This window comes from Canis lupus, chromosome 7, assembly GCF_011100685.1.
Source record: "Canis lupus familiaris isolate Mischka breed German Shepherd chromosome 7, alternate assembly UU_Cfam_GSD_1.0, whole genome shotgun sequence".
Lineage (NCBI taxonomy): Eukaryota > Metazoa > Chordata > Mammalia > Carnivora > Canidae > Canis > Canis lupus.
This window is the reverse complement of record NC_049228.1, coordinates 12,751,294-13,039,651: the sequence shown is the minus strand read 5'-3', so window position 1 is coordinate 13,039,651 and position 288,358 is coordinate 12,751,294. Positions and strand designations below refer to the sequence as shown.

The following is a 288,358-nucleotide window of genomic DNA, read 5'->3' as shown; positions in this document are numbered from 1 at the left end:
TCCAGTGATTAGTCAGGACAGTAAACTGCAGAAGACAGAAACTGTTCAGTTTGGCTTAAACAAAAATGATATTCCCTTGGTCTTACATAATTGAAAAGTTGATGAGTGATGCTGATTCCAGACCAGGCTGAAAGCAAGGGCTCAAAACAATGTCACTAAGGTACCAAATCTCTTTCCACCAATGCAACAAGTTATTTTCCTGTGAGTGCAAAATAGTTACCTGCAGTCCAAGATTCACTTCATGCCACCTTTCTTCATTAGTGGATAGAACAAAATTTTTTATTTAATAACTGTTAACATGAAAGCTCTGGGGAAGGCTCACTTAGATTCTGCTTGGGTCACTTGCCCATCCTTAAATTATTGTGAATGAGATAGCTGATTTTCCAACTATACATAGCAGTAGCAGTCTAGCCAAATCACCATAGGGGATAGGTCCCTATGTTATCAGTAACTAAATATAGTTACTGATAACAGAGGAAGGAAAGGGGTTACTTGAGAACAAATATTTGACTCCTTGAGTGAATACAATTTCCATATTGTTGAGCTCTAGTGAATAAAAACCAATAGAATACATTTTAAATATATAAATCATCTTAGTATCAAGCTTCTCTCTTGATTTATTGGTAAAGGAGTGGGATATATAAGCAGATAGAGGGCTAAATATAGCAAAGAAGTAGTGTAAGGGCAGAAGCAAAACAAGAAGTAAAGGCATTGAACAATTATGTGAGATTCAATCTGCTTACTTAATAAAAGTAATAACCACCTAAATAATATTTATGTGACTGATGATTAGGCCACAATTTAGCCAGAATATTAAATAGCACACGCTGTCATATACATTTATGTTTTTATATTTGATATATAATTAAATATGAATGAAAGAATAAAAGAGAAAATAATACTAGGAAGACAATATCACACTAGTATTTAATCCTGTGAAACTCTAACACTGGCTACAATGGAATCACAAATTTGACTCATAGCCTACTAGTAGCATAGAATAAAAGGGAAATGGAATCCATTATATATCTCTTTGTGTCCAAATATTCAGAAGAAGCATAAGCATTTATAACACTATCACAAAAGCAAATCACCTAATCAATAGAAAGAGTCTATGTGATAGAGTAGTCAACATCCTTGGTGACAGCGTCCGTAAGCACTCAATGGGATAGCCAAATGTCTGCCTGCAGCCCAAGACTCACTCTGTGCCAGATAAGCTGACAACATCATGTGAAAACTTAAATCAGTTGGAGTAATTAAATGACAGTGCACAAAACTAAGGAATAAAGATATGCATCTGTGATGTGTTCAACAATCAGGTAGAATCAGGATAAAAGACCTAAGTGAAAATAAGTCTTCTCAATTATGTTATCTTAAAAGATGCCTATGACAAGACGAGTTTTTCTTCTTGGGATAACTTAGATTTTTTTTTTTTTTTTTTTTACATAGGACCATCTAATCTAAAAGAAGCAATCCTTTTTTTTTTAAGATTTTATTTATTTATTCACGAGAGACACAGAAAGAGGCAGAAACAGGCAGAGGGAGAAGCAAGCTCCATGTAGGAAGCCTGATGCAGGACTCGATCCCAGGATCCCAGGATCACAACCTGATGTAGAATCTACTCTCTGTCTTGACTACAGAAAGACTGTTTTTTTTAGGACAAAAGTAGCGCACACTGACTTCTAACATCATTTTCTTCTTCTAAACAGCATAAGTTAAAGAAAGCAAAGATTAAGATAATCCCTAGATGTAAAGCAGGGATGAGAGTCAAAGATTTAACAGTCTGGCATTGTCATGGACCAATCAGAATAGATGCAGCCTCTTGTACTGGGGCAGGGTTCTGGGTGCCTGGGCCTCCTCCTGTACAGGACATTTACCTTTTGGTTACTAGGTGGTAGCAAAGGATCAGCATAAAAGGAGGGTGAGGGAGCACTCAGGGGATCCAGAACAAGCTGTTTTCCAGTAAATATCTGATTATTTAATATTTTAACACTGGCTTTTGGAGAAATGGTTGATTCTAGGTATGGGGCATAGAAGATCATGCCTAGAAGCATCTTGTAGTGCAGAGAAGAAAGAAGTGCTAACAAACGAAAAATAAAGCAAACAAATGGAAAAACACAGTAACAGTAGTATGTTAAAGAGATAACCAAAAGAAAGAGGTCATAATGGTCAGAGCTGGAGCAATTTGAACAACAAAATAGTATTCAATTATAAAAAATATATAAAATAAAATATCCATGAGTCCATGCTGATATAAATAAGTGCTTATCAGCAAATAGGTAAGAAAGAGTAGATAAATCTTCCTCACAGAAAATTCTTTAATAATTTAGGTCGATATTCCACACTCAAGGAGATGGAACATAACTCCCCAGATTTTGAGTATGATCTGAACATGGCCACTTCCTTTCCAAGGGAACAGTTTGGAAGGTGTGGGAGAGTAACTTTAAGTGGAAAAACCTGATCCTAATCAAACACTAATTCAATCAAACAAGGAAACAACAGAGAAAAATTGTATTGATAGTATGATACCCTGGGTATGATATAATAGCCTTTGCCTGTATAGTCTTTCTCCCCTAGACCATACCTAGAACATAGTAGCACACTTAAAAACTATTGGAGTCATAAAAAAAAAAAAGAAAAAAGAAACCTAAGACACTGTCACAGCAAGGAGAGGCCTAAAGAGACATGACTAAATTTATTGAGGTACCCTAAAAAAGACATTAGGTAAATTTATTGAGGTACCCTAAAAAAGACATTAGACAAGGAAATCTGAGTAAGTATGGATTTTAATAATAATGTATCAAAAGTTATGAGCTAAACCTCAATCATTAAGCATTTGCCTTCGGCTCAGGTCATGATCTGAGAGTCCAGGATTGAGTGCTGCATTGGGGTCTCTGCTCAGCAGTGAGTCTGCTTCTCCCTCTCCCTCTTCCTCTGTTCTCTCTCTCTCAAAAAAATAAATAAAATCTTTAAAAAAGTCTCAATATTGGTTCATTAGTGGTGACAAATACTAATAGAAGCTGTTAATAATAGATAATAGGATATAGAATATGTGGGAATATGTGTAATATCTTCACAACTTTTCTGTAAATAAAATATAAAAAATCTATTCCATATAAGATTTATTTTTTCTTTATACTCAGATGTGATTCATATACCGTAATATCTAAAACCTAGATTTAGTATATTCACAAAGCTTTGCAACCATCACCACCAACTACTTTCAGAACATTTTCAAAATCAAAGAGAGAGACCCTGCCTTAATGGGTAAGCAGTCTGTTATGCTCTCCCCCAACTCCAAGCAACAACTAATTTACTGTATGTTTCTATGGATTTGTCCATTCTGAACATTTTGTATTAACAAAATCATCAGTGTGTGGTCTTTTGGTCAGGCTTTTCATATAGCATAAAGTCAGCAAAATTAAACTGTGTTGTAATTTGTGTCAGTGCTTCATTCCTTTTTTATGGCCAAATAATATTCTGAGGCATGCTATATCTTATTTTGTTTATCTGTCATCAGTTGATGGATATTTTGGTTGTTTTCACCTATTAACTATTATAAATAATGCTCTGAATATTCTTGTACACATTTTTGTAAATATATATGTTTTGAACTCTCTTGATGATATATGAGAAGGAGAATTGCTGGGTCATAGGGTAACTCTGTTTAGCATGTTGAGGAATTGCCAATCCATTTTCAAAAGTAGTGCACCATTTACATCCCTGCCAGAAAGGTATAAGAGTTCCAGTTTCTCCAAATCCTTACCAACACTTGTTACAACCATCTTTTTGTTATAGTCAGTGGGTATAAAGTATCTGGTTGTTGTTTTGATTTACTTTTCCCTAATAAACAATAATGTTCAAGTATCTTTTCATGTACTTGTTAGTCACTGGTATATCTTCTTTGGAACAATATCTATTCAAACCCTTTACCTATTTTAAAAGTTAAGTTGTTTGTTTTTGATATTGAGTTTCAAAATTTCTTTATATATTCTATATGTATTATTATTATTTTTTTTTTAGAGAGTGTGAATGGCAGTTGGGGGGTGGTTGGAAGGAGCAGGAGAGAATCTTAAGCAGACTTCTTGCTGAACATGGAGCTGGAAATGAGGCTTTATTTCACAACCCTGAGATCATGACCTGAACTGAAATCAAGACTTGGATGCTTAACTGACTGAGCCACCGAGGTGCCCCTATGTATTCTTTATATAGGAACAACTATGCCTGATTCTTCATTTTTCTTGACTCTTGTGCATTAGAAAAAGCAGATGCCTCTCCCAGTCTTCACAGACTGGTCTTGTACTGGAGAAAGCTTTACCAGTTAGCCCAACCAGAGATTCTGGAAGCATCTTGAACCCTTGTTCTAGTCCAACCTGCTTTCTTTGTTCTTTGCAACTCCCAGGTATCTAGGGTATACCAAGCTCCATCAGTGCATCAGGACAAGCAAGACTAAAGGCAATTCCTTTGGCACTTCCCAGAAAATTGGATTGTTGAACATGAAATCTAATTCTTCCTGTCTCTAGGAAGAAGCTAGGATCTTGGATTTTTAATCTCTTCATCCTGTGCTGATCTTGGAGTGGTCATGATGACTATAGTGACTGCCATTCCAAATCTCCACCTCTGCTTTTACTAGCTTCTGTACAGCAAGATTACACCAGGTGCCATCAGCTCTCCAAAGCAGGCAGGTCAGAAGCCAGTCCTTTGGGTAGCCCCCAAAAGCGTTGTGGCATTAGGCAGCAGAGAAACTCTTTCACTCATCACAGAGAAGCAGTCAACTGTGGTTTTTGTCTGCTCACTCTTCGATAAGCCAGGGCAAGGAGCTATCTCCATTCTCTCTCAAGTACCTAGACTATCTGAGATCCTAGATTGGCAAGACAGGAAACAGTCCTCTGGAGGGTACCCTCAGAAAAGTTGGGGCACTGGATACTCAAATCAGTTCCATCCCTCCCTTGGGAGAAACTGGGAGTTAGGGCATCTTTTCCTAATTGTATGTTGCTGTGCCAGGGGTAGCTATTCTGGTACAAATATGTCCCTCATCTCCCTGCCAGCTTTGACGAGTCTATCAAATTAGTTTCTAGATTTCCCTCAAGGGGAATTTTTCCATGCATTGTTGTCAAATCGATGTGTTTGTAGAAAGGAGGGTCTGGGTCTTCCTACTTTGCCATATTTCTAATAGCACTCTCTGTAGTTTTCTTTTCTTGTGGTATTTTGATCTGACTTTCTTATCAGGGCAGATATGAAAGTATCTTTGGCTCCATAGAAAGAAGTGGGAAGTTTCACCTCTCCTACTTTTTGTGAAGAGTTTAGAAAAGATGTGTTAATTCTTTTAAAAAAATGTTTAGTAGAATTCAGGGGAACCATTTGGTCCCAGGCTTTTCTTTCTGAGGGGATTTTTAAAAAAATTATTATTTCTGATTAAATCTCTTTGCTTGTAATAGATCTGTTCAAATTTTTTTGTGTTTCTTGGGCAGCTCAGGTGGCTCAGCCATTTAGCGCCGCCTTCGGCCCAGGGCATGATCCTGGAGACCTGGGATCGAGTCCCATGTCGGGCTCCCTGCATGGAGCCTGTTTCTCCCTCTGCCTGTGTCTCTGCCTCTCTCTCTCTCTCTCTCTCTCTCTGTGTGTGTGTCTCTCATGAATAAATAAAATAAAATCTTAAAATTTTTTTTTGTTTCTTATAAATAACTTTTAGTGGTTTGCATGTGTCGAAGAATTTTTCCATTTCATCTAGATTATCTCATTTGTTGGCATATAATTGTTCATAGTATTTTCTTATAAGTCTTTTTATTTCTTTAAGGTCTTCAGTAATGGCCCACTTTATTTTCTGAATTTAGAAGTTTGAGTCTTCTCCTTTTTTTTGTCAGTCTTGTGACATGTTTGTTAAGTTTGTTGATCTTTTCAAAGAACAAACTTCAGTTCTGTTAATTCTATTTTTTATGTTTATTTCCTTTAATCTGCACCCTAATATTTATTATTTCCATTCTTCTTGTGTGAGGTTTATTTGCTTTTCTTTTTCTAGTTCTGTAAAGGTAATTGTGGTTATTGATTTGGTAACTGTATTTTTTAAAGTTTATTTATTTATTTAGTAATCTCTACGCTTAGTGTGGCACTTGAACTCACAACCCTGAGATTAAGAGTTGTATACTTTTTCACCTGAGCCAGCCAGGTGCTTCAAATGTATTTTTAATTATGAGTATTTACAGCTCTAAATTTCCCTGTGAATACTGCTTTTGATGCACGACACAGCCTTTGGTATATTGTGTTTTTGTTTTCATTTGTCTTAGTATTTCTAGTTCTCTTGTGATTTCATCCTTGATTCATTGGTTTCTTAACAGTGTGCTCTTCAATTTCCATGTATTTGTGAATTTTCCAGTTTTTCTTTTGTTAATTTCTAATTCAATTCAAATATACCCGTAGAAAATATTTTGTGTTATTTCTGTGTTTTAAAGACTTACTTTATGATTTGATTATTGTCTATTTCTGGAGAACACTCCATCTTCAGTAGAGAAAAATGTGTGTTCTGCTGGTTTGGGGTATAGTATTAGGACCACTTGACTTAACAGTGTTGTTCGGTTTTCTATATTTCCCTGTTAATTTTATGCCTAGTTGTTTTTTTCCATTAGAGAGTGAAGTTTTGCAGTTTCTGGCTATTATTGTTGAATTGTCTATTTTTCTCTGGAATTCTGTTTTTGCTTCATGTATTTTGCTGTTATGTGCATATATGTTTATAGTTATTATACCTCTTGGTAGAATGACACTTTTGTTATTATGAAATATACTAGTTTATTTCTACTAACAATTTTTGTTAAAGCCAATTTCTCTAATATTAGTATAGCCACTCCAGCTCTCTTTTTGTTGCTGATTGTATGACATATATTTTTCCATCTTTTTTACTTTTAATATATTTGTGTCTTTGATTCTAAATTATGTATATTCAACCTCAACCATGGCAACTTCTTGCTAGACACATCTCCTAAGGCATGGGCAAAATGGCAAAAATGAGCTATTGGGGATTCATCAAGATAAAAAGCTTTTGTACAGTGAAGGAAACAGTTGGCAAAACTAAAAGACAACCCACAGAATGGGAGAAGATATTTGCAAATGTCCTATCAGATGAAGGGCTAGTATCCAAAATCTATAAGAACTTATCAAACTCAACATCCAAAGAACAAATAATCCAATCAAGAAATGGGTAGAAGACATGAACAGACATTTCTTCAAAGAAGACATACAAATGGCCAACAGACCCATGAAAAAATGCTGAATATCACTTGGCATCAGGGAATTACTAATCAAACCCATAATGAGATACTAACTTACACCCGTCAGAATGGCTAAAATTAACAAGGTGGGAAATAACAAATGGTGAAGATGTTGAAAAAGGGGAACCCTCTTACACTATTGGTGGGAATGCAAGCTGGTACAGCCATCCTGGAAAACAGTATGAAGATTCCTCAAAAAGTTGAAAATAGACCTACCCTACAACCTAGAAATTGCACTACTAGGTATTTACCTCAAAGATACAAATGTAGTGATCTAAAGGGGCATCTGCACCACAATGTTTATAGCGGCAATGTCCACAATACCAAACTATAGAAAGAGCCCAGATGTCCATCAACAAATGAATGGATAAAGAAGATGTGAGATATATATATATATATGTATATATATATCTCACATCTAGGATTCACATTTGCCATATATACTCCACAGAGTATATGTATATATTTTAATATATATTATATATTAATATATTATATATTATATATTTATATACATAAATATATATTTTTTTAAATTTTCTTGAGAACTTTATTCAGCAAAGAATCCCCCAAATGATTCAAAAAGCTATATAAGTTCTCTTTCACTCTATGGATGTGTGTTTACATATAGATACTACACTAGCACTTTAGAATATTTCCTGAGCTGCTCTCCCCTTGTCTACTTGTATTATAACCAAAGTTTACAGAGAAATAGCTGGAGCAACTATTTCCAAAAACCTATCTCCAATAAATCAGCAGTTAAGGCTGGGAGGCAGTGTTCTCTTCCCATTTCCTCAGGCTTTTTAATCTAGTCATGCTGATTTCTGCCTCTGCCCCCTGACTCAACTGCAGTCTTTGAGTTCACCACTCAAAAACCTTTAACTAACAGAATCACCTGATGAGGTAAGTCAGATGTCTGCAGAATCGTCACTTCTGGCTGCTTCCCAGCCTCAGAAAGGACACAGCCTTGCAGAAACATCTATCAATGCCTGTCAGAGAAGAGTGAGCCAGATGTTGAGCAGCCTGGAAACAAACTCTGGAAGAAGATGGGTCGGGTAGGTAGAGTAGGGACATGGTCTTATCCCCTTCTACCCCACACTCTTTCTGGTATCCAATAGGAGAAGAGGATGCATTTGGTCCACAGTAAGCCAGATCATGTACGTAATAGAGGAACGACTGCACAGATCTCTTTATCATAGGCCCCTTTCTCCAGGCACCAAATCCTGTGCAAAGTCCTGCCAAAGACACAAACACACATTCCATTGTGTGCGTGTATGTGTGTGTATATACATATATATACACACACACACATAATGTAATATATATATACACATACATATATAATGGAATGTATATGTATATATGTATATCTGATGGATATCTGGATTGTTTACAATTTTGGAAATAATTATTTCCAATATGTATATATACATATATAATGGAATATTTCTCAGTCATCAAAAAATGAAATATTGCCATTTGCAGTGACATGGATGGAACTAGAGGGTATTATGCTAAGCAAAATAAGTCATACAATTATAAGATTTCATTCATGTAGAATTTAAGAAACAAAACAGAGGATCATAGGGGAAGGGAGGGAAAAATAAAACATGACAAAATCAGAGTGGGAGACAAACCATAAGAGACTCTTTTTTTTTTTTTTTGAGATTCTTAATCAGGAAACAAACTGAGGGTCACTGGAGGGGAGGTGGGTGGGGGGATGGGATAACTGGGTGATGGACTTTAAGGAGGGCACATAATGTAAGGAGCACTGGCTGTTATATGACTGATGAATCACTGAACTCAACCTCTGAAATTAATAATACACTGTATGTTAAATGAATTTAAATAAAAAAAACCTTTTAACCAAAGAAAATTGGAAACAATCCAGATATCCATCAGCAGGTGTGTAAAAGCAAGTTGCATAGCCCTACAGGTGGAATATTACTCAGCAATCAAAAGGAATAAACTTGGGCCACAGAGGATATTTAGGACAATGAAATGACTCTGCTGTATACTATAGTGGTAGATATATGTCATTATATATTTGAACTCTTAGAATGTACAACACCAACAGTGAACCCTAATGTAAATGGATTCTAGGTAATAAAGATGTGTCAATATTGTTTTATCAGTTGTAACAAATGTACCACTCTGGTGCTGAGTGTTGATTGTAGGGGAGGTTGTGCATTTTTTGCTGTGAACCTAAAACTCTAAAAAATAATTTTTTTTAGAGTTTTGCTGTGAACCTAAAACTCTAAAAAATAATTTTTTAAAGGAAAAAATTGCATGTATTCTAGATAGATATTTAAAAAAAAACGTAATTGCACTAATCTCTTTTAGTTGATGTGTTTAATTCATTGGCAATTATTTAAATTACTGCTAAGGTAGGATTCACATTTGCCATTTTGCTGTTTAATATTCATCTTTTGTCTTTTTAATTCCTTTACTATTTCTCTTACTACATTTTTTTTTTTCAGTTATTTTCTTAGTGGTGACCCTGGAATTCAAAATTGACAATTTGTAACAATCTGTGTAGGATTAACACCAGTTTAATTTTAATTTCAATAGTATACAAAATCTCTACTCTTATATACATCCATTTTCCCCTCCTCCTTTGGATAGTTATTGTCATATTGATTACATCTTTATACATGGTGTACTTACCAACACAGATTTATAATTATTGCCTTATGAAGTGGTCTTTTAAATCATACTGGAAAACAAGAGTAACAAAAAAATACTTTTATACTCTATTTTACATTTTCCTACATTGCTACCTTTCCTATGGTCTTTATTTCTTCTTTTTTAATTTGAGTTAGTGTCTCATGTCCTTTTTCATCTGACTAAAGGACTAGTATTTCTTGAAGGGAAGGTCTACTAGTGACAAACTCCCTCAGTTTTTGTTTATCTGGGAATGCCTTAATTTCTCCATTTTTTGAGGAGAGTTTTTCTGAATATAGAGCTCATAATTGGCAGAGTTACCTCTTTTCTTTCAGCATTGTAATTATACTATCTCACTGTCTTTTGTTATGTGTTATTTCTGATGAGATATTGTCTATTAATCTTTTTGAAGCACTTTCTGTGATGAGTCATTTCTTTTTTGATGCTTTTAAGATTCTCTTTCTCTCTCTCTTTTAACAGATAATTGTGATACATCTTAGTGAGAATCTCTTTCAGTCTATCCTACTTAGAGTTTACTGAGCTGCTTAAATGTGCAGATTAATTATTTTCATCAAGTTTGTGATGAGTGAATAATTTGGCTATTATTCATTCAAATATTCTTTCTTTCCCTTTTTCTCTCTCCTCTCCTGAGAGTCACATTATTTGTATGTTGGTATGCTTTACATTGTCCCATAGGACTCTGTCTCTGTTTCTTTTTCTTCCTGTTTGCTTAGACTGAATAATATCAATTAATCTATGTCACTTTCTCTGATTCTTTCTTCCCCCGCTCAAATAAACTATTGAGCCTCTTGCAAATTTTTTCCATTTTAGTTTTTGTATATTTCAATTCTAGAATTTCTATTTGATTTCTTTTTATAATTTCTATTTTTTAATTGATATTTCATTTGGTGAGACATAGTTCTCTCACTTCCATTTAGTTCTCTGGACTAAAGTTCTCTGAAATGTTTAAGGCAGCTGATTTAAAGTCTTTGCCTATTAAATCCAAAGTCTTGGCTTCCTTAAGGACAGTTTCTATTTTCTACTCTTCCACCTTGTATGCATAATACTTCTTATTTCTTTAATTCTTTTTGTTGCTGTTGTTATTGAAAACTGAACATTTTAAATAATATAAGGTGACAACCCTGAGAATCAGTTTTTCCTTCTTCATCAAGTTTTAAATTTTTGTTATATTGTTTCTTTAGTGAATTTTCTGAATTCTGTAAAATCTGTATTTTGTCAGGTGTGGCCAATGAGGCCTCTGCTTTGTTAGCTTATTAGTTAGCTAATGACTGGACAGAGGTATTCTTAGATACTTGGAATCAACAAGTCTCCCAGATTTATTTTATTTTATTTTATTTTATTTTCAAGTCTCCCAGATTTAGTAAGAATCTCTGTGTACATGTTTGTGAGTGTTTCAGTCACTCAGGTAGTTGAGAATTCTGTATTAGCCTTTACATCCTGCTTGTGCAGAGCCTCAAGTTCAGCCAGAGTGAGAATTAAGGCTTCTAGATTCCCAGAAATATGTCAAGAGTTTTTAAAATCCCATGTGCACAGCTCATTGTGTTTTTCCTTTGAGGCTCTTTGGTTATTAGCCTTTTAAAAATTTCTCTGTTTATCTACCACCTCAGGCAGCAGTGATGTTAAACAGTTGCCACTGATTATTTTCAGCAAATGCCCCAGAGAATAGGCTGTTTGCATTAGGAAAGTTCCAAGTCTGGTCCAATAAAGACAAACCTTGTGAAACAAGAGGGTAGAGGGCTCTTTCAGCAAATGACCAGATAGATCAATTAATGACAATTCTCTGGAAATGAGGCTTTAAAGGGGATCTAACCCCATTATTCCTCATACAGTCACTGTGAGGCTGCTGATTTTCACTGTGATCTTCAGGTGTTGGTTTTCAAGTATGCCTCTGAGCTGTGGAAGTTTTCTTGGTAATAGGAAAAGCTAAAATGTAATAAAGCTCACTGGTTTGCCAATAGTTAGCCTTTTTGAAAAATAAGTACTCCCCAGGTACCTTCAACCTTTTGGTTAAGTTCTAGAGTTCTGAAAATGTTGATTTTGACAATGTTTGCCAATGATCTCATGGCTTTTATGAAAGATAAGGTTTTTGAAGAATTTTACTCTAGCAGTACCAGTGGCATCACCCCAAAGAGTTCATTTCATAAAATATCTTAACACTTGGTTTGGCCATACAATATTTTACAACTGAGTATCAGCCTGATTCATTAAAAAAATATATATCTATTTATTTTAGAGAGAGCGTGTGTATGCATAAGCAGAGGGAGGGGCAGAGGGAGAAGGGGAGAAGCAAACTGTCTGCTGAGCATGGAGCCCAAGGCAGGGCTCAATCCAGTGACCCTGAGACCTGAGCAGAAACCAAAAGTCGGGTGCTTAACTTACTGAACCATGCATACACCCCGAGTTATCAGCCTGATTCCTAAGCACAGTTGGCATAGTTTACCAGCTGTGAATTAGTCTAAGCATAAGTTTTCTCTATGTCCAGAGAAGAGATTGATAACTTTCTTTTAACTCTAGTGTTGTCTGGAGATCTTTAGCAAATGTCTGGCCCTAAGCCATGCAGATGGAAGGTGTTAATTATTTCCTTAACATTTTCCAGTTAATGTGTAAAATCCCACTGCTTTTATTTTCTCTCTACTGAGATTACTCTTGACCCACTAGTCATAGCATCCAACAGAATTTCTGTTGCTATCTCTCTAGCACACACTACTCTGGCTTCATAATATAGAGGCCCTATTCCTGGTTGAGTACTAAATCACTTGTTCAAACCTGTTTTCAAAATCTCTTCATATTAAAAAAATGAATCTTCAAAGAGGGCAGTCTGTTTGTATCACAATTTTAAAAAGTTCTCAAACCAAGAACCATATCAAACACGGCTGCACATATTTAGCTGTTGTAATTTCAGTTGGTTTTATACAAGAAAGTGAGAAACTAAGACAGAAAACAGGGAAGGTGCAAATTACTTAAAGCAGTGCATTTCAGCCCTGGTAATGCCTTAGAATATCCTGGTGGGTTTAAAAAATAGCCATATCTGGTCTATCCAGAGCAATTATATCAGAATCTCTGGGAATAGAAGCATTTGTATTTATTGAAAGCTTCCCAGGTGATTCAGAAATTCTGTCAGGAACAATAACCACTAACATAAAACATGTGCTGAAGCACACTGCTATCCCCTGTTTCCTTACAAAAATAGGGGGAAAGCCCAGCACAGGAAGATCTGACCTTGGAGACACTTGGAATATGAGGACGAAAGGGTACACTGCAGCAAATGGCCTGAAAAACAACAAGTTTGCAGGCAGAACTAGAAGCAAAAGCATACTCTGAATATCTCTGCATAATATGTATGGAAATTAGGTAGCAAGTTAGAAGATAGAGTCCTGGGTTCTATTCAACAACTAACAGTCACTGAATATCTACCTCTGCCAGTCTCTATCCTGTATTAATTAGCTTGGGTAAGTTATTTATAATTTCTGGATATGGAGTTCTTCTGTTAGCCCATGGCAAAGTTTATAACATAAGTTTTTTTTGCCAAGTTCTTCTGTGATTATGTTCTTTCTAGTTTGGAGGGGTTGAATATAATTTCCTTGATAAAAAGGCAGTGCTAGAAAAATAGTAAGGTTTATTTTTAAAACCCTTAGTTAAAAAAGTAAAGTCTAGATGCATTTTTTCTGGTGTTCCCAGTTGGAAAAAAAGGTTAGCTGTCTATAAAATTTGGAAGTCTGGGAACCACTCACTTGGAAAATAATATCTGTATTTGATGACTAGCTTAAGGAATACTAATCCAGATTACTCCAAGACCAGTGTTTGTAAAATCTTGTTTTGAAATGTGAAATGTCAATCTTTCTTTTTCCTATTATGGCTTATAGAAGAGGTCCATTTAGGATGTCACTTGAATTTTTAAACTACAATTTTATTTTATTTTTTATCAAAGTTTGGTAGAGCTTACCGAGAGAATAATAGTCTTATCTAGCACTGCTAATAGCAAATTTAATTTGTTTCCTAAAGATTTCTGCCTCTTGGGATCAAACTAAATGAAAAAAAATTAAACATTGTCTTTGGAAAGCACTAGATTTTCAGCTGGAAATCTTATACTGTTGAGTTGTTAATCTTTATCCTGTATCATTAACAATCATTGAAAACATTATAATCATTTTGGTAATTGAGGCAGAATATTCCAGCCATGTCACTAGAGTCCCTGTATGAAGAAATCATCAAGTCTTTAAAGAATAGGTCCCCAGAGGTATGTGGGAGTGATTGAATCTGTTTTTTTTTTTTTATTCATTATCCATACTTTGTTCTCTAAGTGGACCTATGTTAGTTTCCAAGATGCAGACTCCAAAGGCCAAAGAAAGTAGGAAAGGGTAATACTGATGTCTTCCTCCACACCCCAACTCCTTTCTGTTCTGTGTGCCAGTCTTGTCTATCTAAGCAAAGAATCAAAACACTGTCCTGTCATTTTGATATATATAGGACAAAACTGGGTGAATCAGATCTCAAACTTCAATGTTTAGTCATGAAATCATTAGAATAAATGTAAGAGTTAAAAAAAAATTCTCCATAACCAGAACAGTAGCTGGTACAGAGTAAGTGCTCAAAGAATATGACTGAAAGAAAGCATGAGTAGTTGTCAGATAATTGGATAGGTACCCAATGCCTTTGTACTCTTAATTGTTGCATAACAGCTTAAAGAACATGTCTCCAGTCCAGTATTTCTCCTGCACATCTCGATAATGGTCCAATTCTATGCCAGATAAACCACTTATCAAAACATTTCTATTGAGTTTTTCATATTTATTCAGAGGAAATAATTGTATAGATTAAGATATGAAAAGGAACCACTAATTCTTACCAAAAAATAGAAGTGCTAGCCAAGTCCAGAAAAATGCCCAAATAGTCTAGTTTACCAGAGATGACAGTGTTAAAAGAAATAGTCAATATCATATCCCAGGTCTCCTGATTTCCAATACAGAGCAAATATTTGGGTCTTAAAGCCTGTCCCTCAACTTGTATATTATTATTTTGTCATTTGGGTAGCTGGATGAGCAGATCAAATCAGTTGTTTGGAGGATCAACCTGTTCAAAGTAAGAGTAATCTGTAAGCGCATGTGTATTTGGTCATGTTATTCACTGAATCTGAAATTGCAGTTTACTCATTTGGAAATAAGAATATCTCTGTTCTGTTCAGTGCTGCTAAAAGATTGATTGAGTTACTGATATAAGATATCTCTCATAGAAAACACACTCAGTTATTTTCCATTTTTTTCATCATTGATGAAAAAACTCATTGTAATAAAGTCATGACTTACTGAATGAGACAAATAACTCTGGGAGGGGATGGAACACTTGCTGTACTTAACAGTAAAATGTGAAATAACCGCTATTTTGAAAGTTGGCAGCAAATGTTTTATTTTTAAGATTTTTAAAATTTATTTGAGAGAGAGAGTGAGCATGAGAGAGAGAACACAAGCAGCAGGGAGGGGTAGAAGGAGAAGCAGATTCCCTACTTAGCAGGAAGCTTGATGTGGGACTCGATCCCAGGACCCTGGGATCATGACCTGAGCCAAAGGCAGACGCTTACCTGACTGAGCCACTTAGGCGTCCCAGCAGCAAATATTTTATAGAAATGAATTCCATATCTAATTCATTAATATGTTCTATATATTCAACTCACAAAGCCTATCTCAAATCTCTCCACTTCCCTCTGTATACTCTACTAGAGCCCTATACCAAATAACCATCACCTCTGACTTGGGACATTCTAATTGTTGCATCTACTTTGTTTCCTTGCTTCTAGTCTTGCCTATTCCTCTGAAATCTATTCTTTAATACTGTATCCTCAGTGCTTTTTGTAAGCCATAAATCAGTTATCCAACACTGAGAATTTTCATTAGAATAAAATTCCCACTCTTTGCCATGGCAATGAGTCTGCTTCATTTTCTGTCTTCATGTTTGTATTAGTTTTCTGGGGATGTCAAAGCAAATGACGATGAACTTCGTGGTTTAAAACAACAGAAATATATTCCGTCACAATTCTGGAGACTAGATGTCCAAATCAGAGTGTCTGCAAGGCCACTCTCCATCTGAAGAATGGAAGAATCCTTTCTTGCCTCTTCCAGCTTCTTGTGACCCTAGGAATTCCTTGGTTTGTGGCAGCATAACTCCAATTTCTGCCTATTTTATCTTTACAAGGCCTTTTTTGTGTGTGTATGTCTTTCTCTTTCTCTTATAAGTTCATGCTCATGGATTTAGGGACCATTCTGTTTTAGTATGTTCCCTTCTCGACCTTTACCTTAATTATATCTACAGGGACCCTATTTCTAAATAAGATACCATTATGAGACTCCAAGCAGACACGAATTGGGTGAGGGGGCACTATTCAACCCACTATAATCTTGTGGCATGTTCTCTTCCATCCTCACATCCTAGCTACCTTGAACTTACTGACCTCACTCATTCCCCAGGGCTTCTATATTTCCCCTTCCTCCTCCGGGAGCATCTGTTACCCTGAAGTTTGCATGGTTAGCTCTTTACCAGTCAGTTTAAATGTCACCCCTCCAGAGAGACTTTTCTTGCCCTTGGCTAATGAAATAACACAACTTGCTTGTTATTCCATTACTTTCTTTTATTTTCTTTGTTACAATTATGACTTTCTGAAGCTATCTTTTAAATTTTTTATTAATTTGTTCTACTTGCTTATTTTAAACCTTATACCGTTAGATTCCAATAGAATATAAAATCCATGAGAACAGAAACTATACTTATATTTTTCATTATTGTATCTCCTGTATACATCTGAGTAGTAGGAACATAGTAGTAGTACTCAATAAATGTTTGTTGAAGAAATAAATGGCCAAGTAGAAGAAAGGGTATAAACTGGGGGTTAATAGACCAAGATCCTGGCCCTTAGTTTGTCACTAACAAGCTATGTGACCTTGGATGCCAAAAATAACCTCTATATTTATCAATTTCTCCCATTTGTTAAGTGAGAAAATTTATTGGTGAGTGGTTTTCTGGTTAGAAGACTTTAATAGGTGCTCAACCAAATTTTCATCAAAAAGACAAAATTTGCAAATAGAGCTGTCCATATACTTTGAGTAAAGCTTGTACTGTGGCTAAATTAGCAAATTAATTGGAGAGCTCTAAGTTTTTTATATGATTTTTGGGAAGCAATCTTTTTCCCTTAACAGTTGTTTCTTTCTGAATGTGGTCATTGATTCTATTTTCTATTTTGTCAATTGGCTCTTGAGCATATTTCAGATCGTTTTGATCTCATTTAATAGCCTGGGTCAGAGACTATTGGTCTGGAAGTCAGGTTTTGATTTGCTTAACCACACCATGCTAAGGAGAAAATTTCTGATGGTTGCAAAGTGGTGATGACAATAAGATTACTAACACTCAAGTTCAAAAGAAGATAAAATTTGAATTTTCTTTTAATTCATTTACTATGAATAATTCAGATGAATAACTTCTTTTATACATATGACTTCTAGAAGTTTTTTGTTTTTTTGTTTGTTTGATAATACACAATTAATCCTGCCTGAGGACAGGTTCTGAAATTTCTAGAGAAGAATAGAAAAGAAGATATTTTCACCTCTAAGTTGACCTCCTCCTGGAACAAAACATCAAAAACAATAATACCTCAAAGACAAAGAAACGTCAGCTTTCTCTGGCCATTTCAGTGTCTACCATTGTGCTTATTATCTGACTAACAGAACTAATTTTGTTTCAGCTTCTGAGAGGAGATAATGTATAACCCCAAACACATAAGAACTGACCCTAAATCCAAATGTGTTCCAAATCCAGGGCAGCTGCTACCCTCTTGACTATCTCTGAGACATACATATTTGGAAAGTTTTTCTTTGAAATTTTCATCGTAACGATAGCAATTTATAAATATGATGCTTCAGATCCCTGTTATAAGATTTCACAATTACTCAAGTTACATTATAATAGTTTGACTTGCAATAAACCATTCACAGTCCTTAACCCAGTTCCTATTTGACCAATAGTAGTCAGCTGGATATTAGCCAAGATGCAAGGGTGTTCTGTGATCAAGCAACCAAACCTCTCTCTTTAAGAAGTTGACTCATACTGTTTTCAGTTGTTCTCAGCAATCAAATAGCTGTTGTTACCTTTTAACATAATAGCTAGAAATGAAGGACAAAGTTGTGTACAGATCTAGTTATTTCCAAAAGGCCTATTCTATAGCAGTGAGTATGGTGAATTTATTCTGAAAAGAAACATTCATTTCCTATGTCATTCATTTAATGATAAAAAGTATTCTTCATGAAGATAGAATTACGAGAGAAAGAACATACAATTCCATATATTGAGTAAGTTAGTTGAAACAAAACATGGTAGTGTGGAAGTGGGAAAAAAATCCAGGGCATCTAAATCATAAAACTGCAAATCTGTCTGCATTGGGGTCCCTTACCTTTCAGCTCCTTTCTTCCTGTTTTCTACTTCTTGCCTTTCTTCCTTCCCTTTTTCCCTTTTTCTTCTTCTACATAGCTAAATACTTTTGCCTACCCTTTACTATTTACTTGGAATATTTTTCTAGAAGTAAAATAACTGGGTCAAAGGAAAAACATCAACTTTTAAAAATTTCTAGTAATCAATTTTTACCAGTTTGGTTCAGCATCTGTGTTTATCAGCAATTGAATTCACACAGGAATTCTTCCTATATGAAGACTATATTAATAAAAAAGCAATTATTGGGAATTGTTAGGGATCTAACATAGTCAAGATATTGTAATACAAGCAGTCTGAGATGAATTTTGATTCTGGAAAGTTCTGAATAAAAAGATGAGAGTAATACAGAAAAAATTAGGAAAGTGCAATGTTGACTTACCTAATCAGTCTTATAACTCTGAAGATATAGAGATGCTCCTATGCTTGATGGAGGTGAAGTTCTGGTTAGCCTTTCAATTATTATTATATTAAACTATAAAATTGAGCATAGCTTAGTGGGAAATCTGTGAGTATTTTCCCAGTAGTCAAAGTCATTAATGCCGATATTGACTCTATATCCTGTTTAATAGAACATCCTAGACTGGATTTATCATCTCTGCCCCACTTTTCCCCTGGAGCTTCTCTGACAGGAAGGAATACAGTTCTCAAATCTTCAATCTTAGCTTTTGTCTTAGTTTTTTCCCCCTTTCTTCCCAGTCTTCTTTGCAAGAGCATCAAATATTTCTCTTTTATAATATTGTCTCCTTTCTACCTTTCCAGCCTCTACTTCCCTATTTTTCCAATTATTGTCAACATGAAGACATTATATAATCTGGTGCCACAAATATCACATTTGCTGTAGATATGAAACTAAAAACAGGACAAATCTGCGAATGTTGGAATAATCTTCGAAAGGTTAAGGAAAATCGTGAGTCTGTCTATGTTAGGGTCTGATACAAAGACAACTCTTGAGAGCAATTAAGCAATTAAAAACAATGAGAGTGATAGTGAATTGAAGGATGGTTATTGAAGAAGTGCTGCAAACTTAGCAACTTGAGTGTACTACCTATGTTCTTCTGAAGACTGAAGAGCTGTAATTAAATGGCATGTATACTGTATCTATAGTGAAACAGTAGATATAATATATCTACAATAAAGATAAAGATATATAGGTAGGGTTGATTCATTCAAATTCATATTAAGTCCGTGCAAAATTTGATTGATTAATATATATGCAAAATGTATTAAGTAATGTAGTCAAATGTTGAAAAAGGCCTTATAGACACAATCTTAATTTCTCAAGGGTCAGAGTTCTCATTTTTTCATATAGTACATAAAATGCTTAGCATGCTTTTGAGATTCTCCTAGTACAGTAATTTCAAATAAGTATACAGAGTATATGGTTATTTTCAGCTTGGCCACTGATAGTTCAAACAGATTTTTAAATTATTTTGCTTTTATTATAATGCATTTTTTAACTACCAGCTTTAGAGAATATTTGTTTTAGAAACAACTTGCAGTTGGAATTTTTGTTTTCTTTTAACAATTTTGGTCAGTTTCTTGGGAATTTAATTTACATACAATAAAATTTGCCAATTGCAAGCCTGTAAGTTGATGATTTTTAACAACTATATACAGTTGTATAACTACCACCATAATTATGATATAAAACTTACCTATCATCTCAAAAACTTTTCTTAGGCTTTTTTTTTCGTCGATCTCCTTGAGCCTCTTAACACTTCCCAATGACCACTAATTTACTTTCTATCATTATAATAGTTTTGTGTTTTCTAGAATTCTATATAAATGGAATCATACAGTATGGGATCTTTTATGATTGAATTCCTTCACTGAGCATTATGATTTTGATATGTATTTATATTGTGTTGTGTATCAGTAGTGGTACTCCTTCTGTTGCATGAAAATGTGAAAAGTAAGACTACAGAAGAATGCAAAAAACATTTCTGATGACAATAAATATTTTATAAATATTTTACAACAACTATACTAAGGAGTCCCAAAGAGTTAACTTATAGTCCTACTCATAGCTAACTTATCGACAGAGAAATGAGCTCATTGGTATGGCAAGGAAATAACCAGAAAATTAATTGAGCCTAAACAAATTCATCTTAACTTCTATTACTCCTCCAGCATAGACATGTTTATTTTTTGGCACTGAATTAATTTGAAAAAGTCTCTAGTGCTTCCGGTATGTGTATGTTTTACTTCTAAAGTAGTTAAACAGCTTTTAAGAAATTCTTTCCTTGAACTGAATGAAAATGTTCTTCCTGGGAATAATAGCATAAGCTTCATTCACCTTTTTCATTGTTTATCCTGCTGTGCTTGTTAATTAGTGGAGACATCTGTGCTTACCTACATTGTATTTTTCCTTATAGCATAGTCTTTTTTGCTGCTAATGGCTTAACCTGCAGGGAAGATATATGCCTGGACTGTATAGAGAATGAAATTGTTAGTAAAGGTGTACAAACACTATTAAAATGAAAACAAAAAATAAGAAGTTATTACCATAGGAAAAATATATACAAGCTTCAAGTGTTTAGTATCCTTTTAGTCTCCTTTCTTAAGCTTAGCAACCAAGGCTGCTATATTTTAATTCTTACTTCATGTTATAGAGTATAAGAAGTAAATGTTTAGATTTTGTTTGTTTGTTTTTTGGATGTGTGGCATGGTTTTTATTGAGAAATATATTATACAAAGAAAGGTGCATAGATAATGTAAGTGTATTGATTAAAGGATAAGTAGTAGAACAAATACCTGTATTCTCACCACCCAGTTTCAGAAATAGAACATTATAATTCCTCTGCATCTCTCAATCCTATGACATTGCCTTGTTCTCATTAGAGATTGGAGATGCATGTATATTCCTAAAGAATACATTGACTTTTCCTCTTTTGTCTCTTTATAAAGTGTAAGTATTAACATGGATGAATCTCACAGACCAATATTGAGCACAGAATAAAAATTATATCACAAAAAGATAATCATTATGTGATTCTACCAAAAAGATTTAGTTTTGTTTCATATTACTTAGGCTATTATAAAATCCAGTTCCTCTCATTAAGAAAAAAACATGTGCTTCTAAAAAGTCAATGAATAAATTTAAAATGGAATTATATATTCAAAATCTCAAAAGAAGGCAGTAAATGGGGGAACAGAGAAAGGAGAAAAGAGGGACAAACAGATATAATTCCAAACAAATAATAAAATGGCAGACATAATTCCAAGCATATAAATTTATTACATTAAATATTAATGGACTAAACACTCAAAAGGCAGATGTAATCAGAATAGTTAAAACTGAAAAATCCCACATAGTGAAAGTAAATTTTTAGAAAAACAATGTACCATGCAAATATTAATCATAAGAAGGCTAGAATGGCTATATTAACATCTGAAAAAACTAGGTTTTAAGACAGAGTATTACCAAAGACAAATAGGAACAATTTCTAATGATAAAATTGTCAGTTCTTCAGGAAGACATAATAGTCATAAACAGTATGCACCAAATAAGAGAACTTCAAAATACATGAAGCAGAAATTGACAAAATTAAATGGAGAAGCAGATAATTTTACAGCTACAGTTGAAGAGTTTAATGTCATTGGCTTGTAACAAAGGAAACAACTAGACCAAAATGTAGTAAAGGCATAGATTTTAACACTAGTATTAAACACTTTGATCCAATTGGTATTTATAGTTCTGTAACAATAGAATACATGCTTTTTAAGGTACATATAGCGTCTTTATTAAGATAGACCATATACTGGGATTGAAATGAAATGGTAAATTCTCTATCCAAAGCATAATTTTTAAAAAAATATTTTATTTATTTATTCATGAGAGAGAGAGAGAGAGAGAGAGAGAGAGAGAGGCAGAGACACAGGCAGAGGGAGAAGCAGGCTCTGTGCAGGGAGCCCAATGCGGAACTCGATCCCGGGACTCCAGGATTATGCCCCGGCTGAAGGCAGGCGCAAACTGCTGAGCCACCCAGGGATGCCCCCAAAGCAGAATTAAAGTAGGATTCTATCTGCCTATCTATCCACAACACTCCCAAAATTCGACATAAACTCATTAGTGATAAAAATTCCCAGCAACTAAAGACTGAAGGAGAACTTTCTCAATCTGATGATGTGCACTTACAAAAAACCTATAGGTATAATCTTAATTAATGACAAAATATGGAATATTTCTCCCCTATGATAGAGAACACAGCAAGAATTCTCACTCTCACCAGTTCTATTCAACATTACATTAAAGGTTGACATTAATTTACCACGAGTGATTTCAATCTATCCTAGTATATCAACACTACTCACAAGTTTCTGAGCCCTAAATGTTGTCCTCCTTGATTGCTCTCTTTATTTTATCACCACCACAATATTAATTTACCTGTAAGTGATTTGAGTCTATCTGCAAAACATTACCATTCTCCTCCATCTGCAGTGCTATGTCCTAGATTAAGCCGCTGTCATCTCTTGCCTTGACTCTTACAATAGTCTTCTCACTATTCTCCTAGTTCCTACTCTTGTATCTCCTGTAATTCTCAACAAAGCACCCAGGGAGGTCCTTTAAAAACTTTGATCAGATCTCTCTTTTGGACTTATAATCCTCCAGTTTCTTACTTAGTAAACATTTCCTATGAAGGAATAGTTCATTTGCAGTGTAGAAAGGGACCATAGATCCTAGAAGATATTCAATTATACAAAATAAACCATTTAATTGAACTCAAGACATTGAAGCAACCCTCTAGAATGACCTGTTTTATGTGTATGAATAGCAGTGTGGGGTTATGTGAGGTAACCAGTAGAATAGCTTTTTCTGCTGTCTCTTTTGGGATTTTGGATTGGATGGGGGGTGGTGGGGGTGGGTGTTGTATTACTACCATTGAAAGCAGCTCCAAACTCTAAAACAATACATTTGAAAAGCCCATTTTTTTCTTGGCAGCTCCCAAGTTAGAGAGTGTGGGTGGCAGTTGATTTCCCATTTTCACTTGGTGCCAAATTCCTCTGGGTTCGATTTGATCAAAATAGCAGGTAACTAACTTCAGTTGAGTGATAAGAAGCTTAGCCGAGGAGGAAGTAGAGAAGCGAAGGATAGAGGTACCATTGACTGGGTGTGTGTTTGTTTTGTGGCAAATGTAGATGTCAAAATATTTATTTTGACTAAACATTGACTAGGCATTTTATTTTTGGTGCTCTTAGTATTGTTGGTGGTTTTATTAGATTCATTTATACCTCTGGGATCTTGTGAGAAGCCGTTGACTCCAATTTACTTCTTTTCCGCATAAGTTCAAGGGTGATGGGTAATTATTCTGCATCATAGAGCAGAAGACATTTGGTTGAATCACTTACTTTTTATATTGTTACATTGAGAAAAGTGCCATGCAGGGACATTCACTGTCCAGGAGATGCTATTATAGGAGACAGAAATAATAATTAAGGGATGCCTGGGTGGCTCAGCAGTTGAACATCTGCCTTCAGCTCAGGGCATGATCCTGAAATAATAATTAAAATTAAAAAAAAGAAATAATAATTTTAAAAAACCTATTGCTGAATTATTATGCCTTCAGCATTATTGCTGAATTGATGGCAATAATGATCTTCCTTTTTCACTACTTCTTATAAACTTGCCCTTGCTGAATTATTATGCCTTCAGCATTATTGCTGAATTGATGGCAATAATGATCTTCCTTTTTCACTACTTCTTGTAAACTTGCCCTTTGGTAGTTCCTTCCCATAATGACTCACATGACTTATTTTGATCAATGGGATAGACTCTTAACCAGAAGCTGACAGCTGACTACAAACACGTAAATGACTAATATTGGCAGAATTGCAGAGCTGACCCCAATCTAAATTGTTGATCTGTAGAATTTTGCATGATGGTAAATAGATGGTTCAGCCTCTAGTTTTGGGGGTCATTTGTTATATAGAAAACACTAGCTATTACACTAAGGTTATAATAAAAGACCCATTCTAAGTACAAGAAAATAAGATCCATAGAATATTTTATCTGCTATTGTAAGCCATCGAATTAGTAACCATTTTGTACGTTGGAAACCAAAATTAACTCTAGGAACATTGCAAGTGCTTGAGTATTATTGTACACACTTTTGTAGAAGAGTTCAGTAAACACTTCTTTACCGACTGTTTGATCCAGAGGATTCAAGGTTGTTTTGCTAAAGTGCTTTTGTTCTTTTAAAGTTTAGTGAAAGCTATTTACTATGAGGCTCTTCCTGTGATCTCATTCTTGTATGTCTTATTTTCCACAAAAGTATTAAAAAGACTCCCTAGGAGGGGCACCTGAGTGGCTCAGTTGGTTAAGCCTCTGCCTTGGGCTCAGGTTATGATCTTGGAGTTCTGGGACTGAGCCCTGCATTAAGCTCCCTGCTCAGCAGGGAGTCTGCTTCTCTCTACCTCTGCCCCTCTGCTCATGCTCCCTCTCTCTCTCAAATAAATAAAATTTTTTTTAAAAGATTTTATTTGTTTATTCATGAAAGACAGAAAGAGAGAGAGGCAGAGACACAAGCAGAGGGAGAAGCAGGCTTCACGCAAGGAGCCTGATGTGGAATGTGATCTGGGATCACAACCTGAGCTGAAGGCAGACGCTCAACTGCTGAGCCACCCAGGCATCCCTAAATGAATAAAATACTTAAAAGAAGACCCCCTAGGAAACCTCACTACAGACTACAGAGATGGCCTCTACTGAGAGGAAGAAATGTTGAATTATGGTTTACTGTAATATTTATGAAGGACCATCATATTTTTAAAATAAATTTAAGAAGCCAGTTATGAGGTTATGGAAGTGACTGGAGGCCAAAAAGAAGACTTGGAACATGCCTTCTAGCAAACGAGCAGAGCAAGAGCTGCTGAAAGAAAACCATGGCTGACAGACCAGCCTGGCACCCAATTTAAAGGAATCCCTACCAAGTGGCAATAATATTTCTGAGGACTAATTTCCATGAGCCACAAGAAGTTATTTTGTTTTTTTTTTCTGGTGGAATAAAATACAAAAAAAAAAGCTTTAAAAGTGTTTTAAAATTCATCTAATGGAGTCATACCCAAGAGAGCTGTTGTAGGTATGAGATACTGTACACAGCACATTTTATACAGTGCACAGAAGATAATCCAAAAATAACAGGTATTCTTCATTAACCCAAAACACAGAATCTAGAATATCAAAATAGCAGAAGGCACTGCCATGTAAAACACAGAACTGAATGTATGTGCGCTCATGAGACTTTTCATCCACATCTGCATACACTGACTGGATAAAAGTAAAATGTGTGAAGAAATGCATTGATTATGCAATCAGGCAACTGTCTGGATGATGACTAATATGACATGGGAAATAGTGCAACTATCTTATAGTCAACCTTTCTGTGAAAGATTCTTCACATCCAAACTTTTATGTTCAAAAGTTTCAGTTTTCAGAGATGACCCAAAATGACCCAAACCATGTCTATTCTCACATGCCACAAAAAAAATTGCTAGGACTCATTGGGTTCATACTAATTACTTAGATGCTTTTCTAAGCTTCATGTCGGAAGGAAATGATCGATGATCAGGAGCAATGCCTCTTACACTGTCCTTTAACCACTGAGCATTTCATTTTAATATCCATTACTCTCTAGATGAGTTTTGCTTTGCCAAACAATTTATCAGTTTTTTGTTTTGTTTCTTTGCTTTTTTTTTTTTTGCTCTTATTTTGTTTTAGTAATGCAGAGTAGAGAGAATGGACAAACGAGAATGGGTCACAACAGAGCTTATCCTTGCTCGCCTGCTGGATCACATCTAAAGCTTATTTAGTTTTGTATGTATGGAAAGGTTGGGAAGAAGGACAAAAGACAGAAAAGTTGTAGGTAGTCTAAAGAACTGGAGGGAATTTGGGAGCATTTTTGCCCATGTTGAAAGGATGCAGAGAACCTATTATGAGAAACTTGCTTGGCAGAGGGCTCAGAAATTGAGGGGAGAGCAAAATATTTTTTGAAAAGTGTCACTATGTTTTATAAGTTGGATATCTTTTCTTTTCTTTGGGGAATGCAAAGACATTTGGGATTCCTCTGCATTTACATTGAATTGTGCCTCCTTGAATATTATATTACACAATGACTGAGATACCCAGTGTAATAAGGGTAATTTTGACAGGTAACAAATAGGAAATGGTTTTAATTCTTCCTCCAGAATAACTATTTTTATCTCATTTCTGCTGACTTTTGTGCCAACTTCCACCTCCCATTCTATGTTCCTCTCATCTTCTACCAACCCCTCAGCTAGTGGTGCTTCATTCATTGTTAAGTGTTTGGTTGTCTTGTTTTTATTGAATTTCTGAATTTTTTTCATTGAACAGACTATTGGGTAAGGGACTAATAAGGGGAAGCCAGTTTAATTCTTTGAGGTCTAAACAGAGCCTTCCTTGCTTTCATCACACAGCAGCAAGCTGATTTCTCTCAGTTAATAAGATCAAACTCTAAATCTTAACTGTTGGTTCACCTTCATAAGGAGCCCCAAATGGCCAGGCATTCTCAGTTGCAAATATTTTGAGACTGTTTCCTGGTAACAGTCCTTTGGCTACTAGCAACTCCAAGTCTACCAAACCTCAGTGGGTTAAAATACTTCAGTTATAGCTTTCTTATAGTTCACTACAGTGATTTCACGTACTTTACCTTGACAAGTACCTTCACCAATCTGACACGTCATTATTCCCATTTAGATCAGTGAACCTAATGAATAGTAGCATCTTTCTCTGCCATTTCTAGTCTTCAGAGGACAGCTACCACAGTGTGCTTCAAAGATATGGACACTTATCTCACAAATACATTTCTTAATGCCTTATCTCTTCTCCAGGCTCACTAGGTGTTATGATTGGGAATGGCTGAACAAGTTGCACATAAAGGTTTCATTCAATGTACTCCTACTTCTTGAAGACTCTGGATATTTTCTTTCTATAGTATGCAAGGAAAATTCTGGAAATTTCACCTCAAGAACTGTAGGCCCTGAGTCCATATTTTTATTATTTAACCTAGAAAACTATTAACCTACTCCCTGGAGTTCAACATAGCAAATCAATTCTGAAACTCCGGTAGAAGGGACATATGACAGTGAATCTGCAACAGTTAAGTCTTTTGTTTGGTTTCCATTTGCTTAACACCATTGGAATCCCCCTTCACATGTTCCTCAGGTACTTGCTGACATAGATCGATAATATCTTATAGTCATATTGATGTAAAGATTGTCTCCTTCCAGCATAGGTCTGTCACTCAGTTCAAGCTATGTCCTAATAGGTTAGAGGCAATGAAAGGGAGCAGGATGTGTCCAGACAAGAATGGGCATCAACTTGAGAATCAATCATTAAATATAGTAATATTTTAATGTAGCATATGAAATATTACTTTTTGCAGAAGACAGTTGGGAGAAGATTTTTCCACTGGCTAAGGATGCTAAGAGGAATTTTGATGTTTAAATTTCCCAGTCTCAACTTCTGGTCAAGATGGGGTAACAGGGTATTAGATTTACCCTCAAGCTAGAAAACTGTACAAAATTATAAAACAATGGTTTTCAGATATTGTACTTCAAGAAGCAATTGGATTGTTGCTAGGAACACTGGGAGTGATTCCTGAGAGATAAGAAGCAAATAAAGTGACTCCTATGATTGCCAAGCTTACTGCCTAGAGAAGGTTTCCAGGCCATAGTTTATGGAGGAAGAGTATAGTGGCCTCCCAGAGATGAGAAGAAGGAGCTCAAAGCAGAGGAGAACAAGTCAGCTGAACTATTCAGAGCATAGTACCAGAGTGCTGCATGGAAAATAACTTCAGAAATCTTCATAAGTATCCTTGAATTAAATTAAAATTGATTTTGTAGTGATCAGTATATACAGATAAGGAAACTACCCAAGGTTAAGGAAGACATGCTAATAATAAAATTTTCCATCTTTTGCATGTCTCAATCTTTATTTCACCTTTTTAAAAAAGATTTTATTTATTTATTTATGATAGACATAGAGAGAGAGAGAGGCAGAGACATAGGCAGAAGGAGAAGCAATCTCCTTGTGGGGAGCCTGATGTGGGACTCGATCCCAGGACTCTGGGATCACACCCTGAGCCTAAGGTAGATGCTCAACCACTGAGCCACCCAAGTGTCCCTCACCTTTGTTTTTGAAAGATATTTTTGCTGAGTAAGGAATTCTGTATTAACAGTTTTTTTTCTTTTTGTGTCTTCTTTTAAAACATTTTTTTTCAAATGATTTTATTTATTTGAGGGACAGAGAGTGAGTGAATGAGCACCAGTGGGGAGAGGGGCCAAGGGAGATGGAGAAGCAGACTCCCCACTGAGCAGGGGACTGCTGTGGGGCTTGATCCCAGGACTCTGGGATCATGACCTGAGTCAAAGGCAGACACTTACCCGACTGAGCCACCCAGGCATCCCCCTCTTTTTGTGTCTTCTAATTTGCATTGTTTCTAATGAGGGTTCTGCTGTCATCCTTATCTCTGTTCTTGTTCACATGATGCTTCGCCTTTCTATTTGCTTTAAATTTTTTTTTCTTTTCTCTTTCTTATAGAGTACACTCATGAACAGGGAGGGGGATGGGGCAGAGGGAGAAGGAGAGAAGTAGACTTAAGTAGACTCCATGCTCAGTTCAGAGCCTGACATGGCACTTGATCTCATGACTTGAGCTGAAATCAAGAGTTAGACACTTAAGTGACTGAGCCACCAGGAGTCCCTAAAATTTTTTTCTTAATCTCCAATTTTAAGCAATTTAATTATAAAATCTTATAATAATCTTTTATTATTTATTATGTGTAATCTTTTACATCGTGTTGGTGTAATCTTTTTCTTCTTCTAATTCTTCTTGTTGTGCTTAGGGTTTGCTTGGCTTCTTGGGTCTGTGGATTTATAGTTTGCATCAAGTATAGAGATTTTTTAGTCATTATTTCTTCAAATATTGTTTCCTTTCCACCTATTCCATTGAGGACAGCTCAAACAAGTATATTTAGCTACTTGAAATTGTGCTCTTTTATGCTCTGTTCATTTTTGTCTTATTTTCTCTCTTTTAACTTTGGATAATTGCTATTACTACATCCCTTACAAGGCTTGTTCTGCAGTTGATCCCATTTTTTTCCTTTTTTTTTTTCTAGTTGATCCCATTTGGTATACTTTCATATCAGACATTTTTGTTTTCATCCTTAGAAGTTTGTTTGGACCTTTTATATCTTCCACGTTTCTGCTTAATTTGTTGAGTCTTTTTTGAACATATAGAATATAGGTATTGTTACTGTTTTTAATACCCATGTATCTCAGTTCTATTATTTGTGTTGTTCCAGGATAAATTTCATTTGATTGACTTTTCTTTTTATTGATTTTTTTTCAAGAGTTATAACTACATATTTATTAAAATGGCAAGAATTTCGGGGTCCTGATGGCGCAGTCTGTTAAGCATCTGACTCTTGGTTTCTGCTCAGGTTGTGACCTCAGGGTTGTGTGATCGAGCCCCATGTCTGGCTTCACATGGAGTCTGCTTGTGACTCTCTCTTTCTTTCTCCCTCTGCCCCTTTTCCTTGCTCTCTCCCTCAAACAAATAAATACATTTTTAAAGAATGGCAAAAAAATTTAAAATATTGATCATCCAAGTTTTGGTGAGGATATGGAGCAACTAGGACTGTTACATAATACTTGTGGTAATATATTAAACGTGTATCCACATGTAAAATGGTTTTGTGGTTTCTTAAAAAAAGTTAAACATATATCTACTGCATAACCCTGATATCCAACCCTAGTTATTTATCCCAAAGAGATAAAAGCTTACATCTACACATTGACTTGTACACAAATGCTCAGAACGGCTATATTTGTGTATGAGGCAAAAACTGGAAATAATTCTATTACCAAGTTAAAGGATAAAAAAATATGTTATATTCACATAATGGCATGCTACTACAATGGAATACTATAATGATATTACAATGGTTTACTAGAAATAAAAATGAATGTTACATGCAACAACATAATACGTCTCAAACTAGTGTAAGAAGTCCAACAAAAGTATAAGCTGAGTACATAATGAGTCTATATATGATTCTAGAAAATAAAAATTGATGTAAAATGTAACAAAAAGTTCAGGAGTCTGCAAGAGGATGGGACAGGGAAGGAAGTTGCCAGTCAGGGAGGATTATAAACTTTTGCAGATGGTGGCTATGCTAATTATCTTGATTGTGATGATAGTTTCATGTGTGCCTTTGTGTGTGTGTATATATATGTTAAATATATATAGTTGTATAACTTAAATATATAGAGTTTATTAAATCATATATCAATAAAGCTCCCTAAAATTTTAAAAAAACAGAAACAACAAAAAATTACAACAAATTTCTCTACCTCACTATTTCTACCTCCATCCAATGATGATCATTCTCAATCCTTCCTCACCAGTGGTCTTAACAGTGATATGAGAGACTTGACAAGGTTGAACATTTAATCGATGCTATAACTTTATACATTACAAAGGACCTGACTTTGTTCTCAGTCATATATGCCCTGTGACTGTCAGGGATGATGAACTCTTTTAAAGCCATCCCAAAGGCCTTCTGGTTCTACTCATATATTCTTGATTGTGTGTTAATAGTTTTTAATTTCTCCTTTTTCTTGGTAAACACACTCAGTGGGGCCTTAAGTGGAAGGTAGGTGACCCCACAATCTGCCATAGAAAGTACGTGTCACAGCCATTAGTTTTATTTACACTATTTCATTTATTTGCATTTAATTTCAGGTCACACTAGTAATAATTTGAGCAATTGGGAAGCTTATCAGGCAATCAAGACTCTTGGTTAAGTTACTGTAATAACTAATAACAGATATATCCTTAGGTGTTCACTTGAGATCAGTGACATTTTCACATATCTGGGGTGGGGGGGTTAAATTGCTAAAATCATAGTTCTATTTTTAAAGAATTTAATAAAAAACTATAAGTGAAAAGTTGACCTAATTGCAAGATCTTTTTACTTATTTACCCTTTTGCTGCAAAGGGATCAAATACTTTTAAAATTATAACATTTATCAACTACCTGGAAATTTTGAAAAGCTTGGTCCTATGAAAATAAACTAAAGTCTAATACAGAAGATAATATAATTACATCTTAAGAGCCATTCCCAGCTCACTTCCAAGGCACAATAATGCTAGACAATATGGATCACAAGATGATTCAGGCAATGTCTTAGATACTACTTCCACAGACAAATCTGGGGCTCCTTTTAAGGATTGTTACAATAAGGTCACCTGGAGGTGAACGTCAGGAGGAAGCTTACTGCTTTCCAGAGTAATGAAAACAGAAACTCAAATTCCAGATGTTTCTGGAAAGCCAGATAATGATCACAGATTTTGTGCTTCCAAAAGTGTTGCTCAGCCTCTGGTTTTGTGCTTTTCTTGTAAAAAAGACATCCATGTGTTCAAACATACAACTTTAGCAATTGGCCCCAAATCAAAAGGAAATGTTTTCATTAGCATGTGTTCTCATTGAAGGCAAAGATTTGGCCATCACCTTCATGCTATAAGAATCCTCAAGGTGCCTAGGATTTCATCAGTAATAAAATGAATTTCAATAAATAATGATAGTTGATAAAGATGACAGGCTGAGAAGAAAGATAGTTCTTGAATTTGCATTCAAGGACTCCTGGATAATCTAAGCAGCTATGTTGATTTCCTTGTGTCTTCTGTATTATGTACTCCTTTTTTTAAAAATTTTTATTTATTTATGATAGTCACACACACAGAGAGAGAGGCAGAGACATAGGCAGAGGAAGAAGCAGGCTCCATGCACCAGGAGCCCGATGTGGGTCTCCAGGATCGCTCACTGGGCCAAAGGCAGGCGCTAAACCACTGCGCCACCCAGGGATCCCTTGTATTATGTTCTCCTGATGCTAGTTTGTTGTGAGGATCACTCATCTCTGTGCTGCAAATGAACTTCAGTCACTTCTAAGTCTTTCACACCAGTTTAGTTCATAATTATGTTTAATCCCATGAAAGATGCTCACTCAATCCTCTATCTGCTTCTTTCCTATTAAATATTATTTACTTCATATACGTCTACAGTTTCTATTGCCTATTGCTAATCCTCATAGTCAAGCATTTCCATTTTCTTGCCCACTTAGCATTTCCAGTTTGATCTTATACTTCCCATTATAAATCTTCTAACCCACTAAATGGGCCATAGTGTAGGCAGTTACATTACAGTGTTGGCCTTTACAACCTGCTATCGCTCTTATTATCCATCTGATTTCATTTCAGTTTGCGTTTTCTAATTGTGCTCATTGAATTCCTTGGTCATTTCTTGACTTACCTTAGTTTTGGGTTTGTGACTCTTCACTCCTCTTCCGTATACTTTCTTTATCTTGACATTTCTCAGACTACCATTTACTAGCCATATATCTTGGGACAGCCACTGCAGACTGTATAGCCTTATCAGTAAAATGGGGACAATAAAACTATCTTATAGGGGGTTTTTTGAGGATTAAATGAGTCAATATATGTAAGAATCATAGGAAGTTGTTTGTTAGAGTGCTATATAAATATTAATTATATGCAAAATATTTTAAACTTATAAATTAACATATGCATATGTATACCATATGTACTAGTACACAAATGTATATATGTGTGTGTGTATCTGTTCTCTATTTCTTATTTAGCTCCTTGAAAATGCAATTTCTTTCCATTCTTTTTCTTCTTTGGATTTTATTTCATTTTTTAAAAAAGATTTTATTTGTTTATTTGAGAGAGAGAGTGCAGGGGTGAGGGGCAGAGAGAGAAGAAGACTCCCTGCTGAGCAGGGAGCCAGATAATGGTGCTGGACCCCATGACCTGAGCCAAAGGCAGGTGCTTAGCTGACTGAGCGACCCAGGTGCCCCTTCTCTTTGCATTTTAATTTGGGAAGTTTCTCCTAACATATCTTCAAGCTCACTGATTCTTTTCTTGTACGTAAATAGTCTAGAGATGAGCGCATTAAAGGCATTCTTCATTTTAGTTACAGTTTTTTCAATTTCCAGTATTTTCTTTTGATTCTTGTATTTTCCATCTCTCTACTTCCGTAACCTATCTGGTCTTGCATGTTGTTTACTTTTTCCATTAAAGCCTTTGACATATTATAGTCATCTTAAATTCCCTTTCTGTTTGATAACTTCAAAATTTTTGTCATATCTGAGTCTGGATCTGATGCTTCCTTTGTTTCTTCAAGCTGTGTTTTTATTTGCCTTTTAGCATGTTTTGCAAATATTTCCTGAAAGTGGGACATGATTTATCAGATAATAGAAACTGAGGTCAACAGCTCTTTAATGTGAGCTATGATGTTAATCTAGTTAGGAGTTGGGCTGTTTAATTTTGCTGCAGCTATAGATGTCCAAGACTTCAAATTGTTCTGGTGTCCTAGTTATTTACTTCCCCTTTTGTCTTTGGTCTTCTCTAATAACTCCTCCTTAAAAGGAGGTGATGTCTTGCTGCTCTTACAGCTGTAAGTCCATTGTTATCACACTGAAGCCCCAACCATGTGGTGTAAAGCATGGAGAGAGGGGAATTATTCTGGTTTTTAATTTTTTTTTAATTTTTTTAAATTTTATTTATTTATGATAGGCACACAGTGAGAGAGAGAGAGAGAGGCAGAGACACAGGCAGAGGGAGAAGCAGGCTCCATGCACCGGGAGCCCTACGTGGGACTTGATCCCGGGTCTCCAGGATCGCACCCCTGGCCAAAGGCAGGCGCTAAACCGCTGCGCCACCCAGGGATCCCCTGGTTTTTAATTTTTTGATTCAATCTTAGTCTTTCAGTGGGTCTGTGTCCCATGCTGTGACCTACAGAAGCTTTTCTTGTCTCTCCCTCTACCAAGAGACAGGAAGGCTAGTGGGGGCTAGAATTGAGTGATTGCACTTCCCTTGGGTGCTATAAGGCTCTGGTAGAGTCTTTTCCCCAGCATTGTAGGCCTTGGTTATGGAGAATGTGCTGGAGCTTTTTCAAATATGAGGTTACTTTTCCCCTCCTCCTGCCAGAAACATAGGGAGGTTTTTTTTTTTATCTTCACTATGAGACACTGGTGGGATTCTTGGATATAAAACCCTTGAAAATGTGGGATCATCCTAAGACTGTGGCCCTCAGGAGTCTCATTCTCACACTAGCTTCTCCTTCTCAGTCTCTAGTAATTTGGCAAAATTACCATTAAGATCTTTCTACCAGCTTATGGCTCCTGCAGCTTTTGCTCCAGGTAAGCAGATCTTAGTGATGATACTCTTGTATCCTCTTGTCTCTCCATATTTCAGGATGGCAGTTTGCCCTGTGACCTCAACTCCCTGATGGGTCCATTGATTTTTCAGCTTGCTAACTATTTTCTAATTGTAAGGACAGGAGTGACAACTTCCTAGCTTTTTGTGTCAGAGGTTGATAAATGAGAATACCATGTCAACAGAGTTTTGAGGGCTCATTTAATTTTCTCTTTAGCCAGAATTAATTCCTACATAATTATGTTCTTACTGACTCCTAAAGGTTAAGATCATGCCACAGAGCCAGGAAAATATATCATTTGTTCCTACCATCTCCTTCCACCATAGGATTTCCTTTCTCGTATTCTTCACATCTTATCCAGCCTTTATGGCTCAATTCAAAACCTACATTCTCCAAAGAGATATAACTTTTCTATTTATAGTGACCTTATCCTCCTTTGAATTCATACCACTTTGTGTTTATTTATACCATATCAGTGAAGGTAAGAAACAGGGATGTCTATTGAGGACTTAATAATATAAAACTTTGCTTTGGGAGTTGCCCTTTAAAAAAAAATATATATATATATATTCACATAATTTTTATTTTTTTAAAAAATTATTTATTTATTTGAGAGAGAGAAAGAGTGTGAATAGGGAGAGGGGCAGAGGGAGAGAGAGAGAGGGAATCCTAAGCAGACACCCCACTCAGTGTGGAGCCTGACTTGGGGCTCCATCCCACACCCCTGAGATCAAGGCCTGAGCTGAAACCAAGAGTCAAACCCTTAACAGATGGAGGAAACCAGGCATCCCTGGTTTTCATATAGTTTTTAAACAAGTAGGATGCAAGAACCTGGTTGTCTTGTTCATTTATCAGTTGAAGTCTTTCACATGCAGAGGTTACAATGGAGTGCCACCGAAGAATTCAGGAGTGACACATCTATTACTACAACCTGTAAAGACCAAAGGCAAAAGCAAAGACTTGATCTAATAGGTCCTATTCTGCATGCTGATGGCCATAAACAGGGTATGACCAATTTCTTAGGCATGCTTGATTTCTTCGCAAGCATGAGCCTTTCAGTTTTCTTTGAGAGCATGTATTTTTTTCAGAGATTGAAATCTATACTTATTAAATCTTTTCATACAATTCCCAGACCTTTGGCATATATAATAAGCACTTAATGGTGAAGCTATCAGATGATATCTGAGATCATGGATTGTGTTACAATCAATCATTTCATTTGTAAGACAATTTATGCATCTGCACTAAACAACTCTCTCTTGTTAAAAATAACTGCATGTTTCACAGGCATTTCTATAAATACATCCGATTTTATAATGCTTCCTGTAAATAACCAATGTGGTTTCTGCACTATCGACCATGGAGACACATATGTGTCCTGTACCATTGGCTTGAATTTGCCAAGAAATGTTCTTGATGAATGTGTGGAATGCCCTTTTTCCAGAGTCAAACATCTGGTTTTGGCACCAGTTGTCAGGCCAGCCTCATGCTCAGCACAAAAATGTAATGTACTGGATTTGCTTGGGTAGAAATTGCTCACGCAACCCACATTTCCAAATGCCAAGGCTATTGCAAAATTCATTTAAGTTGATTTTAGGTGTGACATGGAATCAAGAACAATACTTCTTGCTTGCCCTAGGTTTTTACTAGTGTCACCATCCCCTATTCATTGTATTATAAGTTTCTATGTTATAAGGGATGACCTAATTTACCAGCAGTATCAAATAAGGGGTAACCAGGAATTTCTACATCAACAATCAGGAGAATAGGGATCCCTGGGTGGCGCAGCGGTTTGGCACCTGCCTTTGGCCCAGGGCGTGATCCTGGAGACTCGGGATCGAATCCCACATCGGGCTCCCGGTGCTTGGAGCCTGCTTCTCCCTCTGCCTGTGTCTCTGCGCCTCTCTCTCTCTCCGTGTGACTATCATGAATAAATAAATTTAAAAAAAAGAAAAAAATTAAAAAAAAAACAATCAGGAGAACACCTGCAGATTTTAAAAATTACAGCAGCAATAAAGTTTTTGTTTTTATTAACCTATATTCAGATATGAAAAATGGAAAAGGCAACCATTTGGGGTATAAGCTTCACTGTACTATATGATAGACAACTGTTCAGTTAAATCCTAACATTATAAAACCTTTGGCTTTTACTGTATTACAGTGCTAAACTGTGAGTCTCTGGAGGAGACGCTTACATTTTCTAAAGCTCCTGTCATATCCATTAGTGTCATCTTTACTTTCTTCAACAAATATTTATTGAAGACTATGTGTCAGTCACTATGTAAGTGCTGAGGATAGAGCCATGGGCAGAATAAAGCCCTATGAGAATTGAGCAGGAGCAGGTACAGGTAATAAAAAATAAATGAACAGATAAATATGTAATAAATAAGTAATGTGAATTGAAATACAGTGAGAGGATAGTGACAGATGGGGTGACATCTGAGCACACACCTGCATCAAGTGAGGGAGTGAGCCAGTTGTGTAAATGATCTGGGCAACATGTGGTCTGGTTGGATAAAGGGAGAGTACAGAGCAAATGCTCCAAGGCTTGTCCAGCCTGTTCCACCAACCTGTTCCACCAGGAGAGCAGTGAGGCTGCAGCAGAGTGGGCAGGGGCAAAGGTGGTAGTAAGTGGTGGTGAGATCCTTGTAGATCAAAGTGAGGATTTGGATTGTCCCTTTGTCTGATGAGAAGATACCGGGGGCTACATCCCCAGAGCCTAGCAGCGTCAGTCTCATGGTAAATGTTAGTTGAATGATAAAAATCAGAAAAACATGGAAACACAATTACACATTGTATTTGATTCAGCAACCAATAAAGAGTTTGACAGGGCAAAGTGAATAGGATCATAATATCTCATTTTTGCCCTACATCCTCTGCATCTATTTTTGAATGTTTTTGATTTTCCCCACTTTTAGTAATATTCACTGTCTGAATAGCCACATTAAATTCTTTCATCAGCTACAACAGTGGAACAAGATTTCATCTGCATCACTCTGGCTGACTTGCTACGGAAAGGCTTGGGCTGTATTGCCATGTGTGCCTTGACAACTGGCTTGTGGTTTAAGCTCATTATTCCTTGTCATTCTCTAGGACACAGCAGAGGCTTTCTGGAATCAAAGAGGAAACAGGTTGTGTGATTTCCCCTTGCCCAAACCAGAGTGTTTGCCTGTATCATTCATGTAATTAAAAAATTTTTTTAACGTTTTAATTCCATTCTGGGTCTCTAAAACACAGCAGGCAGCCAAAATATATCCTGACTTTCTACCTAACCTGGAGGGAAAAATATTGGGTTAGAATTTAGACAGATATGTCTGTAATTCTGAGTCTTGGCTGTAGCTTATGGGGTGGCAATAAGTGTGGGGCTCTGTAGTTACATATTGCCACTTACCACTTATGTGATTTTGGGAAATTTGCTTATACGTTCTGTGCTTCAGTGTCTCCATTGGTAAAACACAGACGATAAAAGTATTTTCTTTAGAGAGCTGATGTAATGATTAATGAGTTAATGGTATTCATATAATATGCTTATAGTAAGCACAAAATAATAGTTATTGCTATAATTATATTCACTGTGCCTATGGTAATTGCTTAATGTCTATGGCCCTCATCTGAAAATTAGGGATTATTGATACCTGCCTTACAGTATTGATAGCAGAAACAATTGAGATATGTGAAACACCTATTTTAAACTCATAAAAATAGAGGATCTTTTCATGAGCTCAGTTTAGAGGATAGTACATGTAGTTTTACAAGGTTTGTTGATCATTTATAGCAGACAACTATAGCAGACAACCATGTCCACCCTGCATCCTATTCTCTTTTTTTCCTTGAGAGCAGAGCCCTGATTTTGTTCTGGGGTCCACCACTTCCCTTTTTGGACTAAGTTAAAAATGACCCTATCCCAACTCCAGAGGTAAATTCTGGTTGGTATAAGTTAGTCATGGTGGGCCCTTTATTCTTGCAATTTATGAGTTTATAAGAGGGTTATGACCCTGCTCCAGCCAAAGAGTTGTAAAATGAAGCCTGTGGAGACTTCTGAGACATATTTTGAGCAACCTTTTTGCCTCTGGCCAGTGTTGGGTCTTAGACGTGGCAGGCACCTCTTCCAACCATGGGATAGCCGATTTGAGGGCAAGTCTAGCAAATACCCAGGTGGAAGGCAAAAAGATGCTGCATCCCTTACAACTTCCTTGAGTTAGAGAATCCAATAATGCTGAACCCCTCCATCCCTATGGATGACCAATTCTTGGAGGTAATACCTTTTGTTCTTATTTATTGAATCTGATATGTTTAAGTTGCAAACAAATACATTGTAACTATTTTGGGGTCTGCCATTTCAACATGTTAATGGGGGGACAATTGAGTATGGGGTGGGTTGTAGAATTTAGTATTTAATCATATTCAAAAGCATAAATCAGAAAAGCTTTACTGTTGCATATGAAGGAGCCACAACAACCTTGTCCTGAATATTAGTCTCTTAAGAATCACGTCAGAGGCAAAAAGGTTGCTTGAAATATGTCTCAGAAGTCTCCACAGGTTTCGTTTTTCGTTTTATATCTCTTTGGCTGGAGCAGGGTCATAACCCTCTTATAAACTCATAAATTGCAAGAATAAAGGGCCCACCATGACTAACTTATACCAACCAGAATTTACCTCTGGAGTTGGGATAGGGTCATTTTTAACTTAGTCCAAAAAGAGAAGTGGTGGACACCAGAACAAAATCAGGGCTCTGCTCTCAAGGAAGAAAAGAGAATAGGATGCAGGGTTGACATGGTTGTCTGCTATAGTTGTCTGCTATAAATGATCAACAAACCTTGTAAAACTACATGTACTATCCTCTAAACTGAGCTCATGAAAAGATCCTCTATTTTTATGAGTTTAAAACACTGACTGGCTGCCTGGTCAGTAGTTATACTCACATATCTCACCCCAGACTATTGAATAAGAGATGGTTTCAAAGCTTTGAAAATTTTCAAAGCAACTCTGTCTTTTTATGTACCCAAAGACAACCAGAAGTTGCAAAGGATCTCCTATAAACATTTCAAGAGTTCAAGGTTGGAGAGTTTCTTATTGCCAGTTGAGTTGGATTTTGCCTTCAAACCAAGTTTCCACATTCCAGAATGCCAATGGAATGTGGGATGGCCAATGTAGAAGGAAAAATTTGTTCTCAAGCCTGTCCTTTTTGCGTTTGTAGTAATATTATTAGTACTTTAAGAAGACAGGAAAATGCTAGCTTTGTTCCTTGTTTATTGAATACAGCCTGCCATAAACTCATTTTATTTTCCTCATAGTGTATTTGATTTTCATCTGCATTGGTGCTTCAAAGAAATGTCTGGTAGGACCAGCTGGGGAGGATTTGATAACAATAGGAATCACTTTCTAAACAAGTAGTTGAATATGAGGAACAATGAAAAAAGTTAAAAACTAAATAGCAGTGAATTCTTTTTGCTGAGTACAAGTTGTACCATCAGCATTGACCATGCACTAGCTATAAGAACGTATTTGACACGGGAGTGGCCAGGAAAAAGAGCAAGCGAGGTAGAGCACCTCTAGTTGAGATTTACATTATAGAATTTTATATAAAAATTGTTAAAATACTGAAGAAAACCTTAAATAAATGGGTTTTAATACTTAGATTCAAGTAGAGGTTATTAGTACCTAACAGTTGCTTACATGGACTTAATTTCTCTAAATGGAGAAACTCACTTTTCCTTATCTAATATAGTCTTCCTTCTGCTATCAACATTTTAGTGTCTTTAAATATCCATTATTCACTGCCAGGTACAATTATCCTTTCTCCTTTATCCCTCTCAACATTTTTATAGTATTGGATTTATTCATTCCCTTCTCCAACTTTTCTCCACCCCCTCTCCTTCAGATCTGTACTAAATATATTCAAACTTAAAATGTCAATTCTGCATTCTAAATGAGGTGATGGAACCAGTGGCCACTGGAAGTCAGTGGATGGTCAGATATAAAGGGTAAGTTCTGATTTGTATATGTGCATAGGTAATGTGAGACTACTATTATGTCTATGGTCCTAAGGTACCAGACTCTCCTAGGATCTAGGCAGCTAGACTGGAGTTTTGTTGCGCTCAGTTCAGAGAGAAACAACTGGAACAATAATGATGGATCAAGTCACCAAGGTGAAGACACAAGAAGGATGAAGAAGAAAGTAGATGAGCCAGAGGAGCTAGATAGTAATTGGTATAGTAGAGAATTCTCCCTATACAACACAAATCACAGCTAGAAAAATAGATGGGAGAGCTATGGACATAGTCCAGTTGTCAAAATAATTACTTTTAAGAATCAAAGCCAGTCTGGTATTTGGGACAAAGAAAGTATTTCATCATAGTCCAAAGGTCTTCTTTCCCTTTATAAAACTGGTAGCTCAGATGAGTAGGATGGTTGTGAAGGTTCCCATGCCTAGGAAACATAAATGGTAAAGGGAACCAGGCACAGAGAATGTGCCACGTGGCTCACATGATATTGGACCCTCTTATTTTACTGTTTCTTGAGGACTGTTCTTTTTCTATCCCCTGATTTGTCTCATATTCTCTCTTTTGTGATAGTAGTAGGACTTCCACTGTCCTTTCTCTGTGATAATTTCATTCACTTTTCTGATTTCAAATCTATATATCTGGTCTCAACCCACACATCTAAGTTTCTGTTTGGCATTCTAAAACCACTAGTCAAATATCTTCACTGAGCTGTATCTAGATGTCACCAACATCTAAAGGTGAACTCTCCTTTTCCACCAAAGCCAAACTTAGATTCTTTATTTGTTGTTGTTGTTGTTGTTGTTGTTGTTATTGTTGTTGGTATCATCTTCTTAGTCATGTCTTGGAACTTTACTAATCTTAGAATATACCTTTCTCCTCACTCTTCATGCAAGATCCTGCTGAATCTAACACATTTTAGCTTTTCCACCTCTCTCCTATGTATTTCCTATTCCATTCCCCAAGCCATTACCCTTGTTCAGACCCTTAACTTCTCACATAGTCTATTCCAGCTTCCAGTTGATTTCCTTTCCGCTTGGACCTATATAGCACTGTCATATTAAATCTCCTAAAGTATTTCTGATCCTTTCCACCATTGTGCAGAAATCTTTACTGTTTCTCCAACACTATTGTCAATTCTCTAGCCCAAGCCATCATCAGTTCCTCGCTTGAATTACTGCAAGAGAATTTTATAGGTTATTCTATCTCCAGTTACTTGGACTCTAGTCAAGCTGGTAACCTGTGACCAGAGTGATTGTTTCTAAAATCAAGTGTGAACTCATTATTCCCTGCTTATGGTTATCTATTTCCTTAACATAGTTTTAACATAGTCTTTCAAGATTTAGCCCCTTTTAAAAATCTCTGATCTCACCTCTTGCTATCAGTTGCCAACCCCTCCACCCCTCCAATCCTCTTAGGTTACAGAACAAAGCCATAACTAATAACAGATGTTTCCTCTTATCAGACAGGGCAGCTCATGTGGGTAGGCACCAGTTTACTCTTTAGCAATTGGCTTGGAGCCACTGTGTCAACAAAGCCTTATGCTTTGTTTCCATGATGCCAGAAACCGTGTTGGTTGAAAATAAAAAATTCAGTCAATCATCTGGAGGTATCCTAAATATCCAGATGTTTGGCATCATGTAGACAAAAGAGCCAGATGATTTGAAAAGAAATTTTCACTTTTCCAGTTAAAATATGTTTTGGTCTCTAGTAGTTATCTAAGGGGAAAAGCATGCCCAAGTGACTTTCTTGAGAAAATGAGTTCCAGGTGGAATTGAAAACACCAAAAAGCTAAGGAGGAGTGAGGACTGTGGTTATTGCACTTGTAAGACTCTAAGGACAGTAAAATCATCTGAAATGTTATAAACTGTTGTTAACAATAATCTGCCTTGTTATTGGTTGATGCTCCCAGCTTTAGCTGTGGTGATGGCTTCCGTGTCAAGAGCTTCCAGAGATATTCTGGCATGCATTAGGCATGAGTCCATATAATATTGTTCTAAAATGCCCCAAGTGTCTTTTGTGTACAAACCAATTTAGCTACCTGTAAGGATGAACATTACATTAAGGGCTATTGTGACTGAAGCTGACATTTCTGGATCTGTACCTCATAGTCAAGACAACCCGAAGACTTGAAGAAAGACTGAGCCAATGGCAAAATCACTGATCCTGCTTTTGAGTCATCTGAAGAAGAAAAATAAACAATGATTCAATTAACCTATCAAATTAATAGTAAAGCAGGAAGATGTGCTTCAACTACCCTGAGTACTATAGGAAAGAGGCTTAAGAATTGTAGCAAGAGCATTTATCCAGCCCCAGAAACACTACCCCAATATAAACCAATGAAAATAGTTTAGAATTTGTGTCTGAGTGTATTAGAGATGAAGTTTATTTAAAATTTAAATGTTCAGTCTATTACTGAAGCCTTTTCACATGCCACAGATACTTGTTAAGGATTTAATATTATATAGGCAAATATATAGGTTTTTAAAAAATATTTTATCTATTTGAAAGAGAGAGAGAGAGAGAACGCACAAGCAGGGGGAGGGAAAGGGACAAGCAGACTCCTCGCTGAGCGTAGAGCCCCACGGCAGACTCAGTCTCATGACTCTGAGATCGTGACTCTGAGATCATGACCTGAGCTGAAATCAAGAGTCAAATGCTTAACCTTAACTGTATGAGCCACCTGGGTGCCCTAAGTATACACTGTTAAGAGAACTTGTTGTAATCCTTTGTGGCCTGGAAATCCCTTGGTTAAAAAATGGCTACTGTCTAATATCCATGCTCTCCAGGCCATGTGTGCATAATCACTCAATGTTTATGAAAAAGATCCCATTGCAAAATTTATCACCAGTTGGTTGAAGTTCATGGAGAGAATATTGTCATCATGCAGCAAATTGATGGGACAATTTTCGAGGAAGGAGACTGGTGATATATGTAATGTAAAGGATCAGCAAACACAGAGAAGCCTCTATTATGGTCGAGCAGCAGTGAAAACAGTAACGACAATGACAAAAATTCATTGCAAAGTAGAATTTGAGCAGAAAAGTGGCAACTCATTACATTTTTTTCCCTACTGTTTAACTGCTTTATCCTGTTAGGTTGTATAGGAAGTCACATCGCTGTGTTGTTTAAATGAATGTAATGTTTATTTCCCTCATAGGAAAACTGGTTGAGTGAAAATATCTCGTGTGTTCCTTGAACCAAATTGCATTTGTAGTAACATAAGTTATATATATATTCCGGCATTCACCTGGCTAGTAACAGGGGGCCTGAATCCAAGGATCTTCTGATATCCCTTCAGCTCTGCAATGCCCGATTATGGGGAGAATTGGCAGATCTATGCTCTAAGCGTAAGAAAGAGCTAGGCCTCATGGAAACAGAACCCTTATTTTTTAAATCTTTACAGACCCTAGGTCTTGAAGGATTTTATAAATTCTAAGAAACAATATGTGGCTCTGCTTCTATGAGGCAGATGAGGGTATATTTTTATTATTTTAGAAGGAAGGCAAAAGTTGATGACTTCCTGTGGGTATAAATTATTCCTTGGGACTCAGGATGTAACTCAGAGCTGTGTTAATTTCCATAGATATATACATCCTGTCCACTCACGCACATGCATAGGAGTAATTAAGATTTTGAGTGGAAAACTCTTTACCACATGGGATGCAAATATGTTGAGACCAACTATATGGAATACACACTCCACATTTGGTTGTGATTAGCCCCCGCTGGTATACAATAAAAATATATTCAAAAGAACTAGGACGCGTGCTGAGCAGAAGGCTGATAGTTCTTTAAAGTTCTGTTCTATTATTAAATTTCTTCTGCTTTCATATTAAACTTCAATTAAATAGTCTCATTGGTTTACTGGAGTAGGTTTCCATTCAAAACGAACATTTGTCAACAGATGCATTTATAAACAGCTGTGGTTTTCTTTGGGTATATACAGTGTTATTATCCAGACCATCTGGCCATTCTCCTGATGGTGTTTCTTATTTGAGCTTTCACTCTGACATAATTTATTATCTTTAATCTGCTTGATTTCTTCAGAGGGAACTTTTCCTTCTCTCACCCCTCAAATGGGACAACAACAAAAAAGGAAAACTAACAAATTAAAAAGGTTACAGGAGGTGAATAGACCTTTCTAAAGGTCACTTTATGACCTAGTTCTTTTTTTCCCTCTTTTTGCTATAAAGCAGCCTGATTAGAAAGTTCAATTTAAAAACAGAGCAATGCTACATTAATATTTTTAAGAGAAACTGTTTCCAAATATAAATATTTTCTGGGATTTGTTTGCTTGATTTATTTTTTCTTTAACTTTAGAAATTCTGGCACTTCTCAAATGATTAAGAAACAACAGCTTTATTTTTTCCAGGGCTTATTATGCTAGCCCTTTTCTTTTCTTTCTTTATTTTTTTAATTTTTAAATTTGAGTACAGTTGAAATATAATCTTACATTAGTTTCAGGTGTACAACACAGTGATTTGACATGTTTACACATTATGCTATGCTCACCACAAGTGTAGCTGCCATCTGTCAGCATACAAAGCTATTACAATATCATTGACTATATTTATTATGCTGTGTCTTTTATTCGCATGACATATTCATTCCATAACTGGAAGCCTGTCTCTCCCTCTCCCCTTCACCCATTTTGCCCAGGCCCTGACCCACTTCCACTCAGGCAACCATCAGTTTGTTGTCTGTATTTATAGGTCTGATTCTGCATTTTATTTTTTTAACCAACATGTTTGGTCAGACTGGTATAATGATGGAAAAAAGAGAGGAGAATATATGTGTTTGCTTTAAAAGCTCCATCCATGAACAGCATAGAAACCTAAATGTATGTACCCTTTTCTTATTCAAATATAAAAAGTAAATTTTTAAAAATACAGGAAGGCATAAGGAAGAGGTATTTTACATTAATGTGAGCCAAATATATAATAGTCATATTTTTAGTCAAAGAAAAATGTGAAAAATTATAACTCACATCCTTAATAATTCTCTTATTATAGATATTTACATATTAAACTTACATATATTACTATTAAACTTTGATATTAAAGTCATATAAAATTTTAAGCAAAATTATATTGCAGAACAAAATCTTGAATAGGAAATAAAAATTCATCATTTTCAAGGTGAGGACTGTGTCTATCAATGGCCTAGAAAATACAACAAGATGGCTTGACTATTGTAGAAAAAATGCAAATAAGAACCTTTATCCTTTATAATGTCAGTGAAAAAGGTTTTGAATTAAAAAAATGGCAAAAATTTATTAAAAGGATAAATTCTTTTTTAAACTGATGGTATGGAAGAAATAGAGAAAACATTATTTAAAGGTAAATAAACTTTGTGTTTATGGTCTGTGCATTCAAATGACCATATGGGCTTTTTTCGTTACCCCTAGGTTATTCAAATATATGTATTTTTAAATTACTTGTTAAATGAATATTTTAGGAGGCAAAGATGATGTCTTAAGAAGTAAGTCAGTCGGAGAAGGACAAACATTATATGTTCTCATTCATTTGGGGAATATAAATAATAGTGAAAGGGAAAAGAAGGGAAGGGGGAAGAAATGTGTGGGAAATATCAGAAAGGGAGACAGAACGTAAAGACTGCTAACTCTGGGAAACGAACTAGGGGTGGTAGAAGGGGAGGAGGGCGGGGGGTGGGAGTGAATGGGTGACGGGCACTGGGTGTTATTCTGTATGTTAGTAAATTGAACACCAATAAAAAAATAAAAAATAAAAAAAAATAAAAATAAATAAATAAATAAATAAACTAAATTGCAAACTGAAAAAAAAAAAGAAATAAATAGGGGAGTGTTTAATTTATTGGTAGCTCTTTCAGAGCTTCCTGATAATAATTTAAATGCTAGAAAATCTGAGCACTTTCTTGTGAATAATATGTTGTATAACTTATGATGATGATCACCAATGGCTGCTAAAATCATGAAAAGAGAGACAACCAGATATTATACATGTCATAATGGAGTGTGATACCACCTATGAAGTAGACTTGCCTAGAAGGAAATTACACCTGACACTGATGAAACCACTCCATCTCTTTAACATTTTACCAGATATAGAGGAGACACATGTAAAATGACACCCATGATGATGCAATCAGCAAAATGTAGACCATAGGAAACTATAGGACAAAAATATAGTCTCTTCAATGAAAAGTCGAAAGGGTTAAATAGAGATTGAAGAGGTACCCATAGATTAAATATAATTTAGGAAGTATCTCAATCAATTGTGATGTTTGAACTTTATTTGGATTTAAAAGCAAAAAGAAACTATAATAAAATGATAAGATAACATGGGTATATGAAACTATTGGGGAATTTTAATTTTATTAAGTGCAATAATGGCATTGTGATTATATTTTTTAAAAAGAGGCCATGAATTTTAGAGATGTATACTGAACTATTTAGAGATAAAATACTATGGTGTCTACAATATTCTTTAAAATTATTTGAGGTGGGGGCTAAATGAGTAGGGAAGAGATAAAACAAGATTGGTCAGGAGTTGATAATTCTTAAAGGCAGAAAATGGGTTCAGTATATACCATTCTCTCTGTTTCTACATATGGAAGACATTTTTATTTACAATAAAATATTTTATACAAAAGAACAACTTCTCATATAAATGAAACACTGTTACATGCTTTTTGATAGCATAAAATGATGCAATAATATACAATTATCCAAATAATATTACAGTGTAATTTTAAAGACCTTTTAGGGACAAATTTGTTCCTTTCCTTAGAACACCAGTGCATACTCGCTGAATCATACTACTTTGAAATAATGACAAATTTGAAAAATGTAAGAAATAAAATTGCCTTGTTGTAATTGATATAAAAGAATCAACAATAAGCTAACAAAAGATAAAGTGATATGGAGCCAATGGTAATTTAATTATCTTCTAATCAAACAAAAGATGTTAAATGGAAAAAAAGCCTGTCACTCACTAAGGATAAAACTCCGTCTATCATTGAAGTATTTCCTTCAGGTAAGGCTCTCTCTTGATATAAAAGGAATTCATGAGCTAAAGAAAGGACCTGCAATCTTTTCCTGTCTTGGGGATGTTTCCATCTAGATTGCGATATTGTGATTTATAATAAATAGATATGTGGTCTTGCCCCTGTTGCTGGCAGAGGAGCTACTGAAAGCCTTGACATTTCCTGCATGATCAGAGTAATCAAGGTGTCTTTTGCTATGTTAAGAAGGTGGGCTTTGGAAAGATCCTCAGGATGGAGGTGAGTTGACAGGGGAAACAACCAAAGTAAGTAGACAGTTGGAAACCTCAGTCCTTCCTCAACCTGGAGGGTTGGAGGGGAGGCTGGAGGTAGAGTTCAGTCACCAACGGCAGATGATTGAATCAGGCTTACCTAGGTCATGATGCCTCCATAGAGAGCTTCTGGTTGATGAACCTGTGGAGATTGGGGGAGAGTTGGAGCATCTGGAGAGGACATGGAAGCTCCTCATCCTTTCTCTATCCTTTGACCTACTCCTCTCTTTCATCTGGCTGTTCCTGAGTTGTAGCCTCTTATAATCAATGAGCAATCTAGCGAGTCAACTGGTTTCCTGAGTTCTGCCAGTCATTGTAGCAAATAAATGACCTCAAAGAGGAACCTCTGATTTATAGCCAGTCAGTTATAGGTGCCAGTAAGAACCTCGACTCGGATTGGCATCTGAAGTGGAGGGCAGTCCTGTGGGACTATCTCCAGGCAGGTAGTGTCCGAATTGAGTTGAATTGTAGGACACCCAGCTGGTGTTGGAGAATTTCTTGGTGGTTTGGGAGATCTTTCCCCTTCTTTAGTTGGAGTTAGAATCATTACTCCTTAAATTTCTTTTCCAGCTCCTCCTCTGTTCTATCCATGGCATCACAAGTCTCTGCATACCTCACACTGGAAACAGTGCTATAATTTTGGATCCTTTCTTTCTTTCAGTTGCAATTATTTAACGAGTCCTGATGAATCTTGTGTATCAGTGTGTCATGTGTTGCCCTCTTCCAACCTTACTTTCAGAACCTCACACCTGAGTTCTGCTTAATAGCTGAATCCTCACGCTATTGACAATATAGTCTTCCTAAAATGCTAATTTCATCACATCATCCTATATTTCAGAACTTCTGCCATTCTTTGATGTCGACCTTTATTTCTTTGCCTGGAAGTCCACATTCTCCTAAATTTGAACCCCCAATAATGCATAGATATTGCTTCTTTCACCCTACAGTAAAGTTTGCCTTGTACTCCAGCTCTACCCTTGAACCCTCTTCATATAAGCCTCATTTACATAACCACTTGTCCACTAAATCTTGGTTATGGACACTAGGGGGCATTGTCAAGGGATTTATGGGTTCAATAAAACTTAAGGAACTTTAAAAGAAATTTGCCTTTAAGATAAAGTGGAAAAAATTCCAAACAAAATTGTTTTCCCTATGTACTAATCAAAATCTCAGTAAATTATATGGAACCTCAGAGTCAAAAGAGAACATGAACTGTTCCAACCCCCTTCCAAAGCCAAAGTGTTCTTTAAAGGAAGGAGTCTCCTGACTTATATTCTCTATTTTCCAAAAAATTTCTTTCAGCCTTTTGCAGCTTTTTTTTTTCTAGGAAATTTTTTCTTATATCAAATTTTCTATCTCCTTAGAGTTACATCCATTGATTCTATTTACAGCTCTGGACCTTTAAAGATAAAAAACCCAGTGTCCCTCTTTACAATAGCACTTCAAATATTGTAGGATAGTATTACTTTGTCTACTTTTTTCTGAGCTGTACATTTCCAATTTAAATAACCGTGTCTGAAAGAACATGTTTAGCCCCACAGAGGCCATTGATTAAGTCTTCCTTCTGTTGCTCACTACCTATGAGAGCTCTCATTTGGCAAGTGCCTGTGCTACTGTTAAGATGCCTACCTTTCCTGTTATATGTGAGTTCCTTAGCATCTGTGTCTGTATTATTTGCATCCTTGTATGCTCCATGCCCTGCCCCAGGAATTAGGATTATCATTTTAATTTATTTTTAAATTTATTCCTTATGTTAATGAGGGAGAAGCCTATATGGTGAAATTAGTCCCCTTATGAGAGGAGACACCAGAGAGTTTGCTCTCTCTCTTATGATCACGTGAGGATTCAGCAAGAAGGTGGCTTCCACCAGCCAAGAAGAGTACCCTCACTAGAAATCAACTATGCTGGCACCTTGATCTTGGGTTTCTAGGCTAGAACTGTGAGGAAATAAATTTCTGTTGTTTAAGCCACCCAAAGTCTATGGTATTTTTGTTATGGCAGCCTGAGATGACCAAGACACAAAGTGTTTTAAATGACATTTTTTGACGAATTAAACCATTTCTACTAATAACACTCTCAGAATTTTTCTGCAAATGAAGCAGACTCAATTTGACTTTTTAAAGACTAATTATACTGGAACTTTGGACATTATGAAAGTATAACCCGATTCTTAGGTTTTATTGTGTATCATTGCAGATATAGCTTATTAGAACATAATAGGATGCCTCTAAATGACTTTTGATGCATTGTACAAACTCATCAAAAGAGAGGAAATAGTGGAAAAAATATATCCTTTCTCCTTTGCTCTGTAAGAAAATCATTGATATTCAGAACAGTGCCAAGAATCATAACTAATTAAGTTGGACATGCCATTCTTAGAGTATATAATTTGCAATGCCACATATGCTTCCCTGAACTATGGCTGTACCTTAATAGGACATGATAGGAAGCTAAGTCTTGCAAAAGGTTCTGAGGTCTTAGGAGGTTACTGATTGGCAGAGAACCAAACAAAGCCATCCTCTGAGTCAGTCACATGTTCAGATTTCCAGTAAAGGTCCCACAAACAACTAACTCAAGTGCATTGACAATCAACTGCCAAAACAACAGCTTCTCTATTTTCCAAAGCAGTACTGTCTATAAACAAACTGTCAAAGACTTTGTACATCTGGATGACACAGTTGCAAAGTTAATTTTGGTCAGAGAAAACTACGCCCCTGGTTTTAATTTGGGTGGAATTTTGATCAGAGAAAGAATCCTGTTGTGAGCATTTCAAATGTTTCTATGGAGATGTGCAACAATGCTATGAGCTGCCAAACAGACAATTTTGATAGGTAAAATTAACATTTCAAGTGAAGTCTAGGAGAGTGTGAAGGCTTTATCTTATGGGATGTTTAGCTCTGTGGACTAGCAGCCTGGGACATTCACTATCACATCACAAGCTTGGGATTTCAAGATTCACATTATAGAAATAACTATCTTCTTTTTATGTGTTTTCCTAAAATTTAGGTAGACTGGTACCAAGTGGATGATGCTTGAATCTATGAAAACCATGGAGCAGCTTGTCCTGCCTTATAGGATTGTGCTGTTTTTCACTCTTTGAAAAGAGCAACCACCAGTGTCAAAGTAGTTGAGGGCCTCTAGTGCCTTTACTTAGAGTATTTAGAGCATTAAACCAGTCTTCTTAGTCCTTCCCTTATTTCTGATATTATTGAGGTACATTTTAACCCAGTGTCTCTAGGCAGTGATATCAAGAACTAAACATCTCTTTCCATCCCAGTCCTTTTTAAAATGAAAAAAAAAAAAAACCCACATATTTTAATGACAGGACTCACTGGAGAATGTTTGTAAATGTGGAGAAAGAAGAAAGTGAATAAATTTCATGATGTTGCATAAGTGAACCAGTACAAAGGTCAGATTCTTTCTACCATGCTCATAATCTTTTCTACTTTTCCCCTGAGTAGACTATGGTCGACTGCATAATACAGCTGCCTTCTGTTCTGTTGTTGCAGTGGACCCTTGATAATTTCCATCTGCAGTTAGGACCACCTCTGAAGCCTATTCAGTTGAGATTACCACCCACAGAAGAGTCCGAGGAGCCTTCAACACTCAACTGTCAGAGGTTCCCCTGAACACCTATCTTAGCAGCCTTCATCACCATTCTGGTAGAGGTAGCCTTCCACTTACATGTGGATATGCTAAAATGTTTTCATAATTTGGCCTCAAGATGTTAGCTTTTTAAATTTGAGTAAAGCCAACATAGAAAATTCAAAGTTATAAATAGATGCACTTGAGAAACTATTCATTTTTATAAGAGTTGAAAATTTGGCCAAAGAATTAACCACAATTGTCATATGTAATGGTAGATCTGGTATTAAATGTATGTAGAACTTATTCTTTTTTTTTTTTTTTTTTGTAGAACTTATTCAATGAAATTTTACCCACAGCTGTATGGGAACACAATAATCACCTTTTATGTCAATATTTCTTACTCAAGTGTATTAATTAATATTATCTCAATAACAATTTTATAAACAATAAGGAACAAGAATGGTGCCAATTTTGTAGTTATAGAATCTGAGAGAAAAAAAAATCTGAGAGAAATTGAATGACTAGTATGAGGTCTCATTGGAAATTAAAATTAAAGCTCAGTTTTCAATTTCAAGACCCATGTGCTTTCTTCTATACAGTGTCTACCTCTCAACCTTAACACCTGATGAAAACATTCTCGTGAGTTAATACATGGTATCCATTGCTATTTAAAGATTAAGGATCAGGAATCCTAAATATTAAGGATTATAAATATTAACTCATAAAAATAATGGCACATCTATGACACCTATTTTTTCAATGTCATCATTACTGGGTTTTGACCGCTATGTGTCTTAACTATACTATAAGCAGAAGGACTGGCTCCATATGGAGGCCTATAGATTTTAGAGTGAGTCAGAAGGCAAAATCTGCTGTTAATCTGCTGTGACTCTTTTGTAATAGCTGGATTGCTGAATAAGCTATGCTACTAAACCCATGTTTCGAATATCTTTCCTCTTTCTGCTCTTCAGTATCAGGCACTTTAGGTCCTTCTGTTTGCAGAACTTTTCTTGTCCTGATTATCCCTGTATCTTTAAACAGGATTCATCACCCATGTCCAGGCAGTTCTGTTCTTGGGGTAAGACTTCCTTGATGCCTACATTCGTCTGCCTATTGGGATCAGGAGGGCTGCCTGGTGGAGATATCATGGATTTTGGAGTTTGATCATGATGAGTTTGAATCACTTTACTTTTAACCATTAGCTTCAATCTCTTCAACTCCAGGAGGTATGTATTCAATTCCCATTTTATAAATTATAAAACCAAGGGAAGTCACTTCATTTCCCAAAGTGTCAGTTTTATAGTTTATAAATTGCAACTGTTACTATTGTTACTTAACTAGGCCCTCTCCAATGTTGACCAGAGATTGAACTGCTCTCCATCATTGCTTTTCAGGCTTTGTGGATTCTCTACAGATTCTAGAGCATGTGTCAAAGCTCCAGGCCCCTTTTTAAGGTGGCCAGTTCTGTTTTATGACAATCTGGGCTTCCAGATAACTCAGGGACAAATATAAAGTGACAAAACAAAGTATAGCTGTTTAGATGAGCATTTTCTTGGCATAAGGATAAAACAGTAAGCACATGTTATATGCTGTAAAATCTGAAACAATGATCTACTGTAGTTCAAATTTCCATATTATACCATCCCTCTTTGCACCAGGTACAGTTGCATGTGTGCTTTGTCTTTCCTTATTTTCCTTCCTAGTATTTATCAATCATTGCTGCTGGCATTATAATGTAGATCTATTTGCTTATTGTCAGGCTACTCCTCAGGAACAATGGTTCCTTCTCATGAAAGGAGAGTTACCTCTTTATCTGTGGCACACAGAGGAGTACTTGGCACTCAACAGTTCCTCAATAATATTTGTTAATGAAGAAGGAAGGAAGGAAAGAAGGAAGGAGTTTGCTTGGGGTAAGTTCAGAAAAATAAGAATTTTAACAATTTTAATAATAGTGATACCTAAACTTATCGAGTGCTTACTCTGTGTCATATTCTTCTTTTAAGAAATTGATAGGTGTTAATCTCATGATACAAATACTTATTAAGAGATAGGTAAGACTGGGAAACTGAGACACAAAGAGGTTTGGTAATCTTTCCACGGTCACACAGCTCATAATAAATCTTCAGACTGAGGCAATTTACCACCAGATTTCATGCTTTTGATCTGGATGTAGTGCCTCTTTTTAGTAGTATCTAACTGATTCATGGAATAATAAAATAAGACCTAACATTTATTGTGTTAAAGCGATGACTTAAAGAAGAGACTTAAAAAAGGCTCTCAGTAATTGTTATTGAATTCTATAAACTCAAAAAATCCTTCTTATTTGGACAAATTTATAATGAACACTTAAGATAAGAGGGCTTCAAGAGAGAGAAGGATCAGGCTGGATCACACATTTCTTGTTCTGACCCACTGTAGATTAATAAATTACAAACAATTCAGAGGACATCCTCATGCAACTCAGGGTATTTCAAGGAACCTTCCCATCTGGAATCTGTGCTGATTCTTTTCATAGTGTATTTCCCTAAGGATGACTCACAGGAAATTGAGGTTTCAGAAGTATGTTGTGTTTTTTTAATGGCATTTTTCTACCTTCACTGCAGACATTTTAAAGATAAGTGATTTTATGGTTGTGCTTTTTCCCATTAAGTTGAAGGAAAGAAACCTACTTTTTCAATTATTTTCTGCAACTTCCCTAATATTTTTTTCCCAACTTCCCTAATCTTAATAACATTTACATTATGATAATGGTGATAGTCCTGTTGACTGTGGTACAAATATTCCAGGAACTGAGGGTAAAAAGAGAGTGAAAAAAAAAAACCCTGGAAAATAGACAAAATTGCACTCAAACAAGTTGTTGAATAATCATTTTGTGCATTGAGCTATGCTACATATTGTGAGGGGCATGAAGACACATGTCATCACTCCATCCTCAAAGAGGACATGGTCTGTTGGATAAGTCAGAGGTGGACCAGATGTTTCTAGCACAGGTCTGGGGTGGGGAGAGGGGGAAGTGGTAGGTGTGAAACAGATAGAAAGTGCAATGGTCACACATCCACTGGGAAATGATTAATTCCTACTGGAGGATCACTAGTGCCTTATGGAAAGGTGATATTTGAAATAGGTCTTGAAAGATTGTATAGATTTTTAAAACTTTTAAAAACACTATGAAGCATAAAGAAGAAATTTGTAAAGATAGAGATGTGGGGGGAGGCTTAGGGGAATACAGCTACCTCAGAGGGCTAGTCCTTTTTTTCTCCCTCTTACCCTGTTTCCCTCTCTCTGTTTCTTCTCTTCCTTTCTTTTTTCCTTCCTTCCTTCCTTCCTTCCTTCCTTCCTTCCTTCCTTCCTTCCTTCCTTCCTTCCTTCCTTCCACACCTTGTATACCACTAAATGTGTAGCGGGTCAGAGTAGAAATTCACAAACCTCTTCCCAGTACCTAGGGCAATTCCCTGATGCATGTGCTTCTCAATACATGTTATTGGAAAAATAAAATTGGGTATACTCTATACAAATGGGAGCACAGATAGGCAAACAATTCTAATTTGCAGATTAAGGAAAAACTTTTGTGCTAGATCACCTCATGGAAGTCAGTTAAAAAACTCATGGGTACCTACATGAGCCATAAAAGGATGAACAAAAATTCACAGAGTAGGGTTGGTTTTCAGAGTCTCTCCCTCCTAATAGAACCTGAGAAGTCTAAAACAGGAGCCATGTCTTTATCATTCAATAGGCACTTTATTTAGTACCTATGTGTCAACCACTGTGTTAAGTGTCATGGTAGAAAAATGAAAGATAATGGCTCTTGCCAATGCTTTGCTTACAACTGATGGGGAAGAAAGATAGATAATGTAAGTGTACGCTACTGCTGATCATTAGAGAGTATCTGATGCCAGACATGAGAGCTAGGCAGTGCAAATACATTATTTATTTGGTGTACTCACCCTCTGGGGTGAGTGTTATTTCTATTTTAGAGATGAGGATTCAAAGCTTAGATACTAAGGCTGAAGCAACTTGCTCAAGGCCACATAGCTGTACTAAGTGGTAGAGTTGAGATTAAAACTTTCAGACTCAAAAGCCTCTGCTCTTAGCTGTTCATTATACAACTTTAGGGGTTGAGAATAGTCATTTCCTGTGTTGAGTCTTAAATGATGGATTAGGAATTTATAAGGAAGAGAAGGAATAGAGGAGACTATTGAGGCAGTAAAGCAAGTGGTTTATTAAGGCTCAGTGTATTGAGGCAAAGGGATGGAAGATGTGGTTATCGAGATAGAAATGCACCTTGAAGCAGCATTTCACACTTTGGCTCAAGCAGTGTTTCACCCTCCTGGCTGAACATTAGAGTCACCTATGGAATGTTTAAAGACTATAAAAGGCTGGGCACCTATCTAGACTAGTTCAAATGAAGTCCCCAGTGGTAGGGGTCAGGCATCTGTATTTTTAACTGTTCCTCTGGTGATCCTTGCCCAGGGTTAGCGGCTACTCACTGGGCTGAAGTGATAGAAACCACTGAGGGAGTTTAAGCAGGATGGTGTGGTGACAGGTTAGAGGCTGGAGTAGAGGCAGGAAGATCATTTAAAAGCAGGCTAATGAGTAATGAAGAAGGCCAAATAAAGTCAAGGGCAAAATGGAAGGAAGCAAGGAAAGATACAAGAGAGACGCTCAGGGAGCAAATAGAATGCAGGTTTTGGCCTCCATCTGGTGGGCTGGATGAGAGTGGGGAGTGACTCTTCAATATCTAGCTGGAGTGACTGTGTGAAAGTTAATGCTACTTTTTGAAATGGCAAATACAGAAGGAAGGGCAGGAATGGGGGAAAGATGGTGAAGCCCAGAGCTTGTGAATGAGACTGCGACGGCACAGTTAGAGAAGTTGTAGAAAAGCTAAGGGAAGAAGAGCCAGTTGTGAGTAGAGCCAGATGCCCCTGGAATAAGGAACAACGTGATTTATTGAATTAGTTGAAAACAGAATGTGAGATTGGTGTAGGTTTTTCTCCTTTTGTATACCTTCTAAACAGTTTCCTGCCTTGGATTTATAAAGTGAACAGGGATGAGAGCAGAATTCGAAGAAGCCTCTGCCAGTTATTAAGTCATTGTCCTGAGCCCCAGACTCACTCCTCTACCCTACCCTCTGCTTTGTGATCCAGGGCTGCCCATTGCTCCCTCTTAGGCTCTGCCAGTGCGGGTCACTAGAGGGAGCCCACGAGGCTGCAGGAGGAGCAAGCAACACTGCCTTTATTCTTCCCCAGGGCAGTCACTGTGAACATCACTGTAGAATTGTTTCTTCACTCTGCAGGTACAACTTCTTTGTCTCCCATAGCAGCAGCTGAAACCAGTTTGTAGTTCTCCCTACACTTGTAGAACCCGCTTCCTCATGACTCCCATTCTTCAGAGACCGCAACAAAACCGTCTGATGTCCCTTCTCCAAACACCTGGGTCCCAAGTCCACAGGGTCCTTTCTCTGAGCTTGGATACACCAGTACTAGCCAATTGGCATCTTTTCCTCAAATATCTATGTTTCAACTCTGCAGAGCCCCATCTCAGTTCCATTTTAATTATTCTAACCTCTTCCCTTTGTTATCTCAACCTGAGGGGTAGTAGCTATTTTCTGCAGTTAATAACTTTGATACATTCAGGTTCTTTTGTTATGCTTTCCATTACCCATTTAAGGACTTTATAATTAGTTAACAATTTATTATATTAAATGTTCATTGTTCCAATAGGTACTGTTGTTTCTGTCTCCTGAATGAGGCCTTACAGAGAAATTGGTTCCAAGGGTCATTTTAGGACACAGATCTTCTAAATTATTTGGGGGATTAGTTTAGTCATGGTCTTGAGCTTAGATGCAATATTGATCTCTTTTCCAATGGGAAATGGGATTCTAAAACCCTTAGCATGTAGCCTTATTACAATCAATCAAGTTACTGCTTGTGATTGATTTTGATGAAGTATTTACCAAAGTAAATGCCTTGGGGACTCAAGTGGCTACTGCACTTAATTGTTGGGAATAAGGATGCCTATAAGGATGGTGGGATGGCATAGATTCTGATGAGTGCATTGGAGTGCTTACAGATCAGAAATGATGAACAAGTTTTTATAATTTTAGATCAGGTCACAAAGCTTCCATGGTAACCTAAATAAATCTATTTTTTTGTAGCCACAGGACCAATATTTCAAAAATCAAAATATAATGTGTGTAGAATTACAGTATGTGTTGAATTCATAGCTTTATGAATTCATGCCAAATCTCTCATGAGAAAGTTGGGGCCTTGATTAGGAAGGAGTAAAGACTCAAATTTGAAATGGACAAATCAAGTTACAATCAGCTGAAACTAAGAATCTTAGGTCACTCTGAGACTCCCTTGTCAGTAGAAGCTGATTGCCTCTGTGTCTGAAAAGACAAGCCTTCCCTTGCTTGAAAACCTTGCAAATATTAAGTAGGGGCTGTTGCCTTGCAAGTGGATCTCATTTTACTCAAGATTAACCGCCACCATCTCTTGTTGCCACTAGACTTTGCCAATAGAGGGCGGCAGAGGTAGATTATAAAATTGGTTAAAGTGGTGGAAGAGATTTGGTCTTTCCCGTTTCCTATGGGCTGTCTGCTCATCATTCTTGAGAGTCACTCCAGCAAGACTTCATCCCAGGATGGGAATTCCTTCTTAGAGCAATAACTGAAACTCAGTTTACAGTTCTTTCAAGACTTTGCAGTTTTTTCAAGATCATACCTTCCCTCAGAAATCCTAGAACCTGCCAAGCAGCACCTCCTTGGAGGTGAGGGTTCCAGCTATGTGGGCTCCTTCTTTAAGTCTCTAAGCTTTAATAATCCCACCATCATCCATTTTCTGTGCCAGTTCTGGGAGTAGTAGTGTGACTTCTTGTGGTTACTGTCTCTATGATATTATAAAATTCTTTTTTATCTTTTCATTTTCTTAGTTATCAACTTTATTCCTAGTTAACAATTTATGTTAGATTCTCTTTCTTATTTTTCTCTCTTGATTGGACCTCTATTAATATAAAGCTGTAGAAAGTCTACATTGAATTCTATTAGGAAGGGCAGGGAACCATTGAAAGGAAAAGAAAGAAAAAAATAATAAGAGAAGCAGAGAAAGGGAAAGAAATTGGGACAGTTAGAAGAGAAAGAATTGAGGGAGGGGGAGGAGTGGATGTCATATTGCAAAAAAAGGTACTTGAGGAAGTAGGTGGGTATATAGCTTTGCTGCATGGCATGACCTGAAATCCCTCCCTTTGTCCTTTCACACAAGGCTGCAGTAAAGATTTAAACTGGTTTACAATTTATTCTGGACATTTGGATATGTACTTCTGAATGCAACACCTAGCTAAGACTGAACACAGATAATACAGCTCTATAATGGTTTTATACTTGGAGCTATGAGGTGGCTGTTGGAGCCCACATCCAGTATTTGCAACATCCCAAACACAATAATGACCCAAGAACTGAGTCAGGAGGGAATTTTCACCATTACTCTTTGGCTCCTGGACTTGGGGTACAAAGGAGCAAGAACTGACTCAACATGAGATGGGATGGTGCCCTGAATGCTAGTGGCAAATTGCAAAGGCTGAATTATTGCAAGTCAGGGGTTACATGACCTGGTAATGGTGAATGGAGAATTCAACTTGTCTAGTGTGAGTTAAGTAAATTGAACATATCTCAAAAGTCTGATGTAAATTTTCTGGTTAGTTTTTCACCCAGGAGTAACAGATTTATCAGTTTCTTGAGAAATTAATCCTCTCTGGAGAGGAAGAAAAGATTTGTGGCAAGCATGTTTTGATTAGGTATTTCAAGATTTTTCCCTGTTCCTACCATCTGAAAACACATTTCCTTGATCTGTACAGGTAGCCTAGACCATGCAATGGATCAAACTTTGGATTCATGGGCAGAGGATGCTTGTTAGCAAAATCTGACAAATGTGGGAGAAATATAGCACAGGAAGTAAATAAAAGATTGACATGTTACAATGGTCATAACATGAGGTTAGAAAAATACCATGTCTTCAGTAGCACATTCTGGTGTCCAACATTAGGAATTATTTGCATCTTCAAAGCCTTAAAAAAAAGCCTCTATTTCAGTGGTGGGTGTCCTGACCATCTTTGGAAGAACCTATGACTGAATGGAGAGTCCATAATTACAAATCAAATAAGACAGAAATGGTCTGCAAGTTTTTTTCTGGCATAAAGGAATTGTGGAAAGAGACATGTGACAGGAAGCTGGTCACTGTGGCCAGCACTGTGTAACATGCCACATATGTATGTACCCAGAAGGAGGATATATTTTGACTGGAGGTACCAACAGAATTACATGGAATGGGGGAGGAGTATTTATCTAAAGAAAGCTGATTACCTCTGTGTCTGAAAAGACAAGCATTCTCTTGCTTGAAAACCTTGCAAATATTAAGTAGGGGCTGTTGCCTTGCAAGTGGATCTCATTTTACTCAAGATTAACCACCACCATCATGCTGACATCAGTGGAAGAGTGGAGAATGCTCAGGACATGCAAAAGTAATGTGTAACTACTGCAAAATGGCATTAAAATAATTATGAAAATCTCCCTGTTTTCTTGCAGCTGGCTTTTACACAACCAACAAAGAGAAGTATTATATCATAAGGTTTGTAAGCTTTTTAAATTTATTTGTTTAATAATTATATTAAAGAAGAGAAATTTCAAGAATATTTAATTTAGTATTATATAGTAAGAAAATACATTTATTGTCCTATATTCTTAGTTCTGACATTTACTGAATAAATAGTATATTCCTGAAGTAATTTTAGATCAAACAGAATCTAGCCTGGAGTTAACTGTAAATAGAGTTTCAAGTGTTACCTCTGGAATAAACTAGAAATAATATAATTATTAGAACTTTATTTATACTTTGAATTAAAGTAATACTTCTGCTATCCAAAGCAATCTACAGAATCAGTGTAATCCCTATCAAAATACCAAAGCATTTTTTTCACAGAAATAGAACAAATAATACTAAAATTTGTATGGGACCACAAAAGAACCCAAAGAGCCAAAGAAACCTTGAGAAAGAAGAATAAAGCTGGAGATACCAATTTCAGATTTCAAGATATGCTACAAAGCTTTAGTAATCAGAACAGTACAGTACTGGCACAAAAATAGACACATAGATCAGTGGAACAGAAGAGAGAGCTCAGAAATAACCCATGCCATATGGTCAGTTAATCTAGGACAGAGGAGGCACGAATATGCAATGGAGGGAAAGACAGTCTCTTCAATAAATGATGCTGGGAAACCTGGAGAATTACATGCAAAATAATGAAACCAGACTAGTTTCTTATACCATACACAAAAGTAAACTCAAAATGGATCAAAGACATAAATATGAGACCTGGAACCATAAAAATCCTAGAAGATAGCAAGGCAGTAATTTCTTTGAAATTGCTTATAATAAAATTTTTCTAGATATGTCTCCTAAGGTAAGGGAAACAAAACCAAAAAAGGCCTTTGGGACTACATCAAAATAAAAAAGCTTCTGCACAGCAAAGAAGACCATTAACAACAGGGCGATGACTGGGAGAAGATATTTGCAAATGATATACCCAATAAGGGGTTAATATCCAGAATCTGTAAAGAACTTATACAACTTCAACACCAAAAAATAAACCCCAAGCAATCCAATTAAAAAATGGGCAGAAGACCTGAACAGACATTTTTCCAAAGAACACATACAGATGGCCAATAGACACATGAAAAGATGTTCAATGTCACTCATCATTAGGGAAATGCAAATCAAAACCAATGAGATATGACTTCACACTTGTCAGCAGCAATGGCTAAAATCAATGGCTCAAAAGCAATGAGATATCACTTCACACTTGTCAGAATGGCTAAAATAAAAAAGACAAGAAATGGCAAGTGTTGGCGAGGATGTGGAGAAAAAGGAACCCTTATACACTGTTGGCGGAAATGTAAACTGGTGCAGACACTGTGGAAACCGGTATGGCGTTTCTTTGAAAAATTAAAAATAGAAATACCATATGATTCAGTAATTCCACTACTGGGTATTTACCCAAAGAAAATAGTAGTGCTAATTCAAAAAGATACATGCACCTCTATGTTTATTACAGCATTATTTATAATAGCCAAGATACAGAAGCAGCCTAAGTGTCCACTGATAGATGAATGGATAAGGAAGATGTAGTGTGTGTGTGTGTATGTGTGTGTGTATTACACAGCCATAAAAAGGGTGAAATTTTGCCATTTATGACAACACAGATGGACCCAGAGGGTATTATGGTAAGTGAAATAAGTCAGAGAGGGACAAATACTTATGATTTCATTCATATGTGGAACCTAAAAACAAAACAAATGAATACATGAACAAAAAGTAGAATCACACCTATAAATACAGAGAACAATCTTATGGTTATCTGCAAGAAAGTGACCTAGAAGTTGGGCAAAATGGGTGAAGGGGAGTAGGAGACACAGACTTCCAGTTATGGAATGAATAAGTCATAGTAATACAAGGAAAGAATAAAAGGCACAGACGAGAAAATGTAGTTAATGGTGTTGCAATAGCGTTGTATGGTGACAAGTGGTAGCTATACTTGTGGAAAGCACAGCCTAATGTATAGAAGAAGTTGAATCACTATGTCATACACCTGAAACTAATGTAACATTGTTGCATCAACTATACTCAAATAAAAAATTTAAAAAAAAGTAAAGTAGGAAAAGTAATATTTTAAAAAATTCACACGCCTCCAGACCTTCCAAGAAAAACTCATAAACAAAGTTGTTCAAAATCCCTTAAAATCAGGCAATTTCTATGATGAGGCACTCCAATTAGATTGCGTGACACCTGGCAGGGCAGAAAATACCCAGCAGCCAGTGACAACCCTGAAGGATTTGGACACCTTTGGAAAGAGTAAATGTGAAACAAATTAGAGAGGAAACCAAGGGAACAGTAGTTTGCTCACTTTCCAGACTCAGACCTCAAGCTAAATATAATTTGGAAAAGAGAATTTGTCTGGAAATCTGGGCTGAGAACATGCAAGCAAAGCCTGCTGAGGTCCTCCAAAATGCTGAAAATGAATGGTTATTTATAAATACAATAAGTTGACAGAAGAATGTTATACTAATATCAGAGTTTGACAGTTCACTTTTGAGTCTCTAATGTGTAATCTTGAATCATCTTAGATTAAGTTATAATCATACATTCGAATAGTTGATGCAGATATAATCAATTCACTTTCTTTTTGAAATGTTATATTACAAAAATTGTAGCCAAAATTCTACTAAATTTCTAACATTGTCTACTGAGAACTTGGGTCTCTACAACATGAGGAGATCCTCCTTTGGTTCCTCAAAAACTACTTTTCTATGGAGGGATTCAGGATGAACGCCATTTATTCTTCATTCTGCTCTCTGATAAAGAGTTTGCAGTATATTCTTTTCTAACTGGATGCCTTCTGTGTAATGAGCAAAGAGAATTGTGAGAAATGGAGCTCCTATCTGCTGCCTGTGTTCCTCTACCCCAAACGCACTATATATAACTTTTCTTAAAACTAGCACTTCACTGCCATCAACAGTGGTCACTAAGTATAATCCCCAGGAACAAAATGATGGTGACCCCTCATTTACATTCTCAGAAGTGGACATGCATCCCCCCAAGGAATCACATGCACTTGCCAAGGGTGGTACACAGCAACCCAAGCATGGAGCACTTGGGACTGTCTCAAGCTCTGTCTCCCAAAAATCACATTTAGGTTGGCTCACATAATATGCTTGGCCTCTGGGTTAGTCACAGTGTTTGGTTATGCAAGAATACATTATTGGCTCCAGGGTGATCAGAAGGTGGGTTTGAAGTCACAGAAATCATTGTAATAGGAGCGATTATAGAAAACTGGAAACCCTGGCATCTTAATAGAACCAGGGAAGGACCAGACCTTTAAAAAAATTCATCTCATTAATACTTCCTCTTCCATCTCTTCTTTGAGATTGTAATACTTAAAGGTCTAAATTTTAGATAAATCTAATATATATATATATACATATATATATACAATTGATGAGGAATGAAAACTGAGAAATATAATTCTTATTTTTTAAAAAGATTGTATTTATTTATTCATGAGACACACACACACACACAGAGGCAGAGACACAGGCAGAGGGAGAAGCAGGCTCCATGCTGGAAGCCCGACTTGAAACTCGATCCCAGGACTCCAGGATCAGGCCGGGGCCGAAGGTGGCGCCAAACCACTGAGCCACCCAGGCTGCCCGAGAAATACAATTCTTATTAGCCTATGAGGAGTTGTCCTGTATAAAATTAATTTTTATCTCAACTCTCAACCTCTATATTTTGGTTGGAAAGCAGGCAGTGGTGAAAGGAGCACATTCTATAGTTCAAGGACCCTTGGCATAGAATTTCAGTTTTCTCAGTTATTACATGTATCATCTTAAATGAACTATTTGGTGTAAGTAAGAGACGCAGTTTTCCTTGCATGTAAAAAATCCACTTTCTTGGATTCTTGGGATGGTTCAATGCCAGTATTTATAAAGCCCCTGATGATGTGTGTAGGTTTTTTTTTTTCTTAAAGGATTTTATTTTTAAGTAAACTCTACACTCAACGTGGGGCTCAAGCTCACAACCCTGAGATCAAGAGTCACAAGCTCCCCCCACTGAGCCAGCTGCACACTCCTTGCCCCCAACCCCAATGATGTCTTATACATAATAAGTGCCCAATAAAACTTACTGCTTTTCTCTGGGGACAGAAGGAAACAAATAAAAACAGCCCAATGTCTCCAGGCAGCTGATTTACAAAGCCTTACAACTGGTCAAAGGGGTAAAATTTTATATGTCTGCAATTTCATATGAAAACTCTTTTTGTGCGATTTTGAGTGTTGGTTATAATCTCATTTTTTATTTTATGTGTCTTTTGCTGCGAGCTTGCTCAGTATTTTTGGAATATAAAACAAGGAAAATGACAATCAAAATGCATTTTCTATAATGTTGTTAACCCACCTCAGTATAATTGCTAACACTGGTCTCTGCTGGAAATACAAATTTTTAAAATTCAAGCAACTTTCGTGTTACAGTCACTGTACACAAAGCAAATGCCTCACTGTAGAAATTAAATAACATGTAGCTGTACTATCTATACCGTGGGAAAAATTATATTTTATTAATGAAGGGCTAATTGGCCATTCCATCCCCTTTCAGCAATTGTTAAGATTTCTCCTCTGTTTTTGTTCTTGCTCATATATGCCCTGACAGCCAGCTGATTCCTTGGGTCTAGTAGTGACAGTAGTCTTTCTTGACTCTAAATTTGTAATCTACTTCTGAGATCTTGCATTTAGAATTGCTCTGGAGACAGATAAATAACTACTGTATGGGAAATTAGAGGAACAAGCATTCCACTTGGCAGTGTTCCGCCATGCTTTCTGGGGCTCTTCTATAGGAAAGTAACAAGTAAGACGAGCCAAACATGTTTACAGTCTCCACTGAATGAAATGACACTCAGAATAAAAAAATGTCATGACACCTTTTGTCCTAAATATTAATGACCAGAGTGGTCTGGATTTTTCTCTCATAGCCTTGAATGGAAAGACCTTGTTGGCCTGAAATGAAGTTGAGAATGAAAATAATTGAGTCCTTCTCTTTTGATACTCTTATTCCTTCCACTGGTGATCTGCGTCCCTGCAAATGTTCATGTCTAGATGGCTGAATTGGTCTCCCCTTGGTCCTTTTACATTTCCATTCCTACTTCTTGTCATGATACATAGATTTTAATGACTCAGGAGTTTACCAAAGAGGGCATTAAGAGCACCAGAACTGTTTTCTTATAGAGATTATTCAGATGCAGCCCTGTATTTGTAAGATAAGAAAAATGAGGTTCCTCTCGCTTGCTTACATAGTCAGGCAGGAGCAGGATTAGGGCTAGAACCCAGATTAGGACACCATTTCCATTCCACCATGACGAATTCTCAAATTCAATCTAAGTACCCATTTTTTGGTGTCAATATCCAATGGGACAATGTTCAGCCAAGATTACCATTTGACAAATTTCCTAGATTAAAAGAAATAGTAATTTTTTCAAAGGGCCCCTAATTTAATGCAATTTAATAAACACTATGAACACTGTTTAAAGACGGGTATTTCAGTCACAATATATGTATTCTGGTTCAGCAAATGAATATCTTGATTACTTTTTCACTAGATCCACAAAAGAGTTCATCTTTAGCCAGTTACAAGGTCTGGAAGTTGGTTTATTGTGTGCAGAGAGCCCGAACATGTTCTTACTTCCACTCTGTGTCCAAAAGTCGTGATGATGCACTCTTACATTTGAACCCCTCAAACAGTCAAAATACTTCCTAGGTAAGAAGCCTTTTCCAACCCTTTGGTGTTCAGAAATACTCATCAATCAAAAGCTGTATAAGATGTCAGCTTGCTGAGCCACTTATAAATATGCCTTTACTTGCATGAAATAGAAATCTTGGACCACACAATTGCAAAGAAGAAACTGCTGCATAATTTAGATGTTACTTCAATAGCCTTTTAATTTGCAGAAAATGCCCAGTCATTTTTTTCCCCAGAAATTCAAGGATCTATCTACTCTGGCCTCCAATATATTTGGAGTCTAGAAGAGGTTATGTCTCTTCCCCATGGACCATTGCCAGAGTGCATTTCTATGGGGTGGTGGGGGGGAGAGGAATTGGGTTGAAGGTGACAGTGAGTTTGCAGGAGGATGGAGATCACACTTAGCTGGTCCCCAAATGCATACCCTGCCTACTACTATATGTGGCTACTCTGATAGCATCATACTGATGACAGGTGATAGACATAGGGAAAAAGGAAAGGATGGTCCTAGAATTAAAGGCTGAGGTTGAAAATTGGGCTCCTTCTTGATCTAGGGAAAGATTAAGGCAGTGGCAGTTAAGCTTCTCTATGATCTGTGTTGAATATGTCTAGAAGGGATATCCTCCAACATCAGGTCTACAGTCTGGTAGAAAAATAGGAATCCTGGCTCAGGAAGGAGCTTATATTTCCCCATGGATGGTTCCTCTGAGGCATTTTTGTAGGAAAAAAGTATTGCTAACACCCAGTGTGACTGTAGTTTACTATGGGAACCCTGTGACTCTAGGCAGTAGGGCTTTCTGGGATGTAGCTTCGCATAGGGGAAACATATCTGCTGTGGAGTCTGACAGATTTAACTTTGGTATATGGTTCTCCTAGTGCATTAGGGGGGCATTAAAGAGTCATTACTTTCATAATAGTAGCTGTTAGAATGACAAGAACATAATCCTGGGTAAAGAGTGGCAAGATTCTGCACATACCCAGGCTGTGGTTTACCAAGGCTAAACTATGGAATCTGATGCTCATTTGTATGGACCGTTGAAGAAAATATTGAACCCAAAAGGCATTTGAGGACAACCTGCCTTGGTGCAGACTCCTTCCAAAGCCTCTAAAGTATAACAAAAATTAAAAAAAAAAACTTGTGTCATAACCTTCCCTTCCACATCATTTTTAAAGTCCGCTAGATCAATTTCTCTTTCCTTGCTCTGATTCCCTCACTTGCCTGCCTCCTGCTCCTCCCCCCTGCCCAAACATACGTTCCATATGTAAACAGCTTAGGTCACTGTGCATTTTGGATAGACAAAGCAATACAAAAATAAAGTACCTGTCTTCAGAGAACTATGATTCAACCAACATCATGAGAAAAATTACATATGAATTCCCAAGTAGGGAAAAATATGTTCTGTCTGAGGAAATAAGAAGGTATTCCTATCTCAGGCCATCACAGGCCATATATCAGTAGACCAATATTGTCTAAGATCTTTTTCCTCTCATCTTTGTATACCTCAGATATAAACATCTCAGTCCCAATGATCAATGGCTTACACACAGAAAATCCAGTCAATTTTGACTCTGTTCTGTAGACAAGGTTTGAGGGGCATGAGTACATATACTCTGCTCCTAAGGGCATTCCAGAATATACCAATAGGCATAACTCCTTTCACTGTAAGATAGAGACACTAACATTTCATGACTATGCTTATTGTTAGCTTGCCAAATTTTCCATTCGGTAGCCTTGGATCAGCTTTAGGTTTCTCCCTAAGATTTCAGAAAGATTTAAGAAAGCCTTATAACCCTAGAGCTCAATGAGCAAAGATGAGTTGTTCCAGTTAACCAGGTGTACTGTTAGATTTACCGGTTGCTCTTATCTCAACATTTATTAGGGAGTGTGACCTAAGCCAGACTTTTATAGTTGCTCTAATGTTATTTATTAAATATAATTACATAATTGCAATATGCTGTACAGCTGTAACGAACATACAGATATTGAAAGGGAGAAGAATTACAGCACTGAGAAGCTCTGAGAGTTTAAATGAGTTCAGGGCAAGGACAAAAATCGATATAATTTTACGTTTGTTTTAGCTTCTGAATCAGGCCCCTGGCCATTTAGTTATGACACTCTAGGAGGAAACCAATATTAAAGTCTGGGTTAGCCCAAAGCAAAATCAAAAAGGGACTGATGAACCCTTGGCATTCTTCTTCTATGATCAAATTATTGATTTCCTGTTGTTTTCCCCCATAAGCCAAGATTCCTGCTGCCCTAGGGCCATCCCTCTGTGTGGTAGGTCTCCCACCTTGGCCAGCCCTGATTCTCTGGACCTGAATTATTTTCCAGGCTTTGACAAAATTTCTTCCTGCTTTCCTTTTCTCTTGGGATCTTAAGTGGACTCTTAAATGAACTTTTAAGGTGTTAGTAGGTTACTATATATATTTCTTTCTGCTCCACCTAATAATTTTTAGAAGTATGTAATTTATATATATATATATATGTATATTAAAAACATACAACGTATGTTTTTACATGGCTTGCTTTTTCATATATGCTTGTTACCATAATCTCTGGGTATATGAAATATTGCTAAATGATTTTTAGATGTAACATTAGAGTTCATACACCTCTATGCATTTCCAATATATTTGCAGTGTTTTAATATTTAGCATAATCACATCATACTGGACTATCTTCTGTTGTAATCTCTGAGAACTCACTATGTTTCTAGTTTTTTAAAATAGAAATGTAGCAAACATTCAACTTTCAGCCTTACCTGAAATTTAAGATAGATCCAGGTAGATAGATGTAGTCCTGCTGATGTTCTGTGTCCAACAGAAGCCTGTCTGGATGAGGGCCTAGAAAGGACGTACAGTCTGATGATTTTAGCCTAGCAATAAAATGTCAGGATCAGAAAAGAATACTGATATTGAGATCAGCATGGTGGCTGCCGCTCACAATCTATACATGGTCCGACCATGGATTCATTTCTATATATAGGAAGCAAAGGGCTGTAAGTAAAAACTAACAGAATTATTTAAAACTTCAATTTCTTGGTAAGCTATTGAAATCATGAGGCAAAATTGCTTTGGGATATACTTCTTTTTGTCACCAGTAATGGTATGGCTCCAGCAACGGAAAAACTGTGGATGAAGGATTTCATAAGAGCAGTAGTGGTGATACTGATGGGAGATGGCAGTCCCTGGTGAGAAGCACAAAGAAAGAGTGATGCCCACTGGGAGACTGGTTTGTGGCTACATGGAGACACCCCTGGACACTCCTGGAAATACCTGGAGAGAGGCCATTTTCCAGGAGGTATTGAAATTACCCCAAGAATTCAAGTTTTTAATAATGATGTGACCCCAGTAGTTGCTAGGGTCTAATGATGACTGGGGAATTTGGTTACATAATCAACAAGTCTAAAACATCTTTGTATTTACAGAATTTTTTTACTCCTCTCTGAAATTATTTCCTTGGGACAATATCCCAGAAGTAAGAAGAATTTAAAAGCACTGGGGTAATATTTACATTTCTTTTGAAAATATCTTTTATTTATAATGGGGTTTCAAGAGACAGTTCCTTTAGGAGAACATTTGGGGGGCAAATGAGACTCCTGAAACCACTAATATTCCAGGCTGTATCAATCTTCATATTTTCCATTCTCAGAGGGCTGACACTAATTAAAGTCTCCCCTCATTAGTTTTAATTGATGAAAGAAAGAAATATGGCTTCTGAATAGATGGATATGCTATAGTTATACCAACTTATTTGAGATGATTACATCTAATCTAGTTTCAGAGTCAGACATGTATGTATATAGATTCATTTAAAAGGTAAAGGAAGATTCCTTTATATATTGCATTTATGGTCAGCATCACCCATTGGGCTATTCCAGAAACTTCCCTGCCTCTGGATCAGTCCTGTCATGTTCAGTTTTTTTTTTTTGTCTTATCTGATAATCCAGTCTCTTGGGATATGAATGGTAAATAATTCCTTTTTTGCAATTGGGCAATAAGATTGAGTAGAATATGTTTACCTACAGAAATGATCCTAGCAGCAGAAGCAAAACTATAACAATTCACACAGATATTTTTACTCAGATGCCTTTTAAAAACAGTAATGAAAAGACGCATATTTTCTTTTATATGTAATATTCCTTAAAAATAGGACATTATTTCTACTCTTATATCTACAGTGAGGTGCAGGTATGATTTCTTGCCTTTGCCACAGTGATTTTGTTTCACTAAAACCATAATTAATATTACATGAAAATTTGTAAATAGAATGAAATTTACTTGTGAAGAACCAATGTAACCCATACATCTAATAACCAATTTTCTTTTTTTCTGAGATTTACATTTTTTATTTTTTATTTTATTTTTTTTTATTTTATTTTATTTTTTTTTATTGGTGTTCAATTTACTAACATACAGAATAACACCCAGTGCCCGTCACCCATTCACTCCCACCCCCCGCCCTCCTCCCCTTCTACCACCCCTAGTTCGTTTCCCAGAGTTAGCAGTCTTTACGTTCTGTCTCCCTTTCTGATATTTCCCACACATTTCTTCTCCCTTCCCTTATATTCCCTTTCACTATTATTTATATTCCCCAAATGAATGAGAACATATAATGTTTGTCCTTCTCCGACTGACTTACTTCACTCAGCATAATACCCTCCAGTTCCATCCACGTTGAAGCAAATGGTGGGTATTTGTCATTTCTAATAGCTGAGTAATATTCCATTGTATACATAAACCACATCTTCTTTATCCATTCATCTTTCGTTGGACACCGAGGCTCCTTCCACAGTTTGGCTATCGTGGCCATTGCTGCTAGAAACATCGGGGTGCAGGTGTCCCGGCGTTTCATTGCATCTGTATCTTTGGGGTAAATCCCCAACAGTGCAATTGCTGGGTCGTAGGGCAGGTATATTTTTAACTGTTTGAGGAACCTCCACACAGTTTTCCAGAGTGGCTGCACCAGTTCACATTCCCACCAACAGTGTAAGAGGGTTCCCTTTTCTCCGCATCCTCTCCAACATTTGTTGTTTCCTGCCTAGATTTACATTTTTTAAAACACAGAATGGATTATAAATTATCTGAAAAGTAATGATTCATTCCCAAATTATTTTATTAGCTCACATTTTTAAAAAGCTTAAACTCCTGTCTGAAACCCCAAATGATTTAAAATTGCATTAAAAATGTGTAAAGTTCGTTTTGTTTAATTGACAGTATCACTGTCTAACTGATCTGTGCATAAATATACCTTCCCCTTCCATCTTGAAAGTTCCTATACATATAAATTCCTAACAAGTGTCCAAGGAAATGCTCCCAGAGGCCATAATCATCCTTAATCCTTCCTGCAATGGTTATCATTTTATATTGAAGCTGGGGAAATCCTTTTGTCTAGAATAAAAGTGCCTCCAATCATAACAGACTGTACATAGAATGAGCATTGTAAGGGTTATGCAATGAGTCGCATTTTTAAAAAACACTTGTATAACTTTTTTCAGGACTATTAGTTAACTCTTGTCCAAAAACGTCCAAGATACATTTGCCAACTTAGAAAAAAAGAAAGCAGAGATGATACTTTGTCAACTTAACAATTTATATACATAACCTATGTATGTTTTCATTGTCTCTATTTCCTTGAGTGAAAATCAAGACCATACCCCAGCATTTCCCCAATTATCTTCCACTCTGTAGGATTGTTACCATAGCAATAAGTATTATGATCAGAGACACTTCTGTGGTAAAATAAAGAAAATGATGGATTAGACTATACATGGTGATTCAAAGTATGTCCACATGTTGTTTGATGCTCCCTTTCAAAGTGCAGAGCCTCGTTGTCCTCTCTTTGTTAGCCTGACTTAGTGATTCACTTCTAGCAAATAGAATAAATGTGGAAGTGACTGTGTGTGACTTTGCAAGCTAGATTATAAAAAGCACTGTGGCTTCCTGCTTGCTTTCTCTTTTTCAGATCACTCATTTTGCAGGAAGCCAGCTCCCATGTTATGAGGACACTCGGGAGTGCTGTGAAGGGGTGTCTATGGTAAGGAACTGAGGTCTCCCACCAACAAGCATTTAAGTGAGCCATCTTTGACATAGATTCCCCCCTGCCCCAGTCAAGCCTTCATATGATTGCAGCTCTGGCCAGCAGCTTGAGTGTAACCTCATGAAAGACCCTGAGCCAGACCACCCAGCTAATCATTCCCAGATTCCCAATCTTTATAAACTCTGTGATAAAAACAAGTGTCTGTTTCAAGTTGCTAAATTTGGGGGTAATTAACTAATACAGATTCTTTACTGTGAGACTTCCCAAAGCTTTTAGCTTGCTGGTGTTAGCTGTGGATCTGCAAATTTTTTGACCACAAAACATTCTTTTTTCCCCAAAGAATACCAATGGGTAGTGCTTAACTAAATATCTTTGAGAAAAGCTGACATAGAGCTTTGCTTATTTGCAGTCACATTAACAAGAGATCAGATCCACCTAGTTAAGTAACAATTTCAGAGCAGTCAATTTAAAGAAATTTTGAAAAAGCCCTGATATACTTGGTTAAGGTAGGGTGCAGAAGTCAAAAGCATTCCAAGCCTTTGATCTTTGGTGCATTTCCTGCAGTGTGCAGAGGGCATTGCTATGCTTATGTGGCAGAAAATGATCAAGTTCTGATTAAATATTTTTCTGCTAAGAGCTATTGCCAAAATAATTCATGAAAATTGGAATACCTCATTGTAATGTTGGTCATGTTCCATAGCTGATTGTATGAAATTACCAAACTGCAAATGTTAAACTGCCTTTAAAATTCAGCCTTGCCATGGGAACAGCATTCACAAATTAATAGGAAATGTATTTTTTAATTTCTACACTGAAACGCCAAGAGCCTTATTTTGCTGAAAGAAATTGCTACTTGGATTCAGATGAGATAAGACCTTTTCAAGGGAGACTATACCACTGCAGCAGGCTTCCTTAGAGAACTCATGTGGGGGAAAGACTCAAAGAGGATTTACATGACTCTCAGGGTAAAGGGGTTTTGAGAAAGTCTTATTCCCTAGGCCACTAGCCTCCAAAATGCAGATCTACGCAGGCATAGCAGATGGAACTTACTATCTGACCACTTACCTTGGTTGTAATGGCTGCCCACAGATGAGCAATGTAAGAATTTTAGACCACAATGTCAAAAATGGATTTATTTATTATTTTTTAAAGATTTTATTTGAGAGAGACAGTGAAAGACAAGAGAACGAGCAGAGGGGGAGGAGTAGAGGGAGAAGTAGACTCCCCACTGAGCAGGGAGTCTGACACAGGGCTAGATTCCAGGACTCCAGGACCATGACCTGTGGTGAAGGCAGATGCCCAACTGACTGAGCCACTCAGGTGCCCCTCAGAAATGGTTTTAATTGTACTTAATCTATATCTAATCACAAAAAGTCTCTGTTTAGCACTGAATCAGGTCAAGTCAACTCAGGAGAAATTGCAGGCAACTTAGCTCTTCTCATTCATTGGTTTCATTCCTTTGGTTTGAACAAGTGTTCCATCTGTACCAATTCTCTTACAGCATCCCTAGTTTATTAGAATTTCTCAACTGCATATATTTAATTAAGGTTCACCTGTTTCTTTTCTTAGAGTATGTGATTTCTTCTTGGTTGACATTACTGAACTCCTTACTATAACATATACAATGTGGATAGAGGTCACTAATGCTGCCAAACATGCCACAATGTGTAGAACAGCCCCACAACAAAGAGTTATCTGGTCCAAAATATCAGTAGCACAAAGGTTGAGAAATTGATCTAGTTAGAAGCCATATTGTTATATTTTCCCAAGTGGTATGTTGAATTTAACTGTTAATCACTCTCCGTCAAACACAGTATATGTTTGAACCTCCCTAATTCAGCTATTTTGTGACTGGATTACCCAGCTCGCTTCACTTTGCAACCTCTGTTGAAGCCAAGAAAATATTTTAAGTCTCTCTAGGGGGGACAACAGATGTATCATTTCAATGCATACAATATTTTTGGTGTGTCTTGTGTTGCCTTTTCAAATCTTGGCCTTTTCAGAATTCTACCTGAAAAAAAATATCTCCAATGGAATGCAGAAGGGTGGAACTCAAAAATGAAGGTGGAACTGTCTCTGAGGAAAAGTTTGTTTTTAATTATAAATTAACAATCAGGAAGATTCCTTAAATTCCTACATGAATTGTGAATGGACTCATTTCTCGTTCTACAGAGGATCTACCAACCTCTACAGAGGATCATCTCATGGCCAACCTCCTATGAGCCATGTCAAACTTGGCCGACCTCAGGGGTCACCCAAAATTCCATATCTATCATCTACATAGTCAATCTATAAAGTTGACCAATCCATACCCAATTTACAATACACATGCCAGTAGTTTGGTCAAATATCAGAGAATAACGCCATGAAATTTCTGCTATCCAATTCTTATTGAAAATAGTGTGGATTCAAATGAAAATTTGAGAAACCATTTCTACCTAATGTTCTGTATTAGTTTCTCAAAATGTAAATCTTGAAGAACTGGCAGATGGGGTATGCATGAAAGTGCAGTTTTCTGGGCTTTCCTCTGTACCAACTATACAGGATTCTCTAGTGATGGGATTCAGAAATTAGCCTTTTAAAATCCATTTTTTTCTGATCATTCTTAGAGATAACTGAAGTTTGTAAAACATTGCTGCTATGGAAATTTAAAACATTACCAAGGCAGATACTCAAAAGATGTGTGTATGAGTCATATTATTTTGACCTATGCACAAAAATGCTTTCACTAGACTAAAACTGGTGCTATCCCATTATCTTATATCTAGAACTAATATAAAGAATAGTCATGGAGTCCACTATAACATTTTTGTAGGGATATTGTGTTCTGTTTCTCCTGCATTTCTTTGTGTTACCTATATGGAGCCCCAAACAAAACTTATGCTTTTAGAACTCAGCCCTAGAAAGGCTTTGTTTTCATAAGACACGGATATAATATCTCATCATGGACAATGAGACCCAAGTCATTAATAAGTGTTTCACTTTTCACCTTGGCTGCCTAGACATTGGGAACCATATAAGTGGCCCAGAATCATCACATCTGTATTAAAATTTTTGTGTTTTATTTCTCCTTACCCTGGACCTGGCTTTCTATTCTAATAGATAACTTATACAGTTGTCATCAAAATAGAGTCTGAGACAGGGATGCAGGTGCATGTGATATTTAGGAATGTGCACTCAAGATAAAGGGAGTGAGGGAAGCAGGAGAGGCAGGGGAAGGTGCTAAGCAAGAATGTGGTCTCAGCTGAAGTCTAGCCTCAACGAGGTCCCACAGAGAAGGAGCTCTGGGGTATAAGCAGCATAGACTTATCCCATCTAAGGAAGGATGTCTGCATGTCAAGTATTGGCTGTGTGTTGTACACATTGTGGTGGGGTTGGTGCTGGGTAACCTCCCAGTGGTGGTTTCTGATCTGCACAAGGTTGCTCTCCAGAAAAGGTGGCAACTGTGAGCTCTCAGCATCTAACACTCAGAGCACTGGGATATGAGGCAACCAGCCCAGTAAACTGGGGATCTGGCTCAGGCACCAAAAGGGTCAGCTATAGTGGTCATGTCTATTTTCATTTGTATTTTTTCTCTTTTAATCCATGTATTAGTTTTACTTCTTTTCAAGAAAAGACGATATCCTGAGAACATATGTTAAAATTAGAACCAAATAAAGTTGTGTAGGCATGGTTAAAATAAAGTACAAACATATATATGCTTTGTTGATGAAAACTATTTACCACGAAGAAAAGGTAGAGTGATTACTGTAGTAACAACCCATGTAATGCTTGATTAATGTTTAGATTGGAAACACTCTAAGGTTGGAAATGTTCTAAATGACCTTCTTATCTAATTCATATGAGAGGGTTTTCTGACTTGCAATGAAATATACCTAACTGACATATATCATTCAAAACTGGGTTAACATTTAGAAGGGGCCTTTTACTTAACGATATTGACTATGGTACTGTAGCTTCTCACTATTAATATGCAGCACTCCTCATGTTAGTGATCCCCACAATTCATTTCTCTACCTGGGATGCCTGACCCAAGAGCATTTGAGTATTCTAATTGCCCACTGAGGGTTTTTACTTTGGTGACCCCACAGATACTCTAAATTCAAAACATCAGTTTCCCAGTCAAATCTTCTGCTTTCCCATAGGCCCATGTTCCTCATCCTAGGTAAAGGTGGTGGATGCACCAGCATCTCCCAGTGTTCCTCATATGGCTTAGATCTGAATCCCTTCCTCAGGGATCACCCCAGATTGCTTTGACTTCTTGCTATGCATCCCAGCTCTTTCTACTCAGCATCTACCCCATACCATCGCCAGAGTGATCATTCTAGAAATACAGATGGATTCACATCACTCCCTATTTTAAGGCTTGAAATGTCTTTCCAGTGCCAAATCCAAAATTCTCAGATTGGCAACACAGTTCCTTCTGAAGAGTCTGACTCCAGGCTAAAATCCTGTGTGTGACCTTTCAGGCCCAACCATGAGTAGTTTCAAGCCTTTGCTTGGCAGGCAGCATGGGGGAAGCTTCCCTAACCACAACCAGCCCACTGTCATTTTCCAGAGGGAGTAGCAGGCAAGGACTCAGAAGCAGGTACCTCTATTTGGAGGCCTCCTTACTGGGGCCTCATTGGAGAACTTTCTCCACCCTGTAGCTCTCCTCTGTTAGCCCTTCTCTCTTCTCTAGCTTCAGCCTCCCAAGTCCATAAAAAGGCAAGAGCATTTTGATCAGGGCTCCTCAGCACTGAGAGGCTTCCCTCTATCTGTACTGTACATCACTCTCTGACCCATGGACTGCTATCTCCCAGAGAGCAGACATTTACTTGGCTTAGTATTTCCAGTAATTGGCACAATAAAAGCTCTTGAAAAATGTTGACTTGGTAAACCATGAGCAGGGTAATATTTTGTTTGTACATACAATATAATCATTGAAGAGAGTCATACACTTGGCTAATCTACTTGCATATATCTAGGCATTGGTGACATTAAACTTTCTCAATGCATGTGTAAACTCTGAATTTGTGTACCTGACTGAGAAACAAGATGGGTTAATTAGGTTAATGCCAGTATCTTGATGCTTTATCTTTCCAATTCTGACATACTTGGGCAAAGATAAAACTTGAATCTGGACCAGACATTGTCACTGATGCTCATTTAATTTTTTTTTTAAAGATTTTACTTATTTATTCATGAGAGGCAGAGACTTAGGCAGAGAGAGAAACAGGCTCCCTGCCAGGGAGCCTGATGTGGGAATCCGGAACTCCGGGATCACGCCCTGAGCTGAAGGCAGACACTCAACCACTGAGCCATCCAGGCATCCTGTTCATTTAAAAGTTTTTAATAAAAATCAGGAAACATACAGTCTAATGTCAAAAATATTTAACATATAAGATATTTTAAAATAAAGTAGATAATATGATAAAAATCATCTATGAGCTACTTACTATTAATTGTATAGTTTAAGAAAAAATGCCATCTGCAAAAAAGTCAGGCATCAACTACATGAAAACCAATGTTTATTCTGTTAGTTAATTTTACAATTATACCATGTAAGTGACTAATATTCTCTATTGGATATGGTTCAAAATGTGCCCAATAATGGATTTCTTCCCAGACTGCTTATAAATTTAAGCATGAAAAAGCTAAATTTCATTTGGCAAGGAGAAATAAATGTGGATTTAGCTTTCTACTAATAAGAGGCATCCATTTACTAGTATTGGCAAACATGTTTTACAATTAATTTCTAAACAAATTTTCAAGATTAAAATTATAATTGAAAAGTTTCAATGGTATCTATTGTGAGCCAAAATTGGAAATGAAAATAATGAAACTTTTGCTTATAAGGAGTAAATGTATGACAAACTGAAAGTCTTGCTGGTTGAAGAATTGGCTTTGATTTTTTTTCTACACAATGAGTAACTACTACCAGCTTGTAAGTTAATAGTATAAATAACTACTATCTATGTCTTATTTACTACTAACCCAGTAGAAGAGGACAAATGTTTGTGGAGCTGGGAAAACTTGGGATACTTATACACAAGTGTATATCAGACTCTTACAATTAAATCCTTGTTTTTATGCTTTTGTTCGCCATGAATTTTTGGAGCACCTACTATATATGTACTTGGCTAGGATCTGGAAATAAGATAGCAATAAATTAATTCTAGTGGGAAAGACAGATAAATAAGAATAATGATGAATATCTAATCATAAATTGAGGGGAAGGAATAGGATTTTATACAGTATATTACAAAGGTATCTGAATTGGTGGCAGGGAAGACTTATCAGAGGAAATGATACTTGAACTGGGTTCTGAAAGAGGAGTAAAAATTTATTAGGTGAAAAAGGTTGACGTGTAAAAGGAGAACAAGCATTCCATGCAAAGGGAACAACAACGGCATGATGTGATCAAAGAAATCCAGTGGCTGGGATACAGAGAAGTAGGGAGTGATACAAGATGAATCTGAAGATGATGGCATAAAGTAGACCAAAAGAAAGCCTTGTAGGCCATGTGAGGGGTTCAGGTTTTCCATAAAAGTGAAAGACAATTAGTGGATTTACATTGGAGAGTAACACAATCAGATTTGTGTTAAAAAGATCACTCTATCATCAATGTCAGGAGCAGAGAATAATGCAAAAGCAGTTAGTACAAGAGGAGATATATGGTGATGGCTTGGATAAAGGTAGTGGCTGTGTACAAATTCAAATTCATATTCAGGATTCAAGTCAGTAGGGCTTTGGTGAAAAGTGGGTATGGACCATTTGCTTCGACGTGGATGGAACTGGAGGGTATTATGCTGAGTGAAATAAGTCAATCAGAGAAGGACAAACATTATATGGTCTCATCCATTTGGGGGATATAAACAATAGTGAAAGGGAATAAAGGGGGAAGGAGAAAAAATGATTGGGAAATATCAGAAAGGGAGACAGAACATGAGAGACTCCTAACTCTGGGAAACAAACTAGGGGTGGTGGAAGGGGAGGTGGGGGTGACTGGGTGATGGGCACTGAGGGGGGCACTTGATGGGATGAGCACTGGGTGTTATTCTATATGTTGGCAAATTGAACACCAATAAAAAGAAATTAAAAAAAAAAGTGGGTGTGGAGTTGAAGGGGAAAGGACATCAAGACTAACGGCCAGGTAGATGGATGGTGGTGCCATTTGTTGAAAAAGGTGACACCAAGAAGGCCAGGTCTGAGGAAAAATCAGAGGAGGCTTAGATATGTTGAAATTCATTTGAGAAGTGGAGATAGCCAATGGGAACTGGCTAGATGGTTTGGGGCTTAGAGAGAAACCCAAGCCTAAGAGTGCAAAAGAGAAAGAATAAAGATGAGGCAGTGAGGACTACTTTGGAAAGGAATTACAGATAAAAAGAAAAAATAGTTGAAAATTGAGACAAACATGACATAGTGAAAATGTTTTATAATGCTAATACTAGGAAAATCAATGGTTTTATGAATATTAGAAACTGTAAAAACTGAAGTTTAGTGAACAAATGGTGTTGAGTCAAATAAAAGAGCAGAATCAAAACTCCTGCTCCTTGGAACTAATCCCTGTCTTTTGAGAAGGCATAGTTGAGATCTGGGTGGGGAAGTGTCATGTATGAAAAAAATGCTGGATAAACCTTTGTGGTAGGGTGGGATGAAGGAAGCACAGGGAGCTTAGGAACCTTTCCCCTTATTAAGAAAACCACAATAAGTGAGTTACCCTCAGAAGGCCCTACTAAAAGAAACCAGGTTCCATCTTGAAACTGACATATGAGCATGTGCAAGGCCAGTAAGTTTCACTATAAAAGGACATTTAAGTAAACTCATGCTGGAGTAAAATCATATATTAATTTTAATGGTATTATGAGTATTCAAATAGAGACATCCTTTACTTTATACAAAAGCAAATTTATACTTGCACTTTAGTAATAAGGAATGCAAATCACAAATAAGTTATGATTTTACTAGAACAGCAAACATTTTTTTTAAAAAAGGAAAACAAAAATGTAAGTTGATCTAAGTCTGTAGTTCCTAGGCATAAATAGCTACCTCAAGTCTTCAGAATGGCTAATTTTTTTTTTGTATTCCATCTAAAATTTCCCTTAGTCTGCTTAAAACTCTAGCCTTAAGAATCAAAGAATTCTACAGATTTTTTTATACAACGTGAGGTGGTATTTAGTCTTTGTTTTATGTCATGCGTTCCTTAGAATTTGAAAAACAAAGTCCTACACACACACTGCTCCCACTTTTTTGACGGGTAAGACACAAGTGATTCAACTCCATCTTGGCTTTAGCAGTTTCACTTCTTCCTCTATTATGAATGTGAAATATTATTGAAAAAAGGATAGGTGACATTAACTAGAGAGCAAAATATATGGATTTGTATAAGAAGTGGAAAGAACTCCAAAACAATCCTTTTACATTCAATAGCTGTAAGATAGAGGAATTCTTATCTAGAATCCATGTCTAAGATTTCATATCAAAGGGCTCCTTGTTGGTTCTAGTACTTATTATTTTTTCTTTCAGATATTCCTAAGGGTAAAACTACTTACTCTTAAACTGGTCCAGTGAAAAAAGAAATTCTCTAGAAAATTCTAGACTATGTCAAAATCTGTCTCCATGTTCTCTCCACAGTAGGTAAATACATTAAAGCTTGAGGAAATAAAACTGCTAGAATACAGTTTTTCTTAGATCTTCCCCAATTTTGAGGATAATGTCGGGAACCAGTTTTAGGATATTTACTGAGAATGAAGGTGTTTGGGGATCAATCAATAAATTTATGCAAGATACAGATAAGGTATGTTGTTCAAATATTTGGGGATATGAGGTCCAGAAGACTAGATTCAGCAACTACCAGGATGTTTGATTGTTTTTTTCCCTTGCAAAAAATATTCAGGTGCCTGTGCTTGGCATTTAGAGTACTTCAGTGTCGAGACAAGGTCTAACAATGATAAAATAAGATATTAACATGTCATAATTTAATAGAAACAATCTTGAATTTACATGCCATTTAAAATATCCTATTTCAAAAGGCAGTTTTCTGGATATTTACTCTTGGTTAACAGTCACGAGGAAGAACATTCTGCACATATTTAACAAGGGTAGTAAGACTGCATCAAAAATATTTCTTGAATATTGTGAACGAAGGAGCCACAGAAAACTCAGCATGAAAAGCAACATCCTGGAGTTCCACTCCGCTAGAATCCCATCTACATTCTCAGCAGCAAGCAGGAGACTCAGAAAAATGCTGACTTTAATTACAAACTTTATTTGTCAATACAATTCACAGTTTATACATGGTGCATTCCACCATATGGACTTTCAGAACAGTTATTGAGGAAATGGGTGTAGCTTTCTCTCTAAAAGAGCCTGACTTTCTAAAATTTTGGTTAGAATTTTTTAAGTTTATAAAAGTACCTTCAACAAGTTAAATGAATATTTACACATCTAGGTTAAATGTAAATTTCGGAAAATAAGCATCTATTTAGATGTTTGTTTTAAGATCCTCGGTTATTTTTTAAGATCCTAATTGGAATGCCTCTTATTCAGATATTTCCACCACCCTTGTTCCCAGAATAAAAGAAATGCTTTGCAATTGTATTTGGGGAAGTCATCTTTCTGCATTTGAAAAATTATATATACAATGTACAGCAGATCTAAGTATGAAAATAAAAGAGTAGCAATCTACTAGGTGCCTTTAATGAATTTCTTCTGAATCTTGGAAACATCCAAAGAGTTACAGGATATAAAATTCAACTAAAAAGGGTTATCAGCCTTTTCTATCTAAAAAAAAAAAAAAAAAAAAAAAACTCTCAAGATTTAAATTGTGCTAGAACAGCTTTTTCTCTAATGTCAAAAGACGAATTATGCCTGCAATCTGTATTTTTTCCATGTGCAATATCACAATGATCCCACTTTCAACTGCTCTCATGCTCAGTCACAGCTCCAGAGGGACACCCACACAAGGCAAGGCTGTACCCAACTCTGACTACAGCATCACCTTCCTGTCTGGCAAAAGTCACCTGGGGAGAGAAAATCAGATAAGCCTTCCCATCAAAAAAAGCAAATAGGTGCTGGCAGTATAACGTTTATTAGCAAATGGTCATTAACACAGTATCATGCTATCTTCTATTCCTCAGAAGGGCAATTCACAGCAATTGTCTTAAATCGCCTCCAAAAGATCCATGTTTAACAGCTTTCTTTTGTCAGATTATATATATAATATATATAATATTATATATAAAAATAACATATGCACATATGTTATTTTTTCTTCTGCTTCCACCTTTCAAAATGTGTAGTTCTTAAAAAATGATAAATTCCAAATACTGCCAGGAAAGAAGGGACTGTTTGGAGCAGCCAATTTTACCAGGCTGGAAACCATTACGCTGTGTGTATGTACCACTGGTACCTGAGTCAAATAAATACTCAGAGGGACCATCTGCACACCTCATTTCTTTGCAGTGCCTTTAATGCTAGAATTTCTGAGTGTTGCTTCAATGTCCATCTAATTTGGCATCTATTCCTTCTTCGGGCATCATCACTTCAGTCAGTTTACACGCTGTTTCCAGCAAGGGATGGTATTCAAACGGGAGTGGTGGGATAAAGGGCTGCAGAGGTGAGCCTAGGGGTGGGGCAGGGGAGGAGAAACCACACATTAGCTAGAGAGGTTCCGTTTCTTCGTAAGATAAGGCACTGACAGAAAATTTCTTAGGTAAAAGGCTGCATAAGAATCTCTTGCCATTTACAAAAAGAAACGTTGTCATCCATAAATGGTCCGTATCTAGGCTCAGTTAGGTAGACCCTGAAAAGTTAAGGACTGATCCCTCGAAGCTACATTACTACCAGAGACACTTATAATTCATTCTGAGGCCTTATGGCACATTATGAAAAGAGGGAGGAAAACAGTCTGGGCACAAAAAGGCATCAGACATTGCTTGTGTTGTTCCACTTGTCAAAGAGAGTGGACCGCTCCACAAGCATCATCAGAAAGATGTGCTGGCTCAGAATTCCAAATTCGCCAGATGGCACATGGCCATGACGGGTGTTATCTATATTCTGTTCCCCCTTTGGAGCTCATGCACAATTTTTTTTTTTTTTTAAAAACGCTACCAGCAACAGTCATAAAGAGCATACAGAGGTCCTCACCTACGGCTAGGCCTAAGGTTCTTCAAAGAGAGGGTTATTTAATGTTCTCGATAACAGCAATCTCCTCGCCCGCACAGTGTGGCGTCAATCCGTTCAAATAGATGCTGTCCGTTTTCAGCAAGGGAGGCAGCACGTCCCTCTCGGTGGCGAGGTGGTTCACCGACAGGGTCCTCCGGCAGGGGGTCAGCTCTTGGTTGTGGCTGCCTGCGAGCTCGGCGGACAGCTTCCGCTTGATGGAGGTGGCCCGCTGGAACTTGTCGTAGATCTCCACGCTCAGGCGCCTCCGGGTCTCCTTGAACTCGGCCGTGACGTTGGCCGTCCACTCCGCCGCGTGGGCTCGGAACTCCCCCACCTGGAGCGCCACGCGGAGGAAACACAAAGGGACACCAACAGACAGTCAGCATTTGTGTGCTTGGTCTTCGAACCACCTCACTGGCCCGACCCAACGAGGCAAGACCGGAGCCTTTGAGATACGGGAGGCCCGGGAGCTGCTGTGCTCAGGCACGTGGTGCTGGGGCCGCACCCCCTCCCCCACCCCATTTCTGCAGCTAAGACTCCCGAAATGAATCTGTGAACTTCAATCTCTCTAACCCAGACTGCAGCAGAGATACCACATGTGCTTGGGTGTTGGTTTTATTTGTTTTTATCTATCTATCTATCTATCTATCTATCTATCTATCTATCTATCTATCATCTATTTATTTTTGTGCACGATCCTGCCATCGAAACTTCTGTAGCTGTAAAATGGCAATATCTATCATCTATCTATCTATTATCTATCTATCATCTATCTATCTATCTATCTATCTATCTATCTATCTATCTATCATCTATTTATTTTTGTACATGATCCTGCCATCGAAACTTCTGTAGCTGTAAAATGGCAATATCTATCTATCTATCTATCTATCTATCTATCTATCTATCATCTATCATTTATTTTTGTGCACTGATCCTGCCATCGAAACTTCTGCAGCTGTAAAATGACAACATCTATCATCTATCTATCTATCTATCTATCTATCTATCTATCTATCTATCTATCATCTATCTACCTATCTATCATCTATCTATCATCTATCTATCTATCTATCTATCTATCTATCTATCTATCTTCTATCTATCATCTATCTATTTATTTTTGTACAAGGATCCTACCATCGAAACTTCTGCAGCTGTGAAATGGCAATATCTAACTCGTTCAAATGTCTGGAGTTATTTTTTTTTCCTCTGTAATTTTGAGAGGTATTGGAATGCAGTGAAGGCAGTGAGACCAGCAGGAGCAGCAAGCCTACAGTCCAGGAGCCTGGACTGTGAACCCAGGTGACCTACTTGGTTCTGGTAGCCAGGCCGTTCGCTCGGAGTGCAAACACAGGTCTGAGAGAGTGGAAGTGGTGTGTGCAAGAACTTTGTATCCAGCCCCACACTGGTTAGTTGGGAACTCTCTGTTTACCAAATAAGCAGGAGAGTATTCTGTTTCTGCTTTCAGGGAAAGCAAAGGAATGGGAACTGGCAAGCCCACTTGGAGGCCCATTCAGAGGGTAAGTCCAACAAATAGTTTCTGAATGAATGTCTGTGGAATCAGTGAAGTTACTCAGCCTGTCCTGGCCACCACTTCCCCGGGGGTAGAAGAGGCACCCTTACAGGACACACCTTTTCCACATACTAACCATACTTTCTTCCTCCTCCACTTTGATTATCATTAATATTTTTACAAAAACAGCCTTATATTAAACATTGCTTTGCAAAGGGCTTTCCTCCCCCTTAACCAATTTTAGTCATTTTTTCCTGATTAGTGTCCATTATCCTACCTCATAATTTTATATCAGCTGATAAAAACAGGGGAAGGGGGATGACAGCCTCCAGTTCCAGCTCTATCACTCCCGTTCTGTGTGTCCACTGGCAAGCAATATTACTTTTTTTAAAGATTTATTTATTTATTCATGAGAGACAGAGAGGGAGGCAGAGATAGAGGCAGAGACATAGGCAGAGGGAGAAGCAGGCTCCCTGCGGGGAACCTGATGCAGGACTCGATCCCGGGTCTCCATGATCAGGCCCTGGGCTGAAGCAGATGCTCAACCTCTGAGCCACCCAGGCATCCTGCAATATTACCTTTTTTGAGCTTCAGATTCCTTTTCTATAAAACAAGAATAATAATCCATTTCACAAGAGAACAAGTGGTGTGTGTGTGTGTGTGTGTGTGTGTGTGTGTATTCTTAAAATATAAAGGATCACACCATGACTAATTATGACAATGACACTGGTGATAATAGAGCTTGCCAAGGGTACTTTGAGAGCTTAAAGGAGAATACCAGATATAGACTAAGTGATACAGAACTGAAAAAAATGGGACATTTCCCTCTGGAATATAACTCACAGGTTCTAAGCATCCAGTGGCACCATGGTCTAAGGTCTCTTTGCAGGAATGCAGTGGATTACTTAGCTCTTGAGTTACATGGATCTTTAAAGTCATGAAGTGCTTTGGGCATGTTGAAGGCATACATAAAAGATAGAGCTGAACAGGGGCACCTGGGTGGCTCAGTTGGTTAAGTGTCTGCTTTTGGCTTGGGTTATGATCTCAGGGTCCTGGGATCAATCCCTGCCTCAGGCTCCTGGCTCAGCAGGGAGCCTGCTTATCCCTCTGCCCCTTCACCACATTCGTGGGCATGGGTGCTCTTTCTCTCAAATAAATAAAATCTTAAAAAGAAAAAAAAAGATACAGTTGAACAGTCTTCCTGGTCAGATACACTGGGTGATTTATTTCATCAAAGGAAGGCCAAAGCAAGAGAGTGTTTATGTTTACCTTCTACTCATTATTAGAACTGGAATAATATTTTTAAATATAATGATGCATTCAATGTAGAGCTCAATAAACATTTACTCATAATAAAAAGCACTCTCATTATTAACATAGGTCTGTCATGGGACTGTGTAAAATTCTGCATGTAACATATATTGTGTCTACTATGCTAGGTGTTGCTCTTTTTAAAAATGTTTTAACTTATTTAACCAACTCGAAGAGGATGACTCTATTATTTCCCCCATTTCACTGAGGCTAGAGAGGTTAAAAAACTTAAGACACACAGTAAATATGTGTTGAAACCAGAATTCAAATTTGGAGGTCAAACTCTACCCTATTATTTTGCCTTGCCAGTAAAATCTTATTGATTCTAAGGACTAAACATCTTTTGGAGATGCACAAGGCAAATTCACATTGTATGGAAATCCATCCTATAGCAGGTTATATTAGGATGCAGACTGCCATAATTTCCTAAAAGTACTGGGAGAATCAAAGTTTTTCCAATATCTGCACTAGGGCTGCTTATCTAAACCAACAGTGGTATCTGTTCCCTGTCTATTGTGCCCTGATCTTTCTACTATTCTTCATGATACTGGATTTAAGGAATGTCGCCACTCAAAACTCAAAGCTTGAAAATAAGGGAGGAAAAACAAGAGAAAAACAAAAGAGAGTCCCTCAAAAACCAAAGCAAGGCTATCAAAATAAAGAATGACTTATTCCTGGTCCTTTAAAAAAAATCTTGACCATTGTCCATAACAATATATTCATTATTGATCAAATAACAGTGTCCTAAAGTGGAGATCCCCTTCTGTTAATGAGGATAAAATTGTATATTCAAACTCTGAAGGTGCTTTTTTGTTTTCAATGAAATTAGAATGTCACATTTATATAAGCAAAACTTTCCTTGATTGAAATGTTAATGCTTGTGGAGTTCTGGAGAATTATAGCTAATCCTTATGCACTAAAACATTTTTGCTTCATTGGACTTTTATTTTAAAAAGAGAAATATTTCAATAACTTAATCAAATATCTTATCTCCCTAAGACTAAGCAATCTATACCACTTAGTAACAAAGTGGAGGGTTGAAAATGAGCAAAAATAGCTCCTAAAGGATCACAATCACTGTTCCTGCAGCTCATACACTTGACTCAGAGAAGAGGTCTTCCCCCCAGTTCCATGAATTCTTGACTTTTACACAGTGCCCATAGGCCATGTGATCTGATTGCTAAGGAAAGGAAGAAAATGGGAGTGCTAAAGTCACTCACCCCCTAAACTCGCAGGGAAACACTCTCATCCTTGTCACTAAATTCAGTGGACCATTCTCTGTCCCTGGGATGCTTGACCTTCACAAGCTGCAAAGAGTTTTGTTGGCTTCTCCCTCCCTCCCAATCAATCCTTGGTACTATCCAACTCAGCACCCTCTCAAGGTGTTGCTTTGCCACTCAGACTAATTCTTCTCAGTCATCTTGGGGGCTCACTTTCTCTTAACCCTTTCCTTGTCTAGCTCTTTTCCACAGGGTTCTATTATTTTCATTTTCTCTGGATGACCAAATCCTTCCAATGGTTTCAATTACCACCTACTTGCTGAATACCTCCAAATCCATATTTCTAGGTCTAATCTCCCTACTGAATTCTGTATCTGTATAAACTGGCTGCTTGGTGAACACCTTCATTTTAGATGACTTCCAGGCATCTCAAACCTAGCTTATCTCCAAATGAAATCATTTAACTCCTCAAACCTGTTATTACCTAATTTCTTATCACAGTGAACAGCACCATTAACCACTACGGTTCCTGAGCTGAACTTCAATATCATCCTCTGTTCTTCCTCTCATTCAATCTTTGATCAAATCAGCCCTGAGCCTTGCTAATTTACATCTTCTTTTCTCTCAATTCCTTTCACTCCTCTCCATTCCCATTGTCAAAACTGTGGTCTTGTCCTGAATTATTATTTCAGCAGCCTCCTAACTAGTCTTGACTTAAGTCCACCTCCATCCCAATGCATTATCCACCCAGTAGCCAGAGTGCCCTTTAATAAACACATATCGATCGGGCACTTTCCCTTGCATAAAACCATTCAATTGATTCCTGTTTCATTTTGGATAAAGTCCAAACTCTTTAAAGTGGCTCATATGTTCGGGGGTCTACCTATTTCAGCCTCAGTTCTAACCATGATTCTTCCAAAGTCTAAAAAAACAATAATAAAAAAATGAAAACAAAAACCACATTTATTTTCCTGAACATCCCACTCATTTTTTTTTTTGCCTTTATTCACTCATTGTTCATTATTTGCTCTGTTTGGAATACTGTTCTCCACTCCTTCTCTAGTGCCTACTGCATGTCCTACCCATCCTAAACTAGACCTCTTCATGAAGCCATTCCCTGGCCCCCAGACTACATCAGGGTCATTACAGCAGTCCGTGCTTTCTTAGCATTATTGTCATCACAATGCATTACAACTACTAGTTTAATTACTCTCCTGGCTTCATGGCAAGATAGACAGGATAAGTCTGCTATATCCTATTCAGCTTTCCCAGAACTTAGAAGAGTGTCCATAGTTGGGATTCAGTATTTGCTGGACAAATGAATGAATGGCAGACAAATCAATCATGTTTTGGAAACATTTTCCAATAAGAAGAGTGTGCCTCTTGGTTAACTCTGAGGGGAGGATCCTGTCCCTTTCAGGAGAGAGAGGCAACTGGGTCTATTTATAGTAGAAATTCAAAGTATGTTTCCTCAAATTTTAAGTTTAGTCTTTGTAAAATCTCCTGATCATTCTAAAAAGTCTGTGATGCTACTAATGTCTCATCCTCAATGTGAAGAAAATCATGTCCATTGTAAGGATCATTTAAAGCAGATTGCCTTCTCCCTGCCAGCCCCCCAACCTTTGTCATCATTCTCACCATTTTGCATGAAAAAAACCTGACTAGGCCACCCCAGAATCTAGGCTTCACCATCCTTATGGAATGTAACCTTTAAAGTTAAAGAAGGGTTAATGCTTTTGCTTTAAAATAATCACCAATACCTTTGTTAGCAACTATGAACACTTACTAAACATCTAATAGCTTTCCAAGGTAGCAAAGTTTCATGATTACAGAGGTCCAGTATTTGTCTCCTTGGTAGTGGTTCCAAGCTCTATAGTTCAGGTTCTCCAAAGCATCTCAAACAATACCAAGAAGGCCTCCTTGGAATAGTAGCAACACAATTTAAAACCAATTACTTGCCATATTTCAACTCTTTTAGGGCAATTTTCCTAAATCACACAAGGTTGATAGGATGGCCTAAGAAAGATAGAAGTTCACTAATATAGAAACTTGCAATTTATGAAGTTTGTAGGAAGCTCATTTGTAACTGTAAGGAGTATTTATCACCCCACTGACTCTAATCAACCAACAACATGGCAGATTTGAGGGTAAAGATTACTGGCCAACTTCTTATCAAGCTCACTCTTTCCTTCCACTAACTCCATAATGCAGCATCGGGGACAATGCTTTGAATAGAGTGATTGAATAAAGTTTAGTTTCCCCAGCCAAGGTGGTAAATTTAATGACAGAGACTATCCATCCTATTTATTTCTTCTCATAAAAGTACCCCAACATGGTAATTTGAACCAACTAGATGCCTGCATACTTTCTAACTGATGACTGGTGAGAAATCTGTGACTGTTGACTGACACAGCTCTCTGCCTGTATACAAACAGTCTCAGATACTCTCATATAAAGCTATTTGCATAAGTTCAGTATCAGTGTGTATTGGTACACCCTGAAGAGAAAGCAATTTTATAACTCAATTTTACTAATCACTGAAATGTTCAGAGCCTTTGACAAAAGCCAATTAATTCATAGAAATTTATTCTGGGCAAGAATTTTCACCAAAGGAAAAAATATGTATGAAGATATTCTCTGAACCATATTTTTAAAGTTTTAAAATTAAGTAATCTTGACACCCAGCATGGGGCTCCAACTCATGACCTTAAGATCAAGAGTTACATGCTCTTCCGACTGAGCCTTCCCAGTGTCCCTGAACCATATATTTAATAGCATAATATTGAGATTAATAAAGGTCATTTAAAAAGTCAGTGTTTATGAGAATCCTCAGGTATAGAAACTATTTTCTCCTAGTATGATGTGTTAAATAAAGTGATAAAGAATATAAAATTATATCTTTATTTTGATTACAACTGTGTAAAATAATGAATGTATATAGGCAAGGGTAATAAAATAATAGTATGTAAAAATGGAAACTGTATTGAATATCTATTATAGATCAGGCCCTGGGCTTAGTGCTAATGTTCTTGAATTGCAGAAATTTTTCCTTTTAAATCCCCCCCCTTACTGATATTATAGTACTACCTGTACAGATTCAGTGTCCAGCACACTCAGCCCTGATTAAAGCTTGTGAGGGCAGAGTTCTCTCTGGAAAGCTTTCTATTTGCTTGACACATGCATCAAAATTGGACTGCAATTGCCATTGGGAGTTTTTCTTATCCATATAGCAAAGTGAAAAAAAACCAACAACACCTTGAAGGAATCTTTAATGTAACAAAGAAATAAAAAATGACAGAATAAGATGAAAAGCCAGCCTACAGAATGGGAGAAAATATTTGCCAATCCTATTATCTGATAAGAGATTGATATCCAAAATACATAAAGAACTCATGCAACTCAGTAGCAAAAAAACAAATAATCTGATTAAAATAATAGGCAGAGTATCTGAATAGACATTTTTCTTTTTTTTAAAAAAGATTTATTTATTTATTTTAGATAGGGAGAGAGAGAGCACGTGGGGGAGGAAGGGGCAGAGAGAAAGCAGGAGAGAGAATCTCAAGCAGATTTCCCACGAGCAAGGGAGCTAATGTGGGGTTCAATCTCACAACCTTGAGATCATGACCTGAGCTAAAATCAAGAGTCAAACGCTTAACTGACTGAGCCACCTAGGTGCCCCTGAATAGACACTTTTCCAAAGAAGACATACAGAAGGCCAACATGTAAATGAGGTGTTCAACATCATTCCTTACAGGGAAAATGCAATTCAAAACCAAAATTACATACCACATCACAACTGTTAGAACCACTAGTATCCAGAAGATAAGAAATAACAGGTGTTGGCAAGGATGTGAAGAAAAGGGAATCTTTTTGCACTTTTGGTGGGAATGTAAATTGCTGCAACCACCATGGAAAACAGTATGGGGGTTCCACAAAAAGTGAAAAATAGGACTAGCATATGATGTAGCAATTCCACTTCTCAGTATTTATCCAAAGAAAATGAAACCACTTACTCAAAAAGATATATGTACTCCCATGTTCACTGCAGCATTATTTATGACAACCAGAACATGGAAATAACCTAAGTATCTTGTCAATGGATGAATGGATAGAGAAACTGTGATACACACATACACTGAAGTATTATTATTCAGCCATAAAAAATGAAATCTTGCCATTTGCAACAACATGGGCGGAACTTAAGGGCATTACACTAAATGAAATAAGTCAGAGAGAGAAAGGCAAATATCATATGATCATATGATCTCACATGTGGAATCTTAAAATACACACACAAAACGCAAGTTCACAGGTACAGAGAAGAGACTGGTGGTTGCTGGAGGCAAGGAGTGTGGGGGGAGTGGGCAAAATGGGTGAAAGGAGTTAAAAGGTACAAACTTTCAGTTATACATAAGTCGTGGGGATGTAATGTACACCATGACAACTATGATTAGTAACACTGTAATGCATATTTGAAAGTTGCTAAGAGAGTAATCTTAAAAGTTCTCCTAAGATAAAATTCTGTGACTAGGTATGGTAACGGATATCAACTAGACCTGTATATTTTGCAATATATATAAATATTGAATCATTATTTAGTACACATAACAGCAATGTTATATTGTATGCCAATTATACCTCAATAAAGAAATTTCAAAAAAATTCTAAAAAAAAGAATGAGACTGTTTGAGTCATTATTTCTGAATCTTTACCTTGTTTACTGAAGTATAATTCATTATACTTTACTATATACATTTGGGTGTGATGACTTTCATATTTGTTAATGATTTCACTTCGGAAAGCTTCCTGTCTCTACTCCAGGCCAATCTTCACCAGAGTAGTCATTTCCTAGTAGTAGAAAGTATAAGGGCCTAAAGAGAATTTTCAGTGTTCTCAGTTTGAAAAACAATTTTTTTTGTAATTGCAGGTCTTTTATTTTTCAAAGATTTTATTTATGTATTTGAGAGGGAGAGAGAGCACAAGCAGGGGGAAAGGTAGAGGGAGAAGCAGACTCCTGGCTGAACAGGATGCCCAACGCCGGGCTGGATCCCAGGACCCTGTGACCATGACCTAAGCCAAAGGCAGACACTTAACTGACTGAGCCAGCCAGGTGCCCCTAATTGCAGGTCTTTAAAAGGTTTGGTCTTTATCAACTGCACTGGTAAGGTTATTTTCCTTCAAGCAACTCTGCAAAATTCCAGCCACATATTTTTTTCCGGAAGAGCAAAGCTGATTTATGGGGAGAAGTAATTCCTTATACTTTCATTTCCCTTCTGATCTCTTTCTGAGCTATGCTTCTGTAACAGGAATCATGATTTTTGATAGAGAAAAGATTCCAGGGTGCATACATCTATATGTCCTCTGAATATGGCAAAAGTCACTGTCTCCCCACCAGCTAGAGTTACCTAAAAAATTGTTGTTGATTATTAACTAAAATGCAAGGGCTGTTGCATAAATTGTTTTTTATAAAATTCAACAATCACCAAGAGGTTAAATACTTTTTCATTTTAATATGCTGCTTAATTTATCAAATTAACTTGTGACATTCCTCAAATTTAGAATAAGTCTAACCTGAATTATTTATTTACTTTACCTCTGTATATCACTTTGACCAAACAAGTCCTTAGCCCTTCTATACATTTCCATTAAATCGGAAAACCTAGCATACTCTGCTTCAGCTTTTCGCCTAGAATCAAAATTTCCCTACTTCCCTACCTACCCCACTTCCCTACCTACCCACGAGCTTTAAAATTCTACAACTCTCTTTATAGACATTTGGTTTTCAGATCATTAATAGATGAGTAGTAATAAAAATTCACTAATATTCAAAATTGTCCAGTTCCAAAGACCAAATAGCTCGGTAACATTTTTTCTAATTATTTGTAGGTAGATACTTTAGAGTGGAAATTTGTGGTATAATTTAGAAATCTGGCAACAGTGACTCCATTAGTCCTTTGTGGTAAAGTAGCCATTCAAATTTTCTTTCCCTCAAATCTCTCCACCAGTCATCTCCCTTGAATAACTCCCTTCAGATCATGTACACTGCCATGTTTTGCAATCCTACAATTTCTGCCAGTTAGTCTCCCTATAGACCTTACCCTACCTTATCTCTATTTTTCTATACTAATTGGCTTTTTCTTCTCATGTATACTCACTTAACTATGAATAATAATCACTCACTATTGGTAAGCCAGTCCCTTTCATAGAGTCATAACTAGACAGGAATTTCTATCTGAAACTTTAAGATTTTTTTCTAAGTTTTTTTCCAATTAACAAAAGCCAACTCAAGTACTGGATAATACTTGGAAGAGTTTCAACTTTTCTTTTCTTTTTTATTTTTTTTCCACTTTTCTTTTAAAAAACATTTTTTATGTGCAGATCTAACTGTTGTTTTATTTTAAAGTTCTTACTTAAACTCCAGTTAGCATACAGTGAGTGTAGTATTAGTTTCAGGTGTACAATATAGTGATTCATCACTTACATTTAACACCTGGTGCTCATCACAGCAAGTGCCCTCCTTAATCGCCATCACCTGTTTCACCAATATGTTCACCCACCTCCCCTCTGGTAACCATGACTTTGTTCTCTATGGTTGAAAGTCTGTTTCTTGGTTTGCCCCTCTCTTTTTCCCCCCTTGCTTATCTGTTTTGTTTCTTAAATTCCACATATGAGTGAAATCATATGGTATTTGTCTTTCTTTGACTTATTTCATTTAGCATTATACTCTCTAGATCCATCCATGTTGTTGCAAATGGCAAGATTTCATTCTTTTTTATGGCTGAGTAATATTCCATTGTATTGTTTTTGACATAGGCAAAATAACATGGATAGAGAATCTTCTCTGTAAGGGCCTATTTTTTTTAAAGATATTTTTTTGAAAAGGAGAGAGAGAGAGAGGAGAGCACGATGAGGGGAGGAGCAGAGAGACAATCCCAAGCAGACTCTACACTGAGCCTAGAGCCCTTGGGGCTCAATTTCACAACCCTGAACTGAAATCAACAGTTGGACGCTTAACCGACTGAGCCACCCAGGCACCGCTCTAAGGAATGTCTTCAAAAGGATCTAAAATAAAGCTGACCATTTAGGATTTAATGGCCATTATGTAATTTTCTTTACCAGGAATAAAACTAAAGAGGTTTTTCTTGTCTTTGTCCAATGCATTTTTCTGTCCCTTTGATAGTGGGATGTTAATTTTTCTCAGTGCTCAAATGCTTATATACCTTAGTGACTTGAGGCAAATTAAATACTAAAAGCTGAGTTGAGGTAGCTGGGTTGAAAGCATTCCTCTGGTGAAATGTATAAAAATAATGTGAAGCCTACTTTGCATTCCAATTTCAGAGGTTGCCTAGACTATAATTCCTGACAATTATTATTAATTCATTTTCCGAAGTATTGACATTGTGTTGCATTGTTGAACTGCACTGTTAAAAAGAACAATTCAAATATTCTCTTCACTCACTGGTTAAAAAAAAAAAACACACACAGCTAAAAGGATTACTAAATGTCACATTATCTTGACAGAATAGTACATGATGTTTTTCTCTGGTTTTCAGGAAAGCATATGTAATATTTATAAGGCCTCTTTAATCTAAACTACTTTTTTTAGTTAGCTATGTCTCCACTCCTTAATACCACACATATTAACATAATTGTGCAAATACTGAGTACAATAGTTTTAATAAAACAATGTCAAGGAAAATAACAAAACTAATATTAATACCGTGATTTTAAAATACCTTTCTTGTAAAAATGTGAAAGTATTATATATAATGTTAACTACTTTAACGATAAGGTGGGGCTGCAAAATCAGACATTCACTTGTACAGTAGACCCAATTTCTTAGTTTTTCTTATAGGTGTTACATATTGTCAGCATATCACTGAACATTCTTGAAATTCTCCCCAGTGGTCTGATATTGGAGTTACTTTAACAATCTCTATTATGGAGCTCTCCAACTTACATAACATTTTATTGTAGTGTGAAGATAGAGATATTAAAATTCATAAAACAATATAAAATAATTTATGTATTTTTTATAAAATTTCACATACTCATGATTGGGTTACAGTAGGTAGATATTTGTCAGTACAATGAGGAAACTCTATGATGGGGTGGGGCTGATGGTGGGGTCATGTGTGTTTGTTGTTTTTCTTAAAAGTATCTAGCTGTGTGACAAATACCAGTCAAAAGTAATAACTGAATAAAGGGATGATGAAACTTTATAAGCATTTTCCACAAAATATATTCATTATATATTTAATAAAATCAAAGCAGCGGTGCCTGGGCAGCTCAGCCGTTTAAGCCTCTGACTCTTGGTTTTGGCTCAGGCCATGATCTCACAGTCATGGGATCCAGCCCTGAGTCAGGAGCAGTATGGAGTTTGCTTTTCCTTCTCTCTTTCCCTCTCCCTCTGCCCCTCTCCTCTGCTTGATCTGTCTCTCTCTCTCAAATAAATTTTAAAAATCTTTAAAAAAATTAAAATCAAAACATCTGATGACGTTTCAAAACTCTTTCAAGAAACCTGGATTTAATAGTAGCTTACTTATAACAAAAGGGCATTTTATGTTCATTTATGACCATAAGACCTGTTCTCTAAAAAAAGGCTTTTGCTTCCTTTCCTCTTCTGTTTTCCTTCCTTAAGAACTCAGCCCTTAAGCAGTTAGGTGAAGCAAAACTAGGGAGACATCAAAGTGACACGTGGCATGGTTTTTTCCTCCCACCCACTCCATTCACCTCCTTCGGAGACACAAGTTGTAGCTCACTTCCTTATTCTCCACTTCACCTATTCCTCTTTATTCCACAGTTTTGCAAAGAGTAAGTAAATATTTTGGTATTCTTTAACATGATTGATTTAGGATGTGTTACCCAACCATGAGCTTCACAGACTATGTGTAACTCTTGCAACTGTATTATACACTAGGAGAATTTGTGCATTTTTTTAGTGGGGAAGGGGATCAGAGCTCTTCACAAACTCTCAAAAGGTATGTGACCCAGAAAAGGTTGTGAACTCCTGCTATATGAAATAAATTCAACATTGATGCTAATACAAGTGAAAGACCACTCCTATGTTTTGGACTGTTCCAAACAGTATTTTGTGTATTGTTTTATCTCAACCACCTAGTCCAGTACAGGTACCTTGTAGGCACTTAATAGAGCTTGTCAAATAAGTGTCCCAGAAGCCAGAGGAATTTGGGGGTGTCACAAGGAGGCTGGCAGATAAAAGACAAGAGGATGGTAGAGAGTATTATGGGAGAATGCTGTAAATTTCAGACATTGAGCGTCATGATGCAAAGACCTGCTAGAATGTGTTAGGAGAAAAGTTATTGCCCTTTTAGTGCTTCCTGGATGAGACAGACAGATAATTTCATAAGTAAATACATAATTACAAATCATGATTATGTGCAGTTAAGCCAAAGTAAAGAATGTCATACAGCATATAGGAGGAGGAATATTAGATTGGTGGGGTCAGATGGATGTCTGGAGAGATGTGACATTTGATCCGAAATCAGAATGATCTCTGTAGTCACCAAGGTGATGAGCCTGGAGAAGACTGCTCAAGGCCAGGGCAGAGCACATGGGGAGGGGAGGGCAGGGAGAGAAGGGGGCAGGAGGCAAGGGATACATGTGAAAAAGAGCTTGGTGTAATCAGAGAACTGAAAGAAGGCCCATGTGGCTTGATTCTAATGAATCCACAAGATGAGGCTTGAGAGGCAGGCAGGGCTCAAATTGTGCATGACCACGGAAGTCAAGTTAATTCAAAGATCTTGAATTTATTCTCAGAGCAATGCGAGACAATTGAGAAGTTTGAAGCAGAGAATAACAGTGTCAGGTTTGAGTTTTGGTTTCTGTACATGCACCACATATGTTGACAGAAAAGTCCTGAAAGTTCAGAGACAAGGATAGGACTTCAATTTTTATTTATTTTTTTTAGGCTATTACTAATATTTAACATATGGAACACTAGTGCCCTTGCTTGGTGCCTGTGGACCGTGGAGGAATGAGGAGGAAAGAGTAGGATTTGCACCATGGGCAGGCTGGCAGGGGCTCCCTCACCTCTCTGATGTCCATGTATTCAGATGTCTTAGAATTTACAGGCCACAGGCTATCAGCAGTGTGGTTACTTTTAGAAAATCATCTTTATATAGTAGTATTTCTGTTATACTAAGTAAAAAGGAGGGAGGTAGCCATGAAAATCTTAGGCACTAACAGTTGCCTCCTGGTATAACACTTAAAGATCACCTATGCAATTTTTTTCTTAAAATTTGGTGAGACTCACTGTGATGACAAATGTTTTCTATAGGATGCACAGGGCAGATATTCTGAAACAAATCCATCTACTCTATCCCTTTAAGGGATAGAAGATATATATACAATATAAAAATTTAAAAATTTTAAATATGTACAATGGAAGAAGAATTTGTCTTAAAGATTTTTAAAAAATTTATTTTAGAGAGGGTGAAAGAGAGGGCACATGAGCAGGGAGAGGGGAAGAATGGGAGGAACAGGGAAGGGGAGAGAATCCCAAGCAGAGTCCACACTGAGTGTGAGCCCCACATGAGACTTCAGGCTTGGTCCCACTGCCCTGAGATCATGACCTGAACAGAAACCCAAAGTGGGATGCTTAACTGAACGAACTACCTCGATGGCCCCAGAAGAGGAATTTTTTAAAATAGGTGTTTAGAAATAAGTTTCCAGATGGACATTTCAATGTGGCTGGTTGTGATCAGAGCTGCTTTCTCCCAAACAACATCTCTGAATTCTGCAGCTAGTAGGCCTGTTTCCTACACCAGAACAAGGCCCCTCTCTCCTCCACCTGGAAGGCTATAATCTCAGAAGGGCTGGACCTGTAGTAGTAACAAGCAGATATCCTAGGGGCAGTATATCCGGCAAGTGGTGCCATGTGGTGGTCCCTGGGCTAAGGCAGGGGTCTGGCTAGACGAGTTGCATCTCTCTCCCTCTGCTTCTCCCCCTGCTTGTGTGTGCCCTCTATCTCTCTCTCTCTCTCTCTCTCTGTGTCAAACAAATAAATAAAATCTTTAAAAAGATTTACTCATTTGACATGAGTAAAAATGGCTATTTCCTAGCGCAAGAAAGCCATTTGCACAATTTGTGAAATGATACTAAAAAGTGAGTACAATGTTCAACAGGCAAAATTTTAAAAAAGCATCCTTCTTACATTTGGATCTATGTGAGTTACCTTTCCCAGACATGACAGCCATTAAATCAAGAATCGAAATAAACTGCACTGTGAGGTAGAATTAGGGATGGCCATAACATGGAGCATTAAATCCAAGACCATGGGACATTCAAATCATACTGTTTTCATTATTAATAATTTTGGGGGAAAAGCAAAAAAGTTTTTTATTATCAGTGAACACAATTTAAACATTTTTCAATGACTTCATTTTCATTTTTTAACATTTCTCCCTTTGCATGTGTTTTAAGTCTATATCTAATATGTTGGTGCAGGAACATGGTAGCACATATATGTAACTTACATATATGTAACTAAACATGCATATGGTAGAGACATAGGCTCAAATATATATATATATTTTGCAAATAATTATTTATGATAAAACTTCTGGAGACCACTGCAGAAAGGAAATGGATCACTGGGAGATTGAGAGGGAAGGCAAACATCTAGGTAGGATGCTGCGGAGGGGGGTCAGGCAGGCTGTTCTGCAGCTCCTTCCACCATATTGGGGGACTTTCAACCTCTGCGTGACTGACTCATGTTGCACAATAGCTTCACCCATGTCTACCTCCATCATTCTTGGCTCTTTAACTTTTGCTGTAGATGGGCACCCATTCACAGGTCCCTATCCTGGACCTAATCTCTGACCATAATTCCAATCTCTCTAGCTGTTTGCTCTCTAGCCATCACTATTCTAAACTGCGACCCCACTGAACCTCATAGACACTTGGTCCCTTAGTGTCTTAGCCCATTAGTCCCTTCCACTCCTCCCTGTACTCTCCCACCACCCCAAAGATGCCCTCAAAGCCTGTTAGTGTACATGTTTTGATAGCCATGTATTGTACTGTGGCTACTGGTTTTTGTCTATCCTGTTTCCTATTGGACACTGGTCACTGAGCCCAAAAGTATGTCTAAATGTGTCATCTTTTTATTGCCGGATCCAATCTCTGCCTGAAGTACAGTGGCTATCCCAGAGAGCTTAAAAAAGTAAGCTGTGCAGAGAATATTAATTGCTTTTTCTTTAAGCCATTTATTCTAAATTTATGAAAATGTTTAAATTGCACATATCAATCTGGTTCAATAGGTAAACTGAGGGGGTGATTGTTTTAAAAATTAAAGCCATTAAATAACTTTTGAATGTAAGAATATTGGAAATTTTATTCCAAGCAGTGCCAGATAGGTATTTTTTCCTATGATAGTCAAAGGAAAAAGTTATTTAGGTTTCTAGGGCTAAACCCGTCTCAGGTATATTATCAGAATCACTCTCAGTGCAAGGTATAGGTGAGTGGCTGGAGAGTTGTAGGGTGTGTAAAAGAAGATGAGACCTCAGTACCATGAAAGCTACATATGAAAGATCCACAGCTAATATCATCCTCAATGGGGAAAAACTGAGAACTTACTCTCGGTCAGGAACAAGATAGGAATGTCCACTCTCACCACTGCTATTCAACATAGTACTGGAAGTCCCAGCCTCAGCAATCAGACAACAAAAAGAAATAAAAGGCATCCAAACCAGCAAGGAAGAAGTCAAACTTCCATTATTTACAGATGAAATGATACTCTACATAGAAAACCTGAAAGACTCCACCAAAAAACTGCTAGAACTGATACATGAACTCAGTAAAGTTGCAGGATGGAAGATCAACATACAGAAATCTGTTGCATTTCTATAACCAATAATGAAGCAGCAGAAAGAGAAATCAAGGAATCGATCCCATTTACCATTGCACTCAAAACCATAAGATACCTAGGATTAAACCTAACCAAAGAGTAAAGGATCTGTACTGTGAAACCTATAGAATATTTATGAAAGAAACTGAAGATGACAAAAAGAAATGGAAAAACATTCCAGGCTTATAAATTGGAAGAACAAAAACTGGGCTTAGTCAGCTAAGCACCTGCCTTTGGCTCAGGTCAGGAGCTCAGGGTCCTGAGATGGAACCCTGCCTTGGGTGCCCTGCCCAGTGGGGGAGTCCACTTTTCCCTCTGCCCCTCCCCCTGCTCGTGCTCTCTCTCTCAAATAAATGAAATCTTTAAAAAAGAAGAAAGAACAAAAGCTATTAAAATGTCTATAGTACCCAAAGCAATCTACAGATTTAATGCAATCCCTATCAAAATACCAACAGCATTTTTCACAGAGCTAAAACAAACAATCCTAAAATTTGTATGGAACCCCAAAGACCCTGAATAGCCAAAGCTATCTATCTATCTATCTATCTATCTATCTATCTATCTATCTATCAATCATCTATCTATCTATCTATCTATATATATATATATGTCATAGGGTAGTAGATTTTATATATATATAAAATCTAATCTTCTCTTTGACCTCATTGAGAAAATGTTGGCGTATGATCCAGCTAAAAGGATTACTCTCAAAGAAGCCTTAAAGCATCCTTTCTTTTATCCCCTAAAAAAAGCTACATAGATTTCTAAGTGTATAATTCTCTTGAAGAGATTTTACAGACTGCATCAGTCTAATTTTTAAATAATTTATTTTGTATAGCTTTTGTAAATTTCTTACGTTTCTGTATTGCCATGTTTATTTTGTTTGGATAATTTGATTTATTAAGTAAATAGCTAAAGTAATGAACAATTTTTCAAGTAATTACTGTATAAAATGATATATTCAAAATAAATTTTTTGTGCTTATGAAAAAAAAAAAGTCCATCTGTGGCTGCCCAGTGGATCTGGTGTCATGGCTGTGGGACGGATGTGGAACCAGCCTATTGGGTACTGTCAGATAAGCACAAGACCATTTGTAAGTTTTCAGATGAAATGTCCATCCTGCGAGAAGAAGGATGTCTGTTTAGAAAACTTCTACAATAAACTGAAGTGAGTATTCAGCATATTGTAGAAAGAATGTTGCACTTCATCTTTAGGCTGAGATTAGGCAGCTGTTTGTAATAAGGACTGCGGAGGAAGCTATAGAACTGTACACTGGTGCTCACTTATAAAAGAACTTTGTGTCAAATGGTGTAGTGCTTTATATCATAATATCATGTTGCTCTAATAAAACTATTTTTTGTAAAAAAATACATATATCTATATCTGAGAGAGATGCATGAGCATGAGGGAGAGGGGGAAGAAGGCTCCCCACTGAGTTGAGAACCTGACTGGGGCTTAATCCCAGCTGCTGGGATCATGACCTGAGCTGAAGGCAGACACTTAACTGACTGAGCCACCCACGCACCCCAAGCCAAAGCAATCTTGAAAATGAAAAGCAACACTGGAGACATCACAATTCTGGACTTCAAAACAATATGGTACTGGCACAAAAACAGACACATAGGTCAATGGAAGAGAATAGAAAGCCCAGAAATGGACCCACAACTATACAGTCAATTAATTTTCAACAAAGCAGGAAAGAATATCCAATGGAAACTAGATAGTCTCTTCAATAAATGGTGTTGGGAAAACCGGACAGCAACATGCAGAAGAATGAAACTGGACCACTTTCTTACACCATACACAAAAATAAATTCAAAATGGTTTAAAAACTTAAATGTGAGACAGGAAACCATCAAAAACCTAGAGGAAAACACAGGGATCAACCTCTTTGACATGAGCTGTAGCAACTTATTAGACACGTCTCTGGAAGCAAGGGAAGCAAAAGCAAAAATGAACTATTGAGACTTCAAGATAAAAAGCTTATTCACAGCAAAGGAAACAATCAACAAAACCAAAAGACAACCTACAGAATGGGAGAAGATTTTTGGAATTGTTTTATCAGATAAAGACTTAGTATCCAAAATATATAAAGAACTTATCAAACTCAACATTCAAAAAACAATCCATTTAAGAAATGGGCAGAAGACATGAACAGACATTTTCCCAAAGGAGACAGACAGATGGCCAACAGATACATGAAAAGATGCTCAACATCACTCATCATCAGGTAAATACAAATCAAAACTATGATGACATAGCACCTCATACCTGTCAGAATGGCTAAAATTAACAAGACAGGAAATAACAGATGTTGGCAAAGATGCAGAGAAAGGGGAACCCTCTTATACTGTTGGTGGGAATGTAAATTGGTACAGCTACTCTGGAAAACAGTATGAGGGTTCTGCAAAAAGTTAAAAATAGAACTACACTATGACCCAACAATTGCACTAGTAGGTATTTACCAAAAGGCTACAAAAATACTGTATAAAAGGGACACATGCATCTTGATGGTTATAGCAGCCAAATTATGGAAAGAGCCTAAATGTCCATCAACTGATGAATGAATAAAGAAAATGTAGTATACACACACACACACACAATGGACTATTACTCAGCCATCAAAAAGAATGAAATCTTGCCCTTGAGATGGATGGAGCAAGAATGTATTATGCTAAGCAAAATAAGTCAGTCAGAGAAAGACAAATACCATATATTTTCACTCATATGCAGAACTTTTAAAAAAGATTTTATTTCTTTGACAGAAAGAGAGAGAACAAGCAGGGGGAAAGGCCGAGGGAGAGGGAGAAGCAGACTCCCCACTGAGCGGGAAGCCTGATATAGAGCTCGATCCCAGGACCCTGAGATCATGACCTGAGCTGAAGGCAGACACCTAACTGACCATGCCACTCAGCTGCTCTCATATGCAGGATTTAAGAAACAAAACAGATAAACATAGAGGAAGGGAAATACAAACAGAGAGGGAGGTAAACCATAAGAGACTATTAACTATAGAGAACAAACTGAGGGTTACTGGAGGGGAGGGGATGGGCTAGAAAGGTGATGGGTATTAAGGAGGATGTTTGTTGTGATGAGCACTGAGTGTTGTATGTAAGTGATGAATCACTACATTTTACTTCTGAAACCAATATTACACTATATGGTAACTAAGTAGAATTTCAATAAAAACTTGATGCACATACACATACAAAAGAAAGATGAGACATGAGTAACAAAGAATTGAGAAAAGAACAAGTCTTCATGTTGTTGTTCTTTGCTGGTATTATTTTTAGAGGTTAACACATTTTTCTTTGAGTATATCCTCTATCAGTTAAAAAACATCTTTATTATATTTAAGCAAATGGAATGTAAGAGAAAATATTCATTATTGTCCAAGTGGAATCAGGAAAATTATATTTCCAACTTGTTTTTCAAAGGGGATATTGCTTCCAGAATTTTCTCTCATAGAGTAAACTCTCCTATGTACAACTGCATGAGTGTGGGTCATTGGCATTTATAGAAATCCTCTGATATGATTGTAGAGCTCTTCACTTTGACACATCAGACAAAAGGCCGGGGTATCAACAGAAATATAAAAAAGATATTCTCCAAGAATTCCTTCAGATAAGGGAAAGCGTAAGTAATTTACACATTTGGGTAATGTGCAATACACATTGTGAATTTACATATTTATTTCATTGCCTTTGCAATTTGCCCTTTACTCTTCTCCATTCTAATTCCTTGAAACGATATTGTTTAGGGACACTATATGTTTAGAAGGAAAAACACAATCTATATCATTGGCACAGAAGAAGCAGCTTTGTTTTAAAACAGGTCACTGCCAGAGAATCTTAGTCTATATTCTGTAATATTGTCTATAATCCATATTCGGATCTTAGTCTGGCAGGGCTGTCCATTCCACTGACTGCTACCATTCTGACTACTGGACACTTCAAACATGGCCAATCTGATTTGAAATGTGCTGTAAGTAATAAATACATACTAGATATTGAAATTTTGTTGCAAAAAATGTAAAATATCTCATTTATAGGTCAAAATGATCCAAGTTTGGATATATTGGGTCAAATAAAATATATTATTAAAAATAATTCCATCTTTTCCTTTTTACTTTTTTAGCGAGCCTATAAGAAAATTTCAAGTTACATATGTGGCTTGCATTTGTGCTTTGCATTATATTTCTATTGGACAGCCCAGTCTATAGGATGCCCTTATATTGCCATCTTTAAATTGGATTACAAAGAATCATGCTTTTGTTCTTAAATGAATGTATAAACCAAACATTTAGGAAAAAAATAAAAGTAGTCATGTAGTTTTAGGAAAATAATGCAAAATTAGAATTCTTCTTCACTCTCTATTTCAACAAAAGGAGCAGAGAGGGTCTAATAATGCAGTGTTCACTACCCATGAAGCAAGTGTTCACAGCTGCCTTTCTCCAAACCCAATCTCGCATTGCCAAATTAGTTCTACAGAAATGTTGTTCACTGTGTAGGACATGATCTGTCTTACAAGCATAACACTGTATTTTAGTTAATGTGACCAAACTGTAATGAGGCTACATAAGAAACAGGAGGAAAAGATAAAAAGCAAAAGACGGGGCGATGGAAATATTGGGGGCATGACAAAGACACAGGTTAGCCTCTTGCCCCAGAAGAGTGCAGGGGCTCACCCTGAGTATTGTACATACAGATCAGAAATCTGTGAACCTGTCTCTGCAGGTGTATCTACTGATGGCTTATAAATTTAGAATTTAGGGGAAAACACCACCACTACTGAATAGAAGAATAAAATGTAGGAAGCACTCATTGTGAAAGTAAAGTCAAAGAGCTATATATACTTTAATATCCTTTCAACAAATGCTTTTTTTTTTTTTTAAAGATTTTTAAAATTTATTTGACAGAGAGAAAGAGAGCACAGGGGGCAGAGCAGCAGTCAGGGAGAGGGAGAAGCAGGCTCCCTGCTCAGCAGGGAGAAGCTGGATCCCAGGATTCTGGGATCATGACCTGAGCCAAAGGCAGATGCTTAACTGACCCCGGCACCCTCAACAAATGCTTCTAAAGAGTATATGGAAAGGTAGCATGTTGGGCACAAACACCACTTGCCTGTGGCAGTCAGAAGCTGTCCAAAGCATCTACTCATACTCCATAAAAAGTAAGGAATTCTATACCAAAAAAGAGTGAAGTAGGACCCATTCTCTTCACTGCTAAATTCTCAGACAGGCTGACTTTCATGTACAGCATTCATGATCTCACCTCATGCTTTTGAGAACACAATTTGACCCATTTTTTTGTATCCATTTAACAGAGAGCTGTGTTATAATGGGTCTCTATTATACCTTGGTCTGGTTCTTTTATGAAGCCTAAATTATATCAGTCACTAAAGGGGCAAGGAATATTCAAGAAGGTTGAGAAAAGGCAGAGGAAAAGCAATGACAAATCCAAATGCTTCTCCAGGCACCTTGCCAGCATTACGTATTGCTTTTGATTTGATATTGACTAAGGAAGCCTTGCTCCATTACCACTCACATTAAACCAATGCTCAGAGAAGAGAGGAGATGGAACTTTTTACTTGGGTCTGATTTTAACATCTTGTGGATTCATAAAAGGGCTGTTAAAGGCTTCAATTATTCCCAAGTCCCCCTCTTACTAGCTTCTCTCTCTTCCTTTCCCTCAGATGTAAAGTTGGTTGCTTGTGCATTTTAAATAATGGAGGTGGAAACTTCCAGGAAAACTTTCAATTTCTTTAGTTTAAAAATCTCTTCGAATTGTCGGATTGTCCAATGGGGACAGGCCATACATATGATTCCTCTGTGAGACAAATCATCTAGCTACCTGAGACCTCAGTAAATGCAAGAATATAATGCTACTCATGGATGCCAAATGTGGACAAATGGAATGTATCTGTAATAGTAAGCAGGGCCAAACAAGCAATGATGTAGATATATACATCTCACGCTATTTCTGGGTCAGTTGGCAGTGGAATTAGAATGCATGCAAGGACCCACAAATGGACAACAGGACAAACAGGTTAAACAGAGAATGCTCATCAAATTTTCAATTCTAGAACTAACATTTCCCAAGAACCTCTGAAATGTTTTTGAGTTCTGTGCTTTCAACCTACAGAACCCACACTTTTCATCATAAGAACCTAGGGTTTATTTGTCAAGGTAGGGGCACTCGAAGCAACTTCAAATTTATATTTCTAAACTTCCTCTATTTTAAAGAAGTATTATTTTACAAGACCCAGCTTTAGCATATGACTATTTAACAATAACATTTATAATAATTCCATAGCTTACACTTGTAAAATCAAGGGGACTTTTTGTAAGGTTGAATCTGCTTATTTAGATAAGATGGATGCTCTAACTTGCCATTTTTCACTAAGCTTCCTACGATAAAGAAGATGTGGTTTATGTATACAATGGAATATTACTCAGCTATTAGAAATGACAAATACCCACCATTTGCTTCAACGTGGATGGAACTGGAGGGTATTATGCTGAGTGAAGTAAGTCAGTCGGAGAAGGACAAACATTATATGTTCTCATTCATTTGGGGAATATAAATAATAGTGAAAGGGAATATAAGGGAAGGGAGAAGAAATGTGTGGGAAATATCAGAAAGGGAGACAGAACGTAAAGACTCCTAACTCTGGGAAACGAACTAGCGGTGGTAGAAGGGGAGAAGGGCGGGGGGTGGGAGTGAATGGATGACGGGCACTGGGGGTTATTCTGTATGTTAGTAAATTGAACACCAATAAAAAATAAATTTAAAAAAATCTATTAATAATGGTATCGCCCTCCCACTGCATGAAAAGACTGTGCAAAGCATGTGAGCTTTCCCACTGGTCAAACGCAGGATAACAGGACCTTTGTCTGCCTTGGATATAAAACTATGTGAAGCATTTTTGAAGGCAGCATCAATCTTGTCACATTAGTAGAAAGAATGAACATTAGAGGTCATATCACCCCTAAGCATGGCTGGACTGGCCAAGGAACAAGTCAGAATGCAACACCACTAGCTCACAAGTAGTTAACTAACACGTCCCTAAAGATATAATCACCAAATGTATGAATGAATGAAATCGCTAACATAAAGAATTAATATATCTTTTAGATTCCAAGTCTCTTGGGATGGAAAAGACCTCTGGGAGACTAGGTGAAGCGGCACCAGAACACCTGCTAACATGAGCTCATGGGCCTCCATCAATGGCATTCAGCTTCTCGGGAGACCCATGCCCAAAATTTTGCCTTTAAAAACCATCACTTGGAAGCCATCAGGGAGCTCAGGACTTTTGAGCATTACCTCCCTGTTCTCCTGGGTGGCACCACATCAATTAACAACCTAGTTTTCTTCACTGCAAAAGCTCAGTGTCAGTTTCTATGGCTTTCTGTGTATCAGGTGGACAAAGTGGTTTGGTTTGGTCACATTTTCATTTTTTTTAAAGATTTTATTTATTTCTTCATGAGAGACACAGAGAGAGAGGCAGAGACATAGGCAGAGAGAGAAGCAGGCTCCCTGTGGGGGAGCCTGATGTGGGACTTGATCCCAGGATGCCGGGATCACAACCCAAGCTCAATGCAGACGTTTAACCATTGAGCCACCCAGGCAACCCACGTTTTCATTGTTTGATTGGCTTTATACTGCATAATATCTCAAAGCCAGGAACATGTTTCTTCCAGTCAAGTAGGCATTCCCAAGTGTTTCCTTCTCAAATTATAAAAACTATAAATATTTTATTTTACATGTAGTTATTAATGAGGCACAATATATCTAATTTAGCATGCAAATGCCAGAAATGGTATCAGTGTTCTAAGGGTTTTTTGTTTTGTTTTGTTTTGTTTTGTTTTTAGAGAGGGAGAGAAAGAAAGTGTAAGTGGGGATAAAGGGGTAGGGGCAGAGGGAGAAAGAGAATCTTAAGCAGGCTCCACACTGAGCATGGAGCCTGACTTGGGACTCAGTCTCACCACCCTGAGATCATGACCCAAGTACAAATGAAGAGTTGGATGCTTAACCAACTGAGCCACCCAGGCACCTCTGTTCTGAGGATCTCTTAGTGTGTAAGACTTTTGAGAGGAGGGGAAGTGGTACTACTTCTTTCCCAAAGCTCATTCATTACTATCCAGGTGAATTAAATCGAATCTCACATATACCGTTTCCAATAAAGAATATTCCTGCTAGTTCTAATGGGAGAAGAAAACCTGCGCTATTTGAAATTAAAAACTATTTTGAGGCCAGCATTTTTTGAGCCCAAATTTTTCTAATTAAAAAAACAGATTTAGCATGATGCATTAGAGGTAACTATATTTTCCAATTATAGATCTTGGAAAACATACCAATTCCTCTTTTAGAACACCATATTAAATTAATTCCATGTTAAGAAAATAATTTCTCCAAGCACTCTCTTCATTTTATCCAGTACTATCATTATGTGTAGTGTTTTCTAGAAACAGGTCAGTTAAGTACGAATTCCCCTTCCTGTCTGCATTTTTCTTCACTCATGCATACATTTCACTTTTCAAATAAAATAAATGACCTTCAAATCAGCAAGTCTCCAATTTTACATAGCACAGAAAGTTTAAAAATATTAAAGTCTTCTGGAATAAGTTCCCGGTGCTTAAAATAAAATCAACTGCCTATAAGCAATATTTCACATGGGTCCAGGCTGGGAGTGGAGGGTACTCTTTAAGGTAGCTGCAAAGGAATAATAAGGACCAATTATTTTAAAGTAAAGCAAAATAAACAATAAAAGTATGCAAATTGACAAGAAGCATACTGTCATAAAACTGTTGCATCAGGAATAAAAATGAAATTTTCCTGACATCTGATCACAGCTAGAGACTAACTTTTGAACTAGCTTCCAGCTTGATGGTATCAAACTTTGTACTATATCTTAGAGTAGCTGCTCAAGTTTTTAAAATTGAAATACAAATAGTTTTAGCCCATTGAAACTTCTAAGTAGTTTATAAGACAAATTTAATCACGAAATCATCCCTTACATATTAATTATAATTTATTTATATCTGCAAACAATAATAGAATGAATAAAAGCAACCAAAATAGGTATACTTTGATTACACTGAAAATGTAAAAAATGAACTAAATTAAATTAGCATTTCTGACTTGACAGAGAGGAAAATCTAGCCCATTCCTCTTTTATCACTAAAGTAGTCCAAGATACACTAATCCTGATGGTAAGTATGAAAAAACAAAAAAACTAAAAACAAAAAAAAACCAACCCTGGGTTATTTTAGATTTCTCCAAATTTTTCTGGATTTTGAATTCTACTTCCTCTGAATTCTGAACCATTTTATTTCTATCCTTTATCATTCATTCAACTAGACAGACATTCATTGAAAGTCTATTATATGCCAAGGACTGTTTTACCTGATTCTGATGTAGTAAAATTACAAAAACTCTTTCTCTTATGAACAAGACCTTCTAGGATGAGAATTAAGCAAATAAATAATGGTATCTAATAAATGAGTGCATCACATAGGATATTAGAACCTGGTAAATATGATGAAAGAAATACAGCAAGTGAAGGAGAATCAAGAGTGCTGGGGATAGAGGAGTTTCCACTTTGAATGGGATGACCAAGATGGAGGCCTCAAAATGGTATGTGGTAAAAAGGTGAATGTTCCCTCCCAGATACTGGTTACCGCAGCAGCAGTTTTAATGTGTGAAAGAGGAAAGGCCACTAAAGCCAAAGATGAAAAAAATCATTGAACAAATACTTATGTCAAATGAAATTATCAAGTATTACTGTGATACTGATTTCTCTTCGAAATGTGATGCTGTACATATAGGAAAGATCCTGAATGGAGGGGCAGTATTGCAACGAACTATTTTTTGAAGAAGTAAAAAGTTCTAGTATTTGCAATTTTGATTAGCTTAATGGGGAAGATTTTTTTCTTCCCTAAAGGCAGAAAAATGAAACTAGACCACTCTCTTGCACCATATACAAAGATAAACTCAAAATGGATGAAAAATCTAAATGTGAGACAAGATTCCATCAAAATCCTAGAGAAGAACACAGGCAACACCCTTTTTGAATTTGGCCACAGTAACTTCTTGCAAGATACATCCACGAAGGCAAGAAAAACAAAAGCAAAAATGAACTATTGGGACTTCATCAAGATAAGAAGCTTTTGCACAGCAAAAGATACCGTCAACAAAACTAAAAGACAACCTACAGAATGGGAGAAGATATTTGCAAATGACATATCAGATAAAGGGCTAGTTTCCAAGATCTATAAAGAACTTATTAAACTCAACAGCAAAGAAACAAACAATCCAATCATGAAATGGGCAAAAGACATGAAGAGAAATCTCACAGAGGAAGACATAGACATGGCCAACATGCATATGAGAAAATGCTCTGCATCACTTGCCATCAGGGAAATACAAATCAAAACTACAATGAGATACCACCTCACACCAGTGAGAATGGGGAAAATTAACAAGGCAGGAAACAACAAATGTTGGAGAGGATGCGGAGAAAAGGGAACCCTCTTACACTGTTGGTGGGAATGTGAACTGGTGCAGCCACTCTGGAAAACTGTGTGGAGGTTCCTCAAACAGTTAAAAATATACCTGCCCTACGACCCAGCAATTGCACTGTTGGGGATTTACCCCAAAGATACAAATGCAATGAAACGCCGGGACACCTGCACCCCAATGTTTATAGCAGCAATGTCCACAATAGCCAAACTGTGGAAAGAGCCTTTGTGTCCATCGAAAGATGAGTGGATAAAGAGGATGTGGTCTATGTATACAATGGAATATTAGCCATTAGAAACGACAAATACCCACCATTTGCTTCGACGTGGATGGAACTGGAGGGTATTTTTTTTTAATTTTTATTTATTTATGATAGTCACAGAGAGAGAGAGAGGCAGAGACACAGGCAGAGGGAGAAGCAGGCTCCATGCACCGGGAGCCTGATGTGGGATTCGATCCCGGGTCTCCAGGATCGCGCCCTGGGCCAAAGGCAGGCGCCAAACCGCTGTGCCACCCAGGGATCCCAGGAACTGGAGGGTATTATGCTGAGTGAAATAAGTCAATCGGAGAAGGATAAACATTATATGGTCTCATTCATTTGGGGAATATAAAAAATAGTGAAAGGGAATAAAGGGGAAAGGAGAAAAAATGAGTGGGAAATATCAGAAAGGGAGACAGAACATGAGAGACTCCTAACTCTGGGAAACAAACTAGGGGTGGTAGAAGGGGAGGTGGGCGGCGGGTGGGGGTGACTGGGTGACAGGCACTGAGGGGAGCACTTGATGGGATGAGCACTGGGTGTTATTCTATATATTGGCAAATTGAACACCAATAAAAAATAAATTATATAAAAAAAGGTGTTTTCGGAATGGCAAACTGTTTTCATGATTAAACACTGAAGTTGTTTAACAACAACAAAAAAAGACTTGGGGCATCTTGGTGGCTCAATCGGTTAAAGCCTCCAACTTCAGCTCAGGTCATGATCTCAGGGTCCTGGGATCGAGCCCCACTTCAGGCTTCATGTTCAGGGGGAGTCTGCTTGAGGATTCTCTCTCCCTTTCTTCCTCCGTCCTTCCCCCTACTTGTGCTCACACGCTCTTTCCCAAATAAATAAAATCTTAAAAACCAAACAAAAGACTTGAAAATATTGGTAAGTGAGCCTGATAGATAATCCTGGAGAAAAGCAAAGGGCATTCCCAATAGAATGAATGGCCAGCACAAAACTTTTATGTATATGTCACCTGATAGCATAAAAGTATCCTCACTAAAATAAATGTTATAGCTTCTCACAAATAGGCACCGGGAAACCGAAAGGACCACCAACACATTATAAACCTTGGCATTTATGAGAAATTCTGTGAAGAGTACCATCATATTTATATATAAAGCTTCTAGTTTGGGGAATAAATTGCTTTGTATGGTAAGATTTCCCAATATTATTGATTTTTATTAAGTTTTCTACCAAATATTTCATACAAACATTTTCATCAAAAGATAACTAAGTGCTTGTTGGTAGAGAGAAGTTATGAAAGTAGTAAAACCAGAGTAGTAATGAACAACTATGTGTAGCAGAGATACTTAGCTACAAGATGTAAGAAGCTTTTTCTTTTCTCTCTTTTTAACTTTAAAGATGAAAAAAAACAGACACTTTAGGGAGCACAATCAGGCTGATATTCTGGAGCTAGAGTTTATCCTTGTAGCTGGATCCACCTCATTATGAAAGTGACTACTTTGGAGAGCATGTGTGAGTGTTTTGTTTAATCACAGACAATTAAGTCAAGTACCTATTCCTAGTTCTTAGACACTCTTACCTGAGGAAGCAGTCCAAATGGTGTTGCTTTAGACCAAACCTATATGATGTTTAATAATTTAAATGTGTATATTCATTCAGGAGAAATATGTTTGCATATATTGTATATTCTTTATATATTGGGTATATTATATTATCATGTCAATTGGTTTTTTGCTGGTTTGGTCCCTGCACTCAGGAGAGGGAATACCCAACAGAATAAACTTGTCTAGAGCAATAAAGAGACCCATACAATATGCCACCATGCCAGAAATTGAGAAGAAAAATGACTGAGGCAGGGCACTTTGAGAAGATGACCAAAGCACTCTAGGAGCAGTACACTTTGACCACCTAGCATTACATTGTTCACTTCTGCTCTATAATTCCTTAGGTTATCCTCAAGCCTTCCACAAACTTATAGATTGTCTCAGGCTCATATTAGCTGCATACAGTGATCTATATCCATGATTGGAGTGAAGTGGCTCCAGAGAGAGCTTCAGCAATTATGACATAGCCAGGGAAGAAAAGAAAAGAGAAATCCAGAACTACAATATGGAGTGACAATTGACAAGTGTAAGGAGGACAGATTTGTGGAACATACAAGTACAACCAATTGGGTTGTCTTCAAGTTGAGATAACCAGTCTACAGTTTATACATAATTGAATAGCATTTTGGCAAGTTTTAGCCAAGTACTAAATAAACAATGTCTAGCCAAATATGATTTTTGCCTAATGTGTGGATCATAATCCAACAGTATAATCCAATAGATTATAATACAGATTATATAGTATAGATTATAATATAAATTATAATATAATATAATGTAATATATATAAAAATTATTATATTTGTAGAAACTGGTTTGTAAATACAGTTCCTTAGAATAATAGGTTGAACCCCTGGAATTGTGATTCTTAAAGTCAAAAATGGTTGAATGTCAACAATTTGATACAGGTCAACCTAATAAATTTCAAAAATAATATAAGGATATTTGCCACTTTATATCATGATTATTCTGGTGTTATATGCATTGGTTTTATGAAATTCAACATCAGTTCAATAGTCTTTCTTCTGGAAAGTTTACATATAGAACAGACTCAATATCATTGGACCCAATCCTGATTGAATATATAATCCTAAATGAGAGCAGAGATTTCTTTGTTACAGAAACAGGAATATCTGGTCTCTGTACAATTTAAAGTCCATCTATAGTTTCCTTAAAAAGCAGGTTGCTTCAAATGTTACCTTGATGTCTCTGTTTTAACAAAACCATTAGTGAATCTCAAATAATATAAAAACAGATAACATAATATCTTAAATATTATAAATTCAGACAATATATCTAAGTCCATCAGAGAGTTAGAAACTAATACAAAATTCACCAAATATGAGCATGGGACATAAAATTTTAATCCTCCAAATTATTATTATTGTGACTCTTTTCTTGAATTAGACCAATGTTTCTGTTTTACCAGACCAGTCAAAATAGAGAAGGTTATAATCTCTACCAAACAGCCCCTTAATTTTAGTGTCTTTAAGCAACAAAGGTTAATCTCTCACTCAGGCTAATTAGCAGCGGACTCTGCTTCCTGTGGTTATTCAGGGACCCAGACTGACATTGCACCACAATCTCCTGTAGTCATTGTGCCAGAGGCAAGTAAGCTCTTGAGGGGCTCAGAGGTGCAGTTAAATCTTATTCTGCTCATATCAGTTCTGGGCACAAGTCATTGGCCAGAACTATGCATGTCTCACCAACCACAAGGAGAAGAGGAAGTGCAATCCTCATGTGTCTGGAAGGAGACACATATTTCATGAATTGCACTGGTGGACTAGGTAATCTTCCTTGTTTGGAAACAGATTTTATATCTGTATGTGCGCGCGCACACACACAGTATCTTTAATTGGAAACCATACTTTTGGTTCAAATCAAGTTTAGGCAGGAAGAACTAAATTCCTTTACCACAATTAGGGTGCCATCCAGTGAACACTAAACAAATCACCACACTTTGTTGCAAAAGATGACAAAATAATCCATGATTAAACTTTAGAGTGGGCCCCCTACTCAGCTCCAACCAACCACAAACAAATATTCTTTTACGAAGAGCCATTTATGGAGAGGAACTAGAAACAAATTTATTTTGTTGATCCATCTTTGAAAACACACTTGCTTGTGTTCTCAGCAAACACAAGTTTGATGTTTTGTAAAATGTGATTGACTTTAGCTCTGAATACATGCAAGCACAATACGTTGGTTTGGTGAAGAAAGTCCAAAAACAATTTTGAAAGCAAAGTTCATGGTGACCACTTTTCCTAACACAAATTCTCAGAACGGATGACGGTATCAAAACAGTCAAAGGAGATAACATTATATCTTGATGCATTAAATCCCCATAATATGCTCTCTAGCTAAAGAAAATAAAATTACTTATAAAGTGCTTTGAGGCAAAAACTATTAAGTTATTTTCCTATTATGTACAAATGAATAGAAAAAATTACTATGAATTTCCATTACGAGATGACATTCTGTGAAATACCTGGAGCCAAAAGAAGTTACAATTTAGAAATAGTGAGGGTTTAATCTAAAAGAGAGAGAGGGAAAAAAAAGGAATCTTCTTGCATGTGTGTTTTTTTAAAGTAACAATTGATCTACTCTTTCCTGGGTTAATAAAAGGAAAAATACAAATAGATTGTGCCTCAGTTAGTCCATGCAACAAGACATCAGAAAATCTGTAGCTCTAATTTAAGAAAAAAAATGAAGATAATAGTAATGTGGGTAGATTTAAGGAACTTTTAATGCAGAACCTAGTTTTCAAGTCCATAGAACATCCAACATACCTGAAATTCTTGCATCCATTTTTCCTAGACTTTTCAAATGGACTCTGGATTTGTGATTAAATTCTAGCAATATACATAATTGTAATGTTTTCTTGTTTACTTTTTCTTTTATGTTTACTTTTTATTTCAACCAGATGAGATATTTGGACATATAAGATTTATAGCATTTCAGAATAATATATGATGATATCTAGGTGACAGGTTTAGAGCTTTACAGGATTATTTGCTTTGGGACAGTAATTTGATACTAATTTCTTCAGAAATCCAGGAGGAAAAGAGCAAGCATCTAGTAAGCATTTAGCCACATCCCACACTCTACCCACTGAATCTTTATAACTCATAAAGAAGGTTAAATATCACTTTATAAAAACATGGAGACTCAGGCCTAAATTAGGTATTTTGGTGAAGTTTGCAAAGCTAGTAAATAGTTACGACAGTATTAAATCTCAGTTCTAAGGCCCCAAAGCCCATGCACTTTTTAGAAATCATACAAATCATTTCCATTCATTTTAAAGAATGTATAAATTTTAGGGCTTCAAGAGGTCACTGACGTGTACCATAGTACAATCAGTGACCAAAGGAAATTCACAAAGCCCTTGTCTATAGCTGCATAGTAATGGGTCAGATTTGGGTACTTACTTGTAATGGGTGAATATTGCCTACCTATAAAATAATAGTAAGAAAAAAGAACAATAACAACAACACATAACTAACTTTTTTAGGCACCGGGGAGGCAATACAGCATCTAGGCTGATGACTGATTCTACCACTTACCAGCTTTATAACCTCAAGCAAGTCACTGCTTGAGCACCTCTCTGTGCTTCAGTTTTCTTATTAGCAATTATTATTTGACAGCCGAGCACTCTGCATCATTATCTCATTTAATATTAAAAAATAAAGTATACTGTTGAAGAAAAGTATTTCCATTTTTACCACTCTCAAATCCTATTTTGTTTTTAGCATATATTTTGACTTGTAAGAACTTCTAACGTTGGATCTGCAAAGGTTCATGGTATGCAATATAATCCTGGGATGATCTAGAGACATAATTTGGGGTCTTGGTTCTATAGAAATGGCTGTCCATAAAATTCATTTGAAAATTAGACACATACTGGCTGGTGTGTAAGAGTTACTGTTGCCTCAAAGCATAATTTAAGTTTTACATTGTTATTTGTTCTTTTATTATTTTGATTCTCCTTCCCAAATTCCTATTTCCTAAAAATATCTGATTTACTAACTAGATCTCCTGTTTACTAAATGGGCTGGACCTGGAATGAGAAGGATCTTTCTCACTGGCACAACCAAGTAGAGTCAAATATAGACCAGCAGATGAACCTCAAAGTCTGACTGTTCTGAGCTTTTCCCCATAGCACAGTGACAGACACCTCCTTCCCCACAGGACAGAAAAGAGCCATTTATTTCTGCCTTGTTTTAAGTAACACATTGTGATACTGCCTGCCTCTTATTTTTTTATTTATTTTATTTTATTTTATTTTATTTTATTTTATTTTATTTTATTTTATTTTATTTATTTTATTTTATCCCTTTAGCCAAAGAGTTATATGCACTGGAATATAAACCTGTGAAGACTTATGATCACTGTATATTGTGCCCATAGCCCAACTTAAATCATTTATAACTACTTTAGCATCTCAACAGAGAACACCACAAATATACCAAGAAAGAATCTGAACTAAATAATAATGCTCCTCCCCCCTACCATGTTGGAAATCAAAGCAACAACTACAAAGTTTGATATGCTTTTTGAAAGTTAAAGAAAGAAAGGGAAGGGAAGTAGGGTGTGGGGTGGAAAGAAAAGAAAAAAGAAAAAAGTAAAGCAGGATATTTTAGAAACTAATCCAAGACTACGCCTTTTTAGTCAAAATTCCTTTTTCCATCTCTAGAAGGAAAATAAAAGCAAACATTATAAAGATCAGTTAGGGAATGCACCACCTATGGAATCTTCCCAAGAAAGACATCAGCCTCAAACTAGCACCAATGAAGTTACTGCCAGAACCTAATGCAGCACTCATCATAGAGTACTTAGTATTTTTTAAATGAATGATTTAGGAATGAATTCGAGGTTAAATAATCTCCCAGCTGGTTTCCATGCTTCCAGTCTTTTTCCTGTCCTGCCAACCTGACACCACCGTTCCACAGCTCACCTGCCACCCCATCACCACCCATACTCACCATGTATGCATGCCTAGCAGTGCCCAGGATCAGGGCTGCCAATGCTGCTCGACCTCAGGCAGCACCATGCACACAGTTTTCTATTACTTGTGCTCCAAGGCTCCTATTTCCATAAAAAGTTTTTTATTTCCATTAAAAAATATATTGGTTTTGGGAATTGTGCTGGATGTGCCCAAAGAACCGTCTTAGAATACCCATTCCATGGCACAATTCCAGGAAGTGATGCTTACACTTTTTTCCCTACAGGGGTGGCACCCCTGGAGCATAACCTCATAGGGAATTCTAGTTACTTTACTTATCTGCCTTATGCTAGATTCCTTTTCTTCGAATCCCATTGTCTTTAGCTGATTTGATCCATCACTTCAATTACTCTCTCTTCAAAATCTCAACTCCTTTGTCCTTCCAACAGACCCTACTGTGAAGAAATGTATTTGGGTTTTTTTGTTTGTTTTTTGTTTTTTAAAGTTTTTATTTATTTATTCATGAGAAACACACGGAGAGAGGCAGAGACAGCTGAGGGAGAAGCAGGCTCCCTGCAGGGAGGCCGATGCGGGACTTGATCCTGGGACCCTGGGACCTCAACCTGAGCTGATGGCAGATGCTCAGCCACTGAGCCACCCAGGCACACATGAAGTAATGTATTTGAATATATGATTTACTAAATTGTCCTTTACAGTCTCTGTATTCCACCCCCTCCTCCTTAAATGAAGCTATTACTCCAGGTTTCATTTTTAGCTCTATTTGTTGACTTACCTTACAAATCTTAATTGGGTGAATTTATCTATACTCACAACTTACACTGTCATTTATGTAGCGATGGCCACCCCCACATCACCACCAAACTATTTCTCCGGCTCCCATCCTTCTAACTTTGTTTACACTTGCATTAGCCACCTAATATCCAACACATCCTTCCATCACAGCATCTCCAAAATGGCATCTTCATTCCTCCCTCAGAATTTCTCATTCTCCTGTGTTTTGTAATTCCATCCAAAGCCAGAACCATGGATGTCACCCCTTTTCTTTTTACTGACCAAAGCTAATGGGTTACCAAATCCTATTCCTTCTATCCTCCAAATAATTTTGAAACCCATACCTTCATCTCCATCCCACTGCCACAATAGAGCCTTCATTCAGTACCTGGATTCCTGCACTAAGCTCTCTTGAACGATTTCCTGCACCCAGCTTTGTTTCTAATCCATCTTCCTCACTGTTGACAAGCTCATTCATTCCACTTACTTAAAATCCTTCAGTGGCTCCCTGAGGTCTTCAAAATAAAGTCTAACCTATTTCAAATGGCATACAAGCCTTTCATATTAAAAGCACTTCTCCCATAAGAAATAACTGAAGGTGGTCTGCTGCTACCTTTCCAGGACTCAGGCTGCAAATGATCTTTAACTGCGGATCCTGGACAGGAAAAAAAGGGCTGCCAAGTCCCAGCTCTTTCACAGGAGGGAGACTTCACTGTCCCGAGTGAGGTTCGGAAAAGACGAAATGCTGCCACCAGCTCAGCTGCAGCAGAAAACCATCTTCCTCCATATTCTCAGGTCCCTGGGGGTAAACTAAGTTCCAGGCACAGTCTTGCAAGGCTGCTGGCACTACAGCTTCCCAACCAAAGGCAGCTGACTATGATGTAAGGTCAACCCACTAATGTGAGCTTCTCCATTACAATGAACACCTCCAGAGAGTACAAAACATGATATTGATAAAGAAGTCATGTTTGGTTGTCCACTCACTGGGGCCAGCTGCAGCGCCATGTGGTCTGACAACACTGGCATGCTGTGGTGGTGTTTGTCTCACATGTGGACGGAACACTCCAGACGCTGGAATATATACATTAATCACTACAAGAACTATATAGAAATCACAGGCTTTTCAAAGCAAGGGATGTAAACAGTAGGAAACTATGCATAATAAGGATGCACTATTCTGTGCTTGCTTAAAATTTTCCCTTCTGACTTTTGTGGTCACATCTTATTTTTATTGCACCTGCCTCAGCTAGTTGTTTTATTGTATTACCCAGAATACCTAAGTAACCTTTCTTTTCTAAATGCAAACACCATTTTCTCAGAAGAGGGTACATGGCTTAACAGGAAAAGCTAATTAGTCATACCAATTCTTGTTGACCATGTGCTTACTCTCCATTAAACTTTTTAAAAATAATGAAACAAATACTTTTACAGAAACTCATGTGTCTCCATGGAAAAATGATTGAGGTCATTATTATTTCCCTTAAGGAATGCCGATCAACTATAATTATGTGTGACATTTTGAAACAATGCACTGTTGCTTCAACTAACCATTTCTTCTGCAAACATTTCAGAATGGATTAGCTATACCAACATATTTTATATCAACATGTTCACTAAAAACAATTTCTCCTTATTTCAAACCATATTTTCAATAAAATTTGTCATCTTTGGAAACGAAATATACTTTAGGATAAAAAAAGACAGAAATAAAGCCACATATGATTAGATGTATGTATCTATACTCAACTGAGATGGTTTAAGAATATTTGTTTCTTAAAAAAATACATAACTGAGATTATCAGTCTTCTTCTGTTCTGATCATTTGAAGTGACTTTTCCTCTTTGGCCTTCCATACTCTGTTCTTTTCAGATCAGTAAGAAAAATATTGCTGTCAAGAATTACTTGAGTTTTCAAAGAGATAAATGCTTTGCTTTATAAACATTATGTCTAATTAAAGTGTGAATATCCCAATTTCAGAAAAGACATGAACTGGATATAGAAAGTTCCAAAAAGGAATAGTTATTTACATTATAAAAAAAAGTGTTTACTTTACAAAGGCTTGTGTCTCTTTAGGTGTGTGTTTTGTATATGTATTATGAACTCTTTGACTCAGTGACAGGGTGGGATGGAATGGCAGGAATACTTATATTAAATTCATGAGCTGCTGTAATTTGAAGGTTAATTAGAAATAAAGTGTATCTGAACTCATATTAAAATGATAAATGGAAAAAAAATAAAATAAAATGATAAATGGTTCAGTGATTCAAAAAAAAGCATGTGTTTTAATATTATCACTTGCAAATTTAATGCTATATGATATTTTGTATATTCTGTATTAGTTACATTTTTAATAGAGAGAATTTCAAGTTACCAAAAATACATAGCATTTTTTGTTATCAAAACTGAAAACTAGACATAGTTGTTGCTTCTGAACATGCAGGAAGTTTGTAAAGGTTACAGAATCTGGAATAGTTTAGGTACAGAAGGTAAGAATACACGGTGATCAGTCACCCAGTATGCATGGTCCATCTACGTAAAGATGACAACTAGACTGTATTTAGTTGTATTTTATTTCATTATACCCTTTCATGAGTTATTTCAAAATAAAATAACTGAATAACCCTTCTTCCATCACCATAGACATTTTTGTACTAGTTCCGTTTATAAAAACTTTGGCTCTGATCATCTATAGATAAATTATAAATTGTCTATCCCTTCTTTCTTCACATTCCTCTGTTGAATCTGTAACTCAATTTTGTCATTTCCCTAAATTGCATTATAAATAAATTAGAAAACACACATCTGCTCAAACTGAGGCTCTATTGCAATTGGCTCAATCATGCAGAGCAGGTGCAGCTGCAGCTCCAGGAGGGCTCACAGTAACTTTTGTTCATAGCCTTTACTCACATGAGCTTTCTACATGCAGTCACCAGAAACTGCAGGTAACTCAAAAGGTTAGGTGAAAGCTCAAAGACTTATAGTAAGAAAAAAAAAAAGTTTACTACTTTTCAGTGTTTAATAGCATGAAAACACTGATCCGACTCACACTTCTGTTTGAGAATCATGAAGATCACATTGAACTTGTCTTCCATGTTAAATAAACCAGATAATGTAGAAATTTAACTTTATTTCAAAAGACTGTGTTATGACCCCAAATGTGTCCTGTAAAGCCCTAAACCCCCAATGTGACTGTCTTTGGAGATAGGGCCTCTAAAGAGGTAATATGAGTTAAATGAAGTCATGAGGGTGCATCCTTGAATGGATAGGGCTGATGCCCACCAGGGCTCTCTCTCCACGCAGCTGCCCAGAGAAAAGGACATGCAAAGACACAGCAAGAAGGCAGCATCTGCAAGCTGAGGACAGAGATATGACCAGGAACTGACCCTGCTGGCACCTTGATTATGAACTTCCAGCCTCCAGAACCATGAGAAAATAAATGTCTGTAGTTTAAGTCTTGTAGTCAATGATATTCTGTTATGGCGGCCTGAGCAGACTAAGGCAGATTGTTATCTCATTCCTCTGGAGAAGTGTGTTAGTGCTTTGTACCAGCTAGTCCTATCACAAAAAAACACTGGTTTTTAGTAACACAGGTTTTAAACTTTGATCAAATAGTCTATACCAGTGTCATAAAAACAAAATTTCCCGCTGTTCTCTACATGCCTTAGTGGCTTTCAAACTTTTTGACTGTGCTCCACAATATTTTTAGTATTTACAGATGCCTGTATGTATATAGTATATAATATACATATATACTATACATGTATAGTACACTTATAATATGTGTGCATGTGTCTTTCACAGAACTTGTCCGATCTAATTGTAGAAGATATGTTCTGTTGAATTCTCTTTTACTTACAAAATAAATGCTTGGAAGAATCAGACCAATAAATACAGAGAACAAAGTGGTGGTTGACAGAGGGAAAGGGAGTTGGGGGGATGGGCAAAATGGGTGAAGGGGAGTGTGAATCTCCATACAGGCTTCCACTTATGGAATGAATAAGTCCACAGGGATAAAAGGCACAGCGTAGGAATATAGTCAATAATTTTATAATAGCAGTGTATGGTGCAAATAGTAGCCACGTTTGTATAGAGATGTTGAAACACTACGTTGTACACCTGAAACTAATGAAACATTGTGTGTCAAATTTTAAAAATTAATTAAAAAAATAAACACTTGTGGATACTTCTAAAAAATCCATTTAATAGCCAATTTATAGCTAGATGTTTGAGAAGTCTTTTTTAGTTATGTTACCCAAAACATTTCCTAGTTATAATTTCCCTTTTTCCCTTAGCATCTCAAGATCCTTAAAAGTACAGTGAAGTTAAAACTATTATAATATTCTCTCTGTCTTTCTTTCACATTCATTCTCTCTTTCTCTGTCTCTCTCACAAACACACACACACACACATACACACACACACAAAATGAATCTAAGAAGGAGGTGAATCAATTGGGGTCTTGCTCAAAGCAAAATTTTTCTCATGATTTAAACCAGAATGTCACGCACACTGCCTTGCTTATATATTTATAGTAAAAGATTTTGGTTTTATGGTACAACTAAGACATAGATTAATGCATACAGACTATGTGAATTTCTAACTGAGGAATATGATATCCATGAAGGGAAGTGCTGGATAACGACATCTTTCTACATATTATAGGCACCTTGGGTACTGTTAAGAAATTATATGACTTGATGAATTTCAAAGAAACAATTTATTTGTAAGGAAAAACTTAATTTTATCGTTTCCTATCTTATTCTATTTCTTTTGTGTTTATGTTTAAGGAATAATGTTTGCTGTATCAAAGATTTTGACATTGGTGTCTCCTGGCATATGATCACCACCAGATAATGAAATGGAGGGATAAGTAAAGGAAGACAATAGGCACTACAGTTACAGGTGTTACAGATTTGTTCTTTAAAAAAATTGGTAAAGTTGGCTAACACCTAGAAACCAAAAGTACAAAATTCATAATAAGACACAACTCTGTCACACTCAAACTGATAATACTTCTGGGCCTGTAACTATGAAATCAAAATGTAATTCCCAAAGTATAAAATTTCAAGAACAAGATTGAAATGTTAAACTTTCCAAATCTTTATGGGTCAAAATGTTAATGCTCATTTCTATAGGTATAGTTGCTATAAAATAGGTTAAAGAATGTATTTTTGAACATATGAATTCTGTATCCAGGGAACTTGGCCATAATGCATACAGCTTTGGGCACCTGTGTACCTGCACACATTTATAGAGATATTTATAAGAAAGAAGTAAATAATTCAATATAGTCAAACAATTCAATATAATGTGATACATTCACTTTTTAATGCTATTGGGATCTTGACATAAGCATTTTCTATTGTATTTCTTTTTATGGAATAACATTTAGTTTGTGCTCTTCAGGAAAAATATAAAAAGAAAATGGAAAAAATATTGAGGGAAATATTTTAAATTACATCTTTTTTCATTATAAATTAGCCTCGGCACCTCTATAGCATCTGGTACATAGAGGTGTTCAGCCAGTATTTGCTAAGTGAGTTACACTTAACATACATCAAATTCACACCAAACATATAAATATTAAAACTCTTAAATAACATTTATTTTTGAATGTCAAAAATGATGAAAAATAACTTTTACTGAATTAGCTAAATAAGAGGGGTTTTGTTTTGTTTTAAAGATTTTATGTATTTGAGAGAGAGCACAAACTCTGCTGAGCAGAGAGCCCAAAGTGGGGCTCAATCCCAGAACCCTGAGATCATGACCCGAGCCTAAGGCAAACGTTTAACCGACTGAGCCACCCAGGTGCCCCTTAATTGGGAGTGTTTTTCGCACATTCCTTAACTCTTACCTCTTCCTTTGTCTTTTTTGATATCACTCGGAGCCAGTCTCCAATCATGCTTAGGACAGCAGCAAAGTAAGCAAGCCCAACGAGGATCCAAAACCACACGACGGGCTTATAGAAGTCTAGATATTCAATATCTGATCCACCTGTGTGAGAAAAATTAAGCAGAACAAAATAACTTCATATTCATGAAAGAAAACAACATGGATACTTGCTAAAGGCATCAACTGAATTTTGGCTTACACAACAGAAATCCTTATTAATTGATCCACATTATTTTCTTCATATGGGATTCTTTCCTATCCTTATCTGTTTTTCAAGAACCAGTCACTAGGTTTCTTTTTTTTCCTTTAAGTTTTTATTTTAATCCCAGTTAGTTAACATCCAAGTGTTATATTCAGTCACTAGGTTCTTCTTAATGAGATCTTTCATTTACATCTCTAGATCATAATCTTTCTTTGTTCTATGTTTCTTTTTTGTTTATTATAATCTGCCTCAACTAGTCTAGCACTTAAGTATTCCATGAGTATCTCTTTCCACCTCTACTGTAACAAGTAGAAGACAGAAATAACACTTCCCTGGGTATGCATTTAACTTAGCATATTTATGTTACTGCCAATCAATTCATGCTACCCAGTCAATACATGTTAACCGATCAATTAAAAGTCGACCTGGACAGAAACTGGTTCTTAGTCTAAAATCACCAATACAATGGATTGATAACAAATGCCTGAGACAATGCCTCGGTGGGTCTAATTGGAACAAAGAGTAATTTGGAGAGGATATACTGCCATTCATTATTTTCTGACTTTTCAGAGGAATTCCCACATACTTCACATATTTAAATCCTTGGCTTTCTAGAAAAATTTATCAAAGAATCTCTTCAGTTTTACTCTAATCTTGTTACTTCTCCATCCATTTGATACAGAAACTGCAGCTCTGAGAATCTGAATATATTTCAACACATCCCTACTTCAGCACATATTAATGGGGGACTTAGTAATTCCCAAACAGTTCCTTCTCTTCATGAGAGACAGGAACCAGTCTCTCTCTTGAGAAATTCACAATTTAACCTGAGAAAGCCTCATATAGACAATTACTCATAATGGGGTAGATCAAGTGAAGCAAAAACATGTCCCCTGCTTATAAGATGACATGGAAGAAATGATTTTTTTTTTTACTTCTGGAAGGAGAAGGGGAAGAAAAAAGAAGGGGAGTCTCAGTAATGAAGATCAAAACATGAAAAATTCAGTGTAAAAATATGCAGGCATATTCAAAGGACTCCTTGTAGCTAAGACTACACATGGATGGCAGCCAGGGAGTAGAAGAGAGGAATCTAGAAAAAATGAGTTGTATCAGATTGTAAAAACTTGTTCCTAATGAGATGGGGCATAGGTAAAGTTGATAGATGATAACCCTATCATTCATGTTTGACCATATGCACAGAAAGATCCAGCTGCAGAGAAGGAAGGTTGGTAGAGAAGTCCTGTAAGAAACTTTTGTTCTGAACTAGCCAAGAGTTTATTGTGCCTGAGTTAGGGCTGGAATGGAAAGAAAAGGCAGTAGAGGCATCAAAGAAGGGCTCTAGGATGATCAGAATCCCTCTGTTGGGAGATGGTACCAGCAACTGAACAGGAAACACAAAGGAAGAAACAGTGACTTAAAAAAGGTGGGCTCAGTCAGAAGAATACCAACTCTTGATCTGGGAGTTGTGAGTTTGAGCCCCAAGTTGGGTGTAGAGATTCATAAGTAAAACAAATAAATTCAAAAAATATTAATTTCAACTGGTACATGATAGGTTTGAAATGTTTGAGGTGCCAACAAGTGGAGGTACATAGTAGGATCCTTAAATTACAGATCTAATGTTCAACAGAGCAGAGCAGGAGACAAAGACTGTAGTAAGAACAACACAGAGGTGGGATGCTCAGAGGGGTCATGGTTGTACTCAATTCACAAAAATTCAATCTATACATTGAGAAGAACAGCTAATAAATAGCAAGTATACATTAAAGTCAAATATAAAATATCAAATGTAGCGTCACTACACATAAATTAGACTTTGAGTTGCCCACGATGACATTTTCAAATATCAAAGGGTCAGAGTAAAAAGAGAACATTTTTCTATCAGGCAAGTAATATGAATAGACACAAGTTCAGTTTTCTTTTGGGACAAATAATAATTTGAAAAACACAGTTTCAAGAATAAACAATGTTATTTTCAAAATATTGTAGAAATTTTACCTTGTGTAAAATTTTTTAAATATCATTTCTGGGAAGGACTGTGGAGGCCCAAACACATCTCATGATGGTTAAGACTTGGCCCAAGGGAGAAGCAGCTCTACAAATTCACAGAAGTGACTTGAGAAGTGTGTGTGGAAACTTGTTATATGATAGGCTCACTAGCAAATTCCATTTTTCAAATGTTTCCATTTCAATGAAACCAAAATGACATTTTTTTCCAAGTACTTTCTCTTTCAAAACCAGAAAATCTTCATCCAAATAGTTGTGACTCACTTATTAACACATAAGTTCACCAACATGTTGATTTTAAAAGTTAGTTCATACTCAAGATGACTTTTATAAGCCCTCTTTCTTATAAACAGGATGTCACAGTTTGAAAAGAGTAAATTAGCTTAATCACCAAAAGGTCTATATTTGGGTAAAATGTTCATCCCACAAGTTTCAGCGTATTCTAAGCCTGAGCACAGGGATGGGGAATGTTCCCCATCCTGTACTGCCACTTTTAGGATAAAGTATCAGCCATCAAAGGATCTAGGTAAAACTAATGTACACAAGAGCGTTGTCAAATAACCCACAAGTCCTACTTACTTTCTGATAGCCAAGATTTATGAATGAATTTCTAAATTATTTCGACCACTTGATCCATAAATCCAAATTAAAATAGCTGAAATATTAAGATAACTCACTTAAAAGGAGCTGTTAGTCTTATTTTTAAATCAGAAAATGTCAACAAATAATTTTTTGGCTGTTGTAAGTGTCAATTTTAGTCTAGCATAACCCGTACCTGGGTCTCTTTTTTTTTTTTTTTTTAATTTTTATTTATTTATGATAGTCACAGAGAGAGAGAGAGAGGCGCAGAGACACAGGCAGAGGGAGAAGCAGGCTCCATGCACCGGGAGCCCGACGTGGGATTCGATCCCGGGTCTCCAGGATCGCGCCCTGGGCCAAAGGCAGGCGCCAAACCGCTGCGCCACCCAGGGATCCCCAGGGTCTCTTGCTGATTAAGAACCTACGGTAATTTCTCTGTCCTAGATTCACTGCCTATGCCCTCCACCCCCATCTCCACTCAGCCACTCTATCATTTTTTCCTCCCTCCACAGACTCCTGAGATGCAGCCTGCAGGATGCTATGACCTGCTCTCCCCTCCTGGGTTCCTCACCTACTTGGCAGGATCAGCAGCTTGTGGCTACTGAAAATGTGGATGCACGTCTTTTCCATTTTCAGACCTTTCTAGCTAATTACTGTAGGTGAGCAGACAATGATTATAAAAATAGCAAAGAGGGGTGGAGGTACAAAGTTTTTAGGAATCTTACAAACTGTTCCAAGTAGTTAAAAATAAGTCTCTTCCTGACTCTCATCATGGTGATGGTGCCATTTTTCTCTGGATTTCTCTTAAGTTCTTAAATAAGGAAATTAGCCAGAATCTAATCTGATCTAGCAGATTAAACTTCTAAAAATATAGCTCAAGAAAGGTTTATTATTATTATTATTATCATTATTTATTATTATTACTTATGGCATTATTGCTGGAACTCATTTTAGCAATAGTGGGTTTCCTAAACATTCCATTGGAACTATTCTCCATCTTGCATTAAGAAAGCCATTTCCTACCTGGCCCCAAAGAATCACTCATTAGGGGGCAGAAAAGCCCATCAGGCTGCAGCAGGCACATCCAGGTTTGTTTGTCTGTCTATTTGTTTGTTTGTTTGTTTGTTTAAATAAAGGCCTAGTAGTCCTATATAGCCCAGTCTCTGCTCATTTCAGCCGATTTCCAAAATATTCAAAATCTGTTTGAGAGAGAAGAGTGAAAATTAAGACTTCCTGATTGCCCACCTAAATGAAATCATTCCATCCTAAAGCCTTGGGAGGCAGGTGTTGAGGAGGTTTGTATTCCCACTCTTCACATTTCCATTGACACAGGACAGGGCTATTAGTAAGACCATTTGCCATAGATGGAAGCCACATCTCCAGCTGCCTTTATCAGTAATGACACTGATAATTCAATTGCCATCACTCTCACAGTCTGTTCAGAACTCAGGAGTAGAGGACCACTTTCATATTGGCTCCTAGAAATTCCAACAGTAAGTAGTCCCACTTACAATAGGGAAGTCACAGTCTCAGTAGGTAAAAGAACATGTGTCAGGCCACACAGGAAAGGAGGCAGGAGAGCTAAAATTCAAAGCCAGGGCTCCCTGGCTCCAAAACACAGGTTTTTATTCATTGGCCAGGTTGTCCATGTCACCTATGATCTCAGCAGCTGTTCTTCCTATCATTTATCCACCAGCCTTTTGTGTCCATACTGCATGACAGACACTTAGCTAGGGCTAGAAACACTAAGTCAGATGAGGTGTGCCTCTACCCCTTCTTCCCCTCAACAGTCTTACCTAGAAACCAGGTGGGTCTGAAGAGAAGTACTATTTTATCAGGACCCTCACTACCTTACTTCTGTCCTCATTTCAACAGTTTCTAGCAGTTGGCCCTGTTCTCCAAAGAACTTGAGCATGTGATGCCCTCTCCTACTTATATTGAATTTTCTTTCCCTGAGATACTTCTGAACCACAGAACATTTATAAAGAAAAAAAGAAGATAAATTCTGGATTTAAAGAATCATCTAGCTATTTTGAACTGAAATCATCAACTCCATGACCCCATCTTCTGGTTTATTTTATTTTATTTTTTAAAGATTTATTTATTTATTCATGAAAGACACAGACAGAGAGAGAGGCACAGACATAGGCAGAGGGAGAAGCAGGTTCCTTGCAGGGAGCCTGATGTGTGACTTGATCCCGGATTCCGGGATCACGACCTGAGCTAAAGGCAGGCACCCAACCGTTGAGCCACCCAGGTGTCCCCCATCCTCTGGTTTAAAGTAATATTTGTATTACAGAATATAGATACAAACATAGAACTTTGCTCTAAAGAAAATGGGCATCATTTCTTTGTACTGGTCTTTAAGTATTTTAATTTAGATATCAAATACTGATCTTAATTTTTTGTTTGGCTTTACTTTTTTATTAAATAAAACTATCCTGCCATATAAAGGGGGGAACTTATTTTCTGCTTAAGTACGCTTTTCTTTTTTATGTTAATGCAATTAAACTGAATGAAGAATTTTCTCAGGGCTTCAAGAACTAAGAGGCTCTTTCAATATGTAAATTCTGCTTTCTTTTTAACAAATGGAAGAATGACTTCAGTATTAAACCATAACTCACCTAACTAAGTCGAACTTCTCATATGCTAATAAGTCAGAAAAACAAAAGGCAAAAACTGGTAACTAAAGCCTCTCCAATACCTGAACCTATATTTGGGGGTTTTTAATTTCAGCATTCAAGATGCTGTCCATTTCCTGCTAGGTACATGGTTTAAATTTAGGAAAATAGCCTTTAGAAGAGCAGTAAATTTCATGATCACAAAGAAAGATCAACACACTGTCACTCACTCATCCTTTACAAGGAAGGAAACCGATAGTACTTAAGATGTGCACAGTTGTTGTTCCTAGAAATTACCATCAGGTCTCAATATAGGGCAATTTGAAATCTTTTTCATTACACTTAGTACAATTTACCGCCTGTCTCACTAAGCCATAACTATCCATCACTGAATGTTTTCCTTTTCATTTTTTTTCTGCACATATTTTCATAATGCTTCTATATATCCATTCTGAATCTGTAAAGTTAAATAACTTCCTAGTTTGTCAGATCCTAGGACTTCTGGACCATTTGGATCAAATCCCATTTAATTAATCATGCAGATGTTAGCCATTCTCTTGTGAATTCTCTGAGAGTTGCTGGCTGAATCAGGAGGTGGCCAGACTTAGCAGTATTTTCCTATATTATAAAACAGAATGACTACCAGGAAGAAAAGTTCCCTATTGAATTTAGTTTTTGCTTTTGAATTTCAACCATTCTTTCCCAAAAGAAAAGGAACTAGAGCAGTCATTATCACTAAGTGCTAAGCATAGTATCTAATACACAATATGTGCTCACTAAATATCTGAAGAAACAGAAGAAAGATGAATACATTTCTCTGGCAGTTACATAAATCCTTTCTGGTAAAAGTGATTTTTCTGAGACATTGGGGTGGTGGTGGTGATGACAGTTCTTCAGTAGATCTCAGTCCTCATCAGCTACTTTCCCTCTTATCTACTGAATTCTTGGCAAATTTTTACTGTTATTGACCAGTTCAATAACAGGAAGTTTAAGAACTGGCCACTGACACAGTTGCAAAACCTTTAGGCAACATCAGGAACTGTTTTTTAGTGGGTCTCTCCAAAAAATCTGCTATGATTTTCGAGCAGAGATTTATTTACATGTTTTCATGATAAAATCCCCCTGCTCTAAGCACTCTACCGAATGAGTCATCTTTTCAGGCATAAGGAAAAGCAATAGTTTGGTTACTAAAAACTTCATTTCCAATAATGACTTTGAAAATATAATTCCAAGGAAACATTATTCTTAATATGAGATATACAAATATGTTCTTTCCAAGTAAAAAAAAAAAGTGATGTCAAATGACTATACGACTGTGAAAATTTGTAAAAATTTAGTAAAGGTAAAAGTACCAGAAGAATTTTAACTTGGGAGGTCCTAAATTGTTTTTTTCTGTATAGAGGAGCATAAAGCCTGATTAACTCAGCAAGCTCTAGTCCAGAGGAAGACCTTCCTCTGCCCAATGGTCCTTCTAGCTGGACTTAGAATCAAATTGACAGGAGACAGATTCAACAGGGGAAAATCAAGTTTAATAGGTGTGCAAGCAGGGAATCCATGCAAATATGAAATTCCGAAGACAATAAGGCAACATGAAGCATTTGTGAGGAAGGAGAGGGTAGGGATATATCAGAAAGGTGAGAATAGATGTTTGGAGAAACAAAGGATTGTCCCTATTATGCAGGTACATTTCTTAGGTAAAGGGGAGTCTCTGTTAATAGCTCTCTTTCTGATATAGGCTCTCCTTTTCAGCGTCTTTAGGCAATTTTGGGGGAGGCAGAAAGCTTTTTCTACATGTGTTGGGTTTTGATTACTTTTAAATTGAAATAATCTTTGTGCCACAGTGGTCCATCTCAGGGTAGCCTGCCCTGGGCCCCTACACTTTCAATAACTACCCGTGAGATATGGAAAATTTCACTATTCAACTAAATATACTAAATTTCATTGATCCAAATTCCAAGAAGATATATTTGGATGGCCAAATAAATTTATACTCTGATGGAAAATGTGTTTTCTTAAGATCAACTATGAAGATTTCTTAGAAGATCTAAATTTTTGGCTAAAACTTTTGGTTTTTATTAGAAGAGTAGGTAATGTGAGGTCATTGCTTTGTGAAACTATAAATTTTTATCTGGCTTTCACTCATTCAAATTATGTCTTATGAACAAATCTGGTTTATGAAAGGGATGTTTTTGAGCACTTCTTTACACAGCTTCAAAACAAGATGTGGAAATGTTTTCCTTGGCTTGCATGACACTCTTACCCTAATAGCATATATAAAGATACTGGCTTTGGAAAAGAATTTTTAAATTTGGTTAATTATTTGACTTCTCACCAAACTTGAAGAATCACCACTTAAAAACAAATCGCCGACCTTGAAGACCAGTAGAGGCAAGCCTGAATAAATAGAACTTAATCTGTCCCACATTTCCACATAATTAATATTACTGCTTAGGCTGTTTTAGCTCTCAGTCCACAAGGTAAGCATGATTTAACAACTTAGCACTTCAGACTTTTCATCAAATGAAAAATAAAATGGCAAAAGTCAAGAAATAGAACACAGGATATTAACTTAATTCTCAAACATAATTTTTGCCATTAACTTTAACTTGCCTGTGTAATTTAACTATAAATTATAGGCACTGCTAAAATCAAGTAAATGACACTTTGCTAAGTTATTGCCTTTATCTTTTTTTACTTTTTAGGTAGGGTTACTGTGTGCAAGCACTAGTCTTAGTAATAGGGGTCTGTTTATTCATGTGTAAAGTAAATGTGGGAGTACTCTGTGGCCTCCTGGGTTCTTTTGAGTTCTAGGACATTGAGAGCTAATAAAGAACACAAAAAAACCTATTGGGAAGGAGCACACACCAACCACTAATGTAACCAACCAGCAACTAAAACACCTCCCTTGCATAAATATAAGGATAAAATTAAAATTTTCCATGTCTCTTCTTGCAGAAAAATTACTAAATGATGAATTCCTATGTTCAGTCACTTACACAATGAGACCTGAACATTATGTCAATCTGTCTTTACTAGTTAGTGATCTGCAAATGCTTTTGATTCAACATTACCAACAGTGAAAAGGTTATGCACATGCAAATTTAAATGCATGTTTATTTGTCAACCAGAAATCTATCATGTTCGGGGTGCTTAGTGGGTTGGTTAAGTGTCTGACTCTCAATTTCTGTTCAGGTCATAGTCTCAGGGTCATGAGATCGAGCCCCATGTGGGGCTCTGTGCTGAGCATGGAGCTTGCTTGAGATTCTCTCTCTCCCTCTCCCTCTGTCCCTCCTCCTCACTCATGCTCTCTCTGTTTCTCAATAAAAAAAAAGAAATCTATTATGCTTTTATATATTATATCATGAACACTATGACATATTAAAAAAAAAGTAAGGAATGAGGCTTAACAATACATGAAAACAGAAGTCATCCTGTTTGCCTCCCATTGCAGAAAGTATACCTGGCATGGATTTTCTTGCTTATACCCTGAAAATGAGCACTCTGTTTCAGAGTTCTGGTCTAAAACATCACATCTTTACTTGTTGCTCTTGAAATGCTTCTAATAATTACACCAAGATTACAACTTGTATCCTAAACATTTATATATCACTTTCCAAAATTTACTTAGTTTCCCTTAATAGCATCAGTTTGAGGAATATGTTGATTGGTCTTCAAAGGAATTCAATAAAACAATGTGAATGAGCCTTCATCCTACTCAAAGCAGGGCTGGCAGGTGTAAGAAGGGCATCAGATGATGAGTGTGCATTACAGGAGGTATATCTTTGTGTTCTTTTGAGATTTATAGCCTAATCGGCGAGATGTTCAAGTTGGAGAAATACATCCTTTTTTTCCTTGGCAAAAATACCAAAATTATGTGAGAATACTATCTGTAGTGACATGGAACTTCAAAAGGGAAGGTTCTACAAAGTAAACACTGGTATTTCCCAGATAGGATACTTGCCTTTGCTCAATAGCTGACTTTTGCTTCACGGCCACAAAGTACCCAGAAGCAAAAGCTATTTATGTGTACTCACTCTACTGAATTAAGTGAGGCAATTCTTTTCCCAGTTCCTTAAAAAAGAACTCAAGATCTTTGTTTTTTCCAAAGAACCTTGCAAAGAGTACACATTTCCTACCAGCCTTTGCCATATCTGCCTCATCCACATGCTCCTTCCAAAACCACTCTCTCTCTGGTCACAAGGACCTGGCATGTAAGAACACTCCTCTAATGTATCTTTCTCAACATTTGTCACTTTAATCCAATCTCATTCCTTTGCTAATTTTTTGCAGGGCATATTTCTGGTGCTTTTGATTATTACCTCCTCTGCAAAATAAAAATAAAATCACAGTAATGGATTTAGCGAGGGGGTCAATACAATACAAACCTAGTACTAATAAAGATGTTTGTTAGATGATACTTAATGTCACACACATATCATTTTGTGACCATGTTCCCCAACAGTGCTGTGCCATGACTCTGAATTTGGGGTCCCCACTCATACAAACAAGATATTCTCACATGATCTAGCCAGTTTCAAAATGCTGATCTCTTAAGGTTAGTTTTTTTTTTTTTTTTTTTTTTTAAAAAAAAAGGTGGAATGCCTGAGTGGCTCAATCGGTTGAGCCTCCAACCCTTGATTTTGGCTCAGGTCATGATCTGAGGGTTATGAGGGGTTGTGAGGTCGAGCTGCTTATTGGTCTCCCTGTCCAGCCAGGAGTCTGCTTGAGATTTTCTCTCTCTCCCTCTGCTCCTCCCCCTGCTTGTGTGTGCACTCACACTCTCTAAATAAATAAAATCTTTAAAAAAAGGTATTTTTTCCCATCTTCTACAAAACCACAAAGTAAAAATATTTGTTCTTTTTTTCTAAGCCATTTTATACTGTGGTCACAAATACAACACTATTTTAAGATTCCACCCATTTTTTTTTTTAATCTATAACTTTTTTTTTTTTAACCAGCCCAGGACACATACTGGACTGACAGGGTCTGTAAATTTCTTAAAATAACACATGCACCGTATTATAGTACTGAAAACTATTAGGAGTAGAACTTAAATTCTCTTATTACTCCCTCAAGAGATAAATATGTTCAGGGATGCACATGTTAATGTGTTAATTAACTAGATGGTGAGAATCCCTTTATAATGTATACATATATCAAATCACCATGGTGTGCACTTTTAATATCTTATAATTTTATTTTCAATTATATCTCAAGAAAGCTGAAAAATAAATGAATAAAATGTCACATTACTGTAAAAAATTAAAATAACACATGCAGTGCAAGGCTGTTGGCCTTAGACTACTCATTAAATACCTCTATATTCCACAGCTGTTGTAAGACTTTATTCATGATATTTATAAAGTGGTGCAAGAGGCCAAGGTTAACGTATCCCAGGTCTGAATCTTGTTATCATCTCATTGTGTCTTACTTTCTCTTACATTAATGCACTTGCCACTTCTACTTAAGTCAATCATACACCTTCAATGAGAGGTAGAAAAATAGATGTTTTAGGGCAGAAGTTATAAAGAGCTAGAAATATATGATATTCTTCTTGCTACATTTTGCTAATTAGAAAACTAAAGGATTTCCAGCAAAGTGATGCATTCTCCCCTTCTGGGGCCTCCATCAGTACAGAGATGTGTGCACAGTATTTTTGACCAAAAGCAAAGCTTCCTTCATGGAAATATTTCCACCTTCAATGGGAATTTGGGCTTTGCCAGATTAAACAATAATTAACAAATCAATAGAAACAGATAAACTCTCAGCCTTCTCTGAGATTCTATAGAACTGTGCAAAATATTTTTTCTCTGTAAACATTTAAGAAGTTTGAGACAAGAAAGATCAGTGAACAGCCAGAAAGTATAAAACTCTCCTAAAATTAAATTAGGCTGGTGAGTTTATCCTGCAAAATTTAAAAGCACATTCTTACTGTAGTGTTTAGCATGTTTTTCTAATACTTGAAATTGGATTTTCTAAAAAAGAATGAATGGGCAAAACAATCCATGACAGAACACCACTGTGCTTAGTTTTACAACCATTATTATAATTCATTTAAAATTGGAATTAGAACAATAATGATAATTGGATAATATAAATGGTAAGGAGAGAGTTAAAGTAATAGGAAGTTAAGACCTAAGCGATACAACAATAAAGCAAACTGCAATTGCAATGACACGCAGAAAAGGAAATAACAAAAAACACAAATAAAAAGTGTGGACATTGGTTAACAAAAACAATACTGTCCTGAGAATTGAAAATTAAATGAGGTAAATATCTTAGAGAAAAGGTTTTAAGCAGGTTAGAACATCTTCTGAAGTTGGCAGGTGTTTTTTAAAACTGAGACATGAAAAGGCCTAAGTAAAAAGAGCAAAGATAAATTAAACTCGAATTTGTCTAACACTAAAAGAAAAAAAAAAGAGGCAGATTGTCTGGTTTCTGAAATTAGGGTGGGAATATAAGATTCTGAACAAATAGCAGCTTACATTTCTTTCCTAGAATGAAAATAAATGTTCAACTGCACGCTTCTGCTTATCTCCACTGTAACAGAACGACTTTTGTCTCTCTGTCACTGTGGCAGATCAAATGGTCTTCCCAAATCCTAATCCTGAGTACCTCAGAACATCTGAAGATGTAATCAGTTAATCTGAACTCATCCTGGAGTAGAGTGGGCTTTTCATCCAGTATGACCAGTGTCCATATGAGAAGAGGGATATCTGGACACAGCAACAGAGACACGGAGAGAATGAATGCCATGTGACATCGCAAAAGCAGAGACAGGAGTAACGGAGGAGGATGGCCAAGGTCAGATGGCCTCCTCTAGAAGCCCTGAAGAGACAAGGAGGGATTCCTCCTAGGGTCCCAGAGAGACCATTGTTCCTACTGTCACTTTGATGTTGAAATTCTGTGAGGCGATGAATTTCTTTTGTTTAAAGCCACCCAGTTTCAGCACTTTGTTGGCTACAGCAGGCCTGGGAAATGAAGACAGACACTATGTTGTGCTGCAAACCCAAGTGAAAAGTCTAATTGAAGGACCTGGGTTAGGTGAGTAGTGTCGGTGCCAGGAAAAACTTACCTGCAACGTAGTCACCAAATCCAATGGTTGTTAAAGTGATGACCACAAAATAAATGGCATCCAGGGCACTCCAGCCTTCTATGTGCTTGAATATGATCGCGGGCAGAGCAACAAAAAGTACACAGCCAAACAGTATAAATATGATTGTTGAGATGATGCGAATCTTGGTCTGACTAACATTCCACTTCTAAGGATGAGAATGAAGAAAGCAAGAGAGAGAAACTGATTGAGATTTATTGATTACTGGCATACCTGCAAAGCTAACCTAATACACTCTTTTCAGCAAATTAGCAAAATGAGCATGTTATTTTATTTCTTTTTATAATTCATTTTCAAATGGCTTATAAAAACTGGGTATAACACAAATAACTCAAAACAATCAAATGCTAATGATGATGCTACTTTACCCTTACATACCTTTACAACAGGTAAAATACTTTCAAAATAAATTACATTTGCTCTGAGAATACAGTTTCATATGTACATCATTCTTCATTTACTTGAATTACTTCTGAAATATTTCTATTCTATAGGTATCCTACTGATTGTGGGCCAAACATAATCTAGAAATATATGAAAATAAACAAAACTGAATGATGGGCTAAATATTTAGTATTGAGAATTGATAAAATTATTTTTATGAAAAATTTCTCCCACTCCTGATTTCCTATCATTCATTATTCAACCGATTAAACTGAAACACCTACAGACTTAAAGTCCACAGTTGATTCCCCAGATGAATTGTGTCTGTGTTCCATGACCTTAAATTGTACAACTAGATAAATCAAACATGACATAGGGCAAGGAAAAATCTTCAACACCCCTATGCTACAACTGTCTTTTCACCTTCTTCTCTTATCAAGAATCTCCACTGTCTCACATACTAGGTTTGTACATACAGTAGTTTATCTCCAGATCTTCGTTTGAAGCTAATCACTCTATATTTTTCATCTGTAACTGGATCTGTCCTATCTGCTATTAAAATTATAGGTCACATTCCCACCATGTAAAAATCACTGAGTTTTAGAACTTGAAAATTTCCTAGAGATAAAGATCTATGAAATCATAGGGTGGAAAGTGAAAAAAAAAAGTTTCTCTAGTCCACCATCCTTAAAGCACAAGTGAAGGTTAAGTGAATTCATGTTTGTAAAGTTCTCACAGCGGTGTTTATAGTACTAAGCCTGGAATCATGACCACTGGAATGTATTCACCACCAGGGCACAGGATGCATTTTATGCACTGATGTAATTACAGCATCAAAAACATTATCAGGCATCCAGTAGGCACCCCAAAATTTGTTGTCAAAATAAAATGAGTAAACAAAAACAAAAAGCAGAATCAGAACTGTAAATACATAGAACAAACTGATGGTTGCCTGAGGGGTAGGGGAAGGGCAACTGGGCAAAATGGGTGAAGGGGAGAAGGAGATACAGGCTTCCACTTACGGAATGAGTAAATCAAGGGAATGAAAGGCACAATGTAAGAAATATAGTGATTTTGTAATAGCAATGCAATGGGGCAAATGATAGCATTATGCATAAACTTGTTAAATCACTAAGTCGTACACCTGAAACTAACATAACATTATGTGTCAATGATACTCAAATAAAAAAAAATTTTAAGCAAAAAAAGTTAATATTGATACCACTAATCTTCCCTGTCAATTAATATAAATAGGAGATAACTTTTATATCACTATAAGAAAAGTATAATACCCAAAACAGGATTAAACTCCTATTTTAGAATAATCATACCTACTCCATTCCAACTGTAGAAATACCAACTGTATTTCTCCAACTGTAGAGTGTGAACTTGGAACTTAAAAATAAAACATAACTAAAAAATCAATCAATCAATCAATCATGACTAATGCCAAAAACTGGAACTATGAATTGAAAAACCAATACTCAGTGGTCTTATTTCATCAATAGAATTAAATGTAAAATACTTTGTTGAAATGTTTGTGAAAAGATGAAAAGATCTTTGAAGAGTCAATAAAATGTATTTGTAATGCTGAGGTGGTAGTAACATGTCCTTTATAATCCCACCCTCTCATGCAACTTTTTTCTTCAAGACTGGAAACTTGTAATCATAGTGGTATTATTACTATTTTTCATTTACCATTCTAATAAAAGCATTTTCATTTCACTTATTTTTTTTCTATTGAGTATAATATAGCCATGAAAATCTTGTAGATTACTTTTGGTTGTACTGAATTACATCCCTTAGATAAGTTTCTGTTAATGATATCACTGAATTAAATTATATGATCACCTTTATTATGTTTGCTGAATAGGGTGTCCTTCACAAAGGGGCTATATAAGTTTAGAATGCCACTAGCAATGAACAAAGGTACCAAAGCAAATTTTAAATTAGAAAACATTGTCATTTACTAGCTGTTAAGCTTTAATTAATTTATTTTATATTTATTTATTTATTTGAGAGAGAAAGAGGGAGACAGAGAGCATGTACATAAATGGGGATAAGTTGGGGTGGGGAGGCAGAAGGGGAGGGAGAGGAAGAGGGAATCTTAAGCAGATACTGTCCTAAGCTTGGGGGAGCCCGTCTCAGGGTTCCATCTCACAACACTGAGATCATGACCTGAGGTGAAACCAAGAGTCTGACAGTCAACTGACTCAGCCATTCAAGCGCCCCAAGCTTTTATTCATTATCTCTAACTCTCAAAGTGATGCCTCCATTGCCAGTACCATTATTCACATTACACAAATAACAAAATGGAGATTTCAGGGTAAAATAACTAGGTTAAGAGAATACAGCAAGACAAGACTTCTGGAATTGGAACCAAGGATTGTCAGATTTCTATTTCATTTCTGCATATTTGGGGATTTTTCCCATGCACTAATTTACTCATTCAAATTAAGTATAAAAATAAAGTGAGTTTCATGCTAAGAGAGGTACACATAAAAGGTTACGGAAAACCCAATAACTTGATTGCCTAACATATCTGAGGTGACAGAAAAGTTTAATTGAAAAAAATTAAACAACATATGTAGTTAAAAGGCTATTATACTTACAATAAACGTATCTTCCACTTTTGCAATTCCTTTTCCAAATATGGTCCCTAGTTGATCACCAACTCCAGCCAACAAAAAACCAAAGAGAGGAATTCCCAGTAAGGCATAGATGATACAGAATATTTTTCCCCCTTCTGTGCGCGGTGAAATATTTCCAAATCCTAAATACAAAAAAAAAATTGTTTTCAGTTGTTTATAAATGAGTAATAGTTTAAAACATATGATCTTGTTAAAAAGAAAACAAGACAACTGAAAAAGGACTTGGGCTATATCCATTTTGACCTCAAACTTTCTGGTTGGTTTCTTCTTTCCAGTTTGGGGCTTGGCACAAGTGGAAGACAGAAACTACCCCCTCAAGCCATAAAGTCTGCCCTGAGCCAGCAAGACTCTGCCCATAACTGACTCCAAAACAAGGATGGATTTAACCTTCACTACCTTCCTGCATACACCCACCTACCTTTGTCCCACATTTCCCACATAAACCTGTAAGTATTAGTGGTGTTTTGGAGACAGTCTTTGAGAAGGCTAGTCCTCTGTCTTCCTGGTGTTGACCTCACTGAAATAAATTCCTTTCTGGTTTCACCACCACTCGTCTCCCTGCCTTTGGATTTTGTCAGCAGTGAGCACCTGATCCTGGTCTGTTTGGGACCCCTGGAGCCAGATGCTCTTGCACTCCCGTGCCCCAGCTACAAAATCATAGACCGAAAATGGCACCACTTAGGCTAAATCCCCAAACTGGGGATTAATAGCTCATCTAGCTGCAGTTTCAACTTCACCCATAAATGCAGTCTTAGTCTTAACCTTAACCAGTCGGTTAGGAATGATCCTATCAGAGCCACATTGGCCTTCTCCATCACCCTCTCCCCCAAAGGAAGATGAGATGGATCTGCTTCGTAAGACCCCCTGTTCTTCCCTCTCAGGGAAAGCTACCTTGCCTGGAAGACCCTTTTCTTAGATTAATAACTTTCTTGCCCCACCCTTATTTTTAAAAATGTTGCTTGCTGTATGATTCCTCGGAGCTCCCCTCTGCTCACTAGAGGGCATACTGCCTAATTGATGAATCATTTAATAAAGCCAACTAGATCTTCAAATTTACTCAGTTAACTTTTGTTTTTTAACAACCTCAAGAGTAATTCAGAAATTCCCCAATATCAAAAGATATTACTCATAAGTTTCAACTAGTTAAGAATCCCTTTTAAATATATTTTAATGTAAAATAAGCAATAAGCAAATAAGAAAATATTTCAACAATCTACAAAGTATAGCTAATGTTCCAATTAAAATAGATGATGAAAACCAGGGGGTAACACATGCAGTAAAGCCAATATTTTCATTAAATTTCTTTCTGTATCTCTATACTGAGAGATACTGTTAACTATAGAGCTTTCATTGTCATTTATTGAGAAGGAGCATTGACAAAATAGCATGGATAGAGGAAGGCAATTTTTCATATATGGCGTCTACACATTTAACTCATTTACCTCCCATCTGTTCTTATCTACTAATGCCTTGGAGTGCTGAACACCAGAGCAATATGTGCAAAGGATCCATCCAGGGCAAGTGTGAAAAGGGCCCAGAAATCCTGTATCAAGGTAATTTTAAAGGAAAAATTTTAAGCTGAACTATCTGGGACAGTGTATCATTTCTGAATGCTATCCAGGAATGGAACTCAAGAATCTAAACCCTGTCCTCTATTCTAACATCAATTAGTAGAGTAGTAAAAACAAGAAAGGTTTGCTAAATCAGCAGGGTAGGCTGTTTTGACATGAGTTCTTTGACCATTCCAGAGAGTCTTGCTAAGATCCAACCCTGTTCTTTGTTGCTTCTCCAGATGAATAACTACATGGTCTGAAGTAGGGCCAACATCTGAGTTATCCTATTCCATCCCATTTTCTCTTTTCGATTAAGAGGACAAATGTCTTCAGAGTCATATCCATAAGAAGTAACCTACCTCTAGGAAGGGTCAGAAATGAAAAATAAAGGATACTGTCAGTGAGCCCTCTTGCTCAACTGTAGACTCCAATAGTTAAAACCAGAAATAGACAAGATTGCTTAAATCATGATTTAACTAAAATACATTGTGCTTATTTCTTACTACCATTTTTAAACATTCCAACCACCAGACCAGAAAAGCACTGATAGCAATGGAATGCCTAAAGACTTCACCCCACGGGTCTCCTTTCCCTGCCCATGACCATAGGTTGAACACCTACTGACCCTCACCCATGATCATTCATCTCTGCCTGGTCTCCTGAATGTAATCCCCTACCCTTAATCATTCCTTATAAAACTCTAGGTGTCCATCTTACTGGTGGAGAAGTCAGTTGTTAAGACTTAAACCTGCCATTCCTCTGGTTGACGGCACCTGAAATAAATTTCTGCCTTTCTTTTTTCCAACCCCCCAATAACTCTTGAGTTATTGGCTTCTCTTGTGGTGAGTTTGTCTGAGTGTTTTGAGCAACAGTGTTAATAAAACAAGCCAGGAGCTATGCTTCTGATTTGTCCAGGCCCCTTGGTTCTATGGGACAGAGCAGTTGGCCGGGGCAGCATGCCAGAGCTCACCCATTTGTTTCCTGATTTAGCAGCTGTGATAGATTGATCGGTAATAATACAACTTAAAAAAAAATTCTGATTGTGGCATTGCTTTAAATAGGCTCTACTGTTTCAAAAATAAAATTCTAGCCGTCAGAGAGCTCAATTTGATCTGCTCCACTTAAGTTAAAGGGGCGTAAGAAACAAAGGCTCCAAGTTTTCATCCATCATTGACTCAGAATCAGCCTGGAGGCCACTGGAACATCTTTCAGAAAAGCTGACAGAGGATTTCTCAGAAAGCCTGTTTACATCACCAGTGCAATGACCCAAAATTCAAGGAGACTTCAGGATATAAGGAAAGCCAATCTACCTTTCATTGATCAAAAAAATGGAGACCGGTTCCTTGTGGCATCTCTGTACTTCATTTTTACTACCTCCACGTCAAAGTTAGCATACGAGAGACTGAGGGAGTAGGAATGAAGCATCATGATATGAATCTTCTCTGCATGTCTTCTGTTTTGCCTTCCAAGTATGTCTTTCATTACCATCATACTGAGCTTTATGATGAATCTGTGCCTCCTAGGTGACATCCTTTACACACTGACCACTTCGCATGGACATACAGATACAGAGACCCAGCAGTTTTCTGACATAAAGGGAATGCCTATAACTCCCCAAACATTTCCCTGGGTGAAAGAATGAAATGGCTCTTCAGAGGATGGTTCCTTGTGCTTTCTTCCCTCTCTTCTCTATGTAAAATAAGACCAGACTTCCCTCCACAGATTTACTACACATTCTAACCAATCAAAGGGCACTGGTTAAATGACTTGATACTATCAATGGATTTATCAAAGGTATCCATTGATTCTAAGCAGTATGCTAAGCTTTTAGAATATTAATCCTTGTGATTGTCTGGATTTCCTGACTCTCCCTGATGCATTAGCAGCATCTTCATTGCCTCAAGGTGAAATGGATTGTTACAGCAAGAAGAAAAGGTTAAAGAAGCAGTATTAAGTTTTGTTTTCTTTTAACTCCTAAATTAAGGTATACGCAAGAAAATGTATCCCCTGAGAAGAGCAGAGTTCAGTTTATAGCATAAAATATGCAAAATTAGAGAGGAAAAGGAGCGGCTTCCAAAGAGCTTGGGGGAATAGACAAGACTGACCAGGGATGAGACATGACTTTGGAGGAGGTGGCATTAGGCAGAAACCAGAGGATAGGACGTTAGGGGTTGAGGAGGCAGGTTCCAATAGTATATACTAGGGCTCAACCTTGAGAGATAAACTATTAAATCTTCAGGGGTTTTACAAGTCAGCTGACTTCACATTAGTAGCTTGGAATCAGCTCTAGTAGGAATATTTATACCACAGAAATTGGCAAGCACTATAATTTATGGTTCCCCTCCCATTACCTAATGTTTACCAATATACTACAGAATAAAATACAGTGAAATTTAAGAGACTATATGTTGTCTATGCCAGAGACCTGGAGGGAAGCCAAGCCAAAGCCTATAGGTCCACTCTTAATATTTAGGTGAGTATATCACTAGAACAGCTATCATTGCTGCTTCACATCATTCTAAGGGAAGGGCCTTTCCTGAAAAGCTACTTTAAGTCCATTTTAAGTGGATCATCTAGCAGGAGACCCAAACGTACCACTCTGACTTGAATAATCTCAAGTGAACAGGCCATTTTCTGGGATCATTTACTAATATTACAAATAAATAATACACTTGTTCATGCACTGTGCACATTTAGCAATCACTTAATTATTTGTAAGAGTTCATTTAATGTCTGTATTCTGTACTTGACTTTGAGTTCCATGAGTGTAGAAGTTGATTTGTTATTTTTTATATATTTTTACAACTATGATTCCAAAATCTTCCTGACTTATTAATTAGTCCAAAATTGGCAATCAATTAGTATTTCTTCACTGGTTGACTGGCACATAGACCTAAAAAACTCACAATACTTCATAAGGAGGGTAAAGAAAAAATACAGAGAAATAGAATATCTCTGTGTGGGCACTAATAAAAAAATTAAACTTCTCTCCCACTAATTAATAAATTTACTATTTTTGCAATCAAAATTCCATAGTTTTAAACATTTTACAACTTAAGAGATGACTCTAAAATTCATCTGGAATAAAATTAACAATAATAGTCAATAAATATTTTAAAAGACTAATGTGAGGCAAAGTTTACCTCCAAATTAAAAAAGATGTTAGCTATAGTTTTAACAATTAAAACTTGTGGCAAATTAAGAGTGTAAAACAATAGAAAGCATAGAAAAGGACCCCAGCATGTAAATGAATAGTTGATAAATATATTTCAAATCAATATAGAAGGAGTTGATCATCCAGTAACTAGGAACGGGATAAACTGTAGGCTTCTTGTAAATAAATGATGTCCTTACCTTACATTATACACTAAATAATTTTGAATAGATTATATCATAAAATATAAAGAGAATATGACCATAAAATACTATAAAAATATAGCAGGAGAATGACTCTTTAAGCACAACTTCTAGGACAGAATTATTAAAAAGTTAAAGATAAATATGGCTATGCAAAAAATATAATGATGCTGTATGTCAAAAGAAGAGCATAAATTCTATGTAATAAAGGCTAAATGCTTTTGCCAAGAGGCAGTGAAGAGAGACCCAAACACCTCTGTTATGAGTCTTCCTAGGGCTCCTCTTGGTCAAAGAGCCAAGCTTTCATTTTATTTTCAGGCCTTAAGTTGGACTGAATCTATCATATTTGCATTTGTGATTTGAGATATTCTAATTTAGCCTTCCATCACTATTATGTAAAACTTGGACTATTAAAGATACATCTTTTGTGGAGAAATATCAAATATTCATAATGATAAATTGATAAACCCCAAGTACATTACTGGCTTTGTGTATTTGAGATTTACTAAAAGCCGGTCAACTGGCCAACTTCAAAAAACAATTGTGTTTCCATTGGAAAATGTCAGGCTAAATGAGTAATAAGCAATATTTTGGGATAACAGTAGTCTTTCTACCCTCTCTGAGTGAGACTTACTGGTAGTAAGTAACACAGTTAAACTATTTGGACTCATCAGTTGTAGTGTATATACTCCAGATTTAAGAGTTTTACTTGACTAATACATAGTTCATGAAAATCTTTACTCTCTTAGCCAGCATTTAATGTGGAGACTGTAAAAAAAATAATAATGTGAAGACTGTAGTTTGTGATTACATTATTGAAGTAATTGTAAAAGCAATAATTTGAAATTGAATTTATGTGGATCCTTCTAGAATTAAACACATTAAAAATATCTAAGTAATTCTGATAAAAAAATTAGGATGTAGGACTCTATTACTCCAACCCCATGGAGAGAAAATTTAGGTAAGAAAAATACTGCATTCTACTATTTTACTCTGACCAATTCTATATCATTAAGCACTAAGTTACATGCAAGAAAGTAGAAATCAAATATCATCACAGCAAACAGTATGATTTAATTCTGTTCAATGACAAACTATTTAATAATAATTACATGCCATTTACTGTGCTAGATACCTAGGACAGAAAGATGAAGAAAACACTAGAATTAAAAAAACTCCAAATTCTTAATAAAATCAAATAAATATGTTATCTACCAACTTTTTAAAAAAGATTTTATCTTTAAGTAATCTTTACACCCAAGTCAGTGCTCAAACTCACAACCCTGAGATCCACCCACTGAACCAGCCAGTCACCCCTACCAACTTTTCTTTAAATATTAGTGAAGGTACATAAATGGATAAAGACTTACTACACAGAAAACTAAGAATGACAGTGTGTGTATGAGAAATATCCCATTAAAACATTGCACTTAAAAAGCAGAAGTTTAATTCCATGTTTACTTTGATCTGAAATGAAGGTAGGTCTATTCACATGCTGAATCTAGAAAGAGGCCATAACTGTTCGCTATATGCAGCATTTAAGTACTAAAACCAGAATAGACGCAAGGAAAGCCTGAAATAATTTCCTACTGGGACAATAAATGTTAATGTACTGTATCAGGAAATTCAGCAAAGACCCAGGACAAATGAAGAGTGAGGAGATAAAGAAAAAGAGAAAGAAATACAAACCATCCTACTCAACATGAGCCTCTGAATAAGAAGTCCATAAATAAATCAAATGCTAAGAAACACAAACACAATCAACACCTGCAGCAGGAATTTACTCCAAATGAAAATAACTTCAAGGGACACTCTGAGCTAAATTTTGAAAGAGGTAGATTAAAAAAAATAATAAAATTTTTATTAATATTATGCGATAAATCGGCACAAAAATATAAATAGGTAGATAAGAAAAGGAATAAATGAGAAATCTTGGGAATGAATCATATTAACTTCTTTTAGGGAAATAAAATGGATGAAATGGACTGATATGGGTGAAGGAAGGACTGATGAATTTGAAGGTGATACTGAATAATTCACATAGAACTTAACACAAAGGAAAAGGGATTTAAAATAAAACCGTAAAGAAATATTAAGAGATCAGAGACAAGAAGGACAAAGAGACCTCAACAATTATATATGAGTTCTAGGAGGAGAAAATGGAAAGACTAGCAAGGAAACAATATTTAATATACTGTTAGCTGAGAACTCAAGAATTGAAGACCTGTGGACTCATATTGAAAGTGTACTCTTAGTGTTAAATATGCTAAATAAATATATACCCATGCCTAGACACATCACAGAAAATCAAAGAACATACAAATAAAGATAACATCTAAAAAGCTATCAGGGAAAAGATTTATAAAGGAACAATACATGAGTAAGAACAGTCACTGGAAAATAATGGAGTCTGATATCTTCAAAGTGCTAATAAAACATAACCATTATTCTGAAACTTTATATTTAGCTAAACTATCAAAGAAGAATGAAAGGTCCTATTTTAGCATTTTCCAGATATACAAAGTCCAAAGAAACCACCCCCAGAGAACTCTTTCTAAAATCACTATCTAGGTGTGCTTGGGAAATTATATACATCAGAAAGAAGAAACAGAACCCAGAAGGAAATCATAGCATAAGAGAAACAGAAGTGGGCATGAAAGTGGAAAAAAAATATCAGAAAATATAGTCAACTATTAACTGCGAAATACGTGCACATACATGAAAATGCACACAAACACTGTAAGTTAACAGTACTCAATAGTAACAAGATGGATGGGAGAATGGGGAAGTTCAACAAATAAGCAGTTTAGCTAAAATGTTAGCGATATAAAGCAATAGCCAAAAATGTGTTCAAGAATAATGGTAATGGAACGCCTGGGTGGCTCAGCGGTTGAGCATCTGCCTTGGGCTCAGGGCGTGATCCTGGAGTTCTGGGATCGAGTCTCACATCGGGCTCCCTTGCAGGGAGCCTGCTTCTCCCTCTGCCTATGTGTCTGCCTATCTCTGTGTGTCTCTCATGAATAAATAAATAAAGTCGTTAAAACTTTTTTTTAGATTTTATTTATTTATTCATGAGAGACACGTAGAGAGAGAGAAAGAAAGAGGCAGAGACATAGGCAGAGGGAGAAGCAGACTCCCTGAAGGGAGTCTGATGTGGGTGGGACTCGATCCCAGGACTCCAGGATCACTCCCTGAGCCCAAGGCAGATGCTTAACTACTGAGACACCCAGGCTTCCCTTTAAAAAAAAGAAAAAAAAAAAAAAAAAGAAGAAGAATGGTAACTACTAGCATTCCAACAAAAGAGTAGGAGAGTAACGAAAAAAGGACAAAGAAAGAGGGTGACATAAACAAGAAAAAATCCAAATATATAAACAATCACTATTTATATATTTAAATCCAAATATATAAACAATCACTATTTATGTAAATACATTAAACTCAGAGATTAGAATTTCTATAAATATCACAGATCAGATGAAAATAAAGGGATGAAAAAAGATTTGTCAGCAAATCCTTATCCAAAGAAAGTCAACATAACAATATTAATATCAATCACAAAATGTAAGTCTGAATGTACTCTTAAGGCTAATGAGATTAAAAAATTATAGACCTGAGGGAGCCTGAGTGTAATCTGGAAAGCTTTATAGATGTAAGGATGCAGAAAAAGCATTTGATAAAATTGAATACCCATTGATGATAGAACTTTTAGCAAATAAGAATTGGAAGGAAATTATATTAACATGATTTTAAGTTAAAAAAATAATAGCTGCCTTATACTTAAGATGAAGCTTGAAAGCACTGATTTTAAGGTAAGGATTATGACAAATACATCATCCTCATGGCTTCTCCGTTATAGTCTATTGTAGGTCAATGCTATAGGCTTAAAAGAAGATGTAAAATGAGAAAATAAAAGTTGAAGCTATTACTGTTTTTTAGATGATATACTTTTCTATATAATAAAGCCAAGAAAAAAATAAGGCCAAGAAGTTTTCTAGATTCAAAGAGAAACAACAATAATAACAATAATTTGTATGTGATTATTATGTGCTAGGCACTCTTACAAGTAATAAAGATTTTAATCCCCTTAATACTCATAATAACCACTGTGGGGTAGGTATTAATATTCTCATTTTGCTAATGAGGAAACTGAAGCATAGAGAGGTTAAGTCATTTTCCCAAAGATACACAGCTAATGAAGTGGGAGACCTGGAATTCAAACCCAGGTATTTTAGGTCCAATGTCTGGGCTCTAATCACATATACCACAATACTCCTATGCTCCCAGAAACAACCAAAAGAGCTTAGAATAAATATCATAAATAACACATAATTATTTTATGGATAAAATTACCAAAAAAGTTGCAAAATAAATGACATAAAAAGAAACCTGAAGAGATGAAGAAATATTGTATGTTAACGTTACTAAATTTATGCTAAATATAATATAATTGCAATAGATATTTTGAAAGAGTTTTCAGTGGAATTTTATGAACTTTTATAAAAATCTGTAAGAAGGTAAAGGGCCAGCAATAGCTAAGAAATATTTGAATATTTGGGGAGAGAAATGATCTGGGAAGGTTTGTCATACATGATATTGAAACCTACTGTAGGTATTAAAAAACAGTATGATTAGGACAATGGGGTACTGGACAGGGAGAGGCAGACCAAGCAAAACAGAACTGAAAGCTCAGAAATAGATTCAAACATATCTGGAAGCATGGGTATCTGCCAAAGGGGTAGAAAAGATCAAGGGGTCAATGAATGCTAATGAATGGGTGTGTGGAGTTGGCTACCTGGTGAGACTGGGAAGGGTAATAAAGGGCCTTCAACTTCCTATATTGTTTCATTCAAAAACAGTAAAAACAGGGGATCCCTGGGTGGCGCAGCGGTTTGGCGCCTGCCTTTGGCCCAGGGCGCGATCCTGGAGACCCGGGATCGAGTCCCACATTGGGCTCCTGGTGCATGGAGCCTACTTCTTCCTCTTGTCTCTGCCTCTCTCTCTCTCTCCTCTCTCTCTCTCTGTGACTATCATAAATAAATAAAAATTAAAAAAAAAAACAACAGTAAAAACAGAAACAGCATGAAACAATGTTAGATTTGATGAAAGTAGATGAATAGATGGTTGTGTACAATATAATTCTTTGTAGACATTTCTACTATTTGAAATACTGCACAATAATAAAAAAGAATTTCTATATATACATTACATTTATAAATCAAAAAGACATTGGACAATATTCTACACCATTTCTTATAGTTCTCTGAAAGCTAGAAATAGAAAATTGTCTTATCATGACACAGAAGTCTATCTCAAAACAGTTAATATCATAATATTAAAGCACAAGAGGAATTCCCTTAAAATCTAGGGGGGACAAGGACATCCATTTTACAACTATTAAGTAGTATTATTCGGAAAGTTCTAGCACGTGTAATGGCAGTAAACATATAAGAGGAATAATTATTATAAAAAGAAAGACAAATATATTAGTTGTGGGTGCAATTAAATATCCAGTAAATACAGGGGAATACTGAAAATTGTATAGAGAAAAGCTCAGCAAAATAGAGGAAGGCATGATAAATATGCAGAAATCAAGAGCATTATAGTATTTGAGCACTACCTCAAATATGCTAAATGAAATGGAAAATGATTTATTTAAAATATTAAGGGAAATATGAGAGACCTGTAAGTTATCTGATCAAGACATATACAAGAACTTTAGAGAACAGCTTGAGCTACTGTAGGAAGACTTCCTGAAGAAATTAATATCTAACCTAAGTAATGATAGATTCTCAAGGGTGAGCCAGGTAAAGAGTGGGTGAGGGGAGGGTGTGCATTCAAGGCAAAGGAAGAAACATCATCAGGAGGGCTCAGTAAGAAAGTGGTTCAGTTCAGTTAACCTCTTTGTGTCTTTCATCTGCATGGTATGGATTTTCATACAGGGTGAAATATTTGTCCCTCCAGAAGAGTGATCAATTTACTTAACACTTCAATTGAATAATTACTCCATTTCCAACCTACACGTGATCTTTTAAAGAAAACAGTATGTTATTCTGCTCTTTTCTGTTTTGTTCCATCCCATTCTACAGTAGCTCAGGCTGTTCTACAAAGTTTTTGTATATATATGTCTTATCCTAGGCCTTCCCCAGCCCCCACTCTCCCACATCAAATGTGTGAGAGGACCCCTGAAATCTGTCATCTGGACTACACTCCTCCCCCTGCGACATTCACAACCTCACACAACCTGTTAGGGCTTAAATCAATCACCGCACAGTCGGAGTTCTCAAATCTCCCTCGTGCCCAAATCCTAAAGCCACAGAACTTTGTAGGCAGTGAGGTGGAGCCCTTCAGCACCACTCTTGGGTTCCCTTCCCTGCTTAACAGTTCTACTGCCACTGCATCAAGGCCTCCAAACAGCCAGAAAGTGGCCTTTTCTCACCCAAATCCATCTCAAAATAGTTCGTTCTCCCCAAAGCACAGCAGCTTCAGTCTTGGTGTTCCTATTAAACGTGTATATCCCATACAAATCACCACTCCTTATTTCTCAGGATTCCTTGTTATACAATTGTCCTACCTTCCAGTAACACCAGAGTCATAATTGTTGAAGAAAATGAACAGACGTTTCTGTTCTTTATATGTTTTATGCTGTTTATTCCAATGGTGGTACCAATTTGGCCCTTCAATTATCATGTTGAAATCCTGTCTGTCCTTTCTGTTCCCTCTACTAATACCGGCCATTCCTTTACCCCTCCAACCAGGTGGGACCCTGATTTCTCTCAGCAAACATAGTTCCTTCTATTGCCTTTGGAGGAATTCTGTATCACTCTAACATGAATTCTCGCCATTTAATGACATGCTTTTACCCCTCTTCTTGCTGATAAACTCCTTTGGACTTTGTGTTAATTTTTTTTTCTTTTTTTACATGCCTCATGTTGTGCTTTGCTTAGAGCAGATTTCAAGAAAATTGGTTGGATGAAAAATAATTATCTATGGGCTTTCATTAATGCCTCATATTTTAATGAAATAGATGTACTCAGATCTAAATAATTCTACAGTACTATTTTTTTATATTGCTTTTAATTTTATTCAGGATTGACAAGGAAAAGAGAAGTTCTTGATCTGTGCAAACGGTATTTTAAAAATTACCTCTAACAATAATAATTAAAATATTATTCTAATACAAAACAATTTAAACTATCTTAGATGCAGAAAAAGCATTAATATCATAGGGCATAAGAATAAGATGTCAGAAGTAGGCGAGAAAAAGAATATAAGTTCAGGGTGCGCTCACTTAGCAACTTAAAAAAGAGCAAGTCTTTCAGAAATCGAAGTGAAATGATAATCACATCTGGTCTTTTTTAAGAAACTAGTCAAAGTCATAGCTCTGCTATACAGCAAAGAATTGAACCAAACACTAAAGAAAAAACATGGCTCCAGAAAACTATGATCCTAATTAAAAGATAATTAAATAGTGTCTTGATAAAAAGATGTATCCATTTCAGAACTTTCACAGAGTTGTGCATTGTTCTTCTAGATCATTGGGTTTAAAATAAGGGTGCACATCAGAATCACATATAAAACTTAAAAAAAAAACTACCCCAGAACAACAAAATTATTGTCTTCCACTGAGAGGGGAAGGGAATGTACACATGTATTTTTAAATATCTGCAGAAGTGATTCTGATTTATACCCCTGTGACAGGGACAGGGTTTATGGGTCTAAAGCTATATAATGTGGGGGAAGGGACTCTTTAGGAAAAAGAATAAAAAATTAGGGAGTAAACCCATGTAAGTGGGGGAAAGAAAGAAATCTTTATTAGCCTCAAAGAAATCTGCCTCTGGCCCTCTGTACTTAGGACGACCTAAATCACAGCACCTCGCCTAGACTGGCTATGGTATTACTCTATGTTTTTATTGCCTATAATAAAAAATAGTAAAATAATTTTCATTACCCACCAAAAATAATAGCCAAAACTATTATTTACTGAACATCACTCTCTCACTATGTGCTGGACATAGTGCTCATCCCTGCACATGCATATTTAATTAAACTTTCACCACCCGGTTAGATAAAACACAACTAATTGTCCCCGCTCTCTGAATGTGGAAACTATGGTTTATTGAAGTGAAACACTATGTTCAGTTTTAAAGAGATGGCTAACTGTTAAGGCTGAGATTTAAACTCTTAATTGCTTGGAGCTAATTATCTGGGATCAAGACTATAGATATTGTTTCTCAAACTTAGAGTTCTTCTCAGTTATATAACCACCAGGTATGAATTCATACCTGAACATGCCATTCTGCCAACAGTTGCTATGCTAGTTAGACTGGAAAAGAAAGTATAGATGCATCGAAATAAATGTGTCAATTAAAGTCACTAAATCAAAGGACTGTGTGACATTTTGTTTTAATTTCAACATCATCACACTTCCTCTTGGCTCAGATGCCATGGGCCTGCAGTTCAAACAGTATTTCACAAGATGGCTCCCTTGCTATCCTCAGTTGCAACTTATATAATACAATCCTAGATCACATTGTAAAGTTGCAGATCTATAGGAAGTTATATACATTTCTTAAGTTGGTTTTTGAACTTTTAAAAATCATGAACATCTGATGAAGTTGCTACCAAACACTTTGTGCTAACAAGATTCTCTTATATAACCTACATCGAAAGCTCAAAGTTGAGAGGAAATTCCCTTTGCAAAGGAATTTTGCCAGAAACCAATAATAATCTACCTGCACATTGTTTCCTAACTTCCCCAGCTTTTTCTTTAGTGCTTTGGAAGTACATCCCATCCGCTTTTCACCCATGCAAAGATGTGCTTGGTGAGGGGGCAGGAGGAGGAAGAGAGAGAGCCTGCCAGGGGAGAAGTAAGAATACTTTTAGTTCTGGAGCACTGCCTGCCATCCCCTGGTGAGAAGAGCCCCAAGTGAGGATGACCAGGAGAAGGGAAACAGCTCATCTCAAGTCCTTGTCAGTTCCCACATGCCACTTAGCACACTGAACTGTTTTAGATTTGATTTTGAGTGTTTTTAAAGATTTATCTATTTTAGAGAGAGAGAGAGAATGTCACTGTGTGTGAGTGGGGGGAGGGGCAGAGGGAGAGAGAGACAGAGAGAGAATCTCAAACAGACTCCCCCTTGAGTATGAAGCCCACATCAGGGCTCAATCTCATGACTTTGAGATCTTGACCTGAGTCAAAACAAAGAGTCTGACACTCAACTGACTGAACCACCCAGGGGCCCCATAAAGACATGCATTTTTGATAAAACATGACCACTAAATGTTGGCCAACTATTTTATCTGGAGCTGAAGCCAATAAACAAGATCTATTCAAGGCGTAATGAAATATTTCTATAAATGGCTGCAAATTCGTGTGCTATTTAACTGCCTATTATCTGATTTTCCCTTTATCCCAAGAAAGGAGAAAAGTGATCCAACAACATTAAAGAAATGGGAAATTACTTTTTAGCAAAAAAAAAAAAAAAAAAAGAAAATGTGAGTGACAAGTTCTCTCCCCCCCTTTTTTTTTAAGAGAAAGAGCAAGACCACAAGCATGTGAGCACACATGGGAGGGAGAGGAGGCAGGCTTGGGCAGAAGCGGGGAGAGAGAGAGAAGGAGTCTTACCCAGAGCAGAGCCCCACCATAAGATCATGATCTGAACCAAGAGCAAGAATTGGACGCTTAACCCACTGAGCCATAGATGCCCCTGGTTTTCCCATGTTTTGAGACAGATTATAAAACGATGATTTGAACTTCTATGATAATAATGCATTTCCTGGAAATCATACTTTTAATGGTTATTGTTAAAAGAATTTTTCTGTAGAATTTCATTATAATTTGATGTCATATTCTTGATCATACATAGTGTCAAATAAGAAACTATAAAAGCAATAAATAGGGGGCCTGGTTGGCTCAGTCAGTAAAGCATGCAATTCTTGATCTTGGGGTCATGAGTTTAAGCACCATGCTAGGCATAGAGTTTACTTAAAAGGCAAAACACAAACCAAACCAAACAATAAATAAAAGTGTATCATTGACCAGGTCAGGCTCTTTGGAGCTCTTGTTTTTGACTAAATCTTGGGATTCTGTGTCCTTCTTTGTAAAGTCCATTTCTAGCACGAATCCTGCTAAGTCAGTTTAGACAGAATTCCCCATCCTAAATATCTGATCATTCTCCATATCTGATTGGGTTCTTCATTCTCCACCATTGCCAAGGTGACATCTGATCATCCAACAGGCCTTTAGCAAGAATTTCAATAGTTGTTTTAGCTCAAATTCTCCCTTACTCTTAATATTTTCTTTTAGTAATTGTCTATCCACTGACTCTTTCCCTGATCCTTGGCTGTAAATTCCCACTTTGTCCTGTATTCAGAGTTGAACCCAATCTCTCTCCTCTATACCACAAAAGTCCATGGCAGCAGTCCTTATGCCTATCATCCATGGTCCTAAGGAAAATTCGCCTTATCTTCTTTAACAAATATCATTAAACAATTTTTTAACACTATAAGCAGTAAAATGATAAAGAAAAAACTATATAATTCATCTCTCGTCAAACCACCCTAAAAGTAATATGACAAAATAAATGCAAAAATTAAATTTTTCTGCATTTTAGAAAGTTGGAATTTGGTGGACTTTAATAATCTGATTTGCCAAAAAAGCTATACTATCTTTGATTTCTAATCATTTTCCTAAAATAAGTCAAACACATGCATTCAAATTTATTTTCAAGTATATCAAGGTCAGTTATAGCACAGTGGTTAAGACTATGGGCTCTAGAGCTCAAATATCTAGGATTGAATGCTAGCTTCAACACTCTATTACTGAGAAAGCTACTAAAAAAAAACAAAAAACCCCAAACAACTCTGTGCCTTCGTTTCCCCAGATGAAAAATTGTGATGAGGATTATGTGATAAAATACTCCTAAAGGTCTTAGTATGGTGATTAGTCCATAGGGGTGAGTAGTCCATGAGTATCAACCAGCTAAAGTCACTTTCCTGATAAAAAGTCACTTTGATGGCTCAGGTACCACTCAGAATAAGTGTCAGCTATTGACTGATAAAAATAATGTGACATTGAGGATGATTTTACTTCCTCACTCAAAACATGTTTAAAGTTGGAAGGAGTTGAGTCAAGATTTTCTTTTTATGTTCCTCACTTTGCAGATTATGCAGTAGAACAAAAACAGCTACTTGAACCAATAAAGTGATCCATGAAATGAAGTGCTCTAAGTTCTTGCAGTTCACCATTCACTAACACAGCCAAGAGGCATTGGCAGCCATCAGAATATTTCCTCCCTTTTCCGAGTGGTAAACTTAATAAGTCTCACAACAAGGCTCTTGTTTTGGAGGAACTACTTTCACATCTCTCAGAGGATTACTAGGCAGGATCTTGTCTGAGATGGCCTATTACTTTTCTATATTCACAATATAAAGTGCCATAAATTGAAGGAGAAAAGGCATCTGAAAATTTTTAAGGCATCTGCATGTTTTTAAACAATGGGAAATTTAAGAGTTGCAACGGTCAACAGAATTCCAACTGCATCATTACACAAACATGGAAAACTGAGACCAGGAAAAGTCAAGTATTGGGTATTGGGTGGTCACAAGGTAGCATAGGTTGAAGACATAAAATGCAAAGTTTTCAAGTGCTGAATGTCTATACTTAATACAATTTAGTGGAAATTGGGGTGTAAGGAACTACGCTTGCTTTAGCTATTGCCTTGGGCAGTAATGCAAAACTCATCAACTGCTTGTGTCAGACAGAAGAGAGTGTGACAGTCAACCTATCTGAAAGATATATAATTATCCAGAAAGTGACCCTGAGTGATGACAGCTGAAGTCGGGTCATTTAGATGAAAGAATATATCATGAAAACCATTAAGGGGCACTTTAAATTCAACAGCCATTGCTATCTTTAAGATTCATCACTACTATGAGATTAGATTCCCATGCATTCTTTGATTTTGACAAATTATATTTCCCCATTTATTTGTGCATCTCATTTTTTAAAGATATACAATAGAAGAAACCAAGGATGTGCATTTACATGTTTAAAAACAATATTCTCAACATCAAAATAGTAAGGCCATTTACCCTAAATGTCATGCAAGGTTTTCTCACACACATGGTAAAGGTAGCTAGAGATACCTTGCTTAACTCAGAACTTATAAGTAAAAGAGTGCTGGAGGGCACATCAGAGCCCAGTGCTTTTTTAAGCCAATTTTCTGCCAATTGTAAATTTTTCAAAGGTAACAATAGCATAGTCCCTTCACCTAGAAAGGTGTAGCCTATAACTAAATCCTTAACCATTAGGAAGGAGAGATAAACAGATATCAATTCACTCAAAACCTATGGTAAAACATATATATTCTACTTTTTTTCAACATAGGATACAATATATAGGTCAGAGGTTAAAAGTACCAGGCTCTGTGGGTTTAAAACCCACTAATGCCATGTACTTGCTGCATGATTTAACCATGTTATTTAATCTCTCAATGCCTTAGTTTGCTAATCCAAAAATGGGTATCTTCTTTTCAGTTGACTCCAAAGTAACATTCTGGAAAAGGTGTTTTAAGACTTATTTATGCCAAGGCTCAGAAATGTTAAATAAAACAAATAAGGGCTAATCAAAAGTGGCACAGCCAGTGCTTACATATAGATACGTCTGATCTCAAAGTCCTGCCCTGCTGTGGAAACAAGCTGCCTGCCCTTGGATACAACCCACCACCCCCTGCCCCATCACAGACAGACAGACAGACACACACACACACACACACACACACAGATCTACTTATCCATTTTATATCTGTTTGAAATTCATAAGGTTTACTTTAAAGAAGATTCAGGGGGTGTGAGGTGTGGAGGGAGTATGAAAACCACTGTTCGACACCACGCAGCATTCTTATGTCTTAATTTCTTGCACACCCTCATTTGACCTTGAAGTGAAACAGGAAGACATGCAAAAAGAAGTAATTATAAGAAGGCCTGACCTTGCCCTAAACGTGGACTCTTAATACATTTTCCCCCTTTCTGTGATCTTCTCACAGCTACAAAGATGACCTGGGGTTAAGTTCCTTACCCTGAATCCAGTCTATTAGAAAAGCAGAACCCTGGAAGGCAATAGGACTGTCTCAAAGATAGCTCAGAACAATAGCTAGGAAAAGACTATCTCTTTGTTTCTATAGCAATTCAGAGCCTATAGATGGAGAATATGGGAGGATTTTCTACTCAGGAGAGGGAAGTGGACTGGAATGCTCTAATTGGTAGCAACTCTACTTCTGTTATCCTGCTACCCACATGGAATTAAGGAGAACGAACTTCTGGGCACCTCTATGTTCACTGGTTAGAAACACAGATCCAAAGTGAAAGCAAGTCATATGGAAAACTGGAGAAGAGATATCATCTTTTAGACTCCTTTAAAATTATACCTCCCACTCCTAGTCTATTTTCCTAGTCTATTTTTTCCCCACAGCTATATAATTAACATGTAACATGCCATGTAATTTAGTTCCTTGTTAAATCTCTCACTAGTTTTTTGTCTGTTTGTTTGATGTATTCCAACCATCTAGACACTACTTAATAGTTGCTCAATAAATATTTGCCAAGTGAATGAACGAATACTAGGAAGAGTGCATCTCTGAAAGTGGTATACTGCAGAACCCAGTATACGTTTGGAAATCACAATAGGAGAGAATAAAACCTTAGATCTATAAATCTGTAGCCTAAAACCAACAAAAAATGAATTCACCGGGATCTAAAGACTAAATTAAGTAAAGAAAAAGAGATGGGTAGGACAATATAATATTGAAAAGAAACTGTATAATTGTAAAATTAAAATCTGTATTTAAGATAATTAAGGAGAACTGAAATAGATATCCTAACCATTGCTGCAGTTTACAGAACACAAAGAATGTCCAGAATTACAGAAAAAATAAAGGTGGAAAGAATTTCAAAAGGCAAATTATAGACAGAGAAAAGTGAGAACAAAGAACAACGCAAAATTATCAGTGTCTCCGGAGGCGGAAAAACATAATCATTAGAATAGAATAGTCAAAAATATAATTAAACAAAGGTTAAAAAACTAACAAAATAAATGAAACCGGTGTAAGATTAAATGAAAATCTTTAATTAAAAAAGAGGCAGTTATGGAAAAGAGGTTACCAATAAAGGAAGGAAAATCAGGCCAGTATCAAACTTCTCCTAACAGCAAATGCCAAAAGACAATACCGAAATATCTTCAAGGTTGTGATGGGAAAAAGTTGTGACTCTATATCTGACAAAATTATCTTTTATGCAAGAAAGCCATTTGCAAACATGGAAATATTTATTCTACTCATGTAGCTTCCCTGAAAAAATTGTCTCTTTGGCGATTTACATAAGCTAATAATTGTGAGATAAATCCTCATAATAACAAGGTATTTATATAGCATGCTGAATTCTTTCTCTCATAGTTTGAGTGACACATGTTGGATCTTATATTGAATTATACAAGTTAGATGACTGAATCAAGTTGCTTAGAGAATAATGAACGAAATTGTTTTTTACCTTCTCCAACGGTAAAGCGGCACAATATAACAAGTAGCCATTACAAATGACACGTAGATTAAGGAATGACTTTCTGGATCTTTGAAATTCATCTTAAAAGATCTGAGACACTGTTTTAGTTTTTAATTTGAAAGATTAATAACCTATTCAATGACAGAATCTTATGCCAACCAGCTCAAGTTTATAATATCCATAAGGATCATGTTAAATATTTGTAAAAATCAGTGATTAGGGGAAGCTTGGGTGGCTCAATCAGTTAAGCATCTGCCTTTGGCTCAGGTCATGATCCCAGGGACCTGGAATCTCCTTGCATCAGGCTTCCAGCTCTGAGGGGAGTCTGCTTCTCCCTCTGCCTCTCCCTCAGCTTGTGCTCTCTCTCGTGAGCGCTCTCTCTCAAATAAATAAATTTTAAAAATCTTTAAAAAAACAAAAATCAGTGATTATGATATGATATCAACTACATCAACTATATCAAGAAAGCACACACAGGAAAATAAGGAAATGTAACCATAGCTACTTACTTTCTTTAAAAAAAAAAGATTTTATTTATTTATTCATGAAGGACACAGAGAGACAGGCAGAGACATAGGCAGAGGGAGAAGCAGGCTCCCTGTGGGAAGCCTGATATGAGACTCGATCCTGGGACCACGGGATCACAGGATCACACCCTGAGCCAAAGGCAGATGCTCAGCCACTAAGCCACCCAGGCATCCCTAGTTACTTTCCTTTTTCATACATTTCTGCATTTTTCTATTAATCATATGTTAGGATTAATCCTATAGGAGAAATGACCAATCTATAGCTGCAATTTGATCAATAAAATAGTCACGATCATGATTTTTAAAAAAATAAGCATAGCAAAAGGACTGTTAAAAGTGGTTTTGGATCAAGGAAATGTGAAATCATATATATATACACACACACATATATATATGTATATGTACACACACATATACAGATAGCAGGTATATTTTCCATATATCTATATACATAAATAGATACATCATATAACATTTAAACATTCAGGGATCCCTGGGTGGCGCAGCGGTTTGGTGCCTGCCTTTGGCCCAGGGCGCGATCCTGGAGACCTGGGATCGAATCCCACATCGGGGTCCCAGTGCATGGAGCCTGCTTCTCCCTCTGCCTATGTCTCTGCCTCTCTCTCTCTCTCTCTCTCTCTGTGACTATCATAAAATTAAAAAAAAAAAAACATTTAATGTTGCACTGTTCATAGTGACAAAAAATAATGATCACCAGAGGGGTAGAGATATGATATACTATTAAAATGGAAAACTATGCAGTTGCTAAAACAATAATGCTTTATTGTTAGGAAGTGATAAAAAATTTTCAAGACCATTATTACACAGAGATAGCAAAGTAGAGAACTGTTTTCACTTGTAAAATAAGGGATAATGTAAATGTTAATTACATACACACATACATCCACATGATGTCTAGAATAATGAGCAATAGTGGCTGATTCTGTAGAGGGTGAGATTGAGGGGTCAGCTGCAGGTGGGAATTGTCACTCTATAATTTTTATACTGTCAATCTATAATTTTTATACCGCTTATTTGTTTCTCATTTGTTTGTTTAATCATGCACATGTACTCCTTATTAAACTTTTAAATAAAGGTATGTAGCATTTAATTTTAAGCAAGCATACCATTAATTCCTCATTATTTTCATGCCCAATGTTGCCACATAAAAGAATATTCTTTTTCATACTGACATAAACAAAAGCCCTATCTTGAGTTACTTTGATTTATATCTTTCCTAGAGTTTCTATGAGTTTTGTAAGGCAATTAGCATGGTACATATTCAGACTTTCAGCATTTATAAAAGTCAATCAGGAAACAGCACAGAAAGATAAAGTTTATGAAGAGTAATTTATAATCAGGTCTGTGCGATTTTTTCCTTTTGAATATTATCCATACCAAGAATATCTTTATTATAATAACCTCCTTTCTATTATCACAGATCTACAACTTATACCCCCTAATTTGGGGGATGTATCCCCCCAAAAATGTATTGGCTCCTTTTCCTGGCACTTATATTTCATTTTCTTGAAGTTCGTTCCCAAAGTCTGAATTTTTGAAATGCAGAATGTTATAGACTGGAATTGGTGGCCCTCTAGTCTTCTAAAATGTAACATTTTTTATCATGTTTACAGAAAACAACTCAGAATATGCCAGAGTTGAGAAAAACTGAAAATATCTGACATTCTAATATCACTCAGAGCTCAGCAACAGAATGATTTTCTTATTTTGAGAAACGTAGTTTCACATGGTTTCCTTCCAAGCACGAGCCTCAGCTCTCCCAGCAATTATTTAGTGTGCTAGTGTGCTATCTACATGAGCATATTGCTGCTATGTCTCTAATATGGTGTTTCCCCTCAATTGTTGAAGTGCCACAGAAATTACATTTTATGTCCTGAGCATTAAAGTAGAATTTATCTCAGCCAATGGTTTTAAATCCTTTTGAGGATTGTGGATCCCTCTAAGAATCTGATACAATCTGTGTACCCTCTCTCCAGAAAGCATGATTATAAACCCTTGAAGCTTATCTTTCTCCCTTCCAGAGGTTCACAGAACTTGAGTCACAAGACTTATGTCATTTTCACTGGACAATGAGGGGAAAAACCAGCATATTCTTGAAAAATGATCAATATTTTGTACATGGTTGTGAAACATTATTAAATATACTATTCTTTGAGTCTTCACCAAATCCTGTGATATGGCAAGCACATTTATTATTAATCACCTATTAGGAAGCCTTTTAGAATATTCACATGAGGAAACAACTCATAAAATTTCAATGATGTAGTCAAAATCACACAATGAATAAATATAAGAATCAAGTCTCAAATCTAGGGCTTCTCTTTACAAACTCTATCCTTTCACCTTGCTTTCCACTCCTTCCTTCAGTCAACCATTGGCAAACTTTTTCTGTAAAGGGCCAGATAGTAAATACTTTCAGTTTTGTGGGCCATATGGTTTCTGTTACAGCATAAAGCCAGCCAAAGACAATACTAAAATGAATGGGTGTGGTTGTGCTCTAATAATTGCATAGCAGGTGGCAGGCTGGATTTTGCCCACAGGCCATAGTTTGCTGACCCCTGCATTATTTTTCCTCTACATCAAAAATAACTCAGCCTTTTAATTTATTTTCCTGGTTTTAATGTTTTTATCATTATGATTTTGACCTTGTTAAATGATCATTACTAAAAAACTCTACATGCTAATGGAATCCCTAAATAATATCACCAATAACAGCAACATTTCTGCCTAAAAGCTAACACATTAGTTTTTATTTTTGTTTTGAGATAGTTTCGCTAATAAAACCATTGCACAGGGAGGTGGTTTGGGAACAAGTCTCCTTCAATAACACAACAGGAGCCAATGTTATATGCGAAAAATAAAAAATCCTGTTCTAGTAATGATGTTAAAGGAGACAAGGTTTGGGAAAGCAAATTAAAATATAAAATATATTTCTTATAATGTTTAGTTTGCTTGGATATCAAGAAACCTTTATGAAGGGGTATTCAATGAGTATATTTGTTTATGGTGTCAATTAGAGCTATTACCAAATATCTAGGTTCTTCTGAGTACTTGGTAGGACTGCATTTCCCCACTTAAGCTTTTGAAGTCAGTTTGGCCAATGTTATGTGAGTGAAAACAATGTGCACACTTACATGAAACCTGATTACTCAGTGTGTTCTGCTCCCTGGGCCATCAGGAAAGGACACTGAAAAAGGCAGAGCTCTCATCCTAAGTCTCTGAGCAAGAACAATGGGCAGGGCACTCCTGTCAATCCACATTGCTATACAGTATGAATTAAAAAAATAAACTTTTATTTTGTAAAACCACAAAACTGTCGGGATTGTTTGTTACAGAAAATAACTTAGCACATCCTAATGAATATATAGGCACACATTTTTTAAAAAATCATATAGAAAACAGATTTATTTAAATATTAATTTTTATTATACTCAGTTAATAATAACACCTCAAGGTTACATTTTATATTATTTCAATGATCACACTTTGGATTATCTATAAATCGCTTAAATAACCAGTCAACTCATTTCATTAAATCAAAATACAAGTTAACTACATGAAGAAATTAGTCAAATCTAATAACTGGCTTGAGCCAACCTTAAAAAGTTATGTGAAGGCAAATACTACATTATTATAAGAATGAAAATGTGTGCATTCAAGGTTTAAGAAAAATGTGTTTCTCTGTTAACATTAGTAATATAAATAAAGGTGCAAAAATAATATTGGCTTATTGTAATAGTAAAGTAATAAAAATTGCTCTAATAAAATCAGTTTACTCTAAATTAATATACTGTCATTCAGGATGCAAACTATTTTCACATACATAATCTCATTTAACCTTTCCAGCAACTCTGTGAGATATACTAGCCCCACTGACAAAAGAGAAAATTAAGGATAACAGATGGTGAGTGGCTCAAGAATACAACCCTAGCTTGTGGCAAAAACAAAAACCTGTACTTAGATTTTCTGCAATGATATCTGATATTCCTTCTACTCTATCATTCCTTTAAAAAAAGAAAAATATTTTTATGCTAAGCTGTACTATGTAAGTAAAGCTAAGTGAAGTGTCTACAAAAGTATGTCTAGCACATTACGTAGTTATAGTACAATGTATATTAGGAGGCTATGGCCATATCTAATTTTTTATTTAAAGCATAGCTTCCATTAGCTATAGATGCCGCTGAAATTAACTATGAAAACACACATTCTTTGAACAAGCTACTTGAGCAGATTATGATTTATTTCATACCCCCCTTCTTTCCTATTTTCGTCTCTTGCCACTTGCCCTTGGAAATTTCACCTTATTACCTTTAAAGAGAGGAACCTAAGCTTAGAAGGAAGAGGTATAACACGTCAACTAAATTTACCTGGGCATTTGTTGTTTCTGTTTTATTTCTTTTTAATTTTTTATTGGAGTTCAATTTGCCAACATATAGCAGAACACCCAGTGCTCAACCTGTCAAGTGCCCCCCTCATTGCCCATCACCCAGTCACCCCAACCCCCTGCCCACCTCCCTTTCCACCACCCCTTGTACATTCCCCAGAGTTAGGAGGTGTCTCTCATGTTTTGTCACCCTCACTGATATTTTCACTCATTTTCTCTCCTTTCCCTTTATTCCCTTTCACTAATTTTTATATTTCCCAAATGAATGAGACCCTATAATGTTTGTCCTTTTCCAATTGGCTAATTTCACTCAGCATAATACCCTCCAGGTCCCTCCATGTCAAAGCAAATAGTGGGTATTTGTTGTTTCTAATGGCTGAGTAATATTCTGTTTTAATAACCAAGTTGAAAGGGAAAGAAGTTTAAGATTAGTAATTAGTGTACATTTTTGGATGAACTGTGACAGTTCAATTGTTCCTATTATCAACGTTTTACCCAATGTTATGTTAGAACCAAGAGTTGGCTGCATGAAATTCCAAGTTGAAATTGAAATACATATCTGTATTGTGTATTTGTACCTCACATGCACCCAGACCACCATCCTTATGCATGAACTTCATCTGGCACAAGTACTTCTTTTGTAAATATCATGCTACATTTATAGTACCACATAAGTAATAAAGCCAATTGTCATTGACCAAGAGTAAGTTTGCACAAGTCTAAAAATTTTCAAACACACTCAAAAAGGATAGGGAAGAAAACAAATATGTAGCATAATTACTAGCTAAAAGTAGACAGGCCCAGACAAATGTTATCATGTTCCTTCTTTATCAAATGAAATATCTGAAACAGTTACAAAAAGTATTTTTCTGATAATCACCTCACTTAGTTTTAATCTCATTCAGAGCAATACTTGCATATTTGGTGGTCAGTCAGATGCTCTATAAAATCTATAATCCATGATAAACAGTGCTGCATGTCAATGGTTGAGAAGGGGGAGAAGATGAGAAAAAAAATAGATTCTGTATTCAGGGCATGAATGCCGTGACAATTGCTTGCTTCCAATTTTGGGGTAATTTCTTGATCACATTTGATAGTGACGGCTTTCCAGAAGATTAAAAATATGTTATTGCAAATTTTTCAAAAGTATGCAGAAATATATAAAACTTTTTTTTTTCAGAATACAAGCAATTCCTGATTTGAACATAGCCAAAAAATGAATGACCACTATGCTGATACTGTAGGCAGCCCCCCTCTCACTATGCCCTGTGGTTTCTGTTAGATCTGGACTACCTTGCTGTGTTTTTCCTACTACACAGAACAAACAAAAGTGCTGCCTTACTCCTGGGAAGATTGTATCCCTAATGCTGCCCAATTCCCTTCGATCAGCACAGGATTCTGAGAACTGGGGGCTCTGAATTGAACTTACTTGTGACTGATGTAGCATACATATGCAGAAAGGATGGCTATTTCATTACTGCTGTGGAGTCTTTAATATATTTATGCAATAATCCTGCTTTATTGCCTATCAAATGTAATTTTGCACTCTGCAAACTACCATTCATAAGACATATTCTCTGAGAAATGCATGTTAACTTAGAAAATAAATAAACTCATGTGAAGATTTCAAATGGCAGGAACATATGTTAATACCCTGAGATAGGCTTCATTTTCATTAATTTAGGTGGATGGGAAGAGAAATGGAATCAAATACCCAAAACAATTTCTTAATTTCAATGTCTGTATTTCAACCACACCAGAATTCAACTGTACCACTATTACTTGGAAAAAATAATCATCCACTTTAACAAACTGGCGTAAAGAAAACACAAGTAGATCGTAGGGTCAGTGCTGGAAGTCACTTTCCAAGATTCTCTGCATTTTAAGCTGCCTGAAATCAGTTCAACTTTCCTTTAAAATGGGTTTCTAGGGGCACCCGGGTGGCTCAGTCGATTAAGCAGTTGAGCGTCTGACTCTTAATTTCCTGCACAGGTTATGATCTCAGAATTGTGAAATCAAGGATTGGGAGACTGAGCCCCACATGGGGCTTTGCACTCAGCGGGGAATTTGCTTAAGATTCTTTCTCCCTTTCTCTCCGTTTGTAATCCCTCCCCCCACCCTCATTCTCTTAAAAAAAAATGGGGGTCCAAAATCCAGTCTGCAATTCTCTGAGAATAGCCAACAGACTAGTGAAATGCCACAGAATCATGAGCGTACTAAATTAATAAGATAACACCCAACATCCAAAGCTGCAATAGCATCATCCCCTTGGAGAATGCTCTCTGTCAAATTCTACACCACTGTTTCAAGTCTATTCATTTCCAAGTTCTGATAGTAGCTTCATGAAATCACAACATTGGACAGAAAATAGTCTTACAACTTTTTCCCTCACTCTTTAAATTATAGTTTCCTCCCATATCCAACAGAAATGGTAGATTCCCTGCTCAAGACATGCATAAGGTTGGGGCTCCTGGGTGGCTCAGTGGTTGAGCGTCTGCCTTGGGCTCAGGGATCTTTGAAGCAAGTCCTGCATCAAGCTCACGCGCAGGGAGCCTGCTTCTCCCTCTGCCTATCTCTCTGCCTCTTTCTCTGTGTCCCTTATGAGTAAACAAATAAAATCTTAAAAAAAAATAGACATGCATAAGGCTTCACAGTTTTCAATATATCCTCTGCCTTTCCAATATTAACTTTTCTGTTATTTGGAACTGCTTTTGACAGTTACTCTAAACTTTTCATTTTTTTTTCCTTTTCTGGTGGTGGTTGTTTAGTGTTGTTCTTTTTCTAATCAATTAAGCATTTATGTTAAACAGGCAAAATGTGGGTTTGCAGTAAATCGGTGAGCATTGCCATAACAGTTTTAGCAATTCAGTGTAGGTAAAAGCAAATCGAAGGTTCTGGTGGCTGGTTCGAAATACAGGAAAAATAAACATGGATGCTACATCATTGATTTCAATACCTACACTCAAGTGGTAGAAAACAAGAGTCCTTTGTAAATAGGAGAACCGCTCCTCCAAGGAAATGTCTTCCATAATTCCCAGCATGATGCTTTGGGATATCACGGTTGCTAGAGACTATAATGGTGCCCTTGTTATCTGCATTCTGATGCTCAGAGATCATGACTGAGTGATAAGCTTGGGCAAATCCTGGTCCTGGCATTCTACTTTACTTTCCACTGGGGAAAATTTCATTATATTTTAATGCCTTCAGGTAATAAAATCATCTGACATTTTATTCTGATCTTTAAACTGAACTCAAAATAGAATACACTTGCCCATTACATCATTTTTGCCAACAGCTTGTTCTAGAGTATAAGTGATTTCTTATTGGCTTTAAAATAATTTAAAATACAAGACACAAATAGTCCCCCTTTGGCACTATGCTCAGGGATAAGTATAGGTCTACCAGTAAAATTTCTTTTTTAAATCCTGTATCTGTCAAAGTGGCAGTGAGGAGGGTAAAAGGTGGACATGATTTACCCTCCTCATTGCCACCTCCTTAATTCAAGGCTTCGTCTTCGCTCATAGGGATTAATGGGATGACCTTCTTTGTTGTTTTTTTTTCTGAAGATTTATTTATTTTAGAGAGAGGGGGAGAAGAGGGAGGGGCAGAGGGAGAGGGAGAGAAAGAATTTTAAGCAGGCTCCCCGCTGAGCATGAAGCCAATGCAGGGCTTGATCTCAAGACCCTGAGATCATGACCTGGGCTGAAATCAAGAGTCAGATGCTCAATGGACTGAGCCACCCAGATGCCTCAACAGGATAACCTTCTCACTGGTCTTCTTGCTTTCTCTCATGCCCTACAAATGGCAGTTGAGTCACATCATCCCTCTCTTGTGCTTAAATCTTTCAGGGGCTTCCCAATAATTCAGAATGTTGCCATGACTTATCCAGTCCCACATGCCCTGCCTCCTCTTAATCTTGCTAACCTTGCTTCTTCCTCCAGGTCCTGCCACAAGGACTCATCTGTATTCTTCAAATATGCTCACATCTGTCCCACTCGGGATCTCTGCCATTGCTGGTCCTCTGCCTGAATGCATCTTTACACTCTTCTCTATCTAGCTGATCTCTCCTCATGCTTCACATTTCAGCTTCGATGTCACCTGCTCAGAGAGCTCTTAAATCAGTCTTCAAACATCTCCTTCCTGCTCTGGCTCCCCTAACTACTCTCTATCACCACACATGAACTTCTTGGGTAGCATTTATTGTCATCTGTAATGGTGCTGTTTTTTTAAATGTCCTGATTGATCGCTGGTCTCTCCAGCCCTAATGAGAGCTTCAGGAGGGAGCCCATCCACCTTGCATTCCTAATCTGTCTGATTTAAAGAATAAATAAGCAAAAGTTGGGGAACGGGGCTACTAAAAGGAAGCTTCCAAAAAGGACACAAAGTAGGAAATCTTGGCCATTTGTTAATTCTTTTCTCTTCAGGAGAAAAGAGCACTGTCAATGAGTTGCAAGCCTGCTGCTTAAATATTCATTTCAATATTCAACTTGTACTAGTCACTACGGTGCTGAGTTTCACATGGAATTACTTTAGCATTTTGTCTTCCTCTCTTCTTGAAGCATCAACTTCAACCATCCCAGTCAACCTTCCTATTCCCCTTCCATGGGTGCCTGGGATGGGCTCCTAATTGCTATCTCCACCATCCATCTCCTCCTATCCTCTTCTTGACAGATGCATCTTCTAATGTCACTTTTAACCTGTCACTTCACTTTCCAACAACAGCTAGACCCCAAACCAACCCATATTCTATCTTATTACAGCAAGTCTCAAACATCACATTCTATTCAACTGTACCCTTCCCATCTGAATCACTCAATATTTCCCACTACTCTTTAAACAACCCCTGTAGTCTACTCAAATACTCACTTTTCTATCCTCAAATTAAACCAAGCTCATACCTTTGTATTGCTTAGCCATGTCACAGACTTAGAGGCCCTTTCCCCCTCCAACAATCTAAACCAAAACATTTTCTTCGAAGCATAGATCAAATCCAACTTCTCTAATTAAGCTTCCCCTCCCAGTTCCAGCCCACACGTACTTACCTTCCCTTTTCTTAATTCTTAAACCATTGTTTAAACCACGGTTCCACATAACATTTACTTACACAGACTTATTTCTTTTATTCTTCAGTTATTTCATAAGTGTACATTTAATCTCCCAAATTGGACTGTAAGCAGCGACTGTGTCCTTTATATCCTGGCAGTGGCAGAAATAGCACTGATCCAACAGGAGCCACTTATAGTGACTTACCGATTTACATGGTCCTGAGGATGAATCCCTTCAACTAAAAACAACTATTCTAGATACCTTGCAATTCCCAAACAGAACATAATGTTCCTTAGCCCTAATCTCTCCCACACAAACTCCCAATGCCTAGAATGTTCCCTTTCCGCCTTCATTCACCTGGAAACCTCTTAATTCTCTTTCAGGTCGCAACTAGGACAACATTTACCAAGAAAAGGAAAATACTGTTGCTTCCTTACCCATCCACTTATCTACCTAAATCCCATTATCTACCTAAAGTGTAGTTCATATATATATTAAATACTCTTAATGTATGTGGCACCATACATTATAAATGACTATTTGTCCATTGCCCTCTCTGACTGGTCTGTGGGCAACTTAGGCTCAAGTAATGGATCTTTCATCTTTATAGTAACAGAGTGACAGTGCTGTATTATTTGTTGAATAGATAAAGGAGCGAACTAGCAAACAAGCTGACACTAAAATCTGTTGAAAGCGCTAAGAACATAGTGTAATAGCTATCAATTTAGTGTTATGTAATTTACAACAAGCCATAGTTTATACCATTTAGAATGTGTATTTGTTATTAATTCCAATTGTTAAGCACCCACTATAGGTCAACCACCAGAGATACAGAAAAGACTCAAACCCTAACCTCATAGAATGTGCATCTTACTAGGTGAGACAGGGAGAAGTACAGTGTTTGCTCTGAGTTTGAAAGCACAGAAATGCTCTTAGCAGAAGGCTTCTTTCTGCAAGGATGCTGACACTGAGACAATGCTGCCTTGGACTAAAATGGGGATGGTTTGGATGGTGAGTAGTAGTTACATTATGGATGTACTTTAAAGTCAGAGCCAACAGAACTGATTGATGGACTGGAAGTGAGGCCTGAGGGAATGAGTACAGTCAAGATTGGATTTTAGTCTGCAGCTGTGGAATGGAATTTGTGCAGGGTTTGGAAGTATATGATTTTTGGGAAAAGTATGTAGGTATATATGAAGAGATTCTCTACAATTAGGCCTTAGGGTTTTTTTTTTAAGATTTTATTTATTTATTCATGAGAAACAGAGAGAGAGAGAGAAAGGCAGAGGCACAGGCAGAGGGAGAAGCGGGCTCCATGCAGGGAGCCCGACGTGGGACTCGATCCTGGGTCTCCAGGATCACACCCTGGGCCAAGGCAGCGCTAAACCGCTAAGCCACCCGGGCTGCCCCAGGCCTTAGGTTTTAATAATCTGTTTTGTTTGATTGAACTTCCCTCAGGCATATTTCCAATGCATAGTAAGAGTCCCTGTGGCTTCTTAGAGAAATTGAGAACACTGAATAGACGAATCTTGAACAGCTGCAGCTAACGCAGCTCTGTGAAGCACTGCCTGTACCAGGCACCCCATAAAAGCCACTACAATTTATCCTCCCAAACTGTCTCAAACCTTTTTTTAAAATGACTAATGCAATAGGGCTAGTGCTAGAGGTTACAATTTCTGTGATTGCTAAAAACCACTTCAAAGCTCACATTATTATCACTATGAAGATTAATAATTATACTTTGAGTTTTGCTGAGTGATGGTTTACTTGTCAAATGGACACGGATGAAATAGGCCAACATTTTTATCCTACCCTAGACCATAGTCTCGTCTAAGGTCAGAGGAGATAATTTTGACCTAGGAGTAAAAGACCGTGGAGGAGATGTGGGTGACCTAGAATGACTTAATCCACCTAAGACTGAAGTCTGAGAGAACAGCAGGGGATTTGGGCTGTTGGGCAGCTACCTAAACAACCGGAATAATCAGCTCCTGTGCTTAATGGCTATAATTTGGGGTAAGGCTGGTAATAATGGTTTATTTTTTTCATGTGTTGAAGTATATGTCTGCAAAACTTACTGAATTTGGGATTCAAAAAATGAGACTGTTTACAAACATATGATGCAACTGTAAGTCAGTATAATGACTAAGTCTCTTGCAGAATGATTTACTGGTGGTCATAATGAGTTAGAACTTGGACTTTTGAGTTTTCATGGGGCAGAAACAAACCATTCTCACTCAGTCTGTGAGGTTGTTTTTTTTCTCCCTCTTCTAGACTCTAAGTAGTTTACACAATAAACAGTTATTTCCATAGTAGAAATGGTCCAAGACGTCTAAGCTCCAAAGTTAACCTGTCATTATGGTTAGAAATCAAGGTTGCCATTCTTCCAGGTTTTCACAGCCACACAACTTTTGACCTAGCTGGTGGAAATGGAAGAGTAAATATAGCTCCTTGACCTCTTAACAAAGGCAAAAATCAACATGCTCAGGTATTTATTTCACTGGCAAGTGATCGGGTACAAAGAGGCATTACAGTAGTTTCGGATAATGACAGGACTCTACAAACTCAATTTTCAAAGGAAAATTTTAAGCAGGAGTTCATCTATACACTGTCCATGTCCTCTTACTTAGGAGTTCAATATAAAGTACTGAGTTGAAACCTTATCTACTCCATAATTTATCAATGGTATCACATAAGAAAATGAAAACATTTAGAATCATAATTCACAACCCGAAATCAGGCCCATGATGGGAAATCTCATCACAAGCTTATGTAGAAGGGAAGAATTCTTCTTCCACTGAAAATTCCTTCATAACTGAGATGAGTCATTTCCTTCCCTTTCTTGAAAATTATGCTTTAAACCCACCTCCTTTCATGAAATAAGACAGCTGTAACCCTTCCCAATCCCCAAAGCATGGCAAGTGTGGTTTTCACTATGGGTCTGTATTTATAGCTTCTGGATATTTCTTGGGCACTGAATGCCTAAATACCAGAAGAAAAGTCATCCATATATACCCATTCTGCTTCCTAGAAGGTGCTGAGCATATGCACAGTCAACCCAAAAAGAGACCATGTTCCATTATGTGGTCCTTTTTAACATTATAACAGACAATATAAATAGGAGGCAAACAGCAAGGGTTTTAACTTTAATTCTTTTTGTAATTTTCCTATTTCATTGTTAATTTTTATACGTTTGTGCTATTGCAAAAACAATATATATTTTAAAAGCCCTAAAGTAATCATAACAGACTAGCATATAAGAACAGAAACAGTCTGCTGAAATGTAGAGTTAAAATTTAAAAATTTTAACTGAAATTAAACTGAAAAAGGTGATATCAAATAAGAGCTTCATGAAAAGAATGTCAAAACTGTACTCAAATCTTTTTTTTTCTACACTAAAAAAATCAAAGATGCAGGGAAATTTGAAACTACTTGCCCTCCCCAAAACCATTATTTCAAGCCATTTCTTGACATTACTATCCATTAGTCAAATGACTCAAATGTGCTGCTCCCTGGGTTCATATACATCTTAAACTTAACGTAGTATTCCAGTACAATAACTAATTCATTTCCATCATTCCTTTGTTCAAACCTTTAAACCCTCTTTTCCAAATCAATTTACTAAAATCTACTTTTCTACCTTCCATAGACCAATTTGACCAACTGTAAAAGCAAAATGCAAACATGAAGTTTAGCTCACAAGCTGTACCAAAATTAAAAAACAAAATAAGTTGTCTCCTACCTATAGTTGTTATAACAGTCCCAGCAAAGAAGAAGGAACTTCCCAAATCCCAGTGACTGATTTGATTGGAGGTGTTTCCTAAAGGTATAATCCCTGCATTTATTGCTGCCACTATTTGCTGCAAGTTTAAAAAGAAATTTATCAGTACACATGAATCACATGGAGGCATCAAACAGTGTATATTTCACCCAGTTGATGAATTAGACAAAGAGAATCAATTCTAAAGCTTGCTTTCCCATTTGAAGTATACAATATAGATTAAGACTTTATTCTAAAGAATGTAATAAATTAAATGATAAAATTGTATTTGATATCAAGTGAATAGATCTGTATGGAGCACATCATACTGTACCAATATGCACCCGTATCTCATCCATTAATATATTCAGTGACTTACTTGAATTAACTACTACATACAGCCATGTTTTTTAGTAAGTACCACAGAGTTAAAATATCAGATTGCAAACTTAAGATTTAAATAATACATAACAGCTTCATCAAAAAGCAACTATTTTCAAAGTGCTCATCATTTTGAATGTTAAGCATATGCAGGCAAGCCTGGGTTGTATATGACTGTACAGCGTATTTATCAATAAGGTCCAACAAAACAGGTTAAGATGAGAAGGAAAGGCAACAGCAATTCGCTATCACACTTCACTTAGTCTATGTTTATCTAGATTCTTAGAATCTCTGCAGACTTTTTATAAATTCTATTAAAATATAGCATCACCAAAATATCACCAAAGGTCCATAGATGACAATCACTCAACAACATTCATATAGGGACTGTAGGATCTGGATGCCACTTTGAGTAGTTTAGAGAGACAGACAGAAAGATAACATTATAATCCCTTTAATCATAGATCCTGAGCAAGGGATGGGGAAATGCAGAAGCACAAAACATAGAAGAGAATATAGGAGAAAATTGTGTAGTAAAAGAGAAACACACAGATTGTAGGAAAAGATGTTTCTGCGTATAGTTTTAGAAAACTTTATCATTTAATTTCCAGATTTTAAAATTGGAAGGAGCTTCTTTTGATAAGCAAGATGAAGAGAAAGGTAAAGTGACTTGTTTAAGGTTTACTGGCAGACAAACAAAAACTACACTGTGAAAATGGAAGGCACTACCCCAGGAAGTTATGGAAAAGAGCATGTAATCCAGAACTGAAATGCAATATAAAATTTCAGTTGTCTGATTTCTTTCACCCTAGAAATTAAAACTTCAATAGTTCTGTGTAAAGTTAATTGAACGGTAATGCTTTTTTTAAAAAAAAAATTAACAATAACGTATATTTATTGTAAAAAAAATTTAGGAAAATACAGAAAGGCATTAACAAAGATAATAAAAATTATTTATAATTCCAGAATCCAGAGAAAACCACTGTGAACATGTTAGGGTACCTACCCCTGGTTTTTTGCTATAATTTTTACATGGTTGGATCTATGAAATATATGATATGTATTCTCTATTTTTACTCAGTGTTTTTTTACGTATAGTTTTTCTTTGTCATTACCATTTTACTTAATCATTGCCAGATATGTAGACATATATGCTATTCTAAAATTTCTTATGTAAAGTGCTGCTGTGAACATATTTATGTATAAATGTTTTTCATTTCTGAATATTTCATTGAGATATAGCTAGAAATAAATTTGTCACAGTAAAGATTATGAATATTTTAATGAACTTGATTTACAGTATCAGGTAGTTATCCAGGAAGGTTGTTACAATTTACAGTTGCCCCCTAACAATTTACAAATGCTTAGCAATGCTATTACCTCCCTCTAATATTAATATTTTATCTTTAGTGAATTGATAAGAATTGTTTATATTTACAAACCCTTTATTGTGAGTGAAGTTAAACAATAATGCTTCCTTTATTATATATTAAATGCACACAAATATAGATATATATGCATATATGTACACAACACACAATAAAGCTACTTTTGAGATATTTGATTTTTTTCACCTTTCTATTATAATTTAAATATAGATAAGGCAGGCCTCCCTGACTTTCTTTTAAAAATAGTTTTGTAGTTACTAATCTATTATTCTTACATTAACTTTACAATCATTTAGTTAAATTTTACAGACATTTTCATTTCCACAGGTTTAACCTATTTCCATTATTTGGATACATGTGAAATTCATAAGTTAAATAAGGAAACTGAACACTATTATAATAGTGAAACTTCCTATCACAGATCATGGTATGAATCTCCATTTATTGAGTCCATTAATATCCTGAAATAGAGTACTTTTTCATGCTTCACACAGGTCTGTTAGGTCATTCTTAGGCATTTTACTTTTTCCCATTTTGAATTATAACTGGTTATTGCTGCTGTATACACAAATATATCCTGCCCATTCTCTGCACAAGCAACTCTCAAACTTTTTATCTCAAAACCACTTTACAGTCTCAAAAATTATTGAAGACATCAAAGAGCTTTTTATATGTGAGTTATAACTATTGATATTTACTATATTTACTAGAATTTCTAATTTTCAAGATGTTTTGATTAATTCATGTAAAAATAACAAGGCGGCCATTATATGTTAATATAAGCAACCTGCTTTTATGAAGATAACTGTTTTCTAAATTCAAAAAATATTTAGTGAGAAGAGAGGTACTGTTTTGTAATTTTATAAATATCTTATATTTCTGGGTTAATAGAAAACAGATTCTAATACATGCTTCTGCATTTAACCCACTGGAGAGCACATCACATAGCCTTCAAAAACTCCACTATAAACTCATGAGACAAGGGAATTGGAAAAGGCAAAATCATCTTAGCATTTTTAGTAAAACAGACCTCTGAAAGGGTCTTGAGATGACATTTTGAGAACCACTGCTGTATACTGAAAATTTTTTGTTTGATTTTGCTTTCTACCTTGAGAACCAAAGTAAGCAACTTACAGCTTACAAATAATGGCAATTTACCTCTGTATCTTCCAAAAGTTATGTTTTGTTACCTTTCATCCCTTATTACATTCATCAGTATTTCCACAGCAATGTTAAATAAAAATAATAAAAAATAAAAATTAAAAAATAAAACTTCTTTGTATTTTTGTGACATGAAATCCTCAATGTTTTTAGTGTTTTATCATTAAATATACTATTGGCATGAAAATGGCATTTAATTAAATAACTACAAGAACAAGCAAATAAAAGGACTTATAAATAAAACTTAAAAATCTAAAAATGTTTTTGGAAATATTTTCAGATAGCAATAAACAGAAGGGATGTGCATATAAACATTGAAAGCATAGGCTCATAATCTCTACCTTTGTAACTCCCAGGAAAACTAATGCTTCCAGTAAAATAATCAAGGAAAAGGATGGTGGATTTAGATACATCATAAATATATCCCAAGTATATTTTTTAAAAATGGGTGATATAGTTGTAAACAAGAGAAGATAAGGCATGTCTTTAGACTCCACCCCATTAAATACAATTAATTATTTTACTGACTAGAAGCAAGCTAATTTTTCCAGAAATTGACAAAACAGCTTACATGGTCAGCACCATTATTTTACCCAATTTCTTTGTTGCCAATGATGAGGTGCAACATTACCCAGACACTTAGATAACATCCACAAATTATTTAAATGCAAAAGAAGCAAATGTAGACCTAATGTACGGTTTGTAAATAGTTACCACAGAGCTGTGATTATTGCAACAGAGGCTTGAGATGGAACTGGGAATATGTCAGATCACTATGCGAATGAGTCTATCACAAGGCTCTTTATTTGGATTATTCTTTTGAATTTATTTTATATTTTTGTACAAGATCTCTTGGTCTATATCCACAGGAAACTGGTTGCCCAGTACTGGTATAGATCTAAAAGTCTCTGATTTCAACATCAACTCAGGCTATCAAAGCACATAACAAATGCCTTCTTTAGAACTGTTTCTGCATGTGCCATATTATGTGACTAGAGTAAAACTTCATCAGCAATAAAAATTCACTTTTCCATAAAAGGTCACTTTTGCAAACAATCAAGTCATGTTGACAACCTACAAATATGTTGAATTGTTTAGATTAAAGGAAATTTGGATCTATGAATTTAATCCTAATCTATGATTAGTTGAAGTCTGATTAAAGAGGGCTTCCAAACTTAAAATCTATAATAGAGATTGTATAAAATACTCTTGTTTGGACTCACATTTAATTTTGATCTTCAGTATATAGACAATCATAGAATGTACATCAAGAAAAATAAGTTGAATACATGCTTCTAGTCAAGAGTATAAACTGAAACTTCAGAAATAGAGCTCTAAGAGCTTTGCACACATTGAGATGATAAAGGTAATTAGTCATAAAAGTAATGATGAAAAATCTCAGTTTCCATGACAGTGATGTCTTTAGAACAGAAGTTCACAGAGTTCTACTGTGATTTTGTGCATTCTTGAGTTGTAACAGGTTGTCTCAATGTCATTTGGCATTTTGGAACTATATTAATCTCTTACACCAAACACCGATAAAACACACTTATTTGTAATTGTACGAAACTAGCCTTGGAATGCAAAGCAATCACTGACAATCATGAAAATGTTTCCATGAGTCCAATGCCTAGGAACAACTTTTTCATGTGTTAGAAAGTTCTTGACTAGTTATTTTGTCATTGAAGGAAAATGTGTCAAAAATTAAATAACCCCAGGGAAGATGTGAATACATTGTTTTAAAAATAGGCTATATCATAGATTTTAAAATACAAGTGATACCAGAAGTTCTGGTTTTGCTTTTTTCCCCCTTTACTCAGATGCTCAGATGTTCATGTTCATCAAAACAATACAGAATGTTCTGAATGCCTTCCATACATTCCTTCTCTGTTAATACCATAATCATGATTTCATTTAAAAGTATATTTTCATACCTATAATTCTAAAAGTCACATTAATAATTTGAAGGTTTTAAGTGATGTAAAAATTTTGAACTGCAGGTATTAGGTATTAGTACCTAGCTGAGTTACATCAATGATATATGTGTAACTGGCTCAATGACAACTTTTTTAGTTTTATTTACTTATTTAAGTAATCTCCATACTCAACCTGGAGCTTGAACTCATGACCTGATCAAGAATCACATGCTCTTCTGACTGGGCCTGGCAAGTTCTTATAACTGGGTATTTAAGATTGATTTCATTTTTTTCTCATTTGGAAAAGAACACTACTTCCAATAAATTGATATAATAGCCAAGTCCAGTTATAATTAAACTGACATCTGTACTATTACACACTTGCTTAAAGAGGAAGAGAAGTATTATCTTGCCAAATTTCTGTAATGAATAATTATACAACTCTCTCTCTCTCTCTCTCTTTCTCTCTCTTTTTGCCATTATTTCCTTGTGGGGGAACCCAGTTTCATCCTGAGAGGAAACTAGTCTTTAGGAAAAGAATCAAATCACATATTCACAACATCACATCTGAACACTTGAAGTATGTAAGCAAGATTATTTTGAAAGACTTGAAGAATGTGTAATGAGAAAAGCAAAATAATAAATGATGCTCTCATTGCTGAAGAACTTTGAGAAGATACAGTGGTGGATATCATTACTATTAATTGTTATACCACATAAATAATCATCATCTATCAATTATATGCAGTAACATATGAGTACTGTTGCCAAAGGCTATCGTTATTTATCTCATTCTTAACCTTCTGGTTATACATCACCACCACTATCACCTAATGTCAGATGATATGATCTGCTTTGAAAGGTCCTGCTCATAAAACCAGAGACAATCCCAAGATGGCCTTTACTCTTACAGGCTCATAATTCACATACTGCACTGGTGAAGCCTAGGCAACCTTGACTAGCATGTTTGAATCAATGAGGAGTCACATTTGTTTATCCATTTCCTAAGTAGTTTTTTAAAAGTTTATTGGCCATATCTGTTTGAAATTTTATTTACAGACATCATTTGCAAAAGAAGCTTCCCCTCTAATTCAGTGACATGTAGTAGTCTTAATTACTGGGGCTGCTTCTTAGACATAACAAATTAGGTTCAATAGAGAAGTACTATTATAGAAGCTTTACTGTAAACTTGAATACAAAGGTAGCCCATGGTACATCCTGCCTACCACTGGGGAAAATGCCCAGAAACCAAACCCATCTTCTTCCCTTTTTTGTTCTTTCATGGTATTCTGGAAACTAAAGTAATGACTGACATTGGCTTCCTTGTATGAGATAATATTTCAGTCAGAATACCTCTTGGGACCATTGACAATCCAACAAGGTATCAAACAACTTCTTGAAAATCACAATGTATTAACATATTGCTCCACAAGACTATTCAGGGCAGCTCTCAGCTAATGATGGTACTAAGTTGAACCATGTAAAACTGCCGATATCGGAGCCCTTTTTGGTCTACAAAATGACAACTTTATATTAATGTAAAAAAGAATGGTACATATGTTTTCATAAATAGTTTGTGATAACATGCTAACTCTCATTTCATTGTGACATCTATTACTTCAGCATTAAGGCTCATTCCCACAAGCAGGAAACTGTTAACATCAATCAATCTATTATGGTCTTGCTCATAGATCTACATGAAGAATATACTTCATGTAGTACGTTTTTTGTTTTTGAAGAATATATACTTTTCAGATTAAGTAAAACCCTATTTGCTGAGAATTCCATTCTGAAAAAACACGGCGTACTACTGAATTATTATTGGAAATTCAAGTTGTGTCCAACTTTTGCACATACCTCATATGTCAAAGGATACTATCTAATACTTAAGATGCTTGTATTTTGCACAAGTAAATTTACATAGTCATCATTTGATATCAAATATTCCATACTAATATATATTCTAGCCTCCAATTTGATAAATGAATTTGAGATACATTACATGTAACTTTGTTTTTCCAAAATTTTACAGTTATATGGAGATGACACATGTTTTGTTTTGTTTAGGAAAAATAGAGGAATCTATATGAATTCTAAAAAGAAAAAGGAAACCTAAAATCACATTCTACAATTAAATAAACTGTTATAAGAATTGACAAAGGTTAGGTTTTTTAAACCTAACATTGATAATCTTTTTCTTTTAAAAAATATATCTTTGATTTCTGCGGAGAAAAAAGATGGAGTAGTATATTTGCATATTTTATACAGAACACAGGTGATTAAAGCGTTCTATATTTAGAGTCTGGTAAAGAAGCAAGTTTTCACTGTTTCTCCGGTGTATATCTTTTAAGTGAGAAAGGTAATATCCAATAATGTTTTTCATCTATTGTTCTTGTTGAAAACAATTTGAATCAAAATACATTTCGTGTTTTCTTTAAAAGGCTTTCAAAATCCTTGAATGTGTTTCCAAGTAATCTATTACCTACGTTTAACCACACATTAATTAGAAACTTTTTATAAAGAACCATCCTTTTATTCAAAAACAAAACAAAATGTAATTCTTTTTTTTAAGTAAGCTCTACACTCAACATAGGGCTTGAACTCACGACCCCAAACTGACAGTCACAAGGTCTACCAGACTGAGCCAGCCAGGTATCCCAAAAAACTTAATTCTTATAATCTAAAAAAGAAAGTATTTCCTAAGGGAAGTGGTTTCCATGCACCAGACTTTAGAAAGCACGTCTAAAAGTAAACATCTGGCTTACCTTCCCCTGTCCTTCCTTCTATTTAGGGATTACACCATTGCATGTCAAAGCTATTTTTATACACACTAATGAAATGTACAGCTTTTTTTTTCTTGCTCTTTTGAAAGTATAAATTTATTTCCTAGGAGAAACAAAGCTTAAAATCTAGAGTTAGGAAAGAACAGAGAGTTAGAGTTGGATGTCACCAATAGGGCCCAAAGCAAGAGCCAAACCACTTGGCATTAAAGTTGTCTTCCCTGATTATAATCATTTTGGAAGATATTTTGAATCATAACATGAATATACAAGTTATCAGACATTTGGAAAAATAAGAATAAAAAAGATCACTCATAGGCCCTAAAACAGTTTTTACAACATGCATATATTCAATATTTTTAAAAAGATTATTTATTTATTTATTCATGAGAGACACAGAGAGAGAGAAAGGCAGAGACCCAGGCAGAGGGAGAAGCAGGCTCCATGCAGGGAGACTGACATGGGACTCGATCCGGGGTCTCCAGGATCACACCCTGGGCTGAAGGCAGCGCTAAACTGCTGAGCCACCCGGGCTGCTCAGTTTTTGGTTTTGTTAATAGTTATAATACTTAAGTGTGCTTTCAACTATTTTCATATAACATAAACACGTTCCAAGGCCTTTTGAAGCCATTAATATCTCACTTCATAGCCATCAATAGGGCACTGAGGAGCTACATGTAAAATAGTTTATATAACCAACCCTCTGTTAATGAATCAATTTGTACCACCGTATCCAAGCTCAAGTGACCATTTGCAACGTTGTTACAGAGATGATTGATACCTCAGACAAGGACTGCATGTGAAACACTAAAATTCTGTTCTTTGAGCCCTGCGTGAAATGACACCGTGGTATAGAATGAATAAAATGTGGTCAAGACCCTTGAGTGCTTGCAACTCTGGAGAGCCAGGAAAATACATGTGAAGCAAGCATACTGACATCTGCATTTCCCCAGCTGTGCATTTTTCCATGTTTTCCTGGATTCCATATTATTCTATGGTATATTAATATTCTACCAGAATATTCATCTCTGTCTATCTTTTGGGCTCCTTCCACTTCATCTCAGCATTAGGAAAAGAGATTAATAAAAGCACAGGAAGATATAGAGAAAGAAGGAGGTGGAACAAGAAGTCGGCAAGACACAAAAGAGCAAGTAGAGGGGAAAAGCTAAATGTTAGTTAGATAACGAAGAAGAGACAGTTCTAGAAGAATCAGATAGGAACTTAATTCAAGTCATAGTCACTCTATCTAGGAAGTTCTTTTAAAAGAGGTTGTCCTTAAAATAGGATTTGAGTAGGCAGAAATCTGAGATCAAAAAGACACAGCATCTAAGACAATATTTTTATAGAAGTTTTGCCTCGGGCATACCACACTAACCAGCATTTATTCATGCACTGCTTTGAAGGTCTTAAGTTCAAAACTGATGAGAAAAAAACAGCTCAAAATGGAGCAAAGGGAGTCTTCCTCTGTCAATTACATGCATCCACCGAATTCCCACATTTAGAGATTCTGATGACTTTTTCAGTAAAATGCCCCTGATCTCTATTCATTTGATTTTCCAGTACACTTAAGCCTATATTTCCATAACAGATACAAATTTAAACTAAAAAGTGCTTTATACCTTTAATATAAAAGTAATCACAGGGGAAACAGGGAAATTATTCCAGTTTCCACAGAAAGGCAACTTTTTTTTTATTATAGGTCTTAAAAACAAATGATTTTTTTTCCTGCCCTTTCTGAATTTGTAACTAAAAGATCATTGACAGGATTGAAAATCTCAGGCTCTGTACACACACACACACACACACACACACATATACACACACCCAACAAAGTGGCCAGCTAATCAAATTTGTGTTTGAATAAATCAAACTCCCATAACCCAAATCAGCCATCAGTAAAGGCAAAATATTACAATACTAAAACATTTCAATAACATTCTGATCAGCAGTTCCTCTGTTTTAGCTCCCCTCCTCCCAATTTATGTATTTCTTACTTCAACAGAGTTGACTCATTGCCATTAATAAATCTAAAAGAAATTGCTACGCTTCCAGGTTCCAGGCAAGATTTCTTAATACACTGCAGAGTAAGTTTACTAATGACTTGCTAACATTACACAGAGAAAAAGGAAGTCTGGCAAAACTGCTTAATATGTTTATATTTCTTGGCTCAATGTCACAAAATCAAGACGGCAAAAATAGTATATGAATAACTTCCCAAAACATAGTGATTCATAACCATCCTTAGCTCTTCTCCAACTTTTCCCCATATTTCTCAATTACACACCCATACACTCACCAGTCATAGCGAATACTGGATTGGTTGAAATCCATTTTCTTGAGAAACAAGAACCTGATAGAATTTTATATATTGTTCTAAGCTGACTGGAATGATAGAGCTACCCTTTGACACCTGTCCAGTAGTTACTGCACAAAAATGCAATTAAACCCTCCCCTTGGGCACTTCTCAGACTGATTTAAGAGTGTCACACCACAATCATCTGCACTGAAAATGAGCCTGGCATCTTTCCTCATGTTTTCTACATTAGTCATTCACATATGCTGTATTGTTCATCTTCATTCACACGAGGATATCAATCTTAAGGGCATTTCAGAGCACAGTAACCTATGAAACAAAAGATGCTCCAAAATCCACATGATAAGCATGAGACTGGAGGGTCTTTCCTGCTCAGAGGCTTAGAGTATGAATATACCATTACCCTCATTTAGTGGGGAATGGGTCCAATGCCTGGAGAGGTAGCAAGTTGGCCCAACATCCATAGGTGATCTTTGCTTTTCTTGCCCCTGAACATTTTCCAACTAAGCATGTGTTTATGCTGGTGGAATGAGCATGATAGGTTTAAACTGGGCAGGGAGAGAAAGAGAAATGCATAATCACATTAAAGCAACATCTTGTCTCTGGAGGGTCCAGAGTGCTGGCATCAGGAGATGACTGAATACACCTGAATGTCACTCATTTTTTTAAATCACTTGCTGTGCATCTGATGGGTGTCCCTTGGTAGCTCTGTCTCAAGTAACTATCTGAAACTTGCAGTGTAAGACCTGAGGTGCTTCACAATCTCATAAAATTAACCCTGTGCCCATTATCAATACAGTATCACTTAACGGTAATCACACATGTATTATTTACCTTCCAAAGAAGTTGAGGCATAAAGAGGCTACATGGATCACTAATTCAAAATAAGTAAACCCAATAACTAACCTGGTAGACCAGTCTCTTGTCTTGGTGATACAATTTAGCTGTATTATAGCTGTGGTTGCCTAGTGTTGGACTATAGTGTTCGTTTATAGTATAATTTTTATGTGAAAACACATGGGAAGTCCCAAGCAATAAATATATTTATAAATAAATTGTTTAAAAGAATCCATTCATAAGTTTGAAGCTGGGTGAACATCTTGTTTATTTTATCCATATGTATATAATGTATCCCAAATGGTCATAAGGCCTTGTCTTCAATGTGTATGTCACATACGGCTTATGCATCTAGCATAATACTAACTGCTCAAGAATTAACTATTTGTGGCATATCTTGTGCTTACTGATTTCTAAGTACACAAATAATCACTATCATGAACTGATAGGAAAGAGCGCTAACTGCATTCTACAGGTCATGGTGAAGAGAGTAAGACTTTGAAGTAACACTTTACACAGCTAATCTCTTACACCATGCAACATGTCTTCAATGTGGCCCACAAAACACTACATTCTCTGGCTTTTCTCCAGTCTCCCTGAAGGATGTTTCATCCTCTTCACCTTTGAGCCTATAATTCTGTCCCTCATCCATCCACATTCCTAGTGATTTCATTTAAACTGAAGGCTCTAAATATTATCAATATGTGATAACTACCAAATGTATTGTTCATTCTGCACTGCTTCCCTACCTGGATGTCTGAAAGGAAATCCAAATCAATCATATGCCAAATTGAACTCTCAAGCTCCTCTCTAAAACCTGAACCACCTGAGTTTTACCTGTATCATTAATTGGCCACTTTATTTTTCCAGTTCTTAAGGTCCCAAACCTATAAATCATCCTTGACTTCTTTCTCTTACACCTCATATCAAATACCATTAAAAAAAAAAAAAAAAAACAAATACCATTAGTTTTACCTTCAAAATATCCATTTGACCATGTCTCATCCCATACATCACTTTTGTCCCCAACCCTAGACTACTAGGTCCCATGAGGGGTTCCAATTTTGCCTACCTACATCTATACCTCACAGGTAACCACAGTGATTCCTTTAAGTCATAAGTCAGATCATGTACTTGCCCTCCTCTCTACCTGGAATGCCTTTCCCCAGGTATTCACACATCTATGAACCGGTAAATATCTTTCAGGTTGTGCTAAAATATCTGAATTCCTTCATTCGCTAATTTAATTAGCCAAGGTGGCAATTCTCTATCATGTAATCTATATTACTTTTTCAAAACTCTTAAGACTTTTTGAAATTACCTTATATGTTTATTAATTCACTTATTTTTTGTTTCTATAATCATAAGAACCTTACTTGAGTTGCTCATGGCTTTAAAACCCATAACCTCAAGTGGTGTGATATCAGCAAAATGGTGAAAGAGGAGGCCTCAGATCCTCCTCCTCCAGCAGAGATACTGGTTCAACAATGTACAGGCCAATTCCCTTAATGAGAAATCCAGAAACCAGTTAAGAGGCTCCTGAACTCCAAATAAGCACAAAACCAGTCACATCAAAGCTGGTAGGAAAATTCATGGCCCTTATTCACAATAGTCCTCCCTCAGTTCAGCATGGTGTAAATGGGAGAAAACTTCCAGTCCCTAGCTTCTCCCTGGGGAGGCAAAGAGCTGAAACATGCATCAAATGTTAGGAGGCATTGCCCAAGGGATTGTTTTTTTTTTCTTTTAAAGATTTTATTTGGATCCCTGGGTGGCGCAGAGGTTTAGCGCTTGCCTTTGGCCCAGGGCACGATCCTGGAGACCCGGGATCGAGTCCCACGTCGGGCTCCCAGTGCATGGAGCCTGCTTCTCCCTCTGCCTATGTCTCTGCCTCTCTCTCTCTCTCACTGTGTGCCTATCATAAATAAATAAAAAAATTAAAAAATAATTAAAAAAAGATTTTATTTATTCATGAGAGACAGGGAGAGAGAGGCAGAGGCACAGGCAGAGGGAGAAGCAGGATTACACCCTGAGCCAAAGGCAGACACTCAACTGCTGAGCTACCCAGCAGTCCCCAAGGGATTGCTTTGTGCCTTGCCTATGTCAGAGCGCTGATGGGGCCTGGTACACTCTAGATCCCTAGGGAGAATTAGTGAGAACACAAGTGAGCTGGGCAGCTTCCATCCGCTCCAGAGGACCCATGGTACAGCAGACAGAAACCAATAGAGCTTGGCAACCTCTCCCTTAGGGGAAAAAGTCTGAGTGGAGTATATGTTCAACACTCTGATTTTTGGAATGGCTATCCAAAGGATTGCTTTTTGTTTCACCCAACTCAAAAGCACAGACTGATGGGGATACAGCCTACTCAAAAAAACCTTAGGAACACCAAGAATAACAAAAACCTGGGAGGCTTGCAGCAGCTTTGAAAAAACTGCAGTACTACAGACAGACACCAGAGGTAGCAAGAGATTACAAGCTCCTGAAAAAAAGAAACTGGCAAATCCAAGTAACTGAGATTTTACATGCACAAGTTCAGAGAAACACATCCACAGAACAGGTCTAAGAAGCTTGTAGAATTCAAGCTGGGATGATTGGAGAAAGCACTTCCCCATACATAGTTTGTAAAGAATGAGAGAGGCGGCTATTTTATCAAATGAGTAGATCACAACACAAAGTTACAAAGCATATGAAGAAACAGGGGAGGGAAGCATGGTTCAACTGTAGGAGCAAAATAAATGCCCAGAAACAAACATTAAAGAAACAAAGGTATATCAATTACCTCAAGGAATTCAAAAGAATCATCATAAAGGTGTTCAATGAGTTCAGAAAACAATGCATGAACAAAATGGGAATACCAACAAAGAGATGGAAAGAACTAAACAGAAACTTAGGAGCTGGAGAATATAATAACCCAATTAGAAAAACTCTAGAGGAATTCAACAGCAGACCTGAATGACCAGAACCAGGGAACTCCAAAGCAAGATATTTGAAATTATCCAAAGGAATGAGAGAGAGAGGGAGAGAGAGAATGAAAAAGAGTGAAGAAAGTTTAAGGAATTTATGGACTACCATCAAGCATACTAATATATACGCAAGGCCTTTGATGTGGAAGAGGGAAAGAGGCAAAGAGCTTATTTGAAGAAATAATGGCTGAAAACTTCCTAATTCTGTGGAATAAAAAGGACATCCAAATTCAAGAAGACTGAAAGACTCCAAGTAGAATGAATTACAGAAGTCCACACCAAAACACATATGATGAAATTGTCAAAAGTCAAAGACAAAAAAAAAAAAAGAGAGAGAGAACTTTAAAAGCAGCGAGAGAAAAGTGACTTATCATATGCAAGCATGCCCCCATAAGACTATAAGCATATTCTCAGCAGAATACTTGCAGGGTAGAAAAGAATGGGATGATATATGCAAAATGCTGAAAGAAAAAACTGCCACCTAAGTTTACGGTACCTGGTAAAACTATTCTTCAAAAATTAAACTCAACTACTTTCCGAAATAAACAAAAGCTACTGGAGTTCATCACCCCTTGACCTGCCTTATAAGAAGTGCTAAAGAGATTCCTTCAAGTTGAAGTAAAAGGTTATTAAAGAGCAATCAAGGAAGCACATGAAAGTATAAACTTAATTGGTACAGGTAAATAGGTTGACAACTAGAGTTCTGTTGATCCATAACGGTGATGCATAAATCATTTTTAATTCTGATATAGAAATTAAAACATAAGAGTATAAAAAATAAATATAACTAAAAATATGCTCATGGATACAAAATAAAAATGTAATTTGTGATCTCAATATCACAAAGTGTTTGGGGTGGGAAGAAAGAAGAGTTCTGTATGTAATTAAAATTAAGTTGTTATCAGCTTAAAATAGAGTGCTGTAATGACAAGATGTTTTATATAAACATCATGGAAACCAAAACAAAATACCTACAGAAAATTTTCTAAAGAAAAAAATCATTATGAAAAAGTCAACAAAAATAAGACAGCAAAAGATGAAAAGAGTGACAAAAAAGTTACAAGACAAGCAGGATACAATTAACAAAATATTAATAGTAAGTTCTTTCCTACCAGTAATTATCTTAAATGTAGATGGATTCAAAGATATAGTCAAAAGATACAGAGTGGCTGAATGGATTTTTTTAAAAAAATATTTAACAATATGCTGTCAATAAGAAACTACTTTAGATTTAAGGTGATACCTAGATGGAAAATGAAAAAGTAGAAAATAGATTTTCCATGCAAATGGTAACCAAAAACAGCATGTGTGGCCATACTTATATCAGATAATACAGACTTTAATTTAAAAACCATCACCAATGACAAAGAAGGGCATTAGATAATGATAAAAGGGTCCATTCTCTAGGAAGATGTAGCTATTATAAATATTTATGCATCCAGTATCAGTGCCCAAATATATCAAACAACCACCGACAGAACTGAGAGGAGAAATAAATGGCAACACCATTATATGAGGAGTGCTCAATGCCCCACTTTCAATAATAGATTGAATATCCAGACAAGAGATCAATAAGGAAACAGAGGACTTTAACAACACTGTAAACCGAATGAGCCTAACAGACATATATGGAAAACACCACTCAACAAAAAGTACAAAAAACAAAAAAATACGTTTTTCTCAAGCACACATAGAATCTTCTCCAGATCACATATTAGGTCACAAAAAAAGTCTTAACAAATTCAAGAAGACTGAAACCATACCATGTATCTTTTCTGACTAAAATGGAATGAAACTAGAAATCAATAGCAGAAGGAAAACTAGAAAATTCACACGTATGCAGAAATTAAACCACAGACTCCTAGACAACCAATGGGTCAAAGAAGAATCAAAAGGGAAATTAGAAAATGTCCTAAGACAAATGGAAGTTAAAACATGACATAATAAAACATATGGGTTGCAATAAAAGGGAAGTCTACAGTGGTAAACTATATTAAAAAAAGAAAGATCTCAAATAAAGAACCTAACTTTATACTTCAAAGAACCAGAAAAAGAACAAACCAAACTCAAAGTTAGCAGAAAGAAAATGATAAAGATTAGAGCAGAAATAAGTTAAATAGAAAATGAAAAAACATAGCAAAAAAGTCAGCGAAAATAAGAGTCGGTTTTTAAAAAGATAAAAGAAATGGACAAATCTTGTTAGACTAAGAAAAAAGTAAGAAATCTCAAATTAAATAAAATCAGAAATAAAAGAGTAAACATCACAACCAATGCCACAGACATACAAAGGATTAAAAGAGATTACTATGAAACTTTGAAGAAATAGATGAATTTCTAGAAACAAATAATCTACCAACACCAAATCATGAAAAAATAAAATATGTACATACCTAAACTAGTATAAAGATTGAATCAGTAATCAAAATCTCCCAAAACAAAGAAAAGCTCAGGGCCAGAAGATTCACTGAATTCTACCACATTTAAAGAACTAACAGAAATCCTCCTCAGACTCTTTCAAAAAATTGAAGAAGATGGAACATTTCCAAACTCATTTTACAGAAGCAGCATTACTCTGATACCAAAGCCAGACAAAGACACCACAAGAAAAAAATAAGGCCAATATCCCTGATGAATATAGATGCAGATACCCTCAACAAAACACTGCAAATTGAATTCAATAGCATATTAAAAGGATCATACACCATAACCAAGTGGTGTCTATTGCTGTGATGCAAAGATGTTTCAATATACGAAAACTCATTAATATGATACACTGCATTGACAGAACAAAGGATAAAAATCACTTGATCACCTCAATAGAGAAAAAGCATTTTATAAAATTCAATATCCTTTTATGATAAAAATTCTTGGCCAATTAGAAATAGAAGATTACCTCAACATAATACAGGCCACATATGAAAAGTCTACTCCTAACATTACACTCAACAATGAAAAACTCAAAGTTTTTCTTCTAAGATCAGGAACAAAGCAAAAAACTCACTCTGACTACTTCTATTTAACATACTACTGGAAGTCCTTGCTAGAGCAATTAAGCAAGAAAAAGAAATACAAGGCATTTAAATTGGAAAGGAAAAAGTAAAAGTATCTGTGTTCAAATTATATGGTCTTATATGCAGAAAACTCAAAAGATTCTACAAAAAAACTGTTAGTGTCAAGAAATTAATTCACAAAGTTACAGAATACACAATCAACAGAAGAATCAGTGTGTTTCTATACTAACAGTGAACAATCCAAAAGGAAATTAAGAAAATATTTCCATTTCCAATAACATCAAAGAGAATAAAATACTTAAGAGTAAACTTAACCAAGGAACTCAATGATTTGAATAATAAAATAATATTACCTTTTCTTAAAGAAAATAAAGAAGACAAGTAAGTGGAAAGGAATCCTATGTTCATGGATTAGAAGACCTCATATTGTTAAAACGTCCATATTGCCCCAAATGATCTACAGATTCAATGTAATTCCCATCAAAATCTAAATGGCATTTTTTTGCAGAAAAAAAATCCTAAAATTCATATGGAACTACAAAAGACCCCACATAACCAAAACAATCTTGAGAAAGAACAAAGCTGAAGGCCTCACAGTTCCTGATTTCAAAACATATTACAAAGCTACATTAATCAAGATAGTATGGTACTGGCAGAAAGACACATATAAACTAACATTACAGAACAGAGCTCAGAAATAAATCCATATATATATATATATATATATATATATATATATATTCAAATGATCTTTAACAAGACTGCCAAGACTATAAGTATAGTCTCTTTAGCAAATAGTACTGGGAAAACTGAACATCCATATATAAGAGAACAAAACTGATCTTTATCTTACATCATATACAAACATCAATTCAAAACAGACTAAAGACTTAAGTGTAAGACCTGAGACTATACAACTCCTGGAAAAAAACATAGGAGACAAGCTTCATAACACTGGTCTTGGCAATGATTTCTTGAAAATGTTGCCAAAAGCACAGGCAACAAAGAAAAAATAGATAAGTGGGACTTCATCAGATTAAAAAAGCTCCTTCTTCCCGTGAAAAGGCAATCCACAGAATGGGCAAAAATATGTGCAAACCATGTATCTTTAAAAAAAGTAATATCCAAAATATCTAAGGAACTCCTACAACTCAGTGGAAAAAAAAAATCTGGTGAAAAAGAAATGAGCAAAGAATTTGATTAGACTTTATCTGAAAATGATATAAAAATGGTCAAGAGGTATGTGTATAAAGGGTCAACATCATTCATCATCAGAGAAATCCAAATCAAAACCACAATAAACTATCACCTAATACCTCTTAGGATGGCCATTATCAAAACAAACAAAAAACCAGAACAAACAAGTGTTAGCAAAAACTTGGAGAAATTGGAACACCTGAGCACTATTGGTAGAAATCTAAAGTGGAGCAGCCACTATAAGGCTGTTCCTCAGAAATCAGAAATAGAATTCGCTTCTGGTACAACAATCCTGCTTCCAATTATTTATCTACAAGAACTGAAAAGAGGATCTCAGAGAATTATTTGCATGTTCATTATAACACTATTCACAATAGTAAAGAGGCAAAAAGAATTGAAATGTCCATCCATAGACCAATGGATAAAGAAATGTGGAATATATATACAATGGAATATTATTCAGCCTTTAAAAAGAAAATCCTGCCATATGCTACAACATGGATGAAGCTTTGAGGACATTATGCTAAGTGAAATAAGTTTGTTACAACAAGACAAACACTAGTTCCATTTACATGAGGCTTCTAAAGTAGTCAAAGTCATGGATGCAGAAAGTAGAATGGTGGCTGCCAAGGACTAGGGGGAGGGGGAAATGTGGAGTCACTGATGTGTGTAGAATTTCAGTGAAGGAAGATGAAAAGCTGCTATACAACATAGTGCTTATAGTCAACAACAAAAGCTTTACTGTACACTTAAAAAATTGTTAACAGGGTAAATCTCACGTTATTTAATACAATAAAGGAATGAAATAAAAGATAAAGTCCCTGACATGGAAGAAGAGTTTTAAAAGACTATGGTACATCCATAAATGGCTTAGTACACAAAGCCTTTGAAAAGAATTCCATAACTCTATAGTCAAAGATGTAGATATATAACATATTGCAAAGTGAGACAGTATGGATATAAAATATGTATTATAAAATATAATTTTGAGGTAAAAAAAACCCTTAGTCTAATACAGTACTGGATACACAACAGTAAGAATTAAATACATAATCACTTAACAGGTGGAATTCCTGGAATTTTTATTCATTTATCAGATAAAATTTTTTTAAAATTCTACATTGTCTTGTTTCTCTTTTCCTAATGCATTTTGGTTTATCATCCTTCAATTGAAAAGCTTAAACTTGGGCAACCCGGGTGGCTCAGTGGTTTAGCACTGCCTTCAGCCCAGTGCCTGATCCTGGGGACCCAGGATCGAGTCCCACGTCAGTCTCCCTGCACGGAGCCTGCTTCTCCCTCTGCCTGTGTCTCTGCCTCTCTCTCTCTGTGTCTCTCAGGAATAAATAAATAAAATCTTAAAAAAAAAAAGAGAAAAGCTTAAACTTAAAAAAATCCATTTATACCTCCATCTGGCAACGTTGGTGGCAAGAAGCTTCATAGAGACACTATTCACTTTCATTTGCTCAAGATTCAGGATCCCCCTAATCCTAAAATTCTGAGATTTTCATTCATTCATTCATTAGCATGGGAAGCAGCAAAGCAATGGTAGCAGGAAAACTGAGATGATAAATTCAGAATAATGAGTCATACCTCTTGGTACACAGACTGTATGCAGACTGTAGCTCTGGAGGGCAATGAATAAATACCTTGTTTATTAGCTTCAACAAAATAAAAAATGTTAGAATAGCAGCTCTGATCTTAGAAACATGCTGATATTTATAAGTGCAAGGAAAAAGAGAAATTGATCAAAGAGAAAAGTTTGGTGAACTAGAAGTCACATATCTAGTAGTTGTTCTGTCACTAACCAGTAGTACGCTCTTAGGAAAATGAATAGTTTATTTTCTTATTCCTAAAATGACAGAGTTTGACTAGATAATATGCATTATAGATTCCAGTGCCTACATCCAATGAGTTTATTCCTTAAAATGTTACATGCAAATATTTCAAAATGCATCATGATAAAGTTTTTCTGATACTTTCTATAACTCCCTACGTTTTAGACAGTTACCACTTGTGCTTGTTCTTTGCATTTTTCTTTTAGACTCTAAGACACACATGCTAGTTCGGTTTATATATGAAATTAACTTATTTTTTTTTCTTCTCCCTCAAGAAGAGAATATCTCATTTAGGTGCCTATCAAAAAAGCTACCTGAAACAATTTAATCCTGCATTAGGAAAGAATCATAGGGAATGAAACACAATGCAAACACACAAACACACACAAGCTCTCTGCAGATCAAGAAATAATAAGGTTATGAGGTGCTGAGTAATGGAAAATAAGGCAAGAGTTCCTGTTCTATCAAAAATTACTTTTTTGCCTAACAGCATAGGACAGCATCTAAGAAAAATATGCCTCAAGAATGATATAATTATTATAAAATAAGATTGACAATTTTAATTAAACCAATTCATTTAAAACTAGTCTCATGAAATAGATTTTAAGGCCAGCTCAAATCAAGAGCCAAATGTCATCATCTGATAAAACATCTTCCAGAAATGAAAACATTGTGAAGCTTTGGAACTTGTTAACTAGAGGGGGGAAAAAAGGAAAAATCTATATTTATTAGGGAAAAAGTAATTACCCAATTATTTATAGTAGCATGTACGCTGTAACATGCATCAGTAGAGTTGTGGAAGTGTTTTAATTAAAAAAAATGTTTTTAAAGATAGTAAAATAAAAAATCTCCTAACCTAAAAGAGAGAGTAGAATTTGTTTTGAGACAATTAAAATAAAATAAAGCACTTCTGCAAAACAGAGTCCATGCAAAAGATTGACTTACCAGTTATCTATGCTCATTAAAATTATCTTCTTCTCAAGGAATCTTAGACGCATTGAAGTGAATACCTGGAATCAGCTTCAGAGCTCTCAACCGGGGCAGCCCAGGTGGCTCAGCGGTTTAGCACCGCCTTCAGCCCAGGGTGTGATCCTGGGGACTGGGGATCGAGTCCCACGTCAGGCTCCCTGCATGGAGTCTGCTTCTCCCTCTGCCTGTGTCTCTGCCTCTCTCTCTCTCTCTCTCATGAATAAATAAAATCTTAAAAAAAAAAATAACTCTCAACCTCATATTGAAGCCACCTCCCCTTCTGTCTTTATCTTCCCCTAAAGTACACACATTACCTGGATCTAATACCCTTGAGCCCCTCTTCCTGACAGTTGAGAAGAGAGAAGAGTCTTCTATTAACCCAAACACTGTCTGTCCCCTCTCAACCTACTTCCTTAAAATTCTTCCCAAAATCAACTTCCAATAAAATTTCTCCAACTAGGGGCACCTGGGTGGCTCAAAGGGGGGTAAGCATCTGCCTTTGGTTCAGGTCATGATCCCGGAGTCCTGGGATGAGGCCCCACGTGGGAGTCTGCTTCTCCCTCTCCCTCTGCCCCTCACTCCCACTTGTGCTCTCTCTCACTTGTGCGATCTCTCTCAAATAAATAAAATCTTTAAAAAAAAAAACTACACAACTTCTCCAACTAATTTTTCTATTTTTATTTGATCTCAACACCCTCACAACCAAGTCACCAGAGTATTTACCTAGCACAATTAAGACATACTCGTCTTCCTTCTAAAATTTTCTTTTTTTTGATCTCTCATTGCACGTAAAACTGAGACCCCTTATCAAGGCCTACAAAGTTTTGGCCTGCTTCCCTCCTACCATTAATGATGGCCCAACTACATCAGTGTCTGCATGGGCCCTAGAACACACCAAAATGCTCTCAGCTTTGTGTGTGCTGTCTTCTCTTCCTGGAACACCTCCCCGCCCCCCTGAAGATCTTCACATGACTGACTCTTCTTCATTCAGATTTCATCCCAAATGTCACCTCTCCAAGAGAAAGCTTGTCTGAACACAGCTCATCTAGAGGAACCCTACCCCATCATTCTGTCTCATGAGGCCAATGTTTAGTCTTCAGAACATCTGCACTTTCTGAAATTATGTTGTTCAGATGCCTCTTTGTTTGTAGCTATCACTGACTAGCATAGCAGCTTCATGAAAGCAGGACTGGTCAGTTCTGCTGTGTCATCTGTGCGGATTATGACCTCTGCTTAGAATAATTTCTTTTCTTTTCTTTTTTTAAGATTTTATTTATTTATTTGAGAGAGAGAGAGAAAGAGAGAGAAAGCATGAGTAGGGGGAGGGGCAGAGAGGGAAAAGGAGCTGCCCTATTGAGCAGGGAGCCCCAAAGGGACTCTGGCCCAGGATCCTAAGATCATGAGCCGAAGGCAGACACTTAACGGACTGAGCCACCCAGTGCCCCAGACAATTTCTTTCAAAACATATTACAGGCAGAATGAATACATGAATGAATGTGCATTTTAACTACTTCTTCCTTTAGATGAATAAACCTTCCCACCAATTGTCTTACCTCAGGTCTCTAAAAGCACTAGTATGTTATCTGAACACGATAGATGAATACAAAAATATTTCTGAGTAGGGATTCAGAAAAAGAACTCAGGATGTTCAAAGTGTGGTCAAATGTCAAAAAAAAAAAAAACATGGGATTCAGAACTATGTTACAGATCAATTCTTTTTTTTTTCTTATATGAATGATAAGCTATTTTGACCAATGATTAAATGTAACTTTGTCTCACAAATTTTTATTTTGTGACATCCAGGAATAATGATCCCTATTTTTGTCCTGCATTCAGTGAATTGTGTATGGAGCAGGACAAATGGAAAACAGCAGCAGACTACCTCACTGTCAGAGAAGCAAGAGTAACTCAAATGTGCTGAGAGACTCTCACCAACCCCTCGTGAACAGGAAGGGCAGAACAATAACCAGGGGGGCACCTGGGTGGCTCAGTTGGTGAAACACCTGCCTTGAGCTCAGGTCAGGATCTCAGGGTCCAGGGATCAAGCCCGTGTTCGGCTCTCTGCTCAGTGGGGAGTCTGCTTCTCCCTCTGCCTCTGCCTCCTCCCCTCTGCTCATGCTGTTTCTGTCTCTCTCTCAAATAAATAAATAAATAAAATCTTTTTAAAAAAAACACATCCAAGGATATTTAAATTCTTTTATGGGGCTGTTATGCAATTAACACTGTGAATATTATTTTACCTAAAAGAAGCATGATCACCAAAGCAAGCTTTGAAGTTGAGACTAAGAAGACATCTGCCATATTCACTAGCTTCTTTGCTTGAGAAACACGTAGGTCTTGATCATCTGAGATGCTGCCGTATGAAAATATGCTGCCCATTAAAGATCCTAGTTTGTAAGCATCTCCATGACCATTTTAAGGAAAACGAGACCTTCACTTTATTCCCCATGCAAAATAAAAATATAAGAACTCGAAATCCATGTAATAACCCCACTTCTCCTTTCTAGTCCACCTGGACTTGCCCTGCTTGGAAATCTGTTAGTGAATTCTGACCACATGGTCACCCTGTTGGGAACACACACAGCCCCACAGATCCACAGTGTGGTGACTCTTGGGTTAACACAAAACCTCCCTGAGAACTCCCCTTCCACTCCTGAGGAGATGTGAGGTACTCTGATCTCAGGGTTAAAACCAAAATATCTAAATGAACACAAAGCAGTGTCTTTTCACCCATAAATTTCAGAATCTACTTCCCTGGTACCATTAATATCACCCTGGTGCTGAAAGCACATCATATCCAAGAAAAGAGGAATTCATTCCATTGTATCTGTCACTGAGATCAAATGTTTTTTAGCCAACCTATATAATATATGAATAATAATGACAGGAAAGGAGACTTTTTCATTTGCCCAAAAGGAACATATCCTGTTTTAGCAATTATGAGTTTCTGATGAATCCCCATATTCTCTAAGTAAGTTTTAGCAAAATAAGAACAGATGCATAACTGTAGAAAAGGAACTTTACAATAGTCCAGAAACTATGCGGGGACCCTAAAAATAGAAAATTCAAGAATTAAAGGCTCTTTTCCCTGAAATGTGCATCAATGTAAGCCATGTGATGGGGTCTACTGAGATTCTTTTCCTCTTCCACAGTCCTTTCATTGCTTTGCTTATTTCTTGAAGCTCCCTTCACTGCTTCATCACCAGAGAACACATTATACTTCACAAGCGTCTGGGAAATTCCTTAGATGCCCCTAAAAGGAATATATACTTTTTAACTTAACAGTCCACAAATATTGGCATTTTTACTCAACATTATTATAGACTGAGGGCATGCTAATTAGAGCTCTCCCACATACATATATCAATAAATTCTAAATAAACTGGAATTTCCTGAGAAAAACTAAAGGCAATACACAGTGAAAGCAATTAAGGATATTTCTGAATACATACAAGCTAACTGATGATAGGGGAAAAATATAACCATTCTGCAAAGAGAAAGTATGTTTCACCAATCACATAGCTATTTATTTAGAGTATATGTATTTTATTTTATCTGTTCATTTTTAAATTTAAATTCAAATAGCTATTGTAAGGGGGTACATAAGAATATAAGAAAATCAACTGACAAAATGTAAGTAGTCATAAAGAGATTAATCTATTAAAGACTGATTAGATTAAAATTGATCCCTTATATAAAAATGCTTGGTTACAGGGGCGCCTGGGTGGCTCAACTGGTTAAATGTCTGACTTTTGCTTTCGGCTAAGGTCATGATCTTAGGGTCATAGGATCGGGCCCCATGTTGGGCTCTGCACTCAGTGTGGAATCTGCTGGAGATTCTTTTTCTCTCCCTCTTGCTCTATCCCTCTCCCTGCTCACATGTGCACACTCTTTCTCTCACTCTCTCTTTAAGTAAAATCCTCAAAAAAATGTTTGGTTACAGATCTAAAAATAAGGTTTTAAGTTTTTAAAAATGTAGATTAAATAAATATATATTTAAAGGGATCAAAGTAGGGATCCCTGGGTGGCGCAGCGGTTTGGTGCCTGCCTTTGGCCTAGGGCGCGATCCTGTAGACCCAGGATCGATTCCCACGTCGGGCTCCCGGTGCATGGAGCCTGCTTCTCTCTGCCTGTGTCTCTGCCTCTCTTTCTCTCTCTGTGACTATCATAAATAAATAAAAATTTAAAAAAAAAATAAAAAAATAAAGGGATCAAAGTAAACCTAGGTATCTGTTGTACAATTTTTAATTTAACACTAAAAAGGAAAATATAAAGGTGTGGGAATACCATGATCCTGAAGATTGTGAAATATCCAATGTTCAATTAAATTTTTAAAACCTCCAAGCCTGGGTAAAAAGGCACACATATGAGGGTTGAGATTCATCCTCGTTAAGTGAAAACTAATGGATTTGGGCAAAAATAAACCACGCTCTCTTTTTCAAACAGTGTTTTCAATAACCTAAAAGGAGCCTCTGGAGTCACTGGGACCCTGCCTGAGGACATTATTTAACAATGCCAACATAGTAAACAGCAGACATTACCAGAGATGTAATAGAAATAAAACAGGGGGAAAGAAAAGGAAAAAGAAGAAATTAAAACAGAAAGTCATCTTGTGCTAAAGTATGATCCCTCCTCTTCTGGAATACTGCCCACAGCTCAAATCGACACTTATCAAAGTTTTAACTGAGCAGAAAGCAGTTCAAAAAAAGATAAAATAATCAAGGGGCCGCTCTAAGTGCTAAGGAAGAGATTACAAAACAAGACTATTAGGAAGGCAGAGACCCAAGATGCACATCATCACAGATTATCAAAGCCTAAGGAGCTGACTGCGAATGAATTCTAGATGTGGTAGGGGATAAAAATAAGAAAGATAACGTCGCTATCTTTAGAAGGGAATTACATGACTTAGTTCACAAAATTCACCAGGCAAATGGCCTAAAACTTTATAAAGGATGTAATTTTATAAAAGATCGAATGAAAAGAAAAACTTTATTGAGTAGAATGTACGACACATATCAAGAGAAGATACATGCCGAAATGTGGTCGAATTCAAACAGTTCAGATAAATAAGTTTATGAATATTAGATCCATGCCAGATTTTTCATAACATCATGATGCTCAGGGTACAGTCATCACTTTTAAAGCTGGTTTTATAAGAGGAACTCTGGCACTGTTTTCAAATGTCCCTGGGTAACACAGTGAAGAGCAGAAATACTGAGCTAGATGAACTACTCTTTATTGTTTTTGATCCAGCCAAGATATTCAAATGTTCATAAAAATAAAAGGCAGAGAAAGAGATGAAAGAGATTTTAAAAATCATCTTGTTCTCTTATTGATAAGGATATCACTTAACCTATGAGGATAGTTAAACAATAAATGAAGTCAAGATTTGAAATATTCACGAAGCATCCCTTACACAGCAGTGAACAAAAATGGAGTTGGTAAGATGGCATGCATACGTGATCCCATGCATGTAAAATTCTGTGTGGAAATACGTATGTGTATGTGCGTGCTTGTGTGTGGGTGTGTTTATGTACGCACACACACAAGAGAGGTCTTGGCCAACTCTAGACAGAGGGATTTCAAATATTTGCTTTTTTCTTTGTACCTTCTTGTATTACCTGGATTTTGTACAGGACACTTGTGTTACTTTGCGAAAGTCAAAGAGCAAGAAAGGGGTAAAAAGTCTTGTAATTCTACAAGTAGAATGTTAACTTGTTTTGTCCCTGCAACTATTTCCCTCCTCTTTCATGCTCCTCCCCTTTCCATCCCGATCCATTTCTTCCTTCTAGTAAGAATCTTCCAGCTTAAAATGGCCTTCCCTGACTTACATCACCTATTCATGCCTCAGCATGACTAGAGCCCTGCCATACAAGTTTAAGCATAGTATTTTAGTTGCTCACTTGTGGCCTCATTATTGTGCTCTAGTTTTCCACAACTAGATACTTTGCATTCACAACCACAGACCTGCTGTGTCTCCCACTGCTGATCTTTGCTAGTAGGAACAAAGAGCAGAAAGATGCACCCGCAACTCAAAAGGCAGAGAGTGTGTCCTAGGCGCACATTTTGGAAATCTGATTTGCTTGGTTAGAATAAAAGAGGAGCCCAAGGTGGGAAAACACAAAATAGTGTAGTTTCTAGAGAAGTCTCTTGGTACAGGGGAAACAGGGAAGCTCTAAAGTCACCTGAACAGCAGCTCTGTCCTTCTAATGTTTGCCACGCCACTTTGAGCATCTCAGGCTAAAAAGGCTAAGGGCACTTGGGTTACACAGTCTGTGCCTCAGTTTACTTACCTGTAAAAGGGAGATGATGAGACATAACCTGCTTCCTGACCAAATGAGAGAGAGGATATATGGCTATACTTCTAGAAAGATGCAGACTTAGACTAAAAATTTACTGGTTAGCTATTATCACTAGACTTTGTGTTGCACACATTCCCTTCTATGAGAAAGGCATTGGAGATGGAATCAACAGAAGAATCTGATCAGGATGCCATGTTGTCTTTCGCTGAACATTTTACAAATGTAAACTAAAAATATATATCATCTAGGATGTGGGAATTAAACAATATAATATGCCTTAAAGTGTAAGACAGATACAAATCTATGATTGAATATAAACATGGTCTAAGATTTTTAGAGCCATCATTATAATTGCTATTAGCAGATCTATACTGGCCAAATTTCACTCTGATACTACTGGAATGAGCTTTACATTTGAGGTCTGTTTTTAGCTTAGACTAAATAAATCCTCAGTCAAAAAAAATACTCCTCAATGTCTTCCAAAGTATATGTAGAATACTTTCTCTCATCCTCAAATAACCATTCCAACAATCAAATAATATTCTAGCCATTGTTTTTAAGTAATAATCCTTTTTAATCACCTCAGTTTGAATAATATTTTATTAACATACAATACTCACATAGCTTTCTTTCTTTCTTCCACCAATATTAACTAGTTAATCTTCATATAGCTTTTGGAGATAAAACCATTTCCTGACAAACTACTTAAATTTTTTATCATAAAAACCCAAGTATAATTAGGAAACAGCGTATAAAAATATTTCAATTGTTATTTAATGTACTTACACATGACAAGGTATTTGCTTTAATCCTTTCATTCTGCAAGTCAAGATAGCATGAACATATGGACAGGAAGGGGAGGCAAACATAAGTTTGTTCACTAAGCAGTAGTATTGGGAGAGTCCTTGGGAAACTGGAAATTGATGAAGTTTTCTTAAGAGTTCTGTAGCTCCTTTGGTACATAAATCCGTCTTGTAATTCTCAAGATAGCATTCCTGAATAATCATCAACATTAGAGCCCAGTCCTTTAAATAGCTCCTAAGTAATCTGCTAAAATAATCCAACCTACTATGTTATTACACATCCAAGAAGTTTATCTTCACTATCTGCAGGGCTTTTTCCAGAGATTAACCCAAGGGACAAGATAAATTAAGGCACTGATAAAAAAAAGAAAGCCCTTTTAGAAGTTTTCTGAACAACAAGTTATTGGCATCTCAAATTTAACATCACTGTGCTGGCAGGAATTTGCCTAAGCTACTTTGCACAGACCTGTCCCCTGGTAAAAATGTGAGACATGTTGACCAAGAGTGTTGTTTTATAGCGATGGCTTGAAGAGTGTCTGGGAGATTGGACCAGCTTGTCACATTACTTATCGATAACAGCATGATGAATGATTTGCACCTGGTCTTGGTGCAAAAACTCTCAGAAAGCTCTGCCACTGAGGCTGGCTACCTGGCAAGAAAATGCCTTTGTGACCAACAGGGTAGCAAAGATCTCAGCCAAGATGTCATCGTGGGCTCCCTGGTTCCAAGGTACTCCATGCACACATTGGTGGCTCTTGATCTAGGAAAGAAGTATGTCCTGGCATGGCCTGGCAGAGGGAGGTCTCTGCTGTGATGCAACCTTGGCCTGTGGTATGCATCTTTATTGGGTGCCATTGTTATTTTTTATCATTTTCCCGCAACAGAGATCTGTAAGTCCTATTATTTTGGGTCCTGTAAATCTTTTTCAATAATCGAACCCTGTCTAGCTGACACTTATCAATGCAATCTCCAACACTAAGTGCCTGACATCATCCCCTAACCAGCTCTTCCTATATTCTTCCTCATGTCAGGAAAGTGGGAACTGTATTCTTTTAGTTCCTTAGGACAAAACTTTTGGTGTTTTCTTTGACTCCTCACCCTGGCACTGCAAGTCTTGGGCATTGGTAAGTCCCATTGGCTCTCCTAAAATATATTCAGAATCTGATCAGATCCCACAGCACCCACTGCCACCACCTTGGTTCAAGCCCCCCTCATCACCAGAATTATCACAGTGGCCAGATAACTTTCCTCTGTTTCTGTCCATGGCCATCTGTGGTCTATTTTCAACTCAGTAGCCAGAGTGATCCTGGGGAAACAAGTCAGAGCAGGACATTCATCTGCACCAGAAAGCCAACCCCATATTATAACTTACAAGGCCCTACAGGACTTGGCCCTCGTTACCTGCCTGATGTCATCTTCTATACTCCCTCCTAGCATCCTTGCTGTTCCTATACCTGCCAAGGGCACTCTCACTCCAGGGAGGGCCTTTCCACCGCTGATCCCTCTCCCTGAGTGTTACTCCTCAGACTACCACTTGACTACTTTCTTCACTCGATTTACTTAAAAGTCACCTTATTGGTGAGGCTTCCCCAGTGACCTTATGTAAAATTAATCACCAATACCACTCAACATTTCCTATCCTTTTTCACTGCTTTGTTTTTTCTTCTGAGACTTACCACTATCTAGCATACTATCTTCCCTCAGCAGCATGGAATCTCTGTAAGGGCAAGAAGTTTCATCTCTTATTCTCCATGGTATTTCTGTGCCTGAGACAATGCACACAGCAGGAATTCACTAAATGCTTTTGAGTGAATGAATGTTCATATAATTAATACAAAACAATGTTTTTGGTTTTGTTTTAAAAGTTCACTGGCTTTCTAGGAAGGCATGCAGCTCCAGGTACCCCCTGGGACACAACCAAGTGCCCCGAAGTCATGGCCACCCAGGTAGAGAATGGGCTCAGGATAAAGCCCACCTCCCTGGTATGGCACCGTAGGCCCGCTCTATTTTGTCACAGTTGCTGATGCCCCTGTTCCTCAATCCAGATAATTCGGTCACTGAAGCTCCTCATGCTCCTTCTGCCTAGAACATCTGCTGATCCCCTTTGCCTCCCTCTAATATTTTCTGATTCCACGTTTAACATCCGGTTTCCATTTTACCTCTTCTGTGTGTCTTCCTATCTCTTATTAAGTGGTTCATCTCTTCCTCAGTAGTCTAGCTCCAATCTCTAAAAAACTTCTATTGTAGCTGTGTTTATAGTGGTCTCTGCCCTTGACTTTGAAGGGAGGAGTGCTTAAGATGTTTTTTCCAATCATTTTACTTGCACTGATATTCTCCAACACATGGGAAGTGCCCAACAAATGCCCCTGAACGAAGGAGTAAAAACCAAACTAAGAAAAAGGAATAGCGCAAAGAGAACATAATCACCTCAGGAGAAAGACTCCAAAAGATCTAGTCCTGAGACCACATGACTTCACACAAATGTGGCCATTTCTTCACCCAAAACTGCAGAGAACACCTTCCCTACTTACACCTCACAGAGGTTGTGTGGATCAAGTGAGAAAATAATTATTATCAGCATAGAGATCATAGATTTTGCCCTATTTTTTAAAATATTTTTTTGCCCTATTTTTAAATCCCAGAACTGATTCAGCAAATATGGAAATAACTAGATTGAAGATCAGGTGTATCTAACATAACCATGTCTCTACTGGTTTTACCACATTCAAACAGGAGAAAACCAGGAAATGTTCTCTAAAAAGAATATTCAAAATCAGGTTATAAGGGTGCCTGGGTGGCTCAGTTGGGTAAGCGTCTGACTTGATTTCAGCTCAGATCATCATTTCACGGTCATGAGATCGAGCCCAGCACTGGGCTCTGCACTGAATGTGGAGCCTGCTTGGGATTCTCTCTTCCTGTCTCTGCCCATCCTGTCCCTCCCCTCCCCTGCCTATGAGCACTGTCTCTTTTTCAAAAAAACAAAAATGAAAATCTCAGGTTATATACTCTTCATTCTTATATGGAGGAAGAGATATGTTACATAATATACATCACTATGTACAGAGGATTGTAATTTGATATTCATTCCAGTCTAATACATGGAATAACACGAAGCTTTACAGCAAAATTAACATTTATTAGTTTTTTTTTAGAAGCAGTAAATACAGGAGCTGAGAGCACAAGTTTTGGAGTCTGTCCACTTAAGGTTTAAATAACAGTGCACTCAAGCACTTTATACTCTTAGAAAATTAAGCTCCTTCTGCCTCAATTTGCACCTAAGTTAAATGCAATTAATAAGACACCTACCTTCATACGGTTGTGTGTGAATTGAGACAATACACATAAAAGGTTAGAATAGTGCCTTGCACGTAGTCAGTGTTCATTAAATTTTGGCTATTGTTAATGGTATTCATGACTCTTAAAACTTCAAAGTGTTCCCCTATGTTTTCTTGCACTGACATTACACTAACTTAAATGTAAAGGATGTTGAGAATCAAAGTGTTCAAAATACGTTGGCCCTTTAGATTCCTTTGTCTGATATCTCTGCCACCTCCTCAATCCTCAATGTTGCCTTGGAGGGCTGATGTCAAGACAGAGCTCAGAGGGGAAGTACAAATTGGGACTATGTAGCAGAAGAAGCAGTTGCTCTCAGGAGCCTTAAAGCTCTGTTTTCTTCTCTCTCCTCCCTCGCTTCCTCCACCCTGTGATGCAAGCACAGCTTGTTATGAGGTTACCATAACTCATCCAGAGGTGTAATTAATAACCTGGGGCCCCGGGGCCAAATTAGATTAACTGTACCTGACCCTGGCCTTACAGTCTGGCTACCCATTTCTTCCTCCTTCCCCACTCTTCAAAAAAGGAATCCAGAAGTCTTCTCCACCAAGACCAGGACTGAATTTCTAACTTCTTCACCTGGTTCCCTCTCTCAGCACTGAAAAATGCTGAACCCTGAAAGAGCAGAGACTCCTGGGAATAACAGCAGATCAAGGTTCTGAAGACCTAAACTCACATCCTCATAATGCTATCTTGGCGTCAGTCCCTGGGACTGCTGTGTGTTAGCTCTCTAATCCTTATGCTGTGATATCACTGTTTAATATACCTACTCATGAGGAGGTTTTAAGGGATGATTAAATGGTAAAACAAATGTGGGAAAAAAACATGTGGAAATTGACAAGAATCATATGAATGTAATGTAATTCTGATAGAAGATTACTGGATCATTTGCCTTCCTCCCTATTTAAATACTGATCTTGAGCCTTGAAGCCATGCCACTATAAACATTTCTTTTATCAGAAGAAACTTTATTCAAAGAGAATTAAATAATTTATTAAAGCCATGGAGTTATAATGATGAGTGACATGACAGTAAATAACAGACTTCTGAATAAGCACAAAAATACTTGAGATCTTTAAAAAGCAAAGATTCCCATCAGCAGAGTGAATATTAATAAAGCTAAAACAGATTCCTGTGTGGGGCGGAAAGAAAAAGGTTAGGTCATTGTTGAGCTCTGTCTGTACCCACTCCAAAAACAATAGAGCAAAAATGATCAGTCTCCACCTCCAGATTGTCTCCACCTGCCATGACCTTCAAGTTATTTTCACACTTATGAATCAATCTAGGTAGTATTGAACAGTGGGACCATTTTTCAAATTGACACAGAGGCTTCCTCCAGCATTGTCCTGAAATTCCAGGCATTTTTTTTCCCCCTGCCCCAAACCCAAGACACCACTTCAGATGCTAAGAATGCAACTGCCAGAATCAGATACTTTAACCCAATAAAGGGATGGAGTGGGGGTGGGGCAAAGGGAGTGAGGGACAACAGCAAACAAACCTAACACTTTGTGACATCCTAAATGCTTTATGGGGATTATCTCTTTACTCTTCAGGGCAACCCCATCTGACAGATCTTCTTTCCGCATTCCAGATAGATCACTGAAGGCTTTGAGAGCAAAGTTACTTATTCTAGAAAGTAGAACACCTCTAGAAAAGTGCTCAACTGGAGTTTAAGACACATTCTCTCTGATTCCAATGTTTAGGCTTTTACCACTACCTGATGCTACTTCCAGGACAACTTAGAGCTCATCTTTTAAAGCCCCAGGGAAATGGGAATTCTTTAAGATTTTTTAGTACCTCTTAGAATTCTGTGGCACAGAAACGAGAGCAAAGTGAAAGTGATCTTCTGTAGGAACAGGCAATGGGGTGGCAGGTTCACTGTCAATACTGAAAATATTGCCATCATCTAAAAATAGTGGAGAATTCAGTATAAAAGTAATCTGAAGAGTCTTTTCAAAATCTAAGTCAAACAGCTGAGATGCAGAAGTGTCTGACTATAGTAGGAGCTAACTGAGATTGAGAGAATACAATCTTTGATAGCTTTCAGTAAAGCTTAAATAAGAACTTATACGTGTGGTCTACAAACAGAGAGCCGTGTGAAGGGCAGAGGTAGCACTCAGGGCTTCCATGCCAAAAGGGAAATTAGAGAGAAAAGGTCTCTGGGTAGGAAACGGGATTAAAACCAGTAAGAATTTCCTCCTTTGATCTACTATTCCAACTCATTCAAAGGATGTAAAACCAAATATAATATGAGGAAGAACGTATTTGGATGCCTCAGGTACTTTTCAGTCCAATCTGACTTACACCAGTTAAGCAAAGTAGGCTCTATAGGAAAATGAATAGCTGTACAATTAGAAGGGTTTTCCACAACCAGTCAGATAGATCTCTCCTTGAAAGAACATTCTAGGGCTGTCTTCTGACCAGATTCTTGGTTTGATCACTGAACTGTTTCATGTAAGAGAAATCTACAACAAAAATACAGCCATCTCCAAGGAGCCTACCTGAAACTTAAATCATTCTGTGATTCACTTTCAAAGCAAAATATTTTCCATAAGAACACGGGTCAGCCCTTGTAGAGTACATGAAAATGAAATTATCGTTTCACACTCAAAAACTCTGTTTTTCTGTGTCATAGAAAATTGCTTTAAGTTGGGGTTTAGAGAAGCAAGGATTAATCATTTCTCTAGACCCTGAAAAGGCAGTTCAAGAGTTCTACATTGATTAGGTTAAAGGCGTGAGCTTCAACTTAGTGCCCAAGAGAGGGACGCATCTCAAGAGTGTCACCCCACAAACTTATCTCTTCGATCTAGTGATGCCCCCTGGCAAGATTAAAGCCACTCTTCTGCTTTAGCTCTTCCCCTCACTTGCCACAGCAATGTTTCTCAGTCGGCAATGATAATCTAACCCCAAGGGCCTCCGGCAAGGCAACCCATGTCCACGGGTGGCCCCTGGCAGGTCTGAGAGAGGGCAGAGAAGGACAAATCAGGGAGACACGGGGACAGAAGGAGCAGAAAAGGATATGAAGGAACAGAAGGAAGGAGGAACAAAGGAGAAGGAGAAAAAAAGGGAGAGAAGTAAGAGAAGAAAAGCGCAGAAAGCAAAGAGGGAACAATCTGAAACAGGCTGAAACAAGTCACTGCTAAGCAGCAAGCAGACAAGGGCCCCGCAGGCAGGCCTCTGTGCCACAGGGAGCCTCCGCTCGCTGTGACTTTCTTTCCCGTAGAGGAAGCCGGGTAACAACTCCCCTGTGCCATCATTACCTGGATGAGTTCGTCCAGCTCAGTCGAATTGACACAGGAGTGTTGGGAAATGAATGTCTGCTTCTGGATCACAATGGTGGTCCTCTGCGAAATCTCATGAGGCTGCTCCAACGCTTTGAACACGGTGGCTCCGATGATCAGATAGAGGACAACCACCAGGAAAATCGTGGAGACCGTCTTCCATTTCATAACATTAATGGCCGTGTCACTCTCCACCCGCGACGCGAGCACTGTGGGTTTCGTGGAAAACGAGAGCCTCGGTTTGGAGTTCTGAGCGGCAGATTTAGGATCCAGCAAGTCGGGTGCCGCCACTGACAACAACAGAGAATGAAGGTTAGGTTGGAGGAGCGGCCAGGGGGTCGAGGCCGGGCTTCCTGAGGGGCTGAGCAGAGGCTGAGTGAACTCCACTGCTCTCCTGGTGGAAGCTCTGGAACCAACCAGAGTGCTCCCACTGGGTCGCACCCAGGACCTCATATATAGGTTCAAGGCAAAGGGGCTGGGTCTCAGCTCTCTGCTGCTACTGGGGTTCCAGGTGGGAGGAAGAAAAAGGAAGTGGACCAAGAAACTTAAATAAATAAATAAATAAATAAATAAATAAATAAATAAATAAATAAGTGCCTGAGGTCTTCCTAATTAATTGTAAAATTTACATCCGTTCACTAGGCTAGTCAACAAAGACTGCTAAGAGTTGATCGTATTCAACTATCTCATGCATTTTCATGAAGAAGGTGCACGGATTATTCCTGTCCTCAAGAACTTAACCCTCTATACCACCAGCAACCAACACAGGGAATATTCTTTATTTTTTATGGAAAAATTCATTGTCATAAAGGGATAGTATTACAGGAGAATTTGTGATCCAAACATTGTTGCTCAAAGTAAAACATTAGTCACTTTCTGGTAAAACATGATGGTAAGTAAACCACTCAATTGCCCAATCATTTCTTTTCACCTACCCTCTGAAGTGGTTCATGATTAAACGTTCTCTGTATCTTGCTATTCGATCTCTGACATCTTGAAAAAAACAAAAGTACTGCTACCTTTTCTGGCACCATCCTAGGTACAGCCAAGACATGACAAGTTCCTTCCATTTCAACAGGGAACATTATCCAGAAAAAAAAGTAAAACCTTATCTCACACCTTAGACCCTCCATGCTGTGCACAAAGCTAATTGCTCCATTAGAGTGGATTTATGTGTTCTCTTACAAATTCCCATATACTCTGAGGTGACTGTAAATCCATTTATTATTTATCTTAGCTGTTCAAAAACATCATTAATGGATTTCTTTTGAGAAAATACAAAGATCCTAGACTTCAAACTTGCTAAGGAGAAAATAAGCTATTTACTGCACAATGTTTGATTGGAAAGACAACATTGAACCAAAAAGGTTAAAAGAGTAGCAGAAAACAGCAGCAGCAGCAACAACAACAACAACAACAACAAAAACAAAAACAGAGGGACTTAAAAAAAAACCACCAACTCAACCAGAACAATCAGTTTAGAGTCCACTATTGTTAGAGACAGAAGTAAAATTCCTCTGGTAGACATAATACAGGTTTGATATAAAATAATAACCGAATCTAAAAGACACTTTTAGGTTAGTATGTGAGAACTCCCTATGGAATTGCACCCGAGTACCCTACAGCAAACCTGAAATTACTTGAGGATAAGAAGAGACTGGAGAAAGAGTTTTCACAGGGCCAGATACCGTGCCCCTCCTGACTACCTCTGAGTTGACATAGGACTACCACAGTTTGAGTTCATAAAATAAATCTTCAGCTCCCCATCCCAAAGAAGCTTTGCAAACAAAGCTACTTGAAGCACTAGACATAAGTAGCGTTGTTCAGTGGTGGCACATAACAGAGGGCTCCTCAAACCAGCAGAGCCCCGAATGGCTCTGACTTTAAAGAGAAGAAGTCAGAGCTCCAATGAAGCAACTGTACCCATGGCTCTGAGTGGAGATTCCACAAACATACTGAATTGCTCATTTCAGCAATTTCCAGTGGTTCAACCTGCCGTATACAGGTATGTACAAGTTTCCCTCCTGATACAGTCACCTGCTCAGGATTAAGCCACAAACTAGTAGACACTTTCGTCACATAATAGTTAGACAGGCAACTTTGCTCAAGATTAGCACTGGGTATGCGTTTAGTTATCAGAAAAAACTTTTTTAATAGACATGCTGATAACATCTGATATTGCTGTCATCTTCCGGCTAGCACGCCACCCCACCGCCAAACTACCTGGAGTGTCTTGAGTGAAAAATAAAGGTCATAATCTAAGATTAAGCCACCTTTGGAATAAAAATAACAGGATATCCACATTATCTCTCTGAAGGGAGCTTTCCAAGCCTCATCCTTTCCAATTTTCTGGGTCTCATACTACTAGTTTCTCACACCAGTGTTTCTAGTCTATAGAAGTGGAAAACACCAAGACTGTTTAACTCGAACAGGCACCCAAATCCCAATCCTAAATCCCAATGCCACACTAACACTTGTGGGGGAATGGAACAGATATGTTCCAAAAAAGATTGTGTGTGTGCATTAAGCCAATACATTTGCTGATGAAGTTTAATTCTTTTAAGCTATTGCCTTATTTTTTTAATTAGCAGAAATATATATAAATGCACATTTGGCAGACAGAATGGACAGCAACTGGTCAGATACCAAAATTAAAAAAAAACAAAAAACGACAACAAAAAAACAGCTCTTCCTCTCAGTCTAACACGGGTAACCTGTGTGTTTCCAGCTCCAGGTCGTCTGATGTATGATCAGGCTGAGATGCTCCTTAGAACAAGGAATCCAAGAGTCGTCCCTTGCACACACTGTCATCAACCATCACTACCTCCCCCTCTGCTTCCAGCACATCGCAGTCTCTTCTTAATCCCAGGCTCCCATCCTCACGCAGGTATGCCTTCTACGCTCCGGGGCCCGCAGCCCACGACTCAATAGGAGGAGAAACCAGCTTTTTTTTTTTTCAGCACCACTGCCTGTCCCACCACGCAATGGGCAACAAGTGCTATCAGGGTCACCCTGCGTCCTGCCTGTCGGCTGCTCCCAAGGGCTGACCCTCCTCCGCCTTCGGAAACTCCCCCAAGGTGTCCCAAACCCACCCCCCGAGGCAGATGCAAAAGCCCCAGGCATCAGCGGGAGAGGGGGGAGAAGCAGCCAGCAGAGGAGCCGGGCATCGGTTGCCTCCAAGCCGAGATTATGACCCAACACCTAGGACGGAAAACGAAGGTGGAGGACGTCTGCTTGCGGCAGCGGGGCATTTGCAGCCCTCCCAGTCCAGGCAGGGGCGGGAAAGCGCAGGGCGGCTGGGGGGGGGGGGGGGCTGGTCCCCGGGGGTCTCACCTCCTGCTCTATAGCCGGGTCTCTCCCGCGAGGCGCTGGGAAGCATGAGGCATGCAGCATTCACAATGTTTTTTTTTTGTTGTTGTTGTTGTTTTTGGTTTTTTTTTTTTTTTAAAGACGGACTTGAAGCTTTTACAAACACGCCATTGTACTCACTTCTTATTCAGAGTCGGGCTGCGCGCTCCGAGCTGCACGGGCAGGCATTTTCCCCGGCTTTGTTTTACAAGGTGGGGAGCGCGGGGCTGGACGCGGGAGGGGGTGGGGGGAGCGTGAGAAGCAACGAAATCGCGGGAAGGAGGGGACACCGGCGGGCTGGGCAGAGGGCGAGGCCGAGGCCAAGTTGGGCGCGGGCGCCGCCGCCCCCGCACGCGCCTGCGGCCGGGCCCGGGTCACCCGGAGAGCGCGGGCGACCCGGGTCCCGCGCCGGCCGGCAGCCGCCGCCGTGCGCTCCGCCCCGGCTTCCGCGCTGGCCAGTCGGCGGCGCGGCGCGGCGCGGGGGCGGTCGGTGCAGCCCGAGCGGCCGTGCGCCCCGGCGGCGTCTTTGTGCGCGAGCCTCGCTCGGCCCCTCTTCGCATGTCTTTGTGTCTCCCCCGGCAAAGCCCTCGGGCCCCGGGGGCGGGGGTGTGGCGCGGGCCCCGCGCGCAGCTCCGCCGCCCTCCGCCGCTCTCCCTGCCGGGCTCGCCGCTCCCGTCCCTCGCCCGCTGCTCCTTTCCCTCCTTTCGGAACTCCCTCCCCCTCGCCTCCACCCCCCCTTCCGTCTCCCCGCCCGGGCTCGCCTCTCCACACCCCCTCCTAGCCCAACCCGCGCCGCCGTCGCCCCGGCCTCCCCGCCCGGGGTTGGGGGGGGGGCGCTGCCCCGGGGCTCACCTGCCGCCTCCTCTGCTCTCAGCCCCTCCCCACGGGCCGGGTCTCACTACCTGGCGCGCAGAGAGCTCCAGCCTATCCCCTTGCGGGGCGCGGGGCGGGACTAAGCTCCGGGGCGCGGGTCCCGGGACCCCTGCGCGTGGACATCCTCCGCTCGCCTTGCCCACCGCCCCATCCAGGGTTGGAGAAAGAACTGCCCCCATTGGCGTCCTGGGACCCCTGGAGTAGGGTCGGCGCATGGGGCTGCTGGCTGCTTCCAGCCTACGCCTGGGGAAGTGTGGTCGAGTCATCAGCACCCCCCACCCACCCCCAAGGGTGCTTGACCTGGGCAGCGCGCTCTGATCAACAGAAGGTTCCAAACCAGAAAGGATGGGGAACGCACCGGGAGCTGGGGTGAAGAAGGCACCTGGGGATGCGGAGGGAACGGAAGAAAAATCGGGAGGCTCTCAGGGCTAGACGCCTCTGCCGGGGACGGGGGCTGCGGGTGCTCTCCGCAGAGCAGCGGATCTGCGAGACCCGGGACGTCAGACTGAACCGGGCGCCCCAGCACACCCCCGCATCAGGCCCCCGGCCCGGCGGCTACCAGACCCCGCCCGGACTCGCAGACGGCCGCGCGGGGGCAGCTGACCTGCGGGGCTGCGGGGCTGCGGGGCTGCGGGGCTGCGGGGTCCGAACCCGCACAGGAGGGGAAGGGGGCGCGCGCAGTCCAGGCTGCGGCGGGAAGAGCCTAGTCCCCTCGCCCCACCCGAGACGCCGCGGAGCTCCCCGCGGAGCGTCAGGTGCGGGAGTCCCCCGCTGACCTGCACCCCCCACCCCCCGCCGCCGCCGAGGTAGAGACTTTATCTTCCAGAAGGGCTGCTGGGCCAAGTCGGAGCATTTCGCCAGCTACAAGGAGAGCTTCCTAGTGAAAGCTGCGGATGTGAGAACCGAGGGAAAGCCACAGACCCGCAGGAGGTCAGGCGGAGCACAAACACTCTTGAGGGTAAAGCCAACGTTAGAAACCTTTTTGCAGAATTGTGGCCATCGAAGCTTTTCAAAAATGCCACGTTATTTTTTAAATTCCGGCATAGATGCAGCACCTCTTTTCTCCTATTAAAAAAAAAAAAAAAAAAATGTCTTCCTTATTAGGAATTCCTTCCTGCCGGAACAGAAACATGTTTTTCTCGACTTCTGCTCTTGATATAATCGGATGTCCTTTCTGAAATGTGAATCTGATCCTCTCACTTAAAACCTTTTCAGACTCTCTATGTTACATATAATTTGCTTCCTGATCTGGCTAGAATCATTTCATTCCGGGCCTTTCTGGGTACTTTCATCTTCCCTCACACACCTTCCCCCAGCTTTACATGACTAAGGCACTGTATTAGTAGGGTTCTCTAGAAAAACGGAACCAATAGGGCATGTGTGTGTAAAAAAAAAAAAAAAAATTTTTTTTTTTTTTTTTTAATTAAGGAATTAGCTCACTGTCATGGGGGCTGGTAAGTCCATCTGAAATTCCTGGGGTGGTTCTCGCAGGCTAGAAACTCAGGCAAGAGTTGATGCTTCAGTCTTGAATTTCTCCTTTTCTGGGAAACCTCAGTTTTTGCTCATAAGACCTCTGACTGATTATTATGAGGCCTACCCACATCATCAAAGGTAATCTCAAAGTCAACTTTAATATTGATTGTAGATTGCAACCACATCTATAAAAAATACCTTCACAGCAACACCTAGATAAGTGTTTGACCAAATAGCCTAGTCAAGTGGACACATAAAACTAATCATCACAGATGTTATCCTTCACATCTCCCAGCAGTGTGGAAGTCTCTCCTGAATCCCAGCTACTCAGATGTCTTACTGTTTGCTTCCCAGGCAACTTATGCTTCAAGTTTTGCACTTGTCGCATTGCATTGTGTTTCTTCCGACCACACTGCAAGCTCAGTGAGGGCATAAACCGGATCTCTCTGTTCCTCCATAGTATCCAAAATAACCAGTGATTGGTCCTAAACAGATGTCTGATAAACATTGGAATGAAAGTATGGATGTGGACATCATTCACCTGGCCTCTGTTCAGGTGCTTGAAACCCAGGTATAGGACATGGGATGAATTCACTTCAGAATCATTTTTACCTATCAAGGGTTTTTATGTTCTCCAGATTAAGTAAGCCCAAACACTTTACGGTTGGTTTGCTTGTTTGGTAACTCCTAGCCTTTTGTTTGACAATTTGGTGATTCTTTCTTGTTCCATCTGGGTCTTTTGTAAATCTAACTACACCCTGCCAGGCACTGGTCTTCTGTCAAACTGGCTCATGCTTCCTGCAGTGGGGGATTAGCTCAGAGTTTACGTACACCTGCATCGTGTCCCCTTTCCCAGATTCAATGAAATGGAGGACTCACCGCCAATCCCAAATGCTGAATTGTCTTTTTCCCTGCTTCTCTCTATCGGCGCACCTGTGGTAGTTGTTTTACATCATCCCCCTCGCGTTATTCTCTCTCACACACATATGTGGGGGGAAGGGGCACAGATTTACTTTACAGAGACATTTAAATAAGATCAAAAGAAAAATTCCAAACTGTAACATCAGCAGGAATCACTCCAACAAGCCAGCCTCAGCTTCAGCCTCACAAATAACTTGAAAGAACCAAGAAACCAGTCTCCACACTGACTTGAGCCCTGTTTTCCACTGCAGCTCCCCACAGCCCCCTAGGTTAAATCCCCCTACCTCTTTGAGAGCCTTCTTGTGCTAAATACACACTTACTGTGTTTGATGTAAGAGGGAGAAAAGGAAGTAGACCAGTTTGTGTATCATTGAGGCTGGAGAAACAAGGAAATGGGATGGTTTATCTTGTTTAATTTTATGCCTGCATTTCTTAACACATATAAATCCCATCAAAGGTGTAATAGAAAGACTTGGTGGCCTTTATTTCCTTCACACTGCAGGACTATTCAGCCAGCACCCCTTGATTTGACTTCAGTGGAGAGAAAAAACCTGAAATGAGTAATAAGAAGATCGAGCTCCCCCAAAGTCTATACTCCCTTCATTTTGGTGCTTCCAGAGCTTTTGCTCTGCTCCAAGTGGCAGCATGAAATCTACAGAACTTCACTTTTATGTTTATTTTGCTTTTTGACCTTGGCCTACTCAGAGTTATGAGGAAAAAAAAAAAAAAGCATGCCACTGTCTTTGCCATAATTCCAATTATAATTTTAGAGTCCAGGTGACCTCTGTGGATGTCCTAACTCTACCATTTGTGAACCATGTGAGTTCCCTTTACCAGGGAGGGAGCCATGGAGGGAACCAGGGAGTCCCTTTACCTCTCTAGCCATCACTTTCCTCATCTACAAAAAAAGGACAATATTCTGAACTCACAAGAGGTTGTCATAAGAATTAAAGTAAGACCACATATATGACTTTATCCCTGTTGAGTCTTCAAGAGAATTTTATTCTCTCCTGTGCTTGACTTAACCCCATGAACCAGGCCAAGCCAGACCACCCACGAGTTTCAACTCTATGGTAATTCTTGCCATTTACTTAATCTTCTGGATAATGTCATCACACATATCTGAGATAAGGAAGGATGAATCACAGCCATCAAGTATTTATTGAATGCCTACTAGCTGCCAAACAGGAGCTCTGTGGTTATAGCAAGATTGCTGCCTTCATTAAGCTTCTAGCCTAGAGAGGGAAGGTGCTGAACATGAATAAAACTTAAATTCTGGTAAAGGCAGTAAAGAAAGAGAAGGTGTGGGATACATGAGAGTGTCTAATGTTGAAGAGTCAGAGATGACCTGTCTAAAGAGGTGACATTACAGTTGGATCCCAAAGATGGGGGAAATTGGAGAGCAGGGGTGGAGAGAGAGAGGCACATTGTAGGGGAAGAGCTTCCTTGGGAGAAGGAAGAACACAGAGAAAGACCGGGACAGGCAGACACATGGCACTTAGAATTTGGGGAGCTCAGAGGGAGAGCATTGGTGGTAGACAGTGATCAAGCTAGAGAGGCAGGCAGAGGCAGGTCATATGGTACTTGGATTTTAATTAATGGGACTTTGACAAATTCTCAGCAGTGCGCTAACCTCATCAGATGGCATTAAAAAAAATAATAATAATCACTCTGGTGGCTACAGGGAGCACAGACAGAAAGCAAACAAAAATGTAAGCATGCAGGCAGTGAATTCAGATGTTACTACTTTTATCCCAGGTGAGAGATTCATGGGATGGGAGGGGAAGGGAGGAAATGAGAGGCAGATCAAGAGTAGATCAAGAGGACTCTATGATCCACTGGTGTAGGGAGAGGGGAGTGGATGATGAGGGAGAGGGTGGGCATTTTCCAAGAGATTCTGGTTCACTACAAACTCAGGGGAGACCATTATATAGACAGTACTTCGGTGCAATGCCTGCCTGATGTGATCCCTCCGAGGGCACTTACGTACCCTCTCATAGCTGCCGTGTCTCCTGTGGGACTCATCCTTCTTGTGGGTACAGTGTGTTTCCTGGGTCTCAGCCAATACAGTCACGATTCCTCAGCCTCTCAACTGATTCAGGCATGAGCCTGTGATCCACCTAGCCAGTGAAATTTAGGCCAAGGTTGCGATAGAAAAAAGACTTTCATGCTATACCACTGACTTCAAACCCATGAGCCTTGGAGTTTATTAATCCTATAAGAGAGGAGAAGGTACCAGGAAATGGAGCAGAAAACAGAGCAGACAAAACCAAGATGACCAGGTCCAGGTGACAATGTTTGATGGATCCTCTACACCAAACTGCACCATAAGGCACACCCTTTTTTTTTTTTTTTTTGTATAAGCCAGTTTGTATTGAGACTTCTGACACTAAAAAGCAAGAGTCCTAATTTTAAAATTGCAGTGCAAAGAATTGGAGGAATTGGGAAATAATTTACCTATAGGGAAGTCTCTAAGTTGAACTCCAGTGATTCCCGCCTCTTGGTATGCATGTCCCATGTTATACCCTCCACTTGATTGTGGGCAGCTAAGGGATAGAATATATACAAGCAATGCGATGTTCCTTCCCAGATAAGGTTATAAAAAGACCATATGATCCTCCTTACTCTCTCTTGGGATCTCTCCCTCTGGTGGAAGCCAGCTGCCATGTGATAAGGCATCTCCAAGGAGAAACCCATGTGAGCCTGAAGTGGATCTCCTGAGGTCTTCCAGCAGCCAAGTAAGTGGGTTTGGAAGTAGATTCTTCCCCAGTCAAGCCACAAGAGGTCTGTATTCCTAGACAGCATCTGGGTACAGCCTCTTAAGAAACCCTGCGCCAGAACCACTCAAGTAAGTTCCTGTGAGATTCATGAGCCTCAAAAGCTGGGGGAGCATGAATGTTTCCTATTTACACCTGCAAAGTTTTGGGGTGACTTGCTATGCGGCAACAGACAATAGTATAACTCCTAAGAATGAAATTCCAAGTAAACGTATAAAGTGTCACTCAGACCTGAGCTCTGCAAATTACTTTAAGAAGGCGATTTCTCAAAGGCCAAAATGTATTCATCTGAAGTATTCATAACCCTAAAATTAGGATCTGTTAATTACAAGGGAAGTTGGACATCATTGGAATAATAGCAAAAGATTTCTAGAGCAGTGGGTCTTGAACCTGAGCATGCAGCAGAATCCTCTGGAGTGTTTATAGGACCCAGATTGCTGAACCCTCCCTCAGAGTGTCCCATGCATTACATCCGGGATGGGGCCTGAGAACGGGCATGAATAACAGGTTGCCAGGTGATGTTGAAGCTGCTAGTTCTTGGAGCACACTTTGAGAGTCCAGGGAGGAAAGTAGGATTTGGGTTCACTCTGCATTGACAGCTCACAGTGACAGAGACCGTCTCTTGCAGTGGTGAGAAATTGGGCTAGATGACAGTTCATGATCTGGTTGACAAATCATGGCAGGCATGGGCACGTATCACCATTCACCCTCATTCTCAAAGGTGTGCAGTTTAAAAGTTCTTTCCATCCGCAATACCACTTACATGTTTTATGCCACTTGTGGTATAAGAAATGCACTGATTCAGTCATTCAACTATTTATTTAGTTAGTACCATCTATGTACCCAAAAGGCATTTTCCCAGCATTTGGGGATATACAGAAACAAAGAAGATATACCAAATCTTTGTAATTGGGGAGTTAAAGTAAAGAAAGAATAGCACTTATGAAACCATGTCATGCCTATTCAGCAAAACATCACTGAGTTGCTGTGAGGGTTTCAGGTTAAAGTGCCTCACTCTGAAAAGTTAAAAAAAAAAAAAAGTCATTTTTTTCTCTAAACTTTTGCAAAATTCATCAAAATCAGGACGTTCATTTTTGCAAAAATGAAAGTCATTGTAAAATATCTAAACCTCAGCAATATTTTTTAGTGGATTTCTATGTGTGCTTACTTTCAAATAAATGCATACGTGCAAAAATATGAAGACAGGTATGATTTCCTTATGTACAAGAATCTCTTTTATAATAATTCTTAGTTCTGTGTGATTTCCTTTAAGTTTTGAAAATTCATGTAAGTCGATATACCCAACTTTTATTTTTTTTTTATTTTTTTTATTTTTTTTTTACAATACCCAACTTTTATATATAAACATCAGTGTTTCAATCGAATGTACCCACCAGTGTTATTAAATATAAGCTGATATTGATATATAATTTTGCTCAGCTAGGAATAAGATACTGAATAAGGACCCTGGGAAGTAAAGAAAGCCAGATAAAATGGAACTCTGTTATCATTGAATAAATTCAGAACACATTAGAATTTACTGAGTTTACAAAGAAGAAATTCTTCTCTAGATTTTCTTTCCCCTTTCCAAGCCGAGTATCATAAGCTATCAGTAGGAAATGAACATTTAACTAATATGTATCTAGACTTTAACATTCTCTACCTCTGGCATCACAGGTAAATCTTCCACCAACAATGAATTCATTAGGCATTTTTTTTTAAGTCTGCCAATATTCGGCAAACTAATTACATCAAATGTGATGCTTTTTATTAAAATCAGCCATAAATCTGGAGAGAACTAGAGCATTTTCAATTTTTCTTGATGGCTTTCATTACCTAATGAGTTTTCAGCACATCTAGTGCTTTATTTAAAACTTATATTTGTTGTGAACATTTGCCAGCCCAGCATTTTGCCTTCGCCTGAGATCACAAAATCTGACAGCAATGAAGAACAAATCAATTTTTTTGTGTGTGAAGAACAAATCAATTCAATTTCTCTTCTAAAATAAAGTCAAAGACATAAAAGCAATAAAAAAGCAAATAGAGAATGTATTGGGAATCTCCTAAAGATATTTTTAAATGTGTTCAATAACCAAAGATGTTAATTTCACCATATGGAGATTTCAAGAATCTAGCTTTCCTTTATACCTTTTTGTGTCTGTGATTGCTCATGGCCGTCTACTAAGTTTATGGCAGAATTGAGATTAAAAACCATGCATCACCCAGGGTGTGTTTATTCCATAAGAAAGCTGTAAAACAAAGAAGAAAGTAACTCTTGGTAGAATTTAAAAAATTGTTAGATGGTTGTGTCTATCTGTCCAAATTCCACAAAGTGATCATGGCAAGCCTGCCACCACACCGCCCCATCCCCTGGACCTTTCGCCAGTGGCCTCATCGCCACATCTCCCATCCCTTCTCTACACACTGCAGCCAGATAGATACATCTCCTAAAAATAAAATCTGGTGAAGTTGAAGTCCTGATTAACAGCATATTCTCGCTCCAATTGCTTTCAGGATAGAGACCAATGCTCGAAGGGGATGTCGGGGTCCTGAAAACCCTGTCCCGCCAATTATAATGGTAACAAGAACAGCAGGAATTTTAACAAGTAACATCTATCAAGGCACATGTGCCAGCCATTGTTTTAAAACCGTTTAATTTATTATTTCATTTAATCCTCATACTAACCATATGAAGTAGCTGCTCTTTATATCCCTGGAGAAACTAAAACAACTTCCCCCAAAGTAACATAGCTAGTGAGTCAATGCATCCTATTACAGAGAGCCCACCACCAGGCTCTACAGTTTCCTCTCTCTGTTTCAGCCACCAGCGGGGTTTCCAATTTGTGAATATCTCTTACCTTTTTTTTGCCTTAGAGCCTTCACACACATTAATGGTTCCAGCCCTGACTGTACTTGTTTCCCTCACTATTAGAAAATGATTTCCACTTGTCTTTCAGATCTCAGCTCAAACACACCTTCTGCAGAAGAGGCCCCATAAACTCCTAACAAGATCAGCCCACCCCTACATGTACACTCTCCTCATTATTCTGGTCACTATTGTTATTAAGCTACGTGCTTATGTCATTAATTAGTAACTGTCTATATTCTTGTCCTTGGGCTGCCATAACCAAATACCAAAAACCTGGGTGGCTAACATCATCAGAAATCTTGGTCTCAGTTCTGGAGGCTGGAAGTCAGAAATCAAGGTGTCAGCAGGGCCAGGCTCTGACAGTTCTAGGTGAGAATCCTTCCTTGCTGCTTCTAGCTTCTGGTATTTCCCAGCAATCTTTGATGTTCCTTGGCTTATATGTATATACATCACTCCAGTCTCATGGGCATCACTGCTTTCCCTCGCTATCTATCTCTATGTCTCAATTTCCCCCTTCTGAAAGGACACCTGTCTTACTGGATTAGGGCCCACTCTATTGACCTCATTTTACCTTGACTACCTCTTGAAAGACCCTCTTTCCCGATAAAGTCACATTCTGAGGTACTGGGATTAGGACTTAAATATACCTTTTGGAGAGGCTATAGTTCAAACCATAACATTGCCCATGAAACTAAAACAAGTTCCAGGAGGGAAGGGATCTTGTCATCTTGTTCCTCAGCACATTATCTTACACATAGCAGGCACAAAAGTCAATATTTACTAAATGAATGGAAGCTCATTTTTTAAGAGGTATTGTTGAAAGAATCCTACAATTAATTAGGGCCCAGAATCTAAATGCCGGCAACACCAGGAAGTAATGTACTCATATTAAGGAGGAGAGACTCTAGTCAGCTTTAGTTGATGACTGCCCCAAAAGAACATAGATCCAGTGCACTAGACCTTCTAATTTTTCAAGAAAAATCAGATATCTAAGTGTCTTGGGACAAAATCTTTCAATTTCAAAATGAGGGCAACTAGATCAATTTTCAAAATTAACAGTGCAAAATTACCAATAAACCATGTCTGTAAGCTGCATGGGGTCCTCAGGTTTTCTGCTTTAGCCTCTGGGTTAAGGTAGCATCAGATGCCCTGTGAGGTCACATCTGTAATAAAATGCAGTGATTCTGTTTTCTTAGCACATGTTTAGATGTCCCTTTGGCTCTGGCCCCAACATTTTGGACTTTTGCTATCTGAACTCTCTTTAATTGTGTTGACTTTATATGGGCTACAGTGAGCATTGAAACATCTTATTTCTACCTCAGTCATGCAAGGCTGGCAGGGTGAAACTAGTGAGGCACTCTCCCTGGGTACAACATTTAAAGGAGTGTCACAAACAGTAATCAAGATAAATACTGTTTTAAGCAATAATTTTTTAAAAACTGGTAGTAATATTAAAATCCATGATGATCGAAATTTTAAATCAAGACTGCATCCAACTCCACATTTGAATGAGTTGGCCTCACTCACCTCACTCTATTCCTAGCCTGGTGTTCTCTTTCACCAACACTCACCTCCCTGCCACACTAGATCACATATGGGAACTCTCATCTACTACATAAATTCCCCTTTCCTGGAGCTCCAACTACTGTGCTAGGCTAGAGAAGAAGCAACCCCTAACCTACCCCAAATTCTGTACCCCAATATGCATTGCACTACAAATCTGATGAAGTAACTTAAACCTCCTTCTGATGGAATTGCCTTTAATTATGTTTTTCTCCCAGGTTTCAGCTTAATACCTGCTTACTTCCGTAAGCACTGCCAGATACTTCAGATGGGGATCTGACTCTAGCCCTGCAACAGGAGTTGCTGCTGGATCCTAGACGCTGCAGGTTAGTTACCATGGAATGCTCTTATGTTGGTTCCGCTTTCAGCTTGGAAATCACATCTGATGTGTTTTAAGGCTAGATATTACAGAGAGCACTTTTGACCTTCCCCAAGCAGCCACTCAAAATACAGACCTTCTCATCCATCATCACCACAAACCCTTCCATGAGATAATTAATGTGCACGGTTAGGTAATAACTGAGGGCAAATGTTAATTCAGGGTTGTCACAATCTCCATAAGCTTCTTTCAGATCCTAAGAGTCACAAGACATGTCAGCATCACACCAGGACTAACATAGCCAATTATGTAAATATATTTAGGTACTGCCAAAGCACCCATTGAGAAAGCAATTGGAACCAGTCTAGAAACTTCAATACCGCATAATTCCTATAACTATACTTTGAATAAGAACAAGATATGAAAAAAAAAAAGAACAAGATATGATGCAGTAAGTTGAACGTGGCCCCAAGTTGCTGTGAAATCTCCTTCTTCAGACATTAGAAGATCAAAAATATAATTACACAATTAATTTAATTTGTGCAAGACAGTCGCCTGATCATATATCTGACTATTCTCCTCTGAGCAATCTCCCCTGTTTTTCACCTGTGATAAATTTGATCACAATTGCCCATGTGTCCTGATACACTCTCATAGTACCTTTTACACTTGTGTGTATTTGTCTTTATGTCTGGCTTCCTCTAACTGACTAAAAGTTCTCTGAGATCAGGTATCTTATCTGATTCTTTTCAATATCTTAGAACACAGAGTAGGTATTCCAACATTTGTTGAATTGGTGTGACCAGACTACCCCATCCCAACACATGAAAAATTATCAGCTCTTATGACCTACGAACAAGGATTGTGTGGTAACTGTGACATTCATGATCAAAATGCATTTAATTCTCATCAAGGTATCTTTGGTACATGGAAAATATTTCTTCTATGCCTTTCATTATCTCATGTAATTCTATTATCACACAGATTTATATGAACGTCAGCATAGCCCACTGGTGCAGATTATGAGCTACCTAGATTTAAGTCCAGCCCCAGTTACGTATGAGCTGTGCTTTGTTTTTTTAATCCGTGAAATGGCGATGAAAAGTGTATCAACCTCAATCTTTTAATGAGACCTAAATGAGCTGATGTTTAGAACAAAGTCTGAAATATAATAAGAACTCAACAAACATTAGTCACTATTAATACAGTTACTTCCACTGATAGCACTGAACCATGGAGAGAGGAAAGAATACACGGATCTGAAATAAGAATTGAAGCAAACAAACAAAAAGGAGTCAGTTATCTAGTGGGGCTTGGTCCAGCAAACAGCTGGAAGGTGACTTTTAGGAGCCAAATGAGCAAAATCGGGATTCTGGAAGGAATCAGGTAATCCAGGCTGCAAAAGACAGAGTCCGATTCCAGACCTTCTGTTTTAGGAAGAAATCAGGCAGCTCCTTCCTAGGGCAGAGAGACTTTCCCATCTATCTGATGGGGGTGAAGTCCTTACCAAGATATGGCTCATAAAGGACAGGGAAGTGGGTCCAATTAGGTTAGGAAGGGAGATAGCAGGTGGGTCCGTGGGGCCATTCCGGGAGTCCAGTAACAGAACTAAAGGTCCATTCTAATCATTACAGATCTGGTGGTACCATTTCTTTACCAGGCACATGCTCAGACGTCCCTTTGGCTCTGGCCCCAGCATTTTGGACTTTTGCTATCTGGAACCGTCTCTTTAATTGTGTTGACTTTGTATCTCCTTAGCAACCATGATTACTTTAAATGCTTCTGGGTTTGCTTGATTTTTTTCCCCTTTCATTATTATTGATGTTATTTTCTGGACACAGATAAAACTCTTCTTTTCCACAGACAGGTTTTTGGTTGAAGTAAAACTTTTATATCCTCAAGTTATTGGTTGCTAAGGGGACCGATAAATAACCTACAAACACAACAAAGGCCCCAGGAATGGAGTTTGCTATTGGGCCAGCAGGTGCAAGGTGTATTTACTACTGTGACATGATATAGTACCTGTTCCCTCTTTGCTGATTTATTAGGGATTTCTATTATTCCTCTCACATTTTGCTCACATATTAATATACACATACCCAATATTAACGTATCACGTTATGCTCAGCTTTATTAAAACTAGGATGTCGAGTATTTACTGTTCTATTTTTAACAATTGTTGATGAAAATCTGTTGGCCATCAAGTACAGCTGTGAACAAAATAAACTGCCTTTTTTCACTTTGATATCTACCCCAACAGTGGAATGCTAAGTTTTGTGGCAGTTTTTCTTTGGAAGAAAGTTGGGTGGAAAAAAACTTTAGTGTTTTCCATTAATATTTTCTGAAGAAGGGGAGCCAATGGTGCATTGTTGAGATTCCAAAATGCCTTGCCAACCTTCTTGGTAATTAACTCTAGTGTTTCCTTTGCCTAAAGTGATGGATATCTTTTGCACGATTTTTATATGTGGCATTATATTCTTCATATTCTAAATCTGCATATTTGGGACAGTATAGATTTTAACCTCTGGTGTCTTCCCTGCTGCCCTTGGCCCTGAATTCTGAGTTCGGAGTCAAATACCCCCTTACTGTAATCTTATAACATATAGTATGCATTCAACAAAAATCAAACCAACATTATTGTTTATAAAGGACTATACTAAAACTCCAGAGACTGGGTGATAAAAATATGAAAGCTGGACAGTCCTCCTTGTAAAGATCTGATTATCTAGCTGGGGAGACAACAGTTCCATGAAAAAAAAAATTAATTATAAAGATGCATTGGAATGGACCACAAAGGAAACATCTGCTAAGGTACATAATAAATATTTATTTAAATAAATTATGATGGGAGCATCTCCAGTCATATCTTGAGGACTTCTCTTTGAGAACACTTTGTTAGCAATTTGTTTACAATTATGTATGAATATAAGTTTTTTAAAATTCAATTCATGATGATTTTTTGTCATTAATTTGGTCTAGTTTTCCTCAACATTTTCCTAGTAAAGTTATCATAGAGCCAATCATTCTATTAGAAACCATGATGCATAACATGATCATGATAAGTGCATGTGATTGTATTTGTACATCTCTCTTCCCCCCTTGATGATGAGTCTCTTAAGGTAGGGACCCCGTCGCCCTCATGTTTGCGTCCCTAATGCCTAATACATAGCAGATTCTCAACAAAGGTTTGTTGAAATGAACTCCATTATTTCAGCAACCTCAGAGACTTTTATTTACATAAATTGTATAAATTTTTAATTATTAATAATTCCAAAAGAACAGGAAATAGCATAAACCTGGATTTTAAGAGTACTAACATTTTGCCATATTTGCTTTAGGTATATATTTTTTTCTTTTTTGAGGAATAACAGATTACAGCCAAAGTCCCAGTAGACCTTAGCCCACCTCCCCACCCCCTGTCCCTGTTCCTTTCTTTTTTCCTCCCTCAAATAACCACTCTTCTGAAGTTGGTGTTCATGCTTCCTGTGACTCTAATTATGTCTTTCCAATATATATATGTAGCTGTAAAAATACAAAGTTTTAAAATTTTTATGCAATAGTGTAATAATAATAAATATATTATTTATAATAATAAATATTACATGTTATTAATCATATATTCTATATTATATATAATAAAATTATTGTATATGAATTCTTTTCAACTGGTTATTTTTTAATTCAGAATTTATGTTGTCAAGATTTATCAATATTGAGATATGCAGTTTTTCAGAATGACCCATCTTCCTTGATCAAATTTAGGATAAAAATCTCTATTATCTAAAATCTGAGAGTTGGCCTAACTTATATAATAATGAAAGAATGCCCTATGAATATGAGGCAAAGAGAAAGGGGCCAAAAGTCTCTTCCATGCCTTTCTACCTTGTTAGACTACCTTGGCTAGCCCTCTCAACTGACTATTATATCAAAGCAAAAACTCCTAAATGAAGAGCCAGGGATTAGAAAGGAAAGCTGAGGCATGAACTGTGCACTCCTCCCCACAGATCCACATCACAAACAGTCCAGCAGTCACCAAATTTGCACCATTTAGAGCACTGGCAGGGAAAGAAGGTCGGAACTTCTCTTTTGAAATTTCAGAAGAGACATCTTTCCTTCCCTTCATCTCAACTTTTCTTCCAAAGACATATGACTTGTTAATGGCCAGGCCCACTACATGGGTTGCTAACGCAAGTTATCCAAATTTTCCCATCAAATACAATGTATATAGTATTTGTGAAAAACAAAGCAGTTGCTTAGAAAAAGAGGCTTGCTAGTGAATTACATGCATAATTTCCTAAAAGCATTTGCCAAGACAAAGTCCCTTTTATCATATGGCTCCTGGGTAACTAATTCTCATTTAATGTGAAACTGAAAGATTAAGAAGTCATAATTTACCACTAGTCAGTTGCCAGATGACTGCTGCTGAGGACTTTGTTTCTGAGATCTTAAATGTTCCAATACATATATATTTCATATATATCAATTCATGAATTTGATGTCAAAGTCCATTTCTTGTCTTTTATTCATTTTTCTTCCCTGAAAATCTGGCTAATACTAAGGATCAATAAAAAATCTTTTGAAAAAAATTAAAGAACATGTAAGTTTCTCTGCAACTTCTGGTTCACAGGTATGGCTCATTGAAGATACCCATGTACAAAATCCAAACTGAAAATAGATAAAATGGATAGTAGGTTCTGGGTTCGTAGTATTTATCTTAGGGCTTCTCTAAAAATCTTGTCTCCTGGGGTGCCTGGTTGGCTCAGTTGGTTAAACTTCCAACTCTTAATTTTGGTTCAGGTCATGATCTCAGGGTTGTGAGATTGACCCTGCACAGGGCTCTGTGCTCAGTGGGGAGTCTGCTTGAGATTGTCTCTCTCCTTCACCCACTATCCTTCCCCCTATGTGCATACATGTGCATGCACTCTCTCAAATAAATAAATCTTTTTTAAAAATCTTGTTCTGAAAAAATAATCTTGTTCTGTTTTCAAAGTTTTGTTTATACAACATTTTAAAACATTTGCTTCAAGTATTGAGATACATCTCTGTGTAAGAAAGCATGGCCTTCATAATAGAATGTTTAATTCCTTCAATTAAAACTACTTTAAGTGTCATGTTGCAATACATGTAAATTTGTAATCCCTTGTCGCTTTTCACCTCTAGAGTTTTCCCGAATCAAATAATAACCTAATCTAATAAAACAGGGCTAATATGTAAACATTGCTCCACAAAACTATACAACCTACAAACACAAGAATTGAAGAAAGTATATGGCAGTAAAGCATTAACAGGAAGAAGAAGTTAGGTCTTTTCTATTTGAAACTGCAAAGGAATTTAAGTATAAGTAATACAATTACCAGAGAGGGACTTCAGCCTGACCGTTGGAATATTAAACAACACAGCTCCTAATGAAGTTTGGCCTCAATGTTTAAGAAAAAATAGAGTGGCCTCTGTTTCTTGGCTCCTGGGGAGCCAGAATCAGCAATAGTTTTGTTGTCTTTTTCCCTGACCCAGGTTCCAGCTGTACCTACAACAAGCCAAGGCTTCCCCAGTTACTTTCATCCCTTTATGGAGCAACTCAGTATCAGAGCAGTGAGCTCCCAAGAAAATACTGAGCAAGTCCAAGCCTGTTGGAATCACCCAGGGAAGCAAACACTGTTCTAGACACTGGATTCTGCAGCCTCATCACCAAGGTGGTGTGGCCGAATGTCCTGTGTCTAGCATTGGGGTAGTTTCCAAATTTTCTAAACTCTGTGATCTGGTTATTTATTTTCTTTGATTGGATCCATATTACACACACACACACAACTGAGGCAATTACCTGCAGCACAAAAGCTTTTAAAAATGCAAAACTGATGCACTTTTGTCTCTGTTATCAGGATATTTCAGATATTTCAGGTAAAGATGATATTTTAGCTTGAATGCCTCATATAGAATCTCATTTCTCTAATTCTCTTTGTATGAGCACATGTGAACCTGCATAGCTTACTTGATTACAATAAAATGCTAGTAATCTGATAGATAACAATACATTTTTTCTCTGTCACGTCATCCCCCACATCATGTTACTCTTCACACTTTAGAACTCTACTCAAGTGGATTCATTCATAAGACCTTCCTAGATACATTCCATAGTCTACTTACCATTCTGTTCACCTTTAAGCCCTCACCTTTACAGATCTAACCAGCTGTTAATTTGGGTTTTCCTTTGAAAATACTGCGAAGGGAGAATTTTTCTAGCGGCTCTGTTTCTTCGTGTTCTTTTTTCTATTTCCACTTGGCATTCTGTGCCCCAGGTTACTAATGCATCCTAGGACCCTCTGTTATGATACTCCATTAGGGAAATGAGGTTAGTCTATCATACTTTGTATGTTTTTTCTATTCTCCTCTCAATTAGAAGTAACCTATTCTGCATGCCATTTTTTTCAGAGGATCCTGAGTAAGAGCTGACTAGGTAACATGATATGTTAATCGATGATGGATATTTCTTTCAGGCAGCATAGGTGCATTTAAAGGAAGCTTTCTTCACAGAGGTTAATGGTAAAAATTTCAGTCATCATAACAAGTCAATAAAATAATCTAATTATATGCAAAGATGATTTTTAAAGTCTTAGAAATCTTAAAGTATATGGTGAGAATCATAGTTTATAGAACTGGTTCAAATACCTAGTAATTGTTCATGAAGAAAAGTATCACTAATTTTAACAAATTGGGAAGAAATACAGATCCAATTAAAAAAAAATCAGTCCTATTTTTAAGGTAGTTTAAAGAAATACTCCTTTCCCTTTCTTGGCTTCCAGAATGCTGACAGCAGGCTTAAATCACCTCCCTAGGCCAAGTATTAGGTAATTTATGGAGAAGCAGACAAGCTCAAGAAGACAGGTCTATTGCTCACTGTATGTCTGATCCCTACAGTGAGTCTGCCACTCAGAAACTTACCACTCCACAAGATGTCCTCAACATGCCCGCACATTGTTATTAGTTCTCAGAAATATAAATGGACTGCCAGGGATCTTCAAATATAAGAGGAAATTCTTTAACACAGATGAGATCAAAACAATAGAAAAACAAAAATCTCAGAGAAACAGAGACAATCCAGAGACCAAAAGAAATTTTCAGAGAAAACATGACTATTATTCTGAGAGCTCAGAGAAGTAACAGATGAGATGGTGGACATATTAATTAGCTTAATGGTGGTAATCATTTTACAATGTATACATTCACAAAACCATTACATTGTGTACCTCGAATATACACAATTTTTGTCAATTATAGTTCAATAAAACCAGAATATAGAAGTATATATTTTAAGTGAAAATGCAATAAATTAATTAATAATCAAAAATAGAAGATATTGCATCCACAAAATAAAAACAGGAGAGCATAAAAAAGGAACATTCAGAGAACAAAAAGATACTCTTGGAAATAAAAATTTTGGTAGCAGAAATTTAAAAATTGCAAAAAAAGTTTAAGCAGATACATTCAAGGATATTGCCCCCCAAATATAATACAAAACATGAAAAACAGAAAATAGGAAAGAAAATATAAGATAGAGGATTAGCTCAAGAGCTCCCCTGTTAGAATAATAGTGGTTCCACAAAAAGAAAATAGATAAAATTTTACCAGAGAAAATTATCAAAGAAATGACACAAGAAAAATGTCCAGAATTGAAGACCAAAAGTCACCAAACTGAAAAAGCTCACAGAGCATACAGCTCAATAAATGAAAAGGCTAGAACCTACCAGAACATTGGAGGTAAAAAGAAGACCCATAAAACCTCAAAAAAGAAAAACAATCATATACCACAAATCAGGATTCAGTGATATTAGACTTATGGATGTTAATACCAGAATTTGAAGATAATTTAGCAATAACTTCAAATTTCTGAGTGAAAGTTCTCAAAATGAAAATTCTGTATCTAGCCAAACTAAATGATATGCCAATATAAAATACAGTTATTTTCAGACATGAAAATTCTCAAAATATTTAAGTCCTATGCTGAGATGACATTTGAAATTTAAAAACTGGCATGACATGGCACTTCCAATTAGGTCAGAAGACCTACACCAGGATGCAGTCCATTGTTAACAGGCGGTCATAATGTGGACTCTGCTCAGTTTCCATGAACTCTTTCTCAGCAGCTGTGGGATGATATGCTCCAACCAAGCTAAGAAATAGAATAAGAAATTGGAAAACATGGAGTACAGAGTATAGAAGTGAAGCAAAATCAATTCATAGTAACATGGTAAAGGAAAGCCTTGCAACTTCAGACATCAGATAGGAGAAAATAATCTGAGTTGGACCTAAGTGAAGTAAGGCTGGAGAAATGTCTGCAAGTGAAAAAATGATTCTGACAGATTTCCTCGCAGGTGACGCACTGAGAAAAGGTTTATACTTCTGTCAGAGACTTGAGGACCAATATAATGATAGATGCAGGGGAACTAAGCAAATAAAAAAGTAAGATAATTACTAATTCCAGAGAAAAGGCAAGTAGTACTGGAAAAGAAATACACTAGCATTTTCCTATATGGGTCCAAGTAAATAATACTTTTTAATCATAATGGTGGACATTATTGAATGTGAACATTCAATTCAAACATTGAATATGGACTTAACCAATAATTGTGGCATAACATCCTTGTGTCTGTTCTTTCCCTAGCCCAATATATGCATTTAGTCAACAAATCTCACAAATTCTAAGTCATAAGTGGTTTTAAAAGTTCCCCTTTTGGGCACCTGGGTGACTTACTTGGTTAAGCGTCTGACTCTTGATTTTGGCTCATGTCATGATCTCAGGGCTGTGAGATTGAGCCTCAGGTCAGGCTCTGTGCTGGGTGTGGATCCTGCTTGGGATTCTCGCTCTCCCTTTCTCTCTGACCCTCCTCTCTCTCTCCTCCTGCTCTTCATGAAATTAAAAAAAGTCCTCCTTTTTTCTCCATCCCACTACTTAGGTTCTCAAGTCTTAACTGGAGGCAGGCAACTCCAGCTGGAGGATCAACCCAGTGTCCTGACAAGGTCAAGTCCAGGGGGGCAGAAACTGGAATGCTGAAAGCTCATTAATGAAAACAAAATCAAAATAAAGCTGGGGAGAGTAATCAGGACAGAGTAGAGTAATGACCCAAAGAATTATGTTATTGAAGATGGTAAGGAAAGCAAGGAGACATATTGGCAAGTTGGTCAAAATCAGATGCTAAATCAAGTTTCTGTCATTTATTTGCTTTGTGACCATTTAGTTCCTTTCTTTTTTCTTCTCAAAAATAATACAATATAATAATATATATTATATGTAATATATAATAATAATATATTAATACCAATAGAATAATACTTTCCTCCCAAGGCTATATATGAGCACTGTATAATTTGTGACATGTAAAGGTTTAGGATTGTGTCTGGCATATGGTGAAAGCTCAATTATCTCAGATATTACTTATTTTTGGCACACTCTCCAAAGAGGCAGGGGAAGTAGCTTTCAAGTGCTCACAACATGTTGAAATAGAGAATCCCAAATGCAAGCACATATGGAGACGTGGATGGGAACTGGTTAAGCAAGATGGATGTGTTACCTTGTCACTTTAACCTGGATTACTACAAGACCTCCTAAGATGGTGTCCTTGCATCTGCCCTCTTTCTAATCTTTAGAATACAACCCTGCTGAAAGCTGTCCAGTGGCTTCCCATGGCTCTCAGGATAAAATTCAAGCTACTGGCAAGAAATAGAAGACTCTTCAATCACATATTTCTTCAGTTTCATGTTCTACCTTGTTGCCATGTGTTATCACCCTAATTTCCAGTTTTAGTACTACTGTGTTCCCCCAAAGAAGCCAAGCTCTCCAAAGCTTGGACCTATTTGCATAAAATCTCAGTCCTTGATCCAAATCCATCTGGCTAACTTCCACTCATCATTCAGGATTCCTTCTAAGATTTAGCATGACTTTCTCTCCCTTCTCTCACAGAACCTTGTTGGACTCCTCCTTCTAGCACCAAGTTCATCTTTTTAATTGTTGGGAGGTTTTTGATTACTAATTCAGTCTCCTTCCTAGTCATCAGTCTGTTCAGATTTTCTGTTTCTTCATGATTCAGTATTGGAACATTGTATGTTTCTGGGAATTTTTGCATTTCTTCTAGGGTGTCCTATTTGTTGGCAAACCTTTTGTAGTTCTTATGTCGCTGTGCTGTATTCATTGGTTTTTTGATGTGTTCATCTGTCTTTTAAGTCAGGGGCTATCTCTTTTACTTCCTATATCCCTAAATTTTTGACCAGTGCCCAACACATATTAAATGCTGTAATAAATGTTTGAAGAGCAAAAAAAGACTTTGGGATCAGTAAAACTTGCTTAAAAAATACCAAAAGATTTTAAAAGCAGGCCTTTGGTTTAAACAAGTCTTCTGTGATCTTATCGGCACAATTGTCTAACCAATTATTACTTGATAGTGCTGAATTAGCCCACCCCATGTCTAATTGTAAATATTAGCTTAATGATTTTATTAAGTATTTCTAACTTAGGGTGCTTACAGATTCTATGTATGTCTTACCTTCCCCCTTAGAATTGCCCTTTTCAAAGCTTGACACCATATTCATTTTCCCTGTGTGTTCCATCTATGTGTAAATATTCAATGTTGTAGAATCACTAAGGTATTAGCCACATGATTCAATAAGTTTGGCTCATGAGTGGATCACGTGTCTTATTTATAACTCAAGCATTTAAACTAATTTGAACTGGTACTTAAAAAAAAAAAAAAAAAAAAAGATGGTAGCTATTCAAACCAATACTGCCTGCCTTTGTTTATTGCCCAGGACTTACTTCTTCTCTTTAATTTAAAGTCCACACTCTTATCTGTGTCTCTGGTTTCCAGAGTAATTTTTGGCCTTTTGAACAAGCTTACGCAATTAACTCTGACACCTGTGTGCTATTTAATGAAAGCCACGCATTGGCTAGAGCATATGGTAAGAAAGAGAATGTTACCATGAAAATTATAATATTGTGTTGAAGATTGTTAGCATCTATTATTACACTGTAAAATTACTTCAAACAGTCCTGTAATTTATCAATAAATTTTAGAACTTAAAGTCCATGTTTAATGAAATCTTCTAAAACTTCAAGGTTATTTCCCTTTAAAAATAAAACAAATACTAATGATTCCTTTTTGATTTAACCTACCCCTCAGCTATTTCCTAAATAATCTGTTCCCAAGGAAACAGCCTGAGCCACAGTGTCTCTGGTTTAACCTCAGAAGGTAAAACTAATTATAAGGACTATCATTTTTTTCATAGAGAAAAATAGTACTTCTGGAATATTTTTAAAGAAATTCACTTTCCTTTAAATCCATTCAGTTATCCAAACTAACTCTTAGAGTAGTTTTAGACAAGGCCCTAAGAGTTAGTGCTAGTGAATTAATTTTTTTTGAATTGATTAATTTTTAATCCACAAGACTACTTGCATATTTGACAGACAAGCCTAAGTTGTTTGTTATGCTTTTTTTTAAAGCAGCATCCATAATTTTTGAATCACAGAATCTTCCACCAACAAAACAAAGAAAAACAAACTCGGGATCCCTGGGTGGCTCAGCGGTTTAGCCCCTGCCTTTGGCCCAGGCGCGATCCTGGAGTCCCGGGATCGAGTCCCACGTCAGGCTCCCGGTATGGAGCTTGCTTCTCCCTCTGCCTGTGTCTGTCTGTCTGTCTGTCTCTCTGTCTATCATAAATTAATAAATAAATAAATAAATCTTAAAAAAAAAAGAAAAGAAAAACAAACTCATTCGTTGGTGTTTTAACTTGTAAGCATAGCAGCATGTGATGTTATATTTCTGAAAAAAAAAAACTTTTATCAAGAACATTGAAGCTTAATTTGAAACAAACTGTATAAATAATGGAGATACATTTATAACTAATTTTGAAATTTAAAGTATGTTAAATCTCATTCCTTTTACATAGAAGCTTAAGCAGATGCTTCAAAACATTTTGGAAATAAGCAAAGGCCATATTGTTTGAAGGTGACAATAGGTGGTAACAGATGAATCCATTAGCATTAAACTTTGAGTTTCAGGTAAGTTAGTCAACATGTTACCATATTTTGACTGGGTAATAGACACAAAGTTTTATGTATAAACAGAAGATTTCCAAGAGAAAAAATGTTCTAAGTTAATTGTCCATCTTAGAGCTATGGTTAAATAAATAATAATATATATGCATTGTTGGATATTACCTATACCTCAAAATTGTTTTTGAAGATGTTTCAGTGGCATGGGAAAATGTAATTAATATGATTAAATGAATATATAAAACGCTTGGAAATTAGGGCACCTGAGTGGTTCAGTCAGTTAAGCATTCAACTCTTGTTTTCAACTCAGGTAGTGATCTTATGGTTCATGAGATTGAGCCCCACATCAAGCCCCATGTTGGACTCTATGTTCAGTCAGTAGTCTGTTTGAAGATTCTCTCCCTCTGCCCCTCCCTCCACCATCTCTCTCTCTTTCTAAAATAAATAAATAAATCTTCAAAAAAAAATAAGTGCTTGGAAATTGAACATAATACATAGCATGATATACAAATTATCTACTATAATGCCAAATTTTAAAAAGAGGTAAAAAACAATATACAACATACTAACGGTTTTGTACTAGATCTTTTCTATTAACACGTTTGTATGACCCAAGTTTTTCTAATATTCATGTCTTCCGTAATCAGAAAACATATTTAGAAATTAATATGTTAAAAAAAGGAAGTTAATATGTATATAGTCTTCTAGTTTCATAAATCATATATTCTGAAACTGAATAGTTAGCTCAAATAGCTAAGTCTCCTCCTAGGTTTATTTGTATATCTTTTTTATCCACACAAATGGTAATAAATTTAAGAAATCAGATTTTGTGCTAATATTGTTGGTCATGTTTTCTAGAGAAGACAATTTGTATTCAGTGAACACCCAAAACATTAGGATGAGAAAGAAGTTTCAATTCAACATTATAGAATAGGTTACAAAAGTAAGTCATACTCTATAGTAAGGAATGCACAGAAAATATAGATTCCTAATTTTGTCTAAAACCACTCATTTTCCTCAAATCTGTCCCCCACTACATGGCAAAGGAAAAAGAAAGAGGGGAGGGAGGAAAAGAAAGAAGGAGCAAAGAAAGCAAAAGAAAGAGAGAGAGAGACTGAAAGAGAGAAAGTAGGAGGGAAGGAGGGGGTTAAAAATTGAATCCAAGTCAGTGTAAAAGTCCATCTGAGCCAATAATTTATACCAGGCATCTAGGTTTTACCTGGTCTTCTGAGGATACTTGCTCTGCCCTTCAGAGTCTTCTCTTCTCCTTTTTCCTTTTAGAGTTAGTTAGTGCCTAGGGCCAGGAAAATGTTCACATCACCTCTTGGTATTGAAAGAAAGGAGGCCACTGAGGACATGCTACTCCTTTGTTGTAGATTCACTGATTCTCCTGAAGTATCATCAGGCTGGTCTGTCCCAGAGCATTCTGCTGGTATCAAGTCTTAACCTGTCTAGTCAATACACCTAGAGTATTCTTCTCTCTGTTCACCTGGGGCTCAGGCCCTGCCTACTTACTCTATCTTGCTGTCTGGCATTGCAGACCCTGTGGACCCCTTAGACCATGGTAAAGCCTAGGGGACCCCAGGTAGGCCTGTCTGTTCTCACCTCAGATCCCATGCCACAGGAAAGCTGAAAACTAGGCTGTATAGAGCAATTTAGGCTTCCTATATGTGTCTAGATTGCAGTATCCTAAGGCATGTTGACCATGCTTGCTGTCCTGTCAACCGTGTTAGAGGCCCAAAGCCCATCTTTGCATTCCCTCAGCACCTCCTTGAGTGAGAATTTCATCACAAAAAGGGAGCAGAACCAGAGAATGTCTGCCACGGGTGTTCCCTAGGCTTCTATAGCTCTGGGATTTAGACTAAGGGGAGAGAAAAGGATGTATGTCTGACTTTCTACCCCCCACATCTTTCTTTCTTCCTTCCTCTTCTCTAGGGCTAGATTATATGGACTTTTCTTTTACTTCTCCCTTTTGTCTAGCACAGATTGCCCATATCCAAAATTCTGTGATCTAGTTGGCCAGGCCTGGCATTTGAACAATTAAATGGAAGCTATAGTTATTTAGAAAATCCTTTTTCTTTCAACAGTGTCTGTCTTTTAAAGCCACTGATATGTGGGGAGATTTTGTCTTGAAAGTCATCTGGGGGTTATTCTGTATGTTAGTAAATTGAACACCAATAAAAAATTAAAAAAAAAAAAAAAGAAAGTCATAACATGACTTTTTTTTTTTTTCCCTAACACTCGAATCCCCACTTCAGCATAAGGTAGGTGGATGTCTTGAGATACTTGTATGTTGAGAGTTTTAAAAAATAAAATCATATTAATTTTTTTCTAAATAGCCTTTATTTTTTAAAAAATATTTTATTTGTTTATTCATGAGAGACACACAGAGAGAGGCAGAGACACAGGCAGAGGAAGAAGCAGGCTCCCTGCAGGGAGCCCCATGTGGGACTCAATTCCAGGACCCAGGAATCACGACCTGACCTCAAGGTAGACACTCAACCACTGAGCCATCCAGGCGCCCCTCTAAATAGCCTTCATGTCATTTTTTATCACTGTTGACTTAGTAAATTTTACTCATTTCCAAATTAGGAGAGGGATGGGAAGGTTTTCTGAATTAATGGCTTGAATGGAATGCAGATTACCCATGAGGAATTTTAAGTACTGGCAAGGTATCTGTATTCACAGGTTGAATCATTAATTTAACAGATTATTTATTGAATTCTATTATAAACTGGACACAACTCTTGGTCCTGGGGAAAGATTTGTGAACAAGACAGGTAAGGCCTCTGCTATCTTGGAGTTGAGCTGAAATTCTGGGAACAGAATGTATATACATATATATATGATATGTATGTATATATCCCCACATACACCAGAAAGACTGAAGTGAGAACATACATGCTTGAAGAAAAAAAAATAGGTAACATGATCAAGGAGATTGGGTGACTTTTACGTGGAGTGGCAATCTGAAGCTGCTGGGAGAATGAGTTTTAAGCTAAAATCAGAATGACAAGAAGGAGTCTGGCATATGAAGATAAGAAAGAAAAGAAATAACCATTCAAAAGGCCCTAGAGGGGAACAAACAAAACTTGGCAAGCTCAAGAATCAGGGAGGAAAACATCTTCAGTGTGGCTTAAGGGCAAATGGCAAGGAGAAAAGTAGAATGAAATTAGAAAGGTCAGTGGGGGCAATTATGTAGGGCTTTGTAAACAAGGAGAAAGGATTTGGATTTTCTACATAGTGCAAAGGGAAGCCATCGGCTAGTTTTAATGGAAAGAATGATTTTATCTTTGGAGAAACACTGACTGAGGCAAAAGCAGAGCGAAAGGTTAGGAGGGAAATCTTGATGATCGCCAATGGTGGCTTAAACTAAGGAGTAGTGGTACAAAGAAAGTGGATTTTGATGCATGATTTGGAGGTAAAATTAACAGGATTTATTGATGCATGAAAGAAAGGAATCAAGAATTATTACTTTGCTTTTGGCATTTTCTGAAAAGATACATAGAATTCAGGTGAGCATATATGTGTTTCCAACCATGCACAACCAATGGTCCTGGGTTCTGTCTTCAATTAAGTGTCAGTCTTGGTACTGAAAGGCACAGTGTAAGGTGCAATTCTGTTTCTTCTAGAAGGGAAAGAAGGGAGCAAATATCACAACTGTCAGTGAGTGCTCTGCCAGCCACTGAGTGGTACATGAAAATTATTCATCTGGTGGAGGCTCATAACCGTGGGTAAGAGAAAGAGATGATATTCCTTGAAGAGGGTGGGGGCGCAAATCTTCCATTAGGTCCTCCTGGTATTTGAAAACATCAATCTCATGTTCATTTTTTTTCCTGTTTATTCCTCATATTCTACTGTCCCATCCCCCAAGCTTCTTTTCCATCTCTATTTTTCTTCTTAAACTTTATTAATTTTGCCCTTTCATCATCATCACCATCATGGCTACCAGTTTTTTATTGAATATTAAATAAATAAATATACACATATGGTCTGAATTACTTCTTGCAACAACTTGGGGAGATATGATTAGCTCTCTTGAAAGGTACCCTTAGGCTTGGTGAGATAAAGCAGCCAGCCCAAGGTTACCAGGCCAGGAAGTGGCAGAGCCAAGTGTGAAAACAGGTTTGTCTGACTCTGAAGCTTGTGTCCTCAGCCTGTGCTCTCTCGTCTGTGGCTTCTCTCCTTCCTTCAACTCACTGCTCTTTCTCTCTGCCCCTCCTTTCTCTCTGTCTCTCTGTACCCTCTCCTGGTCTGTTTCCCTTTCTTCCTTCTCTCCTCCTTTTTCCTTCTTCTGCTTTTGTCTGATGGCCCTGCCTGGTCCCTCACTACAGTCTTGCTATTACAAATCTGAAATTTGGTGTTATTACAAATAGAAAATACAAGTCCTAGACTATCAGGGCTCAAAGAACTTCAGTGGCAGAGCCAAGACTTCAAGGCAGGTTGATGGAGTCTCTACTTCCACAAAATCATTGTTCCAAACATATAAATACAGACCGAGGCAGGAGCCATCTTTTTCCATTGTCATCAGTGTGGCTCCTGCTTTGGCTCTCCTGCTCTAAAGTGTGCCATTTGTGGAGATTACTCTCAGTCTTGGCTTTCCAGGACAGAGGGACTACCCTCTGCACTTGTAGGACATTTGTCACATGCCCAGCTAGGATTATAACTACTTGAAAGATCATTTTTCTTCTCTCCATATTACTCACCATGTATAATTCAAAATGAAAATAAAACAGCCGAAAAGTAAGAGCAGAAATGTTTGAAAAAAATCACAATTATTCTATACTATTTCTATGCTTAAATATGTAAAGCTTAACTTCATTCCAAAAAAGTATTTGTACCTCCGATTTGCTATTGTCCCAAGCACAGTCTTCAACGGAGTATCGGGTAACCCAACTACATAATGCAGGTAGCAGGAGAATGGTTAAGGACAGGTTAGGAAATGAGCAGCAGAATATAAATCTAAAAAGGGGCGATAGAGATAATAAATTTACATATCACTTGCCCTGAGCTAGGGAAGTAGCAAATGTAAACTATATACATTTGTTCTTACCACAAACATTTTTGATCATTGTTAATATTATTCCAATTCTACTGATGAGTCTCCAGGATAGTAAAAAAGTTTCCAGGAGTTGGATCTGGTTCTGTGGTCTCTACAACCCAAGTGAGCTTTTAAAGGACATTCTGTCTTACAAATGTAGTTTGGATACCACTTCTTAAAATAAATGTTTTATACTTTAAAACATTTAGATAGCTATGGTATTATTGTCTTAACCTGTTTCTCTTTTTCTAAACAAACTTTCAGAAAGTCGTTATGTAAGAACTTCATATTTAATTAGCACTTTTGATAAATACTAGTAATAGATAATGTTTCTATGAAACAAGCTATTCTCAATATCCTTATGCTCTTAGCTGTCCATATTTTTTAGTATTTTTGTAAGCCATACCATTAGGTAATATGACACATTTTAAGATATTAAACATGGAGTAACTTATATTTGAGGTGGGCTTTGGAATTTGTAACCCATTAGCCATGGTATAGAAAAGAGAAATTTCCAGCATTTGCTATGTCATCAGACTGGAATCCGTCAAGAACAGTGCAATGTGTTATTACTGAATACAGATTTCCATGTGAATGGGTTGTAGCCATTTCTTAGGATATCAGAAGCTCAATGGCAGGTGATGAGAGTTCCTATTACAGGACCAATGAGGATACAGATACAGAAATTCAATCATTAAGTGAAAAGTTTAAACTGCAATGAATGGAGGAAAGGAAGAAAGTTTAGAAAGAAGAAAGACTAGAAATATTGTCCTTCTTCATTCAAGTGGGGAAAAATGAGACCCAAGAGAAGATAGGAAACTGCAAAGGGCATTCTGGGAGCCTACCTCATAATAAAATCAAAATTCTTCAAATGGTAGTTGGAAGAGCATATCCCTTTTCTCTGCCAAACCACCCAAGCTCCTAAGAATATACCTGTGACTATAATGGCAGCTCTTCAGGAATGTCTTATTGTATCTTGTTTGTATCATATTATATCTTGTTTAAAACCAATGAGCAGTGCAATATTCATTTGTTAGACTTTATCAATAGCTTGAGGAACTGATAGGTGTCTTATTCTCTCTGAAATGAAAAGACATTCTGAGTATGTAGCGAGGATTTCTAATCACATACTGTGATTGGGGAATATAAAACACTTGTCTGAAGGTGGTATAAAAACACCCAGATATTGATTGATAAATCATAAGGGTTGCTCTACTGTTTGCTCAGGAATAATAGTAATCTACTTTAGGAGACAAAGTGTCATTGACATTTCTTAACACACTATTAACTAATTATCCAAGGTCAAACTTTCTGTCATATTTTAGATTTAATGATAAATTATGATAGTCATGTAATATGATTAAATAAGCAGTTCATCCAATCCAATCATCACAGAATTTTAATTCTACGTTCATTTTTCAAATTATAGGCCTGCCTCATTTTATCATACTTTGCTTTATTGTGCTTCACAGATATTGTGCTTTTTACAGACTGAAGTTTTGTGACAACCCTACATCAAGCAAGTCTATCAGCATCATTTTTCCAACCGCATTTGCTCACTTCATGTCTTTGTGTCACATTCTGGTACTTGTAATATTTCAAACTTTTCATTATTATTTTGTTATGGTGATCTGTGATTGGTGATCTTTGATGTTACTATTGTAATTGTTTTTGGGATGCTATGAATCAGGCACATATAACTTAATCAAGTAAATATTGTGTGTGTCCTGTGTGTGTTCCACTTACCGGCCGTTTCCAGTCTCTTTCCCTCTCCTCAGAACTCTCTATTCTCTGAGACACAACAGTATTTAAATTAGACCAGTAAATAGCCCTACAATGGCCTTTAAATGTTCAAGCAAAAGGAAGAGTCACCCGCACGCACCTGTCTCACTTCAAATCAGAAGCTAGAAATGATGCAGCTTAGTGGAAAAAGCATGTCGAAAGCCAAGATAGGATGAAAGCAAGGCCTTTTGCACCAGTTAGCCAAATTGTGAATGCAAAGGGAAAGTTCTTGAAGGAAGTTAAAAGTGCTACTCTGGTGAACATACGAATGATAAGAGAGTGAAACAGCCTACTGCTGATATGGAGAAAGTTTGAATGTCCTGGATAGAAGATCAAACCAACTACAATATTCCCCTAGGCCAAAGCCCAATTCAGGAAAAGCCCTAAGTCTTCAATTCTATGCAGGCTGAGAGAGGTAAGGAAGATGCAGAAGAAAATTTTGAAGTTAGCAGAGGTTGGTTCATGAGGCTTAAGGAAAAAAGCCATCTCTATAACATCAAAGTGCAAGGGGAAGCAGCAAGTGCTGAATATAGAAGCTGCAGCAAGTTATCCAGAAGATCTAGCTAAGAGAATTCATGAAGATAGCTACATTAAACAGCAGATTTTCAATGGAGACAAAACTGTTCTTTTTCCATTATATATTCTTGGTTCCTTTGTAAGCAAATTAATTGACCATATATGTGTTATATGGGTTATTTCTGGACTTACTATTCTGTTCCATTGATCTATGTGTCTGTGTTTATGCCAGTATCATACAGTTTTGATTACTATACCTTTGTAATATAGATTGAAATTGGGGAGCATGATGCCTTCAATTATGTTCATCTTTTTCAAGATTGCTTTGACTATTCAGGATCTATTGTGGTTCTACACAAATTTCAGGATTGTTTTAGATCTGTGAAAAATGTGGGACACCTGGGCAGCTCAGCAGTTGAGCACCTCCCTTTGCCCAGGGCGTGATGCTGGAATCCCAGGATGGAGTCCCACATCGGGCTCTTTGCATAGAGCCTGCTTCTCTCTCTGCCTGTGTCTCTGCCTCTCTCTTTCTGTCTCTCATGAATAAATAAAAAAAATATTTTTAAAAATCTGTGAAAAATGCCATTGGAATTTGATTGGGATTGCATCGAATCTGTAGATTTCTTTGGGTAGTATGGACATGTTAACAATATTATTTCTTCTAGTCTATGAGCACTGAATATCTTTTCATTTATTTGCATTTTCTTCAACTTCTTTCATCAATGTCTTATTTAGAGTATAGGTCTTTCACTTGATTGAATTTATTCCCGGGTATTTTATACTTTTTGATGTAATTGTAAATAAGATTGTTCTCTTAATTTCTCCTTATGCTAGTTTGTTATTAGTATCTAGAAATGCGAGACATTTCTGTATATTGATTTCGTATCCTGCAACTTTACTGAACTCAGCCAGTAGTTCTAATGGGTTTTTGGTGGAATCTTTAGAGTTTCTTATATACAGTATGTACTCTACAGATAGTGACAGCTTTACTTCTTCCTTTCCTATTTTGTTTCTTTTTCTTGCCTTTCCTCTGGCTAGGACTTCTAGTACTATGTTGAGTAATAGTGGCAAGAGTAAGAATCCTTTTCTTGTGCCTGATCTTACAGGAAAAGCTTTTAGCTTTTCACCATTGAGTATGATATTAGCTGTGGGTTTGTTATTTATGACTTTTATTATGTTGAGGTACATTCCCTCTATACCCACTTTGTTGAGAATTTTATCATAAACTAATGTTGAATTTTGTCAAATACTTTTTCTGCATCTATTGAGATGATCATATGGTTTTTATCCTTCATTTTCTTAATGTGCTGTATCATGTTAATTAATTGTGGATATTGAACCTTCTTTGCATCAATAGAATAACACCTGATCATGATGTATGGTCCTTTTAATGTAATGTTGAATTTGCCCGTTTGCTAATATTTTGTTGAGGATTTTTACATACATTTTCATCAAAGATATTGGCTTATAATTTTCTTTTCTTGTGGCATGTTTGTCTGGTTTTGGTATCAGGGTAATTCTGGCTTTATAAAATGAGTTTGGAAGTGTTATCCTTCTATTTTTTGGAAGAATTTGAGGAGGATTAGTATTAATTCTTTAAATGTTTGGTTATATTAGTGATTTAAAGATATGGTTTCATAAGCATTCCTAGTATTTGGTAAAGACAAGTAAAAGCAAACTGAGTGGGAAGAACATACTAGAAATATTGAAAAGTGGTTTAAAGCACACATGCACTGAGAATAGTCTTTCTAAACAAGCCTTGATTGGTTTGTATGGAAAAGGCCAAAATGCCCTCCTTTGTAACTCAAAAAACATTCTGGTCAGGTAATGGTTTTCTTGTCTCCACATATTTCCTATGGTTTGCTATATCACTTGCTATTTATAGAAAGACACACTGGCAACCTGGAAACAGAACTTGCAGACTTTTTTTCATGTACATTAACTCATGGTTGGTGCACTCCTGTTCCCAGCAAATCTCAACCCTGGAAGGTATGCAATGCAACCTATAGAAGAATCAACCATTTCAAACATGCATTTGGTATATGTCTGGGTTTTAAGTTACACTGAACAGAATATAGTACCATTTATACTCATGTGATGAATTATGTGTCTGGATTATGTGGTGGAGGGATGGTGCTGAAAACAAAGCAACCTTTGAGACCTCTCAAATGTTTTTTTTTTTTTTTTTTTCTTCAATTTGGCCTGGGGGCTTCAGGCATCAGAGCTAACATTTAAAAGGAGCCTTTCTGACTTGGAGGAGAAAGACTCAGAACTCCTTTTTACAGTCTCTTACTATCCAATTCCTTTCCACCAAAGAATGTAACATTGACAACTCCGAATAGAGGGAAATCTTAGCAATCATAGATTTCTTTTTTTTTTTGATAGATTTCTTTAATCATGGAATTAATACTAACAGAAATGGCAAAGCTCAAAAAGTATAGCTCCAGCTCAAAGATTAGAGACTTTGTGCTGTTTATGCCATCACTTATTTAAGGTGGAGGGCCATTGTGATTTACTAAGGCAGCATTGAAAGTCTTGATAAAAAATAGTCACAATACATGAAAGCAGAACACAATAGCCAGGGCTCTACATAGTTCACAAATCTTTCTCTAACTCTTTCTACCTTTGTAAGCTAGAAACAAAGTACAGAACAGAGAAAGTATTCAGTTATTTTTCCATTTTCCATTTTCTAGAATTTCCTGGTTAAAGTGATTTGAGTTCAAGTGTGGAAAGGTAACTTTTTCAGGTGAATTTTCTATTAAAAAAAAAAAAACCAACATACATTTAACATCTTGCACAGCTGTTATAATTTGCCTTGTCTATTTTTTTAAGTTCTTATTTATTTATTCATGAGACACACACCCCCCCCCCCCCCCCCCCCCCACACACACACAGAGGCAGAGACACAGGCAGAGGGAGAAACAGGATCCATGCAGGGAGCCCGACATGGGTCTCCAGGATCAGGCCCTGGGCTGAACGCAGCACTAAACCACTGAGCCATCTGGGCTACCCTGCCTTGTCTATTTTATATCTTCCCACCTATTTGTTTGTTTTTCCATTTATTCACTGCTAATTCAACACATTTTCCAATGTCTAACCTCGTGCCCTCATATATACGAGGACTTTAGACACTTGTCAATTAACTTATTTTTAATACCTCCTTATCCATCACCCAGAATATCTAGAACAGACACCAGTCACAGTCACTGCTCTCCCAGGATAATTTCCAGGAAATAGGTAGCATCCTCCTGCCTGAGAGTTTAGTTTTCCGTGTCTCTCCACTTGTTCAACTTGTTTCCATTTTATGATGAGAGCCTCAAGGTCACCATTAAATGGCCTAACCCAGAAATACAAAAACCAAAAAATCCTGCAAGGGAAGACATGGGAAGCTCTCATCCCTCTGGGTTTGGGGGAAGCAAGTAACCTATTGCTTATCTCCTACATCTAGCCAGTTGAGTTTGACATAACTACCATTTGCAGAGAAGAAGGAGAGGAATCTAGCCATGGATTCTAGACCATGGCAAGAACTTAGAGACCTATGTATAATTACTCTCATCCATAGAATGCTACTTAATTCTATGTGATAGTCATGGTGGAAAATCGTTCTCCCCCCACTTCCTTTTCATCACAGAACACCATTCATTGCTGATGCCGAAAACCTAGGGCACTATCCATTATCATGGATTCCTCTCCCACAACATCTAATCCAGGAAATCTCAACCTCAACACCATTGACATTTCAGGTTGGATAATTTTTGTTGTGAGAGGCTGTCCTGTTCACTGTAGGATGATTAGTAGCATTGCTGGCCTCTGTATACCACTAGGACTTCCCAGTCAGTCACGGCAACTAAAAATGTCCTCAAACAATTTCAAATATCCCCTGGAGGGTAAAAAAACATTTCCAGTTGAAAACCACTGAATCTAACAGTAAGCCCTGAAATTCCAAAATTTGTCCTGAATTCAAATATCTCCCACAAAATCCACATCTGGTCCAGGGCTCAGCCCTCAGCACTCACTTGGGCCACAGCAATGACTTCTCACTGCATTCCCTTCAGTACCTTTTCTGTTCCACAGTCAGTGTGATCTTTGAAAAAACTCAAGCAGATTCTATCATCTCTCTCTCTCTCTCTCTCTCTCTTAAAGATTCATCCATTTATTCATGAGAAACACAGAAAGAGAGAGAGGCAGAGACATGGGCAGAGGGAGAAGCAGGCTCCTTGCAGGGAGCCTGATGTGGGACTCGATCCCGAATCCCGAGATCACACCTGAGCTGAAGGCAGACGCTCAACCTCTGAGGCACCCAGGCATCCCTATCATATCTCTTTTAAAAAACTTCCAGTGGCTTCTCAAGACACTGGAACTATTCTCCATATCATCTCCTAACACTCTCCCTTCATTCATAGATCTCTAGTTTCACTGGCTGTATACCATTTTCCGAACATTGCCAGGTTCATTTACACACACTCTCCTTCGAATGATTTTTTTTGTCCTATTCAAAGGTTTGTTCCCATATCATTTTTTAGTGAGTTCCTCTCAGACCATCCTGTGTAAATAATTCTCCACTTCCCCAAATGCTGTATGCCATTACCTTGAGTTAATTTTCATTGTAGTTACGTCTCTCATCTCTGTTTGAAATGATACTACTCTTCATTGTCTTATCTACCATAATGCAAGCTCTAGAACATGAGGTATCTTGTTCTTGTTTACAGCTATATCTCCCGTGGCCCAGAGCAGTAACCTGGAATGTAATTGGTACTTAATAAATATTTGTTGAATAAATAAATTACTGAATGTCATAAATAATAATAAGTGCTTTCTGTTTGAAGAACATATTCTTGATTTTAAAATAACATGTAATATTTATATTATTAAATCTACTCAAAGAAATCCAAAGCTTTCTTATCTCACCCAGAGTTAGAGCAAAAGCACTTCCAATGACCTGCAAGATCCCGCGTGATCTAGACCACTACTATCTTCCCAACGTGATTTCCAAAGTGTTGCATCTCAACACTTTAGCCATATGCTGACATTCCTTCTATTCCTATAAATACCAAGTACATGCCCATTTCAGAACTTTTGCACCCACTGCTTTCCCAGCCTGAGTGCTTATACCAGATGTCCTAGGACTCACTGTCTCACATCCTTCGGGTTTTTGGTCAAGTGTCCTCTTGTCAGAAGGGCTAGTTCTGACTACTTTATATAGAATAGAAAGAAAGAAAACACTCTTGTCTACCATCAGCTTGGAGCTGTCCTAACTCTAGCAAAAGCATTCTCTTTTGTATATGAACAATTTTATAGAACACCAACATTAGACAAGGCTACTCTGTGATATGATAGATCAAGATATAAACAAGGCTACTCAGTAATTGTGTGTGAGCAGAGAGAGAATAAACATTGTCAAATATTCTCCTTGTCGCTGTTAATTATAAGTGGCTGCTCTCTATTCATCCTCAGCCCCACTTAACACTTAAAATTAAGATTATTAAGGCAGTCATAGAATTGCTTTAACTTTCTGACAGTAGTCAGTCAAAAGCAAAACCACATTTCCTTGAACCTTCCTTAAAACCACCTAACACAAGCTCAAATCCAGTAATAAGCCCCTCTTAATTAATAACCTTTTATTGAGATATTCCACAGTTCTCTATGGTGTTGTTTCCCTTGTTGCACAGTTAATAAACCAAACTTTGTACAACTACAGGTGTGTTTATGGTGGATTTTGCCTGGAGGACATCAATAAAGCAACCTCTGACCTCAAAGAGCAATCTGTAAGACTAAGTAAAATGACCATATAACCCAGTTTTCTGGGAAAATCCAAGTTAATAAAGCCTTTCGTTTAATGTGTGCCATTAGGTCAATGCAATCTTTCATTCTCAAAAGTGTTTCAATTTGGAGGATAAATTATATAGTCATGATTCCTTTAATCTGCAATTTTTCACAAAAGTGTTTATCATCATCTGGAACATTATACATTTATTTGTCATGTTCTTTCTCTCTTCCTAGCCCCTTATTAGATTGTAAGTGGCATAGTACAAGAACTACCTATTTTCTTTATTGTTCTACCCCCATCACCTAAGAACAGTTCTTGACACACAGATGCTCCCAGTAAATATCTGTTTAATGAATTAACTAATGAAAAGTTATTATACTACAAGAAACCTCTGAATTATACACAACTTTAAAAAATTAGCCCAACACACAAAATTCAGTCATTTCTAAATATTACTGTGTAGAAATTGAAATTAAAATATGGTACCATTTATCTTTACTTAAAAGACAATGAAAACTTAGATTTACACTTGACAATATATGTACAGGATGTGCATGTTGAAGATTACAAATACTGATGGAAGAAATCAAAGAGGATTTAGAAAGCAGAAGTTCATGAATTGGAAGATTCAATGTAGTAAAGATGTCAGTTTTCCCCAGATTGAGCTATAGGCTTAATTAAAATTTCTATCAAAATCTCAGCAAGGCTTTTGTAGACATAAACAAGCTTATTCTAAAATTTATGTAGAAAGGTACAGGCTTTGGAATAGCAAAAACAATCTTGACATGTAAGAATAAAATAGAGGGAATCACTCTGATCTTTAGGCCTACTGTGAAGCTGTAGTAATAAAAACAGTGAAGGTTCATTGAACAGAATAGAAAATCAAGAAATAAACTCACATAAATATGCCCAACTGATTTTGCACAGAAATCTAAAAGCAATTTAATGGAAGAAGGATAGATAGCCTTTCCATCAAATGGGGCTAGATCAATTGTACTTCTGAGGGGGGATAAAAAAAAAAAAAAAACAACCAAAACCCTTGAATTAAACCTCACACCTTATTCAAAAAGTAACTCAAAGTTAAACATGGATTTTCAAGTAAAATCTAAAACTGCACAACTTTTGGGGAAAAAAAATCTTTGGGGTCTTGGGCCATGCAAATAGTTCTTAGACTTGACGTCATGAAGTACAGACTATAAATGAAAAAATTAGTAACTCAGATGCCGTCAAAATTTTAGAAATGTTTGTTTTGTGAAAGATCCTGTTAAGGGATGAAAAGACAAGCTACAAAGTGGGAGAAAAAATTTGTAAATCGCATATCTGACCATGGGCTGTTATTTAAATACATAAAATTCTCTCAAAATCACAGTTTAAAAAATCCAATGTGAACATGGTCAAGGAGTTGCCTGGGTGGCTTAGTTGTTTAAGTGACCGACTCTTGATTTCAGCTCAGGTCATGATCACAGGGTTGTGAGATGGAGCCCCGAGTCAGGCTCTGCACTCACCTGGAGCCTGCTTAAGATTCTCCCTCTCCACAGCCCAGGTGGCTCAGCGGTTTAGCACCGCCTTCGGCCTAGGGCCTGATCCTGGAGACCTGGAATCGAGTCCCAAGTCCTGGAGACCTAGAATCGAGTCCCAAGTCGGGCTCCCTGTGTGGAGCCTGCTTTTCCCTCTGCCTGTCTCTCTCTCTCTCTCTGTGTGTGTCTCTCATGAATAAATAAATAAAATCTTAAAAAAAAAAAGAAGATGCTCTCTCTCTCTCTCTCCCTCTGCCTCTCCTCTGCTCTTTCTCTCTCTCTCTTAAAAAAGAGAGAGAGAGAGAAAATGGTCAAAAGACATGAAGAGTCTTTCACTGAAGAGGATATACAGATGGCAAATAAGTACATGAAAATACAATTATCCTTGTTAAAGGTTATTTAGGAAATCCATTATGAAAATGCAAATTAAAAACACAATAATATAACGAGATATCACTATATACCTATCAGAGCAGCTAAAATAACACTTAGTGACAACATCAAATGTGGGCAAGGATGCGGAGAAACTGGATCGTTCATATATTGTTGATGGGAATGTAAAATGTTACACTGATTCTGGAAAACAGTTTGGCAGTTTCTTATGAAATAAAACATATAATTATCATATGACTCAGCAGTTATTCTCTTCAGTCTCAGAGAAATAATAAATATGTGTACACAAAAATCTATACATAATGTTCAGAGCAGTCCTACCCATAATAGCCAAACGGTGGAAACAATCCAAATGCTCTAAATGGGTGTAATCGTATAAACCGTGGTACATCATGTATGAGAGTACTACTCAGCAATGAAAGGTAAAAACTATTGATAAACACAAAACTTGGATGTATCTGCAGGTCTAGAGAAATTCTAGGTTTGGTGGACCAGCGAGGTAGATTTCAGTGATTGGGTGCTCAGCAGTCACAGCCCTAGCAAAGAAGGGAATACAATATACTCTGGGTGAAATACTAGTGGCCCATTTGAGCTGACTAGAATTTGAATCCAAAATCCTGCAAGATTAAAAATCCAAGAATGCAAGGGACTTTTTTGTTTTACTTGTTATTGTTTGTTTTGTTGCAAAGCATGCTTCTGTGCAGCATATAAGATCAGTCGGTGTTAGAAATATATTCAGGGGGACGCCTGGGTGGCTCAGCGGTTGAGCACCTGCCCTTGGCTCAGGGCGTGATCCACGGTCTCAGGATCGAGTCCCACATCAGGCTCCCTACCTGGAGCCTGCTTCTCCCTCTGCCTACGTCTCTGCCTTTCTCTCTCTATGTCTTTCATGAATAAGTAAATAAAATCTTTTAAAAATATATATATTCAGGAAACGACAAGGGCTATGGAAATTTCATGTGAAACTTCCCTTTGAATCACTAAGCATGTCAAAGAGCAATAACAAAACCTCTTACTGCTGGAGACTCTCAGGAAGGCTGTAGAGTGAATGTTACCCATACTTTGCTTGGAGTGGAAACACAAGAGACTTTTTAGAATATTTTTCTTTCATTTTTAGGTTAAGTGCTACACTGATGACTTAGAGTCGATGCCAAGTTCGTGATTTACAAAAAGGAAAAAGCAAATCACTCCTTTTTGCAACTAGTAGTGATGTATCTGTTGAAGAATAATTATGCTCAGTTCTGTGTTCATTCCTGGTATGGAAGAGAAGTCATATTGTCACAATCCAGGGACATCACTATATAAAAAACCCAGGAGTATATTTGAAGGTTTGTCAAAATTAAAGTGAATAAACTGAATTGGAAAATATATTATTGGAATGTTCACTGACATTATTCCAAAAATGCTGGGTTTGTGATTGATATTCTTAGTAAAATTAAATGAAGAAAACTTAATGTTTTGGGAGATTCCCGGCATTTTCATGTGCAAACACTGGCCTCCAAACCACAGTGTTTATTTGCCTCATTTCATACAGATCCGGCCATGTTCACAAAATTCTTCTGTCAACATACAGAAAACATATCTGTATTGTGATATTTAACTCTGTGGAGTGATTGCTATAGGAAAATATGTTTAATCAGATCTGTGACCAAAAAAAAAAAAAATCTATAGTTTCTGCATTGTTAAAGCAAGGAGAAAAGTTTAAGTAAGCCCAAATGTAAAAAGCAATTTTTAAAAGAGCTTGGCAAATTTTCCAGAGATATTTGAAGTTCTAGTGCATTAATAGAGAACACAAACACCATATCATTGCTTAATATGTATCTATTGCTTAACCATGTGTATTGTGAAATTATGATCAAGATCAGGGACTCAGGAATCAAAGAGCTCCAGGTTCAAATCTAGATTCTGTCGTTTGCCCAGATGTGTGATTTGGGTCAAGTTAGTTAATCTCTCAAGGTCTCAGTTCCTATATCTTGTTAAACCTCATTCTAAAATAAAGATTCAGTTGTTTTGAAAATTAAGTCAGCAAATTCAAAGAAGCCAAAGTTCTCTGTCTTTCAAAATTAATGCAAAATGCTTAGCATAATAGCCACATGATAGGTGTTCAATGAAGTACTATTTTTATCACTATGGTGCAAACCAACTGTTACTATAGGAATTAATGCTAATGTATCCCATATTCTGTGAAAAAAATCTTCTCAAGTAAAACATTAAATTATATTTAATTTTTGTGTAAATTGAACTCAGGTAATATTTTCCTATCATGATGCTGAAATTTCTCATTTCAAATTTTATAAGAAGCCATATTTTTAGTTATTTTCAATCTTTTCCAGGCTCTATCTAAAAAATTTTGAAATTAAGTTTGACTTGTTCATCTTAGATAATTGCTAGAAAACCACTATAAAGACAGATATTAGTTTCTTTTTTGCCACCAAACACTGAAATTGATGTACACTCTGCTCAAACTTCATTCTTCCTTGGATAGAAAAGCTTGTGACAAGCAAGCAAGATCAAGGCTCAAATTTATATCACATGGTAAGGTCGACAAAAATATATCTTTTGATGTAAAATTTATTCTACCATTACCTTAATTTTTAAGTCATGTTACTTACGTATTTTTAAATTTCATATAATATAAAAGGAGGAGATAAAATTTTGTTTATATAGAAGATTACAGGTTTTAAAAGGCTGAGAAAACTGATCTGAGCCTATGAATTTGGTAATAATTCAACAAAACCTATATCTTTTTTTTATAAGGTCAGCTTTCTTCTAACATTGCTATATGTAATTATTTGCCTATGATTTTTCAAAGTTGAAAGATACAGAACTAGTATTCTCTACAGAAAATGCAGTCTCCATAAGTTCCATATTCTTATGTAAGATCAAATTTGACCTTAGCCAAATATAGTTCACCTGGAAATCATTAAATTGATATAACATTGAAAATTAAGTGCATGAATATTTATATATTTAATCTTTGAAGATTTTTCTTAGATACCTATATATACATACATATGTGTGTGTGTGTGTATATATATATATATATATATATATAAAATGCCAAAGGCTATCTCTATAAAATGTAGAGCTGTTGTATTTCTCAAACAGTATTTTCCTAATCAAAACCATTTGTTAGCAGAGATTTTTATTCACCCCAGGGGACAATTCCATTAGGCTCTATTTTCCTGGCTATGACCTAGAATTTACAGTCTGAGTATAGCTTAAGATCTAAATATTTGCGAATCACTCCTGTATTGTAACTAATTTTTGTTATAATAGATTTTTCCATGATTACTTGAACTATTAATATGAATAATCAATCATACAGAAAGCTGTAGAATTCCACTTGTTACATTCTAGAGTTGTTTTTACAACATAATGGATGTGTGTGTTTTGCCAATAGTGAGTCCTTCAACAGGGCAATTACTACAAATTGACTGTACCAATATTAGCATCAAGGGACATATTCATAGAACACACATCAACACCCTTATGGAAGTCATACATTTGCTAGCATGGCAAAATGAGGACCAAGAGAATCGAGAATTTTATTTATAGGTGAGTGCCCAGGAAAACCTATCAAGAACACATAGACCACCTTGGAAAACTATTCAAGGGCATTTTTTTATTTTAAAAATTATTCAAGGCCAAACTATACATAGATGGAAGAACAGGACTTTGAGATAATAATTCAAGGACAGATTTTCAGATGCTATCTATCAAATGAAGCCAAGGTTATATGCATATTTTGAGTTATTTCATATGCAATTTAGGAAAAAACCCAAGATATGCATAATCCTTAAACATTTTTATCTCAAGTATTACTCACAAGGTCATCCTTTGATGAACAGCAACAAGCAAGATTACAGTTCTCTTTGAATTTTAGTTTGCAAAGGAAAATTGTCACATTCAGAAAAGAGATTATATCTCTCTGGCAGCTTATACAGGGACATAATTAATGTCACAGACAAATTACTTCACCCAGCCATATTGAGTTTCATGTGAGACCACTAAGGTTTATTTTATTTATTTGAATAGTCACGACCTCATAGGTTAGCTAATCCCAAATTTGTGTTTAATGCTTCATCTTTTTTTTTTTTTTTTTCCAAGTGGGCTCCAGCGCAAGGCTTGAACTCAGGGCCCTGAGATCAAGACCTGAGCTGAGATCAAGAGTCAGATGCTGGGGGATCCCTGGGTGGCTCAGCGGTTTGGCACCTATCCTTGGCCCAGGGCGCGATACTGGACTCCCAAAATCGAGTCCCATGTCGGGCTCCCAGAATGGAGCCTGCTTCTCCCTCCTCCTGTGTCTCTGCCTCTATCTCTCTTTCTCTCTCTCTCTCATGAATTAAAAAAAAAAAAAGAAAGAGTCAGATGCTTAAGAGACTGAGTCATCCAGGTGCCCCTTATGCTTCATCTTTTCAGAAGTTCTTGCCAACTCACAATCAACACATACACACACACTCCCAGGTGTCTGGTTAGAGAACACCACTATGGCCAATCAGGATCTCCTGTTATGGCCCAATTGTCATATCTTCCCATCAAATTGTGTCCTTTTGTTGTCCCTTTTCAGGGTACTTACTTTTTACTGCATGGGTGTGACAGTAGGATATAACTGGTTATCAATTAAGTACGTAGATTAATAGGTTAGTTTGCCAAGCAACCATAGATATTACTATGCTCACTTTTCTAACTGAGAAAATTGGGACTCAGAAAACTGGCCTTCAAACCCAGGTCTCCCAGGTAAAAAATCTCATCCACTTTCAATTATATCACCCTTTCCAAAGTGTGTTTTAGGATATTAATAGGTATTTTGTTCAAATAAAACTGGGAACTGCTGGGGTTTTATTAAAATCGACAGTTTCTTCATTATCAGAATTCCCAGAGCAAATAAGGTTTACAAATTACTAAGAGAAGGTACAAATTACTTATTGTTTATACTAATTCCTAAGTATTAATATGTAGTCAACCTTTCTCCTGACTCAGACTGCATTTTCCTGAATGTACTTTGGGAAAAATAGCACTGAAATATATGTGTTCTTCTGTGTTCATTGATTTATTGTATTCAAAGAGCCTATACAATTTGCAAACTTGTGTTCTTCTTCAATTTAACAAAGTTTTATTCTATTATTTCTTAATCATTATCTTGACTTATCCTCCTATCCTCTACATATTTTGGGAATCCTTATACATCTAACTTTCTCTTGTCTTTTCCATAATGTTAATATTTTTTGGCATCATGTATGGATATCTTGAATTTGTCATCTACCTTTCTAACTCAACTTTGGGGTACTAACTTGCTGTTTACTACCCAAGGTGTGTTTTATTTTATTTTTTATTGTGGTAAAATATATATAACATAAAATTTACATTTTAACTGTTTTTAAGTGTGCAATTCTGTGGCATTAAGTATATACACATTGTTATACAACAAGGCCATACTTCTCCAGAACCTTCTTATCTTCCCAAATTGAAAGTCTATACTCATTGAATATTAACTCCCCATTCCTTCTCCTCCCCTGACCCCACCCCTGGAAACCACCTGTCTACTCTGTAAATTTGACTAATCTAGGTACCTCATATAACTAGAATCATATAGTATTTCTCCTTTTGTTACTGGTTATTTCACTGAGCGTAGGCCTACAGGGCTCATCTATATTGTGGCATGTGTAACAACACATCCTTTTCAATGCTAAATAATATTCCATTGTCTGTAGGTGCTACATTTTGTTTATCATGCGTGTGTTGATGGACATTCTTGTTGCCTTCCTTTTGGCTATTATGGATAATGCAACTATGGACACTGGTGCACAAGTATCTGTTTGATTACCTGCCTTCAATTCTTTGGGGTATATACCAGTCATGGAATTGCTGGATCATGTGGTAATTCTATATTTAATTTTTGAAGAACTGCCATGCAATTTTTTATAGCAGCTGCAACATTTATATTCCTACTGAGAGTGCTCAAGGATTCAAATTTTTTCACATCCTCTGTGACACTTGTTATTTTATTTTTTTGTTTGTTTATAATAGTCACTTAGTGGCTATGAAGTGATATGTGTTTTAAGGATCAATTCAAATACCAGTTGTGTTAGCCCCTGAAGACATGCACCTGTTTACCATGATCATAGGTACCTACCAAAGGATTTGGTACATACTAGATGATTTGTAAACATTTATTATATAGTTAGAGATAAGATTAGATTCAAGGAGAAAGTCTAGAATGGAAAGATGAGTTTGTACTTTGTCCATTGGTTAAGCGGGAGCCACTGTGAATTTAGAAAAAGTAAATGAGGTAAAAAATGGGTATTTGTTTTGGGAAAAGTTTTCTGGAGGTGAGACCATGTAGGAAACGGCAAGACCAGTCATGAATTCATGAGAGAATGAATTAGAGTGAAATCAACCCAAGAGGGTTTGTAAAATAAGATCAAGAATCTGACAAAAAAGAAGTAAAAGATGACTCTAAGCTTAGCATCTTGGGTGATTATCAAGCAAGATGGCTGCTGACAGAAAATTTTAAACTGAATGTAAAGACAATGTGTTTGTACTTTCTATCCTTCTGCTATTACTCTTAGGCAAATCAGCTCAGGATTCTCTGGGTCCCTCCATTCTACTTCTGCTGATGCCCTTTCTCAAGGTTATATTTTGGACAAGAATATGCTCTTCTTCATGTCTGCTAACCATTGGCCTTTTGTCTCCATCACTGACACATCTTACAAAACTCTAGCTTCTATAGGAGCTTTCCCAAATTTCTATTCCTATCCTTTGTTTCCTAAAACAATGTCTGCAATAAAACAGCCTCTCTGGACAAGCCATGCCCCCAAGTGAAATTAAATGATTTCTTCAGCACTTGTTCTTTGTCCTTATGTCTTCTCTATGACTTTATTCATAAATACTGTTTGTGAAACTGTGAACTTCCACAGAAAAAAAGACATTTTTTTCAGTATGCTTCTGAAAAGCCCCAAACCTGATACTCTAGACAAAATCACGTTGTACAGGTTATGCTCCTTCCTGATTAAATTACATATCTCAGAATAAACTTGTAAACTTCTTGATTCATCTGAAATTCATCAACAGTAGAAATGATGCTTTAATTCTCTCTATCTCCCCAGGCACATCTAAACTAATCAGAACACAGTTTTGAAAACAAATAACTGAGTTTAAAAACCAACATTTTTGGTAAAATATATTAAAATTTGACTATATGATTTTCTTGAGCGTCCATATTAATGATAGATAGGGACAGCCTGAAGCACAGAAAATTGCCAAATTCCATTTTAGGGGGAAAAAAGAGTTGCCCTTGGGCAGCCCTGGTGGCTCAGTGGTTTAGCGCCACCTTCAGCCCAGGGCTGATCCTGGAGACCCTGGATCAAGTCCCACGTCAGGCTGCCTGCATGGAGCCTGCTTCTCCCTCTGCCTGTGTCTGTGTCTCTCTCTCTGTGTGTGTGTCTCTCATGAATGAAAAAATCAATCAATCAATCAATCAATCTTAAAAAAAAAGTTGCCCTTTCCTATCACCTTGAATCAGTTGCTCGCAAGAAACAAAATTTATGTCTGAGTTTCACATCATCTCATATTCTCTGAGCTCTTCTCACCAGCTAACTACAAGCTAGCACACATGATAATCCAGGCACTCTGTTAAGCACTGTATATGTACTATCATATTTAATTCTACTATCATATTTAACTTTTGGAAGTGGCTTTTATTATCCTCCATTTACAGATAAGAAAAATGAGGTTTTGTGAGGAAAATAATTTACTCAAAGTAAATCCCTAAGAAGTGGCAGAGCTACTTACTTAAGCTCCCCAAATATAACAAAATGGAAAAATGGAATGAGGCATAATCTTCTCACTGAGCATTTGGCTTCTGAAACATTGACCACTGATGCTGAACTTCTAATGGTTTTTCTTAATCCAGCTAGAAATAAGCTAGGCAATAAGGATAGGGGAGAGAAACATAAAATAAATAAATAAATAAATAAATAAATAAATAAATAAATAAATAAATAAATGTTGAAAAGGAAGGCAAGCCTTGGGTCAAAGGTCTTAGCCTTGCACAAGTCTGTTTTGCTTGGCTGGCTCTGAGTCAGGGAAGGATTGCGGAGCGTCCACACAGGACATAGTCCCTTCTTGTCTGCAGAGCACAGATGCTGTGCAATCAACGGTTTCATGTCAAATGTCTTATTTGATCCTTCAACAGCCGTTAGAGCTGACATGTCTGGTGGATATTATTCTCACCTGGTGTAGTGCTGGCGGGCACTGAAAATTGATAGCTGGCTGAATCCCAGTTGGACATGAACAAACTGGTTTGCCTGAGACCTCACAGCGAGGAAGTAGCCACACTGTCTAAAATCCCAAACAGCCTCCTCCTATATCATTCCACTTCACTTCTAGTGACACTGACTTCCTCACTTCATAAGCAAAGACTTCCACTAAGTGGCTCAGTCTTTCTGTTTATGTGATGTCCCAGGATCCCAGGGCTCATAGAGTTGTGTAAATGGCTACTCTGAAGGGTTAACTATCTTTACCAGTATCGCATAGTTACTTAGAAGCCCATCCTATATAAAGAATGTTGACTTTGTTTATTTTTTTCTAAAGATTGTATTTATTTATTTGAGAGAGAGAGAGAGAGAGCACAAGCAAGGGGAAGGGCAGATGGAGAAGCAGCAGCAGACTCCTGGTTGAGCAGGGAGCCCAAAGTGGGACTTGATCCTAGGCCCCTAAGATCATGACCTGAGATGAATGTAGGGGCTTAACCAATTGAGCCACTCACGTACCCCAAGAATTATGTCCTTAAAGAGAATCAGATCTAGGCTCAGATTCTGATCTTGTTATTAACTGAAGATTAAGAACTTGAGCAAGCCATTAACCTCCCTTTGTCACCCATAAAATGGAAGTAATAATAGTATTGTCGTATTAGGTTTATTTTTAAGAATTAAAGGTAATTGCAGATATTATGCAGCACTGGTTATGTGCCTTGCAACAAGTTCTAAGGTGGATAAAGTACTATTTTCTTAACAGTAGGAGCGAAAGGCAGAGATAGGTTAAATAACTTGCCCAACATTCCAAGACACTAAGTATGGGGAGTACAGATTCAAACCCAGACTATCTGGCTCAAAAGCCTATGACTCCTACATTACTGAAACATAATGTATAGTACATGGTACAGGGACCAGAATATATTAAACACTCAACTCAGAGCTGCTTCTAACACACCATGCCCAAAGAATGACATTCCATAATGTTTCTGCAAAGTGGCACAGTCAGGTTCCTCAGTCCCTGGTTTATATTACAATGTGTTGCACAAAATCAACTCTCCTGAGAGGCAGTAAATGATAATAAAGAAAACCTTCATTCATGCCTTCTTTGTCCAAAACACTCCAAACACAGGAGGCGCAGAGTAGATGAGTTCACCAGAGGATAAAGAAAAAAATTATTAGAAAGCAAATTGCATGTGATGGCAATAATCCAAGTAATGAACTATCCATAGTGTCTAAAAGGAGAGAACACTTATAGAACGAGGACTTGTAGAAAAAAATTCCAAAATATTCCATTAAATAAAATTGTGTTTGGTTTCTGACAATCATTTAAAAAATGTCTTGGAAGTCATAGGTTTTCCCTACTCTGCTCAACTCCTGGTTAGGTGGTGTGATTTTCCTTTCCATTTAAATTGAGTCCCTCTATCAATTCACAAAATAATTTACCTTCTTTTCAATATCCAGTATTACATTATCTGACAATTATTTATTTCTAGTTTAGAACGTCATAGAATAAACAATCATGGATGGTTTTATTGGAAAACTGGCAGGAAACAAGATCTTCCAGAAGGAAACTTTAAGAAAAGTGCTGTATAAGTCAGTGGCCACTGTGGTAAATGGCTGGTTAATCTACCCTTTATCTTTCAATGCTAATTCTGTTTTTAAGTGAGAAGTTTTGTAAACAGGTAACAGCACTGTCTCTGTCTTACTGGAAGAACCCCAGTGAAAGTAATGGGTTAGTTTGTTAAAACAGGAATGTATTCAGGGGAGAGTAATTTTTGTGCATGACTCAATGCAGTTGACAATAATTAAAGACCAATCAGGGCACATAATGATACACTTTTTAGCTTTATTATGTGGGCAAAACTCACACAAATGGCTCCAAATTTGATTTTACATTCTTACAGATAGTCTTAAAACAAAATGACGGATTGCTATCTAATTTGTATCTTGTTTTTCTTCAGGTACACACTGTAGGCACCTTTTCATTTCTTCAACATTATCTGTCCAACTTAATTTCTACCCTAACTGAAATCTTAATTCTCTTCTTTTGATAGTATAATTGTTTCCATGGTAACAACAAAAGCCGTGAGAGTATTCTCGGCTGCAGTGAAAATAATCATAACATATTGATAAACCATCTTAAGATACCATTTTCATGTAAATGACCTTATAGGAGGAGAGAAGGAAATAAAATAGAAGCAAACAAAGTGGCATTCAGCAAGCAGAAGCAGAAGTGCTTGGAATAAACCATTTTTTGGTGGTTTCAGTGATGTTAAAGAAGGAGCATATTGAAAGAGAATGTCAAAAGATAGCCATACCTCTTGATTAGATATTGTAAATAAAGAATATTTCTTTAAAATTTACTGAGAAACAAAGGAAAACACTTACCTGCTCCAGGAGTACAATCAACTGATTCAGTGTGTATGTCTTTTTGTAAATTCTTTGGGGACAACATGGGATTGATATATGGAGATAAAAATGAGAAGTGACTCTGGAGCTTGTCTACAGTACCAGAAATGCTGAGTGAATCTTTAGATAGACCTTTCTAGACAATGCTCACAAACTTAAATTTAAAGCATACAGTTTGGACTCCGAAACGGAAGTACACCTTGACATGTACTAATTCCATCACTTTCCACTCTTAAGCAACCATACCTCTCCTGAGGTACCAGCAGCTGTTGGGACCAGCAAGCAAAATATGCCTGGAGGGCATGAATCAGTGCGTTGTGAACCTGATCCACTAGGTCCTGATTTAAACTGAGAGGACAGTACCCTAGGGCAGGGAATTGAAGGAAATAAATCCTGGAGAAGGTTGGCCTTTGAGAGACCCTTAGAATCCTGAAAGGGATGGGTGGGACTGGTGAGTTGCTGGGTCTCTCTCATCTCTAAGATTTGAAGAAGAGATAAACAGAAGATTGAGTTTTTTCTATCCCCAAGATGAGAACACAAGGAGAATGGGCAGCTAGCATGTTTTGAACACCTTCTCATGTCTTAGAAAAGGATTAGCAATCTACCTGTCTCTGTACCACTGAACACACATGGCTACTTTCTACCACTTTGGGTACCTCTCAAGAAAAAGAGAGAAAATACAAATGACCAATATTCTAAATGAAAGCAATTACTATAGATTCTATAAACCTCAAGAAGATTTTAAGGGAAAAAAAAAAAGAAGACTTTAAGGGCATGCTTAAAAAATTACAATGCCAATGAATTTAATAACTTAGATGAAACTGACAGATACATTGAATGACACAAATTACCAAACCTGACATAGGGAAAAACAGACTATCATAATAACAACATCTATATATTATATGTTAACTGTTGAATAATTGCACTAGTAATTAAAGACCTTCCCACAAAGAAAACTCTAGGCTTGTACAATTTCCCAGGTGAAGTCTATTAAACACGTAAAGAAGAAATAATAGAGTATTACACAATTCTTTGAAAAAATAGTTGAGAGGGCAATACTTATGATACATTTTACAAGGTCAGTATAAACTCATATCAAAACCTGGCAATGACATTACAGAAAAGTTTACAGAACTGCACTATGCATGCACCCTCATGCAGCGAGACTGGAAATCCCTAACAAAATCAATGTTAAACTCGTCAATATGTAAATAGTCAACCCATCACAAGCAATTAGAGTTTACCTTATGAATGTGAGATTGACATAAATTTGAAAATTTATCAGCACAATTCACCATATTAAAATAATACAAGATAAAATAAGATTCATAGAGTCATCACAGTAGATATTGAGAAATCATGTAACATAATTCTATACACATTCATAATAAAAAGAAAAAGCCGTTGGCAACTTAGGAATAATAGGTGACTTTCTCAACTGGATAAAAATTCTCTGTGAAACTAACAAACAAGCCAACCCAACATCTAATAGTGTATTTAATGATGAAGCAACAAATGTTTTGCCCTTCCAAGATCAGGAACAAAGTAAGGATGTCCATTTTCACCATTTAATTCAATATTGAACTGGAGTCCTACCATGTGTAACATGGCAAGAAGAATAAATGGCATAAAGAATTGATGGAAGAAGTGAAATAATGTCTATACACAGATGACATCATTACCAGCTTAGCAAATCTTAAGGCATCTAAAAAGCAAAAATATTAGAACAAATAAGTGAATTTATCAAGGTTGTAGAATATAAGGTCAATATACAAAATCAGTTGCATTCTTATATATTAGTGAAGAGTAATTGGAAAGTAAAATTAAGGAAATACTACCATGGATAATAACATGCAAAAAACTCTGGCATACTAAGGGATAAATTTAATGAAAGATTTGCAAGGACTATGCACTAAATACTACAAAATATTGTTGACAGAAATTAAAGACAAAGCAAACTGTGATTTACAGCATGTTCAAGGATTAGAAGATTTAACTTTGCTGACATGCAAATTCTCCTCCAAATCATGTGTACATTCAAGACAAACCAATTCAGAATCTAAGCAGACATTTTGAAGCAATTGACAAGCTAAGGCTAAAAATTTGAAAATACAAAATGGGTTTAAAAGTTGAAAAAAACAATTTTGGAGGACTTAAATGTTTCAAGACTTTTTATAAGGGCTATTGTTATTAAGACAGTGTTATATTGATGTAGATATAACAAAATAGATCAATGGAACAGAATGAAAGTTCAGATATGGATCCATACACATGTACAGAACTGGTTTTCAACAAAGATATTAAAGCATTTCAATGGGGAAAGGGATAGTCTTTTCCAAAAATGGAGCTGGAACATGTGGATATCCATTTATTTATTTATCCAATAAATAAACCATAATGCTTATCTTACCACATACAAAAATTAATTTTATGTGGATTACAGACATAATAGTATAAAATTTAAAATTTTATAAATTTTTATAAATTAATTTTATAAAATTATAAAATTTCTGGGAAAAAAAACACAGGAGAGTCTTCACAAATTTGAAGTAGGCAAAAATTCCCTACACAGTTCACAAAGAGCACTAACCATAAAAAAATGAACAAATAGAAATTCATGAAAATTAAAATTTACCTATCAAAAGATATTGTTACAAAAATGAATAGATGAGCAGTGGAGTAGGAAAAAACATATTTATTTTTGCATGTATCTAAAAAGAACTAGTGTCTAGAATATATAAAGAATTTTTATCAGCAAATCAAAAGCCAGACAATACCAAATGCTAAGGATGCAGAGCAATAGGAACTCTCATTCACTGCTTCTGAGAATGTAAAATGTGCAAGCCATTTTAAAAGGTAGTTTGGCATTTTCATGTAAAGTTAAATAAGCATACACTTATCACAGAAACCAGCAATTCTACTCCTAAGTATTTCTCCAAGTGAACTGAAATCATACAAAAACCTATACACTAATATGTGTCATACATTTTTAACATCACTAAAGGGGGTATGGAAAAAAGTTGTTGACCTAACTTTGGAAAACAGTGTCTTTACTAGACACTGTAGGTACAAAGACAAGATGAGTTGTCTGAAAATATTAAGTCAAACTGGCAAATTTATTTCTCACAAGGGTATAGTTTAGCAATTCTGAAACTAAGTGTATGCTAGAAGTTGGAAAAATAAGTAAATAAATTGTGATAACAGGAACCAGGTTTCTATGTGTCAGAGAAGTCACAAATAAGCGGGAGGTTGGGGAGGTTTAGAATGAACTCCATGATGCTAGATTATAATCACCAATACCAGTATGAATTCATGTACATTTTAAAGTATATATATATATATACACACACACACACACATATGTAAAGTATACATATATACCTTTTAAAGTATATATGTGTGAAGCATACTTTATATAAAATGTATATATGTATATTTGTGTGCTTATATATTTATAATCCTATCTCATGTCATATGCAAAAAAATGGATAAAGTGTTAGATATAAAAATAATTTTAATATTTTATTAGGACTTCTGGTGAACAGTTGGAAGCTAGTAAAGTAGTATTGTGTGCAGAAGATACCATAAATAAAGACAATAAACAAATTTAGAAAACATATTTGCAATGCAGATGCCAGATAAAGGTTTAAAAGCTATGATTATATGAAGAGAGTTTTAATAATTGACAATAAACAGGCAACAGTCTAAGAAAAATGAGAACAGATATAAATAGGCAGTTCACAGATGAGCAAACTCAAATGGCCAGCAAATACATGTAATTAAAAAAAATTGTCTAATAGGGAAATGGAAAGTGAGCTAACAATAAACTATGACTTTAAACTTACTGGACTGACAAAAATTTTAAATAGTGGTAACGTTGTCAGTGGGGATATGTGGAAAAAGTATTTTCTGCACTGCTGGTGGAGAGGTAAATGGGTACAGCTCCATTAGAAAGTAATCTGGGAACATTGATTAAAATAAAAAATGCATAAGCCTTCTGACCCAGCAATCTCTCTCTGGGGTATATATCCCATAGAAATATAACCCCCCCAAAAAGTAAAGATACGTGAGCCCAGTTGATTTTTACAGCACTCTTTGGAGTGGCAAAAATGTATACACAAAGAAGTGAATTATGGTAATCCATAAAACACAATATTATTGTTCATATCTGCTAACCCACAGGGATTTCCAAAAGCAATTACTCCATGAAAAAAGGGCCAAGAAAACTTGTATATAATATGATTTCACTTTTGTAGAGTAAACCACAACAAAAATATACACACATGTGTAAACATGTACACGTGTATTTTATACACATATACACATATATTATTCCATGTACATATGTGACAGCAGGTTTGACAGTCACTAGAAGCATTACAGAAGACTACATATAAGACTACACTTGTTAAGAGTAGGTTTATGCTTGCTAATGTTTATATTAATTCAAGTGGTTGGAGTAGGAGAGTCAAATATGAGAGGAAGGAGAAAGAGAAGTAGGGACCAAAAGAAGAAACAAAAAAGCAAATACACACTGAAATGCAATCATTATGATAAACTGATTTACATTAAATTATGTTTGTGTGGATATGCATATTTTCTAACCTATGCGGGCAAGGTACTGTGTATGCTTTTCTGAGCACTTCATATGTACTAATTTACCTAACCCTCAGAACCACCCCAGCTTCAAATTATTATTATCCTCATTTAACAAATGAGGAAACTAAGGCATTAAATAATGTTCCCAAAGTGACATGATTATTTAGCTTCTGGGCTTGGACTTGAACCTAGGTAATGTCACCATAAAGTCTTAGGCTCTCAACCACTAGATGCATTGGCTTGTATGTCTGGGACACATCATTAAGCTAGATAGACAATTGCAATGTAATGTGGATAATATGATTTCACTTTGGTAAAGAATAAACTCCTATAGATATCTGTTTGTTGGAGCAAGAAGAAAGTTGTAGGAGTCTAATCTGTGTGTAAGCTGTTAGTTTATTAGTTCTGATGGGGGTGGGGATGGATACAAGGACGATGATGGGGCAATTCACTCTGCTTTTAGATTATCACTGGAACATACATGATAAGCAGTCAGTCTCTTGGTGAAAAAAATTAATGAATCACTGAGGGTTTTTTTTTCTCATGTAGGGCTCTTTGATATTTAAGTAACATTTGTTCAGTGGGCGTTTTCAGACACGAAAAGCTTTATGAAGGAGGTGGTATCTAGCGCATAGGTAAGATTTTGAGAGGTCAGAGGAATAATAAGAGAAAAAGCTTCGGGCAGAAAACCACAAGTCATCTTTAGAACATATATTGATTGCCTCAGGAGCATGAGCTAGCACAAGAATTTTGGTATGGAAACATGCTAATAAACCTGGAAGTCTGCGTAGGTGTATAAAGCCTTGAATGCCAGGACTGGGAGCATATTATTCTCTGTGCAAGTGGACTGGGCACCTGCAACCCTAGGCCTCTTAGCACTATGAACAAGTGCTGTGAGAAGCTGACATGGATGCCATGTGGACGCCTGACACAGCCTCAGCCTGGGCTCCAGCCAGGGGGCCCTTGCCCAAATACTGGCCCCATCCAGGAACTGTTTTATTCCATGCCACTTGTCGCCTCTGATCCACAGAATGCATGGGGTGTCCAGATGAGGCTGTGCCTGAGAAAAGCCCTCACCTCATCAGGCCCCTTGACCTTCCTCAGGTACCTTGCCTCACTGCTACTTTGGCAAAAGCAAAATAAATGTCTCCATCTACAAAGGAGCCACCCCTCCTTTCTCCAGGCCCCTTCCTGGCAACAACTTTACTTCTACCCCAGCTGGATTTTCCTGGCACTGGAGGACTATCCCAGCCGGGGATGCAGATTTGACACTTCTTTTCTGTGTCTTACTGGCAAAAGCATCAAAGGCAGTAGGGTGGAGTGGATGGGAGACAAAACAAAGCAAAACAGAGCATGAGGTAAGACATCAGGTTAACTACCCAGGATCAAGCATGACTGCCCCAACAGCTCAACCTAGCTTTGAGTGACTTCTCTAAATTTTATCAACAGGATAAAAATTGCAGACCAAAAATTGTCTTTAGAAATTTGTTTTGCGCCACTCCCATTGTTAGTGAAAATAGATGTCAAGACAAATCTAGGAATTTGGTGCTCATTAAAAGACATTTGCTGGCTGATGGACTTTAGCTATAATATATGTACACTTAAACATCAAACCTGTTTATAACATGTCCAGGCTCTCTAATGAGGGCACTCAACTATTGTGTACAGTTGCTGTAGAGTTATTTAAAGTAAAATACTGTCATGCCTTTCCATTCTCAAAATGCTTCAATGTTAAAAGAAAATTGTTTTTAATGCTTCAATGTAACTCAATTCAAACTATAAAATAATATTGAAGTGACATACTTATGGCTAGGGGGCAGATATTAAAAGGTGATTCATTAAGGGTCACTGAACTGACAGGTTCAGTTACGCACAGCTGGGTAATATAGCAGGAATTCTCTTTGTCAAAGAGGGGTGCACAGAAGATGTCTTTGTAATAGAGGGCTGGCTGGAGCCCAAAGAGTCCATGCATTTCTAAGAATAAATTTCTTTCCTAACCTAACTGTACCAGGAAAAAAAAAATGCAACAACAGAAAACAAACTAAGCCTTAGAGAAAGCTCCTGGAATGCAAGACTGGTAATGTGAAAGAGATTTACACAGCTGTTTCACAGTAGCCAGAGCTCCATTAAAATGGACTACTCACATTTTAGGGTCACTTCCTTCAGTTTAAAAATCTGTAGGCTGTGGAAAGCCATGTGTACACAACCATACTGTTCATACTTGATATTATGTAACTGGGCTCTTTTTTCTTCATTCTTAGTAATTCTTTTATACTCATGTGACTTTACCCCCATTGATGAAGCCACTTCTAGACTTACAGCCTCTGGGAAGGAAAGAAGAACAAAGAAATAAATCACTGACATTTGAGTTGCCAAAGCCAAAGTCCTTATGTAAACATTAAAGTTGGAAAACTTGCGAGGTATGAAACGCAGGTTTTTTTTGTTTTTTGTTTTTGTTTTTTGTTTTTTTTTTTTCTATTTCAGAGAACATAAAGATTATCTGGGCTGGATAAAGAGAAAAATTGGAGAGAAGATGAGGGATTAAATACTCCTGAATCCTGGGGAAGGGGGCCCTGTATATTCCCTTGATTTTATGCCAAGTCAGGTGGCAGAGATGAAGCACGGCCCCAGACAGGTTTGGGGATCCAAGAGGAACCTGGAACCCTCTTCAGCAGATCTGAGTCTGGTTGTATGTGTTTTTAAAATGCACTATGCTCTGCTGGCCATGGTAGCATTTGAGTAGCAGTGGCTATATAAGATGTCCAGCCAAAAGGGGACTGAGATAGCATGAGAGTCCGCTGTGGACCCAGAATCATAGAAGAGAAAGCCACACACTCCTTGCATCTCCTGAGAGGAGACAGGAGATGCCAGACAGGTCTACCAGACAGACCTGATGAGGCCTGACGTTTAGGACAAGGCAGACACAAGTTGTGAGGACTCAGTAACCACATTCAGCATAGCAAATGCTATCAACGCAGATGTCAAAACATCCAAATCAAAGACTTGGACCCACTGAGAGCACCAAAACCTAGAGGAGAATGTGGGATTTGGGAAGTTCCTGAATTGACAAAAAAGGCAAAATTGACTAAAACATGGAAGAAACCCCAAATTCACCCCAGATTAGATTCCTATCAAGGAATATGTAGAACTGGAACAAAAGTTAAATTCATTTTATAGAAAAATTAAATTATATTTCTTAAGCATTCAGATTGAGAATAGGCTGAGAATCATACACGCTTCATATGACTCTCTCAAGCATAATTTTTTCACTGTCCAGAGACGGTTGGCAATTACTGTAAAGTTAAAAAATATGTTCTTAATATCCCAAATCCAACTATCATCTATCAATGAAAATATATATCCAGTGATTTAAAACCACTTGGATCATTTAAAACTGTTAAAATGATTCAGTCTTCTCATCACTATTGAAATATGTTTGTTTATGCTGGAAAGTTAGAGTCAGGCAGACCATGAGAATTATAAAGGAAATTAAGCAGTAATAGCCTATGTATGACATTTTAAATGGAGGTTCCTTTTTTTTTTTCTTTTTTTAGGTAAGCCCTACACCCAACATGGGGCTCAAACTCACAACCCCTAGATCAAGAATCACATGCTCTACCAACTGAGCTAGCCAGGAACCCCTAATTGGAGAGTCTTTAATCCCAATTCTTTGTCTGAGTGTATGTGGTAAGATCAAAGAATAAAGTATAAAGAAAATTTTTAGAATTCACACATCCAAATGAGTACCTTCCTGAAATAATTACGCTAGAAGACCATTGTGATCTAAAGGTATTGATGCCGAAAATAATTTTGGGAGCCCTCTTCTGAAGTTGGCTTCTAAGACAGTATATGAGCCCTGACAAGAAAATAAGTGCTATCTCTCAATTTGAAGCCATTCAAGAAAAGCAGCCTGAAAGTCTGTGTAAATCACACTTTACCTTTGATTATTAACAATATTTCAAGTTTGATACACTTATTCAATAAATTTGGTCCCAAACATTATTAACAGAGTTCATAGCACAAAACATCCTTAAAGAATGCCACCATTGAAAATATGCCAAACATCACACTTCTGAAAGGCACCAAACGAACTATCAAAGGTGGAAATGGTAGAAAATGCACACTCATTCAACAGGGGAGAAAAAGTTAATACTGTGAACTTTGACCAATAGATCTTCGATGCCTCATATTAAGCAAAATTCTCCCAGATTTTTTTTTCTTAATAAAATGTGTTAGGACCTTGTGGTCTCCTTTTTAAAACAAAACAATAATGTAGTGTCAAAGAAGAAAAGCGTAAGAGAGGCAAACTAGCTGGAGTATTCCCCACACAGAATATCCAAACATACCAAGAAATAGAGAAATGAGAAGAGATGACCCATAACGTCTCTAAAATAAATCTCTTTAACAATCTTCCTGCCCCGTTCCTCAAAAGGATTGTATGTGGCATGTCTGAATGTTGCCTATCTTCGACCTCTGATCCCAACCATCTAGAAGATGAATTGAAGTGTTCCAAATGACAATTGGAAATGTTATTTTACTACCCATGAGCAGACTGAGTTTTTAATATTTAACAAACATGAATTTTTCAGCACTGACCAATCAGAACAGATGCGGCAACAAATGAGCACTATTAACAACTGATATTGCCATCCTGGGCATCTCAACCGAGTCTCCGCCCTGCTCATGGGTATTTCGCAAGCGGAGAGATAGCTCCTTTGTACAAAGAAAGCTTTTTGTTTGTTTGTTTTTTATTTTTTGTTTTTATATGAACTCAGTAAGGAACACAATCTCTACTTGCAACCCATCTTTTGGAAGGTCTGTACTTTGTTGCAAAAAAGGTAAAAACAAACTGAAAGCAGTTTTATGGGTTCGGAAGATTTTAAAAGCAAAGTGATATCACTTCACTAGACAAAATAAGGGCCTCCTAATTTTCTATTATAAATTAAAAACTTACATGGAGTCTAGATTCTGTAGGAGAAAAGTAGGCTACATCCTGTTACTGATGTAGTGGAATGAGGATAAAAGGGCTGGTTTTATCTGATCCTGAGGACATAGGAGATTATAAAGTTACTCCAGAGAGCAACAGATCTTTCTTAGATTCCTTTTCTCATGTTGAAAGAGAATTGAATTCCAGATGCTTCCCAGAGCTAGCCAGCTTCATCTCTTGCTTGCAGCGACCCCTAACTCTCCCTGTCTCTCTCTGATTTTGCTCTGGACTCTTCCAATCCCTGGGCCCCATAGCAGCAACTTCAATCATGTCGCTTCTCTGCATAAAACTTTTCAAGAACTTTCAATCACATTTCTAAGGAAAGCTCAACCCTTAACATGACTACATGTCCCTGAGTGATCAGCCCTGACTATTTCTCCAACCTCAGCTCTTTCCTACTTAGCCTTCAGTTTCAGCTTACCTATCACTTTTAAAGAGGCCCTCCCTGAAACTCATTAGTTATTTTCTTATCATGATGACCTCAAGGATTTAAACATTTGATGGGTTTCAATTATTACCCTGCTCAAATCATCCATGTTTAGTTAATAAGTAGCCTTTTAAGATTGAGTGTATGTCATGAACCAATGACATAGCCCTATTAGTCCTGAGAGCTTTTTCACTCCATAACAGGACAAAATGTTCCATGTTCATCTTCTACATTTCTTGGCTCACACTTGGAGTCACATTTCTCAAAAATGTCTTGACTTCTTTTACTAGGAAAACGGTATAGGAAGACCACAATATTGGTGCTAAAGATTTTCATTGCTACTGGGTGCTTGGTAATGTTTTTCTGGGTTTTTCCAGTGGAGGTGGTTGGGAAATATACATCTACCTATATCTTACATCATACATAATGTATTACATACCTCTCCTAGTACATATGTTCTTAATCATATAAATACACTTTATATACTATATGTGTTGTATATATGTATGTATTTTAAATACTTTCTGAGTTAATAATGATACTTCCAGTTCAAATTCAGCACTAAAATGTTTTACTTAAAGTATATTTCATCTGTATCTCTTTTTTTTCCATATCAAGAGAATCCTGATTCCCAAGGTCACAGGGAATGATAGAATCAGAATATATTATAATTTTTCATTTGTTTTTCTCATATTGTATGCAGAATCTCAAAATAGCAATATAAATATTACCAATAATATGATTACTGAATACATTGAACAATTTGTTTAACATATACTATCCCCAATATCCATTTATCTTTTGAAAGATTTCTTTATCTTAAAGAGAGAGACTGTGACAGAAAAAGAGCACAAGCAGGAGGGGGCAGAGGGAAAGGGAGAGAGAATCTCAAGCAGACTCTGTGCTGATATGGGGCTCAATCTCACAACCCTGAAATCATGACCTGAGCCAAAATCAAGAGTAGAGGCTCAACTGACTTCGCCATGCAGGTGCTCCCACATATTTTTAATAATTACATTATACATACATTATCAGAGCATGTACTCATTACATATTGTATTCTCTACTCTTCAATCCTTATGTAATTGTGATTCTACAAGTTAACAATACATTTGAGGCTTTCCACAGGTATTCATTGAACAAATAGATAAAGTGCTTTATTTTTTAAAAGAAATGTTTCCAAGTGTGAACTTACAAGACAATCAGTTCTGTAAGGGAGCCCCAGTTTACTGATTTTAAGAATTCACCACTGGATCTAAACCTCTGCCCTATACCCTTTAGATCTTTTCATGAGTTGCTTATATTTGACTAGTTTGGGCAAAACCCCTCCAGTTTCATCTGACATTCTCAAATAGGCCTGCCATGCTTTTCAGGAATTATTGTCTACTATTTTGAATTTCTTTTGTTTGCAAAACCATCAGATGACTTATTGCTCTTCTCTGCTTCTTCTTGCGCAGACTTTTAAAAAAGATTTTATTTATTTAATTGTGTGAGAGAGAGGGAAAGGGAGAGGAGGAGGGAGAGGGAGAGAGAGAGAGAGAGAGAGAGCGAGCACAATGTGGGAGGGGAAAGGGGCAGAGGGAGAGGGACAAGCAGACTCCACACTGAGCAGGGAGACCAATGTGGGGCTCAATTCCATTACCCTGAGATGATGACTTGAGCTGAAATCAAGAGTGGGATGATTAAACAACTGAGCCACCAAGGCGTTCCCACAGATCTCTTTAAAAAAAAAACCTTTATATATCTGGTACCTACCAGAAACATTAAACAAACAAGAATGATCCCATAAGTAAACTTATATAATTATCATGTGTGCTATAAAGGAAAAGTACATTATGCTGTGAAATAAGTACTTTTAATATTTTGTTTTTTCTTGCACTTTTTCCTGTCTGGAAGGGCTTTTCTTCTTGTTCCATCTACTCAAAAGTTTAGAGTTCCATAGCAATAACAAACCCATTTCCTCCTCTTCCTGGGATCCTAGGCACATTACCTAAGAAGGAGTAGGTTGTTCTGTTTGTTCCCTCAAGAACAAGGAGGATTAGCCTCCTTGAATATTTCTAAAAAGACTATGGAATATGAAAATCAAATTTCTATTATAACTGTGTCCCATGAGTCCTAAGTATACATTATTCCCAGGCTTGGAGCACCACACCCCATATACACAAAAGTCTTATTCTACCTTGGGCAAACAGCTTCATTTCTAGTACTCACTATTGGCCAATGCTTTTATCAAACTATTTATTTCAGAAAGCTAGACTGTATTGTCTTTGTGCCTCTAGAACCTCAGCCCATCCATCATTTTATTAAATTGATCTCTCTTTCTGGCTCCCTACTATGAACATAAAAATTGAGCTAAATTTTCTGGCAATTAAAACATAAATTTTTCTATCAGATAATTCATCTGTCTTTCTCTTTCCTTTCTATGATGGCTGAACATCTGAAACACTAGTATAACTTTCAGTGTTTCACTTTGCTTTTACTTCACCACCTCAATATCCTTACCACTACTCACTTTCTCAGTCCCTCAATCAGCCTTCTGGCTGCCAGCACACCACTGAAGTTACTCTCCTAATTACCAAATCCAAAGAACATATTTTAACTTTTTTTGGGGGGGAGGGGGTGTCTTTATATTTACATCACCTATGGCATTTGATATAGTTGACCATTCTCTTAAAAGTCCCTCTTTTGGCTCCACACACCATTTTTTCCTAGATTACCACCTATAGTGTGGCTCATTCTCAGCTTCCTTTCTGGCTCTACTTTCTCCATCTGCCCATTACAAATTGATGCCACCCACTTAGAAATGGCCAGCCCCTTCTCAACACATTTACCTCTCCACATCTTTCTCAGCTTCATCTATGGTTTTAGCTGACAATTGTGAATTTTTATCTCCAACTCAAGAGTCAAATTTCAAATGACCTAATTGACATCTTCCACCTCTTGGACTTCTGACACCTCAAACTCAAGATAGTCTGCATTTTGCTTTCTTTTTCTTAGTATATCCATTTAGTTCATTTAATAAGTATTTATTAAGCTCTATTACGTACCAAGATTGTTCTAGGCACAACAATGTATTAAAGGGCAAAAAAATCTGCACCTGTGGAGCATTCAGTTTAGTTACGAAGATTATATTCTAATGAGGAATTTCCATTACAGTCTTGTTGAGACATTCTACATAAGTACATATTCTATTGCTTTATTCTTTTTTTCACAACTATACAACAATGTGCCCACACAACAATTTCCTTCACCACATCCATAATAATGGACATTTACATTATTTCCAATGTTTTGATATTAAGAAATGTTGCAGTAAATCCCCTTGGATGTCTGACATCATCCATCTACGTATCTATAGAATGAACTAGAAGCAGAATTTTTAGGTCTGGGATTATGTACATCAATGATATTCATATGCATTCAAAAATGTTTTCTGTAGAGTTTGAATCAGTTTTAACTGCCACCAGTAATTTATAAAAACATCTGTTTTCCCACACCTTTGATAATATAGATATCAAATATTTCCCATATGATCTCCCAAATGTTTTTCCCTTCTTTTCCTACATGTGAAATTGAACTTCATTTTATGTTTGGAAATCATTTATATTTACTTTATACTTTCTTTCCTGTGTATGTGTTTGGCCGTTTTCTACTTGGTTGTTAGGCATATTCATGTTGGTTTTGTAGGCTTTCTATACACATATCTGTATATGCATATACAATCTCTTTGTCCATGAGATAACATATATCTATATACTAGCAATGAAAAGTAGAAACAAAAAAAAAGAAAAGTAGAAACAGAAATTTTTAAAAGTATCATTTATAAGAACTCCAAAAAAATGAAATATGCAAGTATAAATCTAACAAAAAATATGCAGAGTCTATATGAGGAAAACTATAAAACTGAGGATAAATATGAAGTGGAACTAAACAAATGGATTGGATGGCTCAAATATTAGAAAGATGTCAACTATTCCCAAATTTAGATTTAACACTTATCCCAATCAAAATCCCAGCAGGATTTTTATAGATATTATCCCCCTGATTTTAAATTTTATATAGAAAAGCAAAGGATGTAGAAAAATAACTTCAAGGAAGAACATTTTTAAAGAAACTCACACTACATGATTTCATGACCTACTATGAAATTATACTAATCAAGACAGTATGGCATTAGTGAAAGTATACTTACATAAACTAACGGAAACAAATAGAGAGTCCAGAAATTAACTTACAAAAATGTAGGGAACTGACTGTTAATACAAGTACAAATGCAATTCTATGGATAAAAGATAGTCTTTTCCATGAATGGTGCTGAAACAATTGGACATTCACATGCAAAATATACATACTTCCACACATATCTCTTACTTTGTAAAAAATATTAAAGTGAGTCATGGGCCTAAATGTATAACATAAAATTACAATCTTCTGAAAAAAGCAAACACAAAAGAAAATGTTCATGAGTTGGGTTAGAAAAAGCATCATTAGATACAACACTAAAAACTTGATACATAAGAGGAAAAAAATGGATCAGTTGTATTTCGTCATAACTCAAACCTTTTGCTCTAGAATACATGGTTAAAACAATGAAAAGCAGAGTATGGAAAATATCTTCAAATCATGAATCTACCAAAGGATTCATACCCATAATTTTAAAAACTCTCAAAACCAAAAATAAGAAAACAAATGTCCAGTTAAAACCGGACAAAAGATTTGAACACGTCTCACCATACAGGATACTCAGATCACAAACAAGCACATGAAAAGATGTTCAACGTCTCAAGCCATAATGAGATGCCATCGCCCACTTATTAGAATGGTTAAGAGATGAAAGCAGATGAACAAATAAATGGACAGCACCAAATGCCGACAGGGAGACAGAGTAATCTCATACGTTGCTGGTAGGAGTGCAAAATGGTAAAGTCACTCTGAAGATTCACATTTACCATATGATCTGCAATCCCACACTTAGGTATTCACTCACCCTCGAGAAATGAAAACTTATATTCACACAAAAACCTATGTTTAAAGCAAATTGTACACGAGAGAAACATTGTTCAGAATCACCCAAAACTGGAAATGGCCTGAGTGTTCTTCACTGATTGAATCAATCAGCAAACTCTGGTACAATAAAACATTGCTCAGCAATATAGGAAAAGCAAAGTCCTGCTAGGCATGACAACAGGGATGAATCATAAATGCATTCTGCTAAGTGAAAGAAACCAGACTCAAAAGGTTGCAAGCTGTTTGGTTTTACTTATATGACATTCTAGAAGAAGCCGAACTATGAAAACAAAAAACAGATACGTAGTCCCAGGACCTAGACGTGGCAGGAGAGAATGTTTCAGGGGTGAAAGAACTGTTCTTTATCTTGATTATGGTGGTGGTGGTTAAAAGACTATACATTTGTCAAAACTCACAGAACTACGCACACAAAAAATAGTGACTTTTACTTTATGTGGGTTTTTAAATGACTTAAAGAGTATATACAAAACAAAAATCTGTTTTCAGTGAGCAGATGATCTCACCCTGAAGGAGTAAGAATCCTACACCTTTCTCAAAATAAAACAAAGCTTAAGAACATGAAGGAAAAGAAGCAAGAACTTTTTCAGGACTGCACTACTCAGAACTCTAAGTTACCAAGGTGTGAAAAGAAATTGGTGGCTTTTGCACACGATCGTTCTACTCATCTTGGCCTCTCACCGCAGGTTTCAAAAGGAGGAAAACAGCATGAGAGAAACAAAACACTTTGGCATCATACTATGTAATGACCTGTAATCACACTTCTGTTAGCTCTGCTGGACTTACTCGAGCTCAGAGGCCATTTCTCTCGCAGGGGGAAGGAGCAGTCAGGATAATACTGGCCGAGCAATGCTCATGCAGAACAAGGGCTTCTCGAAGCTTCATTCTATTCAGTTCGAATGCATCAAAGCCCTCTATTCCACTATTTCTTCTTTAAGCCTACATTTTCATGAAATAACCGCCAACCAAAACTATTGCACAGCACAACGTAGCAATGTTAACCTTTCCAATGAAAAGAAAAGGAGGAACTGGGCTAAAAGAATCTCGCACAGACAGAGCTACTAATATGAAAAAAAAGCAACATGTTGCATTTCAAAATCACCTAGTGGTTAACTGTGTGAGATAGCTGGACTCTGCTGCTGTATAGTTTTCGGTTTTTCTCTTGCACCTATAAATTGTGGCTCCTGCTGGCTAAAATCTTCAGTCATACCAAGGAAGACTTCTGATTACTAGACTCAAGTCAACAGATATAACTATGCCCTAAGTCTCAGAATCTATGCCTATAAGATGTAGTTTACCAGCCTTTGAGGAGCTATGGAGCAGAGTTTTACCTGACATTGTCACCTCATTAACCGGTATATATATTTTTTATTTAGATAACATATTTAATAGATATGTTTATTAAATAAAAAATATTTAACTTATAATATCTGTAATATAAATCAAATCATATAAAATGTATAAAATCCAACTGTCCCAATCCGTATCATTTCAGCCAAGGAAGGTTGCCAAGATCACAACTGTGGCCTTGCCTCCTTTGTAAAATAAAAAATTTACATGAGTAAATATGAATACTTCTGCTTTCTTGAAGTGCCTGGGATATACTGGTAGTGGAGAGGACAGAACTGAAGATGCTCCGGTTTTTCTGCACACCTGACTGAGGTTGAACCTAGTTGCACTAGGTCTGCTCAGTGTGCGTACCTGGTTGATTGGGTCTCTGCGGAAGGCGCAATTCAAGGTAAGTGATAATTACTGCCTAAGCTTAAGGCTCCCATTAAAGCATCAAAGAAGCAGATGAATCATATATTTCTGGATAAAAATCAGAGATTGCCATAAAACCATTAGACAAATTATACTAGATGCAAAGTCTCATTTCTCCGTATTGAACCTTCTCCTTAGACTATTCCACTTCATTCTGCTTTATTATTCATATTATACATCAAATGAAGTAAGTGTAGCATCCCTCTCTACTTTAAGGGTGAGAACAAATGAAATAATATATGTGGAAATGTTTTGAAAAGAAAATGACAGGACATAGACGCAGGATAGTATTTTCTTTAATAGCCATTACTGACGCTCTCCCAAATACATAGCAACTTTCCACATAGTGAATCTGACAGCTAGATTGTTATTTCCTATCTATGATGTGGAAACATTGCTTAAGCCCCTTTTAAAAAAAAGATTTTATTTATTCATGAGAGACACACACACAAACACAGAGAAAGAGAGAGAGAGAGAGGCAGAGACACAGGTTGAGGGAGAAGCAGGCTCCATGCAGGGAACCTGATGTGGGACTCGATCCTAGGACCATGGGATCAAGCCCTGGGCTGAAGGCAGGCGCTAAATCACTGAGTCACCCAGGGATTCCCCCATGCTTAAGCCCTTTTAAGCAGTAGTATAAGAATGATGGTTCTGCCAAGTGCTTTGCACCTGTGACAAATGAACACAATAAACCAAATCATCAAAATCCACTGTCCATATAAAACTTTGATTTTTGTAGGCACTGTAGAAAGATGTCATAGAAAATATATTGAAGATGAACATTGCCAGTCCTTAAACTCTCAAAAAACCATTTCTGCTGAGAATAATTTTGCTGATTACAGTGGGTTTCCTAAGAATGATTAGACACAGGATGGAAGGGAAAATTAGTGATAGCCAATCCAGTGTATCCACTGTCTTAGTCCTTGAGGACTCTAGACAGTCAACCAAATTGATTTTACCGCCTAAAACATCTAAATCATCTAAAAAAAACTTCATTATTTTCAATTCATACATTCTGATTGTCTTACTCATTCTTTCAATGCACTTGTAGTGGCTTTGCTTAACAATTTTCTTATATTAGTAGCCCCCTAAGTGAAAAATAGATATTTCTATTGGGTCATATCTTTGAGTAGCATCTAGCACAACCAAGGGATTTAGATTGTTTTAAACAACTAGAATGACTAGACCCACCAAATCAGAAAGGCCCCTAAAGCTCATGCAGTTTAGCCATCCTATTGTATTCTTACTATAGGCCAAGCCATGGCACAAATTGTCTCATTTAATCTTTAGAGTAGTAATTTTAAGGAGGAAGAATTGTTAACTTCAAATTATATATGAAGAATCAGAAACTTAAAGTTTAAGTATTTTCTCAAGGTCACATAGTTTATATATACAGGGTCTGGAATTCTAAGAAACATTTGTCTGACTCCAAATAACTTGCTCTGCCCTCTGTTTTGAATCCCCTTGTCTATATCATATCACCAGTGGCAGGGAGCTCGTTCCTCTTGGTACCGCAAACTTTGAACAGTTCTGGCTATAGATCTTTCTGATGTCCAACAACTAACTAGAAAAAAATTATAACACGTCATAAAAATTCAGGTTATCGTTTGTCATCAGTAACTACATCCTGATCCTTCTGGAGGGTGGAGGGGTTCTAAGCTGACATTTTCCCTTTGAAGATAATCCTCAAAATCCTAATCATTCTACCATACATTACTGACTTGGCTTTCTTTAAATAATCCAATGCTTTAGGACTTCTCTAATGTCACATCATTTCTTGATTGAGGTCCCAGAATTCTACATAATAAATCCAGATGATTTTACCCTGAAAAAGTGTTTATGCAGATGATATCAACAAATCTTCTAATTCTTAAGAGAACTTCCAAATGATTCCTGTAAAATATCTTATTCTAATTAGAATTATATCCTGACAGATCTGCCTGTATAAATTATATGTAAAATATACCTCTAAGTAGGAGACAGAACTAAACTATTAATGGGATAATTTAAGCTCATCCAAATGTTATATATGATTACCCCAAAGTATTTTACCTTGATGATAATTGTTGCTTAGTTACAGTTCCTGTCAGCTCCTACCCAAACGATCCGACCACCACTTCTGCTAAGATGTGATAAAATCACCTGTATGGCATTCTTGCTACTTGTTATAGCAGAGGGACACGTGTTCAGTTTAACAAGTATCTATGGCAAGTGATCTAGAACAAAATTAGAGACCTAGAACAGTGTTATCTGGCATCCTAGGAGATAGAAATGGCAGCTCTAATAAATCTTCCTTACCTCTCTAGCTCTTTTCCATTCAGTGCCTTTCTCTGTGTTTTCTGCTTCTCTTCTGTCACTCAGGAACTTGGTTTGACTCCAAGAGTCTCTTCATCCACTTGCCTTTCAGCTTATTTTCATGCTCTTTACACCTAAAAACTGATCTTCCCCATTCGAGGGTTTGGCCAATGTCTTGGCTTACCCAACAGTCTTCAGCAGAGGGGCCTCCAAAATAGCTAATTGCAATTTCCAATGCTACAAATTAACACCTGGAAATTACACTCTAATTGGAAATCGGCTGATATTTTATATACTGAAGTAAGTGCTCCAAAAACTTTATATCCCTTCAAATAAACAATGAGTAGAACAAATACGTATATTTAAAAAGAAAAATAGCCAGGAATAGAAATCGGTTAGAAATCTGATTTTTAAAGAAATTCCTTATTGAAAACAGTAAGGCAATGTAACCTCATTATTGTGCAGTTCCTATTAAACAGAATTCAATCACATTCATGGATAAGTTAATAAAATAGAATCCTGATATGAAATGATTACTGTACAATCAAGCCATTTGTCCTATTACCCAACACCAGCATATATATTCCACATTAAAAAACTATCTATTAAGTATGTACTTTGCCAGGCACTAAAGATGGACTCAGCTATATTTAATATATGCATAGGGTTATGCTGTTGATGAACTTGATCCACACTTTCAAGATCACAACCCTATTCCTATGAAGTGAGAAATCTTACATAGAGACATCTAAACAATTTTTCAAACAAAGCAACTAATCAAATAAATAAGGAAATGTAAAAGATAAAGAAGTGTCTGAGTTCCCAAGTTTTAGTGTAAACTGTCATAGCTTTTCTTCCCCATTTCCAAGATTCTGAGCCATCTCTTCCCTAGTTAATAAATAAGATTCACTGAGGAAACAACTAAAATTCTAAGTAAATTGCAAATAATATGTATCAATCTATATATGGAAAAACTGATTACAAGATTAACCATAACATTGAAACCAAAGCAAAGATAGTTTAAATGACCAGAGTCCAAACGTAATGGAATGTGTAGATACTTCTGTTCATCAACTTTGCATTGCCAGAATTAATACATCACACAATAAAAGCCTGCTATAACATGTCTATTATATAAAACATGCCCACATGAACGTGCAATTTATTTCAGTGTTGCAAGGTCATGGAAAAAATTCCAGTAACTAACCCTCTGTTGGAACCACCCAATGAGTTTAATTATAGACTTGTCTATGAAGACTCCCTATATCAAATACTTGCTTGGAAAATCTACTCTACATACTCCAGAAATTTTGAAAACAAATGAGATACTTGATTATTGCTAAGATACTTACAGTAGAAGTTCCTTTTTGCTTGTGGGTTCATCATTTGGGGATGTTTTCATCAGGAGTCATCATGCTTTTGATCTTTAATGCCGTTCTTCCACCAAGGTTTCTTGTCCGTAATTTCCAAAACAGAGTCACTTGTACTAACAAGCCATCGTCCCATACTGTTTCCTTTCTTGTGTGAATGTTACCCTGTAGATCAATTTCCTGTCCAAAAACACTCAAAAATGAACAAACGCTGCTGTACGCAAGTGAAATGTGCTACTCAGATACTCTGTTTTAGCAGTTTGGTTCAGAAATTCCCTGATTGAAATGAGGAACTATATCCCAGTTGTTCCAGGGAGCTTAAAAGACAGACGTTTCTTCCTCATGAAGGAGCATATTAAAATTGCCAGCGTCATTCATTCTCACTAGTTTGTGGCTTGAGTACTATTGCACATGAAGCATCCATGTACTGTGTGCCTCCTGAAGACCCTCCCAATTGCCACGGTAACAATATCCCAACTAAATTTTAAAATCAGGCTTAGTATGCTTTGAAGTACATAATGTTTTCCATTCCTGAAAGGACAAAGAGATCTACATTGTCAAAGTTTATTTTTAAGCTCATGTGCTTGCTAAGTGCAGTGGCAAACAGGCTTTCCGTGCCTGTAGGACCATTGCTGGAACCTATTAATGCGAACAGATGAATCGTTGGCTTGCTTCCACATAAGCTTTTCTTTCTTTCTTTCTTTTTAACCTTATCTAAGTAGCATTGATTATAATTTTTTTTTAAATCGAGAATGCTATCAGTTTTCTGAGCTTGCTTGTTTTAATTTTGTCGGTACAGAAGCCATGGAAGAAAGGCAAATAAGAGGGAGGAAGGTTTCAAATAGCTTTTTCTGAGATAAGAAAGTTAGTAATTGGAGGTAGATTCTGTTTCCGGAAGAAGTCTGAGGGACATTTGGAGACAGTAAAAATGACATTTTTTTTTTTAAATAAAGGAACCAAAGATAAAGAATGAAAGCGGTAAATAATGAAAAGGTGATAGAAAGAAGAGAGGATGTAAGGAGGAGGAGAAAGAGAAAGAGAGAGAGTGATGCCTTGACTATTAGCAACAATTCTTCATGTATTTTCTTATTGTTGGGAAAGCAAATTGCTCTGGTTTGTATAACCCCCTACCAGTCTGCTCAACCCACCAAAATTAGCCCACATGTCATCTAATACCAGACTAAGACTTGTGGAAACACATTATTGCTCTATTAAAGCCATAACAAAATACAGCTGAGCAGTGAACATTAGGTGGTAGGGTGACCCTGAGGTAATACAATCCGTATTATGGAATTTCTAGCCCAAATTTTAACCATCTGGTTTTGATATGATAACAAATGTGATAATGTACATTAAATACCAGTATTCAAGTAACATAATCCTTCCCTCTGACTAAAACAATGAATGCTTTTCAAATCGTTTGAGAGGGAGAGAGTAGAGACACAGACACTTATCCTTGTGCACAGGCCAACAACGACCCTCCCGTGCACAAACACACATGTGCATGCGTGCAATAAGCATAAGCTGTCAGTTGGCTTTCCAGAAATAAGAGTGAGTTTTTGCCCCTCCTATCCTCTTTTCAGGAACCCCTTTGCACAACTGCTCTAAATTGCAGGAGACTTGGCTGAGATTGAGAGGAAGGGAAGGGAAATGCGAAAAATAATAATGCTAATTGAACCAGACAGAGATGGGAAACTTGACCTTTGCTTCATCAGTACCATTTCATGCCATCATCAGATCAAGTACCCAGCCAGCCACTAGCAACTTGAACATCAGATTATCCTTATCCTGTTTTAACTTCATGAGAAAGTGTTTCTGTATTTCAAATCCAGATTTTACCATATTATTAGATGTCCAATAATTTGTGTTTTAAATGTTGCAGGAGTCCAGAAGTTAGGATCCCTTTAAATGAGCACCTTAGAATTAGACCAGTTGGTGGAAAAGTACTAATGCATGAGTGTTTGCTGACCTTTTATGTTTGCATGTGAGAGATTGACAGAGTGACTTGGAGAATGAAGAAGGTGTGTGGAAGCTGCAGGCCTGAAAGTTAAGTCGGGAATAATGAGTGGTTGATTAGCATGGCGTTAGGAGATAAGGAAAAGGCTAATGTTGATGGAGAGCTCTTGTATTTTGGAAAAGAGAGCTTGTATAGTGGTGTATTGTGCAATCCAGCTCCGTTTATCAAACATCTACCATGCCCCCAGGCACTGTGCTAAGAACACAATTTTGTATGTTAAATGCATTAATATGAATTTGTACAAAGGAGAGAGATAGCAAAGATGAGGGAGATGTTAATTAAGTTTGGCAAGATAAAGGTTGATGTCTGAGCTGCATGTGGGAGATGATTGGAATTTGCTAGGCAGACAACAGGTGGTAGGGCATTCCAGACAAGTGGAATCAGCATCTGCAATGGTAAAATGGCAAAATTATTCTCAAAAACACAAATGATGTGCATTGGTGGATCTTAAAATTCCAGTGAGATTTCAGAATGGGCAAGATAACTTGGTCCAGGTTTGTCCCCGTTGCTTGACCATGTGAGCTAAGGGGAGAAACTAAGTCTGATGCACCGTGGTATCACCTACATTCCTGGCACATCATGAATTGACTGATAAATGGACTGCATTGCCACTCCACCCCTCAGCAAATTCGGGATGGTATGAGTACATCTTGCTCCAGGAGTATCCTGTTTCCTGTGTCTCCTCCCAGTAAGAAGAAGTCTCATTCAGAGGATGTCTGAACATGAGGAATATTGAAAATTTATTCACTCCCTTGTTTCCTCCTGATGTTCAAAGCCCCATGAGTCAGGTGAATGGTATTTGACGGAACTGGCAGAAAATAAAAACCCCAAGTGCTCTTCCTTGGTTTGAGCCAAACCCGAACCTTTTCAAAGGCGTGAAAACATGCAGCCACATTGGTTTGGTTTTCCTTTCCTGGGCCGCTCTTTTTCCTGGTGCTGGCCAGCACCACACAGAAGTCTTGCGACATGAGCCATTTCCACGGAATTTAAAATTCTGCCAAAAACAAGAGGGATTGGAAATTTCGTGAGAATGGTTATTCTTAGGAGCTTTCCATCCCAGATTCCTAACTCGTGTGGCTCAGATAAGCATCTAAAATGCAGTGCCAAACCTTCTGAGGTCCCCAATGCACTTATTTCTACTCACATTTCTGCACAGAGACCTCAAAGTTACAGTGAATGCAATGGTTTGTTGGGAAATTTCTTCTGTATGTCAGCCCAAGGTCCCCTACCTATGTGGGAATGGGTTTGGAATGCCATTTACAACACAAACATTGGGTTTGAATGTCTCCAGAACATGATCGATTTTTGAGATGAGACATGTTTACATTCTTCCAAATCAAACAACCTACCCCAAAGCAACCCTTCAACTATTTTCTGGTTGTTTTTTGTTTTATTTTGTTTTGTTTCTGAGCCATTTCATAATATAATAAGAATATTTTTTCTTAGCATACTGTTAAGTGTGTAACTACTCAAGCTCTTCCCATAGGCTCATTTTTCATGGGAAGACTATATCATAAATTCAACCAAAATCTCACTGTGACACTGTATCCATTAGGCATTGCTATGTAACACCCCTACTCCAAAATTCGGTAGTTTAAGCTACCAAATTATTATTGTTAATTTTCGTACGGGTCAGTATGACAATTCTGGTCTCATCTGAGCTCATGTATGCATCAGCTGCCAAGTCAGGTAAATGACTCTGTGATCTTGGGTGGGATCTTTAATGTGTTTGAAGGTCAGCTGACTGTAGGCTGATATGGGATAGCCTCAGCTGGGACTACTGAGCTCTTCTCGTGTTCTCATTTGTACGTATCTTTCATGTCCCTCTAAGAGACTAGCCTTGGTCTGTTCTCTGGCCAGCTTGAGTATGTTTTCAAGGCAATTAGAGATCAAGAGGAAGTGGAAATGTGCAAGTACGTTTTAGAGCCTGTTTGGGTCAACTTGCTAGGGTCACATTGGCCAAAGCAACATAGAAGGCAAGCCTGGACATCTACTCCCACAGAGTGTGGATACAGGGAAGCATAGAAAATTGAGGCCATTCATGCAATCTATCTACTGCAAGCACACTGAAAGTAAAAAGTCAGCCATACTCAATCCCTTGGATGTATATCAGGGAGCCTCAACCATAAGAGTTGTAGAGTATGCTTTCAGTACCAAGGAAGGAGAGGGAAATCAAATCCCTGTTGGACTAACTGGAGAGTGTCCAAAGAAAGAAAAGGCAACACATGACACCTGTGCCAAAGGCAGAATTGGAGATATGGCCAGAGACAGCAATGAAGGGCACAAAAAAGCCAAATAAAGTCACCAAGCATGATGAAACCAAAGTTAGCAAACACTAATAACAAGTTAAAGATGAATACTTGGGTGACATCTCTCCAGAGTAATTTTCTTGAAGATAGTTGTTTGAGTAGGAGAGCAGTTTCAAATGCATCTGCCCACAGAAGACAAGAATGATTGTCATGGACATGAATGGGAGTGAGAAAATGAGAGAGCACCAGTATCAAAGGTATGCTTACATCAAGGTGAGGACCCTTCTAGCCAATACACACTTCCAGCCAACTCTTTCAGCCTCAAAAGACTGAACACCTAGTATGGCCATATATTAAAATCTTATGCAATATTTCCTGATTTAAAAATATCCGCAGTCGTGATTTACCCCCACACGCCACTAGTCTGTAATTCCAGATGTGGAGGTGTCACTCCCCTGGGGCAATCTCTATCTTAAACAGATTCTCCACATTCATTTATTCAGGGCCTACATTAACAAATGAGAACAAATGATTTGCAATTAGAATATAAATAGCTAATGCAGAAATGCTTGAATCATTCTAGAGCACCAAACACAGTTAAAGGGCTCCCAAAGATATTTTTATCTCCTGCAAGCTCTTGTGCTTCAAGAGTTTGCATTCTTCCATTCTCTATATGGGAATCTAATAGATACTTCCAGAATCTCACCCCTAAGTTAATTGCCCCTTATGTTTAGGACCAACTTACCTGTGAAACTTTATTACATAATAATTTTCTGTTGTAAGTATACTTTATTTTGAGCCCTCACATTGTTGACTTCTAGAACGCACTTTTTCATATACAGGTCTCTTCCTATAGCATCTAGAAAATATACTTACAATTAAGCACTTATAATTCTCAGTCTTGTTCATTTGAAAGAGTATTACTGCAGTTTTCTGCATTTCAAGTTTATTGATTTAGCTTCTCCACTTGCATTGCTGGCTTTTTTTTTTTTTTTTTTTTTTTTTTTTTTTGCTTACTTCTATAGGCAGCCTGCAGGGAAGATATTTGAAACCCAAAGTCCTAACCACTTCTTTTGCTCTGGGAAGACATCTCTTCCTAGCCATATGATTTTTCACATCTTTTGGAGAACTGTCTTGTCTATTTCCAGATAAACATGATTTCGTTGCAAGTGAAATCCCAAGGGCAAAAGAGAGGAGTGCAAGTAGAGGTGGCTTTCTTTAGCTTCCTGAGCCAAGTCTCCTAATACATCTTCATTACTCTGTTTTCAGACTTTTACTTGGGTCTCAGCAAACACACACACCCACTCCAAAGCTCAGCATATTTTTAAATTCTATTCCATAGTAGCTTCTACTACCTCTCTTTCCTCCTTCAGTGCAGAAATCTGAGAATGCATTATACTGTACATTATGTTGATACTATCGCTGTGTCTCAATACATTTATTCCTGTTGCATCATACACATCGTATGCTCCTGTCTATATTCTCTTGGCGCTACCTGTTTCCCAGGCCCTCAGCAACTTCCTCCATCTCAGCTGCCGAGAGATCTTGGAGTCTGGAGCCAAACAAGCAACATGTCTGGAGTCTTGGTTCCTCCCACTATTTCCAGACTTAGAAACCAGAAGCACATATCACATGGAGTTGGATCTGGCTTCCCCGAGGCTGCCAAAGGGACCAGGTGATAGAACTTCTTAAGTATTGATGAGTCAACTCCTATTAAGCAAACTGTGACCAATTGGAAGCAGAAGATGAAGGAGAGCTGTCAGATAAATATCTCACTTCTTCCCCCAGATGGGCTTTTAGATGCAGGACTTTGCCATGCTGTCTGTCCAAACAATGCCACACATGGTCAAGCAGGTGCACAGCTGATGGAATGGCTGTCTCTTTGTGGCTCTTTGTGAAGCAGTGGTCAGAATGCTAACACAGCATCTTGCATTTGCTTCCCACTGTTCTCTGCCACACTTCTTTTTTTCTCACTCTAATTACTCTGGGATTATCTTTCCAATAAAGGAATAGCACTTAAACTTTGTGTCAAGCTTAATTTTCAAGGGAATCCAGGGTAAGACATCTGTGTATGTGTATGTGTATGTGTATATGTGTGTGTGTATGCTTATATATAGTTCCATAGACATATATATGGTTTATCACATGTATAATCATTTATTTCCCTTTACTACTCTGTATAAAATGCCATGCCACATAAAATCCTTAAGTACTGTACAGTGACATTACTGTCACTGAGCTGAGCTTTGGAGTGGGTGTGTGTGTTTGCTGAGACCCAAGTAGAAGTCAACATAAGGTATTAATATAAAGAATTTACGAATCCCACAGGTTTTCTTATGGTTTTGTTCTGATTTTTTCCTAATGGATAAAAGCTTTACATAGAGTAATAAATACAAACTTTGTAACACACCAGCATAAACTTTGGGAAATGATCAGTTACACTGATCTTTAGGAAAGTAGGGTTTGAGACTCTCAAAAATTATATATGAGATGAGCACCTTGAAGACTTTCATCTTAAAATATTTTTTCTCTGAAATGTTGTGAGTTCTGAAGCCAATGCTCTGCTTTAGTTGCTCAATTAATAGCAGAAACATATTTTAAAATAAATGTCCACTTGGTGGCTCTTTACATGTGTGCTGTTTTATGACATTGGGTGGATGATAAGGTAAACTCACAATGCCATTTGTAGTATATTTTCACAACATAGCAAAACAATACAACCTTTTAAAATGAGTTTACTTTCACTTTCTTCTCACTCAATTCTAAATAAAAGCATGAAACATAGGAAATAGTGCAAGGGACCATAAGGGAAGCAGGGGAAACTGAGCGGGGGAAAATTAGAGAGGAAGACAAACCTTCTCAGAGAGACTCTTAACTCTGGGAAACAAATAAAGGGTTGCAGAAGGGGAGGTGCATGGGGTGATAGAGTAACAAGGTGACGGGCATTGAGGAGGGCACATGATGAGATGAGCACTGGGTGTTATACTATCTATTGGCAAATTGAATATAAATTTTAAAACATTTTAAGGATGCAAATGCTGTATAAAGACAATTCCCCCAGAGGCAACCCCCTCACTGCTTGTAGGTACAAACAAGAGTTTGATAAGAGCAGGCTTCCACCAGTGGCTGTAGAAAGAAATGTGCACTCAGAAGATGCTCTTGTCATGAGATCAGCCCACATGGAGGTGAGGCGAGAGAACATGCACACAGCTATCAGAGACACCAGGTACCATTTTAGTAGTTAAAAAGCAGGGCCAATTTTCTCTTCAGCATTCTTCTATTTAATATGGCATGTCATTGAAATTGTAGTATACCTCCAATGCCTGCTGGGCCCACTTTCCCCACAGAAATCGTATTAAAGTTAACCTTCAATCCCATGCCATACCTTTGTGAACCCAAAGACTCCCAGTCTTGCCTTCTGTGGATTCCTGGCAGTTGACATCCTTAAGTATTTCTGTTTCTTGGCCTGCTGCCGAGAATTATAGAGTCCAACCTCTACATCAGTTTCCACTGAAGCACTATGTGAGTTGAGTAGATTTAAAGCTTAAGGTATCAGGAGAGGGGCACAGGTCACAGTGCCTCACAATCCTCCATCTTGCCCACTAGATACCACATGCTCACTCTCATTCCATGCCTTGAAGCCAGCTCACACATGCAGCCCATTTTCTCTCTCACACAAAAGAGATCCATCCGTTCTTCATTCTTAGAAGTTTCCTTTTTCCTAACAAAATTGGTTTTGTACCTGTAAAGAGTTTTCAAAAAGCTACTAAATTTTTATCATTAAATAAGAATATGAAATTTTCTCTGTAACTCAATAAAACTATTTTTGAAAAAAATGTGGTCATAAATCTTTTATTTTTCCTGAACTATCCCTTGCACAAAATATAATCCCCATGGGAGACTAGCTCAATTCTCCCTTTTAAATGCTTACCTAGTTCAAAGCATTTTTCCCTTAGCATTTTCCCTTTCCCTTCACTATACTTGTATTTATATTTTCCCTTTATTTTCATGATTTTTGATTAATTTATGCCTCTTCCCACTAGGATGTAAACTCTAAGAATATAGCAACCAAATCTATTTTTCTTGGTACTGAATCATTAGTACCTTGTAATTAGCCTGGCACAAATGTAGATGATCAAAGCATTTGTTCAATGAATGAATGAATAAAATCATGTCTGCAAACTTATTAATTTCATCTTGCATATGCAGAAGAAAAAATTATAGAGAAAAACAAAACCAAAGGTCTAGAAAAGTGAAATATCTTGCCCAAGTTCATACACCTGATAGCAGAGTGTTTTAATAAGTTTGCCATGTTTGTCCCTCAGCCTTCTTGGGATTTTAGGCTATAAATTCATTGTCATATTACCTAATGGAAGCACTCTTATAAAGAGTGCTTTGAGTAGGAGAGCAGTTCTCATCTTCCCTCAAACCCATATGCTTGACTAAAGAAATATCAAAGAAGTCTGGTCATAGGATTCCCTGATTCTTTTTTTTTTTTTTTTGTAGTTTTATGAACAAATACGATGTGCATGTAAGTTGTCTATTTATTTTCTTTGC

General features: G+C 37.1%; 1 protein-coding gene, 1 long non-coding RNA gene and 1 pseudogene across 13 annotated transcripts; 1 reads left to right on the top strand and 2 right to left on the bottom strand.

The window, feature by feature from the left end:
- Positions 1–79,752: 79,752 nt before the first annotated feature.
- KCNK2 (potassium two pore domain channel subfamily K member 2) lies at positions 79,753–279,890 on the bottom strand. Of its 12 annotated transcripts, none has more exons than XM_038542148.1 (7): positions 279,518–279,890; positions 207,185–207,495; positions 172,720–172,837; positions 139,498–139,658; positions 136,463–136,649; positions 123,944–124,083; positions 79,753–83,418 (listed from the first exon to the last, which is right to left on the bottom strand). In XM_038542148.1, the coding sequence occupies exons 1-7, from the start codon at positions 279,549–279,551 to the stop codon at positions 83,101–83,103; spliced, it is 1,269 nt and encodes a 422-aa protein (XP_038398076.1). In that variant the 5' UTR covers positions 279,552–279,890; the 3' UTR covers positions 79,753–83,100. The 12 variants fall into 12 exon arrangements, with proteins under 12 accessions (XP_038398076.1, XP_038398073.1, XP_038398081.1 ...); XM_038542145.1 differs by lacking the exon at positions 279,518–279,890 and adding an exon at positions 265,815–265,980; XM_038542153.1 differs by lacking the exon at positions 279,518–279,890 and adding an exon at positions 211,785–211,898.
- On the top strand, positions 209,937–241,113 carry LOC119872504. Its single transcript, XR_005361958.1, has 6 exons — positions 209,937–210,092; positions 210,166–210,424; positions 210,656–210,765; positions 212,253–212,384; positions 221,248–221,355; positions 239,899–241,113. It is a non-coding gene; the product is annotated as an uncharacterized LOC119872504 (long non-coding RNA).
- Positions 279,891–288,279: 8,389 nt separating the features above from the next.
- Positions 288,280–288,358, bottom strand: part of LOC102151986 — a 21,800-nt pseudogene continuing 21,721 nt past the window's right edge.

Coding starts and splice junctions, on each gene's coding strand:
- KCNK2 (XM_038542142.1), bottom strand. CDS start 207,658: ATGAGGTCCTGGGTGCGACCCAGTGGGAGCACTCTGGTTGGTTCCAGA. Junction 136,650..139,497: donor AAGTGGAAGATACGTTTATT/GTAAGTATAATA, acceptor TCTCATCCTTAG/AAGTGGAATGTTAGTCAGAC. Junction 124,084..136,462: donor ATTTGGTGACTACGTTGCAG/GTAAGTTTTTCC, acceptor TTTCTCACACAG/GTGGATCAGATATTGAATAT.